The sequence below is a fragment of the Lissotriton vulgaris genome, chromosome 11 (genome assembly GCF_964263255.1).
Source record: "Lissotriton vulgaris chromosome 11, aLisVul1.2, whole genome shotgun sequence".
Lineage (NCBI taxonomy): Eukaryota > Metazoa > Chordata > Amphibia > Caudata > Salamandridae > Lissotriton > Lissotriton vulgaris.
Genome location: NC_141699.1, coordinates 910,998,072 through 911,286,429, shown reverse-complemented (window position 1 = coordinate 911,286,429; position 288,358 = coordinate 910,998,072). Strand labels below are relative to the sequence as shown.

The 288,358-nt window shown below is 42.8% G+C and overlaps 1 protein-coding gene across 1 annotated transcript; it reads right to left on the bottom strand.

Moving 5' to 3' along the window:
* Nucleotides 1–79,536: 79,536 nt before the first annotated feature.
* On the bottom strand, nucleotides 79,537–260,986 carry PID1 (phosphotyrosine interaction domain containing 1). The gene is made up of 2 exons (XM_086944062.1): nucleotides 260,840–260,986; nucleotides 79,537–82,197 (listed from the first exon to the last, which is right to left on the bottom strand). Exons 1-2 carry the CDS (start codon nucleotides 260,972–260,974, stop codon nucleotides 81,721–81,723), a joined length of 612 nt encoding a protein of 203 aa, XP_086800188.1. The 5' UTR covers nucleotides 260,975–260,986; the 3' UTR covers nucleotides 79,537–81,720.
* Nucleotides 260,987–288,358: the final 27,372 nt, after the last annotated feature.

Genomic DNA, 288,358 nt, shown 5'->3' with positions numbered 1-288,358 from the left:
TGCTAGCCGTTGTGACTATGGCTCACGGCTTGTCACATATTAGCGCGAAAGGTATATGTAAGTTGTTGTCCCCTGTATGGAAGAATGATGGTATTGCTAAGTGTGCTGGGAGAGTGGTTAAGAATTGTATGATATGTATAATGTATAATCCTGGCAAGGGCACCCCCACTCCACCTGGCCATTTTTTTCCTCCTACATGTCCCTTTGAAGTCATCCAATTAGACTTCATCCATATGGAGAGATGCAATAACCTGAAGTATGTTTTAGTTGTGGTTTGCGCGTTCTCCAGATGGATTGAGGCCTATCCTCTTAAAGATAATACTGCCCTGTCCACAGCGAAAGTCCTACTGAAGGAATACTTTCCTCGGTATGGAATGCCACGGATTGTATGGTCGGATAACGGAAGTGAGTTTGTGGGGAGTGTGATGAAGAGTGTGTGTAAGGGCCTTGGAATTCGACAAAAATTCCATAGCGCCAATCATCCCCAGTCAGCAGGTTTAGTTGAAGGGTACAATGGCACTCTGAAACTGAAACTTGCTAAGATTCAAGCTACGACTGGTCTGTCATGACCTGATGCCTTGCCTCTAGCTCTCTTGTCGACCAGGGCGACTGTGCACTCTCGAGTAGGGCTTAGCCCATATGAGATTGTGTTCGGCCGTCCTGCGAACATTTGGGGAGTTCCGAGGCCTAAGGCATTTGATAGTCTCGAATACCCAATGTTGATTGATTATCTTTATGATCTGACTACTAAATTGAGGTTAATTCATCAACAGGTCTTTGAAACTCTACCGGCACAGACAGAGGGTCCTGGACATCGGCTCCAACCGGGTGACTGGGTAGTCACCGGCAACTTTGGGAGAAAGCGTAATCTGGAGCCAAGATTTGTGGGTCCCTTCCAAGTTCTGCTGGCTACAAGGACTGCAGTTCGGTTGGAAGGCAGAAAGAACTGGGTGCATGCCACCCACACCAAGAAAGTCCCGATCCCTTTGCCAGCAGATACCTGGGTCCGAACTGGAATTGCCGCAACGGAAACAGAGACCCCTCTACGTTTTGTGCCGTTTAGTGATGCTCAACCTGTAGGAGACAATTCATTGCAGCCAGATACATCTGTTGAACAGTCAGCATTGGAGAATTCGAGGTCTGAATTGTCATCAGAACGATCGAACACTGTTTTGCCATCTGAACAGTTATTTGAAGAGCAGACTCGACCTGGAAGAAGTCGATATTTTCTTCGTTCACGTAACAAAGACTTGTTTTTTCTTTTTGAATTTATATTACCCCCTTACTGTTGCCACAAACATTATGAACACTTGCATCCTCTATTAATTTTTGGGTTCTTTTTCACGTGTGTTCCTCTTTTTCTACAGCTAGGAGATTTGTATTAAAAATTGAATGTTTTGATTGAGAAAACCTTTCATCCGGGTTGACCGTAGGGCCGTGCGGGTACTTCCTTCTGTTTAGCAGGTTCCTGACACTAGGTCGGTTACTTTTGTCGATTCCTGGGAACTCCTGGGAATTGATAATCGCTACTCAGAACGAAGTGCGTCAAGAACGTTACGGACGGTTTTTAGAGGATGGATTTCTCTAAGCTGTCGGAAGTAGAGAGGATGTCGGCTCAAAGATCGAAATTACATAAGGTTGTACGAACAAAATGCTTTCTGTTTCAGGTATTCCTGCTGTTTTTGACTGTTTCTATACTACTGGTGGGTGGAGTGTATTTTGGAATACAGTCGTCTTTGTCTTCCACTTCACCTACTTCTTCTCCTAAACTGAATTCTATTCCCACTGTTTCTCCACATTCCTTTCATCCTCTGCCCCAACATGAACAGGTTAGACATGCGGAATTCATGAACAACTCCTTTGTCCAGCTCCTACATCAGCATCAGTTAGTGATGAATACTACTAACTGTTGGGTGTGTGGGTTAATGCCAAATACCATGGATAGGGGTATCCCGTAATTGGTTCTTCCTTACAGCTCCCAGGGGTCAGCTTGAGCATTCCAAACTATGTTCCGTAGTGCACTAGATTCCTACCCCCATCGAGAGCCATGCTCTGCAGATCTTGGTCCTGGCCCGTACCACAAGACTTTGGCAAGAGCGATTGTTGACTTGGATAGAGATATTTTTGATGCATCGCTTATTCCGGAGGAAGAGGTGCGAGCATACAAGGATCTGAGTGAGGCTGAGTATAGCATATCAGTGGGTGATAGACAGCTTAAGAGCTCGTCTCCGATCTGGATCGTACCCCACCTTGGTAATTTTTGCTTGCAAGGACTTGGTTGAAATCCGCGAGCTCAGCTTGGGAAGAGTGCTTGTACTGAAACGTATGTTTTACCAATGCTCTCTTCCCCTGTTTTCCTGACTGCCATGGGTACCTACTTTGTATGTTACGATCGCGCATATACATGGTTGCCCCGTGACTTCTCGGGCACCTGTTACATTGCGAATCTGTTGCCACCGACTTTCACAGTTGCCTCGGACTATCACAAGACTAGAGTTGTGAGAGGCGTTATTAGCAAAGAGGACACTGCCGGTCAAGAAGCAGGAGACTTCTTTAAGAGTTTCCTGCCGTTTTGGGGACCTATGATTAATAGTAGGAACCTGAGACAATTGACTTGTGTGGTAGAATCGACTGCTAACATAACTGCAAGTGCTCTTGGTAATCTGACAGCAGAGCTTCAGGCGGATAGGCTTATGACGTTGCAGAACCGTATGGTTCTAGATGTTGTTCTTGCAGATAGAGGTGGTGTGTGCAAGGTGATCCATTCGAGTTGCTGTATTTTCATTCCTGATAACGCTCCAAATGTATATCAAGCCATCTCGAAGTTGCATAAGATCTCCGAGTCCGTCCGGACGTAGGTGATTGGACGCTACTAGGATGGTTTTGGGGCCTGATGTCGACGTGGGGTTGGAAGATTCTGATGATCGTAGGGGTTGTTGTAGCGTTTCTGTTCACGTGTTGTCTTTGCGTGCAGTGTGGTTCTGCCTTATGTGGCCTCTGTGCTACAACGTGTATAAGATGGCCATCTGTTACCAAAGAAGCATTGATGGATAGAATAATGTTGCAGCAACATCTGAACGATCTGATGAATATCGAGATCGATTCTGATTTCGACTAGTGCTTGCCTACATGAGGGCAAAAGGAGCGTCTGAGGTTCTGTGAGAATCGTAATGACGTTTTTGACTTGTTCGAATATGGACGAGTTTGGTATCTATGAACCGCAAATGACGAGTTTAGTGGGTGTACGCGTTTTCGCTACACTACTTTGCACCGTTCGTCTTATTCGTGGGTTTCTCCATCTGAACCCACGGGTTCCATTTTAGATACTGCATCCATTTTGTCTCTTGCCCTCAAGTAGCCAGCGAACGGACACTGTCCGCTTCGTGACCCTGGGATTCCCAAGCTCTTGCGGAAGACAAGTGTTCCTTTGAGGGTGTCTTTATGATGAGGGGGATGACACAGCAAAGGCAGATGGCTCCGCTCGAGGCTCATCTTGCCGTGCCGGTCTATTGTTTCAGTCGTGCATGCATTAGGCACGAATCCTTTGATCCTGCAATCATGCTTCCGATATTGCCCCCCTACACTCTTTTCAATCTGTTGTTTATCCTTGCCTTCCTTGCACCTGTTTCTGTCTCTTTTCTTAACTCGTTTACAGCCAGAATGGAATGTACCTAATGGTGAGATAACGTACTTTTACAGTTGGGAACCGGCGATGCTACTGTAATTATGTTCCGGGCTCCTGAATACATGAAAGCAACCCTTTTGAAGTTTACTGTGGGAACTGAGTTGTAACCTTTTGTTCGTCATGTTGTGCTATGACGAAAATGTGTATAAAAGGAGCGATCCACTTTTGCAATTCGAAGCAGTCTCTCAGAACATACACGCTGTGTACTTCTTGCGATTTCTGTATCCCTGCAGTAAATAAACGCTGATCTTTGATGCCGAAGGAAGTGTCCCGTGTCTCTGTAATTTGTACGCCGGAACAGGTAACCCACAAAGGTTTTGTCCCCTGGCACCGCTGGGCCTTAGAATAGCTCAGTCCTTCGGTTGTGTCTTCAGGCTCTAACATAAGAGTTTCAACTGACCACTCTAAGTTGCTATCATGAAATGTTCCAAAATGCTGTGCAGTAGGTTATGGATGGGGTCGAATGATTATTTACTTTCTAGAACTTTCTCCACCCCCTCTTTAAAGCACCCCTGCACAGGGGAAAGAAAGGGAGAGAGAAGATGGATTGTGCAGGACCCAGCAGAAGACCAGACCCTGTCTTGGGAGCTGGAGCACCTTGGTTTTAGCCTAGATTGTACTCCGTGAATTCACCTCTCTAGAGCCAGTGGCACTGGTCCCCTTGCACCTCATGAGGGACAGTGAAGGGATATACCTGCTGGGGGACCCGGAGCAACAAGAGTTCCCCTGACCCTTCTGAGGACTGGGCCAGCAGAGGGGTTACCATATTCAGAGGGCCACCCCTGACCTGCTATCAGATGTGTGCTTTTCATGTGGCCACGGAGGCTACAGGAACTGAAGAGTGCAGGCAAGGAAGGCATTCTGCCTTGAGGGCTGTGGGTGTGCTACTGGAGGCCACCTCAGGGTGAAGAGAAATCGAGGTGTTCGACAGAGGATGGGTCCTGAGTATGGAGCTATAGTATAGCAAAAGCAAGTTCCCCAAAGGAATATAAAATAGTTGAGGCCAAGAGGTTAGAGCCTGCCAATAGGAGCAAAACAGCACCTCTCCATCCTAATTGTGCCCACTGGGTGAGGGAAATCAAGAGGAGAAGACAATCACACCACGGAGATTGAATTTGAATGGGAAGTGGCAGCTTCCACCCAGCCTTCTAAGATCCTTCTGGGGAGGGCTAAGCTCCTGGGGAGGAAATTGCAATGGGTGAGCCTGTGTGCTTCCCCATCTGCTTGATTTATTATATGCGTTGAGCCTAAGCATTCCTGCGGTTCTTAAAAGTGCATTACGGTGCTGTTTGTGCATTACATTCAGATCCTCAACTCAGCTGGTGTCTCTTATTGTGATGCTCCTAGGTAGATCTAAAGGAAAAACTGCAGAAAAGTAAGAGATACTAACTGCTGTTCTTCACATAAACTTAGACTGTATGGTGACCCGTTGGGTTTTCTGTTACAGCTGTTATTTCTTTGATCACTGCTGTCATGATGTCATTGGTAGCAAAGATAACTTATGATGCCTGCATTTGCGAGCTGATGACCAGAGTTATCCGTTAGTGGTCATTAGTTATGGAAATACATTTTGAGGGACATCTTTTGATGGAAACATACCAGTTGGTAAGAAGATTCTATTTTGATGTTAACTAGCACCCTCCAGTTTTCACATTATTTCCCACCAAATAGTCATATTTCCTCCATAGTATTCAAGCAAATGTATTTTGACTTAAGTTATTATGTTCTACAAGACATAGCTGAGTACACCAAGGAGCAGATGCATTGCTAGAAAGACCAGTGTTTAATAGAGCGGAAATGCTCCATATCTTTGTAATTATGGAGCATTTCTGATCACTCTCTTTCACGCAGAGCAGCAACTTTATTGCCCTGCCTTGCTTGAAAGATGATGGGCGGAATTTGCGAAGTTGCCTTTCGCAAAATTCAGCAAAAAACGATGGATTTAGGCCCAGATCTTTGTACTGGGGTGAATGTAAGACATTGTTCTGCATTCTGTCCATCAACTGTGTTTTTTGCAAAATTCTGCGAAACGGCAAGAAATGTCCGCGAGTACGCAACATTTTGCGTGCTCGCGGAGATTTTGCTGCACCCGTCAAAAGTATCGCCTGTAAAGTGGCGCCACTGTGTTTGCGTGAGAATAAAACCAACCTGGTCACCGTGTCTTGCTTTATTTATTTATTTTATTTATTTGCCGCTTTGTGGCCAACGTGCCTTTCTTTAATTATTTATTTATTTATTTTTCATGTTTTCTTAAATGTTTTTTTTCCACCCTTCTCCATCTAGATGCTGCACTTTGAAAGAGAAAAATGAAAGAAACAGACTGCTTTTCCAGCAACATAGTTTCATTCGATTTTGGATCCATTTCACTGGGGAACAAATGGAGGAAGTTTGCCAGCAAGTCGGTAGGATCCAGATCAAGGTAGAGACAGACGGAAAGAAAAAGAGAGAGGGGGAGGGAGAGAGAAAGGGAGGGAGGGAGGCAGAGAAGTGGACACTCGGGCTCCTGCCAGTGCTTCCTGGTGAGGTTTAAAAATACCTCATGTCCCTGAAAACCGTTCTGTCGTGGATCGCGGAAGTTTCGATATTTTCGCGGAAATGCCGAAATTTCGCACGCTCCGCGAGTGGGACGGAATTTGCAGCCCACCCTAATTATGTTCCTTAATCTTTGGCGACCATCGACTTACTGAATATTTTTACATTTTCAGAACTATAAACTCTAAAAGCTATCACAAGGGTACTGAAGTAGAAACCTTTTCTTGCAAAAAGCAATGTCACAAGTGACCACGACTCTGAGAGCAGTACTTTCTCAGGATTTTACTGGGTAAAAGAGCAGTGCACCTACTTTGATCACCTCTCTGTTTTTTTTTGCTTCTACTGGCTTACTACCTTAATTTCCCACCATCTCAAAATCAATATAAAATAAGGGAACATAACGAAACTAACATGAATCACATTACACCACCGCGGACTTTCAGAAACAATTTAATGCAGTTTTACCCCACTTCATCCTGTCATGCTAGGTATCCAGTGAAATCAATACACACTAATGCAAGTGCAGTTCACAACTGATCACTAAATGGCGCATATCGAGAACAGAAAATTGCTGAAATAATAGGCATTACATTGATTTGTGACATTGTGTCCTTGCTCTCTCAGGCTGACTGCAGAGTACTCAGAAAAATAGCAGAATCATAAACAACGCGTGCGGGAACTATTAAGAGTAAAATGAATGCACACAAAACCCAATCTTGCTCTGCAACAGAACAATAGCTAAGCTCTTGTGGTTGTTAATTACTGCCTGGAAAAACTAACGGTGGAAGTAAGTAACAGCACCCCTGCAGATGCCATTGTTGCAGCTGTTTCTCCCCAATAGGTTGTTAAATATGGCTCAATGTTTGAAGAAATGTGTATTATTTATGTGTTTATGCGCTCTCTCTCTTTTGGTTTGTATTGCTCTGCCTGACTCACTGCCTTCCTCGCTTCTTTAGCTATACGTGTATTTTCCTGTCACAGCCCAGGGCGCCATGTATCCAGACCTGGCCTGTCATTTAAAAAAAATCGGTGCATTCTGGGACTTGTGGTCTTTTTTTTCTTCATTGGATCCAACAGCATTTACACATTTGATAATCATTTGCTTAATCTAAACCTCTCTGTAACTCCTATGCAATCTATGTGTATGTCCAAGTACATGCTGAACACGATGGGGCATATTCAGAAAGAAATATTAGAGTAAATGAAGTAGTACTCTGGTAGTACTTGTTTACGTACTCTTGCAAGCCTTTGTAAATGTTCCCAGTAATGGGAAGTAAAATGGGGATATTCAATGAATATTCATACACAATGATTACAAACAGAAAGGACTAGGCCCTCCTTCCACTTTTACTAATGGATAGTTGGACATTTCAGGGCTGATTCAGAAAAACATGTAAAGTACGTAAAAGAGTACTCCTCTAGCACTTTGCTATATATTCATAATTTTTCTGTGAATCCGCCCCTCTAAATTCATGCACTTAAATCACCAAGGTTGTGTTAAGTGCATGCTATTTTGATAACGCCATGATTTATAGCTTTAGTTCAGCATTTCTTAACACAAATAGTTTGGTATTGATTTCACAGAAATTGCTGGGCCGCAATCACAACGTATATTTGTTTTGAGAAGTGGGCCTTATTATTTCTCTCATTATTATTTTATTACAAAATTAAGTAGCTAATAACAGGCACAGAGGCAGGGCCGTACTAGGCCTGAAATTGTAAATACTTGTAAATTGATACTTGTATAGCGCACTACTCGCCGCAAGGGTCTCAAGACGCTTGTACGAATACCGCTGTGGAACCCATCCTGGCTTTCCCTGTGAGGCGTCCACTCCTGAGCACCCCCAAGGTGGAGGCCAGGCATCCTTAGCTTGTGGGGGCAGTTGTGGAGATTAAGCAAGCTATTCCCCAGAGTTGCAGAGTGGGACTCCATGATTGGAATAGGCACCAAGGCGAGAATTATCAGGTCCATGGAATTTTGAGCCCAAGACCCGCCGAGGCGGGGAATTGAACCCTGGTCCCAGGTTAGACCTCTGCATCAGGGTCTGCCGCTCTAACCATTGAGACACACTTCTCCACAAATTAGCCCCAGCAACAAAATAACAGTGGGCCCCATTAGTGAATTAGAAAGCTAAAAACGTGGCCCATGTTTTCAAACTGGAGCAGTTTTGAACTTGTACAGACATCCTCTAGAAGTATTTTACAAGATAAGGAAGACTGCATGGATTTCAGCTTGTTTATTTAATATCACAGAAATCAACAGTAAAAACCAGCAGAGCAAACAAAAAACCGACCCACAAACAGCCAAAAAACAGTTCTCACTCTAACCTGTCAGACCAGCGCTTCGGGCACTACCTGGTGGCCCTATGGGCCAGTCTGACCCTGCACGTTCGTCTGACATTGTTACCCACATACTTTAACAGAAAATGAGCACGGTCATTTTGCTGTGAGTACACAGTGGCAAGCACACAGATTGAACATGCACAGTGAGCTTGAAGCCTGATTTTTGGATGCTTCAAACATGTCTTCTAACAACCAGGATCAATTCTAAGAGCTGAATTTGAATGTTATTTAACACACCTGATAAATAGCAATACCATGGGGTAGGTTATTTACCTGGCGTGGTAAATAACACCAATTATGAGTTTGTGGGGCACAACATGCAAATGTTGGTGTTTAAAGCCCCACCATCTGCATGATGAGGTAAACACCAGAGGTTTCCCCTGTTAAATTTCAGCAGGGTTTACCTACCAAAATTTAATGAAGATGGAGTTATTCAAGACATCTGATATTTATCAGATGTGTTAAATATATTCAAACTCATAATTCTGACCCATGAGTACCTAGGGATTTAGGAACAGTTCGGAATTAACCGCCCTGCTCGTAATCAGGTCATTAAGACGGCTAACTATAAGAAATACCTTATTGTTATTTATTTGTCATTATTTTGGCTACGATGTTATGGTATCACTATATTAAATACTTGAAATTCTGGTACCTACCAGCAGTGCGGTGGTCCTTGCCACTCACAATAACATTATGGGGTAGCGATTAATATGCCTTGGGTCCTCTTTTAAAGACCTGCATCTTGTACTTAAGATTTACTGTTCTATGGTTGTTTAAGGCCATATCAAATAGTTCAAACATCTTGACATTTAAGGTAAGGTGCAGCACCATTCCTTACCTGTCTAGAAGCCTTTGGACAGTATTCCTTTAATCAGATTTTCATGATTTTGTCTGGTTAGTTACCTGACGTGCTGTTTTATCTTTGAAGAAAACCCACTACTGAATTCTCTTTATTGTATTGTAGTAACATGTGCCTCTGATTGATGGTGACATTTATTAAGAGTTATCCAAAATGTAACTTTGTTAGTATTATACTTTATGGCTGGAAAAACCTAAATAGCAAATTAAACTGATCTTCCTGAGCCAGAAGCATGCATTGCCCATATAAAAAAATCCCTAATTCCTTCCAAACTTTTTTCCCTTATCCTCGTTTTATAGACAGCCTATCCTAAACGAGGGTGAGTCGGTTGCTCAAACCAGGCTGTAAAGGGTAGACACATGGTGGTCCGATCAGAGTAGTGTGCGTGCAGCCCTGGAAATCAAAAGGGCAGAATCCATATCATAAAAATATTATGCTGCTGTTCAACGTTTCCTTACCTTCTAAATGGTGCCTCTCCTCCTTCAAAGACACTTCCAAATTTAATTCACACCCTCTCTATTATCTGAAGGAAGACCTTCCATTATAGTAAATCCTTTTCTCCATGACCTTGGAAGTGCCTCCCCAGTGTATTCTGCCATTTATTACAGTACTATCCTTCTACCTGTGTTTGGTACTCTTTTGTACTCAGGTTATATTGAGCGGTTATGTTTGTTCTAGTTGATTCAATGCCCATTAGATTCCCAATGTTAGACTAATGTTCTGATTTTTTACCTTTGACTCAAATTGTAAAGCGCTCTGATATCCTTCGGGATCAAGTTCGCGCTATATAAAACTTTATAAATTAATCAATAATAAATAAACATGCTAGATTAGCATTGTTGGTTTAGCACCTCTTAACTTTATACATCAGTCTACAGAAATTACTGAGCACTTTTCTTCTAGTGCTTAGTACTTTTGCACTGACTTTTGCACCAAGCTACCTGTGCAAAAATGAAATTAACGCAGGTTGACCTATGCAAAAATGTAATTTAGTACTGGTCAATCAGTGCAAATGTAGCCTGCACCAGTGTAATTTGTTTAATCTTGACCTTCTGAGTGCACTCATAACAAATAACATCTATTTACATTTCCAGCTTTTAGAACTACACGTCCATGGCATTTTTTTTATTTTTATTTTACTAGTCAAGTACTTTCTTCACTGAAGGATAATAGAAACACAGGTCTGGTTCAGGGCTAAAGGTAAATTACATCTGCTTTCAGACCAAATCTATGCCAGTCTTTTAAGGTCAGAAGTTTTACATTCCATTTTTTCTTTGTTGCATTTTTTTTGTCCCTCCATCTTATGACTAACATTCACCCTAGTTTGATTGCTGATCGGGCCACACAATCTGACATCAACTTCAAAGCAAGCCAAATACAATAACTACTTTTTTCAAATTCACGTGATATTTTACTATTCCAAAATCTGAGAATGTGGATATATTCTGCACGGCAATCTGAACTGCCTCCTGCCAGATATTCAATGAAAACATATGTACATCATTCCTTGGTATGTCATAGCTGAGGTTCAAAGAAATCAAGCAATGCAACACCTAGTTACTGTATGGAATCATGGAACATTTCCAAAAAATGCATGTAATTTACCCAATTACGTTTTTGGTTATATTTGTCTTTAATTTACATGTGTAACCTTTTCTGCGCACCGTGGAGTGTTTTGAAAGGATGGATTGCAACAGGCATTCTTCCCAGCTGGTTTTAATAGCAGCACTAGAGGGGGTTCCATCAGCAACTCCAGGCCTTCAATTTCCATTCCAAAAATGCCCTGGCATAATTTGAAACAAAAGGCATGTTATATATATATTTGCTAGTTTACATTGATCAGACACAAAGCTAAAATTGATCCAGAACAGTGTATAGTTTATTTTAGTGTGTAGTTTCATATTTCATAAACAGTGAAAGTGTATTATTAACTGTTTAACAGCGAGGCTTTTCACCCCCAGTGCTGAGCCCTTTTAAGGCTTTTCCGGGTAGTTTGTGCTAATGGCTTCATAACTTTTTTTATCCACATAAGTCATCCAAGCCAAACTTGTGCCCTTTTATTCTAACATTCTGGGGAGTCTAAAGGTACCCAGAGTTTGTGAATTACCCTGGAGGTGACCGGGAAAGTAGGCAAAAAAAATAAAGCTACATTTCAAGATTTCTTTGCAAAAATGGAAAAAAGGGCTCAACAAAATAGTGTCTGCTTTATTTCCTAAAAATGGCATCAAACAATGGTGTGCTGTGCTAACATTACCATCTTCCAAGATTTTAGGAACATACAGAGCTGAATCAAAACATCTATTTCTTCACCACAGTTTTGACATTTCTCTAAGAGGTAGGACATTTTACCTATTTTATGTGCGTTCAACCTACTTACAGTTTGTGGTGGAAACTGGTATGAAACCCTTTGAAGAGCCAGGATAATAACAGATTTCTGAAACGCAAGGGGTCATATGTATGGTTCCCTCAATGTTTTCCAAAGAAATTAACTGTTGACATAAAGAAATATTGAAATTGAGTGGGAAGAAATGATTGTTTCGTGACAATGCTTTTATATGTAACTTTTGTCACGATGGTCAATTCACAAAAGCAATATATGTTATGTCATTGAGACCATTTGGATTGCAGGGATATATAGTGGTTGTAGGTTTTTCAAGAACCCAAGGAACATAGAGTGAACAACTGAACTCCTGCTTACAATGGTTTTCATTGTGTACTGAGCATAGACCAATTCATATGGTTAAATATGTAACCCCGGGCGGAGCTTCCGCCACCTGCCTCCACCCCGCCTCTAATAAAATAATAGTGACAAAGAAATTTAAAAGAAATAAAAGTCACTTACCTATATTGCGGCATCCCCGGGCTGCCCTCCTCCCCCTCGCCATACATCTTGCACGAACTGCGCATGCGAGTGCGCGCATGCACAGTTCATGCAAGATGCACAGCGAGGAGGAGGAGGAGGAGGAGGAGAAGGGCTGCCCGGGTACATCGCAATGCAGGTAAGTGACTTTTATGTCTTTTACATTTCTTTGACACTATTATTTTAATAGGCGAGGTGGTGGTGGGGGGGCAATTTAGCGCTGGGCTGGCTAACTCCGCTCCGGAGTCTGAGTTTTTTTCCCTACTTCGCGTTCTCAGGGGAGCGTGGAGTAGGGAAATCTCTGCGGACTCTGCTGGCGGAGCGTAGTTCTCCGCCCGTGCTAATAAATATGTAGAGTGAAAAATGGGTATCAAGGAAACCTATATTTCTGAAATGGGCACCAGATAAGGAGTTTGGAAGCGTGGTTATATTATATAAATTTCTTACACACTGGCTTATATTTTAAAAGGCACAAATGAAAGCTAAATCACGTTGGTAATAACAAATGTTTTACTATTCTGTTTCCACACTCCTTGCGATAAAAATGGTGCCTCACTTGTGTGGGTAGGCTTGGTGCGTGCAACAGGCCACGGCCCAAAATACAACATGGACGCATCACATTTTCCAACTGTAAATGTACCCTTTTTTGCAATGTGGGTAGTTGTGGATTTTGGGACTCAGTACACCTGCTAATTTATGAAAACTAGACACCTAGGGAAATTGAGGGTAGAGTGACTTGTGTGGCTTTTACCAGCTTTTCCTACCCAGAAGCCTTTGCAAACATCAAACCTTGACTGAAAACACATATTGTCCTCACATTTCAGTGCAGAAACCTTCTGGAATCTGCCGGTAGCACATAAATGTCCTACAACCTAGCATTCTCCTAAGTTTTCTGTTAAAAACCGTATCTAACTTGTGTCGGTAGGCCTAGTACCCACAACAGGAAAGGGCCCAAAATGCAACATGGACACATCACATTTTTCTGCTGAAAACTGACCCTTTTTTGCAATGTGGGTAGTTGTGGATTTAGGGTCCTGAGCTCAGCCAGCAACTCTCTACCCTGTTTTTATTATCAAGAAGCCTTTGCAAACCTCACATTTTTATAAAAAACACAAATTGTCTTCACATTTCTGTGAGGAAAACATCTGGAATCTACTGGAAGTCACACATTTCCTTCCACCCAGCATTTTCCCCAAGTCTCCTGCTACAAATACTACTTCACTTGTGTGGGTAGGCCTAGTGCCAGTAACAGGAAAGGGACTCAAACGCAACAAAGGAACATCACAGTCCACATACCAAAGAACAACACGTAGAAGTGACCTAAATCCACATCTACAAATAACCATATATTGAAACCACATATTCTCTAGCCATGCAAGGGGTGCTACCAGAGAGACATTAAGGTGAAATGATAGTAAAATGTAACTCGAAAGACCAGACTGCAACTCATCACAGCCAGTCAGGCTCTCCACTTTGCAATCCTATTTCCTCTACCATTGGCGTTTCCTGAAGTTAGCCACATCAATTCATAACCGCGCAAGCCAAAACACAAAAAAAACCAGCTATACACACTTAAGCCATAATTCCAGTTCTCGAAAAATAGTTAAACTGCAGTCACAGGACCTGATGCCATCAATCATACTGCAAAGAGCCTCCAACTATGTACAGAGAAACCATAAACGAGGAGTGGTATGATTAAAAAAAACATTAAAAAATGTGGGGCCCGATTCTCAAAAGAAAACATACACTCTATAGAACGTTTACTCAATTTCAGTATACAAGCTACGTGTAAAGTTTTACGACACCTCACTCTCTTTACTTATGTGTGTTATTCTTTAATTGCAATTATTACGGAAACGCAATTAAAGAATTGCAATTGGCTATGCATGTAGGAATCGCAAATCAATTTGCGATTCCTACACATTACTTAATTGCAACAAGCAAATTGCAAGTCGCAATTAAGGAATGAATTCCCATTAATTTCTAAGGGCCTAGAGGCCCATAGGAATGAATGGAAATTGTATGTGCAATTTGCGCGTACCCAATAGGTACTTGCAAATTGCACATGCAATTTCAAGGGTGCAAGGGTGCCAAAAGGACACCCTGTTGCACCCCTGAAATTACTATTATCCAAATGTTGCGCACACACATGTCCCAAATACGTGGGTGTGTGTAACATAGGACTATGAAAAATGCACTTTGTTGCATTTTTCAAAGAAATAGAAAAATACCACCAGCTTCAGATTGACAGTAGTTAGTGGTTCATACTTGCAAAATTGAATTTTTTTTCTTTAATGCATTGCATTTAAGGAATCGCAATTTGCGATTTCTTAATTGCAATCGCATTTTAAGTAATCGCAAATTTGGAGATTCCTTAAATTGCAATTTTTGTATTTAAGAAATTGCAAATCTGACCATCTGCGACTGATTTTTGGTTGATGCATGTGGCCAAATGCCTTTACTAATCAATAATGAAGGCTAAAGAGCTTGAGGCAGAAGAGCAACAGATAGCTGGAGTTTAGGAATTAAAGCTGAAGGTATTAGGAGTCACTGGGTTAGGGTGAAGAGTTTAAGTGAAGAGTAAATAGTTCTACTGAGATTTAGGAGTGGATGGTGAAAGTTAAAACACAAAAAGATATGTTTTTTCACTAGTTGTCAGCTAATCAGTACACTTGGGAATCGGGGTCCCAACTTTTGGTTTGCAGTTTTTAAATGGCTGATGCAATGAAAAAGATCCCTCGTCCAATTAGATCATGTCATATGTTAAATTAGCCTTTGCAACTCCACCACAATCTCAAATTCGTGAAAGGTTGAGGATTAATGTCGGATACATCAAACTCGATTGAAATGTCATGTGAATTTTTCGTCCTCTGAAGACACTTCTCTAATGCTAATTGCAATTTCCATCAAACTAAGCAAAGAGTAAAGTTCTACATTCATGCCGAGTTTGCTGTAATTCCATTGAGCTGTTTTTTGTGTAGTGGAGACAAAAGATTTCTATGGCAATTAAAATGGGAAGTTTCACTGTTTTGGTCCACCTTTTTTTGCCCCCTCTTGACAGATCAGCACAAAACCTGCCATGCCAACCCAAATCACATGCCTTTTATTTTAAACTTTTTCACAGATACGTCAAATGGTGGCAAAGTTAGGAAAGCAATGGAAACTGTGACCTAATCAGAAATATACAGGAGCCAGCTTTACCTGTATAATATATATTACATACAGAACAAAAACCTGTCTTTGAGTGCTGATCTACTTAGTGAAGTTGTTAGAGTTCTAAAGAGGAAGGACCCATATTTCCATCTGATGGCGAGATAGCTGCCATCCAATGACATCTTATATTAATGTGAATTTCAAATAGTGATGACATTTCTCAGAGAAATTCATTGGTCTTGGGCTAAAAATGCCCCCTCGAATGGTTGATGGGCCCCTTAAGAGTCCCCCTGCACTCAGGGGCTGCAGGAGCCTACCTTACACCCCAAAACCCATCACTGAAGGATTGAAAAAGAGTGGAGACAAAAAAACTTTCAGTCAGATGACTGCAATTGTTTCTCAGGAACAAGGGCACAGATTATGCTGCACAGAAAATAGGAGTCAACCCATATAGGCAACTCTTGTGAATAGGCAAACACTTGAAATTAATTCTGGCCTCCAGTTGGAACTAGATTGGTGGAGATATAGCCGCTTTTTACTGCCGTTCACCGCCTGGCGGTAAGAGGCAGCAAAAATGTAAAAATGCCCTGCTCAACATGGGAGACTACAATGGCTAAGTAGGCATTGCTTTTTTTATTTTCAAAAACAAAAATCCTCTTTGGGGTTTTGCTTTTTAAAATAAAAAAAATATTCAAATGTTACTGTAGGGCTTCAACGTCAAAGAGCCGATAAATTGAAAAGATTGACCATGACAGCAGTTCCTGTGAATGGTAGAAAAATTCATAACTCCGTGTGCCCTCATTTGATTTCTTTTTTCATTTTGGCATCATGTTTTTAATTCAATTTTACTCTATTTTTCTAATTCATTTGGGGATTTTCTATTGTTTTGCATTTTGACTTTATTACGGTTTTGGTACTGTATAGTTTATAGAAGTTTACCCTGTCTACTCTGTGCCATAGCTTCCAGAGTGTTGAGCTCAGGTTAATTTAGCGACTTTGAAAGCTCACTCTGACAATGTTTGTGAGAGGGTATACAGAAGGAACCCTTTCGGAAAGGAAGCTTGTCGGCAACTATGCCTTGTTCCATAGACTGTGTTATAGGCAGGTGAAACCCACGTCCACTGCCGTTTTCTATCATTCTACTCGGCATTTTCTCAGAAGTTCCAGGTGACAAATCAACTGCATTAATAACGGTCCTATTGATTGTTTGTTGTACCAACATGATCATACGATAATTTAATTAGACTAATGCTCTAATTTCGATTTTCATCTGAATGTTTCTGTGAATGTTATTCAATGCAAATATTTGATTTCTTGCAACTATGTTCATGATCAGAAATGTTTCTTTTTAAAAATTCAATGAGACTAATGCTCTAATTTCGATTTTCATCTGATTGTTTCTTTGAATGTTATTCAATGCAAATATGTCAATTTTTGTAACTGTGTTCATGATCAGAAATCTTTCTTTTTAAAAACGTTTTCAAAAGCATCCTTAGATTAATTAGATGACACTCATTGAAAACTAATTGAGTCATATTGACTACTGTTTGTCTAATGATTACTTCCCAGGCATTACCAGGAAGGGGTAATTGCTTGGTATGGATTAGACATTAAGTGATTGCCAGACACATAGTTTTTTTATGCATATATATGATTTTAGTGATTTATTAGGACATTATGCTTGTAACATAAATCTATTGTTTTATATAGGGAGTTCTTTCAGCATTGAAATATATCGTCCTGATGATGGTCTATTTGACGACTGCCCTCTAGACCGAAACGTCAACACTTCATCATCTCCTGAAATGTTGCTTTGGCACTAACTTACAACCATTTCTTATTAATTAATTTAGGTTGTTTGCTTTATCCATTAGGAGTTGATGTTTTTAGTTGTGAACTGTAGAGAAAATATTGTTTGCCTCTGTTCATGACTTTTGCTCCAATTTATTTGTCTGTATTCATCTCCCCAATTTTGCATTAAGTAAATATAAATTTGTCAAATATAGTTTTTTCTCTGTGTGTTCTCTCTTTTCCTTCCATCAATTTATTTTTATTGTGTATTAAGACTGTTATGCTGTGGATACAATTGAGTGTGTTACATTTGTACAACTCATAAATCATACTGATTATTCTTTAAATAAGTCCCTTGTAGCATACTCTAACCTTAACCATATTGTTCCGTAGACAGCATTCATCACAGTGCAAGACAATTTGAAGACTCAGATTAGATTTTCTAGTCAAGGGAATCTACTCAAGGGTCTCCCTGGATTTTACCAATGGTGCCTGTTTTTATGTATCTGTAATCAAGTAGAGTCAGAAGGCCAGGAAGATAGTTTGTTTAAGTCCTTGATTTTTTACGTTTTACTCTGAAGTATTTGTAGACAAAGGAAGCATCAGCCCAGTTCCTTCACAGAAAATCTGCCAGTTCCTACACAGAATCGGTTTACCCTGTGAAGTTTCTCCTGGAAATCTTCAACATTGCATGTACACAGTCTTTAGGTCACCAGATTCTCCCCTCTGTGTTTTCTATCTTTAGCTCCGGAATCACGTTTTTTCGCCCTATTGTTATCACTGGCTCCAACTCCCTGGAGGGCCAGGTACTGGAGGTCAAGCTTTCTCCTAGAGCACTTCCCACCTTGGGATTCTGGCAGGGGAAGGGAGGAAGGAAGAGGCTGGTGTTCCTGTACCTTCTGCAGGTCATCATACTTTGGAAATTCTGACTTATATACTAAAGGACATCCTTCCTCCTATCTTTCTCTGGGTTGGTGAAACACCATTCGCTGGAAAGGGTCTGGCCACAAGCCAAGAAGCTACCCTAATACAAGTGGCATTCCACCTTCTCTGAAAGAGAGAGAACCAAGAGGACTGATGCCGTCCCTTATGTACCTATATTGATAGCTTTGGGAATAAACCCTTCCCAATCTTTAGGGACCTGGCCATAGTTTAAAACAATTCTTGGGGGTTGTCTTGGAACAGTCCAAAGAGAAATGGGTTGTTCCTGTTCCCGCAAAGTAGAGGACCCTTTGTGACACCATCCCATTTGGCCACCCTCCCTGCAGTTCCCTAAAGTTAAAGAGGAAAATGGCAGATACACAGGCACAAACATGTCTTTGAAAAGGGTTTTGAGGATAATCTAAGGAGATATTTGGGAAACCCCTCTTCATCCTATATTAGCCTTAGCACCTTACCTGAAGGGTTGTATTTTCAGATCTGGCGGCAGGGGCATAGGTATCTACATACTGCCAGGGTAGGGTGGGCAGGGCAGACAATTTAATACAAGACAAAAGTCAGTCAATCTCAAAAGATGACTTGGATGATGCACTCCTAAAAATACAAAAGGCTGGAGGGCAAGTAACCATTGCAAAACCCTTGGATTGTGGTTCTTATAGAGATCAAGCCATTGCAAGGGCACAAGGTCTGTGATGACAGTCAAGTGACAACCCAACAACAATATTGCAGAGCTTAAACAGTTCACTGAATGGCTAGACGTTACTTCTTGATGCTAGTGTATACATCTCAAAGGGAAAATGTTTGTAGCTAATAAACAGTATGGTATGCTCCCCATCCTCAAATCATTGGGTCACTACTTCCGTGCCCTACACAGCACCTGGCGCATTCATCTGTCAAAATAAATGCCTAGAAACATCTGGACACTGCCTGACTGAATGGGACATAACTGTCTTCTCTCACAAGCCTACATAGGCATAATCCTTCGTGGCACTCACAATTATTTTTATTTTATAGTGTATACTTCTTCAGTAGCGCTGTCAGGATTTCACCCAAAGAGGAAAAATGAGGTAGAAAGCAGTGGTAATACCTCACGAATCCCAAATAGGAACAGTCACTCTTCATAAGCAATAAGGGGTGTGTTTTCCATAGCCTCTAATTTTTTAACACCAGGCTGTACCTCACAGCTTCCAATTGTGTATGCCAAATATTGGAACTAACTACAAAAACAGAATACCTGGATTCCCATTTTTTAAATTTTTTAATTTACACGAAACCACACTATATTCCTTTGGTGGTTAGGTTTTATTATTCAACCTTTTATTTTATTAAATTAGATTTTTTTTGGAATTGGACTCTTTGATTCTTAGAGACACACACAATTAAGCGGGCTTTCTTCAGGGCGTTCTTATTAATGAGAAAGCCCTGATGAAAGCCCGTGAAGGATTTATGCGCGGCTGGAAACGCGTCGGCATTTATTCACGATTGTTTTCACGATTTGAACGATTTAAATAAGGGCAACTTTTCCATGATTAATTAAGATATCCCCTCAGTTTATATGAATGAATTTTACTGTGAAGTGGTATTTGACAAATAGGCAAATATTTATTTTTTCTCGCACATGCTGCTGGTGGTGATGAATTAATCTTAGCAGCAGATCTTGTTGAGTTTAAAAACGGAGCATTTGGTGTATATATTTATGTGACTATTGCAAAATTTATGTTCGTAAATATTTGTACATATGTATTGTTAATGTATTGTTATTGTATTGAATGTGTGTGTCTCTAAGAATCAAAGAGAGTCCAATTCCCAAAAAAATCTAATTTAATAAAATAAAAGGTTGAATAATAAAACCTAACCACCAAAGGAATAAAGTGTGGTTTCGTGTAAATTAAAAAATTAAAAAAGTGGGAATCCAGGTATTCTGTTTTTGTAATTTGTATTCTAGGCCCTACCTGGTTCCCGTCATTGGGCCTAACCCCCAGGTGTACCACAAATATTGGAACTAGACAGCTGCAAATGAACATTTATCAGTGTTGGCTGTCAACTCTTGCACAACAAACACTTCCAGGACTATCTTCAGATCATATATGTGAGACTTCAAATGCAGAATAAAAAACACAATATCGCCACATGAATAACCGAGAAGGATCAAAGATGTGCCACGGTTGGGTCCATATGGCGCGTGAAGGTGGTGGAGGCTCTATGCTACCTAAGGTCAAAACTCTCAGTTGGAAAAGGGGTTGAAATCCAGTGTTACACCAATGTGACCCCAGAGAGGGACCCTGCCTGTAACCTTTTGCCAGTTCAAAGTGCTGATGTACTTGGCAGCTTCTACATTTTCTATGAGGTCATCAACCAGAGACATCAGGTAGGTTTTAAAGATAGGCACAGCATTCTCATTGTGGACATTTTTACTACATCTAATTAAACTATAAGGTCAAGTGGCTATCATATGTGAAGAAAGCAATGATGCAACCAGGCCTTAAAGATTCATGGGATAGCCAGACTCCGCAGTGTAAAGCAGAACGTAAGAGATACTATTGGGGCTGGTTTGACAGGCAAGAATTATGCAAGACAATGTTAGGTAGATTGCCAGAAGAGTTTCTCTTGTTTAAGCAAGTCAGATGCCTGGAGCCTTACCTAGATGTGATCCAGGTCCCATGAGATAGGACCCTGTACATTCAGTTTAGGTTCAGCACGCTCCCTGTTAACACCCTCATGGCAAAGTGGCATACAGCCGAGAACATGACAGAGCACTGTCCGTGCTGCGGAGCGTTAGTCGAGTGCATTGCCCATGTCCTCTTTGCTTGCCCTGCATATGCTACAGCTAGGAGCAAGTGGATAAAACCAATATGTAGCGACATGGGCACCCGCGGCTTCCGGTGTGCTCTGCGCATTCTAAAATCCAAACCCTGTGTCCTATTTTCATGCGGAGTGGCCAAGTTATTAGGTCGAGCTTGGCTAATCAGAAATAGAGCCGTACAAGGTGTGACCCTGATGTAGATACACAACTTATTATATGTGTTTAAACCAGATACTATAGTGGTCTGCAATGTAACTCTCAAAATATTAATTATGATATAGATAGCACTAGCATCATACACATTGCTATACCGTGCTCACCATAACTGACTTGTCCCCTATATGTACATAGTGCCCCAGAATTAATTCTCTTTTATGATACTTGTTTTAATGTTTTTTTAACCAAATATGCTGCTATTAATTCTATCTTTTAAATAACCCACTGTATTACATGATCTTTTCTCTTTTTATTGTACAGATTCTATTTTATTGTATATATGCTATTCAATGCTTTTATGACATGCTGTAGAATAAAGCTATTTTGAATTGAATTGAACTATCAAGATTAAGTACCCAGACTATGGGTAACGCCCACTTGCTTTCAGAAGGTTACACAATGTTTAATCCCGATTTGAAATAGAATTTGACATGTTTAGTTCTAATGTGGTGTATGGTTTGGCTTTTACAGTTTCTTTATGAGCTTTGGGGATTTGGTGTTTGTTGTAGGGCAAAGCTCTGATTTTACATCCAAGAGTGTTGTGTATGATATGCTCCACCAAGATGGAGTGACATAGGAGAGACGCTCCTCCACATTCCAAAATGCCCTGGCACTGGGGGATGCCGTTCTCGGGCCAAAATCTGCCCTCCCCTAAAAAAACAAAATAATTATTAAAAAGAACTGGCCCTGCAAGTCTCTGGAGGCTCACCCCTTTCACCACCACTCTGCAAACGCAATACTAGTTGGAGGATGAAGTCCCCTTGGCTACTGAGGGTGCTTGGGGGCAAACAACCCCACCTGTTACCTGCAGTAAGTCCCACACAGCTGGATCATCAAGAGGTTTCAGAGGCCACACTCCCTTTCTCCACCACTGCAAACACATCTCCCGGTGCACTACTGGTTGTGGGAAATCCCCTTGGATGCTGAGTGTCTTTGGGGCCCCTCCTGTTCCCTCCAGTAAGTCCCACACAGCAGGATTGCTGTGAGCTGGTTGGAGGACGCACCCCCTTTTTCTACCACTTTGCAAACGCACCTCCTGGTGCACTACTGGTTGGGGGATGAAGTATCCTTGGTTGCTGAGGATGTTTGGGGGCAAGAACCCCTCATGTTGCCTCCAGTAAGTCCCACACAGCAATTGCCCGGGGGCCCACCATCTTTCACTATCACTCTGCAAATGCACCTCTTGGCACACTGCTGGTTGGGAGATGAAGTCCTCTTGGCTGCTGAGGGGCTAGGGGGTCAACAAGACACCTGTTACCTCTAGTAAGTCTTAAACAGCAGGATTGCTGGGCAGTCATTGGAGGCCCGCCCCTTTCTCCTCCACTCTGAAAACACATCCCCTGGCACACTACTTGTTGGGGGATGAAGTCCTCTTGGCTATTGAGGTTACTTGGGACAAACAACCTCTCCTTTTACCTCCAGTAAGTTCCACACTGGGGGTTTGTTGAGAGGCTTCAGAGGCCACACCACATTTCTCCACCACTGCAAATGCATCTCCTGGTGCACTACTGGCTGTGGGATGAAATCCCCTTGGATGCTGAGCGCCTTTGGGGTCAAGAACCCCTCCTGTTACCTCGAGTGAGTCCCACACAGCAGGACTGCTGCGAGCTGGTAGAAAGACATCCCCCTTTTTTTCACAACTCGGCCAATAAGCTCTCCTGTTACTTTCAGTAATTCCCACACAGCAGAATTCCTGAGAGCTGGTCGGAGGACCAGCCCCCTTTCTATACCACTCTCCAAGCGTAAATACTAGTTAGAAAACACAGAAATTCACTTAAAAAACCAATGGTTACAGGTAAGCCTGGGCAGTGAACTCCAGATAATTTCTCCCCACTGTGACATTTCGCTGCCATGATTCCACCCAGCATGTAGCCCGATTTGCCCACGCCTCAACATCTAGGTTGCCTTGACGACTGCATGGTTATGCCCCCCTTTCTGTACATCTTTGTACACTGTAGGCCCCGGAAGGCATCCGCTCCAAGCCTCGGTATGCGTTAACTCACACTGACATAGGAGCGAGGATGGCTACTCTTGCAGCCCGCCTCCGTCCTAGAGCGAAAAAGATCCCTCCTGTCCATGCAGTGTAGCTCCCTTGACTGCCACCCACCAGTTAGGCTGACGCTCCCATCGTGGCACCTCTTGTTTAAAACCAGCCTTGCGTGTCCTGGGAGCCCAACCCAAGTGCAGCTGCAGCACTGGGAACAGCAGGCAGTGGAGCAGGACAGGAGTGGACATCAGCAGCAGCAGAACACCAGCGGCAATCTCCTTCCGCACCCAGAGGCCTCCGAGTCCCCAGCCATGCCAACAGGGAGTGCAACAAACCACCTGGACTGCCAGGCCACCCCCATTGCCCCTAATGATTTTGGGAGTAAGAGAGGGCGCCCTTCCAATACCATGAAGAGTAAAATCAACATTGTTATGTTTAGTCCATATTACGGCATGTAGCTCTGTCCACCAATACCAAAAAGTACAATCAACATTGTTATGTTTAGACCATATAATGGCAACTTGAATTTGACATTTATTTTGACAAATATCTTGACCAATATTTTTATGATTAAAAACACTTTTCCCAATAAATAAGATTTTATTCTTCTTCTCTTTTCATGCCTTATGGTCGCCGTCGCAGGTACAATAATGAAGTACATTGTTCATAAACGAGCATTAGCCCCTTCGCTGCTCATGACGAGTTCAGCTCGTCATGCAGTACACTGGCCGTGTGCTCATGACGAGCTGAGCTCGTCATGAACAATGGGATTTTCAAAAGTTCAGCACCGAGGATGAATTCCCTTAGCACTGATGTGGTTAAGCAAGGAATGCAGTGCATACCAGTAAAGGATGGTTGCCCCCTCATTAAGGTCATCCAGATAGTATTAGGGCAGAGCGGAACTCTGTGGAATTCCACAGAGTTTTTATACAACTCTGCGGAATTCCGCATAGTACAACTCTGCAAGCTCTGCCCACCCCCGGTTACAGGGACGTTATAGTTAGGAAATAGAATTTTTTCAGTTCAGTTCAAAATCAAAGTTTATTCGGACCATTGTCCTTAAACAGATAAAACATTCTAAAAACAGATCATTGTCACATAAAAACTTTAAAACCGTATAAAACGTATAACTCATTAAAATGGATCACACATGACTTGAGCTAATCGCAATTCATAATTCGTTTAACTTTTTGCATAAATCTCCCCAATGCACAAACAATATCTAAGAAGAACATTTCTATTAGGAGGACACTTGCAGCAAGTCTATTATGAGCACAATATTTTTTTTAAATGGGACATAAGATCTCTTTATGAAGTTCTAAGAGCTTTGAACAGTCTAATAAAATATGCATCATATCGCATGAAGTTCCCACTATACACTTACAGTTTCCAATGCTATCTATCATCTCCGATTTTACTCTAATAATACCATAATAGGGATTCAATCCAGTTTTTAATCTTAGAACTTCTCTCCTCAGCCATCTATTCGGTAATTTATCAATATAAGGAAAATGTATATCTTTTTGCCAGGCCTGGGCCATATACTGTACCAACTTTTTCGTCGCCAGGTAAATTTGGTCCTCGGCTCGGGATACCTCGTATCCTACCTCCCTCAGAGCCTTACCCGTAATCTCCATTTGGAGGGTCACAGGATTTATATCTAGTCTCAGCAGTTTACAAACCATACTGAGGGAATTTCTAACCCCTTTAGCCCATGTTAGTTCACTCATCAACACTTCTCTCCAACACCATTGCAAGACTTTTAGTTCGTCCTCGGTACCCAGGCGCTGCCAGAATCTAACTAAGGCCATACAAACTGTGATCTTCAATGTGGTTACACATGTTTCTAACCTTACAGCTTGCACCATGGAACATTTAGGGAGTGAAGAAGTGCTTACCTGTGCACACCCTACTTTATGTTAAATTAAACTCTGCTTAGTACCGTTCAACAAAGCGTGCATGCTGTTTGGTGTAATGGCAGCCAGCCTAAGTCAATGAACAGCAGCTAGTGGAAAAACCACTGGTATACCAAACACACAGCATATATCATTAAAAAATTTAAACAATGAGATCACATGAAACTGTACTTGTTACACATTCAAAAAAGAAAAGATTCAAACTTTGGTCTTAAATGAATCAACTTCTGTATTCATTTTCGTTGCCTAGACTTACATCAAAAACGATTTTTGTGTTTGCAAAAAAATCTGTACACTCTACAGCTATGGATGAAACAGTTTATACATTGCTGTCTATAATGCTTACAGTTAATAATTATAGATGCATTGTTCTAAATACACAACCAAAAAACAAATTTGTAAAGGCCCAATGCATTTCGGGTAGATTCCTTCTTCGGGGGAATGCGTGTTCTCAGTTGTGTGAACCTTGTCTATTCTGGAAGCCTTGCGAAGTATGTGAGTTACCACATTTCGAATAATGAGTGCATTAACAATCTCCTCAATTAGTAGAAAACTTCAAGCTCGTAACCGCTATTCCCGAGTACTGCGTAGCCTCAGCAATCAAATGTAGTTATGCTCAGGAATTGTAGAAACAGGTTACTGCGAATAATTATCCGAATGAGATTATGTAGATTTATTAGTCCATTTGCCCTGAAGGCAACACTGCTAGAACATGTTATCCATTTAAGATTTTTCTGAAACCACATACCCAGATACCTGTACTCTTCTACAGTTTCCAGCTTTTCAGGACCTAGGTACCAGCTATATCTTATTTCCCTTCTCCCAAAGCATAGAATCTTTGTTTTGTCCATCTTAACTACAAATGTTTTTAATTTACAATACTCATAGAAGCTATTCAACTTTCTTTGTAACCCGATCTCCGTTTGATCGAAAATTACCAGGTCGTCAGCGTATAAAAGACATGCTATATGTTTCTCATTTATTTTAGGGCTTGCCCCCATTGCTTTACCTAAAATAGAGGGTAGGTCTGCTATAAAAAGTGAAAAAAGTTGAGGGGGCCAAAACACACCCTTGTCTTAACCCATTTCCAATTTAATTTTTTCCTGATATACTCCCATCTGTGTCTAAAATAACCCCCATCTAAAATAATCCGTGCCCAGTTTGCAGTGTGCAGAAGTTGTATTAGGCTGAACAATTCTCTGGGAATATCATAGCCAATCAGTGTCTCCCACAGCTTCCCACGGTCTACTAAGTCAAACGCAGCGCGGAGGTCTACGAAGCAACAACACAACCTACCATTCTGCTCCATGGACTTCCTTGCAATGGACCAAAGTGCGAAACAGTGGTCGACTGTCGAATGACCCTCCTTAAACCCCCCTTGTTCTGGAGGTATAGCTTGGTTCAACTCTGACCACTCCTTTAGTTTTTCTAGGATCATTTTGGCAAATACTTTTTCGCCTATATCCAACGAATTAATTAACCTATAATTTTTTGGGGAATTAAGGTCCCCTTTTTTGTGGATAGGCCTTATTATTGCGCCTCTCCAGGTTTCTAGGATTTGGCCTGAGGTAAGTATCCTTTGGAACATTTTTGAAAAGAAAAGAGCCCACCAATCCGTCCTCTTTTTTATCACCACCGCAGGGAGAGTGTCAGGGCCAGCTGCCCGTGTCAAATTTAAGTTATACACAAATTTTTTGACATTATCAATGGAAAAATTAACCTCCATTTCTTTACTCACTCCACACCATACTATAGAATTTGAACTTCCAATTTCATTCCAGACCCCATACATTTCCCCCAAGAATTTTGCCCACTCATTTCAAGGAATCACACATTTCAGGGTGCCTCTTTCTTTATTTGAACTTTCTTGCACCAATCTCCAAAACCCTTTCAAATCTTTGGATTCTATAGCGGTCAGCAATTTGGCCCAGCAGCTCTTTCTGAAACATCGTTTTTTGTTCATCACCAACATTTTATAGAGCCTCCTTTGCTTCCGGAGATTATACCACAGTTCTACACTGTATTGTACCCTTAATCTTCGTTCCTGTTGCCTAATTACGCTTTAGCCTTCCTACAATCCTCTTCAAACCATCCCCTCCCTTTCTTATACACTGTACTTCCCCTCTCACCTCTGGGGTTTCTTTCTTTAATTTTTACCCTCAGGCAATCCACTAATACCCTAATTGAGTTCTCAAACCAGAAGCTCTCATATACAATTGGCATATCTTCTACCAGCAGCGTCTGTTGAACAGCTACTAATTTTTTCCAGATATTCCTCTGTAATCCTAGTTGGGATTCGTCTAGGATACTCGACTTGCACCAGCAACACTGTCTCCCTATGTTGTTTCTTTTGCTCACATATTTCCAGCCTCAACAGGAAATGATCACTTCCTTCTTCACCTGTCACCTCAAATTATTTGATTAGCTCAAAGTACCAGGCTTGTATATAAACATAATCAATTGGGCAGGGTTGCTGGCCTGACTTGAAGGTTTGCTTTGCTGGTCGATCTACATCAAATCTACCATTTGCACAGATCAGCCCTAAAGCCCCCAACATTTGACCTAAAGCTGAGTCCTGTTCTGACATGGTCACCCATGGAAATATTGCATTTCCAATTTTATAATAATTCAATTGATCCCGACACCATTGATCAGTCCTTGCAGGGTTTAACTTGTGATTAAAATCATCCAGCTCTAGCATTACATCTCTTGGATATGTCTTGATCATAGATGACAGATCTTCATTTAGTTTTTCCATCTCTTCCCTATACGGCCTTTCCTTTGAATGTACACATTTACAATAATAATACCGTCAAACCGGGGGTCAGGGTTCAGCAAGAACACTCTACATCCTATAACCCATTTACATTTTACATTCAACAAAACCACTTTCTTGGCAATTTTAGTCGATACCAATGTCGCTTGCCCCCCTGAAGGCCTGACAAAATGTCTTCTTACCGCTACCTTTGTCTGCTGAGCAAACCCTACACTTACTTGGGTATCGTCACACAGCCAGGTCTCTTACAGCCACACAATTTCACATGTATCAATGATCTTTTTAAAATTGGCCTGCTTTTCTATTCTTTTATACCCCAAAACATTCCAAGATAACACTGAAAGGCAGTGCAACAACCCAGATACCTAGTCAATTTCATTTAGACTCCTGTTTATATCATAATCGGGTAGTGCCAAGGCTCTATATCTAGCCTGGCTCCTGCACCCTCTTACTTATCGTAATTTCTATATTATCATTTTCTTCCCAGCAGGCCCCCATCATTCTGACCTGCCTTGGTACCAGACCTGTGTGGTTTATTAAGAATGGTCTCTCCGGGGAGGAGCTACGACGGCAAACAAGATGGCTGCTTAGGTTCCCGGCTCCGCCGACCTCCGTATTCCGCCACAAGGTCCTGCAAGATATCCTGATCTTACACCCAGCTTCTGTCTGTATGAAGTGTTCCTCATTCCGGCGGTGAAATCCCCAAGTTTTTGTCAGTTGATTTCACGAACTTACACCGAGTTAAAGATCGTGGCCTGTTCCAGCGGGGAAGCCGGGGCCTCGAGTAATTGCATGGCCAGGTCGCAGTGCAACAACATCGCTGGAAGACCCTGGCGGGGTCGGGTCCATCGTAGTGGAGACCTTGTTTACGCCAGAATTTGGTGGCAATTGTTTTCCTTGCCCAGCGTTAAGAGAGAGGTGACTTGCTGCCGCTGATTGTGTGTGGGGATCCCTGTACCCAGACCCGGCATAGATTCCTGTCGGGGTTTGGCGGGTCGAGACCCCGGACTGCGGTGCTGTGCTGGGTTTTCCCGGCTGTGAATAACTACAGGTCGCCGTCCATGCTTGCCCTCTCACTATCCTGTTTGTCCCCCCCGAAAATGCCATATTCACCCGGGAAGTCGATTGTGAAGGCTACCGAACTTGATATACTTGATCGGACGGCGTCTGGGCTAACGCTGAGATCAGTATTGGCAGAACTTTGGGCATTTCAAACGCAAGTGGATGTGTTAATGACTAAAATGGATGCAAGTCTGACTGGGATTCTGTTAGAGGTACCGGACCCTGCCCCACGGTTGAACCAGCAAATAACAGCCACTCAAGCCGCGGCCATTTTGACTTCGTGCGAGGACCCCGTGTGGAAACGAGTATGGATGTTAAAATCGACTCCAACGGTTGGCGCCCTGGAAGATGGTGTCCCTGAGACCAAGAGTGTGTCACCGTACCTTTCATCATCATTGACTTTGGAGGTATCGAATGGCGTTTCCCCCCCGGAACCCTGTGTTGTAAACTCTTCCCTCATCTTGTGGTTTTATCCCTCTTTTCTGGACGTTCTACGATTCCGGGGCAAGAAACATCGGGATAGTCCAGCTAGGAGAGGGGAATGTTCCGTGCGTGAAGTCCTTGTGGCGTTTCTAGCTGCATGGGGTGATGGATTGACTTTCGATGCTTTCCCTCTCGTCTATGACTGCTCTGTGTCCTCATGGGTTTGGCTAGGGAGGGTTTGTGTGCTGATTCGAAAGGGTCAAGATTGAGTCAATTGAATTGGGATGGTTTGGAACACTTGCTATGGATGTTTGCATTGTAACTGTTTAATCATAGAGGCTGGGCGGTGTATCACGGTGCCCCTTATTGTCTTTTGAAAGAGTTGCTTAACGTCCTTCTTTTGCGGCTGGGGGTGTCTGTGTTTTGGCGGAGGAGCCAAGGGGCCGGGAACAACGTATGACTATGCCATCGGCAGGGGTGCAGGGTCAGGGGTTGGAGGGGGGGGGGTTATTTTCCCTTTTTTATTTTCTATGGCCTCTTTCTCCCTTCCCATATATTCCTTTAGGATCGGTATGGTCTGTTCTTTATTTTGATTTCACTGTGAACTGAAATTAGTGTCCATGCTTCTCACGTTAGCCGAATTTCTGGGTGGGCGGGCCCTGAGAACTGGCGTTTACTCAAAAAGTATACTGTCTTGCTGTTTATACCGATATACAAGCACTAACGCCAGAGTTCCACATATGACTGTTTCTACATGCATATCCTGTTTTTTCGGCCTGTCCCCCATATCCTATAGTTAGACTGTATGGCACCTGATCTGATCATTTAATTAATATAAAAAAGAAAACATTTATTATATCCTGTGCTCTATCAATGCGTTCCAATACAAGTTCCATCCTGAATCGCTGCCGGACCTCAGGGTTGTCGGCTGAAGAGCTGTGTTGTGTTATGCTAAATCGAGTTTTACTTCTGTTTAGCGGCCGGCCCCTGCGGTTGTAGGCCCATACCTGTACTTTATGAATGCTGCAATACAGGTTTTTCCCAAAAAAAAAAAAAGGTCTCTCCCGTTTAGTTGGTCCTTGCATTTCTTATTTTTTAACCAATCTAATACCTTCTTTCTGTAACTCAGGTTCCGCTCTGATTAATGCCGACTTTACCAGTTCGGAATACAACAGAACCTTAGTGACTTTAGTCCCCTTATTATTTACAGTGAAACCCACTTCTTTAAGGTCTGCTGAATAAATGCTACACAAACTTTTACAATTAGAAAGACAGAAGAGTAGTGGGGATCTATTTAGCGTGTTTAATTTCCTCACCTTTTCCCCCCCTTTCCCTGGTCACTTGCCTCAAAAAATAACCACAAGTCTGAAACTCCATTTGCCTCTAGCTCTCGGGGAATCCTTAGTGGGTCCCTTTTGCTTATGTTTCTTTCGTGGGACATACCAGTCTCAACCTGCTCTTTGCTGATGCTAATGCTTTTGTCAACTTGCGGTGTCAATGCATTCCTTTTAGCCATTATTCCCTGGTCTTGTGCAACTCTTTCCTTACCTGGGCCTTTCTTGTTCTTGGAATTTCTATTGTCTTTTTTACTTGTGCCAACCACTTCGGGCACGTCAGAGGCTGTTCCTTTACCTCGCTTATTTTCCGTTAACTGGGCTGACCTTACTAACTCTTTTTCTCCCTCTCGTTCTTTGAATTTGAATTTGAATTTGAAGGGATTTGTATAGCGCTCGTACACCTGGCGGTTTCTTGGCGCTCACTGGCAACTGCTACTCAGTGTGACGGAAAGGGGAAAAAGTTGAGCATTCAGGATGGGAAGGCTTGGGTGAAGAGGAAAGTCTTGAGGTCTCTATGAAAGAGGGGGTACTGGGTGCAGGTTCTAAGGGGCAATGGGAGGGAATTCCAGAAGGCTGGACCTGTGGTAGCAAATTCGGAACCACCCCACTTCTTCCGTTTGAAGCGGGGAACCAGGAGGAGGTGGTGAGAAGAGGATCGGAGGTCTCGTGAGGGAGTGTAGGATTGAATGGCCGAGTTAATGAAGGAAGGGGCGGAGCCTGTCCGGGCTTTAAAAATGGTGCAGCCGAGCTTGAATAAGACGCGTTGCCGGACAGGGAGCCAGTGAAGGGAAGAAAGAAGTGGGGTAACATGGTGTGACTTAGAGAGGTTAAAAACCAGCCGAGCGGCCTGATTTTGAACAAGCTGGAGACGTCTCATGAGGTAGTTGGGCATGCCATGGTAGAGGATATTGCCATAATCAAGGCGGGATGTTACCATGGCTAGAAGAATTAGTTTGAGCGCGTCTGGGGCAAAGAATCGAGAGACTCTGCGGATAGTCCTAAGTGAGAGGAAGGCTGAAGAAACCACAGCAGAAACTTGAGAATGTAGGGAGAGTTGGTTATTGATTTTAAATCCAAGAGTTTTGACAGAGGATACAGGAGTGGGAGGGGAACCTAGTGAGGGGGGCCAGAAGGAGGAGGTCCAAGGGCTGGAGCAACCACCCGTCAGCACCAACTCCGTTTTATCGGGGTTGAGCTTCAGGTGGTTGAAGTTCATCCAGTCCTGGATGAAGGTCATAATGGAATGGACTTTGGACACGGACTCCGGGGTAGAGGAAAGGGAAAAAATGAGCTGGAGATCGTCTGCGTAATTATACACAGAGACCTCCAGTTGCTGTAAAGCAAAGATGAGGGGGGCAATGTAGAGGTTAAATAAGAGGGAGGACAAAGAGGAACCCTGGGGGACACCACACTGTATGGGTTGAAATTCCACAGAGAACTCTCCCAGACGAACCGCTTGAGTCCGGCCTCTCAAAAAGGAGGATAGCCAAAGTAAGGCTGTTCCTCTGATTCCCGCCGCTTCGACACGTGAAAGTAAGATGGTATGATCCACTGTGTCGAATGCGGCGGAGAGATCTAAAAGGACCAGGGCCTGATGTTGATTGGTATCCATTCCTTGTCGGAGGTTGTCCAGGACTGATGTTATAACGGACTCAGTTGAGTGGGCTGGGCGGAAGCCGGCCTGTCTTGGAGCCAACACATCATGACTTTCCACGAACTCGCTCAGGGTTTTTACCACGTGCCGTTCCAATACCTTGGCCAAGTAAGGCAAGAGGGAAATTGGGCGGAAGTTGACTGGATCGGAGGGATCCGCTCCGGGTTTTTTTAGAATCTGAACGATCACTGCAGATTTGAGTGCAGGGGTGACGATGCCCCGAGCCAGCGAGCTGTTTAGGAGCGCTAAAGGTGGTGAGGGGCAGTAAGTGTAAATCTGCTTTAGAATGTAGGCGGGGCAGGGGTCCAGCGGGGAGCCGGACTTAACCAACGGAAGAATGGAGAGGAATGAGTCAGTCGAGAGGGGAGGAAGTGAGTCCAGGTGTGCCGTGACTAGAGGACGGGTGGGGTCGGTGAAGGTCTGGGATGGAGGAGGAATGTTACTTTTAATTTTATTGATTTTGTCCAGGAAGAAGTGATTGAGCGAGTCACAAAGTGTTTGAGAGGGAGATGGCTTGAGTGATGTTCTGTCGGAAAAAGCAAGATCCTGGATGATAGAAAAAATTTCTCTTGGCCGATTCTCCGCGAGTTGGATTTTGGAGGAAAAATAGTTTTTCTTTGTATCTAGTATGGCTTTCTTGTACTGACTAAGAAGTTCAGTATAGCGGTTTTTAGCAGTAGGGCAGTAGTTCCGTCTCCATTGTCGTTCAGCTTGGCGGAGAGTAAGTTTTTTGATCTTTAGGTCGTCTGAAAACCAGCGGTTTGCGTCTTTGGGGCGTTTGGTTGTGATGCGTTTTAGAGGAGCGATGGCATCGCACCCGACCCGCAGCCAGTTGGTGATAGCTTCTGCCTGCCCTGAGGAAGGCAGCGCGGTCAGATCGGGGCTAGAGGAGGAGAGGAGAGTCGAGAGGGCTTCGATGTCAACACGATTCCATGAACGCGCCCAGACATTACTAGCGGAGGTGGGCTTAGGTGGTGGAACAGGGGATAGGGAAAAGGTGATTAGTGAATGATCAGACCATGAACATGGGGAAATCGAAAGGGAATTGACCGGGCAATCACGTTGCCAAATTTGGTCTAGGATGTGTCCCAACCTGTGTGTGGGAGTATTAACAACTGATGTGAAGTTGAGTGACAGAAGAGAGTCTGAAAATTCCTTGGACGTGGCACGTTCCGCGGGGTCGGAGGGCCAAAAGTTAAAATCTCCCAGAACTATAATGGAAGCGTGGTTAACAACCAGAGTCGCCATTAGGTCTTGAAAACAGGGGAGGAAAGTTTGGGGGGAGGACGGGGGTCTGTACACTAGGACACAGGTTAGCGGGGGGAAGAGGAAAGAGAGCGAACCACTAGGCAGTCTGAGATTCCCACGGAGGGGGAGACCAGAGGGTGGAAGGTGAGTTCCTTGCGGGCGATTAAGGCGACCCCTCCGCCGGGCCTGCCAGAGGAGCGATCTGCTCGAATGGCATAGTAGGCCGGGGGGAGTATCGCTAGCAAGGAAGGGAGGGAGCTGTCCGAGAACCAGGTCTCGGTAAGAAACAATAGGTCAGGTTTATGGGAGTTAAGTAGAGTGAAGAGATCGAGCTGGTGTTTTACTGCCGATCTTGTGTTTAGATATATGGCAGAGATTGCAGTGAGGGGAAGGGCATCTGGATGCCGTTTAGAGGGGCTGGTATTTAGCGACGTAGACAAGATGTTGGTATGGACTAAGTTCTGTGGGGTTAATAGTCCGAGATTGGAGATGCGAGCTAAGGTAGCAGCCGGTAGGGTCCACTTTCCTTGAAGGGTGGTGAGTTGCGAGCGGGAGTATTGGATGAAAGAAGCAGAGTGTATGGCCTCTGGTCTCGGTCGGTCGCGGACGGGCGCAGACGGGCTTTCCTTAGGCGCGACTTCGGCGCGCAAACGGCGCGCCCGCTGCGCTCGTCCGCTGCGCTTCCTGGGGAGGCACATACTTATGGAGTGGTGAGTAAATGGGCGGTGGGCGTGGCCTCCAAGGCCACGCCCACCGCCCATACAAGCTTCATTTATTGGCCTCTGCTGAGTAGAAGATTGGGTTTTTCTCTTGCCCTCCCACACTTGTGGACGAGGGATGCGTAATTTCAATCCCCCTCCTCTCACTCCTTTTTATTATTATCATAGGGTATCTCGACACATACACATTAGGTTCAGTCTTCTCTAATGTTATATTGGGCGGCTGGCTTCCCCCCTCTCTAAGATCCTCTCGAACTGGCCTAATCATAGAAGGCATAAGCTCTTTAATTTGTTTTAGATCCCCTATCATAATATTAAACTGAACCCTTTGGGCCTTTATGGCTTCATTGTTTAGTACTGCTACCTCAAGTAAACCTTGCAAAGTATTTTGTAGTATCATAATTGCATCCAACATTGAAATACTAGAGGTCCCCGCAACCTCTATATTGGACGCTGATGGGCTGATTGAGTCAGATGTTTTTTCCTGATGGGTTTCCGTTCCATTCCTTACCCTCTCATCTCCATTTTCTTTTGTTGGGAAAAAGATTCTTGAAGGCTCCTCTTTCTCTAGCCCCCGTTCCTCTGTCTCTGCCTCCCTCCCTATCTCATGAACCCTTAGCGAGGTATATAGTCTCGATGTAAGTCTAGGGGAAGAGGACAATCTTGGTTCCAACGACACTCCAGAGAGATTCAGATCGAACAGCACCTGTGAATCGTGTCCTTGGCTTGCTGAGTTGTCTGTGATTGAACATATTGTCTTTGCTGAGGCTGGGGAATTCGTATCCACAATTAATCCCCCATCCCTCGAGCTTATTCCTTTATAATATTTCCCCACGAAGACCTTAATTGATTTTATAGCTGAGGAACTGCCCTTTGCTCTCTTTAGGAGGGGCTGCTGCTGTATAGTATCCGGGGGTGTTTGTTCCTTCGGTGTTTTTTTTTATGTGTATCTATCTTGCCAAGTGTACCTTTTGTCCCACCCCTAGCCAACTCATTGCCCCTTTCTTCCATAACCTCTTCTTCCTTTATGCTGAGATCCAGGTTTTGTTTCTTCTTTTTTTGAATACCTGCTCTTGTTCTCCTGGGTGCCATCACCTTCAGTGCCCTACCCAGCTTATAAACGACCTTATACTCCTTTAGTACTTTAGTACCCAAGTAAGTCCAGCACTCCTAATACCATATAGTGATCAGTTCAGTTAGAAAAAAAAGAGAAAAAGTTCAACGAAATTGCCAAAACCTCTTTCACTTACCTCTGCTGCCTTGAGTTGTGGTACATCAGGCTTGCCGTTATAACTGACCTCTTTGTTACATTCTCCTTTACTCCTGTAGGGTTAACCTTTCTTGGACCGATTCCAGACCAATCAGACTAATCAGGGTACACCTCCCCCTCTGGGGTTGCGATGGGCTGCTGGCGATTCCAGGCGATTTTAAGGCGCAGTACCAAGCTCTGGCATCACTTATGCACCTATATTTCCCTTTATCTAGGCACTCGCTCCATGCTTCCGTGCCTCATTCTTCTTAGTTTTTACAAAGTAGCCACTCGTAAATCACACTCCTCCGAGCGACCTCCGGACGGCCTCAGAGTCCTCGTCTCCCAACGGCTCCCCCGCTACAGCGCTGCACCGCGGGACTACGGAACAGTGAACCGGAAGTGACGCGCCTCCTCACGTCGAACGTTGCACGGCAGCCCGGAAACCACAGCCTCAATCAACACAGCAGGGTTGCTCTTGGTATTAGCTCTTAGTATTGTTGAGGCTCAGGTCTTGTAGCATTGTTTACACCACATCTGCTCTTTGATGCTGCTGACCATCGTCGGAACTTGGGGAAATCTCTTATCTGCATGGGCTCTGGTACAATAGAGCCCCCACGATCCTCGAACACGCAGCTTCAAATAAAAGTGCTGAACTTCCTGTGCGTTATGCGTGTGTAGAATTTGAAAAACCTTAGAAATTCATTTAAAAGACAAAGGTTACAGGGATGTTATATTTAGGAAACAGAAAAAAAAAACTTAGAAATTCACAGAAAAAAACAAAGGTTTAAGGGACGTTATAGTTAGGCTAAGATTTCAATCATACAAAATCAGTGAAATACAGCAGTTATAGTTACCTAGGTTAACTAGAACTTAAACCACGCAATGCATGGCTTATGACCTCACATATTACATCACTCATGACATGGATCGGTGCTGGGTCATGATTGCCTTGGGTTAGGGCATCAGCTGAAAGTGCTCTATTTGTCTTTCTTAATGCTATGGTAGGCTAATCGCCAGAAGTGCTCTTGTCTTTTTACAAATTATTTTTTGTTTTTTAAGGTCCTCAGAATACCAAGGTGCAGAAGGGTGGCGATGGCAACCTGAACATTAATTTGGCTCTGGTGCAGCTGCTGTTCTAAATGCATCCAGCCAACTTATGTATGCCTTAGCGCCAGTTTCCACATCCTCCGTGTAGGCAGGCTGGGAGGAAACTAAGTGCTCCTCAAAAGTATGTAGTTTGATTTTATTCCAGTATTGAATCTGTTACCCTTGGAATTGATCCTCGAGGCTGATGGGCTGAGTGAGAAGTCCAAGTTAAATAAAACTACCGGGTGGTCATACCATGTTAGAGGCAGTGATGGTTAAAGATGAGAAGAGGGTAATTAGAAAAAATGCCATCATGATGATCACTAAAATTATATATAGAAAATATTTCAACTTCGTTAATGAGGTTCCATGGAACTCTGTGTAATCTCAGGTCTTGTTAAAAAAGTCTGCAAGCTGAATATAGTTTTAAACTGTTCCGGTACACATCTAAATATTTCTAATGTATTTTTGCTGCATAAAAAATAATTTATGTCATTTTTTAAATGGATTATATTTATTTCTCAAGCTTTATTTTTTATTTATTTATTGAATTTTCACTACATACCAAAAAAGAAAAGTCAGCACGTCTCACCACAACCATGCACACTACAAGGGTGGTACATACCATAGGTTGAATAGTTACAGTTACAGCCATATGACTAGGAAAGTAAATATTATCCAATATAGTGGCGAGCAAAATCTCTTGCAGCAGAAGAAGAGTATTTGTGAGTTGAATAATGAAAGACAAAACTTGACAGCAAATCTTATATGCCCATATGTGGAATGAAGTCATGACCCATACAGTCTAACTGTACATTTATTAAAAATGACATGTAAAAGTACGGCTATCACCGTATGACAATAGCATGAAATATTATACAGATGCATTCCCCCCCCTCTGGTTCACCAGTTTTCTTTCCCACTAGATAGTTTTGATAGAGCCCCCAGAAGCTTTTAGGCCTACTTTGGGGTGGTAACAATTTGCTGTACACATCAGTTTGAGTATTTCAGTAGAGCATATCAGCTGCCCATTCCTCTACTGTAGGTGTGGGACCTCCACCCCATCTCATAGTAACACAACATTTCACAATCAACAAGCCGAATGCTACAAGCTTTCTGATCTCTTTATGTATGTCCTTATCTAAACCAAGGAGACCCAACACAGGGTCTAGGGTTAGAGTGCGTCCATTTATCTCACTGAACCTGATAAATATTTTCTCCCAATAGGCAAGGATCTTCGAACTATACCAAGCTGCATGTATAAAATCGGCATTTGGCTCCAGACACCTGTTAAAGACCGCCTTGTCTCTTAAACGATATCTATGAAGTTTCTCTGGTGTGTAATACACTATTTTGATGTATTTGAAGTGTACCAGTCTGTGTCTATTATTTAAAGAAATAGTCTTGGTGACTGAACAACAATATTGCCACAGTTTCTCATCGACAATTATGTTTAGATCCCTCTGCCATCCTAGGCAAGCCTTGACCGGTAATGACTTTTTCTGATCCTGCAGAAGCCAATACAGCCTGTTCACCAACTTACGGGGGAACCAGTCTGCAAGACATATGTGAGAGCGGGCAAAGCTTTGGGCTCCAGAAAGTCATCCCAATAAGTTTGGGCCATGCATGGCAAGCCCTAAGGAATGGGAATTGGTCAAGCACAGTGAAGGAATTAGTGTGAATTTGGACCCAAAGATACCAAATTGGGGTCAGTAGACCATTGCAAGGGGAGCTCAAGGTGCACCTGAGTAGTGCCTGGCATCAAAGAGAACATAATAGATTTGGGCCAATTAATACATAGCCCAAGACCTGTCCAAACTGCATGACCTCAGCAAGGACTGGCTCTAGATTCCCTTCTGGATTATGGACATGGATTAAAGTGTCATCAGCGTATGCTGATACAATAAGTGAATAGTCACAAAAACAGATGGCTCTATGTTGATGATATTCTCTGACCACGCAAAGTAAGGGCTCCGCCACCAGTGCATACAGCAGCGGAGACAGAGGACAGCCCTGTCGGGTGCCTCGCAAAATATTAATAGAGTCCGAAACTATGCTACCCACTCGAACTCTGGCTCGCGGTCTCATGTATAAAACTGAGATCAATCGGAGGAACACCTCGCCTACCCCAACTTTATTTAGGATGCCCTTCAAAAATCTTCATTCAACCGAATCGAATGCCTTCTCAACATCGAGGAATACAGCAACTGCCTTCACTGCAGGATCAATTCTTTGGATTGTACTGAAAATAGTGCACAGGTTATAAGTAACACTGCGACCGGACACAAAACCCGCCTGCTCTGGCTTGATCAATGGAGGGATCATAGCAGCTAGGCGGTGGCCAATATTTTCGCTAAAATCTTTGCATCAACATTTAAAAGCGAGAGTGGTCTGTATGAGGAGTAGGAGTTCGGCGGCTTACCCGGTTTCAGCAATGAGACAATCAAAGCCTCCCTTAGAGTTGGGGGCATTTCTCAGTCTTCCGCCATCTCCTCGTACAGAGCAGTCAGATGGGGGATAAGTTCCTATAGAAACGTTTTATAGAACACTAGCTTACCCGTCGCACGTTGCTGCGATCTCAGAAGAAAGGAAATTTAAGGAAACTTGTTATGATAACATTTAATTTACATTGTGTCATTATTAGTGAAACTTATTCATTTTAATATGGAAAACATTTTAAAGTGTTGTTTTAATTCTGTTTATTTATTCGAGTGCATGTGGATCCACAGTATGTTTTGTTTTTCCGTCTGGTGCGTACACGAATAAATCAGAAGGTTTTCCGAAGCGTGAATTGGCTACATACAGCTGTCCATGTGAGAAGCACGGATTCTCCAAATCTAGTCCACACATTTGTGCGATTGTCCTTGTGCTTTGTTGATGGTCATTGCAAAAGCGAGTCGCACCGAAAACTGTAAACGTTCAGTATTGGAAAGATTATGAGGGCCCTGAGGCCGATATTTAACAATTTTTTTTTTTGTTGCCAGAAACCTTCGCGGGAGTGTACTCAACAACTTCCCAAAGTTTTACGGCGATCGGATGAATGGTGTAGTAATGCATAAAGGACAAACAGACATACTTTCGTTTTTATATATATAGATAACAGTAAGGCCAAAAGAGCCTGGGGCACTACTCGCTCACATTGTCTTAAGAGCAGCTCGTACTTCCTCTGGGTGCAGAGGGGCCATCAGGAGTTCCCTATGTCTATTTGAATGCCAAGGCATTTGAATATGTTCCAGATAGTGACTTATGGACTCTTTGTTAGCAGTGGCTTTAGTGGTGTACAGGTCTGTGTAATACTTCTTGAACTTCTCAGCGACCTCCGAACGGGATGTCAGACTATTTCCCTTTACGTCTATAATTTCCGAAATTGCAGTTGCCTCCCTCCTGGGTCGAGTAATTCTAGCAAGAGTGGCTCCCGGACGATCTCCCTCCCCATTTACCCTGGCTGAAGCATATTTACCCAGGTGTTTCACCTCAACATCTGCTGTTTCATGAAAATCTTCCAGAGCAGTCTTCATGCCCTCGAAAAGGGCAACGTCGTTGGTGTGTTGGTAGTCTTGTTCAAGGCTATCTATGCCCTTCTCCAATCTCGAATTGCACGGAGCACACCCGTGTGTTTACCAATTGTCACCCCCTAATGTAAACCATGAAGGTTTCCCAAACTGTGGCAAATTTGTCTACAGACCACACATTAGTTTCAAAGAATGTTTCAATGAGCTGAGCCAGTTCTCTGATTCGGGGTCCATGAGAGAGAGAGAGAAAGGGGGGAAGCGCTAGAGAAAAGGGCCCGGTACACCTACCCCCACCTTTAGGTTAAGTATCACTGGGGAGTGGTCAGAATAAGTCCTAGGAAGGACTTCACATTCGCCAACCTGTGGCAACAATGCCCTAGAAACCAACCAGTAGTCGATGCATGTGTAGGTGTCGTAGCTAACCGAATAATGGGTAAACCCGGCTTGTCAGGGAATTTTTGTCTTCAAACATCAAGTAGGTAGAGTTGGTCAATTTTCTCTAATATAGCGCTGGCTGTCTGCGCTGAGGCATTTGGATCTATCTATATTAGGGTTCAAGATGCAATTAAAATCACACCCCCATACAATCGGCAAATCATCCTTTTACATCAACATTAAGGCCAAAGCAATTTAAAAGGGGGGATCCTCATAATTGGGGGCGTAGACATTGATCAGTAAAAATTGCTGGCCTGCTTTGTGACATATGGCGACTATATATATCTGCGGTTAGGGTCTTTATGCAAGCATTGCAAGGTCACACCAGATTTTGGGTTCAGCCATACCATAATTCGTAAGGTGAAACCTGTGTCCGTAGCGGAGCCCTGAAAAATTCTATATGAGAGTATTCTACTGTCTGGGGCAAAATGGGTCTCCTGTAGCAGTCGTCGATCCATTTTATGAATTCTAAGATATGCTACCACCTTACGCACTTTCCTATGCTCATTTAGGCCCCTAACATTCCAAATGAGAAATCGTATGTTATTGTTCTGTAGGTGTTTCAACTCCATGCCCTTGTGTCAAGCCTAGCATTGTATCAAGTCATTCTCACATAACCCATGAGGGGCAAAGCTGCACCGGAGTGTCGTGCTTCAACAATAACTCCCTGACCTCCCCGCACCATCCACCCACGCTATGCAAACCCAAACTATGCACAGTCGAAGAACCCACCCACTCTCCCAAAAAAAACATTCCCCATTTCAATTACAACCATACCCCGTTTGGAACTCTAGGGCGGATGTTGCTGACAGACAGTAAGTATATATCGCCCAGCTCCCCCACCTAAGTGTGGTTTGTATTTGCGCTTCCCAAATAAACTGGTATGGACTCCGACCAGTGCTGTATTGCCGCCGCCCTCCCGAGCCCATCTCTAAAGAGGTAATCAGGCCGCTAGTTATATAACGTCATAAATTGCAAAACTTCCTATGGCCAACATGCAACACACAACCCAACTTCAGAAAACTGTTCACAGGTGAAAGAATAACATAATGTCTATGTCCCCAAAGTCCACTCGAAATTCAAGCACGGGCTCCTGAACATTAGATCACAAAATTCCCAGAGTAGCTTACATGGGTATTGTTTATTATTCATCCAGGTCAGACCTGGTTGAATCCTTACTCTCTGGAGATCTTACCTTTCAAGTAGCATCATCATATTTTTTAAGGCATTTTAGGGCCTGTTTAGGGTCCACAAAAATCTGGGAGGAACCATTGACTGTGATTATAAATTTTGCAGGGTACAACATGTTGTACTCAAGGTATAATTCGCATAGCCGTTTTTTCACTGGAGCAAACTGGCGCTGTGCCTCCTGCACCTGCTGGGCAAAGTCAGAGTAGATAGAGATCGTCATGCCTACATGTCGGAAATCTTGTAGCTCTCTTGCCCTGCGAAGGGCAGAGTCACGGTCCCTGTAATTTAACAGTTTCGCAATAATGGGAAGTGGAGGAGCGCCTGAAGCAGGTCTGGGAGCTAGCAATCTGTGAGCATGCTCTACAGCAAACATAGTGGAGAAGGTGTCCCTGCTCAGAAGCATAGCCAACAATTGTTCAACATAATGCAACATGCTGGTTATATTGGTAGACTCTGGAACTCCCACGAGGCGAATGTTGTTCCATCTGGAGCGCGCCTCCTAATCTTGAGCCTTCGCCTGAATGCTCTGTAGAAGTTTGTCAATTTTGGCGTGGGCCTGCGCGCCACTATCCAGGGTGTCCTCAGCCACCGCCATCCTCTGCTCCATAGCGTCCAAGCATTCTGTATGCTTGTCAATGCGTTCTGACATCCTGTCCATACGATATGACAATGCATCAATTTTTCCATCAATTTTATTTAAGCTGTGTTGCATGGCAGCTAAAATCTTCTTTAAATCAAGCTCCACAGCAGTCACCCGCCTCGGAGCTCAACTCAGCAGGGTTCTTTTCAGTGTGTGATCAATGCAACAGTGTTCAAATTATACCAAGCCTGTAATGATCCACCACCTGCTAGACCGATGTCCAGATGCAACAAGCCAGCAAAGCGAACCAGTTATCAATGTGAACAACTAAACTGCCCCGATGCCAGCCAACAGCACATTCACTATTATCAGGGGCACCGAAAATGGTGAGACTATAACAGGGAGGCCTAATAGGCCTAGCCTAGCAGAGATGTGCACAAATAATGCAGGCCAGGACACAGAGAGCAATCATCTAGGTAGTAGAAGTATCACCCAGGGACTCTTGCGGTTCAATTCGCCCATGCAATGGCACAGACGTCACTGCTCAACTCCCGGGTGGTACGTGCCAGTCAGTTGCAGCCTCTCTGTTCAGCAGCACGTCTTCACCTCAATCAAGGCAAGTAGAGCCGGGCCCAGGCAGATACATTAATGTACAGCAATGGGGGGGGGGGGGGGAGCCAAGGGGAAGGAGCACGCCTAACTCCACCGCCACAACCGCATTGCTCACCCGGGCCTTCGAACCAATTGTCGGGTGCAGGGGAGGGGGAGAGAAGCAGCCGATCGACCTGCCAGCTCCCAACGCGGCTCCCAGACTCACCACACAATCCCGACGGGGATCTTCAGCTCCGGCCGCAAAAGCAAGAGGTCCCTAACCATCAAATTGGGCTCCAGCGGGCTGCCCAGTCAGGCAAGACACACCAGGCGAGCTCCGCAGGCAGTGTCCACTGGATAAAGAACAGGATCCGCGCAGTCCGACAATTCTTGTACGAGAAGGGTGCAGAAAAACAGCAGCACTATTGTTGACCCAAAAGCGTTCGTTTTGGGAGCAGGATTATGCAGGATAGTCGCTGAGTCGGCAGAGTTTCGCTAGTCTGTGGCCATCTTGAAGACAAGAAATATCCGCCCTCTTTTTCCATCTTTTCAAGTAATTACCTATCACTCATCACTATCTATGTTCCGCATTCATTTTCTGCTATATTTCGCTTATTTTTTGGAGCGCTTCTGCAGCAGAACTATGGGTTATAGTAATAGCAGTTAAAGCAATTACATCACATTATTTGTTTCTGTCTTTTTGGGCTATTACAAAAAACAAACATTACATCTTTCATGCAATGCATCCATGTATTGCCTATTAGCTTGTAGTGTGAAATAATTTATCAACTTTTTACATAACTTACATATACAGTAAGTCTCAACATGGATTTTTTGCGCCTAGGGTCTGGTTTAGTAGGCAATGGCACTGTCAACCCTTTAGCAAATCACTGATAGCGTTATTTTGTCTGAAATTTCCATAAAAAAGTTTCCCTTGATTCTGGAGATACATTTTTAAAAATATTATTAGAAATGAATGATTGCATTTCATTTTCATTTAATGTTCTTTCCCTGTTCCAGTTAGATAAATGAGCATCATTTTCTCTAGGTATTAAAGATGTCAGCAATTCACTTACATCAAAGAAACCTGAATATGTCATTTGTTGACTTGTATCATTTAAATATAAAAAGTATTCTGAAACAGAACACACTGGTAATAAAGTACCTGACCCTTGAATCTGCCAACTTTCTGTTCCTCATTCCAATTATAATGGTGCGGTTGCATTTTAAGCAGAATAACCCTTATCATTATATTCATATAAGAATTCAAATGTACATATCATTTTCATCTTAGAAATAAACACACAAGTAAGATTTATTGCACTTTCCTTATAGACACGTGTCAGCATTATTTTTGCACTTCAAAGGAGACTTAAAATAGGAAAGATTCTCTTCAAATTCTGGTTTACTCCCAATCACCAGAACTGGGTACTGTTCCCATTGTTTATGTTGATGGAATATTATTGTTGCATTCGATAAATATAGATACCAGTCAGCATGTCAGGTGTAACAGGACATTTGCTTGTGATTCTCCATATTGGGATGAGGGAAAGTGTGGTGCATTAAAGCATATGTTTGTAGTTCCATTAGTACAGTTTTCACAATGTCTCTAACCAATTCACTTGTGAAGAGGGTTACAGGCAAGACAATATCTAAATCATCACAGAAATTATGAAGAATTTGGATAGTTCTTGTTGTTCCAAAGATTTAATAATATAGCACCACCCAATAGACAACATTGTGAAACAGGGTGGCTACCTTTCTTCTTCAGGTACTCGTGTAGTAGCTCTATGTATTTCACTTTGATTATTTAACTTTTTGAGTGTTGCATCTGGATTCTCTACATCTGGAATGCATTCTCTATGCACCTCCCTTACAATGAAATGAAAACCACTATTATTTACCAAATCTTTTACAAAATTAATGGTAATGTAAGCCAGTCCAAGGTGGTCTAGTTTAATCTTTCATACTTTCTTTAAAGTCTTACCATTTGTTTTCTGAATAAGGTTTTTCATTAACTTTATTCCTAAATGTTAGACCTTCCAGTATCAAGTCATTTAAAGGAATAGTCTCACATTCATGTAACGCTATACTTAAATCCTAGGAGCTACTTTTACTCGAGCTTCCAACATTTTTATCTAATTCATTCTCTACCTGTGGAGTTGGTGTAGTTGGAAATGTCACATTATCAACAGTTCTTTCAGTGTTTACTGCTTGTTGATTTGTGCTCGCACTGATGGCTCTTCATTTCTATCAAAAGGAATCGACTAAGACACATTCAGCAGCAGAGTTGTCAGTTGCACAGTCACTGGGGGCTACGAGGGTTTCGTTTGCTGTACAGCCACATGATAAGTTTCACTCTGCCCATTGACACCAGTCTTATTCACTGTTCCTTTCATTCCCAGCACCAGTACAGGGTTTCTCAGTAGGTCGGCCGAACTCTTCTTTCAATCACAATTTCCTCTACCACAAGCTCCCAAGCCTTCGGTAGCCAGACAACCTATGCATACAATATTAAAGTTTACGTCTAACTTAGACTATTCAATGTAGGCTACAAATCCTACAACAGAAAATAACACAATTGATCATGCACATTCTCCCACCCTTGAAGGTCCATTATGTACATTTTGGCCCCAAAGAGCATCTCATAAGAAGAGCAGCTGGACAATACACGTCTTTCATATTATATATTGCTCTCTATGCACCTTACAAACTTTTGGACCCATGGCCCAGCATTGTCTGAGACCAGTCTAGGTTTGTTTTAGCATACCATTAGCTCTCACCACTACCCTGTCTGAAGTGGACCTAAAATAATATAGTATAAGAATTTGAGACTTACTTCCACCATTACCAGGTCCTCTGCAATAGCTTTGGAGGAAAAAGCTAGTTCTTGATCGGATTGAAATGTATGAACTACAGCAATTGATACAAAGCCTAGTAACTCTTTTAGGACTGCACAAGCCCTAACCTGGTATTAGGTGTGCATAAATCAGTTGCATGACTCTACTGATACAAGCATATATTTATACAGGTCAACGCATTATATTGGACAAAGGGCCAGACTTCGCACCAACACCGGTTCTGGCAAAGAGCTCGTCCGGCCCGCCTGGGCGCGGCTGAGCTGTTTGCCAGGACTGGTTTCGGACAATTTTGTTACAGGGGCTGATTTTTAAAGAAAAAAAAAATCACATCGTCGTACCTATTGTATGGTTTGGCACCAATCACTACCAGTAATGCGATGTCTAACATAGCAGACACCCCTATACACCTAGGGTGAGCAGCTTGTATTGAATTTGATCGGGTACATTCATTTGGGATATTGCATCCTCCAAGTTTAGGTATGTTTACTGTAGGAAGCCCATCTTCTCTAGGAAGTAGTCATACTTTTCTGGAAAGCCAGGAAGTGTTTTGTTTTCTTGTTTTGCTGTATGATTGAACTTCTTAGTATATGTATGGTTAGTCATTGCTACTTTTTTACAGATTTGCCCTTGTACAGCAGATTTTGCAGCTCGACCTGGAACAGAAATGCATTTAGTGAATTCCTTCACTCTGGTATGCCAGTGTGTGGTGGACTTCCACCTGTGAAAGCTTTTTTGGAGGCAGCTATTCAAGGCCAAAGCTGTTTAGGTTTTATCATCTGTCTCCATGAGTCTTTGGAATTATTGGTCTCCCAATGTTTTCAATCAAAGATGTATCCCTGGACACAAAATGATGAGTCAAATATGATTAAGGTAGGAACTGATTTATTTGTTTTTTGCAAGGCTAAGAGCAGTACATTTAGTTCAGCAATTTGTGTGCTTGAGTCGCCTAAGGGCTCAACATGTATTTTTTCAATTTTAAATTCAGAACCCTCAACTCTCCCTTGCACTGCTGCGCAAGTGGCAGAGCACCGAAGTTATGTGCCTGTTGCAGGTTGGTCTGATCTATCAGAATAAAAAATGCTGCCATCATCCAATGGCGCCACTGCTTGCACCGTGACCTGGGGGCACCACACTCCTTACTGCCTCGCTTCACAACACTGTCCTGGTATCACCGATGATGATACAACGCCACCACTGATGCCTGCATGACCTGTGGACACACTTGTGTAGAACCAAGGGCACCATCCCACTTCGCACCGCAACCTGGGTCTCACCAACGACGACGATCGAAGCTGACATCAACACCACTACCTCCACAGTGGATGGGAGGCACCGCTTGTCGGTTACAAAGCAGACTGCCCCGTCCCACACGACAGCCATGACCCACTGACACCAGCACCATCGACTCCAGATCATCACCCTACGCCGATGCTTGCAACGCAACCTTTCGGGCCGCATACCTCCGCCACATTCGCACTGCAGCCTTAAGTCTACCGACAAAAGCACTTCAGCAACAATTCCGCCTGCAACACAACCACGCATCGCACTGCTCCGCTCACACCACAGCCCTGATGCCTGCTGCTCCTGACTTTAATGTCATGGAGTTCGACCTGCAACATAAGTGACTTTAAAGGTCCAGCAACTCTTGTACCGACATCTGAAACTGACACCTGCAAACGCCGCTCCTCCGGAGCTCACCACAAGGCCTAACGGCCTGCATCTCCAAAAGGTACTGTTTTATGGGTCACCCAAACACTGTAGCTGGCCCGTGACGCCATGGTTGGCCAGAACTGTTGGATTTGTTTGCTCACAACGTCGTTATAGAACCGGAAGGAACTATCGACTTCAAGGAATGTATATAAAGTCTATGTTTGCTTTATTGGTATTGTGGATTATTGTATGTTGGATTTTTATCGTTTTTGTCTTGTTTTACACAGATAAATATTGGGTAATTTTCTAAAACTGGTGTGGTGTTCTTTTTGTAGTGTTTTCACTGTATTACTTTTGGTTATGTTCAAAAGCTTTACACATTGCCTCTGAGATAAGCTTGACTGCTCGTGCCAAGCTACCAAGGGGCTGAGCAGAGGTTACTTTAGACATGTAATCCCCTCATCCTGACTAGAGTGGTGAATTCTGCCTGGCTTAGGTTCATACCCTATCCAACGAGAAAACCCATTTCTAACACTCAGAGAATACATTCTAGTGACAAAGTAGTTAGCTACTGCTGGAGCCTTTTCTAAATTCAATCTGTCAACTTCACGTATCAGCTCAGCAGCTTCCTGCTGTGACACCTTCCACAACTCACGGTATACAGCATACAAAAAGCATTTTTGACATTGCTTTCTAGGACCGAACAAAACTTCCGTAAATCCATATAACCTAACATGGAATGTTTTAGTCATTCACAACATAACTTTACAACACTATATGTTGTTACTACTCCCAAGTATTGTGTCTGCGTGTAACATGGGTCTGGCCTATTTGAACGAAACCCCTTTGTGTTGTGTAAAAAACAAAGAGCATGAGACCCCTTAGTATCTAATGGCCATACTAGCCATCCCTCTGGAATGGAATGTGAAGAACTATATGTACCATTCTTGAGTATGTTGTTGATTTTTTACTCTGCAATTTGTGAACTACTGCCAATGCTCAAAACATGCAAATGTGGTAATATTAGGTGTGTTTATATCATTTATCTTGGCCAGGCCGAGGCCCGATGCTTCTTGCACAGTTTTGTTCAGAAAAATAATTTTTCTTGGTATTATACCCGCTTTAAGCAAAGCCTCACTGTGTTGAACTTGGGAGTCTGTTTCCCAAAACAGATTTTAATTCATTATTGTCTTTCCAAAAGTTGTACCCTTTATTGAGAACTGCGAGACAAAGGTGGCTGAATAAACACATTTTGTGTCGATCAGCAGGGAGAAGTTTATCATAATAAAATATGGTCTACGGGTTTAATGCCTGAAAAATAAGCAAATGTCTGTGCAAATGTTTTAGAGCTACCAAAAGGTCGTGTGGAGTACTAGCTCTATATAAGTATTTGTACACATAGTGGTAAAAAACATTTCATGATAATTAGATGTTCCGCTATACATATCTTCATGGTGAAATATTGTATAATGTTCTAGCTCATCAACCATATTTCTAGCTGTGTTAATGTCTCAATCATTAGAGATGCTGCTGGAAGTAAAAATGTCATTCAGTGACAATATAAATACCTATGGTATTGTAAAGATTCTGTCGGTCCAAAAATATCATATGGTCCCATATCCTAAAAAATGCCTTCAATTACTGAAATTGCCAAAATGTTCACAAGCGACAGGTCTCTTTGCACTTTGTGTGATGAAGAATGAGGCTTCAGTACCTTGGATACCAGTTCAATAGCAGAGCGTTCTGTTATGTCCATTCAGAAGCAAAAAGAATATTGACACAAAGCCAAGGAAATGAAAAGGCAACAAAATGGAAATTCAGAGGTAATAAATGGTCTTTTTAAGCCAAATTATAAATGACGAGTTCCATGCAGTAGTGAATCTGACAAATTAGAGTGAAAGGCTTCAATGTCGACAAAATAGGCAGAGGTAGTTTGTGCTAAGGCAGGGACCTCAAGAGCTTGTGTGGAACTGGTAGTTAACTCCAATGGTGGATCATAATAAAGACCTTTGTTGTTAGCATGTGGTGTTGAAACCTGTGAATTGGCATACAGTGATTGAATGGTGTTGGTAGAAGTAGCAAGACTTCAGTGTCAGATATCCCTAGCCCAGGAGAAAAAACCTCCGTGTTGGTTAAAGCTTATCATGGGGTTTCCTGTGTGGTAGTGAAAGAACTAGGAGGAAGGGGGCACAGTGTAGAAAAGGAACAATTTACACAATTCAATGAATTAATCAAAAAACAATTATTTGATCCACAGAGTTTTATTCACTGAGGGATCAAGTGTAATGAATACACGTAGCAAACAGTCAACTGTATTGAAGGTCATACAGTGCCCCGGGAGGGAGGAGGGAAGTGATAGTGGTGAGGATAAGGGAGTGGTAGGATTGTGTGACAGTAAAATCAAACATTTGAAAAAACCTTTAGCTATAATTTATATAGCAGCAGCGGCCATAAAGAATGGCGACGATATTTTTAGAAAGGCATACTTCACAGGGTACAATACATATACACAATATTGGCGTGAGGTTGCCGCTAGTAGAACAGTCGACGTTTCGACCCTCTTATTAGTGCAGGAAATGTTATCCTTGCTGCGGGGTCTTCATCAAGACCAAGGGATTGGGGCAGGTAACCTAATGAAAATGGGTATAATAAACTAAAGTTAGAGGGGTACTATTCCAGCCTCTTAAATTTATCACAGCGGTAGTTTAAGCATAAATCTGCATCCTAGTTAGAGGTAGTAGCTAGATAATTTCTAAAAATGGGAGTGTGAGACAGTACAATTCATAGATTAAAAGTACCGTAGTACAAACATGTCCATAGCATGAGATGCGATGGTACATGGTATAAACATAGTTAGAAGGGAGGGCCCGAGCGCCCGGGTCGGAGAATCGGCACGTTGGTTGGCAACAAAGCCACTCACAAGTAAGGCATGTTTTAATTGAATTACCTGAAATAGATTGAACATAAACTAGAGTTCGGTCCCAGAGTTCGTAGGAGAGCCTGAAATATAGTGAATGAGACTATCACAAGCTATCCTGATACATATTGACATCACAATGAATTAAAATTGGGAGGAAGACATACCACAGGGTAAGAAGTCCTCCATGTAGTCAATGATTAATTAAGGCAACGTCAGTGGTAGAGCTGCACCTAAAAATAATGATCATACACTAATTACAAGTCTATACAGAGGAGGGCAGTCGAGGAACATCACGGCATTATCCGTTTGAATTCAAAATAATAATGCTTACCGATCGCTACATCAAGCACTCACTCGGTGCTGGACATATTAAGGCATCGTGGGAAGTTAATCCAATGTTCGTCTGATGAGTCAAAACAGTGGGACCATGACTGAGCATTAGGATATTAAAAGATTAAGACAGGTGGCGGAACATGAGGGGAGTCATACTCACTAAGTTAGATTTAGTCAGGGAGCTCCGTACGAGGGCAAGCAAGATGTGCTCCGTTTCCTGGTTTAGTGAAATAGCCATGGTAACGGGTCACGTGGTGATCGAGTGAGCCATGGAGCATGAAGACAGACTACCGGTTGAGTGGCAAAGCAAGTCCAGTATTTAGTACTAATGGAACTGAAAGGGCGAGGCAGTTGGGAAATATTACATAACAAATTAGCATGTCATAAGTAAAAGACATTACCGTGAGAGAAAGATCAATTGCGAGGGTACATTAGGATCATCGAATCAAAGGAACATTGTAATCTCGGTGTCATCTCAAAACAGCCAATTAGTATCTGCAGGGCGTACCTCTCTGACATGAGGGTAAAGCCTGTGGCGCAGCCAATCAACACATTAATTCACAGACTGTATGTTGTTTACTACTGCAATTATAGCGTACCTGTCAAACATGAGGGTAAGGCCATCTTGCTGAAACTCAGAGATATTTGGTAAAGATGCACATGGATTTGACTGGGAAAGGGAACATATTGAAAATAGGACCCTACTCCGGATGGTCAAAAAAGGGGTTCATGTATGTTAAAGATCGGGAATTGGAGCATAATGAAGCGGAGATAAACCCCATCATGGAAGTATAGCCAGTTGGGAAAATGAACTGTCATGTTCATCGAGTCCGGTTTCAATTGAGTTAAAGAAGTAGATCCATTTCAGTTCTCGGGTGTTTAGAATGTCAGAGATATTACCACCTCGTGGACCCAGCGTTGCCTTTTCGATGACGAGCCATCGTAGACTTTCAGGGGGATGGGAATTCAACTTGAAATGGTCCACCAGCGGTGCCCCAGGGACATCACAACGGATTCGGCTCATATGTTGTAAAATCCGTGCTTTTACTTTCTGTTGAGTTTGGCTGATGTAGATTTTCTGACATGGGCAAACAATGGCATAGATGATGTTATCGGAATTGCAGTTGCTGAAAGATTTGAGCTTGACTGTAAGGTGGAGATGTAGGAATACCTTGGTCTGAATTGCAGAGTCGCAGGCTTTACAATGGCCGCACTTGAAATGCCAATAACTGGTGGTAAGTTCCACATGGAGGTAATAGTGGGTTGGCTGTCTGTGGATAGGAAAGAGCAAACCACATAGTCCTTGATGCTCTTAGCCTTCTTGAACGCATGAAGTGGTGTCTCAGGTTGTTGGATATCCTCAGATACCAAATGCCAGTGCTGGTTGATAATCCGTTTGATCCTATTGCTTTTGGTATTGAAGGTAGTGACACAAACAATACGGTTCTCTTGCTGGTTTTTTCTATCTTGGGGTGATAGTAATTCTTCGCGGGGATAGAACCATGCACGCTTGCGTGCTTTCTTTATCAGGCGTCTTGGGTATCCCCGGCTAAGCAGACGATTTGAAAGATCCTCTGATTCTGAGAAATAATGGTCTTTACTTGAACAATTCCTTCGTATTCTTAGAAACTGCCCGAAGGGCAGGTTATCTTCGGGCAGTTTCTAAGAATACGACTACATTTGGGTAACCCACTCATTTATAACCTGGTAGTGAAAGAAGGCAGCTAACTACCCAGGAACCCCCATGGCCTACTGTGCAGGACTGGCCGCATGGTGTGGTTTGATTTGGCCAAACTACACAAACTTTTGAGTTTACAACCAGCAAGGGGCGATAAAAGTACAATTCTGAAACCTTTAACAGTCAGGACTGGCAAAGGTACTCTGTAATATGGTCCAAACTCCTTCTTGACCACAATCTTCTCTTGAACCAGATCCCAGATGTTTGGAATCCAACCAGGAGTTATTGGGTGTCCTTCGCTTCGGTGGTGGAAGAATGTTACTCAAGTTTAAGGGAGCTGCAGCTGATATGACTGTAGTACCTATTGGAAAGTTACACGATTGAGACACAAGAATCTGAACCTGTAGGAGGAATATACCCAGTTTTTAACAAAGCTCAGTCCTGAGGAAGGTGTTTATTCGATCCAAACCTAAAACACCGAAACGTGTCGACATAAGGACTTCAAATGTTTTTTATTTACATTGTATGAAATTGAATTTATTAGTATGTGGTATGTTTTATTTATGTAACACTTGCCAACAAAGACTCACAGATTTATTTAGAAATTGTATAGAATAAGGATATTTCTGACTTGAGCAATTGATTGTATACTGTTTTTACATTGTTTTTAACCTGTGTATTGGAAATCTAATCTGGTTTAAAAAAAAAAATTGTGAATAATGAGGAACCCATAGAATTTTTTCTGTATTCTATATTTCTACCATGTCATGTGTAAATCGATTGAGTTTATCTGTTATTTGCCAAATGGTTTAGTCTTAACGGAAGAACACAGAAAGGAAACCCCCCTGCTTTTCAGAGAACCCCTTCCAAAGAACATAGCACTTCTTCCTCACAGCACAGAAAAGAAAAAAAACACCTTTTGGCAGCTAGTTATGTACATTACAAACGTTTGACCTTCAGTCGGATATTACGCTTGGCTCCTAAGTTACAAACATTACCAAAATGTGGATGTATTATGGTAGTTTAAGCTTTTAGGCATTTTACTGGATTTTCTACCAAACTTGCTAATCAAGGGTCTTTCTAAAGGTCAACATTTTGCTTTTGAGGGCTCAATCACAGTAGCCAGGCACCTTGGATATGAGCATCTCTATGATGCAATTAAGTAACTCGATGTGCATTTCAGACTCAATGGTAGCTGGAGCAATTATGCCGCAATACGTATTGTGATTCGTGTCAAAGTATTTTCTATGTAAAGCGGTGTAAAGTGTTCTCTCGAGCCATATAACCAGACTACTCAAGGCAGATAAAATTGGCATAGATATATGCGAAGTATTACTATTATGATTCCACATTTTAGCTAAAACTGCAGTAGTTCGCCTTTTCAAAAGAAGTGCCTGTCCCAATGCCTTAAATAAAGAGATACTTGCCTTTTCTTTGACTCCGCATCCTGACAATCCTGATTCTTCAAGGAAATCATGGAAACTGATCTACTCTTTCACTGTTAAGTCAGGCATGCCCAAATGGAGACATAAGAAGTACACAAATTGGCACTTCAAACATGTCACACTCCTGCCCCCACCCCTCTACCTAGGGATATTCCGCTATCTCTTAGTGAGCATACCCTCTAGGTTCCTTACGGTAGAAGAGCAATGCTACTTTACTGTAACCAGATGATGGGGGAGAGGCATCGCTTCTGCTAGAGTGCATGCTCCTAAATGTATTTTGTGAAACAGCTGTTCCGATTCAGTCCCATCCTCATAGGCTCCCACAACGGACTTCCAGGTCATGACGAGTGCGCTGACATGCATCTTTGATCGTGAAGATTTCGGGCTATGCATGCACTGTTCTGTAGAGAAGTGCTCAGATATCAACACAGAAATGGAAATCTTTGTTGATGAATCTTCATCATGCCCAAACTCAAACTCACCTTCTAAACAAGTGAGGAGCCCAATTCAGGGCTGTAGAAGTGATCATGCTCAAGGGTCTCCGATGGCTGTGATGGCTGGCTGCATTTTCACATTTCTTCTGGGGCCAAGCTCTCACAGGTGTTACTGCTTTTGTGGGTGAAACAGCAAAATAGCTATCAAAATTCTCCTTAGCACCAAGGCGTCACAAGAGCTTCTGCTTCCTTGGATGAAACCATATTGTTGCAAACCTCCTAAGTACCAAGCCATCTCAGACACTTAGGTTTCTTTTGATGAAACTACTGAACAGGGTTGTAAAGTTTTCTTTGCACCATGCCTCCACAGGTGCTTCTGCTTTTTTTGGTTGGACAAGTTACTTTACTGTAGAATGCTGCAGGGGATCATGGCACTAGACCTTACCACATTGCTTGGCAGAGCAGATCCTTCTGTGGCCAGCGAATGGCCGATGTTCTACTTATCATGCTTAGCTACTCTAAACCCTCCTTTTGTAGGAAGCCTTCCTTTCAAGAATGGCTAATTTGAGTACCAATCTCAGGCAATCAGTGAGCCATTTCATTGAAGATTATTGCAAAGCAGCTCCTTCTGGTGGGAGGCAGAACTTACCCTAGGTCCATGTTCAATAAACTGACAAGGGGAGTTGGAAGTCAGTGATCCAAACACTAGAGCTCAAAGATCTGTCTTGGTCTGAACTGTTATGGGGCTCTGGTACTGTTTGGTGAGAAAGTCTGGAACGTAGACTGGTAATTTAGCCTTTACTTATACAAAGTTTGCAGATATAGGTGTTCCTCAAGCATAGCTACATGACTGGTTTCAGGCAGTTTCTGAATTTTGTATAACCCCCCAAATAGGTCAGGCCACTTTGTTTGTCCTCTAGTTTCAAGGGGAAGGTAGAGTAGGCTGTAGGTCTCCTGATAGGGAAGACCCACAAAAAGGCACACAAGGACAGGTTTCCTCACTCAGATGCTGTCAACAGGGCCGGCTCTAGGCTCATGGTGGCCCTGGGCAGGGAGCGTAGGTAGGGGGTCCGGAAGAGGGGGTCCGGGCGGGGCAGAGCGCGCAGGCCAGTAAAGAGTGGAGGGGGTCAGGGAGTTTAGAAGTGGAACAGAGCCGGAGGCCACCAAATCCCTGCCAGGGGCCACCACGCAAATATGTATCCATCCTCAGAGGATTAATATATTAAGGATATATATTGGCGTGGTGGCCCCTGGGGTTTGGTGGCCCTGTGCAGGTGCACAGCTTGCACATGCCTAGAGCCGGCCCTGCTGTCAACAACCTGGTTGGGTAAGACCTCTGGGGAAGATTGGCTGAGGAAGGGGGCAGGAGTTGTCGTAACACTACAAAAAGGATAGTTTGTCTACTAAACTCCACAACCCAAATTTTAGTAATTTTCTAAAAAAATAAAAATAAAAGTTAAGTAATGCTTTTGTGGCATTGTAATTCACATTACTGTCTGGCAGTCTGCTGGAACTGTTCCCGTCAGAATTTGGGGCCACTCTGAATATAAACGGTGCACAGGTTGACATACCAAGATTTTTTGCATTCTAGAAATAACACAATATTGCAGCTTTCTAAATGACTACTGGGAGCTTGAATACTAAAAATGCACACCCAACCTTCTTTTAGAATAGTGCAGGACTTTAGGGAGTTCAAGTGTCAAGCTCTGACGGGCATGTATCTAACTAATTTGTCATTGAGAAGCTGGTGCCATAATGGCATGATGTTGTATACAAAGTATCTGCCACTTAATGTATGATGGAATGAGAATCTTATGAAGTGCAGTCAAATTTATTTTTTTTTTTTCAGTATTTCTGGAGCGCGACACTTAATCCCTTGAGGATATCATAGCGTTTAAATCATTGAGAGCTTGAATGTCCAGGGCAAGTAATAGGGGGCTGGGGTAATTTTGATAGATAGGGATCAGTCTGGAAAGAGCCAAGCTTTTAATTTTTTTCTGAAGGTAATGTGGACCTTTGTGGGGCAGTAAGTTCTATTGGGCTGTTGCTAAACATAGTGTATTTCCATAGTCCAGTCAAACCATAATCAAAACCTGGACTACGGTTCCACGCAGATCCATTGATATCCAGCAGGAAAGTTTCCTCAAGAGTTTAAGTGTGCCGAAGCACTTGCCACATGTGCCGTCTAATTGCTCTAGCATAGATAAGGAATTGTCAGTCAGAATTCCCAAGTTTTTCACTACTTTCGTAGGCTTGGGCTGAGCTTAGGGTGGTCAGTCAACCAGAGGAGTCCTAGATCTGTTGAGCTCCACCAAAGAGCAATAGCTCTGTCTTTTCTGTATTCAATGTCAAGCAGTGTGTCCTCATCCAGCTAGATACCTCTGATAGACAGCTCATTAGAATTTCCCTGGATTCCTGGTGTTTGTCTCCTATCTAAATCAGTTGTGTATCATCTGCGTAGGAACGGATTTCAAATTCCCATTTCCTGACAATTTTCGCAATGGATGAGACCTGAAAATTGACTAGTAGGGGATTCAAGCAGGAGCCCTGAAGGACTCTGTATTTGGATATAAAGTGGGATGACCTAAAGGTGTCCAGTTGTACGTCTTGCATTCTCTTATTCAGAAAGGAGCCGGACCATTTTAGGGCTTTAGAGTGAATCCTTATCTCACACTTTTTTTGTCAGAAAAATATGGGACACTGTGTCAAAGGCCGCAGACAGGACAAATAAGATCAGAACTGTGATCTTGCACTGATCTACCTCTAATCTGACGTTATCAAGTACGGCCAGTAGAGGAGATTCAGTTCTGTTATAAGCTCTAAATCCAGTTTGAGAGGTGTCTAGCAAGTTATTGTGTTCTAGAAAGGCAGTAAGCTTGGGATTAACAAGTCTTTCAAGAACCTTTGACATGTATGGGAGCAATACAATTTGTCGATAGTTTGGTAAAATTGTTGCATCAATGCCTAATTTTTTTGCTTGGGGAGTATTTAAAGCTTGCTTCCAGGCATCAGGGTATTTAGTGGAAGACATGTAAAGTTTAAAAGTGTGTGCGAAAAGTGGGCTTAAAATGGGGGCTAAGTGTGCAAAGATAAAATGGGGCAGGGGTTTAGAGGGGAACCAGACTTAACTTCCAGCATAATTTTTTCTACTTGCTCAACAGAGCATGGTGCAAAGCTAAATAATTCTGCACTGCCATTGTGGAGGTGAACTGATCCCAAGGGATCTCATCTAAATTAGGATGTTTCTCAAAGGGTGTGAAAATACTGTTGATTTTATCAGTAAAGAAATGTCTTCATTCTTCACAGTGAATGGCGGAGAGGATGATTGCCTGTGAGAGGCAGACTGGTTGAGCAAGTTCTTTTTCGATTTTGAAAAGTTATTTTGGAAGAACTTCTATTTTCTTTCAGTTGCTTAATACACAACTAAAAGAAACTATATACATCTGGAAGAAAATAGCAGTTGCCTTTTTGAGTGCCCTGTGGTCCATGTTCATCTCTTCTTTAAATTTCTGGCGATCATAAGACATCTAGAGTGCCTCCTAAATTTCTCAAGTGACTCATACTTGTTTATTTTAGCTCTAGTGAGTACCAATTCTCAGATGGAGTACTTCACTGAGATGTAGCTGTTTTCAGAGGGGCGCGGTTATTCAGGGAGTTAGTAATAGCAGAATTAACCTTAGCTAGATAAGAATCAGGTGAAGACCCTGTTTTAGCTGTGACAGAGTGAATCGGTTTAAGCATGATTGCATGTTTAAGGTTTAGGTTGGTATGATTATTTTGATTAAATGGTAATGTGATGGAGAATTTAATGGACGAGTGGTCCGTCCAAAGTAAGGTATTGATATAATGGATTAAGGCAGACTCAATACTAGTGAATAATAAGTCCAATGTGTTGCCTGCAATGTGAGTCGGGCCATGGACCAATTGTTTGAGCTGAAGCAAATGCATGTCATTCTCTAATCATCTACATAATGCTTCATCAGGATTTTCATAGTGCAAATTGAAGTCACCGAGCACTAAATACTCTTGATGTTTGAGAGTTGGAGGGGATAACCAGGAGAGCAGATTGGTGAGCATTAAAGGGTTATAGCCTGGAGGTCTACACAATCTTCTCTCTTTATGTGAGAGTTGGAATGCTAGCAAGCTGGAAATGCGCTCAATTGAAAATGTGAAGTTATCTTTAAAAATAATGGTAGTGCCCCCGCCTGAGGGGCCCGTTCTGTTGCATTTCAAGATTTTATAACCTGATGGCATGGAAATCATAATTTAAGGCAGGTTATGGTCGTTAATCCAGGTTTCAGTGATGAAAACCATGTCAGGGTTTAAGTCATCAATCATATCCCAAATTTCAATATAGTGTTTGGGTAAAGATCTAGCATTGAAATACAAGCAACTCAGGGTTAGACATGTATCCTTATCAGTGATATTGGCCTTTGAGAGGGCAGCCCCTCGTGGGTCTATCCTCCCCATTTACAGTTCTTACATGAGGAAGGAGCCTCTAAGTAGCCTGGTTTCTCTACCATGCACAGTGCTGACTCACGTTTCACGGATCTGCCTATTGCGAATAGTGATTCCTTTGAATACGATATTCTTGCCAATGTTTCTGGGAGGCAACAGGCAGAGTAGAGTACCTGGGCCCTGGTTCTGTTCAGTCGTGGGCAGGCGCAGACGGATTTGACATTGGGGCAGAAATTCTATAGACATGATCATATAGTTGTGCCCCATGAAGAACATGGATGGCACAATCCAAGCAAATTGCAACCGGTTAAGTAATTCATATGGTTTCCAGCCCACTATCCTTTATATCACCACTGTTCAATCTTATTGTCATTCGTATAAAAGTGGCAACCACAAGAACAGAAGAATCAAGCCAAAGGCTTAAGATATCCATTGAAGTATATCGTAAATTAGCACTGTTTACTGAGAGTTCAATAGGACTGCCGCAGGCTTAGAAAATCTGATAATGAAAACAGCACATCCAGGCTAGTACCCTGACACCAACCCCAGCTTTCTAAAGTCATCTGTTTAATGTTATATAGGTGACATTAAAAATAGCAATACGAGAGCTGTGGAACGTTTGCTACAAGGCTCTCTTGCAGAGGTAATAGCACAACGAATAGAAGAGTAGCTTACAGTAGTCCAGTTGTGCATTGTAAAAATACAAAAAAAATAACACCCCACATTAGGTTGATTTTGTAGAAAATGTGACCCAAAACGAAAGCCTTTTGAATACGCTTAATCTGTGAGACTACAGCATAGGTTTTGTAGCGATACAAAGTATTGTGCTTAGATTTACTTTTAAACTTTCCCCACTTTCAAATTGTGCTGTACAGCACAGCACAACTGTAGAGTTAGAAATGTTTGGAGAAAAGAAAAAGTTTCTTCTTTGCAGCTATCTCAAGGAAGCATAGTTTGTTTTGTTGCAAAGCCATATCTACAAAGGTTAATAGTTGGGACTTTGCATGAGAAACCATGGGCGGTTGTTTGGGAACATCCGTGTACCACCCCGTTGATGCAAAGTAGTCCATAGCGTTAAGTTTGTGTTCATTTCAGGCAACATTTCGGTGCAAAACGAGTACTGCGCTAGAAAGTAAATCCCAAACCACCACAATGCCAGTTTACAGTATGTTTGGGGTATGTCTACTGGCACAAAGTGTTGCTAAATCTGGCCCAATATTTTTACCAGGACTGTTTACATGTTTGAGACTTTAGGGTTCTGTCCCCCCCATGTTCTCCTCCCTGTTGCAACAATCATCCCAGATTAAAATCAGAAAACACATGTTTAACTTCTCCCACAAAGAATATTTCTTAAAAGGAAGCCTATTATTGGACGTGCATGGCGAAACAGAACTAGATCTTTGTATCTTTCAGTAATAGTGAGATAAATAACCCACTATGGGATAAGTAACTTTCCAAACATTTTGGACGGTGTAAAACACTGCTCATTTAGTCAAATAGAGAATTAATTATGTGTGGGAAACCAAAACTGGTCTGCACAAGTTGAGGTGGTTCGTTTTTTTTTTTAAAGTTGAAGCCTGATATGTAAAAGAAGTTCCTACAGCAATGAGCTTAGTGGTGAAAGTGACTACAGGTCTTCATCCTGTATTTCGAAGTGAGATGAACTAACTTTCTGTGGCTAAGAAGACTGATAAAAATAAAATATGATCTGTGAAATGTAGGGGGTTTCGAGTACGCACATCATTTTCATAAGTAGAACATTGATAAGAGTGCAAAAGTAATCACTGGGATCTGGACCAGTCAGTATTAATAGTTGCAGGGCATTTCAGACGGTAGCATGTGAGATAAGGCAAGGGGGAGACAATTGGTATACACAATCTGGGTTAGATGTTTGGGCAAAGTTAAAGATTTTGATCTTGCCTATGAATGCCAATGAACTCAGGTCCTTGCAAAATGTCCTGATGAAGCTTTTTATTCAATTTATTGCAGAAACACGTCAACATTCACTAGAGGCTTGCTTTGTGAAAAAATACTATGGGCTGACCTAAAATAACACAAAGGAAATGGATAAACAATCAACTTAATTGGATCACAATTGCTTCAGATTGCAAATTCAAATACTAGACCAAAGTCTAATAGTGTAAATCATGCACTGTATACATCTACAAAATATATAAATGTTTTATTCCTTTTGTGTGTTAACATGAAAGAAAGATACATTTTGGTAACTTGATAAACCTCTCACTCAACAGGTAAATTATGTAGTGACATTAAAAGAAGTAATTCCATCCCTATCTGAGAACCCAGCACCTCTTATTTTGGCTTCTTTTCTCAGGGTCTAACAGCGCAATCCCTAAATTTCTGCAATAACTCCATGTCCCTATGGCAAATGACAGAGGAAACAAGACAAAAAAAAAATCAAATACGCGTTCCCAAAAATCGCCTCAGCATGGCAGTAAAGACCTTATTCCTGAGTGGGCCACCTCTGCAGAGTTGATGTACCTCAAATCGGAGTCTTCCTTTAGTGAGGTATTAATGGCTGTCATGGACTGATAAATGATATGAAACATAGCTATGACAAATGAAGTGAACCTGAGTTATTATGGAAAACTTTAATTTTAAAGGTATTTTTCTGCTGGTGTTGTGATTAACATGTTGTTTCCTGTATTAGAAGGGTCCAGCGTACACCATATGCATTGATGTTCTTCTGAATTTTTGTGTGTGAATCAATTCATATATTTTTTTAAGTATATTGGAAATTATTTTATTATCACTACAATACTAACTTAGGGGCCGATTAGGATTGCGGTGATTCCGCATCCTCCGGGCCGGCGGAAGCCACCGCCGGCCCGGAGGATGCGTAATCACCACTGCGACCCATCAAAACACCCACTGCCAGATTAGAATGGCGGTGGGATCAGCGGCGGACGGCAGGTCCGTCCGCCGCTGATCCGCGGGGTGTTTTCCGCAATTTGGTGGCGGTGTCTGAAAGACACCGCGGGCCCCCAGGGTGTCCGAGGTGGGGGGTGCACATGGAAAGTACCAATGATACCGCCCAGCATTTGCATGTACAAGGCGGCAGGCACCGCACAGTGCCTGCCGTTTTGTGCATGCAAATGGTAAGCATGCATATTTAACCTTGCGGCGGGTGCTGCTTCAAGCAGCACCCGCCGCAATGTTAAATATCCGCAGGTCCGTCCGCCATCCTAATGAGGCCCTTAGTTAATAGAGAAAAGTCGTCCCTCTTTCCCTTAGGGCAACTATAAGGCTTATCACTTTCCCAATTGTCGGAAGCTGGGATACTATGGCAGGTAGATAAGTGTTAAATTTCTGGGCATTCACATTACCCATGGAGAACAATGTGCATATGTCTTAAACCTTGGTCAGGAGTTTGCGAGCCTGTGACCTTCTATAGCATTCTAGAACATGCTGAAATTGTTCCTTCCCTAATGGGGAAACTGTCTCTTAAAGATGGTGGTCCTACCCGGATGTTTGTCGGTGCTGCAGGGTGCTATGTATGAGGCACTGAAGAAAGTGTACCAGGAGCTTACCCGCCTGCTGGTGAAGTTCATCTGGGCTGGTAGACACAGCAGAGTAGGCCTTAGATCCCTTCAGAGAGAAGGGGACAAAGGTAGAATGGAGGTCTCCAACCTGGAACTTTACTCTGTAGCACTGCATTTGCAGAACGCTATCCATTGGTTAGACAGAGAGCATAACAGGGAAACGACCTTACTAGATGGCTTTCATGATGGTCACTAGCTGGGGTTGTTGCTGATGTGCGGTGGAGACATGCCTCATGTATTTCCCCATCTGATCCATCAGATGGGCCAATTATAGGAGAAAGCAGTGCAATGGGTAATGGGGCAGAGCGCCATTTGCACACAAACTAGATATGAATGGTGCGCCTGTTCGAACGGATGTCCAGAGATGTCAGTAGACCAGTGGCAGGAGGGAGGGTGCATTATGCTGTTGGATTTGTACCTGGCTGGCTGCTTTGTAACCCTGGTGGATGAGATAGTCACATTCGGTCTGACAAACGGTCGATTTCTCTAATATACCAAAATAGCATCCACGGCTCAACTACTTTGGCCGACATTCACTGAGGCCACTGAGCCTACGCAGACTTTGGTGACACTTCTTTCAAAGGCAGGGGGACGCAAATTCATTACACATATATACCACGAGCTCCACACTTTTAGGCATTTGACCCTGCTTTGGGTGATGGCAATCTGGCAGAGCGATAGTGGAGAGCCCTCTTAGCCTAAAGACTGGTCTAAAATACATGCAGCGGTACGAAGGGTCTCCGTTAGCACACAGTTTAAACTCATTCAATTTAACATGGAGCACATAACATCTTTCCCCTAAGAGGCTACATAGGATCTACCCCTTCAAATCACTTGGCTGTCCTAGATGTGGAGCCAATATGGCTGATTTTCTGCATAATGTCTGGTGATGCGAGGTTATCATGCTATATTGGACTGGGTTGCTACACCATCTTCGAGAGGTGATGGGCTGGGAAGTGGCACATATGCTTAAACATTGTGTTCGGTGCCTCCTCCCTGAGAACCCAAGGAAAAAAATGAACAACCGTTCTACAAGGTTGGGGTTAATAGTTGCAAAAAGACACCCTAGACCCCACAAACAAGAAGTTTGGTGCAGGGATTTACTCAAATGGGCTGGAGCGGAGGAGGCACACATGAGGTAAACCCATAGGTATGACAGATGACTTACTCTCCCAGGGGATTATGCTACAAGCAGTGCTGGAGACTGCTGAAGGGCTCTGCCAGAGGCACGGGGCCGAGGGGATGTGGAGGTAGCTGGGACAGGCAAGAGGCATAGTTCAGAAGCGCAATCAAAGGAACATTCATGTCTGTGTGACCTCTCCAGCATACACAGAAATAGCTGAATGCCCCATAAATTGCAGTTTAGAAGGCGCCTGGAAGCGGGGGCGCGTTGTTTGAAATGTGGATGGGCATTACAAAATAATCCTTACTTACTTTCCTGACCAAAGTCAACTAACACGTGTAGTAAGAATACAGGGCAAGGCGCAATACCCTCTGGGTGAGTCTTTAATTGTTTGACCATCTGAGGGAGATGAGGCACTTTCTATTTTGAGTTAATGTTTATTCTATAATGTTGGAGTGACAGGCATCTTGTTAATTTAGGGGGATGGATAGTTCTATACCCATTGTATGAGGATATGGCTTCAAGGCAGTTTAAGCTTGAAAGTAGGGATCTGGGGAAAGAGTTTCATGTTCTCTCTGTGTAATAGAATATAGCAAACGTTATAGGGCCTACTGTCTGCAAGGCGAATGTCTTGGGGTGAAAAAGAAAGGACTGGAAAAGGCACTATGCAAATTCTTATACAGCATGTTAATGGCCTGTTGCTTCCAGCAACAGCAAAAAACACAAATTGGTGCCTCATCACAAAATGATTTTCTCCAACTAAGGACTAATTTCATACATATTTTTGTGGTGGAAAAGCTACCCCGTTACTTGTTAGACTTAGCACCCTTAGGATGTAGAGGCAAAAGTCTCTGGAAACCATACCGTGTTTTTGACAGTATATTGGATTTAGTTTTGCTGGCTTAGATGCTTTGGGCACTTTGCCACTGCTGATCAGTGTCAAAGTGCAAGTGCTCCCTATATAAATTGTTGTTGTGACTGGTCATCCATGATTGGCATATTTGATTTACTGGTAATTCCCTAGTGAAATGCACTGGCTGTGCCAGGGCCTGTAAATCAAATGCTACTAGTGGGCATGCAGCACTGGTTGTGCCTCCCACATGAGTTGCCCTGTAAATGTATCTCAGACCTGCCGCTGCAGTGTTAGCGCACGCAGTTTAAAACTGCCATGTCGACCTGGCCAGTGCACCCACTTGCCAGGCCGTAACCTTCCCTTTTCATATGTGTAAGGCACCCCTCAGGTAGGCCCAAGTACCCCCAAGGGGAGGGTGCAGTGTATATAAAATGGAGGATATGTACTGGTGTGTTTTACATGTCCTGATAGTGAAACACTGCCAATTTAGTGTTTCACTATTAAAAGGCTATCTGTCCCATAGGCTAACATGGGAGTTGCTTTGTAACATCTTACAAGTATAATTTCCCATTGGGACCAGATAGAGATGTGGAGTTTAGGCTCTCTGAACTCAGTATTCAATAACACATATTTTCAGGAAGATGGTTTTTAAATTGTGTGTTTGAAAATGTCGCTTTTAGAAAGTAGGCATTTTCGTATTTATTTATTTATCTGTGTGCCTCTGCAGTTTTGTGTATTGACTGTTAGGTTTTGGAGTGACAGGGGCTGGAGAAGTGCATTCACTGTAGACAACCAAAAGGGGGGTTGAGGTTTGTCCTGCCTTTCCTGGGTGACCCATTGTTGGGCTGAATAGACCTTGGCTGCATTTAGAGTGGTGGGAGGAGTTTTACTAGCACCTCCATAGGCAGTGTCTCTCTGCACAATGCTGTCTCCACCTCCGGTAGGGAGGCTGCACCAGAGAGGACAGAACTGGTTTGAACTGGGCTCAGAGACCCTTGCCACAAAGAGAAAATGGGGCATAATAATTGGAACTTTAACCCCAGGGAATTAGATCACTTCTGGACGCACAAGGAACCTCTGCAAAGGAGAAGAGCTGGAGAGCTGTAAGGAGGAGTACTGCCCCTTTGTTGTGTGTACTTTACTGGGATGGCCTGCAGCTGCCTCTGCCAAAGAGAGGACAAAGACTGAAACTTTGCTATGAACCTGCTTGAAGAAGAATCTCCAAGGGCATGTGTGTGCTGGCCTCCTGTTCTGAAGTCTCAGGGACACAAAGACTTCACCTGCAACCCACTGACCAGCACCTAGACTCCTCTGTGTACTTCTGTGTTTAACATTTCAGTTCCTGGGCCCTACAAATTGTTTGGTTGGTGCTGCAAAGTAAGAAAAACAACTCTGACACTGTCAGCGATGCTGCCAGTGATACAGCGACCTGCACCGAGGCCGGGGTCACTGCTCGTGAAGTGCACAAAGCACCGCTCCGCCTGCACTGCAGTTATCAGCCTTCCTGAAGCTAGCACTCACATGAACGCTGTTACCGCCAGCATCCTGTTCTCGCGGACTTCGCAAACTCTTTGACATTGTATCACCTCACTGGAACCGACACCTCACTGCTGCCTAACTTCCCCTGTCCTGGACTCGATGCATCACCTCTGCAAGGTCACAGCACCTCGCCTACCCCATGGCAACCAGGGAACCGGCATTGACCTAGGCACAGACGCCTCAACTCCATGACACCGAGCATCATCTACAGACTGTTGCTTGTGGGTCCGTGTGACTCTGTGCCCGATGCCGAGCACCTCGTGGTCAGTACCGAACTTTGGATTTATGCCAGTCACAACATCGTAATAGCCCCAGTTGGAGCTACTTATTTCTACAAGTTCCATTTTTGAAATAACTGTTTTAAAAGTAGTAATTTGATACATGTATGTTGGATTGGACCAAGAAAATTTAGAATTAAATAAAGAAAAAACAAAAGTTGTCCGCTTAATGGATTTGAATAAAATTAAGTTTAAATGGTCGGTAAAGGGGACAACGTTGGAAGAGCAAGGGTCCTACAAATACCTTGGCATAATAATTGGGCAGAGCACAACACACAAGGAACACAAGCTAGCCATAAAAGCCAAAGCTCAATCGTTAATTTTTGCGTATAGACAACTAAAAACAAAATTGGACTGCCCAAATCAAAACCATCTCTTAAAAGTAATGGCTGCGCAAAGCCTGCCCACTTTGTCACACGGTTTAACCACTTGGGGCGGCAAGGAGGTGGAGCTATTAAATGACCGCCAGACGAAGATCTACAAGGCCGTTTTCAGTCTGCCAAAGTCTGCCTCCCCATCGCAAGTCCGGCTTGAATTCGGTCTTCAAAAACAGAAATTCCGGGGCATGAGTGGCTTTGTAAAGCTATGCCAGAAATTTTGCTCCGCAGACCCAGACACAAAGGACATCATATGCTGGGAAGAAATTAAACACCAGGCGGGCCAAGAAACCTCAAGAACATGGGGAAGCTATCTGAGAACTTGTTTGGCAGTCTTGGAAATACAAGGAGTATGGGAAATTAGGGCAGATAAAGCAAGCATTAGTAAGGCGGCCAAAGACGCAGCAAAAAAGAAATCTTTTCTGGAGGACAAAAATACAATTTCTAAACGTCGGCATGGGTGGACTGTCATTTCCTCCTACAATTTATTACAACCGCAAGCATACTTACTATTGCATTTTAGTCTGCATTTAAAGAAGAGCTACACAGATTACCGGATGGGCTTGCACGATGCAAAAGACCTTCAGCCGTCCTGGAAACATCTTAAACAAACACCCCAGTGCAGACTGTGTGGCTTTCACAAGGAATCTCTAACCCATCTTCTATGTGTATGCAAAGCAGTCATGACCTTGAGGAAACAGTATTTAAAAACATTTTCACCAAACTGAATATCCGCACGTGTAGGCAAGCGGTAAAACACTGGCTGGAAGGTTCCTCCATAATTCTGGCCTGCCGGGGAGTAAAATACTTGGCAGAGGTAAGAAAACTTTTAAAGCAAGCAGACCAGGAGGAGAACAGAGAGGCGTGACTGTCAGGGCATGGGTCAATCTGGGCCAGATGCGTAATAAATGTACTGGAAGTATAACATATTAATGAATTTATTAGTAAGCATGATAATTGAAGTTGGATTTAAATTTACTTATTGTACTCATAACATTTTATGTGTTGGGAAAACACACACTTTTAAGTACTGGCACTTTAACAATGTTTTCTGGTTTCAATAGTACATGTAAAGACGTTTTACTTTATTTTACGGGATATTTGTAATGATTTTAATTAATCATACAATATAATTTGATTTATTGATTGATTGATTGAATGTTGGATTTTTGTCATTTTGGTCTTATTTGGCTAAGATAAAGATACTTTATTTTTCTACCCTGTGGTGTTTTCACTGTGTTACTGTTTGTTTGGAGTACAAATACTTAACACATTGCCTTTGGGATAAGCCTGTCTGTTCGTGCCAAGTAACCACCGGCTGAGCAAGGGTTATCTAAAGTGTGTAACTCCCTTACCCTGACAAGAAGCAAGGTTCCGTTCTTGGACAAGGGTGCATACCTCTGCCAATTAGAGACTCCAATTTCTAAAATAACTCTTAAGGAGTGGAAGCTTACTTGGAAATATTGAAAATCTCTAAAACTGAACTATCACTGGGTTTTTCTTCTAAGGATTTCTGGGTGGATATTTGGACGTAGAAGATGCTAAATAAAATAGTGAAAGAGACCTTGAACAGAAGTATTTGTTCAAAATATCTTGGAAATGATATTATACTGCAGCAAACAGGACATGCACACAAATAGGAATGTCCCTACCGCTGTCCATAAGATGGCATTACTACTTTCTGTTTAGGATAAGGTAAGGAGGCGCCTAAGAAAATAACACGCGAAATGCTACATGCATTCCCATTTTTTGTGAATGCTGGAGTGGGAACCTAGGAGAACGTTTAAATAGGTTTGCTTTTCACATCTTGCTACTACCACGGTCAGGAAATGAATCATAACTTGTACTTGACTATGGGGCAAGGACTGGAATTTGAATAAAATCAAATAGTAGGCACGTTTGGAACGCGCAAGTTCAGTTCTGAAAGACCAAAAAATAACACATTATTCATAAATACAAATCAGAGAAACAATACATACAATGTATTTGTAGTAAATATTCTATATTTGTAAATGATTCCTATAACATTTGCAAAGTTACACTTTTAAAGACAGGAAATTTATAGATTCCCTTTTTGAAAAAAACTGTCTTTTTACATGTACACTTTTGTTAACAAATGCACAATTTATATGAAATTCCAGCACATTTAATTTTTATATATATATATATATATATTCACAGTTAACCATAAAATCTTTCAAATCTTTTACTATCAACACTCATCATTGTTTCAAAGATAAAAACGCCATAAAATGAATATTCCACTATGTACATAAGCTTATAGCCTGTAGACTGTGACGTTATAAAAAAAATAAAAACACAGTGTAGGTGTCCTATAACAAAACTACATAATAACATTCACCTATAGGAATAGATATTTATTTCAACACATTTGAGTTCTACACGTCATTACTACCCGCAGTGGTAGTCTTTAGTTCTTCAACTAGCTACTACAACCATGGATGCAGAGCTTTGATAAGGGGAACTTAAAGTTATATGCTGGCAGCAAAATATACTAAAGAAACAAGGCTCAGAGTGCATGAGAATGGTTCTGTTGACTCTATTCGAGATTAGAGTTGAAATTGTTGAGTAGCTGGGCACAGAAACTCCTGGTGCTCTACTCTTACACATAATCTACAAAGTTGTAGGGTAAATACATTTTCAGATAATTTCTCAGAAGAGCTCAACTTAAACACCACATCTGGTTAGGGCGATGAACGGTCCACTTCACCACTTGAAGATTGTGGTAAACAACATCACTTCTATCAAATGGGTTTTTGATGATGATGCAAAAAAATAGAAATGATCATTTTCTCACCCAAGCAGTAGGCGAAATGATCACTATGTGTTATGATTACTTCTTTCTTAAGTAGCCACTGTTTTTATGGTAGGCAGGTGTTTTCACTTATGTTTTCAGAGTTTCCTCACTGTTATCTTCCTTGTAACAGTTATTGTCAGCTTATGTTAATCCTGGTTAGGGTTTCACCACTCCAGTTGAGACCTAGTGAATTCACTGAAGCAGGTTTTCTTGATTAGGAAGGAGAATCAAATATTCATGATTGCCAAACATGGTAAACATAATTTAGACCATCAGACATGAATGGTTATGTTATGTGCATAGAACCAGGCATTTATGCCACAAAGGAGGCAACCTTAATTCACTTGTCAACAATATGCTTGTGGATTCTTTCATAAAAATATTGAAGTCATGATAATGAATATATAATTGGCATCAGAGATGCCATACCAAAGCACGAGTATCAACTGTGCTCGTGCAGAACTACTCAATCAGTTGCTTCCATCCAATATTTCTAATCTCTAGAGAGAACCATAAAAAGTCCTGGAATAAATATAATTATTCACATGTATGCACATTTTGTCATAATACTTCATTATTACAAATGATATAAAAAAAACTATATAGGTACAAGTCAAATAGCCCAAAATAGCATCGTATTGATACTTTCTTACATGTTTAATAAGTAACAGTTCTCTTCGTCAAATTTACAATTCATGGCCTTTCAAAATTCTTCTGAATCATACATAAAACGCTTACTTCCCAGGTAAATTTTTTAGAGGAGATAGAACAAACCAAGGATGTACAGGTCAGCTTCACTACATGACTGCAAACAATGTTTTTTGCCTTGTTCTTTAGCTTCATAGATAAAGATGGTAGATTAGCAGGTTAGCTTATGAAATACATGTACATTATAACATATTGCCAGATCATACAACAGACCTCTATACTATGCACATTGAATGAGTAGCATTGAAGGTATAGCAATTGTGTAAATCAATGTGTATGCGTTTTTATAAATATTTTAATGCACATTTAATTTAAATGTTCCAGAATTGGGTTGTATCACGACATGCCATATGTTACTCACATACAGAGCAAACAATATGTTTAGAGAATGATGATGTATGTAACTATGTAAAATAATCTATAATCTACATTCTTTGTGTGATGCATATGATAAATAAGCATTTTTTATTGAAACTGAAACCAGCAGGCTCCTGCTGGCCTTTAAATTGACCATAACAATTGCTCAGATGCTGCAAAATTCTGTGACACCATTGGTAACGCAGTTGAACTCATGTTGTTTTAAGAACATAATTACCTAAATGAAACTCAAACAATTTTGCCAGAAACTGGAAAATATTTTCATACTACACGTGATCCATTGATTCAAATATTTTCCAGAATCAAGAATTAGAGTTCCATTCATACACAGTGAAAGGACAATGGTGAAGGTTCATGTTGCAAACCAATGCAGCTTTGCCTTGCAGTAAAATGACGTTCAATTATGCCAAAGATAAAACCATGAACTGCAGAATAATAAAATACTGATGGGTGAAGAGTGTACTTGAAGTATTACTACCAATCAAATTTGGTGACTAATCTTGTTGATTACTTGATGGTATTGCATTAATATAAACTCTCTGATGAAATCAACCTAGCTATGAGAAACACAGATAGTTGCAATATTTTATAAATGATAAATAAAGTGGGTGTCAATTCCTTCAATGGAAAACTTTCATTCATAAGTTGTACGTGGCAGACATCTGAATCTTTTGAAATAGGTTAGTGAGCAAACAACAAAATCTTGCATCACTGCATATTTTAATGAACTAAATATTGCTCCTCATTTAACAGACCGGCTCATCACAGTCAATTTAGTGTTATAGGTGCTTATTCGTGAATGGCCTTATAATACATCCAAAAACAATTGAGGAAGTACAGAGGTGGTGGTGGTGATAGAATCACCCTCCAAACAGGTATGCAAAAACAAAGAGATTCTATCAATGTGAAGAGAGAAAAATGTTTTTTATATATATGTTTTCAACTATGCAGTGAAAAGGTAGTGAGAGAGACTCCCTTTGCAAATGGCAAATTGAGAGCACTATGTGTTTTTAAAATACCCCTCACACACTAAGAATCCCTTAGTGTCATGCTTGATCATGGGGGTCTTCCCGTCCCTCTACGGGGCGAGGCGTGTTGCGACCTACGAGCTACGCGGGAGCACTTGATTCTTGATAGTAGGCTATGTGTGATGTAAGGATAGTGAAGAAGTGGTAAGCGATAGAGGTGTAGGGACCTATATAAGTGAGTGCAAATAGAATTGTTAAAAATTCCCTGGCTAGTAGAAAAAATTAATTTAAAGGATTCCCTAGCTGGGAACAATAAAAAGGGGTTCGTGAAGTGGAACAGAATATGTTAACCACCTGGTCGACATGACATGTTTCGTAAGCAGTCCCCTACTGCTTACTCCTCAGGACCTCTAATGATCTCTACTGAAAAATACTCAATTCTAAATAAGAATGATATGCCTACAGTCCTAAAACCTAATAGCAAAAATCAGCTAATAGGTTCTGCTTCTGGGCTTGAGTGGGCCCTTGTTAAGCAAAAAATGGGGTGACCTGTAGTAGTCCAGTTCTTTTACAAGTTATGTGCCCCATGAGACTGCATCCTGGGGATCAATATCTTGCGGTCTAGTGGCTGCTTGTGATATTATAACATTAATCCTACCCCTCGGCAGCTCCGTGGCATGGAGCTGCCGAGGGGTAGGATTAACGTTATAATATCACAAGCGGCCACTAGACCGCAAGATATTGATCCCCAGGATGCAGTCTCATGGGGCATACAACTTGTAAAAGAACTGGACCACAACAGGTTTTTTAGAATTGAGTATTTTTCAGTAGGGACCACGAACCCCTTTTTATTGTTCCCAGCTAGGGAATCCAATAAATTAATTTTTTCTACTACCTAGGGAATTTTTAACAATTCTATTTGCACTCACTTATTTAGGTCCCTACACCCCTATCACTTACCACTTCTTCACTATCCTTACATCACACATAGCCTACTATCAAGAATCAAGTGCTCCCGCATAGCTCGTAGGTCGCAGCACGCCCCGCCCCGTAGAGGGACGGGAAGACCCCTATGATGAAGCATGACACTAAGGGATTCTTAGTGTGTGAGGGGTATTTTAAAAACACAGTGCTCTCAATTTGCCATTTGCAAAGGGAGTTTCTCACTACCTTTTCACTGCATAGTTGAAAACATATATATAAAAAACATTTTTCTCTCTTCACATTGATAGAATCTCTTGGTCTTATAATACACCAGAACAAATAAGACTCTGTATGTTTTTACATTTAGAAAGTTTTAAGCGCCAAGACACCCTAGGGTATTTGTGCTCTCTATAAATTTAATAAAATAAACTAATGAAAATAAGACGGTTATGGCAGTGCCTGAATGACTAGCCTTTTTCAAAATTTCGCTGTTAACGTTAGCTATGTGTTTTGATGTTCTAATACATTGTAGTTGCACTCATCAAAAACGTAAAGGTGTACTAAATTATGCAGACTCGTTTATTATGAATATCAGCATTTCTGTGTGTGCAAAAAAGAAGCAGAGAACTCTGGGTAGTTGCCACGTTTAGATGGAGAGCAGCTCCTGTAAAGAGCACCCTACAACACCAGCTACACTCTGAATTTGCTCACCTCAAATGTCTGCTTTTCTATCAACGTTTTTAAGCATGGGATTAGTGCAGTGGCATCCATGCAGAACCGTCAACTGACAATAGCCTTTTACCACTCCAGTAGTGTTACAGCTCTGGATTGGTAAAATACCATCCAAGCCAACCTGGAATTAATAAAAGCAACACTGGACATGTGTGTTGCTATCATTACAGCCCTTCAGAGAGGTTTAGCTTTGCCCAGACACAAGGCAGCACCTAGTATAAGTCAAAACAATACCCTTTCAGGCATAGGAAGGGTATTCATGCCACGTATACTGGGTGCTCCCTTGATTTTATTAATTCCAGGTGGATTCAGGTTTTTATTCATTTCAGGTGGATAGATCTGTTTGTATGCAAGCTCTACATCTGTAGTGAAGTCACCACGCAAGCAATAGAGTAATTTAACATCTCTGCTCCCAGCTGGCCTGTCTCTCATTCTCCTTCTATTTGCCCAACAGCAGCACAAAGCCATTAAAAAAAGGAGCAGCCCCGTTTAAAAACACAAATGACAATTGTTTTTGAGGGGTTTTGCAAAAATTGCAGAATGTTTACAAAAGTGCATTTTTGCCATATTTTTTCAAATTGCAAAATCCTGGTTGGTTTACTTAGTGACATGGAATAGATTAGATCTTGTAAAAATGGGGGTCCTGCTGATAGAGAGTCGAGGAGAAATGTGTCTTGTTCGGGTGGAATGTATTTTATTTATTTATATATTATTTGGGGCCCACAATTTTCAGTAATGTGTGTGTCAAGTGAATTAGGAAGCTTCAAAACAAGCTAAGCCAATCAAATTTCTAATCTTTGAAGGCACACTGGCAATAACCTTTCATTGTTCTTTAAGGTCATAGGTTAAAAGCCTTGATATGTTAGGGATCATGGTACCTAGAGAGGACAAAACCGTAACTAGGCAAAACTTAGAAACAGGTCATAATTAGATAGAGACAGATAAAATCATTGGAGAAAGATCTCACTTCTCAAGAAAAAAGCTTACTTTAAAATGCTCTAGTTACCTATGTGTATCGAAGCTCACAGTATGCTATCTTTATTTCAGGCACCTGAAAATGACACAACGGCGGCTGTGGGATTACTCTACCCCAGGATGCCTCTATCTGCCAAATGCAGGCTGGTATATGTAGAAAAATAAGATTGCCTAACATCAAGGAACTATTACTGCACAGTACAGATAGTGGTAGCGAATGACAATTCAAAAACTACTAGATGGTCCAACCTGAAAGGGTACGCATGGGATTAAAGGCATGTTTTCAACACATATATACTGGGATGAGGTAAAGAAAACACTCTCAAATCTTTCCCAAGAGGTGAACAGGAAAGACTTGACAAGATAATTTGAAATAAAAAAGCTGAAAATGTAAACATCACTATTGGTAGGCAATGTCTATGAGAGATTGCACTCAAGGCTTGAAAAGATGGGATCCAAGTGGAATTTCCACGGTTGGCAACCTAGTGGAAAAGGTCAGATTAAACCTATATATGCATAGGAGTAGAGATGTGAAACAATGAAATTAATTTGGGAATAATAAAAAGGATGCATATTTAAGTTGATACAACAGCAAAGAGATGAAGATTTGCAGCTGCTCATTTGAAATTGTTTCTCCGACTCAGACAAAAAAATGTTTATTAAAAACAATTGTTGAACGACGTGATTAAAAATGACAAAACATCTTTTGTTACCCCACAGGTTCTATGACTGGGGATTGAATAAATCTGAAATGAAGCATATGAGCTTAATGAGGTTTGGTGGATGTGGGATTGCTGGCAAAAAGCAGAGGGTTTCCAGTTCTCGCTCTTTAGAGAGCATACAGGCGCAATACACATCCATCACGTTGTATTTGCCAAACTCAAAATAAGCCCAACAATCTTAAACATTCCGAACATCAAGGTGAATTTTTACATGAGGTCTTGATAAGAAGATGTGGATCAAACTCAAAACTTAATCCACCTGCCCAGCATCATTCTATATTAACACCAAATGATTTTTAAAAAAGTCATCACATCGCTTCTTTCTAAATAAAGAGATCCGTATTGTAACACATCTAGTAATGAACTAAACTCATCCAAGTATTGATGACACCTTGATGATTTTAGAGTACAATTCTGGATCTTGACTTCAGTTTGGTCATGTACAGAATGCATCTGTGTATCTATTACAATCAAGCACATATTGGAGAAGCACACAACACGAGCCTCAAAGTCAATGGAAGCAGACTGACTGCAAAGTATGAGAGCAAACCTATGATTGGAACAGAAGGGATAGTGCTCTAAATTCCTTTCATCCACCAACAATCCAGACAAGGATCTTGTACCCCAACTTCTAATTAATCAGACAAAAGTACACAGTGGTTGACATGAAACATTTTGTTTTTGCAAGATTGGGAATACCATAGGAACACTGGGAAAGCAGAAGCAGTAAAAGCAAGTGCCTGATTACCACTTGGTTTATAGACAGCCAAACATAGGTGTGTATAAGAATACTCTGTTAGTTTCAATACATCCGTTCAAATTAAGCCTATAATGAAGACACAAAGCATAAAAGTTATAGTCAGGTATCAAAAGCTCCAAGCAACATTTACAACTGAACCAAATCGTAAGCTCAGAAGGGGAGTAAGAGAAGGTTCTAAATGCACAGATTGACAAACGCAAACAAGCAACAGTATGTCACAAGGTCCAGCATCATATCCTTGATGGCCTGTGAAATTCTACATGGATTAAACACCCATCATATTTCTTCTAGTGAACAAAATAAATTGAAATCTGCCTTTTATTTGATGAAGCCTGCAAGTTGTATGGGAAATAATTCACTGAATGTATCAAAGAAACATTTTCCTATTTAAATAATTCAGGGGTTCATGACAAAATATTTTTGTAAAACGAGTGATGCTAAAGATGCTATGATGATCACAAAATTGATATTCTGAGGTATGTAATAGAACAGATATATACATTTAGAATGGTATGTAGAGCAGGCTTCAACAAAGACATTTATTTGCAGTACTACGCTCAGATTTGATGGGATCTAGTACCTCTAGAAGAATGATTCTTATATAGTTTTGTTTTGCATCCAGAAGATCAGTGGATTAAAGGGGCTGGACTGCTCTTGTAATGAATATCTGGATACAAGAAAATGTAATGGAATCTTAATGAAAGAAAAAAGACCAATACAAATCCTCTGGAATTAGTAGGCAATGATTCAAGATTCACATCATTACAATAAAACAATAGTGTCACAACGATGGTTAAAAAAGGATAAAGTTGCCATGTCAGAACTGCTATGGAAAAAAGAGCATAGGACATATGAGAGATTCTGAAGGATAGAAAACCCAATGCTTTCACCAGAATAATGTGCTTCAACCTAAAAAAGACAGCTAACTAGAAAATGAGAAATGCAAATTATAAAGCACTGCGTGAGGAGTGCCAGCATTATACTATGGGGATAGTAAGAGTAATCATTTAGCTATTTTGATTAAATGTTATATATAATAAATGGCAACAAATGAAAAAAGTAATAACACCATGTTGGTACAATGGCCCTGCCAAGTATTAAAGGGTTAGATGCCTATTTTAGATGCCTGTTTTGCTCCAGGCATCTTTAGTCCTTTCGGACCACCTTCATCAACGGAACTTAATATTTGGATTTGGTTATACAATGGTGACCATAGAACATATTGATGGGATTTACAAGAGGGAGTGCAACAGTGGCAAAGCCGATGATGATAATATTGCACTATTTGTAGAGAGATGGCTGGAAAATCACACGTCATTATGCAAAGATGCACATGGGTTAATGGTATGAGTACTACGTATCAAGCAGTAGCAAGTGACATAGTTAGTTAGGTGCAGGTGCGGTCTTGACACACGTGCATGGGGCTGATAAGCAAATTATTTGATGGATGGCCATGTGACTTGCATCTGTGAATGCTATTGCTCACAGTTGGTTGCAAGTAAAAGAAACATTTTGCAATGTCCCTCCCTAAAGAACAGGGCTTTCCCCAAAACTGATGAGTTTGGTGCGATGACGCAGTTATTGCTGCAGTACGATACACAGATTTTGAGGCCCTAATTTGAAAGACCTTTCTCCAAATAACTTGGAATTTGTGCAGATTACAATAGTAGTCTTTGAAGGAGGGTTCTGATGGACACCCCTATTGCTGCAACCAGTGGTGAAAACATATTTTATAAGTTTTTCATTTTAGAAATGTGTTAAAAGGTGTGGTAAGACCCTCAGGTCGTGTAGATATCTCCGACACTTTCAAAGCATATGATATAGACTGAACCCTACATTTAACAGGAAGGCGGTTGTGTGGAAAAAACAGAAACGTTAGATTTGAGTGAGGTAGGCTTGTCAGTTGAGCTATTGTGCTCAAAATTAGCAGCAATATGGAAGCCTCAGCCTAGGTCCTTACAAATTAGGGTGCCTACTTTCTGTCTGCAGGTATGCTGGCAGGCTCCTTGTAGTAACCATTTGGAAAGCTTCACAGGAGCTGAAGATAACATGGATCAGATCAGATCAGATCTGTGCATCACACCCCAGACTGTGCAATACTTTCATGATTACTTGTGTGCACAGAGGCATTATCATTCCGATGATAACATCCAACTAGGAGGAAGTACAGGCCTGAAGCAGCAAGGTAAAAAGACCTATCAGGCAATGTCATTTAAAGTTTGGCAGGTGCAGGACATCCCCCAAGTATTGGTGGAAGACTGATCAGTCCTATGTAGAATATATAATCAAGTTTATACTCTAAATAGGGCAGACAGAACATCCAACATTTGTTAGGATGCCTCTTATCCTCCACACTATAGATAACCTGCAATGTCTTTTCTTTAGGACATCCCTGGACAGCTGATACCCAACCCATTTTTGTCCCACTGCGATTCTCTTGCCTCCTTCAAAACATGTGCTGTGCATGCCTAGATTCTCTCCTTCTCCCGGCATCCAATAGGGCAATGACGGTCCAATTTTCTGCTAGCTTCAAGTGTGGATGAGCAGTGCTCAATGTGTGTGAACAGAACAATAGAGGATGTGCGGTTAAGCTATGGCACAACTGCCTGCTTGAGGGTGGGCAGAGCATAGATCTGTGCGTACATAAAACATATTAAGATGTGCAAAGCACGATTAAGCACTATGCACCAAGTATTCTAGGAACAGTCAAATTAATCAAGTACTAAGTTACATGGTGAGTTTTGATGGATTTACAAGACACACTTTTGGTAGCTAGGAATCCAAGCAAGGGTGAGACTTTGGCAATCTATTTTACAGTCTTTTCCTGACAAATATTTTAGAATCTTTGCTATCACATGGAACATCTGCTCAGGTTTGAAGACCCTCTCCCCGAACTCCCTCTACCATGCACACCCTCAAGCTTGCCTTCCAAATCCGAAATCCTCTTTTCACCATCCACCCTGCCACCCTCATCTCCTGTCCTTCCCTTCACACCCTCTTGCCTGATTTTCACAGTGCCATGCTGGTAGAACGGTTTTAAGGGAAGGATAAAAGATGTACAACTCTGGTGAAAGGATATGAAGATTGTGACAGACGAGGTGCAGAGCTGAATGTGCAGAGGGTGTGCAGGGTGGGGCAGAGGTTATGGATAGCTGTGCAGCGTATGTGCAGGGAGGAGCAAAAAGTGAACAAGGCAGGGCAGAAGAGGTGTGGAGTGGGACAAAGGGTATGTGTGTGGCAAGGCACAGAATATGCAAGGCATAGAGTGCATAAAGTGGAGTTTAGAATGTTTGGTACAGTGCGGCTTAGGTTGTGTAGGGGTTAGGATGAGCAAGTCATACCTGAGAGGGTGCAGAGCGGGGAAGTGGGGGTGCAAAGCATGCAGACGATGGGCGAAGGAGAAATGAGGGTACCAAGAGCACAAATGAGGGTGTGCAGACTGGTTTAGAAGGTTGTAGCTCAGGGATCAGTGGCAAGTATGCATAGCTTACGGTATACATGCCAAGTCACAGATGACCAGAGTTAGGCAGAGGCTAAGCAAGGCGTGCGTAATAAAACAGAAGCAGTCTCAAAGATAAGTTTTCAGGTTCGCATAAGGACGGTGCTCTCAAATGCTGATGAACAGTCAAAAAACACCAGGGCGTGTCATAAAAAAAACAAAAATGGGAGTGCTACCTTTTGACTTTACACACTGAGATGGAGAGGAACAGCCTGCCCTTCCATTAAAACTGGACAACTGTATCTTCTAGGTTTGCCACCGATAGGCCTTGACTTTGTGTGTAATTTTTTTTTTAACATAGCGTATGTCAATTGTGCGCGAGCACAAAGCAGGATGCCAAGAAACTTGAAAGCAGAACTCAGTTTTGTTGGAAGCCACTTGAGTTGCGTGTGAAGACGGAGTGACAAGTTCCTCTTACAAAGGGCAAGAATGGGTGGTATTGAAAAGTCGTAAATGTCCTAAAAAGTTAGGTGCCAAAGGAGAATTGGGCCCTTAGAACCTTTTCTTTAAATTTCCACGATTGAAATTACAAAACCATTCTTTTAACATACATCATCAATAAATGCTTAAACTCACACTTTCAGTTGACTGTACCTTAATAAAAGACATGACCGACTTAATTAATTCCATTATTTCAACCAAAACAAAATGGTGCACACAGATTGTAGACTTTTGTAACACTTTGCAATGAAGGTATTTCATTTAACAAAAAAGCTGTTCAAATACTGGAACATTCGCTCAGTGAACAGTCTGCAATGATCACAAAATTTCATGTGATGCTGAGAACTCAATAAAAAAAAGATTGACCGAGTTTTGCCACCAGACACGACAATGTCCTCGGGATCTTCCGAACTGAAATGTTCCACGCAGCTAGAGCAAAGGAGCATCATGGGAAGGTAAACAGGATCGCTGATAAAAGCAACACTAACTCCCAAGACCATGTGTCGGCTGGCTTTCAAATGCGAAACAGATGGCAAAGGCCTAGGGACCTTTGAAAGAAGCACGCTTCTCTTTTCTTTTTGAACACTGAGGCGGTAGGAAAATAATTTACATGCAAATGAAAGCAATACTCTGTTCTGTTGGTAGAATGTGGGCTCGTACGTTCATATGCTTTGCCAGTTGGGGAACCCATTAAAATATATAGTCAACTGCTTGCAATGCTTAGGAGTCACGTCACGTGAGCTGCCCCAGTGCCGGCAACAACTAGGGGTGGGTGAAAGTGATATGCAGACTGAAAAACAGCTGAAATCCGCCTGTTTTTTTTAATGTATTTTTTTAAATTTCGAATTCTTCTGTGGGATGACACCGTTATACAAAAACTGCACAACTGCCTTTTTTAATGTATTTTTTAAGATTTCAAATTCTTCTGTGGGATGACACCGTTATACAAAAACTACACAAATTCGCCCTGAAGGCGAACCAAATAAACCGGCAGATTTCACGGGCTTGCCTCATGCTTGTGCAGTTTGTATGATTCTCCATTACATACAATAGGTACCCGGAGAACCGCAGGAACTGCCCGAGCTGCACAGGAACCATTTTGTTTGGTCTCCCTGAACTCTATTTTGCTAGGAAGAACCACACAAACTACACAGACCGAACACAGAGCCCGAAAGGTTAGTCGCCTTTTTTTTAATTCCATGGCAGGGCTAGAGAATTTAGCAGATTTCGTCGCAAATTGGTTCCACACACTACAGAATACTTTAAACTAAAAGTGTGTTAAAATAACTGTTGCATCAACTGCCCGGTGCAAAAATATGACTTTGTACCAGTCAGTCAGTGCAAATGACAAGACAGAAAGAGCTGCCTTAAAGCTTTGCAAGCAGGCAACACGGTGGCACCTGGAGACTGATACCATCCTGAAAGGCATGAAGAATGAAACAGCTACTCATTTCATGTATGTTATCCTAAGCATAAGCTAAACTGGAATGTTCAGTTTGTCAAAAACTCATAAAATCTTCCCACAGGTCAGCATTTCAAACCCAATTACTCTCAGCAAAGGTGCCAGTTTTTTGATGTTCATTGAAAAACCATGGTTTCCTATGGACTCAAATGGGTTGCTGTTTTTGACCTTGCATTTGACCAAGGTAAACTTTATTAATTCTTGAACTGGCCATAGGCCGTTCACAATGAATACTAAAATGTGCCCTTGTTATAAGTGGCGCTGTTAAAAGCAGCCCTCAAAAGATGTTGGTAGACTAGGAAGCAAGACCATATGCGATAATATACGTAAAAATAAATTTTCCTTGATTGTGAAAAATTGCAAAATACTACTTTAATTTCAGAGGACAGTGATTTTTACTCGCCATACGGCACACATGGTGAAAGGTTTTTAAATATGCATGGGAGAGGGAATGTGTTCTTCTTTGAATTACACTGAGACATGAATCCACGCCACACTGAGGAATAGTCTCCGTTTGATTTGTCCCAAAGGCTCCACTATCACAACTGCTTGATGACTTTCATAAGGCAAATTGGAAGGGATCGACAGGAGAGGATAAGCCTGAGCAGGAACAGGCCACCAAGGGGAGCGATGAGGGAACATGAAACTCATTCTCACTCGAACGGCATAGCAACAGCAGCAGATTTCAATGTAACTCAATTACTTTAATGATGCACATCTTTAAGTTGAATTGCTCAGTTGATATAGCAAGCTGATCAGAGAAGTATTTGGCAGTCTTTTCGTTCTCAATTTGTATTGTTGCCTCTTTAATACGAGTTCCTGATCCCCTAAGCCATTACCGCCTTTGCCAAACCATTAAAAAGTTCACTCAGCCATCATCGGACTCAAATTCTTCAGAGACTTCGTCGGACGAGCTGTTCCGGTGGATCCTCCCGTCGCTCTTCATGCTGTGGAAGGTCTTCTTGAAGGCTTCCATCATGGAATGAGCCAGTTTCTTCGCCTCTATTTTGCTCTCACACTCCACCGCATGACAGTCCATCTGAAATGTCAGGTCGTCATTGATTTCTCGATACACCCAGGCAAAGATATTGGGGCTCACATTGTGGTCGGCCGTGCAGTATGCAATACGCGCCACCTGGAAGGTATCCATATGAAGGGTGGCCTCGCCTTTGAGGTCCAGATGGTGGAGACGAACTTGAAATGGGCGAATTTCTAGCAGGGTGTTGGCTGGGAAGACTTCCTCTCTGGCTAGTGTGTGCTTCTTCCACATTTCAATGACTGCCCTCTCTGTGCAGCCGGACGAAAACTGCATCCCAGTTGTTGATACCTTTCCCAAATACGTTACCTGCAACAATAATTAAAACAGACAATCCATTATTTAATGCCCTTACACTTCAATTGTTAGTGCATGCAAAAATTCTCACATTTGTAATTAATACAATAACGTTAATCATACTAAAAATCTTTAAATGAGCTATCAGAAAAAGGTTAAATTCATCATGCTTCTCGTAAAACGGATTACACTCAAATCTTGCTGAAACCTTTGCCGACTTCCATGCAAATTCACTGGACTTTAGCTAGATAAACACAGGAATATTGCAAAATCTGAACCTTTACACGTTCACACAGCGAATTCCCTCAGCTCCTTGGGCGGGCAGTGGATCCTGCTGCCCTTCTACGTGGCTCCTGGAAAATATTTTCCCTCTCAAATAAAGGAAGCACTTTACAAAAAAGTCCTCATCTTTATAGTTGACATTGCACCCCTTGGAAATGCCATGTTCAAGCCTTAATAACTCTGCCTTTCCTCAGAATCCATTGACCAGTTCTGGCCGAACTGGAGGGAAACCACCATCAGAATTCAACCTTCCAATGAAACACATATGGTGCAGTGTGTGTAAATGAGTCCAAGTTAGATAAGGGGGTTCTACATCTAGATAATTTTGCAAATAAACTGGAAATCACAATAAGCAGCCGATCTTCTGCGTGAATAACTCAAGAACTGCTGAATGGCAGTACATTAGATCTCACAGGCACACAGGGCTCGGCTTGATTTGATGCCTTATTTTCATGATGTTTTGTTATTAGGGCTTAAGTTAAGAGGTCAGTGCACAGGTACCAGTGCTGTACATATCTGTGATGGTTCGTAAACACCTGTTTAACCTTCGACTACCAATTAAGTTGAGTACACTGTTGATGCTGCAATTCGGTCCATAAGAGTTATTAAACTTAATATGAATATTTGCTCACCTTACAGTTAGCAAACACTACAAATAAAACTGCAACTTGCCAGCCCCAACTGCAGCATTTACCACATAAACATCTAGCTCTTTATGCCATCTAAAGCACCTATAAATGACAGTGGCAAGCGAAAGATGACTGCCCATTTGAACACAGATTGACAAAAACAATGGAACTCCAAATTAGGGTTTTAGCGACTAGAGTAGATGTTTTTAGCACCACCCTGAAGATGCTCTTGAATCTCCAACTTTAATTCTCTATTAATCACAACAGTTGAGTCCCCCGCCTACCGTGCGCCTTTGGCGTTCATCATCATGAATGCTGGCCTGATCCTGGCATCCAATGAACCAGCAGGATTAGCTAGGATGCCACCACTACTTCTCAAATGTATTCTTCACCTTTCTTACTGGCTGCTGAAAAGAGTTGGAGCATCTCTAAAACAATTTTTCACTTCTAGGACTAATAATCTGTTCTACTATTAAAGTGCAACAGACACTAAAAACGATCACGCTACCATAGTCTGTTACCTTTTGAGATGTCTTTCACACAACTGTGTAGGAAAACCATTAGATTTTTTAAAAGAGCCCTCACCCACTAAGCTAGTTAGTAGCATGCTTCATCGAGTTCCCACCCGAGACACCCAATTCATCTGGGTGTGCTACGACAACTGATTACAATGGAGAGGTTTTGGTTTTAAATCTAAAATGAGGAAAAGGTGATTCAAAATTGCCTCCAGGTTACCAACCAATGAAAGTGTTTTTAATGATGGCGACCTTGGACAAACGTTTAAAACTGTGGTGGATGTGCTCCGAGATGGTAATGATCTCTCACATCCTGGGTCTACATGTTTCAGCCATATTATTTCTTTACCCTCCGGGTAATTATGGCTTTCTTCAGGACCAGTATTGCATGCATGTTAAGGCATGCAGTGCAGTTTTGACAGCTCGTAACCTTAGTAGTGTTTTTCTGTCGGTTGTCTGCACTTCCATTACCCCTTTCCTTACTTGGATCAATGATCACGATAATAACTTTAAGTTCACCCATACTGTGAACAGCACCTCACAGGTGAATAGCTGTGCTATTCAAATTTGAGCATTATTATTTATTAAACCGACAGACAAGAACACACTACTAAGGTTTGACAGCTTTCACCTTCGACCCTGGAGGGAAATCTACCTTGCAGGCACATTCTCAGATTAAGGAGAAACTGCAGCAAGACGTCTGACTTCAATCTTCAGACCAAGACACTGACAGCAAAATTGCCGGATCGCAACTATCCTGAAAGGGTGATAAAAACCACACGCAAACAGGCAAAAAAGACAACAACGAGGCATTGCTGGAGAATTGCATCTGCGATAACACTGCAGTCCTATTCTCATTGTTTCTTATAGTTACAGCTTTTATCTCTTTCCTTCCATACTTATGAACTTCCTGCATCTCTTGAAAAATGTTACACTCTGACATTAGAAGGTCATAGTACAGAATTTGGAAACCCATCACTTTTAAAATAGATACAAACCTACAGCTAAACTCCTTCATGAACTGATTGAAGGCATAGAAGAATAAATGTATTGTGCAGTCCTAAATGACACAGGTGACAAATATTAAACTCAAAGTGGGTATAAGATCAATATTTTGGTTGAAACAATAAGAGGCCATCATGCGCGATTGCCAGTAGAGTAAATTCTACAAATTTTGGTCTAGGAACTCATCATGTTTGTATCCTGCCGTTCGCCTAGTCAGGGCCAACTGATTCCTGTAGAACATAAGTATGATCTATCATTATGGGCTACCGTTATTTTCATAAGATATCGCAGTTCTCTTTCAATTTTAGTTACTGTGTGTATCAAGGTCCAGCACTCCCTTCCTACTGAAAAATCCCCTTAATCCGGCACGGGGGTGGTGAACTCCACTTCTTGAGGTTTGGACCTACCTTTGTATTGATAGACTTGTAGAAGAAGATGGAGTGTGTCTACCCTTAGAGTTATAAGAAAGACTCAAAGTTGTCATCTCTTTGGAGTTTTTGGGCGGTCCACAGAATACCAATAAAAAGTGTAAGATGGGTGATACAACCAAAAAATAAAACCAAAAACATCAGTGACACAACAACGACTTTGAGCTTTTCTTATAACTCTAAGGGTAGATCTACTCAATCTTCTTCTACACCTCTTTCATTTTTAGGCCTTGCCTCCTAGACACTATTGTGCGGGCGCCTACAAAATGACATATTAGGCATTTTTATTTATTTAGTCATGCTGCACAGCATCCGGGATGCTGGGAAGCATGGCTAAAAAGTATTGGCAAAGCAGACGTGTCCCAAAGGCAAGATTGAAGGGGTTTGCCAATGCTAGTTACCACAGGTTCTATCAATGACCAAGTGGTACATTAGGCAGCATCTTTTGCTTTGAGTTCTACTTGCAATCTCAACCTGCATTTACCCAGGCTCACTTCATTTTTTTTTTTTTTTTTAGCCCAACGGTCCCATATTTTATTTAATTTCACAAGTAATAAGCCAATAGATCATACAATGTCATATAAACTTCAAGCATTACCCAGTCAGTAACTTTTTTCGACATGTTGGTCACATATGAGTGAAAATAAACAGTAGCCAGAGAATATGCATTAGTCCGCAATCATCAGTACCAGGAAGAAATCATGGGTTGCAGTGCCTGCAGCGTGCATCACCCAGGCTCGCTTCATATCATTCATTCAGACACAGCCCTGCTGCTCAACAAAAGATACCCACCAAGAGCTAAGAACTGCATCAGAGAATTTTAGTGTCTGCTTTCTGCAACTCAGCAAAAATGTTAAATATTTGTAGCTCCACCGTTGTACGAAGCAGCACACTTGCCTTTCCTAGGTGTCAAGAGTATATAGACTGCACTTTTGCAATATAAACTATGCAGGAGCACCAGAAATATAGATCCAGAAATTGACATGGACCTCAAACCAGGCCGGTTGACTAATTGTGACCAGCTCTGTTGAGCAAAAAATTCATTTAAAAATACTATGTAAAAATTAAAAAAAACGTTGTAGGGAAAGAGTTGTGAGCACTTTTGTGAACTTGGTCTCGCAGGGTACTGACAGAGGTCAGGGAATTTAAAGCTGATTAAAACGGCTGAATTCAACAGAAAGCAGGGTGAAACAAGCATTGGAAGGGCATTAATCGTCTCTTTTGGCTTGGTCAGTGGTTTCTCTGATGCTGTTCCAGATCAGCAAGAAAACAAATAGAAGGTGCTGCAGTATTATGAAATATATGCATGAATACATTACCACGCATGTGCACTTAAGCATCGTGCGAGTATCAAGAGGGAGAGAGAGGACCAGATAGCTAGTCCAGATCCCCGGTTTATATGTTAATTAATCAAAAAGAGACTAGCTAGGAATGGGGTTAGCATGACATTAATATTATAACCATCATGGTGACTCAGTATTGTTTTGTCAATTGGTGCCACCACCAATTGACAAAACAATACTGAGTCACCATGATGGTTATAATATTAATGTCATGCTAACCCCATTCCTAGCTAGTCTCTTTTTGATTAATTAACACTTATGCATCGTGACACAAAATCCATTTTTATTTTTACATGTAATATAGCCTTATAGCCCACTGATGAGGGCTATATTGATTGTTAAAGGCCCCGACCCTGGTACAGGCACGGAAAAAGAATCCTCAATGCGCGGATTCCAACGGCTTCCATTTCAACTATTTCCATCCCGGTCATGAATTGTCATAGGCCTTCTGAATTTTGTTCTCAAAGAAGTGCAATAACTTTGAACACAATGAAGGGGACGGTAATATCTTACTCTCAAGTGCCACAGGCTTAGTGAAGGAGCTAACTAGCCTGAAGATTTCTTTGCTCGAGTTCTCCACGCTATTAATAGACTTTACAAAGTAGTCCCTGCTTGCCACCCGGATTGATTTGTGTAGCTCTTTTAGAGCCTTCTTATAGGCCAATTTGACCGATGGACTATAATCTTTCCTCCAGAGGCGTTCTTCACTTTTACATTTGTTGTTTTCCACTCAGAGAACCATGGGGCAGATGGTGATTTCTTTGCTCGAGTTCTCCACGCTATTAATGGACTTTACAAAGTAGTCCCTGCTTGCCACCCTGATTGATTTGTGTAGCTCTTTTAGAGCCTCCTTATAGGCCAATTTGACCGATGGACTATAACCTTTCCTCCAGAGGCGTTCTTCACTTTTACATTTGTTGTTTTCCACTCAGAGAACAATGGGGCAGATGGCGAATTTCTCGAGATTCTGCCTAATCTGGCCAGAGCTATGTTGTCCATGGCAGCAGAGATCCACCTGGTCATAGCATATTTATATATTTATATCATTGCAGATTTCTCCACTAGGTTGTAATATTTCCATACTAAACGAAAAAGGGACCATGTAGTGGTCTGTCCAGACCACTTGTTGCGGGGTCTCAGCAACCAAGGACGGAATATTCGAGAATACTAGATCTAAAATGTGGCCTGCACAATGAGTGGGGGATTTTAAATGCTGGGTGAGATTTGCCCCCATTGAGAGGCATGAGTACAGCCGTGATCCTTAATTTGTAAGTTAAAATCTCCTAAGGCCGTATAGTTGGCATATTGCAATGACTTCTGGGCAATGAAGTTGCATAGATCTGGGATTAAACTGAAAGTCTGGAGGTCAGTAGATCAATAGTCCTGCAAAGAAGGACGTGGGTCTGGTAATTATAAAAAAAACTCAGACCTTCTACCATGCCCGTGTTTTGGAACTCTGTAGTGAAGATCTCCCAAGAATCTCTTACAATGATGGCAACCCCATCCCCTCTTTTTCCACCTATCCTGTTTGTGCAGCAGATTTTAAAGCCGGGGGGGATGGCCAAGGTCAGGGCCGGTCTAGATTCCTCCTTTAACCATGTTTCGGTCAGGAACATCACATCCCATTCATTGTTGGATATCGATAGCCAGATATTGTCTACATGTTTGGGCAGTGACCTGCAATTGATCAAGCAGGCTCTTATCCGGTCTCCTGATTTCTTATGTATCAAGGCCGCGGAGCACCCCCGTATTCCATAAAACAAAAGTGGAGCCTTTGCAGTAATGTGAGAGTATAGCACTCATCAGGTCAATATCATGGCCAGTTGGGCATGAATTCGTCCTTAATCTCAGGAGACAGTTTCCTGGCCAGGAAATGATTTTATCGCTAGCAAAAGGGGCAGCATGGCTGGCGCTGGCCGCAAACTGGTGCAGACGGGCTTGCCTTCGGCGCGTCCGCTACACTTGTCCGATGCGCGTCCGTGCACACATGTCGCTGAAATAGGTTGTGTACCAGCTCTATCAGGAAATGAGGGAAGCCTGGGAGAGAAGCTGCGTTCATCTGCTCAAACGGCAGGAAGTGCCGCAGCTGACTTGGGACCGACAGAAAGTGCAATGTGCAAAAGCAAGGTAACTTTAATGAACACGTTTAAAACTATGCTAGAACAATAAAAATTACATTCAGCTACTATTGACTTTTAGATCATAAAATCGTCTTAAAATAGCCCCTAGGTGCGCTGCTTTCTGTCCGCTGCACGTCTGTGCACACATGGCGATTAAATAGTGTGTACTATCTCTATCCGGAAATGAGGGAAGCCTCAGCAGGACACTAGAAAACTAAAACAAAAAAACAAAATGGAAATCAGGTCCAGGCTATGTGGAATTAGAAACTTTTACTGATAAAAAAAAATTACATTTGTGATCAAATAAAATTTAAAAAAGCTAATATTAAACACAAATCAACTGCGTTGTAACTGGGAAAAGGCAGACTTTTGTTCTCTGAACATCTTCAGTAATGGGTACTTTATTGCTTAGCTACATAACATTTCTTCGCAGACAGGAGTATTTTATCTAGTGTCAGAGAGGAGCACAGTGTCAGCAGTGAGGCAAACTGCTGACCATCCTTGTTTTAGCTCTTATTTCTTCCTACCACTCAGTTTCACGCTGGTGGCAGCTCAACGACGGCTGCTACAGAACAGTGTTTTTGGCTTCAGGACAAACACAAGAACGTCTCAGACATTCCAGTCACTAAGTAAATCCCAGCATCTGTATTTGCATTACATTTCGTGCTGGGTCAGACGGCCTGCAGAGCTCTTCCCTAATGTCGTTTTACCACACTACAAACACTCATGCCAAAGTCTACTGGCGAAAAGGCATCACATTTTCTGAGGTTGGAAGGGGTCGCCAAATGTATTCAAATGAAAGGTATGTAAAGAAAACCATCTATGCAGTGGCGGCTGCTAATAAATAAAAGTGGTGAGGCGTCTCAGGGGCAGCATAGGGGGCAGTGCATTTCCTGCCGGCGAAATAAATGCCAACACCAAGCAAACAAACCTACTGCGCTGCGACAAGCCTAGCACTGCAGAAAACATTAAATATTAATAGTCAGTTCTACAAACAAACGCATACTCAACAATCTGCTTTATACCATGAGAAGGTCGGCTGAAAAGGAGTTCTAAAGTAAACCTTCCAAAAGTATAATTCACTTCTTTGGATTTCACTGAGTGCAAATTTCATTTGCTGTTGCGCAATATACCAAGTTTAGGTTTTATGGTGTTTCACCACAATATGAAAGTTTTAACATCCACAATATCAGCTCCCAACATATAGTCAAGGCTAGTAGACATGGGGTCACAACAGTAAATCTATGGATCTCTATATATGCTTACCATGACGATAGGTTGGTAGTAGATACTCTAATGGGTGGGCGGATATCATTTAACCCGACATTGGCATACAACCCATTGGTGCAGATTACGAATCAAATAGCAGTAAAAATCAAAAAACAGTTCTTTTAACGACACAATTTGACAATAAAACCACTTCAGGTGTGCATGTGGGAAATCTACAATAATCTATTTAGCCTTCAACTATTTGCTACAATTTAATATTTTGCGGCATCTTGGCACAATATCAGAGGAAATGACTGGCTGATTCACTGTTTGGAGCACAGACAACAAAACTGAGTTAAGAAGTTCAACAAACATGGACCTGTTAGCTAAAAGGAAACACGCCAAATTTGTTGACAAGGAGAAAACCTTCTTGTGCAGGGAGAGTGAAGCACAGCGCTGAGACCGCAGCTCCTTGAAACGAAGTGCCTCATGACCAGGTCCAGCGCTTCCATAAAGTGAGAGCAGCCTTGAGGAACTATTGGTGGAACTGCACTAGCATAAAATACCAGACGGGGAAGACTGCACTGGAAAATGTTCCATCTCAAGCACCCAACATCTCTTTACCATTCCTGCTCAAGGTGCTTTCTGGCTTAAAGCAGTGGAAGCCCAGAGTTTCAGAAAGAGTGAGTTCTGGGTTCTATTCTAAAGCATGGTGGTTAACCAGTCTCTGTGTGGATGTCTACCAGTAGGCCTTCCCATGACCTGGCTGTTGCACTGTCAGCAATAAGCCTTCTTTGAACAGCTCTTGTGAAAAAACATATCTCTGGTGCAGGGTTACAAGTTATCTCATAAGAGACCATCAGTCTTTGAATGGAGATCGAAAATTTGAATTATTCCGTCCGATGATACAGATTGTAATTATAGAATTTACAAAACAGTACAAGCATAAGATGACCTACAGATTTCTATCGATTTAAAAAAAAAAACAGACCACACATTAGCATGGAAACAGAACATGTGATTCGTGAAAGTTAGCTGTGTGCAGTACATGAATGTTCATCATACCATCACACATCATCATCCCCTGGATGGTAACCCTAATAGTGTGTCATGTGTTTCAATAAATCGTCTTGTTTGGGCTTTGCCAGTCACACTGATAGGATGTTTTATGGACATGCAGTGCCAACAGTGTTTTGGTCTCATGTGACTGCTTACAGCAAGGGCTTCTTCAGGACAAGGAAATGCATATTTCCGTCCATCATCTTGTGTGTTTTGCTGATCACCCCATTTGGGAAGGGTATGCCCAGACGTGGGTCCCGTGCTCACAAAGCCACTGGAGTCAAGCTATCCTGGCTGAAGACGGCTGTAATGCCAGAAACCGGTCCTAGGATGCTTGATTCCGGTCCAGGGAAGACATGGCTTGGCAGTTCGGGCTGGACTGTTCTCATGAGGCACAGGGTCAAGACGGATTTGCATATGGCCATGTCTGAACTGGGGTGGCTTGGTGAGCAAAATAACGATGGATTAAACCCAGATCTGTGACTGGGGTGAATGTTTTGCCATTGCGCAACATTCTGTCCGTCATCTTGTGTGTTTTGCTGTTAACCCTAATAGTGTGTCATGTGTTTCAATAATTCGTCTTCTTTGGGCTTTGCCAGTCACACTGATAGGATGTTTTATGGACATGCAGTGTCAACAGTGTTTTGATCTCATGTGACTGCTTACAGCTTCTTCAGGACAAGGCAATGCATATTTAAATCCTAAAAAGGTGGAATCCCATTTATGAGATGCACAGCAATATCTACCAGCTGATTTAGTATGTGGGTGTCAAATGAGGTAAAGGGTGGAATTAATTCCAAAAATGTCGAATAATTGGTATACGTGGATGCAAAATTGTTTTCCAGGTACATTAATGAATAAAGTAGTATTTATATAAGTAAATATCCAGCCTTTATGCTGGTCATTCTAATTTGATGTTCTAGTGCTTAAAGTAAGCAGAGGTCCTCATTTGTGTATGGATATCTCAAGGTGATTTCTGTATGGCCGAAAAGATAGAAGTTATTAAGTATGACGTTTTCTAAAGAAGTGATTCTCAGAAATAATATTTTTATAAATGTATAAAATGCACACCTGTGAATATGGGTACATTTATTTAAATTTAAGGTATTGAATTAGAATTCCCCATGAAAGATTTCAAGGCTTGTTCAATATAGTTGGAGAATCTTGTTATTGTAATACATAGAAATGTCTGGATGGAGACGCTGCTGTGAAAAAAGGATGTGAACAGTTTAGTGAATGTGGCACAGCGTGAGAATCTTGGAATGGAAACACCAATGAGGAATGCAGTTTTAAGTCAACAGATAGACTCGTTCTTTCAACCTCATCAGACAGTGGTCTGGGACAAAGCAAATTCATAATTTGGCTCCAAGACTTGCTGGGTCACTAGGCAAACATTCATACAGAGCTCCACTTTCAGTGCTGGAGCAGTCAGAGGAATGCTCGATTGTATGGAGCACAGTTCTGAGGCATCTTCCCTATACATCCTAAAAGCAGGGGTCTCCAAACCGGTCCTGGAGGGCCGGATCCATGCCAGATTTTTTGGATATCCCCATTGAGATACATGTAGTTATTTTAAAAATCTGGCATGGATCCGGCCCTCCAGGACCGGTTTGGAGACCCCTGAAGGACTTTCGATCTCCCTGTAGCTCTAACACTGTGGTCATTTTGACTGGTTGTTTGTTGAATAATTTATGCCTAACCGCACTAACAACATTTTTCTGAGCCGAAACATGGGCGTGTTTTGCCTTATGCCTCAAACCCTTTCAAACAACCCATACTTGGAGAGCTCAAGATTCCGATTACAATACCTTTGACCAAATCAATGTTCATACTTAACTTTCATATCATAGCGCTAGGCACAATACCTTTTCAGATGTATTAGAGCCTCTCCTGCAATACACGTCCTTCAGCTGGATCAATTCTCAACACTATATAAGGTGATCCGGAGTCCACTTTGATTCAAGTGAGAAAACTCAACTGAATGTGACAGACTGAAAACTGGCCTGTCTTTATAAAAAAAGCTGCTCCAAATGCCAATTGTAGTTTGCTTAAACAGATGCAACCTGCTTGAGTAATGCTAAGCAACAAAATACGGAGGTCTTTGATAAGATTAAAGCAGCTCCTCTTTCCCAGAGAATGTATGATTAAATCTACAGCGGTGTTGATAGCGCTTCAACACCTCAACATGGAAGATCAGATTACCTTTAAGATACAGAGAACTAGATGATGAGAATATTGTTCAAATTAAATCTGAGACATATTAAGTTTGGCATATCAGTCTCCCAAGCTTATAGACCATTGTTCTTTGTCCAAAAACATGGAGTACATTTGAGACCTAACAAAAACTACAGGACGGAACAGACATCTTCAACAGTTCTAGCACCGGTACCGACCGCTCCAAGAATATGGAACTCCTTCCTGCCTGACATCAGAAGTATCCACTCCCTGGCACGCTTAAAAATAGAGGCTAAATCCTTCCTCATGGGTAAATTCCTAGGCTAACCCGCTCCACAGCCACGAGAGACTTAGCACCCATGTGATATCCTGTCTATTGTATGATCTTTGACTCTGTAAAGTACACTGTGGTACAGCTTTCTTTTCTTTTTCAGTCCCTTAACGTAAAGCACCCCTGTAACATCCTCCCTAATGTATGACCTTCTATTCTGTAAATTGCTTCTATGTACAGCTTTCATCCCGTCCCTCCTTTGCACATTCCCCTTTTGACTCCCCGCCTACCATACGACCCTTGATTCTGTATAACCCTCTGATGTATTGTTTTCCCATGTGACAACCATCTTTCTTTTATTACTCTATGAAACTGTAAAGCGCTCCGATACCCTCACAGGTCAAGTTTGAGCTCTACAAAGCATTAAAATAAATAAATAACACACAAGAAGACTCTGCATTGCAAGTGATTCAATTGGGTAAGTTGGCACAATAGACCCAGAACCACCTCTTTCAGTCTTTGGTGATGCCTTTCAGTTAATATTGTACTCTGACTCTTTACTCTAACTGCAACTTGTGATTCATTCTCAATTACTACATTGACTTTGGGGGAAAAAGCTTTGGTTTAAATAGGGCAAACATTTGTTTGTGAACACAGAAAAATAATTCGAAAGGTCACAGAATTAAGTTCACCGGTATGAACGCAAATATCTTGCAAAACATCCTACAGTGGCAATATCATTAAGTACAATTATTTAAAAAGATTCATTTGTACTATTGTCCATACAGATTTTTTTGGACTCAAGAATACCCTTACATTAAGAAAGGTGTATGTACTTCACAGACCTATCTCAGCTCATCCTTTTAATATCCATCCATGTTGGTAGAGCATGAGCATTAAAACTATGAAATAAGAGATAATATTGCAGATAAAACCCATTACCAAGACCCACAAACAAATATTTCACCATTGCCGAAAACGTTACACCGAACTAGACTACTGAGAATGACATTATAGAAGCATTTTAACCCCTCCCATGCTCGTGACGGAACCGTTCCGTCACGAGCCTCGGGTGGGCAGTGCTGGTGACGGAACGGTTCCGTCACGGCCCGCTCGCCGCGCCTGTGCTGACGTTCTGAAGAGCGGGCGGGGCCGTGACGGAACCGTTCCGTCACAAGCACAGCTCACCCGCGGGCCGTGACGGAGCGGTTCCGTCACCAGCGTGGGACCGCCGCGCGCCGCCCCCCCTCCCCCTTAGAGCTGCGGTGGAATAGCCGCCGCAGCGAAGGGGTTAAAGTACAGATAGTCGTGTATCCTAACTTCCAAACAACACACCAGTCGCCCATGTGTATGAATCATTAAATGTTCTTCAATCAGACAACTGGCAACATCATAGGCTCAAAAGCATATTTAACCTTATTGAATATGTATATTTCCTATTGATAAGTAAATATTTAAAAAACATTATATGCTTTCAAAGGGCTTTTTGTTACTGAAACTAAAAATGATCTGGACTCGTTTATTCCAAGAGGCAAAGCCATCCAGGTCAGATCGGACCAAGTACATTTGCTTTGTAACTTTGTAACTACTTTTAGTGCCCAACTCCTGAATAAGGATTCTGAGCACACTTTTGAAAATGTCCTGTTTAGGGTCCTCTGCCCTGCATTTTATTCACAAATGAGAAAACGTCTTTGCCTTCTCCAAGACAATCTACATGCAGATTCCAGTAGTTTGTTGTGCATGGGCAATGATTAGAAAGTAATACAAAACAGTTAAAGAGATAGAATGGCAAATGTCTCCACAAGGGTTTCTAAAGAACACTTAAAGAAACTAAATGGTCTTTATTGGATCACATCAGCACTTGCTAAAATGGAGACTGTAAGGGATATGCAAATGAAGTGCTCCTCGAATCAATACACAGAGTAAGACATCTGAGCAGATGTGCCGCATTCGGTACGTCGACTTAAAGCACCCTTAGCAGAACCTGAATGGTAAATTGCATTTCAAGGATTTTATTTAGGTATCATCATCGGATATGGTCTTGGATGCAAAACAGTCAAGCATCCTGCCACTTGGTTATCGCACAACCTGGTAAAGGCTGTGCAGAAAGTCCTATGAGACCTTCAAGTGGATCCCTTTGAGATCCTGCAAAATTAAAGAGAAATAAAAATAAAGAAAGGAATTTTGAAAATGTGAGGCAACCATAATCGAGTATCCAAACAACATTCAGTGCTGCTAATGGAGCTTGTTCAGGGTTCTCTCACAAGAATTGGCCTCTTGACATCACTGCACAACACCCAGTTATTTGGAGAAAATTCTATGAAAAGATAGAAGATTTAAATACCTCAAATAAGATGTGGATGAAAGGTGGAAAAGGAAGAGTGTTCTGCAGCTAGAGTGCCATAAAGCAATTCATAAATCAAATATGACAAACGTAACACATGCAGAAGGACATGGCCGTTGGCACAGGAACAGTGCCGCAAACTGTTATGAGGTAAAACAAATATTACCTCACTGCCGGTAAAAATGTCTATTTGCCAAGGATGACAAACATTTTTGCAACTGCCCTCCATGATGCCTTCCAGGTAAAATGACTAGGAGTTAGGTTATTTTACAAAAACCGACAAAGCTTTTGAACAGTCTACTCTATTTTAACAAAAAAAACAGTTTTTTTATCTGCAGGTCTCTACCATTAGATTTCAACGTGGTAGATTTTACTATGTAATGTGCTTGCTAGTACTCTAAAGGACCTCTCCCAGTGGTATTACATGAACATCAATTATTTGCTACGGAGCACATATTGCTACAAGTCATATTGGACCTGGAAGCTGCTTATCCAGAAGTCTAACCAATGTTAGAAATACTTTTATTGCTTTTCTAGACTTGAAGAGGCTTAGATTCACCATATTTACTGGCTCATCCCTAATTTCACAGCAGAAACATTTCACTTTATTTGAGAACCTAAAAACCCACCTTCACAGGGCTAACCTCTTGCCATTTCTCCCCTCTCTGCCTCCCCGACATTCAAACTTTATTTAATCTAAACATCATTCTAAAGACTAGATCACCAAGCAACTCAATAGAAGACTACAAATCATTCAGAACTCGGCGGCCAGACTCACCCTCAACCTCCCACACAGAACTCACAAAACACCACACCACAAAATGCCTCGGGAACTACACTAAATTAATCAATCAATCAAAGAACTTGTAAAGCGCACTACTTACCCGTGAGAGTCTCAAGCCGCAGATGGGTGGAGAGGGTGTTCCAGGTCTTGGCGGCGAGGAAGGAGAAGGATCTGCCGCCGGAGGTTGTTCGATGGATGCGCGGGACAGCGGCAAGGGAGAGGCTGGCGGGCGGGGGGGTAGAAGTTGAGTCTGTTGTTCAGGTAGGCTGGTCCGGTGTTGTAGAGTGCTTTGTGTGCGTCGGTGAGGAGCTTAAAGGTGATTGTCTTGTTGACTGGGAGCCAGTGCAGGTCTCTCAGGTGGGAGGTGGTGTGGCTACGGCCGGGGATGTTGAGGATCAGCCGGGAGGAGGCGTTTTGGATGCGTTGTAGTCGTCGCAGGTGCTTGGCCAGGATTCCTGCGTAGAGTGCGTTGCCGTAGTCCAGCCTGCTGCTGATGAGGGCTTGGGTCACCGTTCTTCTGGTTTAGGTTGGGATCCACTTGTAGATCCTGCGAAGCATGCGGAGGGTGTTGTAGCAGGAGGAGGAGATGGCGTTGACCTGTTTTGACATGGAGAGGAATCGAGGATGAATCCTAGGTTGCGTGCGTGGTCCGTGGGTGTTGGACCTGTTCCCAGTGTGGACGGCCACCAGGAGTCGTCCCATGCAGAGGGGGTGGGGCCGAGGATGAGGACTTCCGTTCGGTCCGAGTTCAGCTTCAGGCAGCTGTTTCTCATCCACTCGGCGACGGCCTTCATTCCCTCGTGGAGGTTAGTTTTGGCAGTGTGTGGGTCCTTGGTGAGGGAGAGGATGAGCTGAATGTCGTCGACATATGAGATGATGTTCGGGTTGTGCTGGCAGGCCACTTGTGCGAGGGGGGCCATGTAGACGTTGAACAGGGCCGGGCTGAGGGATGAGCCCTGGGGTACGCCACAGAAGATGTCAGTGGCTTCGGAGCGGAAGGGTGGGAGACGGACTCGCTGGGTTCTGCCGGAGAGGAAGGACATGGTCCAGTCCAAGGCCTTCTTCTTGACTCCGGCTTCTTGGAGGCGTGTTCTTAGTGTGCGGTGGCAGACCGTGTCGAAGGCGGCTGACAGGTCCAGGAAAAGGAGGGCTGAGGTATCGCTGTTGTCTATTTGGTGCCTGATGTCATCTGTGGCGGCAATGAGGGCTGTCTCTGTGCTGTGGTTTCGTCTGAATCCGGACTGGGATGGGTCTAGGATGTTGTTGTCATCGAGGTGGCGGGACAGCTGTATGTTGGCGATTTTCTCGATGACCTTCACCGGAGAGGGGAGCAGGGAGATGGGCCGGAAGTTCTTGAGGTCTTTGGGGTCCGCGTTGGGTTTCTTGAGGAGGGCGTTGATTTCGGCGTGCTTCCAGCTATCCGGGAATGTCGCTGTGTCGAAGGAAATGCTGATGACCTTCCGTAGTTGGGGCGCAATGGTTGCCTCTGCTTTGTTGAATACGTGGTGTGGGCAGGGGTCGAACGGTGATCCTGAGTGTATGTAGTTCATGATCTTGCGTGTCTCGTCGACGTTGATGCAGGACCAGGAGGTCAGCTGGTTGGTGCAGGTGGTGTTCGGGGTGGGGTCTGCCGTAGTTGGGGGTGGTCGAGGTGGTGAAGCTGTTGTGGATGTCAGCGATCTTGCTATGGAAGATACTTGAATGTGCTCAATTCAAGCTCTTCCAACACACATTCAAGGAACTTACCAACTCAGGCCTCACCTACCTGAAGAGTAGTATCATCTTCCACCAACCACCAAGGCAAATCCACTCCACAGGACTCCTAATTACACATATCCAACAAATACACAGAGTCAAATCAAGGACTTTCTTACATTGCCCCAAAACCATGGAACGACCTCCCACTTCACACCAGTGCCTCCTCCTCTCTTTCTGTATTCCACAAAAATCTGAAGACCTGGCATTTCATTCAACCAACCTCCCATATGCAGGGCTACGCGCACACACACCAGCTCAGTGCCAGGATACTCTACGCACGTTCTCAGTGTCAGGATACCTTAGCAAGTGATAGAATATTTGTAAATGCACTATTTGTAAACAGGGGTGTGCAGTTCCTCTAGAAAAAAGTGAAAGGGGAGCCTTGTCGTGTTCCAGATTACAGGAGTAGGCTCAAATAGGAGCAAGTGCCCTCACACACCTCAAACTGTGTCATGCTTCATCATTTGGGCAAGTTCCTAGTCGGGCCGGCGCTGCAATGCCTGTCGGACACCCACTAGGGGGCTCTTTGCGGGAGATCTTTTTTTATTTTTAGCCATATGATGAGGTGTGGGTGTGTGGGTTTTATTGTGTGTGTAGTGTGGTGCTTAAAAAAGTGGATTAAAATAGGTCTAGTGATGCTCAGTGTTAGAGTTTATATTGATAGAGCTCACTACCCAAATTAAAAGATGTGATGCTCATTTAGGGTACAATGGTCCTAATGAGCAAGGCGAGTGATTTATTTATAATGAGGACAACATGTTTCTTCCCTGTGCCTGTCCAAAATGGATCAATTGGCAATTCTTCAGGATCTAATATCAATAACCTGCACTACTTAGAGTCTAGATTTAGTAATTAATGTTAAGTGCTAAAGTAATTAGTCATATATCAGGTCACAAAGTGCAATTGTACTTTGACCTGGAAACCAATCTGGAACACAAAGGGACATTTCAAATAACACATATTTTGATCTCTTGGTTACCAAATACTTTATGTTCCAAGAGATCAAAATATATGTATAATAACTGAACCTGTTTACGAATAGAGTTTTGATACAAGGAGCAAGTGTGATGGACCTTATCAAGCTCCTGGTTCCTCTTGAAGAGCACTTTACAAATACACATAACCATTTGAGCCAAACACGAACCCCATTGAGGGAATTACCTACCTCATCATCAAAAGCCCCACATCTATTCATGATCCAAACTACCAACTGAACCTTTTTTGGGAACTTCAATGTTTTGGAATACTTAAAACCAAAAAATGTACAGGAATGTTTATCAGTCGCCCCAAAATCCTGAATATCAAACAAATATGGACAAATAACACAGAGGTCAAGACTGAAGCAACCCACACCAACAGCCAAATTCTAGACCTGACCCTCTACTGCTTCGCATCACTTAGCTGCGAGTTTAAGATACTGCTATTCTCCAAAAACCATTTGATCAACTACAATTGCTCTACTATAAATCAGCTAATCCCCTTCGTCAAAACAAAGGTGCAGTACAACAGTTACGATCATTCAAAGGCTTCCCAATAGACACCCTCAAACAAGTAGCCATGCTTTTACAGCCACAATCAAAACTACAATACATTCTCTGCAAGGCTCTTACCAGTGTGAGAGAGGAAGGGAACAAATATTCCAAAATAAAATTCAGCCCCATATTGCTGTACCTGGGACAGCAGCTAACTCTGTCACCCTTGGAGCTGTGGTAATGTGTGGAAGCTACAACCCTACTGCATAATCATGTCACGTGTACATTTACTAAGTCTCATCACAAAATGTTAGAAGTAACATTTGTGCATACCCGTGAAAATGAACCAATATCGTAATGTCGCTAAAAAGCTTATTGCTTGCCGCTCTTTTGCGAATGTTTGTAATGCACTACATGTCCAAAACCAAAATAAAGGTCTAAGAACCCATGCAGAAAGAGCAGTCTCAGATCTAGGCTATGACCTGCAGAGGGACCACTCTAACCTTTGGATTTCCCCTCAAGTGCAATATATTGGAGTATGAACTCGCACCAGAGGCATAGTAATATGAAATATGGAAAGGACAAATTAAAGATCTATGAAGTTGAACCAAATTTACCACAAGTTACCCTAAGAACCCCAAAACCTTTACCTACTAACATCTAAAAAGCACATCAGGACAATTGTCATTGAATGTAATGATGACTGCAGATTGTAAGACAGCAACCATATGGCACACCTAACATGTACATGGCACATACTTACCAAAATAGAACCACCATATGCGATTGCATATGTGGTGCTTCAAGATTACTGATTAGGGGCATGTTGCAGCAAGTGAGACCACCAAAATTAATATACCTGGACAATCAGGTTTTGATAAATTTTACCTGCTTAGTGCTAAAACACAGATTTTCTCAAGAGATGTGGGAATGTTGACTAGTACTGGTGGGAGGGGCGTTAACACGATAGTCACCCTTACCTAATGATGGACTTAAGGGCCACCCTTGTTAAAGTAAAGCTTCTCAAAGCTGAACAGAGTGTATTTGTCAGGTGGGAGGTGGTGAAAGTCTATCTTGAGTATGACATTGAATCAGTGTCGCAAACGAACACATGCATAGATTTGTCCTCCAGAAGACGGTGCTGGGACTTCTCAAACTATGGTGAAGTAAATCAGCCTGTCCTCACAGGGTTGCATTTTCACAGTATCAAACATTGTTTAGGTTTTAACCAAGCTTAAGTACTTTTGCTTTACTCAAAGAGGTGGGCAAATAGGCAATTTGCTTGAGTAAATTCCACATGATTTAGATTTTAGAGGATAAAGACTGGTGGAAACTGACTTTGCAAAGTGTGAACAACTGACCTACATCACTATGCATTTGTAAATCAAGAAAAGGTCAGACATAAGTGATTCTCTTAGTGCACTAGACACTACAGTTCACACCAACGAATTTGTAAGTTTGTTTCTAGTCACACAAGGGATTGAACACCTCCATATTTAATGTGGGAAAAAAACATAAAGTGTTCCCCATGTGCAGAGAAATTAAAATAATGTGTGTGCAAACAGACAATAGTGCACATTTGCTCCTACAGAATTTTCCATCTGGTAAAAAGTACCCACGAGTGCATTTTGCACATTTGAATGTTCCAGAAACCTAGAAAATGTGTGCTAACATACAAAACAAAGAGGCAAATATATTTTTGTATAGACTATAGATGGTAAAAAGAAAGATTCATAAGAGCCTTGTTAGACCTGGCATCCTCGGGGTTGCTTTCCCCCTAACATTTTGCCTTCTTCCTGTTTTGCTGGCTTGGTGTTTGCTGGATTTAGGACTCTGCACACGTTACCACTGCTAACCAGAGCTAAAGTGCTTGTGCTGTCTCCTTAAAACAAGGTAGAATTGGCTTATACCCAATTTAATTTAATGTACCTGTAGTAAAGTGGAATTTCCTGTGCCCAGGGACTGCAGCACTAGTGCAGGCCCTGGACTAATGGGCCTGCAGCACTGATTGGGCCACCCACTTAAGTAGAACCTTAGACATGTCTTAGGCCTGCAAGTACAGCCTGTGTGTGCAGTTTTAAACTGCCATTTTGACCTAACAAAATAAAACATTTTCCTGGCAAAAACCTTCCTTTTTAATACATAGAAGTCATCCTAAAGTAAGCCCTGAACAGCCCAAAAGGCAGGGTGTAGTGCATTTAAAAAGTTGGACATGTATTTTGAGGTTTACATGTCCTGGTAGTGGCAAACTCTTAAATACATTTTGCACTACTGTAATGTCCAAATGGCAAACAGGTAACCAGATTATGTTTGGTGTCTTTGGAATTCTAATTAAAAAGCCTAGCTTAAGGTGAAATCGGATTTTAAATTACAATTTTGAAAACACCACTTTTAGAACGTTGTCAGGGGGCATTTTCCTGCCTTTAGCCAATTGCTACCTGCAGCCAGTCTCTGGGTCACATGACTGGATGTGGGGGACAGTTGGGTGGGTGTATTCCTCCTATACAGCCACACACAATGAGGAGCTTAGGTGTGCCTGAAAGAGACATAAATGGCAGGATGGAAGTAAGAAGTTGGACCCAGACCCACTTACACTTGAATAGTGGAGACGTGTGGCTCACTGGTTAGAGGAGGCATACCCTGAAGCTGAGGTCAGACCCGGGACCAGGGTTCGATTCCAGACGCGGCAGGGTCCTGAACCCAATTGTCCACGGACTCGATAATTCTCGCTTCAGTGCCCACTCTAAGCACGAGTTCACACTATGCAGCTCTGGGCAACAAGCTTGCTTAATCTCCACAACGGCCCCCCCGCGGCGGGATGCCCGTCTTTCACCTTGGGGATGCCCAGCACGGGTGATCTCACAGGGAAAAACCAGGACGGGTTCCCAAGGCAAGCGCCGAGATGCCCAAGGGTAACATTGAGCGCTATACAAGAACACACATACATACAATAGGATGTGCCCTGCCGCCACACCAAGGGCTGCACACCCCCTGTAATTAATCGGCAGCCAGGTCCAGGAAGGAAGGGCATCTGTGCACTTCAAAGGTCTGCCTGTAGAAGCTTCTCCCCATTTCAAAGGTACAACTGGGTATATATACTGGACCTCAGACACCACCACTTCAGTACAGTTCTGGACCTGTGTATACTCTGCCAGGAAGAAGGACTGCTGTGCTGCTTAAAGGACTGCCTCTCTGCTGGACTGAAGACCTACTGCCCTGTTGTGCGGACATGCTGCGAACTACCCTGGTGCCTGGGTGAGAAGTACTGGACCTGCATCTCTTGAACCCACAACTCAGAGTGACTCCAAGGGCTAGTTGGCTGGCCTCCAGATCGGAAGCCTAAGGGCATAACAGGCTACCAACAACTCTGTACCTCCATCTGGACTCTGCCATCTGTGAATCTACCTTACCAAGTGGTGACACACCAGTCCTGGTCCCTTGAAAGTGGGCTTAAGGTGCTTTACCAGAATCTGTGGATCCAGTGGGACCGATGCATCTCCTCTGCTGCGCAGCGCAAACCCGAGCACTGACGTAGCAGCACTTGGACCCGTAACAAAGACCTCTATCGACACTACAGCCCACTGGAACCACCACTGTGCGCCACCTCCTCAGTGCAGGCCCTCACATCCATAGTCGACGGCAGCCATGACACCGGACTCCGCATTGTAGCCTCACCAGTATATGAAACCGAAGCATCACCCCAACTGCGTGCTGCATCCTCGACGCCGTACTTCACATCACAAGTCCCGTCCATGAGATCCCCCACGACGACGCAGACCCTCGCATCGCAGCCTTTCCGCATTTCGAAACAGATTCATCTCTTTGGCTGCGTGACTCATTTTCAACATAGATCCTCAAAATGCTCCGCAAACTAGGATTTAAGGTACTCTGTTCAGCTGGCCTAACTGGGTCCCAGTAGCCAGCACGTGCTCCATCCCTTTTAGCCTGAACTTGTGACTTTGTCCCAATCCGGCTCCTTCAGATATCTACAGGTGGTGCTTTTGTGCTTTTTTTCACTGAAATCTTTAAAATTGCATATCTTTGGTTCTACTGATTGGATTTTTGTCAATTTGGTCTTGCTTTATTTATTGACAACAGCTCTATTTCTATAACGTGACTAGTTTTGTGTGGTGTTTTTCACTTTATTGCTGTGTGAAGTGTTGATATAATAATTTACACACTTATTTAAGTTAAAATTCTGTGCCAAGCTACCAGAGGATTGAGCACAGGTTAATTTACGGTTGGCTTGTGTCTCACCCTGACAAGGACTGTGGTGGATGCTTGACCAGGGTTCGCACCCAGTCAAGCACCAACCCAATTTCTTACAAGCCCCATGTGCCAGAAGCTCTAAGGAGAATTGACAGAAAATGACAAGGTTTTCTCTAGCACAGTTTGGCCACATTTAATGCATTAATTAAACCTTTAGTATGGATGTCCTATTAAAAGTCAGGCTGCAAATACACAAATGTATGGACTGTACTGATGTACTTAAAAAATAGAACAAAATCCACACATAGGTAAGGCATCAACACATAAAGATAAATACACCTGATTAAAAGAGATAACTTAAAACATGCTAACAAGTGTGGCTGGAATGCTGCTGCAGAACATTCACCAAAGGTCTATGGCAGCCTCTTCACAAAGTTTTCCATGATTAAGTCTGACATACTCCATGAAATTCAGAAGTACGTCTAGGGACATCTTAAGGATTTTGGGTGCCCTGGGCCAAACATATTTTGGGGGCCCTCGTACGGAACAGCTTTGAATTTAGGATTCTATTTCAGCTTTAGCATGCCCTCTTTGGCCAGGTTCCGGTCACTGCACAGACACACTGGTTCAAATTTTAAAGGTGTTTACATCTAATATTTAGACTAATGTGTGATTTTAATACTGCAGTCAGCAAATATTATTGCAAATAAGCTCTTAAACCCACTGCCTTTTTGTTACATGTAAGGTCCTGTTTTGATCTTTAACGGAGCTTTAACGCCTTAACCGCGACGGTTTTTCCGCCGCTGTGCGGGCGTTCTACAGGGTGGGCGGGGCTCCGTCGGCGCAGCACTAGGGAGGTAGTGCTCCCGACTCAAGGGGTTAAGGATGTTGATTGATGTTGAAAAACAAACATTTCTCTGCAAAATGTCTGTAATGGACTCCCGCACACTGCCAGTATGAAAATAAAATAAACGAAAATGGTATTGAGAAAAATCTCTGTTGAAAAATCATTCAAGGTCATCAGGACAGGACTGTGGGGAAAACAGATCTGTATCCATCAGGGGTGCCCTGAAAGGCGAGGCCCTGGGCCAGAGCCCTTGCCTTAAAACGCCTCTGATGTACGTTATTACTTACTCTGGAGTGACTGTGTACGAAAAATAAACTTGCAAATTATTAACTTTTAGAATACATTTCTCGTTAGCCTACTTAGTCAAAATTTCCATTTTTTTTTTTTAAATTCAACAAGTTTTTATTGTTTTTACATACACATAAAACATAGTTATCGTGGAGATCTAGTTATGATATTCAGCAACTGTTAAAATCGAACTGACTAAATGCCTTTATTACAAAATTTCATTCTACAAATTTTCTTTCCCGACAGTGACCTACATCCTTTAACTTTTTTGCTATCCACCTTTCCTCGACTGCTTTACTTCACAAATTAGGTTCCATTCCTCGGGGCCTCGGGGACCCTCTGACCCAAACCTCCCTTTTTCCTCTTCTTTTACACCTCTGCGTCTCTTCTTTACTCATTCTCTCACTACTGCCTTTTTTATTTTTCCGCTCAAGTTTCCCTATCATATATGCACAGGTGATTAATGAAAACTTTCCCAAAAGAAAATCGAACAGTCATGCTGGATTCTAATGGTAAACCTTCAGCATGGAATGTAAGAGACCTCTCAGGGGCACTAGAAGGCATATTAAAGTCACAGCCACAAAGCAGCACTTTCAAATGAGAGAGCAAAAGATGACTCGGCACTCACTGCACACTGGGTGAAAAGAAAGACAAACAAACCCCTACCATGTTCTCAAAACCAGCTGTCAGGTGTCCTGGCGTTGTTATTTTGTTAAATTAGAATACATGACTTAATACACAGAGAAATAAAGTTAAAGGCATACTGTATTAAACTCACAGTACTTCCTGTGTTCAAATTATTTCTGCAAATTTCGTTTAAATCCGATCTGGTGACCTTTCATTGTAGGATCCGATTTTAACACAGGAGCAATTGTCCGCTCTACTCTGAAGGTTCCAAGGCGTCCATGAAATTGCACGCACTGGCCCACTTGACCACCGGAGGAGAAATGGCACATTTTATTCAAATAAACCGCAGACCATGACGGGTGGGCTGCCCGTCTGCGGCCGTGGTCACTGCTACCCGGGCAGAGTTCCATGCACCCTATTTAGAGATCCCAGACTGCCTGGCAAGGAAGCCCTCACTGCGGCACTTCCATTCATAGCGCTCAAGCTTTGCTGATTACGCACCAAGTGTAAAGCACCTGCTCAGCAAAATGATGGCACAGAGGAAACAAACTCACAAAATGAATGTCCCTAATATGAAATGGGGGTTCTCCTTGCGATTGGTGGCATTGCTAAACGTTCCCTCCAGGGGTGGCTAGTATTTAAGGGCGGTGGTCGCAGGGGCGGGGGGGGAATGAACGAAAAAATGAAATAAACACCTGTCTAACGCCACCGCCGCCTCCTTTCGGGGTAGGAAGCACCCGGCTCCCAGGCTCCCGATAGCCAATCACAACACTGCAATGCAGCGTCGTGATTGGTCTGAGCGCTGTGGTTCGGCGCTCAGCCAGAGAATGGGTGCTGTGCATGTTCTCCATGCAGGCTGTAATGAACATGCAAAGTGCGCATGACAGTTTGACCGACCTGAGACGGCCGGCAAACCGTCCTTCACACTTCGAGTGGGCAAACCACTTCTCACCTGCCCTGCTGAGCAGCCCCGTCCCTACCCAGCTGAGCAAGAGGGAAAATAAAATAATAATAAGAATGAGTTATCATTATTTTATTTTTTCCTTTTTCGACCTGCCTAGTGGGGCGACGCACCTCCATCTTAGAGCAGGAGCCGCCACTGCTTTCCTCCCAGGGTTTTCCAAGCCATGCATGGTGGGCGCACGTAGAGAAAATTAGTGTTGGTCACTGTGCCTTTAATAGAGTGCGACAACTGTCATTCTGATCGGGAAGCCTATTGGCAGATAAGACCGAGGTTCACTTCAGTGAAGGCTATGCTGGCGCAAACACAAAGCTTCGCCCCACCTTTAAAGAGAGCAGAGGAACTTCGATTTTGGTGAGGCCAGAGCTCTGGCGACGTATGGATGAAACCAATGCTTAATTTGTAAAAAAAAAAAAAAAAAAAAAAAAGTACCTTTCTCGGGAGGCCACTGCCGCCTGCACCACTCACAGCCCCTTTTGTACCAACACAACTACTAACCATTGGACTCATAATGGTGTGATAGTTCAGACTAATCCAGGCCACCCAAAGCTATAATAATGGCGTGAGCAGCAGGCATTATTAGTTTTTTATATATATTTACTTATTAAAAACTATTGTGCTTAACATCCCCCCCACACACACACACACACACACGCACCCCCCCCCCATTTCTGAATTCTATTACTTACTTAAACCAAAAGGGTTGAAACATCTTTTATAGTTTTATATAGGCTGTAAAATTGCCAGATGAAGGAACCTCGTGCACAATTATCCCTTTGCTTCTCCAATGACAACTTCAAAACTGAATAACTGATAACAACCTTGACACATTTTTTGTCTCCGAGAAAAAGAGAAATGATAAACAAGTCATACTTTAATTACAAGATTGGACCACTTACACAGCAGTAATTCACATGGCTGTCAGTTTCAAGCCTGTAACATTTCACGACTGATTAAAAAAAAAGAAAAAGCCTGGCGCTATATTAAACATAATTTCTCACATGCAACAGTGCACATGGCTATACCGGCCTGTGGAATGAGCTATACATCCCAATCAGAAACACATTTTTATTTCCACTGGCATAAAAAGAGGCCCCAAGAAACTGCTTCAAAAAATATTAACAGCTACAGACCAATCTCTGCTTTAATCGCTTGTCAAGAATTTGCACACTAGCATTTCGAATTCGGACGCTTAAAACTAGACTATAAAGACAATTTTGAGAAACTAGGCGATTTGTTAAAGTTCCTATTGGGAAGTTAAACATTTTTTCATAGTTGTGAGGAAGTGTCAATGAACCAGTTGTAAAAAATAAAATACAGTTAGACAGGAGGTCTCATACACCTTGGGAAATAAGACTGATTATTTTAAAACAATGGAATACCTAGTTTAACAATAGCAGTGTTGGTCATGTGCAGATGCCGGGAATAATCCTCCATCACATGCAATTACAATGTGAAAGTTTGATTCGGTTTAGGTAAAATAATTTACAAGGGGATGCTGGGTGACACTGGTAAAGAAAGTAGTCAATAGTTTGCTATAATTAATCCCTTAACAAAAGTACTACTACCCAATTTTTGTAGACAGAAACTTTTCAAAATCAAAGTGCCTTGCAATGTGCGTTTTTATTGTGTAAAAATAATGCGTAAATATATCAGGGGTGTTATCAATCATTCCATGCGAATAAGTAAGCAGGAACCTTTAAATCCAGACTTCAGACCTCAGATAATCAGTCCACTCACATTATATGTAATTTTTTTTTAACTCTGTAGACAATCGGGACTTTTGCTCAATGTTGTGCCCAAGTGCAATTCTGTATTACTAACTGGGGACCCAACGTCCAAAACTACCATTTAACACCTTTGATGCTGATGACGAGCTCAGCTCGTCATCAGCTACGGCGCTCATATGCGGATGACGAGCTGAGCTCGTCATGTAACGCGTAATCCTCCATCACATGCAATTACAATGTGAAAATTTGATTTGGTTTAGGTAAAATAATTTACAAGGGGATGCTGGGTGACACTGGTAAAGAAAGTAGTCAATAGTTCGCTATAATTAATCCCTTAACAAAAGTACTACTACCCAATTTTTGCAGACAGAAACTTTTCAAAATACAAGTGCCTTGCAATGTGCGTTTTTATTGTGTAAAAATAATACGTAAATATATCAGGGGTGTTATCAATCATTCCATGCGAATAAGTAAGCAGGAACCTTTAAATCCAGACTTCAGACCTCAGATAATCAGTCCACTCACATTATATGTAATTTTTTTTTTTTAACTCTGCAGACAAATCGGGACTTTTGCTCAATGTTGTGCCCAAGTGCAATTCTGTATTACAAAATGGGGACCCAACGTCCAAAACTACCATTTAACACCTTCGATGCGGATGAGCTCGTCATCAGCTACGGCGCTCGTATGCGGATGACGAGCTGAGCTCGGCATGTAACGCGGGTTTTTGAAAAACGCCGCACACAGCGGGAAAAGCCGCCGCAGCGATGCGGTTAAACATTAGAGTACTGGAGAGAACAGTGAGTTTAAAAAATAAACAATCTGTTAAAATGCGGCCCTACGTAATTGCAGGTGGCTGCCCTTAATTAAAACATTTCATCCATCACTTATTTTTTCTAGGTGAGATGTCCGAAGGGTGTCAGATATGCCCAAATGTGTTCCCTGTGCTCGCTGTATCATTTCACTCAAGTAACGCCACCCCCAGGCCCAAGAAACAATCAGAAACTGGTCTGGGTGGCTTTTAATCATGCTCAGAGGGGATGTGGCCTGGCAGATGCAGCTGAAGTGCTCCAACCAGGGCAGGAAAGAGACGGATTTGCATAAGATTGCCTGTGATCTAGAGGAGTGCAGTGACAACACACAAAAAAAAACAATTGACTGGAATGTGGTACCCCCAATGGCTGAGAGTAATTCAAGGATCCCATCCATCACCTGCATGCTTTTTGCAAAGAATTTTAGACCTAACATGGTGATACAAGTTACTGTATCAAGCACATGAACACCACACACACACAACACTCACAATCGTGCCCCTGCCATGCACAGTGCAGTCATCAATGTCGTCAGTTCAGTTGTCATCAGTAATGCTATCAATGAGGTCATTGAACAAGTCATGAATGTTGTAATATGCAAGGCCATAAGCAGTGCTTGGCGAGGAAGCGAGTTTTAGTTACTAAAGATAGGTTTAACTGGCAAATTCTGTTTTTTTTTCTAATATAAAATGTTACGTTGTCATTGAAATTTTCACCTATGCCCATAAAGTATCTTTTGTGTGTTTTACTGAATTTCTAAGTCTTTTTAAATGTAAAATAACATATAACAATTCCTAACTAAAACATGAACTTTAACTTTTGATATTTCTTCTTCAGAGAACTTCTAGGGTTTTTATTTGTTAACGTAAAGTAATATTGTATTACCATATGAAAAGCCAATCCCACTCCATGCAAGGCCAAAGGATGTGCGCAGCGTGAATGTGGCTGCATGACTTGTGCAGAACAGTGGGTTCGGTGCAAGGCCTGGCACTCAAACTCCCACGGGTGCACAAGGCAGAGCTCCTGACTTTGTCAAAGGGTCAGACCACCAAAATATAAAATGTGGTCCTACTGGCTATATGAAGGAGTCATAATATCATATAAAACATCTGTATTCTATTTGAGACAAAATGAAAAAAAAATAATAATGAAATGTATATTTAATTCATTCACACAGTACAATGTTTAATAAAAAAATTGTAATAAAGTTTTATTTAAAAAAAATAATCTACATGTATTTACGTCTTTGAAAAACAAGCACTGGCGTTGCCAATAGGTCTCGCAGTAGGAAAGTTGGAGCTATTACAATTGCAAATAACAATGCCTTTTATTTTTGTTTTCATTTTAAAAACATAAAGGGCTTTGTCATTTACAAAACCAATAGCTCCAACTTTCCTACTGCGAGACCTATTGGCAACGCCAGTGCTTGTTTGTTTTGTTGTGCCCTCTGTTGCCCTCGTTGTAGCGTGCCCTTCTGCCCTCTGTTTTCCGCGTTTTTTGTCCTGTTGTGCCCTCTGTTGCCCTTGTATTTCGTTTCCCTCATTGTAGCGTGCCCTTTAAAGTGCCCTTCTGCGATTTTGCGTGTGGCACCGTTACTACATCTGTGAGTGCTGTGTTATGTTCTAAGACTTCTATTGTTGATGGATTCTGTTATTGTATTTTGTTTTTATTTTTGTTTGCTATTAAAGACATAATAATTATTGAAGTATTTGGTATTAATGAAATGTAAATAAAACGAAAAGGTTCACACGTGTTAATGCAATGTAAAGAAAATTAAAAGGTTCACACGTGTTCTTTTGTATGTGGATAATTTTTTTCTTCTTTTTTTTTGGTGCTATTAAAGACATGCTTATTTTTGAAGTATTTGGTATGTAAAGAAAATAAAAAGGTTCAAACGTGTTCTTGTGTATGTGTTTTAATTTTTGCATGGTTCAAGGGTAATTTTTTCATAATTCATCCACCCATACACCCCATCCATCCATACATACATCCCTGCATCCATACACCCATCCATCCATCCATCCATCCCTGCATCCATACACCCATCCATTCGCCATCACCCATCCATCCCTGCATCCATACATACACCCATACACCGATCCATCCATCCATCCATCCACCCATACACCCATCCATACATCCCTGCATCCATACACCCATCCATACATCCATCCATACACCCATTCATCCATCCATCCCAGCATCCATACACCCATCCATCCATCCATCCATCCATCCATCCATACACCCATCCACCCATCCATCCATCCACCCATACACCCATCCATACATCCCTGCATCCATACACCCATCCATCCCTGCATCCATACACCCATCCATCCATCCGCCATCACCCATCCATCCATCCCTGCATCCATACATACACCCATACACCCATCCATCCATCCATCCATCCATCCATCCATCCACCAGCACTCACCCATGCATACATCCATCTATTTTTCCTGTAAATCCATAAAAAAGTTTCCTTGATAGGAGACTCGAACCCTGCTTGACAGCACCAAAGTCGGGAGTGTTATACGTCATGCCACAATGCAAGTTCTTAATTTTCATTTTGATTCCCATATATCAGTAAAATGCGAAATTGTTGTTAATTTGCATTTGTAATCCCACATATCAGTTAAATCCTTCCTAAATATGTTTGAATCCCACAACTGTTTTCATGTTTGTTAATTTGCATTTTTAATCCCACATATCCGTATAATTTTTCCCATAAAAAAGTTTTGTTGATAGGACACTTGAACCCTGCTTGACAGCACCAATGTCGGGAGAGTTATATGTCATGCCACAATGCAAGTTCTTAATTTGCATTTTTAATCCCATATATCAGTAAAATGCGAAATAAAATGCGAAATTGTTGTTACTGTGCATTTTTAATCCCACATATCAGTTAAATCCATCTGAAATGTTTGCCACATATCAGTATAACCCATCCAAAATGTTTGAATCCCACGTGTCATTAAAATCCGTAATGTTTGTATTTCGATTATAGTAACCGTTGCGATGAGAACGCATGCAATGAGAACGCACGTTAACATCGCATGCGTTGCAATGACATGCGATTTAATGGCCTCGCGTCCTCGTTGCATGCGCACTAAAGGCATGCGATGTAAACGTTCATCCGATGCCAAAGTCGCGGTGCGATAGCACCGCGATGTTTTGACACCGATGTGTTTGGTGTTTCCCAATTGCGGTACTTTGAGTGTGACTGGTCAGGATTTCACATTCTTGTGTGGTGATTGCCGTGTGCAAAACACTTTGTATTTTTATGGCTACATTTTGAGCTCCAGACACAATGTTGCCTGGGAAAGAGACAAGCATTGCTACAAAAATTGCTGTAACCAGTGCCATTCGTAATTTCGGATGTTTGTTCAGCTTCAAAGGTGACCCTTTTTAGAAGCAGTGGATTTTAACGAGCATGGTCAGGGCTAGGCCACCGTTCATCTACGTCTGCTGTTTTATTGTTAGGTCCGAAAACATGTCATTTTTGGGCAGACATGTGAAAAAGTGGTTTTATACTTGAAGGGCAAGTTTGTAGTGTAGCTGGTAAGAAGAGGAAAACAAGAAAACAGAGCTAAACTATTTTAAAAACCGACTCAGAGAAAATAAAACAAGGATTATAATAATCCCAGATAAGGAAGGAACGTGTCTTCCAGGAAGCAATAAACTGCATTGAGGTAAGACGCATTTAATCCTTTTAACAGAAAATATGCTTTCTGCCCAACTGAAATCAAATCAGAGAGCACAATTACAGGTTTCATGCAGAGCGGCCGGGAAAATGAAAGTACGGCCGGCCTGCGGCCGGCCATGAATAATTAGGGGAGGAGAAGCCCTTTGGGAAACTGAAAGTACGGCCGGCCTGTGGCCGGCCATGAATAATTAGGGGATGAGAAGCCTTTGATGTGCTGTGCGGCCGTGAATGCGCGTGCTTGTTTGGTCACGTGATTCACGTGAACTTAAACAAAACCGCACAAATGAAACCCTTGGTTTCACGAGCGTTTTGAGGACATGAATTCTCGCTACGCTCAATGCGCTTGCGCGCATTGATAGGTCGCGAGACCTAAAAAGTAATGAGAATACAAATTGCATGACCAGAACCAACCAGAAGGTGGCTCTGCACTCCAGCTGAAAAGCATAAAGCTCCAGCTTTGAGTAATTAAAAAAATATAAGGTAAGGGCTCCTCTCGTCATGGATTTAATAACCCAGCAGACTTACTGTTTTCTTTTGTATTTTTTTTATGTGGCTGCGGAAAAACGGCTTGGTGGTGTCCCTCTGTATTCTAGGGGAATATATAAACAAAAAAGCCTTCTTAGAACATTACGAGGCCTCCTTCTAGGAGAAGTGAATAATAAATCAACAGCCCCTGTAGCTCATTTATTTAATTTTTGTGACTAGGTTCCCAAGCAACCACCCATTTTTTTTAAATACTGGGGGGTGGGGGGTATGGCTCACCCTTGCCGTTGGGGGTCGCAGGGAGAGCACCTGTCCTGGGTACAGAGGGAGCCAGAATTGCTCCCGTCTGGCAGTATCAGGTATTTTTCACTGCTCCAGGCAGGCAGGAGTAATCTACGTTTCTCTGTCAGCAAGAGCGCAGGCAAGGAAACAAATGTCTACTGCCAACTGAGGAAGCATTTTTGCAGCTCCCGCAGGGTGGGAGCAGGCACGTTTTCCCTGTCAGCGCTCTTGCGAGCAGGGAAACAATGTCCACAGGTGGTCTCGGAACACCACAGTGCAGCTAGCCTTGGGGGACGAGGCCTTCGAGGACTTAAGAGGATCAGAGATGGAGGCTGCACAGCATGTGCATTGTTTAACAATAGCCAGGCTCTGAATCCGAGTCAGAAAAAGCCTAGGTTATAGGAGGGAGGGAAACCACCTTGCCGGACTGATCTACAATGAATCTGACGCTGACCGCGTGACCCGCAGGGGAGCATGGGCGGGGCAGCGCCTTAGTCCCACCTGGCGAGCTCCAGTCGACACCAATGGGGCGCCCCACCCCGTGTCCACCATTCACCGGCCAAGGGAGGGCTTACCTATGGGAGGGGCGAACCCCCTATCTATACCGCGGTGGACAAGGCTCGGCCTCTCGCCATCCCTGTCCACCCACGGCTCAAGTGCTGTTTCGTTCGTTTAGGGATCGTCGTCATCTTCTAGGTGAGTGCCACGCTCTCTCCTCCCCCCCCGCCCCGTCCCTGGGTCAAGCCCAGGTTGTACAGGGGCCTGTGGTTGGATGCCACGGGGGGAGGGAGACGTGGCCAAACGGCGGTCTCAACCGCATGGGCAGGCGGGCGGCTGAGCACTTTGAGTTGCTACCAGGCGGGCGGTGAGAGTTGCTCCTCCTTTTAGAGCGTTATTTTCCCGGCTTTACCGCCTCCAGATTGAATGCACGTCAGTGCCTTCTGTGGCCTCCTGCACGCTTCACTTTACCGCGCGGCCCAGCGCCAGTAGCTTTCGCCCCTCCCCCCCCTGACCGCCAGCTTTCGCCCCCCCCTGACCGCCGCCAGGTTGAATAATGGGCAAGAGCATCTTTTCTGTGAATGCGCGTCAGTGCCCTCTGTGGCCTCCTGCACGCTTCACCTTAACGGCGCGCATGGAAGCCGGGGTCGGTGCCCTCAGCTCCTGCTGTGCACCCCACGTGGCCCAGCGCCAGTAGCTTTCGCCTCCCCCTGGGTCCACGCACGTCGGCTATGGCCCACATGGGACCCCTTCTAGTGGCTCGGCCTCGGGTCTCTCTCCCTTTCGGGAAGGTAACTTTCCCCAGTGTCTGAAGGAATAAATCTTCAAGGCCTTGCACACTTTCTCACGCTCGCCTTTCACAAATGAATAGCTGCGTGGTCGTCAGGCGGTTTCGATCAGTCAGGTAGGCCGGGTTTCAGCGCGCCTACCTCGGAGCCCTATCTGCACACAATGCGCGCCGGCATTCCTGCCGGCGCGAGGTCAGCGCTCCGCCGAGCAAACACCGCTGACCTGTTTTGTAAACGCGCCCCTCTGACTACCTTTACTTAGCGAGCCGAAGGTTAGACCTATTTACTGCTGCAAATCCTCAGCAATGCGGCGAGAAACGCGACCCTCTGAATACCGTGTTATTAGCTGTTCCAGGAATTTCCTTGGTTCATAGAGAATATAGCTTAGTATATAACAGCGAACCCAAGGTGTAGTCTTTTATCGTGTGTTAAAATTGTTGGAATGTCTTTTTAGTTACTCCTTTATGCCTCGCAGTACTAAAATCTGCAACCTCCGTTTATCCACGGTGTATGGATGAAAAGAAGACCCAAACGCTTCTTTACTTCTTTTTGGTTTGCTAATTTTTATATTTTTCATCACTTCAAAGTTGTCCACTTTTTAAAATCTTTGTTTATCGAATATGTAGGACGTTTGGATTATGGGTCCCCAACCTTTATGTATTTACTAAATACATTCCCCTTTCGCCCATGATCTTGAAACCGGGTTCTCTTTAGATAAGGTGAAGGGAATGTTTGTTTCGTTTTATAGGTCTACTTTAGAATTTGACTGATGTAGAACAACCGCCAAATAGTACCAGATGTCCCGTCCACACTGTTTACAGTGCATTGAAGCATGCGCACTGCGAAGAGAGCAGACCGATCGCCCGGCTCTTACCGGTCAAACATTAAATCATACACTGTCTTAAGTACCCCCAGTAACCTTGTTTGTTTAAACGAAAGGACAACTGACGTCACCTCGACGCCTAAAAGAAGGGGAAGTGAATGCACGCACTCTGCTCATTATTGGCTAGGTTCACGCTACAGAAAGACCACAAACATAGACATGACACCTGCTGTGCGAGGAGGAGAGCCTCTGTGGCCATGGCTACTGTACCAACCACACTGGATTATGGGAATGCAGTGGTGACTGGTACCTCTTCTACGGATTTATTGGTATTGTAAATGCAGCAGTTTGAGCTATATTTGATCTTGCAAAGAAGTCCCATAAAACACCGGGCGTAGCAAGAATTAAAATTGCCACCTCATAAAGCTGTAGAAGGAAAGGAGCCCTTTGCCTTTCGAAGCAATTCACGCCTTACGTCGCCGCTTGTTCATTCCCAGCTATTGCTTGTACGCAAGGAAATGCACTATCAGCAGCGCCCAGATATTGATGCCTTTTAGGAATCTGTTTTAAACTATTATCTTATAGATTTTATTAATCCCTAAATTACCCATTGGATGCCTTTCTCGGCTTTCAGCATCTTTCCTTCAGTCCTATACAAATGCACTCGATAGGATCATGTTTGATGGTCAATTGTTGGTAGGCAGAAATAATGAGAGGGTTTTAGTCAAAATTACAACATTTATTGGTGGCCTTACCAACTTCTAGGAATCTCAGTGACTTGCAAGGCTAGTCAGTCAGTCATAAATAACTTTATTTGGCCTACACAATGATGGCACAAAAAGTATTCTACAGATAAAACATTTTTCATTATTACAATAGGCTTATACTACAGAGGTTACAGCGAACATACCGAGGTAAACAAGCACGTAAAAAAAAAAAAAAAAAAAATATTCCTATGTAAGGCATTTTGACCAGGTCAAGCATCTTGAAAACCTTCTCAGAATTGATGAGCCATCTTTGAGAACATGGCCACGAAGCTAAAAGGAATGTAAATACTCCGCAAATTCCCAAATATATTCATTTTACAATTTTTGACAAGCTGAGTGAATTGTTCAAATACTTCATGAAAAGTATTGCGTGTGCAAGTTCCACAGTGTACTACTGTAGCGCGACCCTTGGACTTCTAATTCAGAATTAAAATGCTACAAGTCTGTGTTGATAGTAGTGAGCAAATCTGTACAACAGCTTTCAGGAAACAATCCAGCGGAGTTCTCAAAAAAAAAAAAAAAGTTTGTAAGAAAATGGCAACATTTGGTGTTTAATTGTACAGTTTTGTAAAGTAGATTTGAAACAACTTTAAACAAGCTTTAGCAGAGCCAACGGCGCTCGCCGTCAGCCTGCTGGCTTCGGCAGTGCTTAATTTTGTATTATGAATTTTTCTGAACTTTAGTTTGGAGGTTGCTTAGCACGGGCAACTCAAAAAATGTTCGTGCTCTCAAAAAATACACATTGCCATACTAGCCATTGACACTAAAAGGGAACTACTTTGTGTGTGGATGTGTCATTCACAGAAAACATGCACATAATATTATGGAGTTAAATTCGAGTCAGTAACAACCTTGGATTGCTCTCCCCTTTTGATAAAATTGCTTAAATAATTCCCACTCTGCTCATAAAATCGAAGAGCATGCTGCTGTTAAATCTGTATTGAAGCCTCCAGCTACTATGCTAGTGCAGATTTTGTGCAGCAGTCTGTACAAGCACTGTTGGATTCTGGACGACATGGTTAGCAATCTTTTTATTGCTATCTTTTATAGAAGTATATTCTCCCTTTATGAGAATGTTATGGTGTACAGATAATTCTCATTGTGAGGTGACCGGTTAGATTACCAGAGCCACCAGGGAATGGCCCTGGCCAGGTCATGAACCTCGATTCACAGAAAAATGCTTCGAGTAGCAGAAGTGACATTTCACACACATGAGTCTTCGGCGACATCACGGTTGTGGCCTATGCCCTTACCATTCAGTATGCTCATCTGTGCTCCTTTGAGATAGATTTGCCAAAGCATGGACTTTGTAGAAGAAAATGGGGATATAAGAGACATGTCTATTTTGTTTCTGCCACTGCTTTGATACCCCTTGGTGCAGGTATTGCAAGGGGTAGCAAAGGGCAAGTCAGTAGTTCCTGTCATTGGTGTCTATGCCCTTGGTGGGGTTTTGAATATGGAGGACTCCATGAATGAATGAATGAATGAATGAATGAATGAATGAATGTTGGATTTATAAAGCGCGTGGTTACCCTGAGGCGTCCCAGCGCTGTACTACTGGGGAACCCGTCCTGGCTTTCCCTGTGAGATGGTCCCTTTACTAGGCATCCCCAAGGTGCAGCTAGGCATCCCCAGCGGTGATGGGGCCGGAGTGGAGATTAAGCAAGCTATTGCCCAGAGTTACAGCGTGGGACCCCATGGTTAGAGTGGCACCGAGGCGAGATTTATCGGGCCCACTGACATTGGTCCTGCACCCGGCCGCGTCGGGAATTGAACCCTGGTCCCGGGCCGACCTCTGCCTCCGGGTCTGCCGCCTCTAACCGTTGAGCCACACTTCTCTACTCCATGCCCTCAAGCTCTTTCCTTTGCTGTATAGCTGTAACAAAGGCTCTCTTTTGGAGTTTGGATGACTTGGGATCCCCAACATTAGGTAGATTCGAAGTAGGAAGACAGCAGCTCAGGACAGAACTCTGCCAAGGGAGCAATCTATCCGAATCCAAGCACAATAACCAGAGCAATCCAAGACAGCATAGTAAACCATGTTAATGTAAAGACGGACAGTAGCGTGTCACAAACATATATTATGCCTTCTATGGGAAGAAAAGCAGGTGACAGAAATATTAATGGAAAAACTATGGGAAAAGAAACGTAATAGACGGGAGGCAAATTTCAGGCCAGAGAAACAACCTGGCAAATGAGTTGCTATGTCTGAATCCAGAATTTCAGCGGGGGAATGTAGTGCTTGTTAAGAATGCGCAGTTTGGGAGTTAGCCTAGATCAGCGTGCCAGGATGTACTCCCTTCCTCTGTCAAAAGTCTGTGATAATTTGAGACAGGGTGAGAGGGGGTTGGAAAACAGGGGGAACGGCTGCGGGCACGTTTCCCTGCCCCTTGCAAACCCTCAGGTAAGAGGATAAGAAAGTGTAAGTTAACAATGTGAGACTTTGGGTAAGATTAAGCTTCAAACAGACCCTATATGACTTGTGTAAGATTAAGCTGCGAGAGAGGGCATTAATTAAAATTGTAAGTGTCTTTAAAGGAGGAGAACTTTGAGGTCAGTTTTAAAGGCCTTGGAGGATGAGGTGTTGTGTGAAGAAGAGTAAGGGGACGAGTTGAGCGGTGACACTAAATCACACTCGCCAAACTGCAATTGTCATTAAGCAGATGCAGCATGTGAATAAGTGACCTAGTCAAGATGCTGCATTGCTGCATCTGGCTCCAAACAGGCTTGGCCAGGGTAGCGTGTGGGGCATTGTTGATCCCTGTTGCATTGCAGAGAATCGGATTGGCAGACAAGGGGGGCAGGGCTTCTAATGAATGTTTTCTGTCTCCAATGCAGGAACCACCCTACTCACATGGCTTCAGGTATATTATACAAGTAACAAGCATTGGCAGGCCATTGGTACGGGCGTGTCGTAGGTGTACTGTGGTCTGGTATTATTACTTGGAAGCAATGTCAGAAGCTGTAAAATACCAGCCAGCGGCACTCTAAGCTTAGCACCAACCAAAGCTCAGGCCTTTAGGAGGAACTTCGTCTGGCACCATATAGAAACAAGCCCAGATAGACACTGGAGGGCATTCATCTGCAAACAAGGGGAGGCACAGGTTGCGTCAGGGAAGACATAGTCACCCGCGTTAGCCAGGGCAGCAGGAGGGTGGTGTTGTTGTCTTCTAATAACTAGGATGCAGCGGTGCACTAAAAGTTGGGTAAGCACATAGCTATAACTAAAATAGAGGTTTTGGATAGCGATTCTCAATTAGTAGAGAGCTGATGAACAGATAGCTAGTGGTGCCAAAACGCAGTTATGACGCTAACTCGAGATAAATACGATAAAGTACCATAGACAGGTAGAAGGTAGACTGCTGGAACTGGCAGACCATCCAACCACGAGCACCGCACGGGGACGACACTTCCTGAGTCAAGGGGAGACATGAAAGGGCACCAAGTAACTTTGGAGGTGTCTCCGACTAATGAGAACTTTGAGGTCAGTTTGAAGGCCTGGAGAGGAGAATAGGGGGATGAGTTCATGAAGTGACCCTAAACCACACACACTCGTTTATTCTCTGTTTTCTTTTGACAACCTTTTTGTGTTTTATTTACACTGCAGGAGAGGAACCAGGGGGGTACCTAGTTATAACGGAAGAGTGAAGCAAGGCAGAACATTGTCAGGAATTGGTAGGTGAGGTGTTATAAGAAGCTCAAGTGCATGGTAAAACTGTTGTATATTTCATGTGCACATTTTTGTTCCTTTCTTACCAGATTGTTGCCACTGATAGGACCTTCCCTCCCTCTCCTGCATTCAAAGCTTTTGTGTTTTCCTTTCCAGGTATGATTGTGTAAGATTGTGAAAAGAGTGTTATTCCAATAGGGTGATTCAGAGTCCTAGGGTAGATCGGGAGGGGTGTGAAGCTAAATACCTTGTCTTTGTCATTTCAGATCTCCCTCCCCGCTGTCCCCTTCCTTTCCCGCGCTAGCGGGACCATCCTACTGGTCTGTGATTTATACCGGGCCACGGGTTGGTTGCGTGGGTGTGGGTATAGGTCTTTCAACACAGCTCCGAGGAGAAGTGTGTCGGAGCCCGACACCCTTCTTCTCCCACAATTGTAAACTTGTCAAAGTTGTAATGCGTGAGCCATGGCTGGGGAACCGTGGTTCAAAATGAGCTCATTGGATTTAATGGGCGTGTGAAGTGAAAAAGGGTGCGTACTCCAAGTGAGCCTCCCTCCTGAGCAGTCACGTCTCTCCTTCCCCTCCCGCACACCCCCGGCTCGCCTCCAGCTCCTGCCTGCACTCTGTGCCGGCTCTTTAGTCCCTCCCTTCCGTTCCCCCTCCTCCTCTTCCTCTTCGCCTTCCTCCCCTGTCTGCCTGAGGGATAGCTCAGGCCACTCTTCAGTTGCTCCCTCCTCCCGTCAGCCCTCCTCTCTCTTATGCACGCATTGCTAAGCAACAGCACAAACAAAGGTGAAGCGAAAACCAAAGTAGGCAGACACCCAGAAAAGGGATTTGGCGAGACAAGGGTATCTCGAGACACAGGCACAGAGAGAGACACTAGTAGAATGGTGACGTACAGAGAACGAGATACTGTTTCAGGAACAGGTAGGCTGAGACATGCCGTCGGCCGCATACAGAACTAGCCAAATACAAATAGTTTGAGAGATATGGATAGGCAAACAGAGACAAACAGGCCAAGGCAGACCGAAAAAACACTAACAACGGCATGCGTATAACAAGCATTAAAATGCAATAGGTTTCACCTTTTATTAAGTTAAAGTCATTTGCTTTGCTATACAATACCATTAGCAAAGCAAATGGCTTTAACTTAATCAGAGGTGAGACCTATTGCATTTTCAATGCTTGTTTAGCCCATGCTGGCCATATATTTCTCCTCCACTTCGCAGAACATAGCTTTCGAACTATAGACGCGCAGGGGATTGAAGTAAAAAGATGACCCATAGCTATTATCTAGATTTTTTGGAAAACCAAAATGTTATTGATTTTATGATCAATATTGACAGAAACGTATGCAGTATCAGCAATCAAACACGCATCTTGTTCTTGTTTGCCCATAAGCGTATCATCATCATCTTATCATTCCATAAAAGTCCCACCATTTACACCAGATTCTCTTATGATTATGCTGGCAGCCCTGTGCCAGAAAGACGAGTTCCTCCATCAAGGCGAACCAGTCCATTCTCTTGCGCCAATCAACAGGAGAGTGGCCGAGTTCCACCAGCGGGCAATATCTCTTTTGGCAATTAATGCCCCATTCCGACCAAAGTCCACTACTCCCGGTTACCTCCCAGATCCTCTAGTAGACCTACGAGCGCAATCAATGCCGAGCAGTCCACAGGGCGTTCCAGTACTGTTAGGGCTCAGAAATCAGCTTCCCAATGCTGCTTAACTACGGGACGTGAACACACCACACGAAAAAAAGAGCATCCCCCTCCCCACATTGTGCGCAAGCAGACTTTCATTGCTTCCATGCCTGCCAAAGCTCTATCGGTGTCTAATAGGTAGCATGTAGGTAATTTCGCTGGATCAGACAAAGTTTGGCAGATATCGCTAGTTCTCTAGGGGCCTTAAGTGCCTCTTGCCACTCGCTGCAATTCAGCTCCCCTATCCATGCCTCCCACTTAGCGCTCTGTGGCAAGAATACATTGGGGAGTTAATAACAAGTAATCTGTACACCTGTAATATCCCACCCCGTTCAAGCAGCCCCATCAGGAGCTGTGCCTCAGTGGAAGTGAAATCCGGTGCTTTCCTGATAAGCTCCCCATATGTCAGTAATGCATGACGGAGTTGGAGATATTTATAAAATTGAGATTGGTGTAAGTTGTAGCCAGTCTGAATGTCTAGAAAGTATTTCATGTGGTCACCTTGCCATGTGTCTTGGAGTCGGGAGATGCTGATCAGGTCCCACATTTGGAACAAGTCCAACTATGTGACCTGTTCAAGCCATCTTCCTGCCCCTACAGTGGTCTGTAAGGTAATCTTTTTTTCCCATCCCATCCATCCATCCCGGAGCAGCGGAGCCCCCCACTATACCGCTTTATGTGCACCGAGATGGAACTGCTAGCATCTGTGCGACCTTCTGGTCTCTGGTTCAAATCTTGGCAAGGCCAAATCCACCTTTCAGTATTCTTGGTCAATAAACTGAGTACTATAACATTGGGTAACAGTAATACTTGGGGCCAGATGTACTAAACTCCTGGCAGCAAAAATGAACTGTAAATTGCACACAGTCTTTTTACGACCAGTATTTTAGTTATTTTATTTAGTGCATACGTCAGTTTCCTAAATATGGAATCTCATGGGGGTCACAGAATCACTTGCCAAATTTATATTCATTAGACAAGATGCAATTTGGGAACCCCAGCGATTGGATGCTATTACAGGCATGGTGATCTGCAAGGTACAGCAAGCCTTGTGTCTGATACTGTATTTCAAAACATTAAAAACATTATTTTTTTTAAAGCAGCTTGCATTTCATAAAGGCACCAGAGCTGCTTTAAAAAAAGAATTGAATTTGGAAAAGTTGAGTGACAGCATGCAGGGGTTCCCCGGATCACTGCCTAATTACCCCAAAGTTAATACCACGATTTCCAAAGGGCAAGGGGTCCAAAGCGGACCTGCCTCCTTTCCGAATCAGTTCCCACGCTAACTTGGGAGTTGGTAAGCGATCATTTGTTTGGGAGCACAACTACGGTTGGTGTGGGTTGGAAAAACGTTTTTGAATTGCAAAATGGGGTTAATACATATTGAAAAGGGATTTTACTTTCACGAACACTGAGACTTGCGAATCCCGATGGCTTGCAACTGCAATTTATAAACACATTATTATTATTTTTAGGCAGCACCTCAAAATCTGAGATGATCCTCTACCGTAAAAATGTTCTCTATAAAGTGCTGTAAAGTGCTGTACTACGCATATTCGAAAATAACCACTTGGAACCCTTACGAACCCCACATTTAAGCCATAAAATGAGCTGGGTATTTTACACCTATCAAAAACACACAATTCCAGCTCCAATTCTTAAAACGGTGCAGGTGATTTCACACAGTTAACTTGACACCCATAAAAGTCGTCATGTAACTAAGCCATTTTTGCTCTTATTCAGGAATTCAAGCTTTGGTATGTGAAGTAACACTGACTTCCACTCACCTATAACTGTAATAGCACATGAACAGGATGCATCTCTGTGCGGCTGAGTATAAACTGCTTGCAGTGAATAAAAGCCCTCTGAAGTATAGTGCATGACTACTTTTCCAGTCACTAATCCTCTGGCTCCACAGAGGTCTTACTGAACTGACTGAGCTTTTGTGCTGCTTTACAAGTACCACTAACAGAGGGGATCTGTCAAACGAGTCCTCTGTGGATCAATTACTGTACAAATTAATTTCCACAATGTCTGACGAATCGTCCAAACCCTGTCAACCATAGTCTGTGATGACCTCAAGGGAGTCCACAGAAATAAAAACCTGAGTGTAAACGGCTGCACAGACTTGAGCGGAAGGAGCAGCCTTGGGTCCCCATCGTGAAGATGTATATAAATAATTAATTAAGGAGTTTAACTGAATGACTCAAATGTACATGCTGGCATGACATAAAAGCTCCTTTCGTTATGTGAAGCATTGACGTCACCCCACACGCTTGTGCCCACATAAAGCAAAATGCTAGGAACATTCATACAGCTTTAAACCAAATGGGGTTCAAAACTTGCACTTAAGTTAGGAGGGATCGAAAGTTAATAAAGTTTGAATAGCAGGGGCGAGACGAATAAATGCCTGAAAAGTGACTTGTAACTAACACCGAAATAAACCAGCACGATGCTGCAAAATGGTTAAGCAAAAAACTAAAAATATCGGAGCCAAAGAATATAAACTATATATAAAATTAATAGTTTAGGAGTATTTAATTAAATGCAAATCTGAAAACTGAATGCATCTATGATAAAGTTTAGTCAATGAACTGGATAAATGTAGAGGACTGAAAATGCTGATCAACATATACATATTTTTTTAATTGGAAGCATATGAAAGCCTACTTTTGAGAGCACAATTTCTCAATAGCTGACTGGCGCAAGAAAGTCTTGGAGTCAGAATTACTAAGATTTTGCATCAGACTTCTATCACTTTTGTGGCAATGCCCGATGCATCCAAATTAATTTTGGCATTTACTAAGCCGCACAGTCGATTCGTGTAGCTTTGCGTGGTTTAGTAAATACAAAGTAATGCGAAGGCGTGCACAGCGCTGACTTTTTTAGGGTACGCATTACCATGCATCCAACCATTTATTCTGATGCAATCCCAGATACAAAAATACTTGTAAACTTGATGTGCCTACCTGACAATGGCGTAATGAGGAGAAGTATCTTTATTTCTCCTTGTTACTTCCTCTTTCCAGGTTTGCTGAATTCTCAAAGTGGACTGTGTCCCTAAGGATAGTTTTTGTGCAGGAAGGTATCCCTTCCGGCAGAAAAACAATCCTAACCGCAACAAAAGAACCCTTGCACCATGGTGCATGGGTGCCTGCCTTGGTATAGGCAACACATAGAGACAGACAGACAGATAGACACATATATGCTCTCTCCCTTTCACGCAATGCAATATAGCAGGGTTCTCCAAAGTTGGTCCTGGAGGGCCGGATCTATGCCAGGGTTTTTAGAGAACTATCTTTATCTAAATGGGGATATGCAAAAAATCTGGCATGGATCCAACTCTCCAGGACTGACTTTGGGAAACCCTGAAATACAGCAGGTTGCCTTGTTGTGTTACTTTTTCAAAGTTTTATATAGCGCAAACTGTACCTGAAAATATCCGGTATCAAAGCGATTTACATGAGCACCAGTTTTGTTACAGAGCGACATTCATTTTTGTTATGCATGGGGTGATTACGCGATTTGCCTAGAATCACAAGATGTTGAGCATCCCTGCCGAGACTCGAACCCGGTTCCCCAGCTTCGAGGTCGACCGCCCTAGCCGTTAGGCTACATCCTTCACCCAAAGAAAGATTAGTAATTTTGGTCTTCAGTTTACACCATAGTTTGCACTAGTCCGCTATTCAACTAATGATTTAAATCCTGGCAAATTAATTTTGAAGCAGAAGCTAATGGAGTGCTGGCATACGTTGTACTTCTCACTGAGCTTTTTATACTATGGACTGTCTGCACAAGCTAACTATTGGTAGCACACAAACAAAGTTTACTTAAAAAAACAATAGATGCCAGCCATTAAGGGTCACTGAATACGTTCCAGTTCCATTATCGGGATTTAAATTTGTCAAGTCCATCCATAAACAGAAAAGTTGAAAGGGTGGGTTGAAGGTACACTAGAGAAGTCAGGACATCCATTTGCTGTAATTGCGAGAGTGACATCACGAACCATTTGATAATATTGCAGATGTGACATGACATGAAGAAGATAAATGACTGCTGGGTCACTACTTACACAGGAAGGAATTTACTTTTCATTTTGCATTTTTTTTTCTATAGAGCCTACTCGACCCTAAGGTACTGGAGCGCTTAACACGAGCACCAGTTACATTGCACAAGGTCACATTCCTTTTTTAGACACCCGGACATTAATTTATTTACCAGAATAAAAAAATGTTGAGCCAGTGTGACAACACCGCCTTTAAATTTCATCTGTTATACCTTGCATTTAGGTTTATTTCAATTACCATCACTTTCATAATTTGTGAACAGTTCTAAATAATTGATGTAAATATTCATAGACTTGCTGTCCGGAAGCCAGGGGTCGTTGGGAGGTCAGACGCTGCAAACAAGAGCACAGTGATGGCGCAAGTGAAACTGCACGCGACCTCTCATGTCCATGGTGCAAAATACTTTGCTGAGTGCAAACAAACATTACTATTGTCAAAGCCAGAAAACTATTTTATATTTAAAAAAGGAAACCCATAAGGGTAAAAGTCTATGGAGCTTAATTAGAAGTGATTTGATTGTTTCAGTTCTGCCTAATTTGGCAAATCAAACTGATTACATCTTGCTTTCCTATGATTACAAGCTCCACTGCTTCCTGTCAAAATAATGGATTTTCCCCTGGAAGTTGATCAGGATGGTATAATTAAAACTCTGCATAAAAAGTACAGTAATATGACTTCTGCAGCACACCATTTGTGATTAAAGAAGGCAGATTCCTGCTCTAAAATGGTGCCCCGCTGAGCATGGTGTTTTTGTGAGAACTAAATATCTGATCCTCTTCCATCCCTTGCATCCCCCAATTGCAGGTGTCACATGGTTACACTAGGCCCGGTTAATAAACTTAATTTTACATGTTAATGTTATTAAGTTGGCTTTTCTCGTTAAACACAATGACATTTGATGCACATTCATTTGCGTGCACATACAGGATAATTATCTTCTAACTTAGTTTTGCTTACACTACCACTTTGGGGGCACTCTATCAGAACACCTTGAACATTCTATACAAGAGCTAAGTTCATCACGCAAGAGGTTATTTGTTTTGGCCACTCAGCACGAGTTATCACAATAAAATAGACAATAGCGGCCTGACTGGGAAGTTGGCATGGTAATATAGATGATGTGATATACACGACAACAAGCCTTTGTTTAGGCAGAGGCGCATTTTGCTGGCACTAAGTCGTCGATCCATTGCGGAATTCCAGCTCAGCTGATTCCGGTTTACCTCATGCAAGTGATGCTGCCCAGCTCTACACCAAGACAGGCAGTTTGATGAAACTAACCCACAGATAACAGGGAGTTAGATCACCCTACAGGGATCTAGCAGATTCACTCAACCTAGACATGAAAGGTTACGAGCAGTTAGGTAGGAGTACAATATATTACAGTACTTGAGGGCACACATATATTCTCTCTATTATGCAAAATGATTGAACTGTTTATCTTTTTCACCATTCTCGTAAAGCTAATCACATAATTCTATTTCATTTTATTGATTATTGCAGCACAAGTCTTTTACTCAAGAATCACAATTCTTCAATAAATATTGAAAAGCTTTACTGAGTATTTCTTGTGTATCTGTTTGGGAATGCATAAGTAACTAATCAACAGAGTTCTAGATGTTACAAAGATTTCCTTGGGGAGTGAGATATCATCTTCTGAGGTTGGGCATACATGTGTTACCCTGTCTGGTTAAGTGTACAGATGGCGCACTGTAAGCTAACAGAACTTGGAATCAGTCTTGCACAGTTATGATGGATGTGTTGTCCAACAAACGCACAGTTTTACTTGGGAAAGTATAAGCCGCATGGCACAGGGACCATGAACCTAGGCTCTTGAATAAGAGTGACTTTCAAATTCACCAAAAAAAGCCTTGAGAAAAACTGGACATGTCACCGTAGTGCTTAATTTGTGACGGTGGAGGGCATTGGTACAATAGGTTTTATATTTTGTTTACTGGGACTTACTTTCCATCATTATACTATGCCCCAGAGCAATAGAGAGAAAGGCAGAAATAGGGGAGAAGAGCAGGAAAACAAGGAAAGGTTTGAAAGCAAGGATGTAAAAGAAACCACAAGATTGGGAAAAAGTTACAGGAAAGTGTGGGTTGGTGGGAACAACATGGACAAGATGGAAACAAGATTAGGCAGCCTTGGTATTCTGTAAAACCCAAACCTTTGGAATTCCGCAGCACTGGGGGTAGGTTTGGGGCTGAAACACTTTTTATGGTGTCTTCTCTGTTACACAGTTCAGATTTTTCTTGCCAAGTATCTTCCATTCAAGTGATGTGCATTACTGATAACACCAGCACATTTACAAACTTGCACTGTCATTTCACCCATCTGCAAAGTTTTGTTGGCTAAACAATGCCACTGGTATCTGACTTCCAAGGGTTTGCAACTTGGACTAAATCTATGTATCTTACTGATCCTCATCGGTGAAAAATGAGTCTTGCAAGAAAAACTTCAAACTTGATCCCTCATTTCTAATTATTTTTAGCATGCCCACACTGCAAAGGATGGAACTATTCAATGCTACTAGGCCTTCCACTGTTGATCCCTGGCAAACATTCTCTCCATAGGTCTGGTCTCTCCATAGCAACGTAGGCAAAGAAAGTCCACAGCAGATTACGCTGCCTGGGCAGTCTGTCATTCACTACAGTCAGTGCTTAGTGGCTTTACCCCTGGCCACCTCTAGTGCCACTTTAAGAATGAAGATTACAGTAAAAAAATGAATCAAGGAGTGACAAGGGGCATTTTGTAGGCCATGGCTGTCGTGCTGGTTTGCCAGCTTTGATAGCACTATCGGAGCGAGGCATCAAGCCCCTAGAAAATCGAGTTTTCAATGAATGAGGCTGTTAACACGGAGCGATCCTTGGCAGCCACTGGCGGTCTGGCCCGTCAGTTGAGACCGCAGGTCAAGAGCCCACCATGTCAAATCGCTTAACCATGCCTACTTGACAACCCGGTTCCAGGTCAAAAGAAAGTCTGCTAATAGTTTGGAGTACCATGATGTGGTGTAGTGTGTACGATACAGTGATGAGTAGTATGGAAAAAAGTGGTGGGCGGTGCTCTGGTATGGTGTTTCGATGGGTTATGTAGGGCTATCTAATGGACACATACTTTTTTGGTGGATATAGTTGATGGAGTAGTTGTTGGCACACTTTGGCATTCAACACTTAGACAAGTTGTGATATGACATTGCGGGTAGTGTTGTGGTTTCCTTCGATAATAAAGTGTTCTGTTACATGTTGTAGAAGGGTTGTAGAAGGGTGTGTGAGATAATGTGCTTTTCGTAGTTATAGGGTCTGCTCTGCTTTGGCGTGGGAAGGTGTGGTGTAATATTGTGTGATACTATTTGGTGGTCTACTGGGTGGTGTTAAATGGCTTGTGAGGTGTCGTAATGGAGATGTTACCACGTGGGTATAGATGGTTTGTTGTCTTATTGTCTGTTGCAGTGTTTTGAGTTTCACGGCGGGTGGAATTTTTGGTAAAGTAGTGAGATGGAGAGGCACCATATGTTGTTTGGTCCAGGTGTGGTGCACTGTTGTCAAGTTTGGCGCCCTGTGTAGTTACGATGACATACCAGAGCACAGCATAATATGGCATAAAAAGATGCAGTGGATATGGATAAAGCTTGAACTCATTGATTTGGCATCCACCTACTGACTTTTATATTATGATTTTTGTTTTAAATGTTGACAGTCCCACTTTAATTTTTATATTAACCCTCTTGTTGGATTCTTACCAGTCTCCAATAAGTACTAGTACATATTTCAGCTTTGCACAAGAATCAAAGGATTCTACGCCTTTCGACAAATATACGAAGAGTTCACATCACATCTGTTCACCTCATTTATTTAACAGAATCCTTGGAGAATACCTTTTAAATTCACACTTTTATCGTCGGTAAAAAGAGCAAACCATATGGACAAGTAAAACATATCCGGGTGAAATGCTCTCCTTCTTATGGGGTCACGCAGCTGTAAAGTCCTGACCACCATGCAAGCAAAATGTCACACAGCACCCCAATTTTGAAGGGTGCACCAAGCCGAAACCCTCTTGACTGTGGCCCCGGCTTTCTTTTTTTTACTTTGGGCTGCTCTTGCAATGTGTCCTTTTGGCCTAGTGGAGCCAGAGAGAGAGCAGAGAAAAGAGAAAAGAGAGGGGGGGGGGGGGGTGGTGGCCCCTGCTTTCTAACAGAAGAAACCGCGGCAGAACTTTCACTCTCAAGCACAGAACACAAACTCTGGAAGTAATTTAGGAAGAAAGGCACCCCAAGAGGAGGAGCTTAGGTTTATAACTTCAGTTAGCCTCTGTTTCACGAGGCAACTCTTGCACAAGAGTCTTAGCCTAATACGGTCAAATAACAACAAGACCCCAAAACACAAGCTAAAAATCACCCCTCTTTCATGAGCTAATTTCCTAGAACGATTCGGAAGCAATGCGTTCCCAAAAAAAACCCGGTATGAAAAACATTCTATGTAAACGCTTTACAGAGGGTCAGTTCCCCACAGACGTTTTCGCCCTTCACGTTTTCTCGAGACATATAAAGGGCATTTGTAGAGAGAGGCTGGTGGCTCAAGAGAAAGGAAACGTGACGATTTCGAGTCGGTCGAGGTATATGTGACGCAATACAGAAAAGACAGGCTAGCATTTGTTGGACCTAATCTGAAATACATTTCTCGGGCAGTGAGAGAAGACTTGCCATTTTTCTGCCAAGGCCAGAGTTTCCTAAATAGTGCATGGCCCTACAGACACTGTGCATTAGGACACGCTTTCTTTTTTCACGATCACAGTTATTCAGAGTTGCCTGGGCCTAGACCACAAGCATGTCACTGCCTAAAGGCGCTATATTTTGACGTCTCATTTCTTCTTGTTCTAGAATCTCACTAATACAAGGCAGTAAAAAATCTGTGCATTCCTTGCCTTTGTTTAATTGACGCAGGCAGGGCACACTTTTGACACACGAAAGTCAGGCACATCCAGGCACACGGCTTGCACGTTTCCTAACCAGTTATCCTCCAAACTACTTCTACTATCTCGGGTGCTGAACTTCCATGCCACTCCAGCCACACCTAGATGCCGGTATTTAACCCAACAACCGCCGCTGCGTCCCCAATGTCATGTGACGTCCATCTCCTTCCCTTGTATTCAACCGTGCGCAAGGCACTCTGAGGTGGCGGAAGCAGGGCTTTAAGTGGGATGAAAAAACTGTATGTGTGTGTGTGTTGGGGGCGGGGGGGGGGGGGGGGAAGAGGGTTGGGTCCCTCGAAGGGGCGTGGTCGATATAATTAAGAAACAACCACAGCACCGAGACCGCCCTCATCGCTGCCACCGATGACATCCGAGCCCTGATGGACAACGGAGAAACAGCGGCCCTCATCCTCCTAGACCTCTCCGCGGCATTCGACACTGTCTGCCACCGCACCCTAGTGCAGCGCCTCAGCAACGTCGGAATCCAGGAGAGGGCACTGGAGTGGATCATCTCCTTCCACGACGGAAGAACACAGAGTCCGACTACCACCGTACAAGTCAGAGGCCACCGAAGTCATCTGCGGCGTCCCTCAAGGATCCTCGCTGAGCCCCACCCTCTTCAACGTCTACATGAGCCCCCTCGCGGCCATCGCACGCCAGCACAACCTCAACATCATCTCCTACGCTGACGACACCCAGCTGATCCTCTCCCTGACCAACGACCCCGCCGCCGCCAGAGCCGACCTTCATGAAGGGATGAAAGACGTAGCCGAGTGGATGACGACCAGCCGCCTGAAAATGAACTCAGACAAGACGGAAGTCCTCATCCTGGGCTCCTCGCCCTCCGCCTGGGACGACTCCTGGTGGCCCCCCGCCCTGGGCACCGCACCCAAACCGACAGACCACGCACGGAACCTGGGCGGCATCCTGGACTCCTCCCTCTCCATGACCAGACAAGTCAACGCCGTCTCCTCGTCGTGCTTCAACATCCTGCGCATGCTACGGAAGATCTTCCGGTGGATCCCCACTGAGACCAGGAAGACGGTCACCCAGGCCCTCGTCACTAGCCGACTGGACTACGGCAACGCCCTCTACGCCGGAACCACCGCCAAGCTCCAGAAGAGACTCCAGCGGATCCAGAACACCTCAGCCAGACTCATCCTCGACATCCCACGTCACAGCCACATCTCCGGACACCTGAGAGACCTACATTGGCTCCCCGTCAACAAAAGAATCACCTTCCGTCTCCTCACCCACGCTCACAAAGTCCTACACGATCAAGGCCCGAGCTACCTCAACAACCGCATCAACTTCTACGCTCCCAAACGCCATCTCCGATCAGCCAGTCACGCCCTCGCCGCCGTCCCCCGCATCCGAAGAACGACAACAGGAGGAAGGTCCTTCTCCTACCTGGCCGCCAAGACCTGGAACTCCCTCCCGACCGACCTGCGCCTGACCCAAGACCACCTCTCCTTCAGGAAGAAGCTCAAGACCTGGCTGCTGAGCACCGGCAGGACCCGGCCCACTTAAAGCCCTGGGCGGAAAGGTGGCATTTTAATGCAGCATAAAAGAACAAAATAAATGAATACTGAGCTGATGATGTGTTGAGTTGGAGGAGTAGGGCGAGGAGGATGCGGTGCTGCGTATCTCCAAGCTTTGGGCCAACGTCGCTGCGCAAACAATGTGCTGAATGCAAGGAGTGGTAGAGACCAACACAGAATTAAGTTGTAAAAAAAAAAAAGACTTTGTGGAAGGAGGAGTGAAGAAAAGGCAAATGTAGGGAGAAATGACAATGGGTGCCTTGGATACAGATAGAGATTAGAATTGATGACATTTGATGTTTCACCAGTCTCTAGGGGACAGCAACCTATTGTGGAAAACACAGATATGAAGCAACAAATGAAAAATAAGACCATATTAAAACTGTAACCGTCTCTTCCATTGAGCAAAGCATTTGCCTCTCCCACACCCCTGCAAATGTTGACTGGTAATAAAGAGAAAGGGCATAGCCTGTAGTTTTGGTCATTAAACGTCTTCAGAATGTTTTTTAGCAGTATTAAACCCTTGCCTCTTTGCTGTTTCCAAGAGATCGAGCAATAGTCTTATTATAACTTCTGATGAGGACGACTTTCGTCAGATTGTACCAAACTGGAAGTACTCAGACAGAGCTTTCTAAAAAATCATTAAAAAAAATCTATACCTTTAAAAAAAAAGTTTTGCCATGACTTGGGTACACCTATCTGAAGCAAACACAAGGGCAATGTAGTCTGGGAAACTGTAGGACACATTCAATTACGCTTTTTAAAAGAAAGGAGGGTATATCTAGTGATTTGCATTCGTTGTTATGAAACCGCATGAATAAAATGTAGCCTTTATATTAATATAAAACGGCACTGTATTAGTAGATGGAACTGCTTTTTAGAAGCTCGCTGCGTGCCACTTATGAACAGTCTGAATCTAGTATTGTAGTCTGGGAATACTTGAGGTGAACGCTGCATACCACTTCCAAAAGGTGAAGCACATGAGTGCAGTCGCCATTAGCGAGGAATATAGTAACACGCGGTTGAATCAAAGCGATTGGGGGGTTGCTTGGATATACATCAATCCATAAACACAGGAGCCCTGAAATGTCGCACACTGAATTCCTTTGGCCAGAAGAAACCGCACTCTTTAAATACAGCGCCCCCATTGTGTTGTGCGGCATATCCAGTGAATGAGTGGCACACGGCCATCTTTAAATGGCATTTATGTTTTGACGGATGAGGTGTGACAGCTCTTACTGCTGCTCACAACGAACAATCGCCAGGAATCGACTTGCATCCAATATTCATAGAGGGGTCAAGCAGTGGCGTAACAATAGCCCACGCAGTCCTGAGGTGCTGGAAGGCACCCAAGCGCTAGGGGCCCCCCTCCAGTCAGTGGCGTATTAGAATGGGCCAGATTGGAGCAGGCCGATTGTTGGAGTGGGGCAGATTGTTTTAGATTGGATTGGGGCAGATTGGAGTGGACAGATTAAAGTGGGCAAGATTGGAGTGGGGCAAATTGTTTTGGATTGGAGTGGGGGCAGATTGGCGTGGGACAGATTGATTTGGATTGGAGTGGGGCAGATTGGAACGGGTAAGGTGTTTTGGATTCAGTGGGGAAGATTGTTTTGGATTGGAGTGAGGTAGATTGTTATTAACTGGAGTGTGGAAGATTATTTTAGTTTGGAGTGGGGCAGATTGTTTTGGATTGAGTGGGGAATACTGGAGTACAGAAGATTGGAGTGTGGCAGATTGCTTTGAATTGGAGTGGCGCAAATTAGGGTGTGATAGGTTGGAGTGGGGCAACCTGAAGGAGGATTGTAGTGGGGTGGATTGGATTGGTCTGAGGGGGATTGGATTGAGTGGGGTGGATCGGTATGGGGTGAGGTGGAGTGGATTTGCGTGGATTGGAGTGGTACAGATTGGAGTGGAGTGGATTGGATTGGTGTGTACTGCACAATTACGTGTTAAAGCACCATTTCAGAAATTACAAATCGGAAAGAAACAATGTCACTTTGCAATAAAATAATCCTCATCTTTTGAGAGCTGTGCCCTTGAGCACAAACACAAGAAAACATGCATGCAGAGCGACAAAAGAAGACTTGGCAAAATAAAAGAAAGTTAACTATAGAAAATAAATGTTTGCAATTTTGACCTGCAATGTACGTTTTTTTTTTAAACAATTTTTATTGAGCATTTCCCATGGCATTGCATTAACAAAAAATGTACATGGCATACAGATATACATCCCATAGTACGGTTACGTTTCTTGTCACAGTATAAATAAGGCAGATTGACAAGCAAAAATGTTGTTTTATGTGCTTCTAGTTCCCAAAGATCATACATGCAGTGTACGTTTTTGACAGTCACACAAATTGTGTGTGAGGGCACTAAAAGTTAAACATAACATAACAGTATCTCAATCACATTGGGAGCAGTGAAAATGCACTGATTAAGTGGAATTAATCAGTACTTGGTCTCTGCTCCACAGAGAGGAATAGAAATGTTAGGCCTGCCTTGAAGAATTACAAGGCTGTAAAAGAAGAGCGACACCCAAGCCAACAAATGGTAAGCAACAGGCGGCCTCAAAGCCCTTTTTCTTAACAACAGTCTCTCACAAGTGAGACGCATGTGCTTAAGCATGCTCTTGCAGGTTCGACCCCAAAAAGGTTTTATTTTAGATCCTTTCCATCGCCACAGACTAACACTTCAATGGTGACTTCACCCAGGCTTTGCAGCAGGGATCCTTTGATTAATGGACCTCAGGTGGATGCAGGCGGTGGATTTATTTTAAAGGGGGCTTGAAAAAATTATTCACATAGTGTAAATTGGGTTCTAGTATTAAGGAAACAGAAAGACTCTGGTACGCTCAGTTGAGGCATGGCCCATTTGACTCTATATAAACCTGCAGCCGCTAGAGGGAAATCTTTTGAGTCTTTGATCCCCAAACTGGTGGGCTTGATGGGCCACATTTCTAAATGTTGTGCACTGTTGATGGGTCAACTGTCAACCCAGTCTAAATGGTCACATATGTCCGCCTGGAAGAAAGCACTTCACAAATAAAGAGCGAAAAAAGACTGGGAAGCCTCAAGACTTGATATTCTTCAGTCCTCATATTGCTTGAGTTGGGAGATATGCTATAAAATTATCTTTAATTGGTACTATACACTGGTGAAATTGCATTGTATGTATCCCCCTCCCCACCTCTTGCCAGACAGGAATGCTGGAGGGAATAGGGTAGGAAGGGAGATCTATGGCAAAAGTGCTCCCAAATCATTACAAAATATGGGCAAATAGCAAAATCCCTGCGAGGCATACTGGAGTTTTCCTATTCCCTTGGGCCCTGAGATCATGCTGTGGGTCTTGGACCATCTGGAGATGCATGAACAAGGGCTCACTGCCACTTCACAGATTATATCAAATGTAAGAAACTTTTGAAAACCTGTTTATTTTAATTTCTGCGTTTTTGTTCCTGCCGCAGTGTCCTTTTGCTGCACCAAGATATCCCATTGGAGTGATTTGTGCACTATATCAAAATAAAATAACATAGCAGGGAAGTGTTTGGGAACTGCAAAGTAGCTGGTATAGTTATGTAGAAGAGAGAATAACCTCCTTCAAAGAACCTCTTTCGTTGATACAATGGCAAGGGAGACGTTGGATGATTCTAGCTGTGGAGTGGCTAACTAGTAATATCAATGTGGCTCACTGTTTGAGGGTATGTGGCAGTCTTTTCATCAATCTCGATGACTCCGAAACATTGTTTGTTAGCACAAGTGGCAAGCAATGGATTATTTTACTAACTTTCTTCCAAACAGGAGCATCCAGGGTTTCTGAATTCCCATTGTTCCTTTCCGATCCTGTATTAATGCCATATTGTAACTTATAACGCAAAATAGATCTGAGATTGCTTTTGTAGGTGGGTGGATAGGGAATAGGAGCAGGAAAAGAGGTTTCTGCGTTTGCTTATTGTGAAAATTTGTGGACATGGGTTGCTGCCGCATGCAGGGCTCTCTCCGCTGTATTGGACAGTTGCAAGGCGATCTAAATATTTTAAACCTTAATAAAGACACTTGCAGAAAAAAAGATATTGTTATTGCCTATCGCCAGTATGAGGAGAACACTCTGCAGCACTTGGGGGCAGAACTAATATGAAGATGTCACCTTTATGGCTAAATGCCTCGATCAGCTAAATGTTTGCATGTCTCAATTCAAACTTAGACCACAGGCTTCCAAAACTGAAATCTAACTAATATCCCTTAGTGCTTGATAATTTCACAACACAAAACTGGCGTGCCTTTTTCACTCCATTAGGATTTGTTTTGATTCTGGTGAAAAAGGTCTAATCCTTGGAATTTAACCTATATATGAAACTCAATGTGGATGAACACAGACATACTGTCACAGGTGGTCAACTTCAACTGAGGACATCCCTAGAAAAGGTTGCATAAGCCCGAGTTGTCAACAAAATGTAACACAACAATGCCCTCTTGGATGGCCTTCCTGAATCTAGCATAGCACATTTAAAACACTAATCCATCACAGCTACACATCACATCATGTGGAGAAGCGTGGCTCAATGGTTAGAGCGGCAGACCCTGTTGCAGAGGTCTGGCCCGGGACCAGGGTTCAATTCCCGCCTCGGCGGCTCTTGGACTCAATCTCCCCGGACCTGATAATTCTCGGCTCGATGCCTAGTCTAATCATGGGTCCCACTCTGTGACTCTGGGCAATAGCTTGCTTAATCTCCACAACGGCCCCACCTTGGATGCCTGCCTTCACCTTGGGGGTGCACAGGAGTGAACATCTCACAGGAAAGCCAGGAAGGGTTCCACAGCGGTATGAATACAACGCTACGAGACCTCTGGGTAGAAGGCGCTACATAAAATACAAACACACACACACACATATGATTCAAACCAGCTGCAAGGATCTTACCAGTGCTTAGTGATCCAGAATCGCTGGCGCCTGGAGCAAGATGCTCCTTCAAACTTGTATGCGTCACGCACAAAGCAGCCATCCTGTCATGCTAAAATGCTTGCCGTAAAAACTCAAGACAGCAGGAGATGTCCGTGCTTTTAAAGCAAAAAAGGTCCTGGCCCTTTACCTACGAAGCGAAAGACCTTAAAATAAGCTTTCAACGCAGCAGATAAAACCTGTGTTACTCTTTACCACTCATTCGCCCAAAAGCATGTACTATCAACATTTGAAACATGAGCTCAAAAACTTTCTGGAAATGACATAGCTTTAAACAGTTCAACGTATGCCTGTCAACTGCCTTACGTTGCACATAATTACAGGTCTGTTGAGACAATTCTGTGGATTATTGTAAACATTGGGTATTTGTCTAGTCTAGCATTTGATTTGTTGGAGTTTCTTCTTAAACCCTGCCGATGGACACATCGAGTTGTTCTTTAAGCCCGACTATGAAATTGCTTTGCAAACTATAACTGATTTATATCCTCTTCCTCTGTTTTCTATGTAGTAATGCCTAGGTGCCCGATTTCTGTATATCTACAATGACTCTTTAACCACATGGCTGCTAGGCGTTTTCCCGTCCTGCGCTAAAAAAACAAAAAGCCTATACACCATGACGAGCTGGCCTTGTCATCCGCGCACGGCAGGTAAGCGCCATGACGAGCCCAGCTCGTCATTAGCTTCGAAGGGGTTAAATAAAAGGTGACATATTTATGACTTGCCAAAAAGCATGATACATTGCATCACAGTGAATAAGCAGTTTAAATTCAAACGTACGGCATATGAATTGTTATGGTCTTCCTTCTTGCATTTACAGTGTGTTTTAGACAACAAGGGAACCCAAAAGGCAGTAAGTCAGGGACCTTGGGTGTGTATGTAATTTCTAAAGACAGGGGTCCCTAGACCGTTATTAAATTTGAAGCAAATAATAAAAATATGCTAAATAGACTATGTTTTTTGTCCAGTCGGACAGAGTTTAAATGATTAATAAATGCAGAGGAGATTCATGTACAATTTCAAGTGGGGCACAACCTGCGTCCAACTTACAGACATAGACAGACAACAAGAATTGGGGAGGGTTTTTCAGGCAAGGGGAACGTGTCTGCATATCATACAATTTAGCAGACTTGAATCGCATGAGAATACCATTGCACAATAAAATCCAGTGTTTTAAGTGCATATGGTATATAGAGTGTCGACGACGTTTCGATCCCTAGGACAAAATCGGGAGATCATCTTCAGGACATTACAGATTTACAAGTGGTGCAGCGCCCTTGAGACCTTGTCGGCATTTTAGAAAACCACGAAAATAAATAAAATCAACAAATAATATAGCAAGCTAATAAAATGTCAACTTAAAATAAATATCTTCACTTATCTATTTCATCTCCCTATCTTGGTTTGGAAAAATTGCTACTAAGCCGGTACGGCCAGATTAAATCAAATATTCAATTCACTTCTCGAATCAAAGACCGCAAGAAATGAGTTCTTAGAAACTGACATATAACCTAAATGGCAGGCGTAAAGATGAGGGCTCAATGATTTGCGGCAGGGCCGAGGGCTAAGTAGGTACCTGGCATGTGGGCAGGAGAACTGCAACAAATGCACTGGCAAGAACAATTGTCAACAGCAAGTACTTAGTTATATATAGACTAGTTTTATAACGACGTTGTAGGAATTCTTTTTTGAAATGTAGTAGCAAACAGTGGATTAGTAAATAAGCAAAATTGAGAAGATTTAAACACGATTTACAAGAGATAATGAACAGCCTGCAGTTTGCTGGTGCAATTCCCTGTAGAACGAATCTGTAAAATGTTCTTGTTGGCATCTCCTACCGTCCGGCATCTTTGGGGGCCATAGAAGACACCAGGCATAAATTAGCCACACTGCAGCAACAGTAAACTGTTTCCTGCCGAGAGAAGGGTGTGCAACTGCAGTAAGTTGGATTGCTGGTACGAAAATATATAGGGTCCTTTTTACCTCGAGGCTCACACACATGCATCCTGGTGCAGCTTATTCAACGGCAATGCACAGAATTTTATACCCGTGCAGCAAATCATAGCATTTCAAAGGGGCCCAATACACGTTTCTCAAACATGTGAAAAACTGCTCTCCAGGAATTGGTAACTGCATTCTTTAAGCCCTGCAGAATAACTTTTCTAAGATGTTAAATGCCCTAGGTGAATACTGCCATCTTTACAACAGGTAACTTTATATAAGTAAAATGTAAAAAGTAAATTGATACTTGTATAGCGCACTACTCACCCGCAAGGGTCTCAAGGCGCTTGTACGAATACCACTGTGGAACCCGTCCTGGATTTCCCTGTGAGGCGTCCACTCCTGGGCACCCGCAGGGTGAAGGCCAGGCATCCTTAGCGTTGTGGGGGCCGTTGTGGAAATTAAGCAAGCTATTGCCCAGAGTTGCAGAGTGGGACTCCATGATTGGAATAGGCACTGAGGCGAGAATAATCAGGTCCGTGGAATTTTGAGCCCAAGACCCACTGAGGCAGGGAATTGAACCTTGGTCCCGGGCCAGACCTCTGCATCAGGGTCTGCCGCTCTAACCATTGAGCCACACTTCTCCACCATAAGGAACAGGCCTTCCTTCAAAGAGAGATTCATGCCCTCAGTCACTGGCATAAGGAAGGACAGGCAGGTGAAGAGAGCACCAGTCCCACCCACGTGACAGTGAGCTGGTGACAGTGAACCTCTCTTGCTACATTGGATCTAAGAAGGTTGAGTCAATTTAGTACACATACCTCCCCCTTCAGCCACAGTCACATTTCCAATGAAGAGCTAAAGATCAAACAATTTGCAATAGCCCATCAAGCCAACACCAACAGCTGCAAAGAATTACCAGCGGTTTTCTGCATCAGACCAAATGGTGTTTCCAAATAATAGGCCTGGCTGCACAGCACAAATCACCCCATCCAGTCTTTGTTATGCGAGTCAGATGCAAAGGATCAAAAACCTTCACAGTGACTTCCATCTCACGCCATAAAGCACAACCCTGAACTCTATTTTCCTTCATTTAATCCGGTCTCGCCATGTAACTTTGCCTGTCCTTCATCACCCGCAATGGTCAGGAAGAGCAATCATGTACGCTACATTTCACATGGAACGCTCCCCATTCCACTCTGGAAAAACGATTGACCTGTACACGCCAAGCACGACACGCTTTTCACCTAAATGATCCAATAAGGCATTTATCCCCACATAATTCAGCACGCAATTCTAAATACATCACTTAAAGCTTCCTTTTGCTGGCTCAAGCCTATCAGGCTGACAACGACCACATACTGTCTACACCGCACCATTTCTTGGTCCTTGTTATTCTATACTTGCTAACGCCAAATCTTTTCTCAGATATCCTGAATAAGTTTCTGTTGCACTTTCTTAGAAACAGCTTTGTACAGCCTTTTGACCACTCAACCAACAAGGTCCATTCACCATAAAACTACATAGAGATATTAATATCACTCTGCCTATGGGCTGTGATAGCCAGAGGCTGCAACCGAAAATGGCATCCATCTTCTGGCCACTTCCTAAAAGTATAGATAGGAAGAGTAACCACCGCAATTTATTCTCACATTAGGAGAGGTATACAATACTATATTTGTATTCACTTTCTACCCGCTACACTACAAGTCTGTAGTAGGAGTCCTGTTTGCTTTGAACCCACCCATGGGTCTGCAGAGGAAACATTTTCCACTCTCTACTTTATTTGGATTGAGACAGGGGCATGGCTTCTGGGACCAGGGAAACACTCCAGGTTAATGTCCCTTCCTGGTTCAATGGGAAAGCATCCCAAATCCAGAGGCAGTGGGGTAGGTGTTGGTGGGTGTATGTATGAGTGATGTTTCATGGATAAGCTTCAACATTTTGTCATTGAGATCAAAAACTAGGAAAAGCAGACAGGCCCTAAACACAACTCATTGCAACACACAGTCCTCCTCCACACTTCACCAATCTCTACTCACTGATCACGTGTCGAGATACAAATCTACATAACTTGTGAGGGTCAACAAAGCAAACAAAAAGTGCACAACACTGCCTGTCATATGTAACACACGCAGATTCCCATTACACCTCCCACCACAGATAAATCACCTAGCTGAATTCGTGCACACACTACACACAACTACAAATTCCATTCTCAAAGTGGATCCACAAAACAAAAAAAATACATGTAACACCTATAAGAGGAGGTGTAAAATGAGGTGAGTATGATTCAAAGATTCTGACTGGAGACTAAGGACTCCAAACATGGGACTCATGAGACAGGAAAGAGGACTAAATACAGAGGAAAGAATAAAGGGGACTCAGGGCAGACATAGAAATAAAAGAGGACCCTGGAGAGAGAAAAGAAGGCAGAGGACACAGGAAAGAGGACTCGGAATATAAGGCAGAGGGCTCAGGACAAGAGGAAAGAGGACTCAGGATAGAGGAAATAACTCTGGACAAAGGGCAGGTGTTTCAGAGGATGGTTTTCAGAACACAGGACCTAAGGACTGTGAATGGAGGACTAAAGACTCAGAGGAGAAAACTTGGGTCAGAGGACTCAAGACAGAGGACTCCGAAATACTTTGTCCTCTTGACTATGTACTGAGGATGGAAAACTCAGGACAGACGACAGTGGAATGGGAAGTCTTGCTCGTTACAACCTATCCAATACAGCACACTGGAGATGACAGCCAATAGGTAAGAGACAGTGCATGGCATAGGACATGTATACTGATCAGAATGCCCAGGAATAACGTGGAAGCCCGGATGGTACAGCACATGCGCTGAGAACAAACGTCACTGATCTGTATAGTATATTTCCATTACCACTGCCTTTAAAGCGTTTCAAAATGTAATTCAGTCGCATAGCTTCTACCTTCGGACAAAGCAGGATTCTGGTCTTTCTGTGTGACTAACTAAAGATGGCATGCTAGAGGCAGAGAAAGCACACAGTAGTGAACAAGGGAGGAGCTAGGGGGCGAGGCCTGAGAAACACTGTCAGGTCAGCTCACCGAAATTGACCTTAGTCCCAGAAAATAATTGCGGTACCTCAATTTCTTTTTTACTCATGCCTTCATTATGGAGAGCAAATGTAAATGGAATAGAAATGCTGAACCTTAAAAAATAAAACAAGAATGAAGAGCCGTATTTTTATTTTTCAGGGGGTCCTACTGGCCAACTAGCATACAGCAACACCACTCCTGTATAACTATCAGAATTAGGCAATATATGGTTTTCTGTTCTTTTCCAGTCAATCAAAAAAATAACCCCAAAAAACTATAACAAACTGACTGCTCAATGTAAACTATTCTGTGGTTCATAAATATGCAATGATTATAGTTCAAGTTCAAGTTTAAAAGACCTTTATTCGAATTTCATAAAATTCATAAAAGTACCGCAGATAAAAACAACAATTCCTTAAAATATACATGCATACAAAAAGGAAAAAGTGTTACAATATAAAAATATTTCATAATTTAGGGTTCCATTCAATTTCAATACAGTACAGTACAGCTCCAGTAAGACTAGTTTCTGATTTCAGGGATTTTCCATCATTTTGCGCACTCGTGTAGCCAATCTTAAAAAAGTGCTGGTGCGAAAGATTAGTTAGTCAGTATCCAGGGAAACCAACATTCTATATGATTCTTTAAGTGAGAGTGGTCTATGTTTCTTAAAATAAGGAGTTAAAAACCATTTGATATATCGAAGATAAAATTTACAGAAGAATAGGAAGTGCAAACCAGTGCAATGATTATATATTAGGACCTATTAAAACCAGTGGGTATAGCTGAGTATTCTGACAGATCTGCAGCTAAACACTACAGCAGTCAATGAAAGTACTGAAAGAATTTCCACTTTACAATCATATCTTAATCGAGTAGCAAATAATCAGATTATAGTGTATGGAGTTTGCACAAAGAAAGCTATGTCCAGGATAAAATTACACTGTGCAATACTGCAGGAAATACACGACCAAGAACTTTAACTAAATTACAGATTTACGCCCTTATATCGTTGCGAGAAGTGAAAATCACTACTGAAATCCTAGCTAAGGGCAAATCAGTTGTAACTAATGAATTCCCTTTCAAGTTTAAAACTACCTACCAGAAGATACTAGCACCCCACCTACTGGACATGTTAGCAGCAGTAAAAACGAAAACCTACAATGTCCCTTAGCCACTACAACAATGGAAGCCATCACAGTAGAACTGCTCAAGGCGCAAAAAGATACTTTAGATGCCAGGTCTTACAGGCAGTTATCACTATCCAACCAAGACTGTCAAATATTGGCTACAATTTTGGCAGCCGGGATCTTGCAAGCGTAGCCAGAATTCTATTACAGGACCGGAGGCTTCAGATTATGCTTTCTCTTTCTTTACTGTAAACAAACAGCAGCCAATAAGATTTTTTTTACATTAAAACTAACATTCCCAGAATGCTTAGTGAATGCTGCATAACAACCATAGAGACTAGCTCTATATATGTGTCTTGCCCCATGAGCACTTCCTCTTTCTTTGCTGCTCGCAGCCGAGAAGTGCTTTTTCTCTTGTGATTATACTTTAATTGTACCGTTATTATATATGGGGTAACCCTGAAGAGAGTCCTAGGACCTGGGTATCAAGTGTTGCAGATATGGTGGTCCTAGACATAGAATTCCACACACAATTATTCCAAAAATATTTTGCTCAGTTATTTTTCCATATGCGAAATTAATTCCTAAAGTGAAAAAACAAAAACACAATAGCCCAAAAATACACAGGTGTCCAATATACACACATCAAACAGATTTGTTTGAACGTTTTAAAAGTAGAGGAGAGAACTCTACTGTTTATTCTTAATAAAAATCTCCTCACAAGACAGTACACAAATATACAATATCTACAGTTTGGAACAGAAGGGGTTACCGAAGAAAGAAAAGTGCATAGAGTGAGAAGTTTTTTGTGCTCGTGTAGAGGAAAGAAAGGACCAAGCGGTCAGGGGATATTGAATAATATGATCGTTGTAGAATCCGTTGGTTTCGATTCTAGACAGAGCCTGCCCTCAAAAGTTAGTTTGCAAAGCAAATGTTATTGTCTTTACAGCGATCACTTCGCTCAGGAGGTTTTTGGTCTTCAGAAAGGGTGAGTGGGCAGGGGCATAGGAGATGCAGGCTCACTGTGTGGAAAGGATGTCGACGTTTCGACCCAAGGATAAAAGGGCAGTTTGTATCCTCATAGGCGGGTCTTCATCAGGACGGGAAGGTGAAGGGAAGGAGCGTAGTTACATTGCGTTCATGTAACCCCAGAAGTATAGGCGGACACCCTGTTAGTGGTGCGCCTGTTTGCCAACCGGTCAATTCGGTATGAGAGAGCCGTTCAAACGTGCTCTCGAGTACCTCGCTCTTTCGGCGAAAGATGATAGGTTGAATATTCAGTGAAGAAGTATACACGCTGTGTCTCCTCCGTAGAACTGCGCGGCCTATCAATGGGGCTCTGTCTGTAGGCGACTGCTGAGTAGTCGCCTACAGACAGAGCCCCATTGATAGGCCGCGCAGTTCTACGGAGGAGACACAGCGTGTATACTGCTTCACTGAATATTCAACCTATCATCTTTCGCCCAAAGAGCGAGGTACTCGAGAGCACGTTTGAACGGCTCTCTCATACCGAATTGACCGGTTGGCAAACAGGCGCACCACTAACAGGGTGTCCGCCTATACTTCTGGGGTTACATGAACGCAATGTAACTACGCTCCTTCCCTTCACCTTCCTGTCCTGATGAAGACCCGCCTATGAGGATACAAACTGCCCTTTTATCCTTGGGTCGAAACGTCGACATCCTTTCCACACAGTGAGCCTGCATCTCCTATGCCCCTGCCCACTCACCCTTTCTGAAGACCAAAAACCTCCTGAGCGAAGTGATCGCTGTAAAGACAATAACATTTGCTTTGCAAACTAACTTTTGAGGGCAGGCTCTGTCTAGAATCGAAACCAACGGATTCTACAACGATCATATTATTCAATATCCCCTGACCGCTTGGTCCTTTCTTTCCTCTACACGAGCACAAAAAACTTCTCACTCTATGCACTTTTCTTTCTTCGGTAACCCCTTCTGTTCCAAACTGTAGATATTGTATATTTGTGTACTGTCTTATGAGGAGATTTTTATTAAGAATAAACAGTAGAGTTCTCTCCTCTACTTTTAAAACGTTCAAACAAATCTGTTTGATGTGTGTATATTGGACACCTGTGTATTTTTGGGCTATTGTGTTTTTGTTTTTTCACTTTAGGAATTAATTTCGCATATAGAAAAATAACTGAGCAAAATATATTTGGAATAATTGTGTGTGGAATTCTATGTCTAGGACCACCATATCTGCAACACTATACTTTAATTGTATGCATTTTTGGCTTATAAAACTATTGTGAGCTGTCATAGTCTGACTATGTCAATACGTTTGAGCGCTGTGGCGCTTGGGGGTGTAGTCCCCTGATGTTCTGTCTATAGCGCGTGTTTGTTATTGTGCTCTGTTATGCCCCGACTTTGTCATTGTGTTTGGAGCGCGGCGGCGCTTATGTGTGTGGCCGCGCTGAGTTGCTATTTATAGCGCGTTTGTAATTTTGGCCTGATTGTAGCGTCTCAATGCTTGCGTGTTCTCTGCCTCCCAGAGTGTTTCAACGCTCGCGTCTTTCGGTTTCTCGTGCGGCGGTGCACAGCGATAATATGGGCTTTTTCGCTGCGCCCCCGCCCAACCAACTTCTTTTCCCTTTGTTTTGCTCACCACAGGATCCCCTCAGAGACAGGGGAGCCTTCCCTGATTCAGGCCCGCATAGTTGAATTCCGATAAGCCAGCCGGGTGCACGTAGCCCAATTGGGCTTCTTTTGGGCTCCTTTTGGGCTCCGTGTAGCCCAACCTCAGCGTTTTCCTCCTCGCGCTTGATTTCAAATAAATCTGTCATTCTGGTTGTCTCCCAGGTCCCGTTGCTGACGCCAATCCTAGGCTGGTGATAATCTGGACAGGCCCAAGCCGTGTGCAGGCTTTTATATCTGGTTTTTGAAAGGGCCTGGCGAGGTAGGGGCCGCTCGCCAGGCTGCGCTTACTCTCAGGGCCCTACCAGAGGAGGGTATGGCCGCGGTCGAGGGGACTTTCAAGACACCACCAGAGGAGGCACCTTTTATCCCTCCAGACACCAGAACAGACGCAGATTTTATCGGGGCGGAAAAAGGGGTAGTTTCCAACCACAAATTACTGCAGGTGAGTCCATTGCCTCTATTTGGTTATCCTCTGGGGTGTCGAATTAGTCATTTTCTGCACAATTGGTCACAGATAGCTCAGGACTCTTAGGTTCTGCAGATATTGGAGGGTTTCCACATAGATTTTTACCAAACACCAGTGCAGAGCACGCCTCCCCCTTCGCTATATTTTTCCCAACAAGACATGACTTTTATAGATCAAGAGGTAAAATAATTGCTGCAGAAACACGCGGTGGCCTTCTGTGAGGACAAACCAGGGGGTTTCTGCAGCAACGTCTTCTTAGTCCATAAGAGAGGCGGCGGTTATCAATTAGTCATCAATCTGAAAGGTTTTATTTGCTTCATCTTCTACAGACACTTCAAGATGGAGGGAATCCATCTTTTGGCGGACATTTTGAGGCAAGGGGATTGGCTGGTCTGCCTAGACCTCAAAGATGCTTATCTAACAGTTCCAATCTTTCCACCTCATCGGAGGTTCTTGCAGTTCCTCTGGCGACTGGAATACTTGGTCCTGCCTTTCGGTCTTTCCTCAGCTCCTTGGTGCTTCACCAAGCTGATGAAGCCTGTCATAGCACTCCTCAGGGAACAGGGCATTCGTCTAATAATATATCTCGACGATATCCTGATCATGACCGCCTCAGAGGAGGTAGCGAGCCAAAACCTTCACAAGACAAGGTCTCTGTTAGAGAGCTTGGAGTTTGTGATCAACAGGACGAAATCCGTGTTGAATCCGACACAGTCAATAGAATTTCTGGGGTTTGTAATCAATTCTCAGTCGGTGCAACTACTCCTACCCAAACACAAATTGAGAAATCTCAAGAAGGAGTTACGGAAGACACTGGAATCTCAAATGATGTCTCTCAGAGCGATTGAACGGTTGGTGGGTCTCTTGGCCTCATCTATTCAGGCGATATTTCCCGGACCCCTTCATTACCGGGCCCTTCAACGCCTCAAAATGCGGCATCTTCAGAAAGGTCTCTCCTACTCGGACCAGATTCCCCTTACGGAGGACGCCCGAGAGTAGATCAGGTGGTGGCTAGCACATGTAGAGGCCTGGAACGGGCGAGCGATTTTCGGCTCTCGCCCGGAGATAGTGATAGAATCGGACGCCATTCTGTCGGGCTGGGGAGCTCGGTGTGGCACCGTCACGACAGGGGGCAGTTGGTCTGCTCAAGAATTAGAGTTACACACCAATTGTCTAGAGCTTCTGGCAGGGTCGTTGGCGATACGCATGCTCTCCCCCCAAAAAGTTTTGTGCTGTATTCTTTTACGGATGGACAATATCTCAGCAGTGAGATATATAAACAAGTTGGGGGGCACTAGATCCCCGATGTTGATGGAGATCGCCAAAGACTTTTGGCATTATTGCCTAGCTCACCAGATAACTGTGATTGTGCCTCCCGGGCAAAGACAATACGATAGCGGATTGGAACACTCGTCACTTGAAAGACTACAGCGACTGGAAACTTCATCCGTCACTCTTCCAAATGTCAATTTGGGGTCCATTCCACATAAACCTGTTTGCTTCCAGACTGAATCGTGAGCTGGAGACTTTTTTCAGTTGGAGACCACATCCGTTGGCAATGGCCACGGACGCGTTCACTCAAGATTGGTCAACGTCCCTCCATTATTCGTTTCCACCCTTTCTCCTGATTCCCAGGGTGGCCAATCAGATTTTCTTGCAAGCAGCGGAAATAGTGTTGATAACGCCGATCTGGAAGTCGCAGCCTTGGTTCCCAGTTCTTCTCGAACTGGGGCGTGACTACCCTCTCCTCCTTCCGTTTTCCAGACGATGCTCCAGGACCCTCAGGGGGAGCTGCGCCCTTAAGTTCTTGAGGGGCAGTTGCACCTGATGGCCTGGAGGCTTTCAGGCAACAATGGTCGTTGCCGGGACTTTCGAAGGAAGCTTCAGAGTTCATCAAACAGGCCTGGGGCCCTTCCACCAGAAAACGTTATTCTTCCGCATGGCAAGCATGGTTTAGTTGGTGCCTGGAGAGGCACCTGGATTCCGTGGAGGCGGACCTCTCCCGCGTTGTGAACTTTCTTTCCAATAAGGTGGCAGATAGTTTATCATACAGGTCGGTCAATAATTTCCGGTCGGCCATCTCAGCAGGACATACCCAGATAGATGGCAGACAGGTAGGTATGCATCCGTTGATTTGTAAACCCCTGAAAGGAATACAGGTAGCGAATCCACCTAAGGCTAAGTATTCTTCTTTATGGGATGTTTCTAAAGTATTGAATCTGTTTGATACATGGCCTGATAATGCAAATTTGTCAAGAAAACAATTGTCCGCGAAATTGGCTATGCTCCTTTGTTTATCATCTTGTAGACATGTTTCTGATATTAGAGTTTTAGATCTGCAAGGTAGGATTTTTTCTCCTGAAGGAGTGTCTTTTGTTATTACAGCTCGTACAAAAACCTTCACTAAATCCTTTGATTATAATGCTTTTCCTTCAAATTCCAAATTATGTTTGGTAAACTGCCTCAAAGGATATGAAGACTGTACCCGGTCCCTCAGGCTGGTGGGTTGTTCAACACTGTTTACAGCTTTCCAAAAGCCGTTCAAGCCTGTTACCTCTGCTACGATTGCCAGGTGGCTGAGATTTATTATGTCAGAGGCGGGCATTAACACAGAGTTGTTTGGAGCGCATTCAGTCAGAGGCGCCATGGCCTCAAAGTCTTTTATGCTTGGAACTAGTATCCATGATATCTTGAAAGCGGCTGATTGGTGGTCTAGTTCTACGTTTAAACAGTTTTATTACAAACCTGTGGGCGATGTTGCTTCTGTGATTCTAGATAAGCGTTAAACTAGCATAATCCGAAGCCTCTGGTCCCGTAATAGAATCAAAAATTTGCTAGCTTTTGCGCCAAGAATTTTCAATTCTGTTAAGGACACGGAGGCGAGGATTATCCCGCCCACTTTGCATTTAATGCTGTTAATGCCATGTTCACCCTCCCTGTGTCTAACGTTATGGCAATTACTACGAGTCTCACTTCTATTTCCGGTGCTGACCAGAAAGGCGAATGATCACTCGTATGGTGCTCAATGGAAGACTTGTATAACTGTCTCCAGGATTACCAGAAACGTATTTGTTTCACGCTTCCAGTTGACGTTTTGTTTCTATAATTCTTCTGTGGATAATAGACACTAAGTTTGGACTGCTCGTTGGGAAAAGAAAGAGGAAGTGCTCACGGGGCAAGACACATATATAGGGCTAGTCTCTATGGTTGTTATGCAGCATTCACTAAGCTTTCTGGGAATGTTAGTTTTAATGTAAAGACATTTTTTATTGGCTGCTGTTTGTTTACAGTAAAGAAAGAGTAAGCATAATCCTCGCCTCCATGTCCTTAATAGAATTGAAAATTCCTGGCATGAATGCTAGCAAATTTTTGACTCATAAACCCAGATCAATCAGGGTTTATCCCTCACACAACAAATTACCTAAAATTAGGCACCCTTTTCACCTACTGAACAACTTCTCGGTTAATAATGGTATGTTAGACCTGGCACCTTGGCGTGGATCTCCCTTTCATTTTAGGTGTTGCCTCATGTGTTTTTGCTGTTAGATGTGTTGGGCACTGTGCCACTGCTCTCCAGTGCCACAGTGCAAGTGCTCCATGTTGTAAATTGATGTATGGATTAGTGATTTCATGACTGGCTGGTATGGTTTACTTGTCAGACCCTAGTGCAGTGCACTGGGTGTGCCAAGGGCCTGTAAACCAAATGCTGCTGGTGGGCTTGCAGCACTGGTTGTGCCACCCACAGAAGCAGCCCGTAAAAGTGTGTCTCAGGTCTGCCACTGCAGAGCCTGTGTGCAGTCGGGTACTGCCATGCTGACTGAGCAAGGGCACCCACTTGCCAGTCCCTAAACCTTCCCTTTTCTTCATATCAGACATCCCTATGCATCTTTTAGTAAAGCTAGTTTTAACATTCTGTGTTTGAAAATACCACTGGGTGTGCCAAGGGCCTGTAAACCAAATGCTGCTGGTGGGCTTGCAGCACTGGTTGCGCCATCCACAGAAGCAGCCTGTAAAAGTGTGTCTCAGTTCTGCCATTGCAGAGCCTGTGTGCAGTCTGGCACTGCCACGCTGACTGAGCAAGGGCACCCACTTGCCAGTCCCTAAACCTTCCCTTTTCTTCATATCAGACACCCCTATGCATCTTTTAGTAAAGCTAGTTTGAAAATCTGTGTTTGAAAATACCACTTTTAGAAAGTAGGTATTTTCTTGTCTAACCATCCAAGATTGTGTCTGCTAGGTTGTGTATTCCTTGTCTGGAGTTTGAGTGACAGGGGCTGGGGATTCCATGAGTCAGGGTGAGTCAGCACAGTGCTGAATAGATGGATCTGCATCTAGATGGGAGGGAGGAGTTGCACCTGGGAACTGAATAGGGCTGTGCCTTCCCTCCACATTGCTGGCTCCACCTCCTGTGGTGCGTCTGATGTCCCTGCCCTGCAGTGTGAAAGGAAAGAAAGAGACAAGTAAACAGAGTGCTCCAGGACTGACCAGAACTGGTTTGGACTAGGCAAAGGCCTCTGCCTTCAGAGAACAAAGAGAAACTGTGTATAAAAGAGGGGACCCAGACCCCAGAGAGTTAGATCACTTTTGGGAAACAAGAAGAAACCTTTGCTGAGGAGAGGAACCAGAGAGACTGAGGAAAGACTATCCCTAAGCTGAAGGGCTGCTTGAGGACTTGGCCTGCAGTGGTTGCCTGACTGCCAAAGAAAGGAGAGAGTAACTTTGTGTGTACTTTCATCAACTTGTGAAGGATCTCCAAGGGCTTGAGATAAGAGCTTGCCTCCTGCTGAAGTCTCAGGGACGCGAAAAGGGGAAACAAGGGAACCTTACTCACAGCGGAACCAGGGCAAAGTGTATATCCAAAGAACAATGGTTCCTGTGGCATACGAATTTGTAGAATATACAATACTCAACAGCTTAAATAAGCAATATTCACTTGTAGCAGAGAAGGGTTTGGCAGAAAAAGAAACACACATATGCAAAATTTATAAGAAAGACTTCTTATATTTCAACTCATGAAAAGTGTCCATATTTACAACAGCAACACATATACAAAAGGTTGTATGTACAGTGTAAAGTGCAGTGCGTCCCAAGTGATTTTGTGAACAAAAACAAAACAAACACAAATAATAAATGATCTATACAGTTTTGCGTTATGGGTATTTACACAGGGAAATGACCAAGCAATATGATACAATAATTGCTAGCAGTGACTATATGAAATCACAAATCACTGTGCTAAATGGGTTCCTTCCCTATAGCGTCGACGGCGTTTCGACCAGCTTGATGGAGGTCTCGTCAGGACTAAGCAGTGAGGGACATCTCGTAGTGTCTCGACTTAACGCAACCCATGCGTGATAAAGTAAATTAAATCCACTGTTTACCAAACAGCCGACCGGGAAAGTGCGATCGAGCGATTCCGTGTCCGAAGAGCAGGTATTACCCTGCTTCTCCAACTGCAACCTGAGTGCCACCAGACTCAATTACCACGAGCAACCACAGTGTGCCCGGCTGGGTACACTGTAAGTCCGATTTAATTTATTTTATCATATTGCTTGGTCATTTCCCTGTGTAAATACCCATAACGCAAAACTGTATAGATCATTTATTATTTGTGTTTGTTTTGTTTTTGTTCACAAAATCACTTGGGACGCACTGCACTTTACACTGTACATACAACCTTTTGTATATGTGTTGCTGTTGTAAATATGGACACTTTTCATGAGTTGAAATATAAGAAGTCTTTCTTATAAATTTTGCATATGTGTGTTTCTTTTTCTGCCAAACCCTTCTCTGCTACAAGTGAATATTGCTTATTTAAGCTGTTGAGTATTGTATATTCTACAAATTCGTATGCCACAGGAACCATTGTTCTTTGAAGTCTCAGGGACAGCAGACTTCAACCACCAGCTCCCCTAGAGTTCTTTGGACGTGTCTACAGCTGTGTTGGGCTTTCTGAGGAACTGCGTGTCGCAAGGAGCCAGAACCGCGACTCACGAGCAAGAAGCGTGACACCGAACTGCCGCTGTCGCTTCACAGCGCGAAAGTGCCTCGCATTGCCGGAGAAGAGGATCGACGCCGTAGCAGATGCCGCAGCATCCACGGGAAGCGTGTCGCACGGCCTATCGCAGCCCAGAAGAACCGTTGAATCATCACAGGGCCACTGGAGCGCCTCCACGGAGAAGAAGACAGACGTCACATTAGATTCCGCCGCATCACCGGGAAGCGTGTTGCAGGGCCTGTCGCAGCTCGCATCGTTGTCGAAGCGACTCACCGGAGAAGAGGATAAACGTCGCATCAGATGCCGCCGCATCACCGGGAAGCGTATCGCAGGACCTGTCGCGGTCCGCATCGTGGTGTGCCAAGAAGAAGACGCCATTTTTGTTTCTTTGCACCGATCTTCATCGCATCACGGTGTTGTGGACTCCATCGCCACAGAAGCACAGTAAGAAATTGTCGCATCACCACCCCTCACAGAGAATAACCAACGCATCACCGTCCCCTACGCAGCAGTAGGGAACCAACGCATCACCGTTCTTGCATGTACAGAACCAACGCATCACCTTCCCTGCAACACTTTCGTTGTATAGCGTTACACATCTTAAGGTACATTGACTCAGTGTCCCATTTTGCATCCAAAAGAGAACTAAGCTAATTCTACCATTTTAAGTACAGTATTGTGGTCTTGTGTTAAATCTATATAAAAGATACTTATTTTTAATATATAACTTGTGTGGTGTCCATCTGCAGTGTTGTCAATGGGTTACTGTATATGTTCACAAATGCTTTACACACTGCCTCTGAGATAAGCCTGTCTGCTCGTGCCAAGCTACCAAGGGGTGAGCAGGGGTTATTTTAGTAGTGTATCCCCTTACCCTGACTAGACGCAAAGGTCCCCATCTGTCACAAGTACCTACCTATGCCAACTAAAGACCCCAAAATCTAACATGGTCCTAACGAAGGTAGATGGGATTTTAAGACGAAATAATGGTCTGGATAAAACCAATGTATTTCATACCTATGGCAAAGTCTGCAATGACCAAATTAAATCAGATACCTGGCTGATGCACAAAGGAGGGAGGTGACGGAGATGTTCCTTGGAACCCGGCTGTTTGCCCTTGCAATAGTGAAGTCTACCTAAACTACAGATATGAAAAAACACTTTTGGACAATTATAGTTTGTTTTGCATACATCAGATATTGTTCCACAGCACAACGTATCGTATTTAGACTGAGCTGAAAAAATAAAGCACACGTAGGCAGACCACATGGTTTGTGTGGCTTTTTGCGGGAAGCCAATCACTGCAATGACATCCTTAACTGGCATGACAAGCTAGTTTATCAGTTTAAAAACAAACACACCCAGTTGTAAATTAAAAGATATTAACCCGTTCAGCGCTGCGCAAATTCCTGCGCTGTGCTGAACGTTCCATTGGACCTATGGAACCACGATGGAACGGTTCCGTCATGAGCACAGGCCAACCGACGCTCATGACGGAACCATTCCGTCATGAGCATGGAAAGGGTTAAAAGGCAGGAAAGCTCTACTTTTATACAATAGCATTAATCCCAAAAAGTGCTTTAACCCGTTCCATGCTCCCGTCGGCCAACGGCCGTCGGGAGATCTCCCTCCCTGGTGCTGCGCACGACCGTTGGCCGACGCAGCCCGCGCCCACCCTTCAGAACGCCCGCACCGCGGCGGAATGTTCACCACGGTAAACAGGTTAAAAAGGAAAATCTACTCCTATAAGTATCATCCTATTTTACTGAGCAGTTTCGGATTTGTTTTGGATTTTCCCTGGCGTATTCTGTAAATCAAAATCAAAAGCTGCCCAAGTCCCATGCAGGGCACCAGTAAGGGTGGCAGTAACATAGGGTTGTTTCCCATACCAGAGTAGTTACCCCAATCCCTTGCCTACACTGCCAAGAACAGGAAACATCCGGTGGGAGTGAGTTAGTGCAGGAGGGGACAGGGCACAGGTATCCCGCAGCAATTGAAATTTCTGTGTCAGCATCAACACCCCATCAGAGGTAACAAGCGCTATATAAATGCAAACCTTTTCCTTAATCTATCCCTCCGCTATCCTTCTCAATCCAAATAACTGATTAATATCCACCACTCAAATGACTTTCATATTTCACTATACTAATTCACCACTAATGCTTATGGGTTCCGGAGTAGCGTGCTACTTGCCAAGAAAGTGCTTTATCACCACATTAGGGGTAACAAGCGCTATATAAATGCTAACCTTTTTTCCCTCTTCCATCCCGCCGCTATCCTTCTGAATCCAAATAACTGACTAACCTATCCCTCATTCAAATTACTTTCATATTTCACTACAGTAACTCAACACTAATCCTGTATGGGTTCTGGAGTAGCGTGCTAATCGCCGAAAAAGCGCATCAACGCCTCATCAGGGGTAGTAAGCGCTATATAAATTCAATTACAATACGATAGGTTGGAGGCTGGACATGCTAACGTTCACAAGGGCGAAAACACAAGAGGAGATCCTCTTTGTGCTCCTCAGGCAATCTCACCGTCATGTGCACCCTCAACTACCGTTTAAAAAAAAATATATCGATTACTGTGATCTGAGACTCTTCTTTATGCAAAGTTGGAGGTGAAACTACAAATGATCCAAAGCAACTGGTGCAGTGAAGAATCCTATTGATGTGTACAAAAGGGGCTGCAAAAAAACCTCAGAATCTGTATGATGGGTATCTTAATGAAAGTGATGCTCCCCTACTCCTTACGCATAACATCCCATCCAGAACCCTTGCACCCACGCATAACAAACATGGTAGATCCATCCTCAGCCACGTGGAAAGCGTGATAAGCCTCCCAAGGGGTATAGAAAGCACCACATGCAAGCACTACATACATGCCTTTAAAATTCAATACAAAACCATAATAACACATTTTTGGTTGGCGAAATATCACTTTCACCTTAAAAGCATTCGCTAATTTGTTGATCCAAGATTTACGCATCTTTGTGTTTACACTGGTGTCAAATATTATACAAGGAAGCAATGTAAAAGAATGCATGTCCCTTGCCATGTACAGTAGTGGTTTTGTAACACAAGCAATAAAAAAATAAAAAAACAGTCACTAATCCTGAATCTGTACAGCAGCATGTAGAATACCGAATCGGAAACCCATACATTACACCTATACATCTTGGTTACTTGGTACCCAAGTGCATACTTTTCGATTTGTTACATCTTATTAATTTCCTTCGGAACAGTTTAGGATAAGAAAGGTCCTTTCTTGCTGCGGGTAAAAGACATGACATTTGATTAATGCTCAACTCATTTACCCACATGCTGGGGAACATAGCTGCAGCCCGCAGCACTGTGGTGCGCTCCAGTCCGAGGCCTGTAATTGCAGAGAACAGATGAATAACATTCCAGTCCTTCAATTTGTGGGACACTTGCTGGATTAGTGGTTTGGCCCAGGGTTAAAGGCCTCTTCTGTTGGTTCATGAGCTGCTCGCCTGCGGCATCTCTAAGCTAACTTACAACTGATGGGGTTGCAACAGGCCTGGTCTGGGTGGGTGAGCGATCACACCCTTCAGTAACCGCAAACACTACGCCGAACAGTACAGCTGGAGCCGGCTGTCTGAGCAGAGAGGAAATTCAGATAGCTGCTCTAGCCTTCCTGTGTACTACAGCCAAGACTAACCTCCAAAGTTCAGAGTAAAGTGTTTTCAGGGTCAACAGCGCCTGCTACTATCAATTTGCAAGTTACTGCAAAAGGTACAGTCGCCAAGATAATGAATGCCTTTCAGTGCATAGAAGTCCAAGCATCTTAGACAAACGGAAGTGCGTCAATGTTGCATCTGTGCATAAACATTCCAAACCAGATTTAGAATCTATGTAGTTGTAAGGGTGCAGATGACAGTTTCTACTATAGAAAAAACATCAAATTCTAGTGTTTTCCACAGTGGTAACTAGAGATTGGGTGCATGGAAATGAATCCAGCCATGGGAGGCAGCATAGCAAATGTGGAGAACACCACAAAGCAGAGAATTTGCTGTTCTCATAAATACTGGCAATGGTTTTTCCACACTCCTTCCATTTCCAAACTTAAAACTATTTCAAGTAGGCAGAAGTGATGTAGGCAGTGTAGAACGTACACTCTTATCTTATCTTATCTTAAGTGCAATTTGTAGAGCGTGCTGACACCAAAGGCTTCCTGGCGCTTTAAGACAGAGTGAGTGAGGGAGAAAGCGTGAGTGGCGGAGGTTTTAACCAAGGGGAGGGAATAGGTGGGTTTAAGCGATTTTCTGAAGTTCAGGAGGGAAGGGGTGGATTTGATGGAGAGAGGAAGGAGATCCCAAAGCCCGGGAGCCAGGTGGGAGAAGCGGCAACCACCGAATTTCTTGGTTTTAGCTTTGGGGGTGACTAACAGATGACGGTGGGCTGGTCTGAGGTTGCGCGTTGGACGATAAGGAGTAATTAAAGATTTGAGAAACGCGGGGCCGGAGCAGTGGAGGGCTTTGAATGTGAGGCAGGCCACCTTGAAAGCTGCTCAAACACACCAGAATCACCTGGGATTGTAGGGGAAAGAACTTCTCAACCAGAAAACTAAATCCAGATGGAGACATGAAGGAGGAAACAAGTGGCAATACACTTGCACTATAACCCTAGGATTGTGGACTCTTTATATGATGTGCTATCCTTCCGGTCTCTGCTTTCACTGGGTTTGAATCTTTGGCTGGGGACAGTAAGGGAAGGGCAGGGCATTCATTTTTCATTTACCACCCGGGCCTGGCATTCAGAAGCTGCCTGTGGTCCTATGCTCATCCCAAGTGGAAGCCCCATAACCAGGATGTGAATGATCTTGCTTGCATTCGGGTGGCATCCAGAACCTGATCGATTTGCCGGGAGCTCAATTTTAAAGGGCTTGATCTCTGTATCTTTGGTGAAGAGTGTTCTTTATTCTATAGTGCTTACATAGGTCTTGCAGAGTTTGCATCATTTCATGTGTACCAAGCTCTATAACTCATTCGGCTCATCTCATGATTGGTACACAAGTTCTGAAAGACTGTAACGTACCAGTTGGTTCTGGTGAGTCACAGTTGGTCCAAATATATCCAATTTCAGGCTTTTTTTTAGCTGGTAGAGGACGATACAGCGCCTTTCTTCCAAAAATAGGTGAATGGCAAGTCTCTTTTTTTCAGCAATAGTGTTTTCAGTGATACCTTTTGCAACATATACTGCTTAATTCGATAACAATCTGTCTTAAGCACTTTTCTATGGTTATTTATATATTTCACATGAAGGCATTGATAGTATCTAGGGGAGGGAAGAACTCGCAGAGTTTTACTCCATGCGAATGTCTGCGACCTGGCGTGACAACTCGCAATGAGAAATCTCATCAGGAGGCATTCGAGCACCTGAAAACCATGCTAGGGGATGCAAATTCTCACTCGGCAACTTAGCGTTGGCAATTCGCACATGAGAAAAATCTCCACCATGCGGCGGTTGGCGGAGTTTTTCGGGAACTCCGCATTCCAAGTAGAACACGGAATGGGCAAACTTCTGCGAACCCCGCTGGCGGAGCAAATTGTGTCACCCACGCTTAATATTATAAAGTCAGCCAGGAAAATTAACACTGTGATGCAATGAACAAGTCCGTGACCAAGATATTGGCCACTGAGCTCTAGATAAGGGCTGTAACATTCATAAATAATACCTGTATTGTTATTTTTAGTAGTGTGCCTTCCTTAGCCAGATATGGTATCCAAAAAGATTAGAGCAGCTTAAAACTTGCTCCGACTGGAACTCTAATGCTTTCCTATTTAAAATATGATTGAACACCATTTTGATGTGCTTCTTCACTTTATCTCTCCTGTCATTAGAAACTACTTAAATACGGTCCTCTCAATGCTGCAATACCAGCAGGTCGAGCTGACAGCCACCAGGAATGTTAAATTGGTGAACTGGATATTGATCTTCCTGCAACATCGGCTTAACGAGTGAGTGAAGCTTTAAGATCTCTTGGATGAGAACTATGAGGTCCAGAGTACTCTTGTATGGGAAACAGCCATCACAACGCGTTTTTTACTACGCGTTGCTATTACATCACATGAGTTACAACGCATGCGATGTTACAACGCGTGGTAAAAACCATGCATACCATAACATCACATGTGCTTTTACAACGCATGAGAAGTAATGTGTAATGGTGGCGGCGGCGGTCCAAGTCGTTGTGCGGAAACTTAGGCTGTTTCCTAACAACGACGTGCACCAAGCAGGATGGAGGAAGCAGGAACTGGGAGCAGAGACAGCGACGCTGGAGAGGAGAGAGGTAAGTGGGTTTGAGCTTGGGGGGGGGGGTTCTTTTGTAGGGTTTAGGGTAGCGTAAAAGTAGTGTTGTAACGTTTGTGGTTTTTTTTTAACGTTTTAGTGTGTTTTTTTGTAGTGTAGTGAAGTGTTGTAGTGCTTGTTGAGAGTAGTGTATTAGGGTTTAGGGTACTGTTGTAGTGATTTAGGTTTTAGGGTAGTGTAGAAGTGTTTGTGTAGTGTAGTGTTTTAGGGTTGAGGGTAGTGTAGTGTTTTAGGGTTTACAGTAGTGTAGTAGTGTTTGAGCAGAACAGTGTTTTAGGATTTAGGGTAGTGTAGTGATTTAGGTTTTAGGATAGTGTAGTAGTGTTTGTATAGTGTAGTGATTTAGGTTTTAGGGTATTGTAGTAGTGTTTGTGTAGTGTTTTAGGGTAGAGTAGTGTTTTAGGGTTTAGGGTAGTGTAGTAGTGTTTGTGTAGTGTTTTAGGGTTTAGGGTAGTGTTGTAGTGTTTTTGTAGTGTAGTGTTGTAGGGTTTAGGGAATTGTAGTGTTTTGTTTAGTATAGTAGTAGTGTTTGTGTAGTGTTTTAGGGTACAGTAGCAGTGTTTGTGTAGTGTTTTAGGGTTTACAGTAGTGTAGTAGTGTTTGTGTAGTGTTTTAGGATTTAGGGTAGTGTAGTGTTTTAGGGTTTACAGTAGTGTAGTAATGCATGTGTAGTGTAGTGTTTTAGGATTTAGGGTAGTGTAGTGTTTTAGGGTAGTGAAGTAGTGTAGTGATTTAGGTTTTAGGGTAGTGCAGTAGTGTTTGTGTAGTGTAGTGATTTAGGTTTGAGGGTAGTGTAGTAGTGTTTGTGTAGTGTTTTAGGGTAGAGTAGTGTTTTAGGGTTTAGGGTAGTGTAGTAGTGTTTGTGTAGTGTTTTAGGGTACAGTAGTAGTGTTTGTGTACTGTAGTGTTTTAGGGTTTAGGGTAGTGTAGTAGTGTTTGTGTAGTGTTTTAGGGTACAGTAGTAGTGTTTGTGTACTGTAGTGTTTTAGGATTTAGGGTAGTGTAGTGTTTTAGGTTTTAGTGTAGTATAGTAGTGTTTGTGTAGTATAGTGTTTTAGTGTTTAGTGTAGTGTTTCAGGGTTTAGGGTAATGTAGGGGTGGGAGTAGTGTGGGTATTGTTGTAGAGTAGTAGTGTTTTAGGGTTTAGGGTAGTGTAGGGGTGGGAGTAGTATGTGTAGTGTTGTAGAGTAGTAGTGTTTTAGGGTTTTGGGTAGTGTAGGGGTGGGAGTAGTGTGGGTAGTGTAGTAGTGTTTTAGGGTGTAGTGTAGGCGTGGGAGTAGTGTGGGTAGTGGTTTCGGGTAGGGTAGTAGTGTTTTAGGGTTAGGGGTAGTGTAGGGATGGGGGTAGTGTTGTGGTGTAGTAGTGTTTTAGGGTGTAGTGTAGGGGTGGGAGTAGTGTGGGTAGTGTTGTAGAGTAGTAGTGTTTTATGGTGTAGTGTAGGGGTGGGAGTAGTGTGGGTAGTGTTGTAGAGTAGTAGTGTTTTAGGGTTTAGGGTAGTGTAGGGGTGGGAGTAGTGTGGGTAGTGGTTTAGTGTAGGGTAGTAGTGTTTTAGGGTTAGGGGTAGTGTAGGGATGGGGGTAGTGTTGTGGTGTAGTAGTGTTTTAGGGTGTAGTGTAGGGGTGGGAGTAGTGTGGGTAGTGTTGTAGAGTAGTAGTGTTTTAGGGTGTAGTGTAGGGGTGGGAGTAGTGTGGGTAGTGTTGTAGAGTAGTAGTGTTTTAGGGTTTAGGGTAGTGTAGGGGTGGGAGTAGTGTGGGTAGTGGTTTAGTGTAGGGTAGTAGTGTTTTAGGGTTAGGGGTAGTGTAGGGATGGGAGTAGTGTGGGTAGTGTTGTGGTGTAGTAGTGTTTTAGGGTTAGGGGTAGTGTAGGGGTGGGAGTAGTGTGGGTAGTGTAGTAGTGTTTTAGAGTTTAGGGTAGTGTAGGGGTGGAAGTAGTGTGGGTAGTGGTTTAGTGTAGGGTAGTAGTGTTTTAGGGTTAGGGGTAGTGTAGGGATGGGAGTAGTGTGGGTAGTGTTGTGGTGTAGTAGTGTTTTAGGGTTAGGGGTAGTGTAGGGGTGGGAGTAGTGTGGGTAGTGTTGTAGAGTAGAAGTGTTTTAGGGTGTAGTGTAGGGGTGGGAGTAGTGTGGGTAGTGTTGTAGAGTAGTAGTGTTTTAGGGTGTAGTGTAGGGGTGGGAGTAGTGTGGGTAGTGTTGTAGAGTAGTAGTGTTTTAGGGTGTAGTGTAGGGGTGGGAGTAGTGTGGGTAGTGTTGTAGAGTAGTAGTGTTTTAGGGTTTAGGGTAGTGTAGGGGTGGGAGTAGTGTGGGTAGTGTAGTAGTGTTGTAGAGTTTAGGGTAGTGTAGGGGTGGGAGTACTGTGGGTAGTGGTTTAGTGTAGGGTAGTAGTGTTTTAGGGTTAGGGGTAGTGTAGGGATGGGAGTAGTGTGGGTAGTGTTGTGGTGTAGTAGTGTTTTTAGGGTTAGGGGTAGTGTAGGGGTGGGGGTAGCGTAGGGGTGGGAGTAGTGTGGGTAGTGTTGTAGAGTAGTAGTGTTTTAGGGTGTAGTGTAGGGGTGGGAGTAGTGTGGGTAGTGTTGTAGAGTAGTAGTGTTTTAGGGTTTAGGGTAGTGTAGGGGTGGGAGTAGTGTGGGTAGTGTAGTAGTGTTTTAGAGTTTAGGGTAGTGTAGGGGTGGGAGTAGTGTGGGTAGTGGTTTAGTGTAGGGTAGTAGTGTTTTAGGGTTAGGGGTAGTGTAGGGATGGGAGTAGTGTGGGTAATGTTGTGGTGTAGTAGTGTTTTAGGGTTAGGGGTAGTGTAGCGGTGGGAGTAGTGTGGGTAGTGTTGTAGAGTAGTAGTGTTTTAGGAGTGGGAGTAGTGTGTTGTGTAGGTGTAGGGTTGTCACTTACCTTGCAAACTTTAACCACAAGTACAGCTTTACCACGCATGCCTTTGCGTTGTAATACCATGTGAATAAAGGCATACGCGTGGTAAAAGTATGCGAGGTAATGGCATGTCGGTGAAATTAGAAAAAGAAAGGCAAACGGCAAATAGGCTTCATGATACACGATTCACTAATTCTTTAGTTGATTATTCGTTATTTGAAACTAATTGGAAAGTCAAATTCAATTCTTTGTTGCCTGTTTTGTTCTTGACCCTTTTTGGGCACTATAGTGGTTTGAAATCTCGCAAAGAAAAATTATTTGTGGATATATAATCGCTATTTTTGTAAAAGAAGTTTGTATATAAATGTTGGTTTATTTGTATATATGTCATTTGTATGATAGTTGTGCAAAGTGTTTTTCTCACCCATGAAAATATACGTAAAAATGACTTAAATTCCAAAAGGGTTGAAATAAAGTAACCCATACAAACAAAAGATTCCCCTTGTTTGTATTTTCAAAAACTTTAAGAGAAAATTTATTGTGAGGGCTAGCATCTTTTTCTTTTTCTAGTTATATTAGGTCCAGCTACCCCTCAGTCCCAGGACCAAACTCCGTTGTTTAACGAAAAAAAAAAAAAAAAAGTCGGTGAAATTGACATCGCGTAGTAATACCCGCGTTGCAATGGCACGCGTGGTATTACTATGCGATGTAACGTCATACAACCCTCTTGTATGCATCTTTCAACCTTATCAAAGGCTAGGTATCCATGCTCCTAATGGTTTCATGTATTTGCTGTTTGGACACGAGCATACACCGCTGTTCAGAGGTACAGCATGATGAACGCGATCTGCAAGGGAGCTGTATCGCAGCCGAGAAAAGGACACTTGATGAAGCTTGTACTGTGGCTTTTCAGATGCTGCGGCAAATGATTCTGATCGCTCCCTCTGGGGACAGACATCCACAGGTAGACGGAAAGAAGGCGTGAAGAACTACATGTACAAGATTCCACTATGACTCTTGCGCACTGTTGGGTGAGCTAGAATGAAGATCCTGGAACAGCATTTAGTATAATGCTCAGATAGTGATATATATATATTTTTTTATCAGCAAGGCTGTTACGGATTACAAGCTATTTTATCTAAAGTTAGATTTCTTACTTAAAGTTTAAAGTATGATGACTTCTAGCAAAGGCTAACTTCAGACAAATTTACAGGCCAGTTTAAGAGAAAAGTCCCACTGATAATTACATGAGATGGCTGCTATCAAAGGTTAACTTGGCACTCCAGCTACAGGCCAATAGAAGGGTTTTTCTAGAATGCAGATCAAATAAAGGGCAACACATTTTGTTTTCAGTGAGATATGCATTTTATAGGTAATTTATTTTGAGAAGAATGCTGCTTAACTCCTTGGGCGCGGCCGCGATTCTGCGCCTGTGCCGCTCTTTTAATAAGTGGGCGGGTTCATGAAGGCCCCCAGCCGTCATCAACACACGCCCACCGCAGTGCATGACGGACGGGCCGTCATCAGCATAGAAGGGGTTAAAAGTGAAACAGGATTTTGGGAAGCCACATGGAGTATCACAGAAGAGTCTTCAAAAGCTTCTCTGCTGAACACAAACTCCTAACATCCCGCAGACACAGGATGTTTATCCGCGCAAATCTGGAAATGTGGAGCAATTCCCATGAGCGGGCTTGCTACCTGGGGCAAACGAGCAGGCTAATTTATGTAGCCCATCTGTTTCTGAACTAGATTTTTGAAGCCAACAGGGTGCATGCCACCTCTGCCTCAGGCAGGTCAACATGTGGCCAAGATAGCCTTCTGTTAATGTTGAGACCAGGGGTGAAGAAACTTCAGCAAGCGGTAAGCAGCAGGCTTCAGAACACATGCAAAAGAAACAAGCATTTACAATGCAATAGGTCTCGCATTATTAAAGTTTGAGCTATTGGCATTGTAAATGACAATGCCTTTAATTCATTTGTTTTTAAAACCTGCAATCGGTGCATAAACACGCACTTTGAACGTACAGTCCTTGCTTACGATGAGCAAGGCTGGCAGTAAAAGAGACTGCAAGCCTTGCTTCTCATAAGCATGGACTTGAAGTACAAAGTGCTGGTTTACGCACTGATGCAAATGAATAAAAGGCATTGTCATTTACAATACCAATAGCTCAAACTTTAATAATGCAAGACCTATTGCATTGTAAATGCTTGTTTTATTCTCGTTTTACTCCCACCTCACCACCTCAGATGAGTGCTGGCCGCTCCTGGTGCATTTGTAGTAAGTTGTTGGAAATTCCATCCATAGCGACTTACTTTGAGAAATCTGTGGGCTCTGCGAAGACCATGGGAACATCACCCTGAGTGAAGAAGACCTGTGGCTTCTGTGTTCAGCTATAGGTGCACGTGGTCCGCGAGACACTGCATCTGTTTCAGAGAGATATGTTGTGTCTTCGTGCCTGTGGAGGGAGATGACGTGTGTTTATTGCAGGGACCTTTTAGTGTTTGCATCCATTTTCAGGGGGCGTGGTCAGCTGCAGCACAGCTCAGTGCAGGGCATTTACTGTCACAACAGCACATTGATATCAGGGTTTATTCCTACCTCTCCCTGCAGCATCTGTACACCTTATCACTGATCTCTGGCACAACCCTGCCCACAGCACGGCTCCAAACCTCGAGCACATCTTTATTGTATCACTAATCTACAGATCAACCATCCAGAAGTTAATGTAAATGCCCACGCCCACATGTGCCTAATATGGCATCAAAGATGTCCTCAAAATTAACAGTTACCTAAACCAAGAGATGAACTAACAAGCATTCTTCGAGAGAGACACGCACGCACTCTCTCCCTCTCACACACACACACACACACACACACGCACGCACTCTCTCCCTCTCTCACACACACACACACACACACACACACACACACACACACACACACGCACACACACACACATACACACACACATACACACACACACACACACACAAAATCTCTGGCATCTCTTTCAGACCATACGTCTATGGTGAAATCTCTTTGAGAATGCACTCTCTTTGACCCGCCAGGCTTTGGTGGCATCTCTTTGGGACTCCACTCTCTCCCAGGCCAATTCACCATGTAATGGATGCAACAGCTCTAAAGCGCTCACCTGGAACCTGGAGTGCCTTGTCGTGGGACTACTGCAGTCTCTGCTGGGTGGCACCAATTACTGAGGTGCCAAGGGGCTGACTGCTGCACTGTCTGCTGGGTGGCTCCAATTCCAATCTCCTTAAATGCAGCAGGTTCTGCTGGCACGGGTACTGGGTGCAAGAAGTGACCAAAGCCCAAATCTTGGCCTAAGTGCAAACAGCACGCAGTAAAGGAGGCACGCAGAAGGCTCTAGTCATGATGTCACTAGTTATGTCATCAATGATGTAATGCGTGATGTCATCTGTGACAGCATGTGCTAAATTCTGAGGACCGCATTAGATTATTTTTTTCTAAAGGTGACCCAATCGTGGCTCCGGGTGCGTGAAGGACGAGCTTGCGTACTTCTAGCGCCTCTGCAGGTGTGAAGTGGCTGAGAGATGCTTGAAGTAAAGCTCTAGTGTGTGCTCCACGGGGGCCCTGGTGGCAGGCTTGCCGGTGCCAGTCGATAAATAATGCATCTACCCCCCCCCGCTGTATTTCCCAGCAGTGTGACGTCCACACTGCTAGCGCCAGGCGTGCTCTGCCACCGCTAGCGCCAGGCGTGCTCTGCCACCGCTAGCGCCGGGCGCGCTTTGGCAGCAGAGGCGCTGTGCGTGATCATCATCTTAGAGGAGTTGCTCTAAACTCCGTGCCCCCCCCGCACTTCTCCCCCTGCTTGGCAAGCTGTGCAGACCGACCGGGTCTAAGGCAGGACATTGATATTCACAACTGGGAGCTCAGTGCAGGCCACGGTTTTATATAACCTCAGCCTTCATTGAAAGGCGGCAGCTAAGGCCAGAGCCAGACGGAGGCACCCAGGCACCGGACCGGACACTGACACCAGCCATGCACCCCTGGGACCATGCTTCAGTACTGTCACAACCCCTGCACACCCTGGCATCAGTCCTCTGCACTTTGAACTGGAGAAGTGTGCCCCCATGCTACCGGCTCTCCCCCCCCCTTCCATCGCCGCCCTCGCACCAGACCCTGCTCGCGGCTGAACTTTAAGCAATACTCCCCTCCCGACTGACTGAACATAGTCCTGATTTTATATCTAGTGCCTCCTTGTGCTGTGTGCGCCTTGAGGCATCTCGGGAGAACTGAGCAAACTATTACTTCGAGCCATCCTCATGAAAGTTGCACCCTTTGCACCAATGTATGCCATATATACCCTGGCTGCCTGGCGCAAGAATGTTCCTGCAGAGGCGCCTTTCACGAGGCACATTCACGACGACCTGCGGGGCCTCGGGCACAGACCGGCCCCGAAAGGAAGCCCCGAGGAGGAAACATCGGAATATATTTACAGCGCGGAATTCTGTCTCAATGTTCAAGTTGCAGGGATCGCACCCCAGGGGACAATGAAGTTAAGTTGACGCGATTCTGGTGCCTCTGAGGACTTCTCTGCAAGCCGGTATTGAGAGAACAAACAAAGCCACAAGTGGTGCACACGCATTTCTGCCGTTTGCTTTCAATTATCGCGGCCGTGTCTGGGCACGATAATTGAAAGCATATGGCAGAAATGCGCGTAGTATACACCAATAGGCCAGGGGCGGAGCTATGCGCCCGCCTCTGGCCTATTGGTGTCTACTTTCCAAAACAGCAAGCAGTGAAAGGCCAATAGCAGGACGCAAATGGAAAATCACACGCACAAGCGTATGGAATTTCCAGGTCAATTTGCAAAACCCGGACAAAATTACTCTTGCTGCGCAGCACTGCTACGCAGGGCACGAGCCCTAAAAAGCACCTTACTGCTGAATGTTATGTTATGTGTATTTGTATAGCGCACAACTCACTTGGGAGGGTATCCTGGTGCTACATCAGAAGCAGTATGGGCCGAGCCATGGCCAGGTGAACAGACAGGTCTTTGGTTTACTGCGGGACTCACAAACTGAGGAAGCGTCTCATTGTTCGCATGAGCCGAGACTCTATGTTAACATATTTTAGTCCATATTTACGATTGCTTCTGCTCAGATTAAAAGTAAAAAAATTTCAAATGCACCACTCAGGATCCGCGGATGAAAACATGACAAACATTCCATTTCCGTCAGGGTCATTAGTTGTAGCCCAAAGTGAAGAATGTGCCTCTCCAGTTAAAGGATAAAATCTGACCTTATATGGAGGGTTTAGTGTAAATTAAAAACCTAAATTAGAGGTTTTTTTATTTTTATGCAGGTCTGACCTGTTTGATTTAAAACTTTTATAATATTGACCAATGTGGTAGGTCATCTCCACTCACCTGCTATATATTCTCTTTAGTCAAGTACAAATGGATTTCGAGGTCACAAAGCTTACAATTCACAAGACCACGGGGTTTGAGACCACAAAGTACCCCTTTGTGAAGTTCAAAGCCTTTTTGGGGAGTTGGGAAAGACTTTCCTACTCACAAAAGAGATTCAATGACTCATTCTGAATTGTAATTAGGAGGGGTCATCATAGTGGTGCCCTTTTCAAGTAACCAATCACACTGCTGTCTAAAGAAACAATTGGTCAAATACCAGCTCCCAGGTAGGGCTAGTACTTGAACTACAAGGGGGAAACAGTCATTATGGGACAGCTTCCCCTTTGGGAATGGTTTTGGGCGATCCCAAGAGGAACAGATTGTGGTGCACTACAACACTGCATACTCCACCTGATGTCTTCCCAAACAGGACACATTTATTGTTTTAAAACAGTACCTGAACATTTAAGAAATTCAAATAGTTAAAAAAAAAATCTAGTTTAGGAATGCAAACGCAGGGATGGAGGTCTGATGTCCCTTGCACGCCACCATCCTTGGGTTTGTAACCAATTGCAGGAGCTGCAAATAGGGACCTGTCTATTTATTTTTCATTAGGAAGGTCGTTTTGAGATCCTCTGCAAATGGACATGTTTGCAAGATGCAATGACAGACAGGCATGTCACAAACGTTGATGCTTAATTTGCAGTCTCTATTTGCGACCTACGCGTGAATACATCAGACCCCTTCCTGGATACATTTCTTCTGGACCTTGGCTGGTGCTTGCAGAAGGTTTATCGATCCTATTCCACCTGAGCAAGATGATCACTTTGATGACTATGATTACAGGAGATTATTTAAATTCCTCTGGAATGCAAGGAGCAATCGAGTGCAGATTTCCTTCCTTTCTCTGTGACTGTTGCGAAAGCGGCTGTCTCAACCTGTAGCGGTTCTCATTGCTCTGCTCTCCGCATCCAGCACACTTACCAGCAGGTCAGTCATAGGACATGGCTGCTGCCTAGATGGTGAAAGTGCCAGGAGCCTGTAATTATGGTCCCACTCTTCTCCTCAGTCCGGTATTAGGATTTACTGGCACCTTGGGCCATAATCTTATATGGTGTAGGGTCATATTAAATATATTTGTCTTAAAGTATTGAATTCCTCATTAATTATGTCCTTCCGGTATCCACACCCAAGCCTGATCTCCTGCAAAATTACACCTGATTTAATTAGTGTTGGTTCCAGATTTTCTCCTACAACCCTGAAAGTTCAGCCAACATTACAAATAATTATTCTACAGAGCAATACCACAACAAAGAAACTTAAATAGTATTAACCTACTGCTGCAACGCGTTCCTTTAAATCGAAAATATGCGTCATCCACCAACCTTTAAACTTGTCCTAAACCTACACTTAACTCTAAACCATACCTTAACCATACCTTAACAGAAACCAGTAATCTCACTCTTAACCTAAACTGTAACTCTGACCTTACCCCTCATTATATCCATTTTCTATTCGGCTGCATCTTTTTAAATCAAGCTGTATTTTTTTCCTAAATCCATGGCAAAATAAATACATGTTTTTTGAATGGGAGCTTTTTTTCCGTTATTCAATCTAAATAGCTTTTATTTTGTAATAACTGTACTGTGTACCGGCTTACATGAAACAGTAATTCTCCGTTCATTGTTCTCTGCAATGACATAATTTTGCTTTTCCTTAAGTGGAGGTTGGTAGGGAACGGGGTGGCAGGGTTTAAAACAAAAATAAATATTTTTTTAAAAACACTTACCTCTTCCGCTGTCTCGCCATCACCATCACTCCACTTCTCTTCCTGACTCAGAGTCCGGAAGCAGGAAGCACACAGGCTCCTCTAAGCGAAGGTGATTCGGCACTCAGACGGGGACTATGAGCCTGTGCATGGTCCACACCAGGCTGTACAATACAGCCTGGTGGAGGACATGCAAAGTGTGAATGACTGTTTGGACGCCCCAAGACTCCCAGCCAAACCGGCATGCGCACTTAAAACTGAGCTCACCACTCTCCCCCCCCCCCCCCGTACCCCAGCCCCACCTTAAACTAGCCTCATAGCTACGAAAAATAAATGATAATGTTGTATTATCATTTTATTTTTCCTTTTTTCACTGCTCAGAGAGCAGTGGGGGCGACGCTCCTCCGCCTTAGCAGACGAGCCGCCCCTGTTTTCTTTGCTGCATAACCTGCAGATTCCCACAAACGAAAACTCTTTCTAATTCAAATGGATCCACATTATTTAGAAAGTGCAATATGTGTCCTCAAGCAGAGGCAGACTACTTGAAAATATTATCTGGTCACCTTTCACTTGCTGATTTTTGTATTTAGGTGTTAAACTTGTACCAATGAGACGACTTTTTTGTCCGAACACTGTGTTGAAGGGACAAAAAGCCAAAACAATATTGCCCCGGAAGGTGCCACATAATGACATACAATTAGCCGTCTCTTGCTCCTTACTTCAGTCAACTCTGCCTCATATGTTGGTCCTCCATTGCTTCATAAATTCAGTGCCCCGGTCTTTAGATTGGAGTCTGCATTCTGTTTAAGGTGCCAAAGATGACCTATGAAGATACACTCAGGAAGGTTTGAATTTAAACTGGAAAGTTTGCATTGACACATATGGGCCCCTCTCACAGCAATACTCAAAGAGCTGCCCTTTAAGGCTGTGGTGGCCAGTAGCGTGGGATCTGGTAGCCAGTGGTTAATTTGTAAAAACAAAAGTAAGTACCAGGCTCAACTTACTGGAGGCTAGGAGGCCACCGTGGCTCATACCACTCTCTGCCCCAGCTACATTTGCCTGAATCTAGTTCCGACTCTACCTACTAACCACCACACTGATATAAGTGCGACGTTTTGGGCTTTTCCAGACCACCAAGAGCGCTAAGGCTAGACTTGACACATTAGTTCATTGTGATTGTTACTATATGCGACTGTGACACACTCTGTTGCTTCTAAAAAACAGACAGACCGAACTATCATGTTGTGGGCTGTCATAATTAAGTGCTAATGTTTATAAATAGGCGCCAGTGCAGAGCACCTGCAAACACCAGCACAAATTAAGCACTGCTTGGAATGGAAGGGGCCTGTAGTATTGATTTTCTTTCGGGGAACCATAACAACAGCAATAGAAGGAGGTGTACTTTTACCATATGAATCAATGCTGAAGACTTGTCACAGGGAAACTTTAGCTTGCGGCAAGTAACTAGTTCCCAACTTTATCTCATTTTAAAGGCCGCTGCATCAAAGTACAATATGGCAACATTTTCTGTTTGCAATCAAAGACATTTTCTCATATAAAGCACACTGGTGAATGTGGAACCAGTTATCCCTGCTAGAATTCTTTGATGACATGCCAGGTGTGTGAAGCTAGCCTGAAAACAACATGGAGAAGAACTTAAAAAGACTCGAATGACTCAGTTCCCTAGTGATGGATTAAAATTAGATTGGAAAGAAGTATCTGCTAACCTGCAAAATGGTTCAATTACAAAATAACTATGTATAGATAATAATCAATAAATATTTACGCATGTTACAAATTCGAAATATCCGTAACATAGCGGTACCAGTTGTTAAAGAGTGGAAGGTGTCAGCAAAGGAAACGAGGGTGTAAACTGCTAAGGGCAACATTTATCAAAATGTATAGGATGGAAAGGGCTGGAGTTTGTGAAAAACTCAAAATTAACATGAAAATGGAAGGCCCCAAACTTGATTAAATCAATGTTTGCCTTAGGAGGGCCTCTCTCAAAACGAACATTTATGCACAGAAGGCAGCATGAGAAATTTCTTGGCAGCCATTCCATGTTTGTTTGCCGACGGCCTGCAAGACCACAAGGTCTGGAATAAGAAATACGCGAAATCTCCGAAAGGTGCATGGATAATAAAGCACAGTAAAAGCTGCCTTCAGCATGCAATAAAAAAAAATCAGGATTAACAAAAAGATGTAAAAAAAAAAAAAAAAAAGAAAAGAAAACTGAAAATCAATAGAAAGTAACATGTAGTTCCTAATCATCAATACCTTCTTGAGCTGAGTAATAACCAACTTCCAGGCCTAAGCATTGGTGATGTATTTCTTTTATCAATGCCAGTGGTTCTCAACATTTTGACTTCTGTGGAGGAGTACTTTATCTCTACTGGAATCCGGGGACCTTCACAGAATCATTATTGGAACGCAGAAACACTATTGGAATCTAGGGACCAATACCTAAGGGTTTTGATGATTTGAAGCACAAAACAATACACAAATATTAGAGAAAGAAGCATTCAGCAAAGAAAATGAACAAACGATGAAAAATGTAATTCAAAACAAATATATTTTAAAAATCTGCATTTTAATTCTGTTTGATGACCTCGCTCTGCTCCCGCTAATCAATCCGAGGATACCAGCTTAATTTTTAACCTCCAGTTTCAAATTCCTACACACTTACTGAACGTTTAAAATGATTACTTTTACATTGTCCATCTTAATTTATATACATTTTGTTAATTTGTGAACATTATTTTATTTTCTAAGCAGTTGCGACCCCTCTGTCTGAGTAGGTGCCGCAGACTCCCAGTGCTCCCCGGACCGTAGATTAAGAACTACTGATGTGTGCAACAAAAGGCAAAGAGGCAGTTTAATGGCTTTTAACTTTGCTTGGATGACATTTAAATTACGGAGACAAAATATTGTTGGAATTTTACATGATGCCATTCCATGTAATTTTCAACTACGGGTGCCAGACTGGCTTGTTCAGAAAATGTCTTGTCAAGAGTCAACTTCTGCTCGAACTCGTCTTGTGTCAGTATCTAACGTGACCTTTTTCTGCAAAGTATGGCCTTGTGTGAAACAAGTCAAGCCAGACATTGGCAAACTACATTTCACACTTGAAGTTTTGTTTTCTGCATCTTTGGGAAATAGCCATTTAAAAACTGTAATTTTACAAACCACTAGTTTTAACATAATGAAACTAAATAACTGAAATGTGTTAATTAAGCAACAATGAAACAAAGTCAATAGCTTGGTTGAGAAAGCATACAGACATACATTATGTAAATGGAGGGTGCAGACAGCCTATAGCTAGGTATGGGTCACGTTGCCTGGCACTTACCAACCACAATGCAACCTCAGTACTTAGGAATCCAGGGTCATTGGCTCAACACACTCCTCAGCTCTGCTGGGTGTAATTTATAGGCGGACTTGCCAAATTACTATCCAGTATTATCACCTCTGAGCTAGATTCAACTACTAAACACCTATTACGGAGCCCGGGGACAAGGAATTGTGCCCAGGATACTGGCCTATCATTGAGCTCTGGTGATGTACAATTCCCCACCAGCCATGTTGTCCTTTGGCAGTTAAGCCTCTTGTCGAAAGATAAATTGCCTATTCAGAGCATATTCAATCTATGCCCTAGACTTCCATCCGCTTACTCTCTTAATGAACTCCTCCTGCAGCCCATGAAATGGTCTGGAAAGAGCCATTAAGAAGAATGAACAGTGCCCCTTCCGCCCCCTCCGATCAATGAATATCCTCTCAAGAGGCAAAGTGGGAATCAATCATACACTGGAAGGAAGGTCATCAATGCAGGAGAATTTTCCCTTTGCTTCCCAATTTGTCTTGGACCTCCTAAGCCTCACTATCATGAAACCTTGCTGCACTTGTACGCCATCACTTCGTAACCAGGATTCCTTAGCTTCAGTGTTAGATAGTGCCACCAGCTCACTGATTCTGAGTCACCCAAAGAATACCCACCATGAACCCAGTGCTTTTGAAGGGTTAGTACAAAAACATACAGCCACATATTACATCGTTCAATCTCTCAAAATTTATAGACATATTCTCATCCTTTGGCCCTACCTACATGAGCTCCAATCCTTCATAGCTGTTCTGTATTAATGATCCCTCGTCAGGTCCACCCCAGATTCCAGCTTGGCAAAATATGCCACGGTTGAGAAATGTGTCAGTACCCAGCCCTTACTACTCCTACTGTTGTAAGCCCAGAATATGGACTGTCCTACCACTGTTGTTGCCTGGTCATCACCTGGCTCTCCTGCCCCAAAGGTTTGGCAAAGCCCTTGGGAGCAAATGCATTGTTAAACCAAAAAGATCATGTCAGGTCTAATGTGTACCACAGCTCTGGTGGGAAACCAGTCATCTCTAGGTATTAGCGTGGGGCCAGTTGCCTGGATTTGTCCAACTCTAATCAAGAAAGTGCATTGGTAGCAGTGTTAACACAGCCAGAGAGATGCTTCACTCGGATTTCAACATTCGATCTCAGCTGGCACCTCACCAAATATTGAAGCAAGTTCAGAACTCTAGGGCAACTGGCAAAGGATTTGTTCGCAGACTCCATAACAGCGTAGTGGTTAGACCACAGTGTAAATTTCCTATTCTTCAGTTTGCCTTTCTATATGCATACTGTGACCACTGTAAGGAAACATTCCTATGTTGTAATTTTCTATGTGCTGCTCCTCTACTTCCAATGATGAGCATCTCGTACGTAGCCTTTGGCTCGCTCCAAATCAAGGTACCACGTAAGTCTGCCAAATTTTGGCCAGAACGGCCCGTGTTGCTCGACTCCTGCGGTGGTGTTTTTAGCAAAGACCTCCAAGTGAACTTCTCCAACTTTGGATCAAGTTAAGCTCGATCCCCAAAAAAGGTTAGCTTAGTTGTTTGACAACTTGGGGTGCAGCTGGCAAAGGACGGACAGCTAGCTGCAGAAGAGATTAAATTATAGTTCTGCACCTGCTTGTGTCAGCTGCCCCTAGAAAGAGGAATTTACGTAAAACAGCTTTCCCCCATCCAAGTGCCGCTTTTGAGTGACCTTTTCAGAAATATATAAAGGCCTTGAAGAAAGAGCAGAGAACTGAGGGGGGGTGGTGGTGGTTTCGGCGCCGCTTTAAGATGGCGGAGGTGAGCCGATCTCTGGCGAACCGGGGAGCCGAATTGCCTCTGGAGCCAACCTGCCTCTGGTTAAATCAACGAAAATGCTTGGGTCGCTTCCTATTGAGTCAGTGAGTCACTGGAGTGCCGCCGCTGCTCCCCTTAACTCTTTCTTCATGTCAATTTGGCCACGGGGATTTCCTCACAGAATGGAGATTGCGGCTGCCATTTTGAATGGCAGTCGCATTTTATTATTTTTTGTATTTCTCATTACAGTTTAATGTTTGTGTTTTGAATTTTCATCATTGCTGGATTGAATTATTTTCCTCCTTACGCTCTCAACCGATATAGGATCCTTCTATAAGTTCCTCTTCCCTTGTATGGGGAGATTACGCAATCTTAAGCTTTCAGCTCCAAATGTATTACTTATTCTGACTCGGACTTCAATTATAACGAGGTTAATCCTCATCAAAAACTTGAGTCTTTATCAGGTGCTATTTCAAAATGACATTCAACAACAAAAACGCCTGCGAGTTCCACCAAAAGGTCCAAAATGTTTCCTCCCTCCCTGGTGCATGTTTCTTCAGTCTCTATGGATCTACTCCTTGAGAAAATCCTGGCATTAAAACCTTTCATGGGGAAAACTACGAAGACTTTACAAATTCTAGACAGTAAATGGTCCTCACTGGACTCTCGAGTTCAATCCGTGGAACAATCTACAGAATCTTTACAGTCTACCTGTCCACACATTCCCCATCTAGGGTCAGAAAGAGCACTCCTCAAGAAACACACTCAGGATTTGGAAAACAGAAATCGCAGGAATAATCTACATATTAATGGACTTCCTGAAAACATAGAGGAATCTAACCCAACTGCTTATTTCCAGTCTTTTCTACCTAAATTTCTGGGCCTTGTCGACCTCGGTCCCACTCAATATTCAAAGGAGTCATAGGCTTGGTCCCAGAATTTCATCAAAACCTCGTGGTATCATCCTATATTTCTTACAATTTACAGATTTGATACAAGTCATGTCGACAGTCAAGCTTAAGAAACAAATCACCTGGGAGGGTCATCGTCTATTCTTCTCACAAGATGTTGCTAAAACTACTGCAGATCGCCGGAAGCAATTCCTTGACCTTCATCCTCAGTTGAGAGTTATAAATGCTAGATATGGATTAATCCATCCCTGCCTTTTTAAGTCACTTATAAGGAAAAGACTACCACCTATTAAGAACCAGCAGCTCTGAAAGTTTTTCTTCAACAAGTTGGAGCAGATGTTATCAACACTTCGAAACCAGGTTAATTGTGACATCTTTAAAGGATTCTCTTCAATCGTCCTGGAGCAGCAGTCATGGACATTATGATGTTTATTAAATAGTTTTCTAGTCATTATTGTCCGAGAGAGATTACTGACCAAAGACCCTCTGTAAACCTGCCCCCTGCGGCATGTCCATACGTAGTGGTCATGACAGGGGTCCCTGAACTTACTGGGGAGGGGGCTGAACCCAACTGGTCACTGAAGAATAAAGTACAGTATTGGCTGAACACTAATCGCCCTGTTCCCCAACATTGGAAAAGCACAATAGCCTCAGTCTCCCGGACCTCGTGGGTGGGACACAGAAAAAAAACCATCCGGGGGGACTGTGTGGTGATCACGTTCGAGGATCCAACCATAGCAGAATACATCTGCTCTTGGGAGTTTAATACCTCTGGGGGAATTGCCACAAGACCCTTATCATACTTCTATCCAAAACGATATCACAACAATAACTATTCCCGTGATACCGACAGCATTTGGAGGAAACCAATACTACAGCCATGGGAACTAGATGTCGCGGGTCCAAAACTAATCCCGCGACATAATGAGCCTGACCACCCTTGGTGGCCATCAAACCAAAATCACCAGCAAAGAGAAGCCCCATGGCAGATCATGGGCCCACATAACAGACCTAGAAATTGGGAGCAGTGGGAGAAACCACCGCAGAATCCATACGGCACCAGTTACAGAGAGCCCACTAATGGGCAAAACTGGCAAGGGATACCGTTGATGAATCGCTTTAGCGGCCTGGAAATGGTCGATTGACAAAGAAGCAATTCTCAGGAATCAGCACTAACAACTGAGGACTCGACTAACCCTATAATAGAACCTCCTCAAATGGAAAAACCACCTTCAGACAACGCACTCTCACTGTTACCTATTACCTTCTGGAATGTGGCAGGCCTCCGAAACAAAATAGAGGACGGCTCGGCCGCTGGTTTCTTGAAGGACTCACAAATCATCTGTCTACAAGAGACTTGGACAACGACACCTTTACATCTTGCGGGTTATAGGACATTTACATCCCCCGCCCTTCCCAGCATCGCAGGTAGACCAAAAGGGGGTCTCGCAATCTACCTGGCTAACACAATCTCTGATTTGAAGATCAGTAAGGTAGACCTAACTCCACACTTCCAGATTCTCACACTTACAATAATAAACCTCTACAACAATTTAGAGGATGACATCTTTCTGAATGTTCTTTCACTAATTCAATCAAAAATAACCGATCATTGGCACGCCAAACAGAGAAAGGAAATACCGCAGATAATCTGGGGAGGAGATTTTAATATACACCCTTGCCCCCTGAATGACACATGTGGGATAAAGGACGAAAACGATAACCCACTGGTACACTTTTCCCACACAGGAGTGGGGACCGTCATGAACAGAACATTAGCTGATCTGGATCTCCAAATCCTGAACCCTATACAACAGAGTCATAGCAAACTAGAACCTACTTATAGAGGAAGGGGCCATGCGACCACTGTAGACTTTGTACTTGTGACAGAAGGCTTAAAAGATCATACCAAAAATTTCAAAATTCTGGAAAATAATCTTAGTGATCATTCTGCCTTAAACCTGAGCTTCTATATCCATCAACCTAGGTCATTGATGGCATCGATAGCAAACACGCTGGCGCAGAACAGACTGGAACTGGGGAAAAACAATGGTTATACCATAAAATGGGAAAAGATGGACCCAAACGCACTAACAACAAGGCTAGTAGAATCCTGCTACAACAGCTTTCTGATCTGTCTTGACCCTTATGCAGACCCAAAACAAGTTCTGGAAAACTTCACCTTAATAATAGACCAAGTTAAAAAGCAGCTGACTAAAACACCTAGACAAAGTAAAGCAAATTCCACAGGTTGGTTTAACCGAGACTGTACAAAAGCACAAACTAAATTAAGGAAAGCTCTCGGAAAACCAAATAGAGATGCAACAGAGATCCAAGCCCTCCGACGTGCATATTTCACTTCCAGAAAAGAGAGGAAAAAAGAACTGAAATTATCCCTGTGGAACGCCCTACACAAGAGCGCACTCCTGAAAGATAGTAAGACCTTCTGGAAGATTGTTAAATCACCCGCGCTAGCTGACTCTGCCGGTCCAAAAATAGATGTGGCCATCGACGAGGACGCGTGGGTGAACCACTTCTCAGAAATCTTCAAACTGACACCAAACAGCGAAGAAAATCACTCTAACATTCCTTTAGTCGCCTATCCAATAACCATGGACCTTGACATGCAGGACCTAGCATTGGCTCTATCTTCAAGTAAAAGCGGGAAAGCTCCTGGCCCTGACGGGGTCCCAGTTGACTTGTTCAAACACCTGCCGGATCTATGGGTTCCAATACTGACAAGAGTCTGCTTAGCCACAATGGAACTCGGCCTGTTAGAGTCATGGTCCTCTTCAATTATGGTCCCAATCTTCAAGAAGGGGGACCGCCAGGACACAAAGTGCTACCGACCGATTTCCCTCCTAGATTCTTTGGGAAAAGTAGTCGGAAGAGTCCTCCTTGAAAAATTACAGCAATGGGTAGAAGATAAAACCATCCTCTCGGACTTACAGTTCGGGTTTAGGGAGGGCTTTGGGACAGTTGAACAGGCCCTAAACCTAAGTCTGTTAACTTCAAAATATACCCACGCTAAACCCGGCTCCATCTACATGGTCTACGTGGATTTGTCCTCCGCATTCGACTGCGTTTCGCATGCGAAGCTTTGGTCACTGCTAAATGTAATGGGGGTTGATCCTCCCCTTCTGAACTTTGAGGGAACTATACAGTGAAGCCACGGCGAGAGTAAGATACGGATTAAACGGAGAACTGACAGCACCATTCAGGGTAGAGCGGGGAGTAAGGCAAGGGTGTGTCCTTGCTCCCTTCCTCTTTTCATTGTACACAAACGGCCTAGAAGAGTCCATGCTGCGTGGGGCAAGGGACCTCCCTAGTGTAAAAGGTCGCTTGATCCCCGCGCTCCTATATGCGGACGACGCAGTTATTTTAGCTCGCACCCCCAACGAACTGCAGAAATCCCTAACTAAATATGCAGACTTCATGGGGGCCTTGGATCTGCGTATTAACATCAAAAAAACGTTTGTTATGGTAGCTGGTGGATCAAGAAAAGCAACCAAGTCGATCTTTCTGAATGGTGAAAAAATTGAAAAAACCTCACAATACCCGTACCTAGGCACCATGATCGATGACGCCCTAAATTGGAAAGCGGCGGTTGAGACCAGGAGGCATCTCTACAAAAGAGCAATCATGGCGCTGATAAAATTCTCTAACAAACTGGGAAAAAGACCACCAGTAGAACTGCTTCAGATCTACGCCGCGAAATGCCAATCTATTGCATTATATGGAGCAGGGATTTGGGGGCACGTATCCTCCGGCTCAATACAAAAAGAAGAGAACATCTTCATCAGTTTCCTTCTCTCAATTCCTAGAGGCACCTCCACCTATGCCTCACATTTAGAGCTGGGAATCCCCCACATTGAAGACTTAATAAAAATTCAACCTCTCCTGCTCTGGAGGCGAGCCTGGCTGTCGGAAAAAAACACTCTGACTAAAAGTATCTTACAGGACACTATGGTTTTGGACCACACTCATAAAATCGCATGGCTCTCATATGTCAGACACTTTTTTACTGATTTGGGCCTACAAAAGTACTTTTACACCCCAGAGACTTTGAGAGAAATTTCCAAAAAAGAACTGAAACGTCTTGCGTTGGGTCACCTGGAAACATTGAGACTGACTACGCAGATCACAAAAAAATCTGTTACCCACGCAATTATGACCCAGCAGTCCTTAAGAATTCAGTTATATCTGACCATGGAGCTAACAGTTTATGAGAAAATGCTCTTAACAAGATTCAGAATGAATCTCTTTTTTAGGTTAGTGACTTTCCCTGATAAAAACAACTGGAATAAACAGATAGACCCATGTCCATGCGACGACCTCTCCCCACAGTCCACCATACACACAGTACTGTTCTGTAAGTTTTATCATCCCCATCGGAAAATTTGGTTACTTCCCCTAATTAAAAAATGGGGCCACAGACAATGTCGTCCAGCTATGCTGGCGCTCCAAACCTTGGACTCTGAGTGTACTGTCTATCATGTCTTAAACTTCTTAAAGTGTATTATGAGGCATCGAAACAACTTGTAAAACAGTGGACTAATGTGTACTAATATTTGAAAATGTAACATCTTTTAAACGTCTACTTCTAAATTGTACTTTTTAACAATTATTAATTTTGTATTTTGTGATATCTTTTATGGTTTTGCAAATGCTAAAAAACCGAATAAAGATTATTATTATTATTATTATTATTATTATTATTATTTTTATTATATATGTGTATTTTCTCTGTTTGTTTTCTGGTCTAGTTAATTCTTATGTTACTTGCTTGCTCATGATTTGTTTCTTTCAACTTCACTTACAGATATTTGCTTCATTCCCCGATTCTTATGTGGTCTCCTCAATTTTGTTTGATGTAATTCATCATCCCAAGGCTGCCCCTGTCCGGTGGGGCTCAGATGTTGTCCTGGTCATCACCAGGTGTTGCCTACCCCCTTATCGTCTCTGTGTATTGTAGGTATGTTTTTCAGTCGTCATTTGTATGACTTGTACTGTCTTTTTGTATTTTGTTCTGTCTTTCCTTCTTTCCTATTTACTTTTATCATCATTCTTTTTCCTCACATCATAACTTCTTCTAGTGTTTCTTTCTTATGTTCTTTCCAATTCAAACCAGTTTTATCTCTACGTTTCTTTTTTTATTAATACTTTATCTGTCTCCTACTTTTTCCGGTCTTTCTTTTTCAATCAATATTCTTATCTTCACACTCAATTTCTTCCACCTTTTTTTTAATTCAAAGTTTGACTTTTTCACTGTTTGCTTAGAGAATGCACAGGTTATTGATTTTTATTCACATTCAGAATTACTACTTGGGATATTAAGGGATTAAGTAATCCCATTAAAAGGTGCTATCTCACTTAGCTAATTTGAAATCTGATGTTGCACTACTTCAAGAGCCCTCTCTATCAGAGATTGAAGCTTCCAAACTGAAAAGATGTTGGGTGGGAAAGGTTTTTTCTTCTACAGCCTAAGGAAATAAAAATGGAGTCCTGATTCTTCGTCATAAGAAACTCAATGTTTCTGTTGTTCATCAAGAATTTGATTCAGATGGTTGTTGGGTTATTGTTAAACTTCTTATTGATAAAATACCCTTAGTTATTTTTAATATGTATGCCCCTGTTACTGTTGATAAGGTTTTCTGGACACAAAGCTCTCATAAATAAATTTTATATGATGATGATTATATTGTTTTTGATGGTGATTCAATCTAATTCATGACCCCTTATTGGATCAACATTCGTCTGTCAAATTTGTAAACACTAAAATGCACTCACAATTTACTTTAGCCCTACACCGTAGTTCCCTTGTCGATATTTGGAGACTTTGTCATCCAGATCTCAGAGAATATACTTACTTTTCAACCCCACACCAATCACAGTCCAGAATTGACTATCTATTTCTTAGTAAGCCCTTAGTCCAACATACCCTTCATTCTGAGGTAGGATCTATTTTCATTTTAGACCACGCCCCAGTTTGTTGATTTTGATCTAATACCTTATACCCCTACATACTGGTAGGTGGCGTTTTAACAATTCATTACTTGTGGACCCTCATTCTCTAGACAATTCAGTTCTTTTGCCTCTAGGTTTTTTGTTATTAATTCATCTCCAGACTTCTCTCCTGTTATGATTTGGGACTCTTAAGTTGGCAGCCAGAGGATTTATAATGAATTTTGTCTCACAAATGAAAAAATCTTTTGAGGTAAAATCTGCCCAATTACTTAATAAAATCAAACAATTAGAATATACTTATTACCATTCCAACTTTGAATCGTCTCTAAAAAATCTCATTGACGCCAAACTTACTTTTAACAGACTTTCTACAGAAGCTGCTTCTTCCCATCTTTTAAAGAGCAGCGCTCGCTACTATGATGACCAAAATAAAATGGGGAAAATGTTGGCTAATTACTTAAAAATAAAGAAAGAAAGAACTAGAGTAGAATCTCTGCAAAGCACTAATGGGTCTCTTCTATTTAATGATGAGGATATTTTGAATAAATTTGTCTCTTTCAATAAAAATATATTTACTCCAGAGACTCAACCAACTCAAACAGATTTATCCTCTTATTTTCAATCTATTAATTCTCCCCCCTCCCACTCTATAGACTTTGATTCTTTGGAACTCTATATTACATTAACTGATATCACTCATGCTATTTCGGTCTTGCGACGAGGGAAAGCCCCTGGTTCCGATGGATTTACTGTTGAGTTTTATGAACATTTTGCTAAACTTCTTCTTCCAAATAGTTTACTCTAATTTAATTCCTTTATTACAAACAGTTTGTCTCAGGGCACCTTTCAAGATGCCATGATATGTCTAATCCCAAAAGACAACAAAGACCCTTCTCTTTGTAAAAATTACCGTCGAATCTCTTTAGTTAATACCGACTATAAGATTTTAGCAAAACGCTTAGCATTATGCAGCGATCTTATTTTACCTGAACTTATTGGACCTGAACAATCCAGTTTTATGAAAGGTCATTTATCCTCCGATAATTCTACAGTCTTTTTTAATGTCCTTAGTAAGGACTATTCCTTAGATTACCCTATTGCTGCCATAGCTTTAGATGCTAGAAAAGCATTTGACAGGATTGGTTGGAGTTTTATGTTTCATGCTTTAAAGTGAATAGGTTTTCCTCCTAAATTAATCTCCTTAATTTCTTCGCTTTATTCAGGCCCTAGAGCTTCCATTTTCGTTAATGGTAAAACCTCAGATTATTTTTCTCTTCTTAGAGGAGTAAGACAAGGATGTCCTTTGTCTCGTTTAATTTTTGTAATCGCGTTGGAACCCTTTCTAAAAATAATTAGACAAGACTCTCAGATTCCTCGTTTTCAACTTGATGCTCATCAGGTTAAAATGTCTGTCTACGCAGATGATATCCTTTTGTATTGGTCTAATCTGTCCACTTCCCCTCCTCCTTTCTTTCAACAGGTTAATACTTTCAATTATCAGGGTACCGTCTTAATCCAGATAAATGTGAGGTTTTGCCACTCAACGTTTTGTGCCTTAAACACTATTTTACCCATACAGGTTTTTTTTTGGGCAAACTTCTAAAATTAAATATCTGGGTCTATCATTTTCTCCATCCATCCCTGACACTCTAAAACTAAACTTTGATCATATTATAAAATCATTAAATGATAATATTACTCGTTGGCATCCTCTTTTTCTATCCTGATAAGGTTGACTTGGTTCGATTAAGATGATGCTCACCCTATTGACTTTATACACTCTTTCCATGATTCCTGTGCATATTCCTGGACATTACTAAAACAAAAAATTGATTCTCTTTTAACTAAATTCCTATGGAAGAACAAGTCCCCTCTAATAGACTTATCTTCTGAAAAAAAAAAACTAATGGAGGTCTTTGATTTCCAGACTTCAAATCTTACCACTTGACCTTTTCTCTAAAACAAACTTCCCGTTGGCTTTCTTCAGAATTTCCCACTCATCCCCCTATGTGGTATTCTATAGAGAAATCTATACTTTCTCCCTTTGCATTTCAGGAGTGTCTTGCTTTCACCAACAATATTTCTTCTATACGCTCTCCCATTATTTCTCATTCTCTTAAAATCTTAATCCTTTTTCTTACCTTTCTATTATTTCTCTGCCTCAACAACCTATTTGGCACAATAAGTTATGTATCAATAATCATACCATTTATTAAAAATCTTGGATTTCCAAGGGGTTACTCTGGATTTCCCAACTTTTAAATAATATTCTTCCCCTATCCTTCTCCGATTTACAAACAAAATTTTCATTACGTAATTCTTTTTGTAAACAATATGATTCTCTACTTCTTTCACTTGATCAATACCATCTTGCGTTACCGACTAGCCCTGCTCTTCCTATAACTTCCTCTTTTCCGTTTCCCTTTTTGGGCTCATCCCCTTCGGCTTCTTCTATTTATAAGTATCTATTATCTCCCTTAGAGAGAGTTGAGTCGAAAACTGAATTGGCATGGGAAAAAGATCTACAACAATGCTGGCCAACCTCCTTATGGGATAAATTGTGGCTCAAAATTAATAAAACATCAAGACCAACTAACACTTTTCAAACGCTTTATTTTGTTTATCAACGCCTATAACTTTGCCCTGAAAAATTAGATACCTTTTCACACACTACTTCAGCTATCTGCTGGTCCTGTTCTGGTTCTAATGCAGATTTAAAACATATGTTATTTGAATGTCCTAATATTGCTCGTTTTTGGCAGCACGTTTGGTCCTAGAATAGAAAGCTCTTTAAAGGCAACATTTCCTTTTCCTTATCCAATATCTTTTTAGGTTCCTTGTCCTTTCACTGGCAGCTAACTTTAAGTTGTTAGATTTGCTATTGGCTGTTGCTTTACATCTAATAACTTCAAATTGGAAACCAACTGACAAAGTTACTTTCAGAGCTTGGTGGAATGCTGTATGCTTTCATTACAGGCTGGACACCAATTTTGTTACACCTATTTCTTTGGCTATTAAGAGAGATCTCTTATGGCTTCCTCTTACTACATATTTATCCTGGTCCGCCTCAAATGTTGTTAATGTTGCCGATAATGTCCGGAAACCACTTTAATTTCACTATGTTGTCTTCTCATAAAATTAAACTATTGTTTCTCTTGCTTATGTACTAGAACTAGATTTTATTGTCATTCTCTAAGTTCCTAGGTATCTTCATGTTCTGCAAAGAGTGTTTAACGTTTTACCATATAGTTTCCTTTTCTAAACATTAGGTAGAGTCAGATTATGTTCATCCCCCCTCTTTTTTTCTTTACCCCTCCTCCCTTTATTTACAGCATGATTGTTATAACAATGATCTCTCTTAGTATTTAACTTTTGTCAAATTAACTATATTTCTCTAAGTATACACTGTATATGTGGTTTCTTTTTCTCTTGTTTTTCAATAAACTCAAACTTTTTTAAAAAAGAGCACAGAACTGAGCAACCCATAAGCAGACATTTATCATGATAGTATCACCCTTTCAGAATGAAAGCCTAGTAGGTGAAAAATGTCTGGATGCACTGAAAGGAGGCAGAAAGCAAACCCAATGTTTGCTTTAGCTATTAACATGACCAAACCAGCTTTTCTTACCAAGGCTATTGCCTCTAACGTTCCATACAGAAGCAAACACTGTTTCTGATCAATCCAGTCACTGTCAAATTCTCCCACTGGGTGCAGCAGAAGGGGCATTAACATGAACAGCTCTGCCTCTTTCTTCAGGACCATCCCTAGTATGATACTATGAAACTTGAGATGAAGCCCCTCAATTGGGTCCCTTATCCGCCACAGCTCTTTCACCAGCTTTTTTTTTTTTTTTACAACTGCTTTGTGTTCTATCACGGATTTTAGGTTGCTGCTAAACCTGTCGTGTCTTTCACAGAACGCACGTCCCCTGACTCCCCAGGTACCTCACGTGCCACGAGTATTTCAGACGACATGGGCTAAAGGTACGCGCTGCGTAGTTTAATGATTGGGGTCCCGCTGTCCCGCGCTTACATTGACAGGAACTGCCCAGACGCAAGTTATGCGTTTACTGCCTCCACTAACCCGGATGGAGTCCCCTGTCCCCCCCCCCCGTCCTACTGGTCCTCCTGTGGACAATTCACTACCCCTCCCCCCCTTCCCCCCACCCCATACGTCCTTCGCTAATTCGTACACAGCCAAGATGCCTCGCCGTGCCCGCCCCGAACATGGCTGGCCCTCTATCTGGACAACCTGTGGCAGGCCCGCACGACCCCTTTGTGGACTGGAGTGATGTATGGATGCTGTTTCCACGTACTTGCACCTATGTTTGGAGTTTATGGTTTAGCTTGTTGGGGGGTCCTGTTGGGAGAAAAATGGTGCTGACAGACACATCCTATTTATAGGCTGCTGCGGCGGGTGGTTGACTGCTGCTTACTCAGGGGCGGCTTCATTGATTTTCGCTATCTTTCAATTGTCAACAGCACTGTAAGAAAAGTAAGACCGTTTACTCGCTAGAGATGCACTGTAAACACTGAAGATTTTATTGTATCTAAAGTCTACCTCTGAATGATCAACCCGGCCGGATAATGGCCTCTGAGATATTTCTATGTAATCTTTGTATAACCTGCCTGATAGCGGCCTGCCTCCGGGTTGTTGGCGTGACGCAGTGTGCATCTTCTTTTTCATTTGTACATAATAAATGTCTTACGACAAAAAAAAAAAAAAAAAAAAAACCTGTCGTGTCTTTTGACCCTTTGTGTGGGATAGGGAACCCCTCTTTGAAACCTGCCCTTAGGAGCTGCGCCACACCTCAGGCCCCTTAGTATTTATTCAGCAGCTTTCTAAGTGGGGCGCATGCTATATGTTTTTGGGCTATTTCCCTGGTCCACCTGCTAGTTCTAGTGTCATTCCTGCCTGTCTTCCCTACACCCAATTGTTGCCCTCCTCCAGGTAAGTGCGGGCTTCTTTGCTACTGATTTTTTGAGAGGTTGTTTCTCTCAGACGGGCCTCTGCACTTCCCACAATTGCTGGCGGCATATCAGCCCACATGTGCTGCAACACATGCCTGAATTTAAATGCTTGTCCCCATTTAAAATTGCCTTTCTCAGAATTCCAGCATATGGTTTCCCTAAAGGGCTTACTTTACTTTGCTAGGTGTGTACCAAAATGCAATTAATTTCCATGTACCCCTTCCATGGCCACAACCTATTTATCCATGTGCCCTGTTAGATCCAGGGGTCCCAATCAACGCAGGGCCAAATCTGCATCTAGAGCCCGAAGTCCTGATTGTTCCTTACTCATGCATCACCTTGGAAAAAGCTTGTGAATTTTGTGTTCTATAGCATAATTCGCCACTGTGTTCTGCAGGAACATCACCTCTATTACACATGCCATCATTCAGACAGTATCTAGCCTGTTCTCTATGTTCCTTTCTTTCCTGACCTTTCACCTTTTTTTTCCATCCTATTTATTCTGGTTTAGCAGGTCCAGTCCCACCTTTTGGATTTCCAGCAGGGAGATTATGGTGATAATTTTTGTTTGCTAGATTCTTTCTTTAACTGAAAGTGGTATGAGGCTTGTCAAGCCCATTGCTCTAGCTACCATGAGTGGAGGATGTCCTGACATGCGTTTCATTTGGTTGCCCATTTAGGATCGTGTTTGTGGCCCTCCCTGAGCATTAAATAGTGCGGCCACCACACCTAGCTGACTTGCGCCCCTGCTAATCTTTGGCCGCCTCTAAGTTTCTGATACTCTGCCTGTTTGTGGCCCCTGAACACCTAAGCCTTGGGCTGGGGATTGGCCCAGAATCTACACCCTGTGGTTGGCAGCACATTTGTGTCCAGAACTCGCATGATGGATGCGGAATGCAATTCTAGTTAGTGAGTGGTGGTGTTGTGTGTTGGAAACGCATTGTATGTGTCCAAGTGTAGTGCCATTGAAGGCAGGCATCCCTTAGTGTTGCTCGCCCCTTGCCCTACCATCTGTACACCCTTGTGGCATTGGCCCATTGGGGGTAGGGTTGACTGTTGCAAGATGGCCAAGAGGGCTCAATTTCCGCGGATTCGATAATTCTCGCCTCAGCGCCTACTCTAATCATGGGTCCCACGCTGCAACTCTGAGCAATAGCTTGCTTAATCTCTACAACGGCCCCCACAACGCTAAGGATGCCTGGCTTCACCTTGGGGGTGCCCAGGAGGGGCATCTCACAGGGAGAGCCAGGAAGTGTTCCACAGCGTTATACAGCGCCGGGACGCCCCGTTGCTGGGGCAGCTGTGCGCTTTACAAGTATACTACATTTACATATAAAGCCTGTGTGCCCAGTACTCCCTGTATGAAAGGGTCTCTCTCTCTCTCCTGAGACTCAACCTGCTGTGGAGGATCCAGGAGTGAGCACCAAATGTTCCTCCCCATGTGGCGCGCCGGGTGGAAACTGGTTGATGATAGAATGAGCTGCTTGAACCAAGCTGTTTTTCTGCATGATCGAGCACCGAAGAAAGATTACTTTTTGTTGGGAATGTACTTGTGTTCATTTGAGCTGTCACGAGCGCTCAGGTGTGTCTGACAGCTCGTGACAAGCTCGTGCATTGGGGACATTGTATTATGCTTTGAATATGTAGAATGTGGGGAGTCAAGGCTGTGTACTGTTAACTGCATTACTGACTTGGAATTCAAGACGTGAAGAGCTGAATAAACTCCGTCTACCTAATACAACCTTCCTGTGTGATTTCTGACTTCCCTACACTGGCGACGGGCGGGATTTTCGTTACCTGCGTCAGAGGGACTTCGGTGGAACAAGATTTCAATTTTTTTTTGTTAATTTTTATTCTGAATTTCGAATTTCGCCTCTGCATCGGATGTGTTCAGCACTATCAAGATTTTTACTGAACAGTGCTGGACCACCACTATTTTAAGGGAAGCGGAAACGGAAGAATATTGTTTCAACAGGAAAATTTGAGGATGAATTACTTACTTTTTGCTGGCATTATTTGAAATCCAACTTCGACTCGCGAGCAACATACGTGCGCAATGGTTCGCGCATGAGTGTGTGAAACAACGCTGATCAACGCGACGTGTGACGTCATCGCGCAACGTTGGGAGCAGTAGAGACGAGATTTTCAGAGACGCTCCTTTGAAGTCTTCCGATCTCGTCGTACTGAGACGCTTTCTCAACCTTGTAATAACAACGCGGATCACTACAAAAACAACGCGGATCTTGTAATAACAACGCGGATCACTACAATGCTCTGAGTCGTCATCGTGTTTTCATCACGCTGAAGGAAATGTATACATTGGAAGGTTTTCAGTGACACGCTTACTGCGTGTTATGTAATTTAAATTATTATTGTGATTTTAAAGTTTGAACTTGTAATTAATTCCTTTATTTTTTTTTTTTTTCTTTATTCTGCATTTAAACTTAAACATAGTGTGTTAAATATTTTGAATTAACATGTCTGGTATTGTTCCTCCTCCTTCATTTCTGTCATCACCTGGTGAACCACCTATGGCTTGGGAGATTTGGGAACCTGTCTTCTTAGCTTATGTAGATGTGTTGGAAGAAGGGGAGTGTGAACCAGAAAGGAAGCTGTCATTGCTAAAACATTGTTTGGGTGGTATAGCTTTGAAAGAGTTCAAAACATTACCAGCACTAGTATATCCGGGGAATATTAATGTGTATGAATATGCCTCATTACAGTTAAGCTTAAGATATGGAAAGAAAAAGAATATTGTCATGGAGAGGTTTATCTTTTATTCTCGGAAGCAACGTACAGATGAACCTGTAGAGGATTTTGTCTCAGCTTTAAGATCCTTGGCTGTTACATGTGATTTCGAACACATATCTTATGAGCAAGTATTAAGGGACCAGATTTTGATGAGAACTAATAACAAAAAAGTGCAAGAACGTCTTTGGACAACTTCTGAAATGTCTCCTAAGTATGCCATAGATATTGCGAAGTCTATAGAACACTCAGAGAAATTTGTCAAGGAGATTAGAGGCAATGATAAAAGTGATGTCTTTAGTGTACCCAAAGATTAGGATAAATTTAAGAAAACTTTTTCGCAGAGAAATGAGTTTTCTCACAGAAATGATAACAAGTTCAGAAATCAGAAATATGAGAAGAAAACCTCAAAACTATTATGTTTTAGGTGTGGAAGTGATGGACATTTAGCAGACTGTAAGAATTGTCCTGCCTTAGGGAAAACATGTTCAAAGTGCTACAAGAAAGGCCATTTTACAAGATTTTGTAGGTCATTACCGGGGAAGATGAATTGTATACATGAATGCTGTGATAGTTATCAATTGGAAGATGAAGAAACATTTCAGGTTAATACTGTTATCAATGTATGTGAGGATGGAGATTGTACTAAATTTCCATCTTGTTTTATAACTATTGATGAAGTGAGTTTGGAAATTTTCGTAGATTCATGTGCATGGTATACTATCATTTCTTTAAAGGTCTTTCAAGAAAAATTCCCGAATAAGAAATTACTTGAATCTGATGTATCTGGCTATACAGGCCACAAAATTGATCTAATTGGTTATTTTATTGCAAATATACAATTTTCTGATCGACACATTTCAGGAAAAATGTATGTGTCAAGATCTGGGTTATCGCTTTTAAGTTGGCCACACCAACACCAATTAGGGATGAAAATTGATCCCAGAGCTGATCCTCCTGTTTATGTTGTGCAACCGTTGAATGCTTCAAGTGTTGCTGGGGATAGTTCACTGCTTGTAGAGGATTTACGTAAATCCTTTCCTACTGTTTTCAGTGGAACCTTGGGTCGATATAAAGGATTTGAACAGGTCATCAAGTTAAATGAGAATGCCATTCCTGTAAGGCATAGAGTAAGGAATGTTCCTCTATCCTATAGAGTCAAACTTAAAGAAATGCTAAAAGATCTATGTGAGAAAAACATAATTGAACCAATAGAGTCGTCACCTTGGGTTTCCCCTATTGTAATTTCGGTTAAGTCCACCGGCGAACTTAGATTATGCATTGACCTCGGCAGTGTCAATGGTGCCATTTGGGTGGATTCACACCCTTTACCCAATCTTCATGAGATGGTTTCGACCCTGGCTGGTGCACAAGTTCTCGTGCGTTGATCTTGCCAGTGCTCATCATCAGGTGGTACTAGCTGATGAGTCTAAGAACATAACTGCATTCATCACGCCTGAGGGTTTACACAGGTTTTGCCGCATGCCTTTTGGGTTGGCGAGTGCAGCCTCAGTATTCCAGAGGTTAATGAAGGATACCTTGGAGGGTTTGAGTGGTGCCATAGCATTTCAGGATGACATTTTGGTGCATGGAAAAGATGACATGGAACATGACAATAATCTAAGGTGTGTGGTTGCTGCTTTAGCGGAGAAAGGTCTTACACTACGTCTTGACAAATGCAAATTTAGGCAAAAAGAGGTGGAATACCTAGGGCATACTATTAGTGGAATGGGAATCAAACCAAAGAAAAATCATGTGAAGAGCATCACTAATGCTCCTGTGCCCACATCGAAAGAACAACTTGTGGCCTTTCTAGGTCTTATTGAATTTTATGCTAAGTTTATCCCCAATTTTTCGGTAAAGGTTGACCCGTTCAGATGTTTGTTAAAGAAAAATGCTAAGTTCGTTTGGACTGATGAAATGACACATGCTTTTCAGTCTTTGAAAACGTTCATTGTGAATGCTCCGTGTCTTAAACCTTTTGTGGTTGGCGTGAAATGTATCATTATGGTGGATGCAAGTTCTTCTGGTCTGGCTGGAGTACTTCTGCAGAAGGATAGTGAGAAAGAATGGGTTGTTGCCTATGCGTCAAGGGCCTTGAGAGATGCTGAAAAGAATTATTCTGTCATAGAAAGAGAGTTACTGGCTTGTGTTTGGGGAGCTGAGCACTTTAGACCTTTTCTATGGGGTACGAGATTCTTGATTAAAACTGATCATAAGCCTTTGGTGTATCTCATGGCTCCAGGTGGAGGTAGAACTATGCCGGCACGTCTTGCAAGATTAGCTTCAAGATTGCAATCTTTTCAGTACTCTATTGAATATGTTCAGGGTAAAGCGAATGTACATGCTGATTGCATGTCCAGACTGATTTCTGATACGAATATTCCTGAAGTGGTTAGTGAAGAGGAGTGTGAAGTTGCTTTCACTTTTCGTGATGTCAATTTAGTGTGCGGTGAACAGTTCTCCTTGCAGGAGGACGTTTGGATGGAAGAGATGAGTAAGGATTTGGAATTGTGCAGTGTCAAGAAGTACCTTGTGCATGGTTGGCCTGAACAGAGGAAGTTATCTGGAAATATGATGGGTTTTTTTAAGATTCAGGAAGAACTTGCTGTGGAAAATGGTTTAATCCTTCGGGGTGATAAGATTGTACCACCTTTTCCTATTAGAAATACTCTACTCGAAATTGCCCATGAGGGACATTTGGGGATTTCTTTCACCAGAAGACGTTTAAAGGAGTCCTTCTGGTGGCCAGGTATTGACTCTTGTGTAGATCAGTTTGTGCGTTCCTGTTCTTTTTGCTCTAACAGTGACAAAACAGCTGTTGCCTTACGTCCTGAACCTTGCCCCATTGATTTACCTTCAGGTCCTTGGCGGAAACTAGGGATAGACATCATTGGGCCTTTCAATTGTTTACCAAAACAGGAAGCTTTTGGTATTGTACTTATAGACTATTATTCCAAGTGGCCGGAAGTCAAGATGGTTAAAGAGGTTACTTCTTGTCAAGTGATAGAGTTTTTAGATGAGATTTTTTGCAGAGAAGGCATTCCTCAGGAAGTTGCGACTGACAATGGTCCGCAGTTCGTGAGCAAAGAAATAGAACAGTTTTTTGTTAAATGCGGTTTCATTCATAGGAAGATTGCAGTCATCCATCCTGAAGCAAATGGCCAGGTTGAGCGGTTCAACCGTGTGATCAAAGAAGCCATACAGCTTTCTATCAAGGGTAACTTGAATTGGAGGAATGCTTTGCAATCTATGTTGTTAGCTTACAGGACTTCTCCCAACTCAGTGACCTTGGTCACTCCTTTTGAGCTTTTAAGAGGACGGAAGCCTAGCACAAAGTTAGTTCCTTGGTGGTTAAAAAAAAAACTTAGTTGGTTTTGAAAACTTTTTGAAAGTAGATTTTGAAGCTGTCCAACACAGGGTTCAGTTGTACAAGAATAAGATGAAACATGATATGGGCAAAAGAATTGGTTCTACGTCCTGTCGTTCTATTAAGGTGGGTGATTCTGTTCGCATTAAAAAGAAAGAGGGTGTAAGTAAAGGTTTGCCTGTTTGGTCAAGTCCAAAGAAAGTTATTGAAGTATTTAGAAATGCGGTCAGGGTTGATGGTGGTTCCGTGTGGAATTTGAGCAGAGTTTCTTTGTTTAATGGGACTAGTCAGTCGGTGGATGATTTTAACAGCAATGTTTTTTTTGATGTTGGGGAACAGAGATAATGGGGAACGTTTTCATGCTGAATGTAATTCTGACAATACTAGAGCTGTACGTTCTCATCGCTTACCTGCTCGGTTTAATGATTTTGTGATGAACTAATTTTTTTTTTTGTTTTTTTTTTAAGGGGGGAAGGTGTGTTGGGAATGTACTTGTGTTCATTTGAGCTGTCACGAGCGCTCAGGTGTGTCTGACAGCTCGTGACAAGCTCGTGCATTGGGGACATTGTGTTATGCTTTGAATATGTAGAATGTGGGGAGTCAAGGCTGTGTACTGTTAACTGCATTACTGACTTGGAATTCAAGACGTGAAGAGCTGAATAAACTCCGTCTACCTACTACAACCTTCCTGTGTGATTTCTGACTTCCCTACACTTTTGGTAACCTCTCTGATTATTTCCTACCTAGCAGGGATTTTGGTGAAATATTCAATGTAAAGTGGACGATGCTGTCAATATCAAGTCCTATGCAGTAAAACGGCAATAAACAAAGATAATGCTTTGAAATGCGACACAACGAGGTATGAAACTAACGCAGCGAGCTGCAAAGCCTCTCACCAATGACCCCTGAAACTGGGACCAGTAGCTGCTGAAATTGCTCCATTACCCAGGCAGCCGTCTTGTGACCCATAAAATAGCTCTTTTCTGAACTGTGCGTTTCCTGTCCTTCGCTAGGAATGGTCAAGCAGCGTGTGATCCTGCCCGACCGCGCACAAACACGGCCTGGAGAAAAGGGGACTAGTTTATATTTCCGTCACAGTTCTGAAACCTGGTCAATTTCCACATGCCATGCGTTTGCCCACATGGCTGATTAATTCGCATGCACAACTAATTCACTTGTCTCTATGATCTGAGCAATCGCCTCTGATCTGAGCTAATTTGCAGTTTAACATGTGAACTCACTCGGTTAAGTTCGTGAAATCACCCTAAATACAAAGAAATTAGTAAGGGGCATTCTCTGTTCTCTTATGTAGCCTGAAACTGCTCTGTACATCTTTACAATGATTAATGTTGTGGGCAATTGCCAATGTGCTTTGTGAAACAAGCTTCTGAAAAACAAAAGGCATGGCATTAAACTTCCACCAGAGGTGAGGAGGTGAATCAAAATGGGGGTCACAAACCCAATCTGTGCTCAGTGAAATTACAACTAGGGACCTAAAAACTGGAACGCCTTCTGTGGGTACTGTTGAAATACAACTCAGTGTAATTAAATAATACAAACAACTGCAGCTGGGCTCACTTTAAGTGCACTGCACAACTAGAAAGTACAACAGCAGGCCATGCTGTTGCTCAGAAAGCTGTGAACATGGTCTCTTAAGTTTTAAACATTTTTATCACAGACTTCCAATTGTGTTCCCACTCAAGAAACCACTGTTTTTGTTGTAAATTGCACACAAGTTGTGAAGTGGCACACAAACCATTAACTTGCTCTATTAATTTAGTTAAGGATGTTCAGTAGCCATAGTGTAGATTTTAAGAAGAAGGTGTATTCAATCTTAGTTACAGCTGGGTAAGTAGATAGCCAAGCCTCACCAGGAGCAGCATCCTTGCTGCTCAGCCCAGATCTTCAACTGACTCAATCCAACAGAGACACTCAACATTCTACATGACCTCACAAACTGCTGAACAGCAGGAACTCATCCCAACACAAACCCTCAACATTCTACATGACCTCACACACTGCTGGGCAGCAGGGGCTCATCCAAACACACACACAACATTCTACATAACCTCACAAATTGCTGAGCAGCAGGAACTCATCCCAACACACACACACAACATTCTACATGACCTCACACACTGGCTGAGCAGCAAGGACTCAACCCAACACACACACTCAACATTCTACATGACCTCACACACTAGATGAGCAGCAGGGACTTGAAGCACTGGGGAGGATGCATTAAATTACAACAATGAACCATTAAAAATAGGCCTCATGAGATTGTAGTTCTCTTTTGTGGTCTGTGTACTTCACAGCACACAAGTATTAACATTTCTGCATGACTTAAAGATAAACCTATAGTATCAATAGCAGTACATGCTACTTTCAAAGATTATGGAGGTGATGCCAATAAAATGTCTCACAAAAATTACTCTGCAAAAAAGCAGCATTTTTATATAGACCCATTTCATACTTTTCAAAAATAAAAAGCCAAAAAGAATGGCCCAGGCGTTAGAAACAAAGAAATGCTCTCTTTCCTTATTCAGCTGAAGAGGGTTTATGAAAGTTTAGGACGCTGAAAGAAGAAATACACATGCTAATTGATCAGCCTCTGGCACAAAACCACATGTTTTCCTCCTAAAGAGGAACCCCTGGGTGGAATATGTCACATCAAAAGGTATTCATCATCTGAATTTACTGGAAAGGTACAAGGCAGTATATTGATATATATACATGGAGAGGGTGACTTCTAAATTGCTCCTTAACAATTTATGTTGGGGCTCCTTGAGTGTAAACATGTCAATTATTGTGTTTCTGAATGTTTAATCTTTTGTGCATCCAATTACTTTCCTAGTGAAGGGCATTTCTTAAGGAGGCCTGTTCATATTTGAACAGGCACTGCAGCTTGAAAGAGATGGAAGCCCAGACGGGTGGGGTGGGGTGGAGTGGAAAAGAGAAAGAGCAAGCCTGAGAGGTTAGAGCCAGAGTATCTAGCTGGCTGGTCGGGAGGGTCATTGCACTGGAGACGTTTCTGAAGTTTAGAGGCAGCGACAAAGTGCTGTGATGCACAAGAGAGACTGAGTTCCGGGGAAGGATAAGCAATGGACTTTCATGATGGGCTGCATATTTTTGTTTCCAATGTCCTGCTGTTAATGTGGGAGAGGAGATACTGAAGGAATGATTTATTTTAAAGTTACTTTAGTGCAATTGTTTTTTTTGTGTTTTTTTAGAGTTTTATGTAGCACGAACTAGACCTGAGACATCGGGTAACTGAGTGCTTTACACGAGCACCAGTTTCCTTACAGAAGGACACATTAATTTTTGTTAGGCACAGAGAGATTAAGTAATTTGCCCAGAATCACAGAGTGTTGAACGATGTTCCAGAGTACGTTACCAATGAAAGCTCAACCTACATTTGCACAGGGTTGATTGCACAATTAGGGCCAGTCTTACTAACCTTTCAAACAACGCAGCGCAGCAAGGTAACTTGCTGTGCTGTTTTACTCAATTGTTTGTGGGGGCGCACCAAACAGAAGTCCAAGGAGAGTCTTGTTCGTATATATAGAAAAGTTCTTTATTTATTTTTAGACTACAAATCACCAGGTATTTTACAAAAAAGATCAGCCAACGCGTTTCACTCCCTTCCAGGGAGTTTCTTCAGGGCAAATAAGTGTTTCTCCGGAAACGTAGGGTTGGATCCTTCTTGTTCCCAGTTAATATCCCTTGTTCCTGCCCATCTAGTGGTTGTTAATTTAGTCTGTTGTGAGGGGCTTTATAATCTTCCCCACATAGATTTACACGTTTCCGGTGTTGAGAAATTCTTATAAAATATTCCAGGAAGTTAGGTCACTTCCTTTTCCTGACCGTGTTCAGATGTAAAATCGTTGTGAACCTGTACAAAAAGACGTGGCTGTTTCACCGTAGCAGCATGGATGGTCCACTTGCTGTGCTGTGTTGCATGAAAGGGAGAGAGCTGAAATGAACTATATCTACTAAGCTATGCCACAGTTCTGATCTCCAAAAGCGCTGGTGCACTTCAGGAAGCCTAGAGCCAATGCAAACACCCTTGCACCATAGTGCAGTACCGAGGCAAAATGAAGATATTTCTCCTCCTTACGTCAGCCTTCAGTAGGTGCACCAGTTGGCGTAAAACCAGGTTTATGTGAAAATCCCTGGGTGGATGCATGAAACACCCTTGCTCCAACCATGGACCTCCTCCTTGCCACAAAGTAACGTATGGCAGCGCTATGTATGCACCGTGTTAGTTTTCTTTTGCCAAGCCACAAAAAGCCATACACATTGGACATTGCATGGCTTATTACATTCTGTTTACATTTTGCTTCAGTGCTGCATTGAAAAACGTAATACAACTCTGAAACAAAATGCTATTAAATCTGATTTTTACAATCTTCCAAAAAGGTGTAAAACCTTCTGCCATAAGTAATACCACTATGGAACAACAGCAAAATACTTGTTGTATTAAAAGGAATGCACTTCTCAATTTCGTTCCATTACACTTTCCCTTCATTTCATCAAATATCATCCTTTTCACAACCTGCTAACATTCAGAAAATGACCTGGTGCTCATTGTGGTTTTGTCGCTTACATGTATCTCCCTGTGCACGAATGTGTGTGCTGGGAAAAACCAACAACTGTACATACATTAGACAGTATGATTGTGTGACAAATACAACACAATTTGTATATGCAGCATCCTCTATATCAGGCCCAAAGCTTTATCGGTGAGCAAAAAGTTTTGCACAGGAGCATATATTCAAAGACCCGGCCTGTCTTTTTTGCATCAATGTCCCTTCACATTTATTTTATAGGTTGGCTTTTTTACTCCTCATGGGATAATTAACCTTGAAATAAATTCTACCACAATCCTTCAAAATATCATTTTTAAATTTGACCACCATTTTCATGACTCAAGAACAAAGTGGCACAGAATGCTGCACTGTGGTCCACTTTTGTTTTCATGGTCTCCTGGAGGTTTCACAAGCACTTGTGAGTTGTGCAAAAGAGTGTTGCTTATTTTAAGGGTAGAGAAGAATAGAAAAGTTTAAGTGACATGACAAATGGTGAGTAGCACAGAACCTGTAACAAAGAGTATCATATAGCATGGTAATGATAAAAAAGAGTTGTTTACAATAGTAATATCACATTTAACTAACCTGTCAAGCTATGCATTCGAATTGAGAAGTAAGAGGCCAAATAAAGCCTCTTAACGGTTGATGTCTACAATTAGACCTCATTTGGATTTTCATTTTAGTTCAGCAGAAGTAGCCCCTCATAATTTTTGGCTTGCATCATACCCACAAAACCCACTATCCACATTTATACCCACATCTAGAAGGTACCAAAGCACATTACAACTCAATTACATCAACTTTTATTTGGGATTAATTTGCAGCTAAGTCTGTAACTCAAAGTTGTGCACAAATCTGAAGTGTGAACGAACCTCGTTTCAACAGTGAACTATCACACGGTACTATAAATACCGTATAACTAATGTTATATAGGTCTTTCTGTTACCTATTAAATAGAATCACTAGTACACATACACATTTGCCAGACACACTGGGTTGCAACTACAAAATGTGTAGTGCACCATGACATCAAGCCTTCCCAATGAAGATCACACCACTGCACAAAGTAAAGCATCTTTACATACGCCTGCTGTCTTGGCAAACACACATCTTTAAAAAGATCTCCTATATCCACTTCAAGGAGGAGAAGAAGTCTCACAAGAGGAAAAACACACAGTTCAGAGTTCAACCTGAACTTCAAGGTGCAGAGTGGCCAGGCTGCTGCATTTAGTAATGCAGGAACAGGGATTCCCTTTGGTGGCTGCTCTATGGTTCCCAAGTAGTAAAGGAAGGCTCAGATGAAAACACCACTAGTATGTGGAGTGACAGGGAGTAGGCCGACCAATGCTGTTTGCGGCACAGAACATCAGTAAAGCACTGAGCCCTAAAAAATAGAACATCATTTAAAATAATAACACTTACCTTTCCGCCGCCGGGTCCGGCATCTTCTCTCCTGCTCACCTGTGGCCGACTCCTGGTCGGAACAGAAAGCAGGCAGCCAAGCTCCCACCCCAAAGCCAATCACAATGCTGCCATGCAGAGTTGTGATTGGTCTGAGCGCCGAGACACAGCGCTCAGCCAGGGGCTGTAGGGGTGGGCATGTTCTCCATGCAGGCTGTAATGCAGCCTGCATGGATAAAGAGGAAAGTGCGCATGACTGTTTTGGGTCGACCAAGAGGGCCGACCAAACAGTCACTGCGCACAGGAGTGTTCTACCACTCCTCCATTGCAGCTCCGCCCCATCCCCTCAAGGACGGCCGCAGCAGAAGGACAAACTAAAAAGATAACATTACATGATCATTTTATTTTTTCCTTTCTTTCGCTACCTGCTGGCAGTGGGGTGACGCTCCTCCACCTTAGAGGAGCCGCCTGTCAACCAAACTGTGTTCATGTTTAACTTGTGTACCTAGCATACTTACATCTTGATTGTTTTACTATGTTACCATAACCCTGCAGAAACATTTTGAAACGTAAACATTGTACATAATTCAAAAACATAAATACGGGGGGCTAGGGCTTCTCTGCAGTTTTCATAGGTTAAAAAAGCAGCCACCAGGCAAAGGAAAAGAAAGGGATGTCTTGTACATGTGCACAAGTCCATCTAGCATGCTGACGCTCAAGTTTAAAGTTCACTCTTATCACGCAAAGACTAAACACAGCTTTGAGATGCCAACAACCATAGACACTACATCAGGCGTAAAAAGTACAGTCGGTTTCTGACAACACCTGCAGAACGTATGCTTAATTGATCTACCAAAAACATCATACCCGAAGCCCCAGCATATAGGTGTGCACATCTGGCGACAAATGGAAGCATTTATTTGAAAATGTTAGCAATGTGCATTTTGATAAATTACCTGTCAGCTTAGAAATCCAGCTGACTGTTGAAAGGAAGTTAGAATATGCGGGAAAAAAGCCGCTGGACAGACTCCCTGAAGCCGTCAGGTGAAGCAATTTAAAACCATGTGCAAGAAAAATGGCTGGTGGTGTTTTTGTCCACTGTGCTGCAACACTACACATGCAGTTGACTTCACACATATGGTAAACCAAAAAAATCCGAAAGTATGCAGTGATCAGCAGTAAATACAACTGCCTGCAGAGCTCTGGTTAAGAACGGTTAGGCATTTATTCTAAAATAAAACGAAACGTTTGTACGCCAGCATTTCTAACATGCAAGTCATTCCACCATCCAAGAAGGTATATTTATTTCTCTCCCGGGGAACATACTTTGGGCCCGATTCACACAGGTTTTGCTATAAGAAAGTGTGACTTACTCTGGAGTGCTACAAGAGCGAGTCCAAAACAACTTCTTTGAATTGGGCACAGTGGGTTTTTCCCAATTACTGTATATCCACAGGTACGACAACCTACAACTCCAAATCATTTGGCGTGGCAGTAATTTCTAATATCTTTAACACTCTTGTAAAAGGTCCTGGAGAGTGGTTGCTACATGCCACATGCAGCCATGTTAAACTGAACGCATTACACAGGCAGCCATGTTAAACAGAATGCATAACACAGGCAGCCATGTTAAACTGAACGCATAACACGGGCAGCCATGTTAAACTGAACGCATAACACGGGCAGCCATGTTAAACTGAACGCATAACACAGGCAGCCATGTTAAACTGAACGCATAACACGGGCAGCCATGTTAAACTGAACGCATAACACGGGCAGCCATGTTAAACTGAATGCATAACACAGGCAGCCATGTTAAAACAAATGGTCTCCTTTAGTAGTAGGCCGCTGCACTCAGTAATCACGCTCATGCAGCCTACCTCATTCAGTCTTACTCATACATAAATCACTGAGTGCTTAGAACTTTGCCTCTCTGAGAATGGAGATGTTTGTAGTTTTCTAGCAAATCATAAACAACCAAAAAGTGTTTTTAGTCAGAAGCTGATGTCTAGGTAAGGTCGGAGCATGTTTAAATGTGAACAGAATGTGTTATTCACAATCGCTCGGGCCTGATCTAGCAATCAGCTTTCAGTAAAAAAACATTTTTAAAATGCTAATGACTTTTTTAACATATCTTTATTGATTTTGTTCAGAAGTATATCAAATGTATTGACGAAGCAATATAGTAGACTTCAAGTATTATTTGTACTTGATGAAAGTATTACACTATGATGAAGAAAAAACGTTATACAGTCGCTTCGCTCAAAACCCCTTAGGATTAGTGACAGAAAATATTGATAAGTGGTCGTATGGGTCAGCGGACCCCAGATTAGGAGCCATGGACCCCAGGACCACCGGTTAAGAACAGCTGGACTAGAAAATGTGTGTCACAAGTGATCAAAAGGCTGATGACACCCAAATGTGTCTGAGAATCTCGTTTTATAATTTTTGGGTTCTAAAAATCTGCCTTTCCAAACTTCGTAATTTGACATCAAACATTTTTTTAAACCCCACAAGATACAATTCATCCTCTTTCGTCATCATCATGAATTCCAATTATGCCTTAATTGTCTATCCTTACTGAATTTTTCCCTACTCCAGGCCCTGAAAAGAGATCTTTGGGCATCTAGCTTGACCCACAACTCTCCAGTTTATCAGACTACATGTGATAGGAAACAGGGAGGAGCCTGGCCATGATACTTCCCTCTCTATTTCAATCATTGATGATGAAGCTTGCTCGCTGAACTCTTTCTCTCCTATTCCCCTGGATAATTCCCTGCAAGCCTTAAAATGCCTCTAATCAGGTTCCCCGTTGGACCCGCCCCCTATTTTATTCATGCCCGGGGGCAGAGGTTGTTATTAACCTGCAGGTGGATTAGATACTGAATATCTCTCTATAGTCAGCCACTTTACCTACCAAATAGAAACAAGCGAAGGTTATCCCGTTGCTTAAAAAAACCCAGGCAGACCCCTTTGACCCATCCAACTATGGGCCAATTGCCCCCCTACCGCTTTCTCTAAAGTACTAGAGAAACATGTAAACCATCAGATATCATCATACCTTGAAAGGAACTGTGTACTAGATGCCAGCCAATCAGATCGTCACCCTAATTCCAGAACTGAAACAGAGCTGTTGGAGGTTGTTAACTCCATCTGACTTGGTCTAGAAGTGGGTGACGGGAAACTCATGGGCCTTGTAAATCTATCGGCCACTTTCGATACGATCTCCCACCATATTATCCTGGCCCGTCTACATGTGATAGGCATTGAGGTGCAGGCCTGGGAATGGCTGGCCTCCTTCCTTGAGGGGAGGGGACAAGAGGTATGGTGCCACCCCTACTCAGCCAATTCCTGCAAGCTGAATGTTGGTGTCCCTCAGGACTCTGGCCTGAGGCAGACTTTGTTCAATATTTACATCACGCCTTTGGCTACCTTGGCAGAATCTTTAGGGGCAAAAATTGTGTCTTATGCAAATGAGATCCAGCTGCTGTTCTCGTGGAAGAATAACGAGCCCTGCCCAGGGAAGAAAATTCACAATTGCCTTTCAGCACTATTTGGGTGGTTGTCCATGAACCAAGTTTAATGTAATACAGGAAAGACGGAGCTGCTGCTTTGTTTTGGTTCGGAGGCTGAGACACCCTTGCAGTCCTTCTGGCCATTTGAGGCCCCCACCAATCAGGTGGTGAAAAACTTGGGCTTTAAATTTGATAGTCGATTGCTATTCCATACCCAAGTAAACTTGGTAGTGGGCACCTGCTTTGCCCTCCTACTACTCCTTCAGAAGTTTCTGTTCCTATTGTCCTTGGTGGACAGACAACAAATGATTCAAGCCCTAATCATCTCACGTCTTGGGAACGGTCTTTACTCAGGCATGCCTAAATATCGAATGGACAGGCTGCAGCTTGTCCAGAATGCAGCGGGACGTACTATTTTCAGGCTCCCCGTGATGCTCACATGTCAAGCCTTCTTAAGAGTCTTTATTGGCTGCCAGTAAGGAAAAGGATTACCTTTAAAACTCTGTTTGTGACCCAGAAAGCCTTATAGGGCATGGGCCCAAGCTACTTAAAAAACAGGATTTTCTTCTATGCCCCACAGAGAAATCTCCACACTGCGAATCTCTTCCTGGGCAGCACCATGCGGAACAAGAAGACTAAGTCAGGGGGAAAGGCCCTCTCTTTCCTGGGCCCTTCCCTTTGGAACAAACTGCAGCTGACCCTTAGAAGCATCAAGCCAATGCCAGTGTTTCGGAAGAAGCTAAAAACTTGGCTTTGTGCCAGGCCATAGTTCCTGCTTGCATCCGCTGACACTCTTCGGCATTCAGCGCCAGGACACTCCTTGGAGTAGCAGTTGCGCTTTATAAACATCCCTACATAGACACAGACTTCAACCGCCCATTAAAATCTGCAAGAGTAATTCTCCTCCCCTTGAAAATACGAAAACCCCTGCTCCAATCTAAAGACCTCTGCACCGGCGACTAATTTCTCTTCATGGCAAAGTTGGTTAATGGCAACTCCGTTCTGACGGGCATCTGCAAATCCAACTTTGGTCCCTGGGAGCTTTGATGCAAAAACTATTTATGGGGCCAAGATATGTGATTACATCACACCTCTTTCTCATGACTTACAGTGGATTCCATCTGAAGCGCAGGTAAATTCAAACTTGTGTGGATCACGTAGAAAAAATGCTTAAGCCCAGAAAAAATTAAGGCATCAGATATTGTCCATATAAAAAAGGCATTTATGGAAAAGAAGGCAGCTAGTCGAGAGGATGATGTTGAATTATTGAAGCCCTCAGTTAGGGCACATAACCTCCTGGTCAGCGCTCCCTTACTTGCCCCTTATCTCAGCTTTGTCACACATCCCTATCACAGGTTTTTACTAACAAAGTTCAGGTTTAACCTGATACATTTTTACCTGGGTTCTTTTAAGAAATGGCAGAGGCCAGAGTTAGCTCCACCGTGCAGTTGCGATGACTTTTCGGTGCAGGATACAATGCACATCGTCATGTTCTGTTGCCATTATCAGGAGCAGAGGAAAAAATATTTGCTACCTATCTTGAGAGAAGCAGGGTTTACCCAGGTGCGCCCGGCGCTGCTCTATTTACAGCTTGCATCAAATCCACGTACAACATTTTGTATTGCAAATTTTTTAGTGGCCGCAGCAAGGGTGAAAGCTGCTGGTCAAATTTCGCCTTCTTAATTCATTGTATATAGTAACTTTTTAAAAAAAACACTCAACTGTATATATGTATTTTTACGCCATGTGTTTTTTTTTTTTTTGCTTATGTTTCTTTGTATGACTTGGTTAAAGTCGAATAAAGATATCTTGACTGACTGACTGACGTAGAAATACATTAAAAAAGAAGCCCATTTGACATGCCTTAAAAATTCGAGTTGAGCTAAAAGCCCCAGGAGCAAAGCTCTTCAGACTTTAAAACAAGAAGTTCAAATCCCACTCATCTGTCACCTATTGCTTCTCTGGTGCAGAGTCAACTTCCTGGAACTTCCTACCCAAAGACCTCTGACATCATGATAACCTCATTCAGTTTAATAACAAAATAAATAGCAATCTACCTTGACCTATAACCCCCATCCCTATTCTCATTAGCATTCTGAGCTCCTCTATTCTCGTCCTTTACTTAACTCATCCCAAAATACTAACTCTTCCATTTTCACCTTTCCCTGCCCCTTCCCCAAGTGCCTTTCTCATATCCATTCCCACTAACACAGCATCCACTGCGCCTGGACGTTTCTGCTTTTCCTCTGATGCTCAATTTAATGTACGTTCTAATGCATATTTTTCTGTGTCCATGTTGCTTGAAAGAGAATCTGGTACACAATATTGAAGATCCAGATCCCTACCTATTTTTCATTATGTAGAGTGCACTAATGAATATCTTGGGTAAAACTGTTATACTGTGAAATAAATACATAAATAAATATGGGCAAGTGCATTTAAAATATTGATATAAATACTCAGATGATATATTTACTACAAAGAAAAAAAAGATACAACAAATTTTCAAAATACCAGCTAACATTAGACACATTTTGACAGATTACTGCGTTCAAAGGTAAATGCTATACAGCTAATGTACAGGCATAATCGGTTAAAAATGTTTCTTATCCAATTGAATCTAATAGGCATTTTAAATACCACATATTTCATTTAGGTCTAAAATGCCGTTATGCCAGTTCAACCGGTGTCATTAATGATGCAGCCTTCTTCAGTACTTGCATTAACATAGGAAACCAATATTGGCTGTATTCTGTTTAAATAGATTTTTAATAGCAAATACCTGGCATTGTGTCAATTTCTCAGGCAGAACATAGATACAAGGTTTCAACAATGATAGACAGATTAACCTATTTCAGCAAAGTTTAAAAGACAATGTCATCAATGTTTTAGCCCATAGACGACACATTGTTATCAGAGTATTAGTTCATGGGGGAGGATGTAGTCAATACATTTAACACTTAGGGGGCAGCAAGTCAATCTGGGCAGGAATCTAATCTATTATCTATCAGCAGAGGAACTCGTCCGGGGTGCCCCTGCTCACCATTACTGTTCACCCTGTATATAGACCCGTTTTTGAGCAAGCTGGATGTTGATCAACGGATCAAAGCTGCCACGGTAAATGGGGACTCGTATAAGACAATGGCCTAAGCTGACGATGTAGCCATATTTACGAAAAATGTAAGATCTGCATTACCCGCGGTGTATGATATAGCGAAACAATTTGGCCTTATATCTGGCTATAAGCTAAATGCAGATAAAACTCAGGTTATACATTTTGACACTGCCAGACCGCAGGAAATCCCAACAGTATCAGTTGCAACTTACTTGGTTATAAAACTCTCGAATGAGTTACAATGCATCCCCAAACTGAATATGTTACCTATAATAAAAAGTTCTGATCAAGCACTATCAAGATTAGACCATCTCCGTCTTTCATTCCATGGTCGCTGTAACGTCATAAAGATGTCCATCTTCCCAAAATGTCTATACCTGTTCCGGACAATTCCTCTAGAATTCCCAGCCTCCTGTATGGCGAAAGCGGAAGGAATCTGTATAAGATTCCTGTGGAGTTATCACAAAGCCAGAAGGGCAGTCATTTACGACATGCTCCCATTTAAACACCTTCCAATATGGCGCCCATTATTTGCCAGCCAGAAACCCAACATGGCCGCCGCTAAAGCCCCACAGGAAGGTGGGAAGTCCATGGTCAAGTGCCTCACGCCCATCGTAGACGCTTTGAAATGCGCGCCCTTTCCATTGGTTTATCTGCAGCCAGAACCGGGCTTGCAGTCACCTCCCCGATCCGGCACCGTTGGGTAGGGCCTCCACCGAGTGGGGAATAAGTTGCTGGAGGTTTGGGCAGGGGCTTTCTTAGCTGTATATACACTATGCTAATAACAAATATTTCTCTCTCTTTTTTTGTTATCTTGTGTAGAAACCTATGCACCCACTCCTGTTCACGTAAGTGAAACGAGCTATTGTATATCAAAAGAAACATCTTTAGCAAAATGTTATCCTACTGGTAATAGTCACTAGAAGACTAACGGAGGTAGGTATGTTATGCTATACAATAACAAGGTAGAACATTGGTAACCTAGGAAGCTGAAAACATATAGGATGTCTCTATCGTTTAAATAGTATCTCATAGGGGAATTATGTCTACGAAGGCAGACTTCTCCTTCGGGAACCCAACAACTCATTTTGTGCAATATTGGCAAGTCAAATACTAAGGCTCTCAATACTGTTTAAAAGAAGGTCTGGGAATAATGCAGCTGGACGTTGCACTGCATGATCATTCAAGGTCCCAAAGACCTCTTAAAATGTGAGCCTGGAACATTATTTTTAAAAAGATCCTGAATAATAAATGTTTATTTTACATAATTATAGTAGAAGTAGAAAGAGGGGCAAACAGCACTGCTGTCCCAGATGTGCAGCCATGTGTGATCAATTCACAATTATGTACAAACTGGCACAAGTTTAGGAAGACGTATGTGGTGTTTCTGGCTGCCATCTCTGCTGTTTGGAGCGGCTATAATACCACTCATTGCTGATTGACACTCATGGGCCGAAGTAAGACGACATTTCTGAGTATGTGATTAGGTACATCTGGAGTACTAAATGTACTCACAAATTCCTTTGTGATTTGGTATCAAACCATATAAAATGGTAATATTCAGGGAATACTTATGCAATAAGTCCAAATATCAAGCACTGTAATCTTATCATACTTTTCCTGATAGGGAGATGACATTTTAGGGATAACCCTCAAAGTTATTTATGAGTTTGCAACGTAGTACTCCTGTAGTAGAACTTTACATACTAATAAATGCCCTTATGAATGTGCCACATAGAACCATTAGAGCAGGGGATTTGACTCTGAAAGTAGAATCTAGTAAATAGTTAATCAATGGAGTATTTAAACTATTAAAAATATGTTTTGCAAGCGAAAAGGAGAGTTTTGTTATACAATCAATAGGGCTGGAAGGTACATCCTTAGAAAAAGATGCCATATCATAATTTTTTTTAATTTTTTTTAGCAATGTGTTTATTGATTTAAGGAATAAGATTACATTAAATTTAAGATGTCCCATTGCGCCATGTTATATGCCTTTTTAAAACTATTAGGATGGTATTACACAGTCAATGTAAAACATAATTGTGGGTCTTGTATCCCATAAAATCATTGTGTATCCTATTATCTAGAATAGGATTAGCAGAAGGTTGATTATATGTGCGATCAGAAAGGTTGCTAAAGAAATTCTACAACATAAAAGTTTGCAATGGTACTCTGTTTAAAGCATAGCATCAAAATGGTAACACTCTTAAATGTCCCTTACAAGCAACTTTACACTCCTGAACCATACAACCAGAAAAGTGAGATATCGCGATTTCAAATGGAGTAATTTCACAATAATTTAGTCTTTCCAGACATCACAGTAATGTCCACAGTTTTCTTTGCATTTCACATTCCACCAAAAGAGCAGCCAAAAATGTTTAATTCCCCCCACTTGAACAAGACATCTTAGCACACACCAAGCGTGCAAGGCAAGCAAAGCTAACCATCTTTTCAAGAGTTCCTTTCACCATCTATTCATTCATCCATCCTTTCCCCTTCTATCTCGTCATCCATTCATCTGTAAATCTCTTCACCTTTCCATCATCCATTCATTCTTTCTACTTTTCATATAAACAGTCATTCTTTCATGCATCCACCAGTATATCCATGTACTCATATAGCCATCCTATCACCCACCCATCCATCATTTCACTCTCCCCATCTGTTCATTATTCATCCTGCCATTAATTCATGCTTTAACCCATCGATCCTTTCACTCTTCCATCCATCCTTGCACTCTTCCATCCATTTGTTTCGCCCTTTCTTCATCCTTTCGTCCTTCTTTTCACTTTTTAATTCTTATTTTTTCATGTTTCTTTCCTTACACCCTTCCTTCCTTTCTGCTCTCATTCTTTCTTCCCTATTTCAATCTCCCATCTTTTGTCACTCCTCCTAAATTTCTCATTATTTCTATTCTTCTGCTCTCTTTTTATATGTGTTCCTCTGCAGTTCTCTTATTGTCATCATTTCTCTTTTCGTATTTCCATGCTCCCTGCTAGTCCACTTCTGAACCCACCCCTTTCTTGTTATTGTCCAAAAGTATTATTTATGAGATATTTTGCCTTCAAAACTGCAGCCAGAAGAAGCCCAGAAACAACTAATTGCTGTTTCAGTTGGACCCAATTCACAAGGCCCTGGGGTCCACAAGCAGCCCTGCTTCAGCTGCGTATGTGGGGGGTTCCCCACACCACTGCATTCCACTATCTAAAATAAATATTACTATGTAAAGCAATAACTGGAAAGCTCACTCTTTGTTGCAAGATTTGGACTTGGATGCAAAAACAATGCATTTTTGAAAAACCACAGAATCCAAAGAATTTAGGACATCTGGAAGAATGTACTTTATTGCTATAATTGTCTGAAAGCTGGGCAAGGTTCACAAATATTTCTGCAGACAAATAACTGGTGTCCAATTTATACTTCAAGGTGCATAGTAAAAAAACACTACTGTAAAAACATTTTTTAAACAAGCATTCGCACTGGGTGTGCTCTATGAATGAAAGGTGCCTTTTGTGTCGCTTAAGGGGTTAGGCACTCAGTAAGTCATCTTACAGTCCCTTTGTCATTCATATTTGCAACCATGCATCCATTCATCCATTCACTGACTCATTCTTGTATTCACCGTAGGATACAACCACAATAAGACATACAAACTCAACAACATATGCAAGATAAATTAAAAGAATACAAGTAGAAACAAACATGCTTTCATCAGACAGCAGACATAGGTTTGCAATAACAAAACTAAATATAACAGCCGGTGCAAAGGCATTGAACATGGTTCAATGTGGATTTAAAGTTCCAGCATTACTGCCTTCTTTGGAAACATGTTGATTATCTTGGACTGGTAAAACGATGCTACTTTATGGACAACAGCATTCCGTAATAGTCACCTGGTTCAGAGGAAGTTACCATGTGGGATGTGGCTCTCTGCAGATTAAATGCGCGGCAGGTAAACAAGCAGTTAGTACTGCCTAAAGAATCGTAGTAAATTAAAATGAAAAGAAGAAAAGATAAGTAAAGGGACCTAGAAGAAAATTTAAACCTAAAGGACTAGTCACCCAGCTCTGACACTGAAGCAATCATTTTCAGGTAGATGCGCATGTGATCAGAAAATGTCCTAATTTACAGGGCAAGAGAGCCAATAACTGATGGTGACTGAACCATTACCCTAGGCCGTACTTGGTCATGGATGTAGGCAGAGGTGTATAAATGACACCAAGACAAACCAATGGCAGAAGAAGCCTGACCCACCCAAAACGACTATAGACAGCAGGCATATGTTAAATGTGTTAAATAAAAGTCCTTGTCAACTCAATGTTAGAGCTGTGAACATAATGATCTTTCTGAATGTTTTTAAATGGGAACAAATTGAAAATTAAAAGGTACTGTAATGATTAAGTTAACTCTTCATTTTAATTTTCTCACATTTCAAAGCATTGCGTTTACAAACTTCATGCATTTTGCTCCCAGTGGCCAGCAGGCACTGTGCCATAAGTATAACTGAAAAACACAGCTATTTTATTGAAAGGGAAACATTTAAAGTGCAGAAAAATATTCCATATTATGAACATTTTTGCAGACCATTTTTCCGCACTTTAAATTTATCCCATTTGACAAAAATGATTGTATGCTTGTGTTATACATGTAATGGTGATGCATATGACGAAAGGTATGTTCTGTGCTGCAAATACATACAACACAGGCTCTCAGCGACCTATACAAATATATCCCATTCATATGCATATGTTCATAGATCATGCTCTCACCGGCACACTCGACAGCCCTGTCAGAGTGCCCCTGCTCGAAGTATTTTGTTCAAACCATAGTATCTGGCTCTTAGGACATCAGGCTTAAAGTCAATGAGGCCGGACGTTGGGGAGTCTGGTAACAATGCCCGAGTTGTTTAGCCTTCAGTAGCTCACAATGATTTTCAATGATCAGAAGTAGCTCTCACTACAGAAAAGTTTGGAGAACCCTGCTCTAAGAAATTTAGTCAAAAATACTTAGCAATTACTACATCTGTTTTGTATTGAAAGATATTTTTTAACCAAAAGATATGGATGTACAGAGTGATAAATATGCATGTGAATTTTTAAACCGGTTTTAAACATAACCTTTCCAAGTATTACACTTTCAGACACAAAGGCCTCGCTGGACCACTTCTATCAGCATCACATTTTATGCTTAACGCTTAATTTTACGTCATAAGAAACAGAAGTACAATGTATGGACAGCGGAGTGATTCCAGCACACCGTTTTACTTTCTGGATCGGAGTAAATAATAATATTGTATGTCCTGCTTTGTGCCATAAAATGTATACATTTAGCAAACAAAACCAGTTAAATATAGAATCTTATTTCGTACCATGTGTTCTGATCAAAAGAGTGAAGCAAAACTCCTCCTCTTTTGTCCATATTAAGCCCTCTGCCTTAGAATCACCACTTGGAGGACGTTCTCCAGTGTACACAATTCATCAAAGACAGATGCCCCATTTCTCGATCTCTGATTGGTGCATTTGTTTTCATCTCTGCGCATCCTACGATGTACAAAGGCATTTTTGGGAAGTGGGGCGATGAAATAGGCCAAGGATGAATCCCTAGAGCATCTCTGTTGTCTGATCCAGTTCATGCCAGGAGGATCTTGGGCTCTGCATCTCCTGTGTGTTCCAGGTCATAAGAAACTATTATCATACAAGAAGCCCTACAACTGCGCCCTCAATTGCAAGTACCTAATAAATACTGTAAATTACCTTTAAACACCAAACAGAGTCTACATCTGGGTCAAATCTAGCCTTACCTACCTTCCTACCGGTCTGCGATATATACTTGCACTGAAATACTCTTTGTTGGATAACATGCACACCACATGCACATGCACATCTGTACTGTTTTTGTTCGCTATAAACATAATAAAGTATGCAATTAACAATGTTTTTTAGTGAATACATGGACAAATACTCAAACTATACCTAATATGGAAGGGTGTGCCCCGGAATATTGCGATAGGAATTTCAATGGCACCAAATATCATGAACACAATACTGAAGGTCAAAATATTGAATGGCGAGTATAGATTTTCCACAACTAACTCCACATGTACGAGCTGTGACACTATACAAATCTTCAACGTGCATAGATGTGAAGTTAAGAACAGTAAATCTATACTTCCTCCATAGGCGCCGATATTCTGTCCATGATATTGGAGCATCTCGATATTCCTAGCTTACAAATTCCATCGTACGATCACGCGAAAGAACTCCCAGGGCAGTTCTATCACACAGCTCTCCCCATTCTACCCATCATTAACACCTGGGAGACAGTCTTACATGATGAACTGAGGCATGAGGAAGTACTCAGCTGCGCCCTCACCTCTCATCCCATTTGACCAGGAAAAGTAAACTAAGGTTAGAGTTATTCTCAGATGCCCCTTCACACAAATCTTGGCGGACTTAATAAGTGAACTGAGGCCGGAGGTATTTTCAACTGCCCCTCACCTAGAAATAGGGTGGACGCATGAACCGGAAGCACACTTTTGTTCGGGCATTAAATGGTACTGGCATATTATTAGCGGGCATTAGAAAACTGTTCTAAATTCTGAATATTTATTTTTTGAGTGTACAGTCTTGTGTCTTATTAATTGAATGGAGACATTAAAACACAAAAACATCTTCATTGTTTAGCTATAAGTGCAGGGGATATTCTTTTATGCTTTATCATCTAGCGAAAAACCTGAAACTAGCTCAAGTCATTTTGCGTGATAAACGTCTTCCACACCTGGTCTGGAACAACTCATCATCACACTGGACAAACGCACCAGCCACAGAACCCATGCTACTTCATGAATTCCTTGGGGTTCCAATGTCTCTGAAGTGGTTGCAGCTGCATCCCAAAGCATCTCAACCTCTTCTATGCTCATGACGAGCTCAGCTCGTCATGAGGCACAGTGTAGCTGCACCCATGATGAGCTGAGCTCGTCACGGCCGTTGGAACGTTGCACGTTGGGCTAATTACCCCGCTGTGCTGAACGTTCGAAAAACGGGTGTGGTTGTGACGAGCTCTGCTCGTCATGAGTGCAGCTGCACTGTGCCTCATGACGAGTCGAGCTCGTCACAACCACAGCGGCGCCGCGCGGCCCCCCTCCTCCCGCACAGCGGGGGGGGGGGGGGGGGGGGGGGGGAACACCCTGCAGCGAAGGGGTTAACATGTAGATATGTATCTAAGACCTGATAATTAATATTTAATATTGTACAGTGCAACCTGTCCAATTCTTAAAGGGCAGCAATTATTGGCACCACACCACCACCAACAGATTGTACTTATATCCCTTTGCAATGCCCACACCCATCTGCATTTGGTACTCAACTCTCCATCAATCAGCATGTGTTTAGATATTTCAATTTGGCACATAAATTCGTTTAATGAGGTAGCATGAGTGCCATGCTTTGAAAAAGCTGGCAATGGTGGGTGTGCATTTTCTGTGCCCCTTATTCTAACTACCACATCTTTGCCATCTCCAAAAAATTGGAAGCCTGGCAACTCTCAAGCATACATGTCCAGGAAGATGTGTTTTGTTCCGATATACTGTATTCTAATGCCCAGAACCAAGTGTGGTTGCAGACTTGAGATATGCCAATAACAGAGCACCCAAAGTACTTCCTCTGACTCAGAGGTCCATAATCAGGGGTCTAAAAACCTTGATGTATGTAAAGTGTTTTTTCCCAGGAAGCCAGCTCCTCAGAACTCAGCCCGTGTGTAGATTTGATCTCAATTGAAAATAAAATCAAGCTCTTTGTTTCACAACAACAAAGGACTGAAGAATTCCCAAGAAACATGGATCGATGTTCATATGAGAAGGTTCTCAATGATGAAAATTACTGTAATGAATTTAAGAAGATGCCTTTCTTTTGGACCATTATTATGAAATTTGTTAGATTTATTCCCAGGAAGGGCTGGGGGAAATGGGGTGCGGGATTAGAAATGCGGCCATTCCACCCCTCAATTTAACGTCTTATTTCCAAACGGAGTTCTTACCCCTGCAGGGACCGGTCTTACTCCTGCAGACAGGCCCCTGGATGCCTTGAATGTTCCTTCTTATACCGGTCACAGAAAGAGGTTCTGCTGCTGCAGTCGGATCCAAACACATTTCTTTATGGCTTCCGGTGTCAGTTTAACTACAGTCTTTTTTCTGAGGCTCTTCCTGTCTGCTTCTGGCACTAGAAACCAATAGAGTGTTCCCCTTTGAAGGCTGCTGGTTCTATAGACTGGTGTCCTTTGTTGCTCTCCATTTTAACAAATTCCTTTGTCTTGGAAGTCATCTTCTCAAACAAGTCATGTCAAAAATCAATTTAGGGTTACTGGCCGATTGATCATAAAACTTAAACCAGTTAAGTTTAAATTGAATAAATCCCCGTTAAAGCAAAGACACACAGATCTCAATAATTCGAAGGGAACCAAAGAGTATAGTTTCTGAAAAAGGAAAAATTGTATTAGTTGTTAATAAAAGAGGTTCAAATAGTGATAACGGGCTACACACTGCAAACATGCGGTACGTTTTCCTGAAAAAATACATAGAACGGATGGCTTGCACCAGGTCATAATGCAATGGTTTGCATTCATAGTTTTCATTTACACTACACGATTTGCGATAGGCATGCTGTTGGTAAAAACAATGGCCCAATTCACAAAAAAACAGGAAAAAAATAAGAGTGAAATCTCCGCCTACGCCTGAAAATATTTGCCAACGTTTTCCGATTCAGAAAACATTCCCAGGAGTCCGCCTTGAGCGCTGCACCAGGCACAGGTTTTGATGCCTACTCACAGGATGGTCATGTGATTTCCAACTGGAATCCTATTCTTGGTTTGTGGAGTTCCCCATTGAGGTTAAGTTCTTAGAGGGTGAATAGTATCCCCTGCGCAAATGGTCTTGTTTTTATATTTTGTTTCCTATTTTTCAAATGGAAAGGACCCTTCTGCTTGCCCACACAAAATCTGGGGGTAATCCATTCCCCTTCCCACTCAGGAAGTGGTTTATGCCAGCCTTTTGATGGAGTAAATCTACGACCATTTCCACAGTGAGAAAGGGTCAGATTAGAGCTTGGGAATGCAGAAAAAACATACTAGTTGGTGGACATTCCCGAGCTTCCAAGGAAAACCACGCACTGGAACACACAATTTCTTACCTCAAGAGTGGGATTTAAGTCTCCAAGATATATGTACTTGTGGTGCATAGCTCTGAACCCGTAAATTGGTTGATGCCTGCCAGGAATCCTTTTGTGCATTCTAGGCAGGCATAAAAAGGGTAAATTCAGTCATAAACACACATTTATGACCACATGTATCCTATGTGAATATTATGCTTTGGCATCTACCATGTGGAGAATACATAATACCTTCTTCTGCTCCAGTGGGGAGGCTATCAAGCACTACGCGTATGATCGAAAGAACGGCAAAAGACAGAGGATCACATTCCTTCAAACTTGGACTGCCTCCACCTCCTGTGTTCAGAGGAAGGGATGCTTGCATCCCATATGCCGAGCACATGTTCCAATTCTCATCTCACAGGACAACAAATCAGAGTCAAGTGACTTGGAAAAACTCAGCAGGGGAGCTGGTGAAGTGCAAAGCCAAAACCAAACTGCAGACATTCTGGCCTCTTTTTGAGAAAGTAAGACTCTTTACAAGCCCTGCTGGTGAAACTATTAAAAAGAATATTCAGCATCTTCAGTGAATCACAGAAATTAATAGTATTATAAGATTGCCCTAACTGCTGTTCCTTTCATGGCAGTACTGCATTTCTTTATCTATACAGCCACCACTGTTAGGGTGGGGGCTACTGTTAGAGGAAGGACAGTCCTACTAATGAACAAGGTGAGCAGACCTTTAGTTTAAAGCTCTTGGAGTACACATGGTGCAAAATCGCTTGCACGTTTCCAGCCTACAAAAATAGTAGTTTGCAGTGACAAATACAAACCCGTCACCCACTACTGCAAGGACGAAATAGTGGTTGGTAACAAGGGCCATTGTCTCAGTAGCCACACTCCCATTCACATAGATGTTGCTATCTGTAGCCCTGGCTTACTTTTGTAGTATTCTTGGCTCACTACTGACCTCAAGGAGTATGCCAGTAGTACTCTTGGCTTACTCCTGGAACTCGGGCGTCAGCTTAGTGCACTACATGAGTAAGTCATAGCAAAATCTTTGTGAATTGGGTAATACGAATTTATCTCTATTTCTGAAACAATGGTGGAACCTGGACACATGCTTCGTCATTTTATTAACCCGTCACATTTATAAATTGCCATTTCAGATAATGGAGTTGATCTAAAACAAATGTGAACATCAGGAAACGTGTACCAAAAAGAACTACAAAATAAAAATGCAATGATGGAATCGCAAAATATTTATATATGCCAGATCAGAAAATAAATCGATTGTAAATTAAAAATATTTTTTAAAAAGTACACATGTAACTTAACATGCCATAAAGAAATATAGATCCTAAATGCTTCTACTCATTAAGTATCTACCAAATAAATACACTGAAGTGACTAGGAAGTCCCGATACACAGACAGATGCCCCCATCTATCCTGAATAGAGTATGAAATGTACTGTCTCGGGCAGCTTTTGACGGATGACAATGTATCCACTGCAGTATGTTGTTGCTTCTCGCAGGGATTTTGCTTTTAAAAAGAGAGCCATTCTTTGAAAATGGCAAAAAACAATTTGATGGACAGAATGTAGATCAATGTCTTACATTCACCCCAGTACAATGATCTGGGCCTAAATCCATTGTTTTTTGCACTCCACACCACCCTGGGTTAGATAATGGCTTTATGCAAATCAGCTCTGACCCTGTGCCCCATGGGAACAGTCCAGTCCGAACTACACAGCCATATCTTTCCCAGACCGGAATCAAGCATCCGAGGACCGGACCGGTTTCGAGGTAACACCTCTCATCAGCCCGGCTAGCTTGACTCCAGTGGTGTGGAGGCTCTGGGACCCACGTCTGAGCTACCCCAGTACACTCAGGGAGAAAATTACAAAAAACAATTTGATGGACAGAATGTAGATCAATGTCTTACATTCACCCCAGTACAATGATCTGGGCCTAAATCCATCGTTTTTTGCACTCCACACCACCCTGGGTTAGATAATGGCTTTATGCAAATCAGCTCTGACCCTGTGCCCCATGGGAACAGTCCAGTCCGAACTACACAGCCATATCTTTCCCAGACCGGAATCAAGCATCCGAGGACCGGACCAGTTTCGAGGTAACACCTCTCATCAGCCCGGCTAGCTTGAGTGGTGTGGAGGCTCTGGGACCCACGTCTGAGCTACCCCAGTACACTCAGGGAGAAAATTACAAAAAACAATTTGATGGACAGAATGTAGATCAATGTCTTACATTCACCCCAGTTCAATGATCTGGGCCTAAATCCATCGTTTTTTGGGTCCCAGGCACTCCACACCACTGGAGTCAAGCTAGCCGGGCTGATGAGAGGTGTTACCTCGAAACCGGTCCGGTCCTCGGATGCTTGATTCCGTTCTGGGAAGGACATGGCTTTTGTAGTTCGGACTGGACTGTTCCCATGGGGCACAGGGTCAGAGCTGATTTGCATATCGCCATTGTCTAACCCAGGGTGGTGTGGAGTGCAAAAAAACGATGGATTTGGGCCCAGATCTTTGGACTGGGGTGAATGTGTGACATTGATCCACATTCTGTCCATCACCTGTTTTGTTTGCAATTGCCGCCATAAGTGCGCTGGGGATGCTCAGACGTGGGTCCCAGGCACTCCACACCACTGGAGTCAAGCTAGCCGGGCTGATGAGGTGTTACCTCGAAACCGGTCCGGTCCTCGGATGCTTGATTCCGTTCTGGGAAGGACATGGCTTTTGTAGTTCGGACTGGACTGTTCCCATGGGGCACAGGGTCAGAGCTGATTTGCATATCGCCATTGTCTAACCCAGGGTGGTGTGGAGTGCAAAAAAACGATGGATTTGGGCCCAGATCTTTGGACTGGGGTGAATGTGTGACATTGATCCACATTCTGTCCATCACCTGTTTTGTTATTCTTTGAAAATGTACACCTCATTTCCAATTAGGCGACTCTCTTAATGACAGTCTCATCTCATTAGAACTGATGTACGCAAATGATCTTGTAGACCCCCCTGCAGATTTCAGACCCACTTTCCACGGTAGGGGATGTTCAAGCACTATAGACTTTATTTTATGTTCCTATATTTTAAAGGGCAAACTCCTCAAGTTTACCACAGGCACAGAGATCTCAGGTGACCACTTCCCAAACAGTATCATCCTTAAGATAACCATGGACGACTCTCATCCTAGTAGGAAGAGTTTACTGACCCAGAAATCTTTGGCCATGGACAGAACCAATGGATTTTCTGTGAAATGGTCCAAGATTGACTCTACAATAATTACCAATAAGGTTATATCCAAGGCACTCCCCTGGATAAATACCTGTTTGGCGGATGAATCCCCGCCTGAGCTGATTATATCTAGTTTCCAGGAGATTCTAAAAGTTATACAGGTCGAACTATTCCGTCATCACAAACCTGGCAATCAGACTTCTCCAAGATGGTTTAACTCGGCCTGTCGTAAAGCGTTATCTGCCTTAAAAAAGGCATTACATAATCCAGTTAGAGACAAAAATGAAATAGCTAAACTTAGATTAGAGTATAAACAGGCCCAAACTAATTTAAAAAGGATCACAGGAAAAAATTTGGGCCCAATTACACGTGAGCTGCCGAAGTAAGGACAGCTCTCAGTTTTGGCGTGTAGTCAAATCCCCTTTTTTGGCTGATGTAAACTCACATCAGCATTTGGACGTGGCTGTGACTGCAGGCGAGTGGGTGACCCACTTTTCAAAGATCTTTAGTGGTTCCCCCTCGGTCTGCACTACACAGGCCAAGTCGACAGCTGATCCTCCCAAGACGCAGGTATACCCAATAGACTTCCACTTCAGCCTAAGTGAGATTATACAAGCTTTATCTTCCTCAAAAACCGGGAAGGCTCCTGGCCCTGACGGAGTCCCTCTTGACATCTTTGTTACCAACATAGATCTGTGGTCCCCCATCGTCACCCAGGTGATGGCGGCGGTATCAAAAGTTGGTCTATTAGACTCCTGGTCCTCTTCCATACTCCTTCCAATTTTCAAAAAGGGAGATAGGCTGGATTGTTTCTATTTCCCTCCTGGATTCCATGGGGAAGGTCGCAGGACGTCTAATCCTGGAACGTCTTCAGAATTGGGCGTCAGAGAACAACATCGTGACCGACCTCCAGTATGGTTTCCAGGAGGGGCTTGGTACTGTTGAACAGGCTCTAAACTTAACCCTTCTAATAGGCCAGTATGTGGGGGCAAAACGGGGCAACCTATACCTGGTTTACGTCGACCTTAGTGCGGCTTTGACTGCGTGATACATGCCAGGTTGTGGTCCATCCTAGAAGAATTGGGTGTTGATCCCTCACTTATCAAGTTTTTGCGTGAGCTTTACTCCGACGCCACGGCCTGTGTAAGATACGGGATAGACGGAGAACTCTCACCCTCATTTCCAATAACAAGAGGAGTCAGGCAGGGCTGTGTCCTGGCTCCCTTTTTGTTTAACCTATATACTAACGGGCTGGAAACAGCCATGTTAGGAAGGAACCAGGACCTACCTACTATTAACCATCGCCCTATCCCTGCATTACTCTACGCTGACGACTGTCATACTAGCCAGAACATTAGTTCAGCTACAAAAACAACTGGATAAATATTGCCAGTTTATGCTCTCTCTGGGGCTAAAAGTGAATAAAAGCAAAACCTTTGTTATGTATACAGGACCGAAGGTAAAGAATCCCAAACCCCTTTACATTGAGCAAGCTAGATTAGAACGAGTTAGGGAATACCCTTACTTAGGTATTTTAATTGACGACCAATTATCTTGGAAAAGAGCGATGGCAAGCAGGAAGCTGCTCTATCAGAGAGCGACTCCGGTGCTTGTCTCTTTTTCTAGGAAATTGGGCAAACCTGCCCCACCTGAGTTGCTTAAAATTTATCATGCCAAGTGCCATAGCATAGCAACGTATGGCGCAGGCGTCTGGGGCTATGTACCCACAGACGAATTGCAAAAAGTCCAAAACGGCTTCTTAAAATACCTACTGCCACTTTCACAGAGTGCTCCAATTTACGGTTGCCACATCGAGCTTGGCATTGACTATCTTTCAGATAACATCAAGTGTCAGCCAATTCTCCTATGGCACCGTATTTGGAACAAACCACAATGCCACCTAACTCGCTCCTTGATCTCGGACTGCTTAAATATGGTGTGCTGGAAGAAAATTCCATGGTTAACGTATGTTTTTAATTTCTTAGAGGACCTGAACCTCACACAATACTTCACTAAGCCCTCCTCGTTGGTTGATATAAGCAGAAGTGCTTTGAAAAACCTATGCCTTAACCACCTAAGGGAATTACGCCTTTCTCGTGAAGTAATCAAGCAAACAAATGTGCAAGTACTGATGGTCCAAGTTTCCCCTGGTATCCAGCCATACCTTACCTTTTACCTATCTAATTACGAAAAATATTTACTAACAAGATTTCGTTTTAATTTATTTTTTCGTCTTGTCACTTTTCCCACTGTGTCAAACTGGTCCCATGACCTAGCCAAATGTCCGTGTGACCAAGTCTCTCCCCAATCGACTATCCATCTTACTTTGTTTTGTCGATACTATGTCCAAGCGCGCAAGCGTTGGATTATCCCACTTCTGCGCCAAATGGGGTTGAGGACCTGTCGTCAAGCATTTTTGGCACTCCAGTTGTTAGATTCACAATATGTGGCAAAGAACGTAGCTCTTTTTCTAAAATCATGTTTAACGACTCGCAGCAAAATGGGGATAATGTCTAACTGAATTTATGTCTGTATGAATTAACTTGTATATAGATTTTATGTAAAGACTTTTTATATACTATTTTTTAATTTAATAATGTGATTTTATGTAACTGTATTTAAATTGTATGATGTACTTTTTATGATTATCTAAACGTTAATCGAATAAAAGTTTTGAACTCGAGAGCCATTCTTTGAAAATGTACACCTCATTCTGAGTAAGCAAGGTCCCTGATGGTTACTGGTAATTAGGTTAAATGTGGCTTGCTCTATACTAAAAGTGCTGATATTAAAGAATTGCTAAACCTTTCTTCCAGGGTAAACTTCCTGAAAATACAGGTAAAAAAGAGCAAGAATGAAGCAAGAATGAAGTAGGACATGGAGGAACCAAGTAACCTGAAAAAAGTAGGCTTTTTAAGCATCCCCAGAGTCTGAAATGGCTCTCCTCCCATGTAAGTGAGGTGAGTAAAGATTAGAAGAGGAAGCAAGCCTATCAAAAACAACTGTTCCGCCTCAAGACCAGCCAGAAAGCGAGCAAGCCAGACCCCGACCTAAGCAAGTGGCGGGTGCCATATTAATGCCGGATGTGAACACGCCTATTGAAGCACCAGCACCCCAGGGAGACTGATGAGTGGATGCTGTAAATCGGAGGGTAACGGTCCACTCTTGTCAAAAGACAGCATAGCAGCTTTAAGAAGGGCAGACCTACCTAGACAATAGTGCCCAGAGAAGTAATAACACCCTATAAGTTGGAAAAGACAAAGATCTTCATTAATGAAGAGTGCGACCCGGATATCAAAAGTGGCACAAAGGAGTAAGTAGTCTTCACAACTGCGAAATGCCAAGTAGCTAGAAAAAAAAAGAATAAATCAGTCACGGACTTGAGGCCCTAATCATGGACAAAAAGTGACCCCAGTAAAAATGAGCCAGCAATATACCCGAGAAACTGAAGAAGGTCCTTCCCAGAATACACCACGTGTAATTAAGCTAGAATATAGAAAAATAAATCAAATCTGCACACAATTCACAAAGTCATGAGAATCTGCTTCCAAGGACTTGTGGAGTTGGAAAGACTAGATTCACTTAAACGTGCTGTTCATGCTAAATCATATGAGCATAAAAAATTCTAGGACATTGCTAAGGACCACCTAGACTCCATTTGAGAGCCTCTAGAAGCTCCTCCGAACAAACTAAATCGCACCTACAAAGTGAGAGTGCTGGGACCGAAGAAATCTCCCACCAAACATCTTAGGAGTCCATTTTTTTGAGGGAAAATAATCAGTAATAGGATATGCAAGATTAACTGAAGAAATTACCTAGAATGGTCCCAAAATACAGTTGTACCAAGACCTCTCCCCAATAATACTCCACAAAATGAAGGACTTCCATCCAGTAACTGCATTCCCAGAACACAACAGATCCCTTACCATGGGGCAACCACTTCCGCATCGATTCACATGCTCTGTTGCAGCGGCTAAAAATATCCTAGAACTTGGTGGAGAAGAGGACACACAGAGGAACGACTGGAAAATATGAGGGGGGACGGGTTGACAAACTCATACGATGAACAATACGCAGGCTCAGACATCGCAATTAGCCTTCATGACTGGACTGAGCAGAAGCAAAGGAAGGTCTGCTGCAGCAGCTGAAAAATAAGGAGTCAATCCCAGCAGTGGAGAAAAACTCTGGATTCTTTGTATTTGGTAAAGGGACTGAGAATATAAGACAGAGAGAAGAGCCAGGGTAGACACATAAAGAGAGCGAGTGGAGTTCAGGCTGGATAGAGGGTGAATAAAAAGACTGATAGATAGGCAAGACCTTAATACTGCTGGTCATCCCTAAAAGTAATGTTATTAAGGACTTCCCACATGGGCAGGAGACCTAGGATAGAAGAGGTCCAGTGTTGTCCTGGTATGACCTTATTGGGGAAGGGGAAATAACCAATTACAAAATGTGGTACCAGGAACCTAAGCATGCTAGGGAAAGTGCAGAAAATACACCACAACCCTATGCAAATTAAACATTTATTGCTATACGTAAAAGGGATACATTTCGAAAGCAAGAAATACCAGGTGTGGAGCTACATTAAATAATAGATGTTATGTTCTTCAAGGAGACCCACGTTTGACATAGGACCAATTCTAACTGTGACAAAGTTTATCCTCGCAGTCATTCTGGGCATCAGCAAACAAAAAGACAACAGGCATGGCAATACTTACCAAAAGTGCAAGTTTGTATTGGAGAAGTGAAGATTAAGAGAGACAATAAGGAGCAGTATATTAAATAGCAAATTACATGGCACACTGAACCTTACACTTTTATTAACCTGTATGCATCAATACCACTGAGGAACCCTTCCTGCTGTTACTAATAGGAAATCTACATAAGAGCAGATGAGGGTACTGTGTGCTGATCGAAGACAGTTCAAGTCCCTAAAAACAATGTGAAGAAATTGGTAGAGAGCAGCTTCTTTCTTCTCGCATGTACACCCCTCAGATTCCCAAATTGACAACCTTTTCCCATCACTGTCACTTTGAAATGCAATTACAGATACAGTCATGTCTGACATCTCCGCTCCGACCATGCACATGTTGGTGGTATGTGGAGCAGTGGGGTACCGAACTGGGGATTCAATGGAGGATAGAAACTAATCTGTTTAGGGAACTGGTCCTCAAAAAAGAAATGGCTGAGGAGATTGCAGAACAATTTAAAGTCACTACTAAGCAAAGGCTCTGGCTAGACACAGTCTAGAAAGTCTACAAGGCAACGGATGAGAGGAGTACCAGTGGGTGTGGCAGCTGGGAGAGCAAAGGGAAAGGAGGTTCCTTAGAGATAGACTAACACAAGAAATAAAAGTGCCAACACTGTACCCCACACAAAAAACACAAAGGGCTGCTGTCCATAGCCAGACATTAATTAAGACAAGCCAGAAAATCCATGAAGGGGTAAAAAGGTGGAGTTGTGTTAGCCAGAATAATTAGGCACCAGCAAGCCATACACAGATAGCTAAAGTTTGGAACCTTCTCAGGGATCCTGTGCGATCAAAGAATGGGATACGTGATCATTGTTCTAGGACACTTTTGAGTCTAATAAGCAAGTGGCCAGGAACATTCAAAACTTCACTGCCATATACCAAAGACTTCAAATGAGAAACGAATGTACAAGAAATGTAACACTCAATAGAGGCGCCCATTGATATTATGGAAATTAGAAGAGAATTTAAATCTATGAACATAAATAAGGCGTCTGTGCCCAGATGGCACCTCCCTCAGCCTTCCATCAGATACTCTTTCCACATGGGGGAAAACAGATTGCAGAGATCTATAATACCTGTACACAGCGATGCAAGAAGAGATAACTTGGGTCCCTAAACCTGGAAAACAAAAAGGTAACTGTGCCTTAAAAAGGCCAATAGCCTTACTTAAACCATTATACCCAGTTAGTCATGAACGGCCTATCCAAATATATGAAGGATATATTGCCTAGACTAATTGACCCCATCCAAATGGGGCTTATATAAAAAAGGCATGTAAGCCATAATATCAGATGAAAGGCCCACATAAACAAGAAACCCAGAGGAGAAACCTCCTGGCGATACTGGTACTGCTATTCACATAGAGATTGTTCGATTAGGTGAGTTTGGAATTCCTTTAAGCAGTCTGGATAAAATAGTGATCAGGAAGAAAATGAAGTGCTGGATATTATCCAGCTACAAAACTCCTAAGGCAGCCATCAAAATCGTCAGAGGGAAGACTGAGGAGTGCTCCATCCAAAAGGAGACCAGTCAGGGTTGCAGATTCTTGCCTCTACTATTTTCCACATTGGTGGAGACATTGGCCATCAGAACCAGATCCCAAAATGGTATTAGAGTTAATTGCGTTAGCAGATAAGGGACATAAGCTTTGCCTGTTTGCTGAAGACATACTGTAGACTCTGATGGACCCAGAGGGAATGCTTCTGACATGCATCAAGTTTCAGAGGGCATCCCAAGAGAACACGCACACATGGATCCAGTAGGAATCATCTTTATCTGGTCAAATAAGAATCTCACCAGGGATTATGTTTTTTTACACACCTTTCTCCATCCAATGAGTATGATTTTCTACACTAGTGTATTATATCAATTTTCTATCCCCGTCCATATAGAAACTCCTCTCTCACTACATGAACTCCACATTAAACGCCAACACCCTTCTAAATAACTTCAACATTTTTTTGGAAGGTTAGGCAAATATCACACCCCAAAGAAAACTCTCAAGTACATGCCAAAGCTTTGAGCACTGTGGTATTCTAAAGATGTTGCTCACAATAAATGATCCATCCGCAGACAGGAAAGAAAATGGAAGAAAAACCAAACTCCCAATGAACCTCCCAATCTTGAAGCCGCTCTGCGCAACATGCAGACAGCTCATCACATCAGCCAAAGTAAAGTACTATACCATCACCATCAATGAAGCCGCCAACAGATGCAGAATGCTGTTTAAGACAACCAATCACTGGATCGCACCAACAGAAACTGAATGATGTTCGAGACAACCAATCACTGCATTACTCCCTGCCTGAACCCGCCTACCCGTCACTCCACAGGTAAGTGCAACACCATCAACTCTTCTCTTATGACAAAATACAGAAGATCTGACACCACATAGGCGATACGAAGCCTATTTCATCTCTTATACCTCTGCTTCAGGCATCCAATGCTTCAAACACTGCTTGCACAACAAGCAGCCCTGGATGTCCAGAGCCTACCTGAACATCAACCCATGCAAGACAGAATTCCTGTTATTTGCCAAGAACCGCAGAATCGAAACAATACAAACCCGACTCAATGAAATGGGCCTTGACAGCTTTGAACCCCAACTAATGGTGGTAATGCTTGTACTCCATGGCCTCCTAGACGCCACACTAGGACTCCTTAGGGGCATCTTATACATTGCAGGAAGTCTACTCCAGGCCTTAAAGAAATGTGGCCTTGCTGGCCGGCACCCTCTACAAAATTAGCGGCATTATTTACAAAACATTCACAACGAGCATCCCCGCTTATTTTGCAGACAAGTTCACAATCACTGGTGGCTCTCGACACACCCACAGGCAGGACACCATCAGACTGCAGACTAAGAAGTGTAAGAACGAAAAAACTGGACAACAGGCCTTTTCCGTTTTTGGACCCAGAATTTGGAACACCACCCCTGTATCCACCAGAATCGCCCGAACACTGCTCCAGTTGAGTGAAGAGTTGAAGACTCACTTCTTTGAAGAGTACATCACAATGTGTTAACTGTCCTTAACTCCACTTCCACTCCTATTAGTCGTTGGCATTCATCTTGGCTTTAACTATGTGTAACTCTCCACTGACCTTTGGCTATGTCTGTGCTACAGAAATACCATACACACACATACAAATATAGTTGACTAGCTTTCACAAATGCCCTTGGAGTAATGGGAAATGAAAACCAAAGATGGAGCCCCAGTTAAGCAACACATTCCTTTCGAACAGCACATTCCTCTGGAAGAAGTTATTTGTCTTTTATTCTACTTTTAACTTGACCTGTTTCTTGAATACTAATCTGCCCAATCACTTTGAGAAATCTAGTTGCAAAACACCACTGACCTGAGGGGACATTTGCCCAGATTTGGAGGGATTCAATGCGGTTCACCTGCATTGCCTCTCTGCACACAATGTAGGGTCACATTACTTACCCCAAAGGTTTTGGCGATTTTCTTGACAAGAAGGGAAGCACTGTGTTATGCTAGAATTTCCAAGGCACAGCTTAACTAAAGGAGATGAAGCGAGCGACTTACACGTAATACTGAGCAGCTGTTTCTTGTTTTCATATTCAGAGAACTTCACCTTAAACAAGGTTAGCCCTCTGGGACTGTCATTCCATTCATACATTATGTGGTACAAACCGCAAAAGGAAAGTGCGCCTCGAAGTAATAATACATTGATGTAGCACCATAACATCTATATGACACAGACACCTGCAATGGCCTTTTTTCAATATTTACGTTGGCAAATATGCAAGCATCGCATTTAACTTCAACTTGCCCCAGACAGGCCAGGTAAATGCCTCTAAATGGGGAAACAAGTGTATCTACGCCTGAGGAAATTCCTAAAAACGGAGTTATTTAGACTAAATTGACTAGACCACATAATTGGTGTTAGGGAGGATGTTAGTGTTTCAGACAACTGGACTCCTGCTAAAACAGAATCCTGGGCTTGCATGTCTAACTGTACAGTGCTCTGAAGTAACCATGAGGGTATGCACAGCGCTACACAAAAGTACCTCATAAATAAATTGACCAACAACATGTAAAGAAAGAAGTATGGAACGAATAAAAAACAATGTACACAGCGGCTAGAAATAGTTAGGAAACTATTTTTTCAACCACCTGAACCCAAGAAGCCCTCAATTATTAAACCACCAGTTGTACGAACTGGATTCGTGCATAAGAAATCTCGCGATAAGCTTAGTAGATTTTCAAATGTTTAACCAATTGATTTTTAAGGTAGCCGAGTATAATTCAAAGAGTGTATACTAATAAAAGTGACTTTAACACGTTTGTATAAGAGACACTTTCGAAATCAACAACGATTCAAGGTGAAAGATTTTTAACCAGCACAAACGTTATGAGTAACATACGCGAAAGAATCTGTGGAACATCCTACCCCAAAAGGGACAGACTCACCTGGACCACTATGCTTAAAACAAAGTTGGAAATTAATGTATCCAAAGTACTTGCCAGGGCTTGAGAGGATTCGAAGCCTTTCCATCCTTAAAGGTGGTGGTAGTGCCTGAAGGCAAGGCACAGAGCTCAGATTATGGACCTGACAAGGCTGGGTTTGTGAAATCATCCAGGACACTGCATGGTGGTTACAGTAGACATTTTTAGGTCGAGCCTAGAGACAGCGTGCATGCGCTGCGAGACTTGTTGTAGTAGAGTATGTACATAAAGCCCTGCCCACTCTTCGCCCATATTTTTCACTGGCTTGTGTCATTGACCTTCGTAAATGCTATCTTCTGATTCGTAAATAGTATCGGTAGTCCCTCCTTAGTACCGCCTGGTCTTCATTTGTAACCTCCTATGGTGGCTGGCTCTTTTACTTAGGTTGTTATGGGTATGTGTTCTTTAGTCTGTGGGCACTACTTTCTTTATTGAGTTTGTATTACACATGGGTGCCCACTTTCAAAAGAACACGGGCGCCCAGCACCTTCTCTGTCACCTCCTCTTCCACACTCTCGCCCCACATTAGCAGACGCCGCTGGGTTTCGTGACATTCACTCTGCAATTTGATGGCAGCAGGGTGCTGTTCCTCCTCTCCCAGGCCCCCGGGTAGGGCCTTGCTCAATTAGCGCCAGCCTACCACGGCGCAGCCCTCCCGTGGCCAGGGGACACATTACAGAGCGAAAGAGCAAATGAAGGCCTGGTGCTGAACCAGAGGTCGGGATGAGGCCTGTCCGCTTCTATTTGTGTCCCTCACGCTAAAACTGGGCCTGACCTTTCCCCATCTGCTACTGTCGGGCCCTCCCTGTACCTCCGCCACCCATCTCTTCGCCACAGTCCCTGGACATCCATTCATTAGAGTCCCGCGCATGGCCCTCAGCTGCCACCGAATAGCAGCAGAGGGCAAGCGTCTCAAATGATTGGTGGGCCGTGTTATGTTATGTGAGCCGCAGGACATATGATGAGTTCCAAAGGAATCTGTATGTGGAGCGGATGCCCTTACGTCCATGCAAAACACCTTAGAATTAAAGAACTCTCCACTAACTCGAGAACAATAACAAGCATTTGCACTGAAATAGGTCTCGCATTTACGCAAGTTTGAGCTATTGGCATTGTTAATGACAATGCCTTTTATTTATTTTTTGTTTTTAAAAACATAAATAAAAGGCATGGACATTTACAATGCTAATAGCTTAAACTCTCACAAATGCGAGACCCATTGCATTGTGAATGCTTGTTCCTTCATAGACAAGAAGCCGGTCGGGGTCGAGAAAGAAGGGCCATCCGGTACGCTCTAGAAAGTGTAGGCAAGGTTTGGGCTAGACCTACAATAAGACCTTTCACCAATGTTAAACTTACGGCCCCTGGAGTTACAGGTGTGTTACCCAAACCTTTCCAACTTTGTCTTTTTTTTATGAAAAAAATGTTAGATAGTATTCGCACCGCTACAGCCAGCGCACTCTACTTAAAATGTTGCTCAGGTATTCTTCCTCTTGCAGCATTCTCAGGCTCCCGGCTAGCCAACTCTGGGAGCCCTGCGACATGCTATACCTTCTCTTACTCCAATGAGAATGATGAACACTTTCTCTTTTCTTGCCCAGCATACTTAGCAGGCCGCTCTAAATGGATCACCCCGATATGCGCTAAGCTAGGGGCATTAGATTGGTCAATTGCACTATTGGCTTTTAAGAAAGGACAAGATCCATTTGCTGTGTGGACTATAGTGAAGTACCTTTAGAGTGCATGGTATAAGCGGACAAGTCTCTTAATGTAATATTTTTTAAACTGTGTTACTATTGTACTTTTTGGTCATTTTGCGCATGCATTTGCACCTTGGTCTTCATACGCTGCTGTATAGCCATCTGCCCTATCTGATTACTTTCAAGACATGATGAGATCTAATTGATGTATATGTCGAAGTGAAGTATCTTCACAGTACATAGTGCAAACGGACTAGATTTTGAATGTAATCTTTTCAAAATATAATATTGTTGCACTTGTTGCGATAATTCAATATCGTGCTCTTTTCTCGCTTATGGTTTTATGATGCTTTAGTACTGGATTGCTATTATTACGCCTTACTTCGATACATTGCATCTGCTTTACTGTATTGTTTTATGCACTTCAATGATTGTAATAACTGAATAAAGTTATAATGATGATGGTCGAAATAAAAAGGTATTGAATGTATTAGATATTTACTATTCTACCTAAAGATTCTAGAATAAAGCAAAGAAATCAAGGACACCATGGCCTAACCCTGCTCCAACTTTGAACAGAGCTGAAAACACACTCTTTAAAGATCAGATTGTACTGCAGAAACAGGACTTTTTTGGCATCAGGGCCAAGCTACTCCTCAAATCAGTAGTCAAATCTATCCTTTTATTTAACACTGTATAGCTTTTACCAAGGTTCAATCTATATAAAACAAAACACATATAAATACCACTTACATCCTTCATCTCTACACAATCATAATCGGAGAAATTATGGATATCTGATCCAAATAAGTTCTGATTATTGCTCCCCTTTTCTTCTACGTGTGTTAAACTGGTAAAGGGGTCCATCCCAGGGCAGTAAAGATTAATGTCAAATAAAGAAATGTATTTGAAATTAAATGCAAATAAAAGGGAGTACCTATCCATTACGGCCCCTCCAGGTCACGCAAATAAATTTAGTAACACCTGTCCGAAAAAAGAAGAATCGAGCGGTGAAAAAGCAGAGTAGAAATCAAATATGGCTCAATCTTTTCCACAAAAGGTAGGAATGAATACACACTGATGGAATTAACCTGGCACTGACTTTCTACAACAAATTCTAGGTTTGTATACAGAGATTCCAATTTGATCGGTTACCTGGCCATTCTCGCTGAGCTTTATTTGACATCTGTCGTATTTGCATTTGGTCTATTCACATATACAAAACATATGCTATAAATTAGAAATCTATTTGGCATAAAACTCTTTGAGGTTTATCGGAAGAGCAAGGAATATATCCAGCTTTCATCAAGCATTGGCAAAGCGAATAGGTCTGGCTTTAACGGAATACTGTAAGGTAACATGAAGTATTCCGATTAGATAGCACTGGAACGCATATGCATTTGTGTGGAAGCAAAGAACTATAGAATAACAGTGGTGTAGGTTAAATGGTCAGACAGTTGTCCTAAAACTCGATGTAGGTTAATAACTGCCTGCCTACTACCTGTGCTGCTGCCAGAAAAAAACACAATACATTTTCTATATATCTAAGAAACTTTAATAGCTATACAATGTCTTGTGTGTGCCCCTGAAATTCTAAGTTCAGGCAGATCGAGTAAAACACACAACATGATCACAGCTGCTTAGAGGGCACGCACCTTTCGGTGGAAGCAGACAACTTTTGCCCAATCAGAACATGCACTCCTGCTCCTAACATGTGGGCGGAGCCAAAGTCCCTCTAGTGATGCTCACATAAAAATTGTCTGGCGCTGTGAAGTCAGGCCATAAAGACCAGATTTAGGCAAACATGTCTGTCCAAGATTCACAAAGCATTTTTGTGCTAAAGTGTAACTTCCTTCAAAGCAAAATATTATTTTTGAACGTGCTTCTTACACCTACCACATTTGTGTGTGTGTGTGGTTGTGTGGATAGATAAAGCAAGAATGAATCAGTAGGCGGATGAGTTGATGGATAGATAAATGAATGAGCGAGAAACTGAGGATATTAAACCATCCATGGGCTCTCACACACTGGGAACAGTGCAATCAATCTTCATTTGCCATGTGCCCTATGAGGCGATTCAGTACGCCTAAATGTACTGTACGGTTGTGTCTATTATCCCGGAAGTAAAAACAACGTGTTGCTTTGAACAAGACAACAAAAGTTCAAAATATTCTTAAAATATCCGCTTTATCTGCTACACATGCCAACATTTGGAAACACCAAGGCCTACAGAAGGGACATATGTATGCAGCAGGTAAGGCAGTTAGATTCACCATAAACGTGCAATATAAAGATGCATATTGCAAAAAGCAGAAAGTAATGCGACAGCGAAGGCACCTGGACAAATCCATTACTTAAGAAATGATGCTGTACATCATCATTTATATCAAAAACTAAAGGATGACTTGTTCCAAACTATTAGCTAAGTACATGCTTGCAGCGTTTCCTACTGTACGTCACACGTTGTGCAAACTCCTGCCATCTAGTGTTGACAGCTAACTGAGTTACGAAGTAGCATGCTGCCCAGCAGAAGGCGCTTCAATGCGTTGTCAAGGGTATTAAGCACTATATAAATGCAATTACAATAGAATACATCAACATGGCTCGACATCAATAAGATCAGGAACCCTAATGCAAGGAGGAAAATGGACCCCAGTATCTGGTTTGGGTTGTAGAAGGAGGCCAGAATGAGGAAGCAGAGAACCCCTCAAAACACTGGGTTCTGGTGCCACTGCACCTTCTGCATCATTAATAGCTACACTCTTGGAGCCATAAAGACTAAATAATGAAAAAATGACAAATATAAGAACTGTATCACTGCACTCAGCCTTATAAAATGCACAAACCTGTGGTAAATTATGCTCTGCTGTGTTGGAGTGCTACCACAATCTATGCTGAGGTCTTATTAACATGGCCATGGTTTTCACTGTATGATATGGAAAGTCCTGGTAATGTGTACTCCAATATAGATGTTTTGCTGATGTCCAGATTTTCAATGTGGTGGTACACACTCATAATCACTAATAGAGTAGTAAGACGTGTGTGTGGTCAGACTTACTGGGAGCCCCTAGTCTTGTTGAACCAGTAAATGTACTTTCTGAGGCAGCGTATCCAAACAATAGTTACAATGGTGCCCTCTTGTGGAGAGGCATATTTTACCACTAGAGCTGGTTGGACGCCTACCTGTATTATTGCAGCTGAAGGTTCAACAATATGTTTTAACTAATTAAGTGATAATTCGGTTAAACTGGAGTACCCTTAACCCCTCCCATACTCATGACGAGCTCAGTTCGTCATGAGCCATGGTGGCCGTGTGCTCATGACGAGCTGAGCTCGTCATAACGGCCGCAACGCTCACACGGGGCTAATTCCCCCGCTGTGCTGAACGTTCTACAAAAACGGGTGTGGCCGTGGCCAGGATGCTGTGCGCGACCCCCAGCACAGCGGGGGAATTAGCCCCGCAGGCAAGGGGTTAAGGGCACAGATTTCAGTAGGACCCTTTTGTCTAGTGTGTAGACCGACCACAAGCATCATTCTCTCAGGAGCTGCTCAGCAAATTCTTGAAGTGGGTCTTTCAATTGATGAACAGTGGCTGTTTAGAACTACTCATAACCCAGTAATGATTCCCAATACACCTATTCACTTTGAATTCGAGATCCAAATGACCCACCGCTATATCCTGGGCTCCACTGAAATCCTCTGCTTTCCAGAGAATGTGCTCAGTCCAGAGGACTTGGGTAGAATTCCCTCCACCATAGGGATAGCAAGGGGAAGGGAATGCAACTAGTAAATAAAACAAGCATTGGAAATGCAATAGGTCTCGCACCATTAGAGTTAGTGCTTTTAGAATTGTTTATGGGTTTTTTTTGTAAATGTTTAGCATTTTTGTTTCCTGTAGCCAATGCTAAAGAATTACAAATAAAAAAAGCCATAAACATTTCTAAAAGCTCTAACTGAAATGGTCTGAGACCTATTGCACTGTGTGAGGGTGAGGGGTTGAGGGTGAGTGAGGGTGAGTGAGGGTGAGTGAGGGTGAGTGAGGGTGGGTGAGGGTGGGTGAGGGTGGGTGAGGGTGGGTGAGGGTGAGTGAGGGTGAGTGAGGGTGAGTGAGGGTGAGTGAGGGTGAGTGAGGGTGTGAGGGTGAGTGAGGCTGAGGGTGAGTGAGGGTGAGGGTGAGTGAGGGTGAGGGTGAGTGAGGGTGAGGGTGAGTGAGGGTGAGTGAGGGTGAGGGTGAGGGTGAGTGAGGGTGAGGGTGAGGGTGGGTGAGGGTGAGGGTGGGTGAGGGTGAGGGTGAGTGAGGGGTTGAGGGTGAGTGAGGGTGAGGGTGAGTGAGGGTGAGGGTGAGGGTGAGTGAGGGTGAGGGTGAGTGAGGGTGAGGGGTTGAGGTTGAGGGTGAGGTGTTGAGGGTGAGTGAGGGTGAGGGCGAGTGAGGTGGTGAGGGCGAGTGAGGTGGTGAGGGTGAGTGAGGGTGAGGGGGAGTTAGGGTGAGGGGGAGTTAGGGTGAGGGGTTGAGGGTGAGTGAGGTTGAGGGGGAGTAGTTGAGGCTGAGTGAGGGTGAGTGAGAGTGAGGTTGAGTGAGGGGTTGAGGGTGAAGGTTTGAGGGTGAGGGTGAGGGGTTGAGGGTGAGTGAGGGTGAGGGGTTGAGTGTGAGTGAGGGTGAGTGTGGGTGAGGGTGAGTGAGGGTGAGTGAGGGTGAGGGTGAGTGAGGGTGAGGGTGAGGGTGAGGGTGAGGGTGAGGGAGGGTGAGGAGTTGAGGGTGAGTGAGGGTGAGGGTGAGTGAGGGTGAGGGTGAGGGGTTGAGGGTGAGTGAGGGTGAGGCTGAGTGAGGGTGAGGCTGAGGTGTTGAGGGTGAGTGAGGGTGAGTGAGAGGTTGAGGGTGAAGGGTTGAGGGTGTGAGGGTGAGGGGTTGAGGGTGAGTGAGGGTGGAGGGTGAGGGGGTGAGGTGAGAGTGAGGGGGTGAGGGTGTGGGGTGAGAGTGAGGGGGTGAGGGTTAGGGGGTGATTGTTAGGGGGTGTGAGCGTTAGGGGGTGTGAGTGTTAGGCGGTGTGCGGGTTAGGGGGTGTGAGGGTGAGTGTGAGTGAGGGGGTGTGAGGCTTCGGGTGTGTGACGTTGCGTGAGTGTGAGTGTGTGTGAGGGTGAGTGAGGGTGAGGGTGAGTGAGGGTGAGTGAGGGTGTGAGAGGTGTTGTTACGCAGAGGGTGTGTGACGGTGGGTGAGGGTGTGTGAGTCATTGTGAGGTATTGAGGGTGAGTGAGGGGTTGAGGGTGAGTGAGGGTGAGGGTGAGTGAGGGTGAGGGTGAGGGTGAGTTAGGGTGAGGCGTTGAGGGTGAGTGAGGGTGTGGTGTTGAGGGTGAGTGAGGATGAGTGAGAGTGAGGGTGAGTGAGGGGTTGAGGGTGAGTGAGGGTGAGGGTGAGTGAGGGTTGAGGGTGAGGGGTTGAGGGTGGGTGAGGGTGAGTGAGGTGTTGAGGTTGAGTGAGGGTGAGGGTGAGTTAGGGTGAGGGGTTGAGGGTGAGGGGTTGAGGATGAGTGAGGATGAGTGAGAGTGAGGGTGAGTGAGGCGTTGAGGGTGAGTGAGGGTGTGGTGTTGAGGGTGAGTGAGGATGAGTGAGAGTGTGGGTGAGTGAGGGGTTGAGGGTGAGTGAGGGTGAGGGTGAGTGAGGGGTTGAGGGTGAGTGAGGGTGAGGGTGAGTGAGGGGTTGAGGTTGAGTGAGGGTGAGGGTGAGTGAGGGTTGAGGGTGAGGGGTTGAGGGTGAGGGGTTGAGGGTGAGTGAGGGTGAGGGTGAGTGAGGTGTTGAGGTTGAGTGAGGGTGAGGGTGAGTTAGGGTGAGGGGTTGAGGGTGAGTGAGGGTGAGGGGTTGAGGGTGAGTGAGGGTGAGGGGTTGAGGGTGAGTGAGGGTGAGGGTGATCATGACGTGGCACAATCCGCTTTCGTAGAACAGAGGCTTGGCTTGGCTTGGCTGTTTCCAGGCCTCGGGCGAGACATTACAAAGACACAGGTGCAATAGGGTGCGCACTTGGCAAAGGTGAGTGCGTTCCTAGGACACCACGAACTGTGAACACACAAGAAAGGCAGCAGTGTGACGGAAGACTGTTGCGCAGAGAGGGCCAGGAGCGGCCCAAGACAATAAAATTACTAAAATAGCAGGAATGTTCAACGAGAACATTTAGAGCTGAATGCAATAATTGCAGGGGCAATGAGTAACAACTGCACGAGTGGGAAACAGTCTATAAGGGAAAGAATGAGCCGTATGGAAGTATTAGGAACTGTAGAGAAACTCATGAACTGCAGAAAGGGTGGAGCTTACAAACTACAGGGGAAGTAGAGCGCAGTAACCGGGTACATACCAGGTGTCCCCGCAGGCGGAATCCAACAGAACTAGAAATAAATGAAACATGAACTGCCAATGAAAATAGTAGGATGAGATGACCCGGAAGATCAACGAAACGGAGCACAGGTAAGGCTTAGAGATAGGGGTACAGCTGTATAGTGCTGAGAGGGGTGAGCATGAATGGCTGAGGCAAAAAAGCAACAGGGACACGTTAAAACAGGGAAAGTACCTCTCTCGATGTGGGGTTTACTCGATACAGACGCCCGCCGATAGGGAGAAAAGGTCCGAATCCCAGGCAAACAACCGGCTTCTTTTCAAGGATGCATGAACCACGGGCTCCACACCAGGAACAGGAAGCGCTAGAGCTAAATCTCGTTCTCCTATTGGCCGCGCGTGCTCTGCGACCCCTTCGCCTACTGGTCGAGCCTCCCTAATCATTAAACGCTGCGTTATCCCCTTATCCATCGAAGCCCATGGATTTGGGTGCAGTTTATTCGCCGCTCCAGAAGAAGACAGTGGTGCTGTTAGAAAGTGTCTATTGATTTTTAAATGTTTTCTGCTCCGGATATCTAGTATGTAAGAAATGACAGACTCAGTAAGTTATTGATGAGACACTGTGGAACATTTTCTTTTCTTTTGACGTTGGTGTCTTTAGCCGGTTGGGAGTAAGTGGTACAAAAATACGAAACGAATGCATGCGACATGGCGGAGAGGGGGCGGAGCGGGGGAGAGGGTTGATTTTTAAATGTTTTCTGCTCCGGATATCTAGTATGTAAGAAATGACAGACTCAGTAAGTTATTGATGAGACACTGTGGAACATTTTCTTTTCTTTTGACGTTGGTGTCTTTAGCCGGTTGGGAGTAAGTGGTACAAAAATACGAAACGATTGCATGCGACATGGCGGGGAGGGGGCGGAGCGGGGGAGAGGGTTGACTTTAGCCGGTTGGGAGTAAGTGGTACAAAAATACGAAACGATTGCATGCGACATGGCGGGGAGGGGGCGGAGCGGGGGAGAGGGTTGATTTTTAAATGTTTTCTGCTCCGGATATCTAGTATGTAAGAAATGACAGACTCAGTAAGTTATTGATGAGACACTGTGGAACATTTTCTTTTCTTTTGACGTTGGTGTCTTTAGCCGGTTGGGAGTAAGTGGTACAAAAATACGAAACGATTGCATGCGACATGGCGGGGAGGGGGCGGAGCGGGGGAGAGGGTTGATTTTTAAATGTTTTCTGCTCCGGATATCTAGTATGTAAGAAATGACAGACTCAGTAAGTTATTGATGAGACACTGTGGAACATTTTCTTTTCTTTTGACGTTGGTGTCTTTAGCCGGTTGGGAGTAAGTGGTACAAAAATACGAAACGATTGCATGCGACATGGCGGGGAGGGGGCGGAGCGGGGGAGAGGGTGTTAAGCAGCAGGGTACAGACGGCTGAGGGAACAGACGGCGGGCAGGGGAGGGGGCGGAGCGGGGAGGGGGTGTGAAAGCAGCAGGGGCCTGGAGTGCGGCTGAGGGAACTGATGTGCACGCGCTTTTAAGCTCAATGCGCATGCGCATTGAGCTTAAAAGTCACGGGCACTGCAAGGAATCGCCACGATTCCTTGCAAGTTGGATAAAGAGTGGATGAGCCCCCATAGTCTCGCTTGCTCGATGCGCATGTGCATCGACAGGCGAGACCTAAAAATGTAAGTCCGTATTTGTAAAGCGCAAACTACTCACCCTTACGGGTCTCAAGGCGCTGGGGGCCGTCGTGGAAATTAAGTGAGCTATTGCCCAGAGTCACATGGTGCTGAGTTGAGCTGCCGCCGGAGCAGGGGATCGAACCGTGAAACCTGTGCTCTGAAGTCAGCTACCTTGGCCGCTGCACCACATCTCTCCACTTGGACGCTCGGACTATCGTAATTTCTTCAGAAATCAAATAATTATTCATTCCTACCAAATGTTAAATCAGGCCCTTTGTCTATATAGGTATTACCTATGGATTCTTTCTATTAAATGTAAATCACTGCGAAGAAGGATTCCAATACATTTAGAACACAAAAAAAGAATGAAAAGTAAAAGTTCGAATTGGAGTTCACTACTCCACGCTTCGCCTCGACTACTGGCCATGCAATATTTATTTATTTATTTATTTATATGCTTCTATAGCGCAAGAATCGAGCCCGAAAGGGTTATCTCCGCGCTTTGACAACAGCAGGCCGCAAGGTACTGTAAAGGCAGCAATCCTAAAGTTATATCTCCATAAATATCAGTGCTCCAACACTGCTCCTATTCACATTTTCTATCCATAACACTGTGGGGCAGATGATCCGCTACTATCCGACCCTAAAGCAAGCCACGGTGCCTTGTGGTGTATCTGGAGAATGCCGCCAGGTGGCAGTAATAAAAGCAGCCAGAGAAGCTTGTGCGTCAAATACGGGGCTCTGAGCTTTGCTGACAAATCCACGCAATGGATCTGCATTTGAATGGTAAATAAACATAGCAGCCAATCGTGGGAGAAGAATGTGTTCTCACACTGGACCAGCAGGACACACCAGACAAAAGGGGGTCCTATGTTTTGTGGAGAAACTGAAAGAAGAGTGGGGCTCGAAAGCCTCTGGTGAAATATTCAACTGCAGGTAAGTGGCTTTTGGCCATGGTTAGGCAATAGGTAACACTGCATTAATAAAGAGGAAACCAAGAAGAAAATATGCTGCAAGAAATACATTAGAAATGCAATTATTTCACTGGCATCGGGTACTTTTTTTGCGCATGGAGAAGGATTTGGGAATTGGAGTTAAATGGTTGTAATGAAAGTCAAACTGCTTCTGTAAACTCACATCCGCCAAGATAAGAGGCTTTGGGTTTGAGACCAGCCACTGAGGTGGGAATATTGCTTTTCAGTTTTGCATTCTTTGTATTGGCAAAGGGAGTTTGGTGCTGGTGTATGTTGTTGAATAACTGGAGTCCATTTGCACTATATTTCATTTTACATTACATATCTTGCAGCCCAATTAAATGCATCATATACTATTGCATGCTTTAAATCCAACATACCACGGTACGTGGTAGTCTGAACATATGACAGCTGTAAGACATCGTTTTTCTGCATAATGGCGTCAAGTGTGAAACCGGACCGAATTGGCACGCTGGGTCATTAAGACCACTACAATCCCAAAATGAGGACGCACTATTTTTACAACTGGTTTAAAGTTACAGAATCGCTTTACCTAGTGGGTTGACCGTGAAGCACATGGAATGGGATACCCAGCTAAACTAAACAGACTACACAAGTGGCATCTGAGTGAGTAGAAATAAGTTTTATGTACCATTCATTACAATGAGAAGGCAGGCAACGAATCAACAGAGAGAGCTAAATATAGAACTGAAAGCATTGGTTAATTATTTTCATGGCTCCAGCAAGAGACTGCAACCTTTTTCCAAGACTAAGCAGTAGCCGATGCGCATCAAACAGCGGCTACTCTAATGATGTTGGGGTATTTTAGCCAGGGTTACCCGGCTCCTCAAATGTTCTCCCTTCCCAGCATTATGCCTGCTCTGCCAGCTTCCACCTTTAATTCACAAGCGGGTCATTGAGCGGACTGGGAACAATACAAGGAGAATCAGCAGTTGGCACTGAAGGCGAGTCACTGAGATGAACATATCGATTTCAAGTGTCCGATTCCTTGGCCTTGTTGATCTAATTTCTCTAGCTACTGCCATGGAAGCCATCTCTTCACTGCTCCATCAATTTGCTACTGAGGGAGATCCCAAGAAAATGCAGCTTCCTCACTTCAATGTAGGCCCCCCTTTTTGACTTTTGCCTTGCCCTGCATCACCTGCCTGACTCTCCCCAACCAGACTGCCACCGAGTAGGTTATAGTGTTCTGGTCGTCCATTAAAATGTAAAATGTAAATGGATACTTGTATAGCGCACTACTCACCCGCAAGGGTCTCAAGGCGCTTGTACCAATACTGCTGTGGAACCCATCCTGGCTTTCCCTGTGAGGCGTCCACTCCTGGGCACCCCCAGGGTGGAGGCCAGGCATCCTTAGCGTTGTGGGGGCCGTTGTGGAGATTAAGCAAGCTATTGCCCAGAGTTGCAGAGTGGGACTCCATGATTGGAATAGGCACCGAGGCGAGAATTATCAGGTCAGTGGAATTTTGAGCCCAAGACCCGCCAAGGCGGGTAATTGAACCCTGGTCCCGGGCTAGACCTCTGCATCAGGGTCTGCCGCTCTAACCATTGAGCCACACTTCTCCACTCCATGCATCTCCTCTGCAGAAAGTAAGTGGTCTACTGAAAAACACTGCGCTTCACCCTAGCAAACACAGTGTGTGATTGGCTTAGGGGTGGGAGGGAGCCTGGCTGCCTGCTTCTGCTTCCTGTTCCTGGAGAGCAGGGAAGACGCAGGACCCAGGACCCAGCCGTCGGAAAGGTATGTTTCATGATTTTTTTTTTGTTGATTTTTTTTAAATTAAATTACCCCACCTGCGAATCGTGCCGGCCACGACTGCTAGCACTCAAACATTCAAAACAAAGGCTACCAAATAGTAATGACTTAGAACTTTACTTAGTTTTTAAACATTTCTTTGAATGTATTTTGTTACATATTTAACATAATTATGAAAAAAAATCTGTGGTATTCCAAATACATTGCAATGTAAATTTATGTTAACAAAAAACCTTTATTCAAAATGGCACATTACTGAGCCCATAAATGTTCTTATTTTTATGTTTTGCAGTCCATTCTTTAAAAGTAGAAGGACATCGGTCAGATGAATCAGCTCTTTGTAAAACTGCTTTAATAACTACTTTCAAGTAGTAAGCAGCTGTTTTTCCTAATGTTTCAATAATTTGCACAGATTAGTAAAAACGGTCTTCATCATACAATTCATAGAATCCTGATAATTGGGAATATGAAGGAGTCCTTTATTCTCAATTCATCCTAATTTTTGGAGGTAAAACGACCCTAGGGACATACCGCTGTAGCATGACCAAAGTCAGCAGCTCTCTTTTAACCTCTTCCATGCTCGTGACGGAACCACTCCGTCACGCGCCACGGATGCGCTGTGCTGGTGACGGAGTGGTTCCATCACGGCGCGGCCGCCCCGCCCACGCTGCAGGAATTCTGCGCCTGCGCGGGCGTTCTATTGAGCGGGCGGGGCCGTGACTGAACCACTCCGTCACAAGCACAGTGCGCCCGTGGCTTGTGACGGAGTGGCTCCGTCTCGAGCATGACGGCAACGCGCGGACCCCACTCCCCCCAGCGCGGTGGCGGAATTACAGCCAAGGGGTTAATACTTTTCCCTGCCCGAATTCCTACAAGCATTGCCTGGTAACACATGGAGGGAACTGCCTCAGGAAACTCAAACCATACCTTGCAACCAACCTATAATCTAAGAATGAGCGCAAACACCCTTGGTGTACGATTTTGGATCTAACATGAAGCACAGAATGAGCTGGTTGGTTGGGAGATATGTAAGAACCAGTAGCAATGCAGCGGCCTGGGACTAGTTCAATCTTTGGTTAGGTGGTGATCTATTCTGGTCTCCTTCACAAATAATACAAATAAATAAATATCACAACAAAAAGGGATGCTTTAAAAAACATTTTTTAATTAAAAACAGCCGAATCAGTGAGTTTTCAATAAAAAATGTAGCACTCACGGGTACGAGGCGGCATGTTTTCTTTTTGACTTTTCGTTTTGAGGCACATAGTTACAATCATTTTTTTTTCTAAATGACCACTCACCCGCTAGCCATAGACAGACTGATTAGCTTTGTCAGTGCTTGTTTTGTACTACAGCTCTAACGTAAACGGCCCCTGGGGGTTGTACAACCTTTTGCTTTTACTTCTGCATTAAAGGTTCCGCCTGATATTGTGTCTATTTCATTGCACAAGGTAAACTTGCCAAAATAAATCATAATACGATTAAAGAAAAGGAAAACTTGAGATAGAAAATGTCTACATACTAATGAAGAAGACGAATGCGAAGCTGCAATAGCACTGTGCGAAACAGGACTTTTAAAGGGTTCTTCTAATCAGTCTGCATAAAAACTGCCCCTTGAAAAGGGAAAGGCGGCGGCTCCGCATCTGAGGCAAAGGACCTCTGTTTGAACAGTCGCACAGAGGCCCGAGGTACAGGCAGCTCTGTGTGTGCTCTGACTGCACAAGCTGACCACGCTCACATAGGGGTGGCTGTGCATACAAATAAAAGGGGCCCACATGAGTTTGTTTACCACGGAAAAAAGACTAATTAAGAAAAAAATCTGATGAAAATGAGGTGGAAAAGCCCCGGTTCTATAAACAGGGTTTTCGCATCAAAAAGGCTGGGATTTGAGCGAATAAATACAGTGCCTTGAAAGAGCAGTTTTCAAACTGGGACCTTGGCTCGGTGAGTTCGAGGTCAGTGCATGACTCATAGCCGCAGCACAGAAACGGAGAGACATGCTGTTCAATCACCTGAATGAGAAAGGCTCTTAAAGATTAGATCAAGAACGAGGAGTGAGGCTGTCAGGGGCGGGACCAGTTGGGAAGTAATTGACTGCGTAAATATATTTGCAAAATAATAAGAATTAGAGAGATGTGCCAACATAACTAACAAATTACAAGGTGAAATTGCATCTCTAGCAGCCTCAGAGGTTACATTAACCCATGCTTTGTGCCTGGAAGCGATCAATGTCACATAAAGGCACCCATATGGCTGCTCTTTAGAGTTTTGGCCTTGGAAATGATGCAAAAAGAACAACTGATCGACTGAATGCAGAACAATGTCATACATTCACCCCAGTACAGCGATCTGGGCCTAAATCCATCGTTTTTTTGCTCACCAAGCCATTCCAGTTTGGACCTAGCCATATGCAAATCAGTCTTAACCCTGCACCCAATGGGTGCAGTCCAGCCCAAACTGCCAGGCCAGGTTCTCCTTGGACTGGAAACAAGCATCCTAGGACCGGTTTCGGGCTTTCAGCCCTCATCAGCCAGGATAGCTTGATACCAGTGGCATGGTGAGCAAGGGACCCACGTCTGGGCATTCCCGTTCCACTCGCGGTGACAAATGCAAAAAGAACAATTGATGGACAGAATTTAGAACAATGTCATACATTCACCCCAGTACAGAGATCTGGGCCTAGTTCCATCCTTTTTTTGCTCACCATGCCATTCCAGTTTGGTCCAAGCCCTATGCAAATCAGTCTTGACCCTTGGAAATAATACCACTGAAATATTGGGTACATTTATTTAAAACAATGTGCCCAGTTCAGCAAAGTTCTTTAGGTTTGGTGTTGTGGATCTTTAGTGGCATGTCAAATCTGTTGTCATTGGTTGTTGCGTTTTGGCCATTTTTATTGGTGTGACCGGATGCTGCGCTCCTGTAATGGAAGGCACATGAACCTATGGGTAATAGCATACTGGCAGCTCATGGGAATTCGACAGCCAGGGCACAATCAGACTGGAAGAGTATGGAAGAAAAAGTAGACAACAGGGGTTACTCATTAAAACAACCAAATCTGAAACAACCAAATCTGAAAAATACCCCAGTGTCCACCAGGACAACCCATAGCCTTCTTCAAATTAGGAAAGTGTTGAAGACACACCTATCGTAACAAAGTAAATAGTCCACCTTCCCTCTCCGAACACAGCATCCCCTGTGGATTTCTAATTTGACCTCTGATTTGGCAAGTTGAGTAGTCCACTTGCTTTTTCCAGAAACTCAAATATTGATGAATTAACTCACAAGTGAACATAATTATTTTTGTTAAATGATTTGGGGTGGGTGAGGGGTCAAAGGACTAGGGACCTATGCAAGCCACGTCTAGTTCCTACAACACTGCAACCTAGTATGGCTTCATATAAAATTAAGGGTAGTACCCATACACTCCTCTGGCTCCCCGCAGCCCAGGGGCCTAACACCTCTTGCCTCACCCAAGGAAAAGAAGCGCAATACCTTCTGTGCAGGGGCCACTGGCACACCACACCACGCTCCTTTGCTTCCCCGGCTTCGAAGTGTCTCGGAACAAAATGTCTGCAGGCAGAAGCACCAACACCAGCTCCCCAGACTGGGCGAGGAACCGATAAACAGGCAGCAGGCAACGACTTCTGGGTATGAATGATGATCATTACCAAAATGGACCGTGGAACAGATGCTTGGCTTGAATGAAGACCACCTCGTGTTTCAAAGCACTCCAAGCACAATCAAAGAATGGGCCCTCTGCCAGAGCAACCCTTGTCCATCATACACTAGAGACTGTTGGCGTATGACTAGCATTCACTTGGTACTTTGGGCGATGGCCAACCTTCATCATTAACAAAGCTAATGAAATTAAAGGAGTATACATCTCAATCACAAAACCGCCGCAATGTGACTCCACAAATGATGCAATAGATGACATCAAATAAAATAATACCTAGGCCAAAAATAATGACATTAGCAAAGCTAGCAACAAATGGCCTATTTCCCCTCTGTTTGCTGAAGGTGGAAACCCAGGAGTTGTTTCTATTTGAAACAAAAGTAAGGAGGTCCATCTGTGAAAGAACTGCAGCCTCCTAACTGCAACTAATGGGTATATTGCTAGTGACTGACTGCAGCAGGGTTTCTTCGCTGTACATTCTTTACAAATAGATAGGGGCTTGATTCTCAAAGCTATTTGGCACTAAGCATGACTTGGCAGCACAGATGGCACCATTTGCAAAATCATGATTTTGCACACAAATATTTACTCGCACTTAACGTTTTGCAATGGTTGGGCTGTTAAAGGATGGGAACACCAACAAAAAGTGGTGAATAACCAAAACTCTCAAGTGTGCGGGAATTCACAAACCTCGTTTAGGTAACTTCCCATTCTGAAAATGGTCAGAAGTTTACTATAATCAAGGGCAGGACTAAATCCATTGTGGGAAAGGGAAGGAAACACTTTCACAATTGGTGGGGTAATAGGGCACGGTTTTTTTCCATTTTGAGAAACAAATAAGAATATTACATAGTTCAAGTCAAGTTTAAATGCTTTATTCGACAACATTGTCATAAAAGCTTGCATCCCTAAGCTAAACAGAATAACTACTAATCTAATAATAAAAACGTATTAAATACCATACATTTATACTTTGTTGGCGAATAACAATTTTTAAAATTTTACACACATTTTTTTATAAAAAGAATATCATCACAGCCCAAAGGAAGCTCAAGTAGTTCATAGGAGTTTTAAAGTGCGCGTGCGTATTATCCAGGCCCATCCCAGGAATTTAGCCACAGCAATTGCAAGGTTAGGGGCACAGCTTGATTTCAGGACCCTAAAAGCCTCAGTACATCTCCTTGTACCCAAGTTTCTGCATGCTGGTTTCAACCATCTATTCCTTGGGGCAACGTATAGTGGACATACAAATAGGAAGTGCAAAATATCTTCTACATGGGATTTACAGTGGAAGCATGTGTTTACATTATCTGGGGACCATTTAACAGTAAAAGCATTTAGGGGCAAGGTGCCAACTCTAAACTGGAAAAACAATTTCCTATCTAGAGGCTTGGAGATCAAATCCCAATACTGTTCAAACATTGGGGAGGTTTTTATCTCTAGGAACTTGGATGTCAAGGCAGGAGGTTGACTAGAGGTCAGTGCAGCATTGTTTATCATGTCCCAGTATAAAAAGTGGTGAATAACCAAAACTCTCAAGTGTGCGGGAATTCACAAACCTCGTTTAGGTAACTTCCCATTCTGAAAATGGTCAGAAGTTTACTATAATCAAGGGCAGGACTAAATCGATTGTGGGAAAGGGAAGGAAACACTTTCACAATTGGTGGGGTAATAGGGCAAGGCTTTTTTCCATTTTGAGAAACAAATAAGAATATTACATAGTGCAAATGCACTTATATTTATCATTTACTCATGCACAAATGTAAATTGGCTAATTTTTTATGGGAAAATGGCTACTCATTTCAACACCTAAGAAAATTTGTGACTGTCCCATATTTTGAGGACTATCTTGAGGATTAAAAAAATAAAATAAAGTTTGGAATGTCCTACAAATGCCGGTGGAGAACTAGGGAGAACATATTGACTGATTTGTATAAGCAATCACTTTATTAATACTGCCCAAACATTCCTTATGACGTATACAGTTGTTTTAAGTGCATTGGAACAAAAGGCTTGAGGCAGTTAGTGCCAAGGAAGTGAGTAAAGGGATGCTGCAAATAGGGTGTTTCCGGAGACCAGGCTGTGCTTGGAGCACCTGAAAGGGATGGTCAAAGGCCGTACCCCTTGTGTCAGAGGAGATGGTGCTAAGTGCCTGGTTTGGCCTGAGACCATCCGATGATTTAGCAGGTACAAGAAGAACTGAGGAAGACCATTATGCCAACAAAGAAGAGGATATGGCATAAAGGACATGCCAGGTGATATGAGTGAGGAAGTGGAAGAAAGCGGCAGGAATGAACAGGAGGTGTGGACAGGACAAAGAGGAGTGGCATGTTGGCAAGAGAATGGAGGAGAGATACAACGGTAGACAGTGGGAAACAAGCAAGCTAGCCTACATAATCACCTCCGACCAATTGCCTACAGGAGAGAGGTGCGGTGTCACCAGAAACCATAGTCCCAGCATTGAAGGCATGTGATCCGAAAACGGTGGGCAACCAGGAAGTGTCAGTAACACAAATAGGGTCCAAAGACAGGGAATGGGAGAAGGGGCACCTGAGGCTGCATACGCATGAAGGGGTAAAAGGGCATGTGTCACACACTTATTAATAAGACGGTAGCTATTGGACCACAAACGTTACTTGCAAGAGAACTCTCCTGGTGGGATCAGTCAGCGTGATAGACGAGAGTCGAGTTGTGACAAAATGCAGCTCAAAGGGAAAGGGAGGAGGCCTAGGAAAACATATCTTTGTCTATCTGGATTTCCATAAGAACCCAGGGTTTTACTTATGTAAAGGAGGAGAGAAAAATAAAAATCCATACTAATAATCCTTCAAACAATGCTAGTGTCACTTAGTTGGTTGGGGCTTGGTCCCACGAAATGTTCCTCAATCTAACCACATTTATACTTAACAAAAAAAGTGGCACAGTAAAATGTGATAGACTCACTCCAAAGTCATGAAAGTGTCAACACAAAAAAAGAGAGAAGAACCCATAATTCTTTAAAGGAGAATCTCTAGTACAAAAGAGAGTAAAAATAAACTAGAGAGGTATGAGAGTCATTAGGGACAGTATTTTCATTTTTTTTTAACCAGCAGAGCTAGTTAGCACAGAATAACAGTAAATTAATCATAAATGAAAGAAGAGGCCAAAATATACAGGCAAACACAAGGGTAAAACCACCATCCTCACAGTCAACAAGCATTTACAATGCAATGGTTTTGCCTTTGTTAAAGTTAGAGCTATTGGCATTGCTCTTGACATTATTTTTATTTATGTTTTTTTTAACATAAATAAATGGCATTGTCATTTACAATGCCACTAGCTTTATCTCTCGCAAATGACACACACAAACACACACAGAGCCCCCCCACACACCCACCCACACAGAGCCCCCCACACACACAGCCACACAGAGCCCCCCACACACACAGCCACACAGAGCCCCCCACACACACAGCCACACAAAGCCCCCCACACACACAGCCACACAAAGCCCCCCACACACACAGCCACACAAAGCTTCCTACACACACAGCCACACAGAGCCCTCCACACACACCCACACAGCACAAGCGGGCAACAGGGGCACACGGAGGCACAAGCAGGCAACAGGGGTACACGGAGGCACAAGCAGGCAACAGGGGCACACGGAGGCACAAGCAGGCAACAGGGGCACACGGAGGCACAAGCAGGCAACAGGGGCACACAGAGGCACAAGCAGGCAACAGGGGCACGAAAACAGAGGCACAAGCAGGCAACAGGGGCACGAAAACAGAGGCACAAGCAGGCAACAGGGGCACGAAAACAGAGGCACAAGCAGGCAACAGGGGCACAAAAACGGAGGCACAAGCAGGCAACAGGGGTGAGTGAGCGACTCCGTCAGAACAGAGGAGCCTGCAGTTGGACAGAAGTTGCTGACTGACAACTAAACAGTACGAGAGGAGGTTTTGGCACGCTTAAGGTTAAGTTGTTGACAAGAATTTCGGAAAAGACTCAACATCATTTTGCTTTTCACTGGTTGGGGTTGTGCACGCTGCCTCCTACAGTTAGGATATTTGTACTACAGCCTGCACATGATGATTGGAGGTTTGGTGTGCTAGTAAACTTGTCCTCACCCGGAAGAGACACTTTAAGCCGTGGATGCTTTCACGCACTGTGAGCAGGGCTCACCGGTGGCACATGCTCGGAGCCTCTCAGACGCTTCTCTTTTGCTCACGATGAACTCCCTGTGGAAGGGCCTTACATGGAGTTTGGTTTCGGAAAGGCTGGGCCTTTCCTGGTGCGAAGACAATGCAGCCTTGCTCGGGGGTGAAGGGAGCCCGCGGCCTTTTGTTGTCATGCATATCTCGCCTGGTGGGGGTCTGTTGGCTGCCATCGCCCCGCCCCCGCCTTGTGCAGGGTTTCGCATACCCCAATCCGACCCCCTACAACAACAACCTGTACAACGAGGACCCGTGCCATCTACAGCAGCCGGCATTTATATAGCGCTTACAACTATGGGGGGCGCAGATACACCGTCCGCAACCAAGTATTAATCGGAATGCACTTAAGAAGCAGACAGCTGACTTCTCGCTACCCTCACTCAACCCGCTCGAGAAGAAGGAATACAAAACTCAAATCAGGGTCCATTTCTTTTACAACCTGTGCGCTGGCATCACCAACATCTGCGCTCATTCGCCCCGCTGGGGGAGCCCTGCAAGGGGGGCAACGGGGCAAGGGACTTTTGAAAACTAGCACAAACTACCAGAAAGGTTCGCCCCGTGTTGGCACACACGGCGCCTCCGGAAAAGAATATTCAGCACCAGCTGTCCTTAAAACTTAGCAAAAAATGCAAGCAACTTAGCAGCATAATAGACCACGCCGGCGGACTTACATTCGTCGGTCCTGCGGCTTCAACTGCCGGTGCATGGCCAGAGAAAATCCGAAGTAGCTGCCGGGGTCGCCTGTCTTGCGGATGGCGTCGTCCGTGTCCAGGTTGAAAGCGCACACCCAGGCGCACAGGGACAGGAGGTGCTGGGTCAGGTGGAAGAGCATCGCCCTGCTAGCGGCAGCCATGGCTGGGGGTCGTTCAGTCAGCGCCGGTCGGGATCCTGCACCTTGCTCTGTGCCTGTGCTCCCTTCCTCAGCTCCCGCGATGCTCCGCCCTCGGGTCTCCTCCCTCGCTCGGGTCCCTGCCTGCCACGCTCTGAATGGTGTCCTTGTTCTCTCCAGAGACTCCTCCAGCTTTTAACAAGTAGTAGCTGCGCAGTCCGTAAGCCCGCCTCCTGCCCCTCTCCAGAGCCCTGCTGCCGCTGGCCTTTGAAACCGGCTTTCACTCTCCGAGGTCTTTTCTTCTCAGAGCCGCTCCCTCCCCTCCCACCCAATAAAGATGCCCCCAAAGTCTTATCCACACTAAGGAGAATTTCCCTGCCTTCACATCAGTGCCACCACACGTACAGAAACCACTGACGGCCACCACTGTCTATCCAGTACCTGGTGTCCCTTTCAGTGTTAAATTACTGCTCGCAAAACCCAGTGTCCCAGCACCGTCTGCCGGTCCTCACCTCCCGTTGCTTTCCCCAGTACAGAGCCCCCCACCCCCGTTCCCTCCCAGTCGTGAGGCTCACATCGCCACTTACAAGTAAAGACTACCTTCCATCAGAGCAGACAACCGCTGGGCAAGACCAACAAACACACCAGCGGGAGGGGGGGCGGGGGCGGGAACGGGGGCCGGAGACACGGAGAGCGGGAGGGGGGAGGGAACGGGCATTGTAGAGCGGGAACGGGGGCCGGAGACACGGAGAGCGGAAGGGGGCGGGAATGGGGGCCGGAGACGCTGCGAGCAGGAGAGGGGGTGGGAACAGCGGAAAATTAAAGCAAGCACTCACCTGGACTTCTTCCGGGTGCCTTCAATGCCGGACCAGATTCGGGGGCGTTCCCGGCTTTTGGCTGACGTCGCGTGACGTCGGCAAAAGCCAAAGAATCTCGGGAACGCCCCTGAATCTGGTCCAGCATTGACGGACAGGCCCATCGTCCAATGGCTATGCTCCATTTATGGAGCTAGCCAATAAATGACGAGGGCCGTTCCAAACCACACTACAGTTCTCATTAGGTTTTCGCCTGCGTGAAAAAGCTGCGCAGAGCGCAGCTTTCGCCAGGCAAAACCTAAAAATGCAACTCTAAAACAGCTATCTGGCTGTAACCCCTAGCTGGTATCCTGGTCATTCACAAAAATGAAACAGATTCCTAAACAGCACTTTCAACAATAGCCAACAATTTGCTAATAGGTGAAGTCTTTCCCAATTCAGGCCCGATTATGGCCTGAATTGGCTAGTCTCAATCATTAAAAAGAACTCCCTAGCTCCGCAGCGTTTTACTATAACCATGGTAATAGTCTAGGATTCATCCACAAATTTACTGGTGCACTTGCTAGAAAACTTGTTGAAAAGATGAGTGGACAAATGGAGGAAAACCTTTCTGAAAGACACCGTAATAAAACTATTAATCCAAACAACAACATCTCTACTTTTAAGATTACAAATTCAATTCTAATCTTGCTTTAATTAGTCCTGTCAAATGCTGCAACACATTTCATGGTGAGAGCCAGGTGTCATAGACATAAGTTATTTTAGGTTTAAATCACAGACCGCTTTATCTGACTGTCACAGACCTATTGTTTCCAATACATACTATATATGGAGAATGTTCTTTCAGTGTGCCATTGGTTCATGATTGGGTGGGATTGCTATCTACTTCAGGTCCCTCGTTTTGAGTCAATGACTTCGCCAGAAATCTTGTGTTTGTATCACTCAGGTGCATTTTTGTTTCACAGTGTTCTGACTGGATGACTTTAATCCTTTCTCTTCTGACTTAGGAGACTAAGGGCCATATGTATCATGCAAATTTGCAATCGCAAAGGCCGAAATTCGCAGAATTTCGGCCTTTGCGAATGCGAATTTGCTAAACGGAATGTATGATGCAAAACTGGTGCAAAATAAGGAATTGCAAAATTTGTGATTCCTTATTTTGCAATTGCATTTAAGGAATCGCAAATTTTGTTATTCCTTAAATGCAATGTATGTAGCAAAAAAAATCAGAAAAATGCCCTTAAAGAATTGCAAATTAGCACCAACTTCTAGTTGGTGGTAAGTTGCGAATTCCTTGAAAAATGCACATTTTTGCATTTTTCAAAGTGCCATGTGACGCACATACATGCCCTTAGGGCATGTATGTGCGCCACAAGTGCACCCACGCATATTTCAGGGGTGCAACAGGGTGTCCTTTGGACACCCCTGCACCCTTGAAATTATTCTCAATTTGCAATTTGCAAATTGCGAATCGCAAATTGAGAATTACTTCCCATTCATTTCTATGGGCCTCTTGGCCCATAGAAATGAAAGGGAAAGCATTCCTTAATTGCGATTCGCAATTTGCTAATCGCAATTAAGGAATTCAAAGGAATCGCAAAAAAAAATTGTATATACATACCCATTTGCGATTCTCAAATAGCGATTTCTTAAAAATCGCTATTTGAGAATCGCAAATGGGTATCTTGATACATATGGCCCTTACTTTTTCTCTTCCTATCGCAATCCATGGGAGTGCATTTCCTGATCTCTACCACGCCCGCTTGCTCTTCATGACAGTCCATGCATTCTATTTTGTACTCTCCCACATTAGTTCGCGGGTGTGGAATGCCACCAGCTTCCATTTTAGTTTATTTTTATTTATTTATTTTAAGTGGGCCCTGCATTTGTAAAGTGCTATTTGACGTTCACTTCCTTTTTTTCTGCACTACGCACCTTCTTTTTTGCTTTTAATTTAACACTCTAAAATGGCCAACCGCCATGTGGAAAGTATTGATTTAGATTTGAGAATTCAGTTTGATTTTATTATTTGCTCAGAGTACGATTTTGAGATTAAAAGGAGGCCATTGTGATTTTCTACCACATTAATTTTGGCTCAAAGGGTCAACCAATTTGCTTTTCCCTTTATTATGTTAAATAAACACTACTACAGATTAAAGGAGGGAGGGTTTGGAGTTAGTTTAATGATGATGCATCTTTTGCTACAACCAAAACAGAGAGATTTGATGCTGGCAAATGCTGAGGATCACCTCAGGATTTCAGCTCTGAGTTAGATCTGGAAAGAAATGTAAACAAAACGTCTACGTGGGCAATTAAAGTGCAACTCGCATCTTGAAGTACTCCCTCCACTGCTATCAGATTGCTAAACCCATATTTAATCAGAAACCGAATCATGTGTAAGAGAGAACCTGAGAAGACAGTGGTAGGAGTTATTTTCTTAGTATGCAGGAAAAATGTTGGGCAGCTCACTGCTGATAAAAAACCCTTTGGCAGAAAGCTATATGGAAAAGAATTAATACCTGGAGAATTTTAACTTTTAGGCCCTTAGAACGCGACGTCTCTGCAGTTGCAGGCACTTTGGTCCAGGGGCCACTGTCAAATCTCTGAAAAACATTTTTTTTCTCTAATCAGCCTCGTTTTCTTTCAGTAAATCTGGCTGTTTTAAAAAATATTTCTGAATTTAAATGCAATCACAGACATTGTACTTTGCCGACTCTTGCAGGCTGCCGCCACTGGGATTGCACCCAATGGGAGTGAGTTGCAATTTGTAACCTACCAGATGAATATCAATTTGGTAGGTCGGGTTGTGACCCTCTCTGATTCGGAATTTTATGAACCGGCCAATTGGTACATAGTTAAGTTCGCAAACTTCAATATTGGACACAAAAAGCGCTGGTCACAAATCACAACTAGTACAATGATGCATCTGACCCCTTATTCTTTTGAACAGCCTTATTAATGAATAATATGACCTACAATGGTTTGTTGACACTTTCAAAAGGCTACACTGTGGGGGAAGGGTGCCAATAAGTTATTTTTAGATATCTCACCTACAGACAAGCTTTAGTTGTCTAACGAGAGCCCCCCCCACACACAATAAGCAATGTACACAAACAAGCAGAGCAGTGGCAGCTACCACCAAGTATCACCCGAGGTGCGGGGGTGGGGGGAGTGGTATAGGAAAATACATTTTAAAATGACTTAGACCTGCTCCAGGTCCACAGCCTCGTCTTGCGTCATCCTCTTCTGTTCCTGCTTGAAGCAGGAAGCACAATCGGGCTCCCACAGCCAATCACAACACTGCAAAGCAGTGTTGTGATTGGTCCAAGCGCCATGGTTCGGCGCTCCGACAGGCAATGGGAGCCTGTGCATGTTCCTCACCAGGCTGTGCATTACAACCTGGTGGGGAACATGCAAAATACACGACTGTTTGGCTGGGCTAAGACGGCTGGCCAACCAGTCATGCCCATTTAAGTGCCCATCACTCCTCCCCTTGCTAGCTGTGACACAGCCAATCTCCACCCGCTCTGTAAACCAGAAAAATAAAATGATGATCAGCTAGAGTTATCATTTTATTTTAATCTGATCAAGTGCTAGAAATGCAGTGCGGCGACGCTCCTCTGCCTCAGCAGAGGAGCCGCCACAGATGTAGAATGGAAAATAAGCATTTGCACAACTCCCTTCTGCCTTATTCTACTGCTGTTATTCTGATTTCTTTGTGGTTTTGTCTAATAGGGTTGCCTTTGGTATCAGCCCATGACATATTGTGCATGTGATCACTCTTAGTACACACACTCCTTTGATTTAATTTACATTTTTATTTTTCTTCTTGTATTTTTTATTAGGAGGGCCCTCCTAGCGAGTTACTATAATACATGTGCAGGCACAGGTTATCTTGGAACGGTGTACAAGATACATTTCCGTGCACCCATACATGCACAAGCGTTTTGATGCATATGAATGATGTGCAGAAACCTGTCGAGCGCAAATGCAAACAAGCACTTGCAAAGCTAGAAGGCCATCACTTGCCTTCTCAGTTTGAAAAGTATTGGCTTGCCAAAGCTTATTCGGCTTTGGTGCAATTTAAGCCAAGGGTTTCAATGGAAAACAGAGTGGCACTGACATTTTTCAATAGGAACATATTAATTAAAATAAATCTTGCAAAATGTCACTTGAGAGAAAAAAAAGTTACTTGGAAATAAAAGATTCCACTTGCAAGCAAAAGTATAAACAGATATTTCAAAACACTAAGTGTCTGGGCAAAGAATAGTGCTTTAAAAATGTACCAAGTGTGAATTTCCTACTCTTACCATGCATTTTTCCAGATTTATGAATTAGCATTTTTGTTTTTTTCAAGGAAACTTGTGGGTGGAAGTAGGTATAATTATTCTGTAAATAAGCCCATATTAAACTTTAAGTCAAGGCATTTCCCCTGGGATACATATTAAAGCTAATCAGCCAGTCAATGCATGCTATTCTGATCCTGAAGCGGAAGCCAGCTCTCGTGTAGGCCTGGGAGCTCAGCCGATGGCAGTCACGCTACCATGCGGATAAGACCACCCTGAATAGAAAGCCTTATGCCTGTGTTAAATCTTACCATTATGAAAAATGGGGTAACCCAAAACGGTTCTTTGGGCCTGGGTAGTCAATATTGGCATATAAAACAATGGCCCAACCCGAAATCGATTAAAGGCTCAATCAATCAGTGCTCACAGTACATCATTTTTATGAATAATAAGGTGTTTAAAGTTATTTACCTCTTATAGAATTTATCAGAAACAACTTAGGAATGCATCCACCTAGGAAAATTCATTTGTTCAAAGCATATATTTATTCAAAAAATATATATTAGGAGTTTTTTATATTACTCCAACACAGCGAAGAAGATTCATATGTACAATACTATACAATTTTTAAATAACGAACGGTAACAAAGAGAGCAACGTGCTTCTATACAGGTGCCGGAAAAATAGAGAAGAGTAGTGATTTTGATAGAAAGGGTGTAAGCCTCAACAGAATAGTGACATAGGGTTATTTATAAGATTGAAAAAAAAACAGTGCTGTACAAAGGGCAGCAAAATTATGTACATAAGGCCACTAATTGCTTATTTAGTTTTTAACATTTATACATTCTTTTACTGGCATGTATAATGTTTTAGAAGGATAGTGGTCCTGTTTTGGGGGAGTTTTGCGTCGACGTTTCGACCCGTCTGGTGGTACTAGGGTAGCTGGGGACCTCGACCTGCGGGTCTTCCTCAGGACGTATATGGCACAAAAAGACTCCGTACCGTGGTTATTAAGGCTGTGGGCCCAAAATTTCTTTGTTGGGATGATCAAAGAACCTCCTACTCATGGATAACTGAAGGGTCAACGTCTCGCTCCTTCAGTACCAAGCAGTGGTCGTGGGCCTTCCACCAAGGTTGTTCAGTAGTGGGTGTCACCAGTAACATATACGATTTTATCCGTTACTTTTTATTATCCGTGTGCTGGCATCTTGATAATTCTAGGTGCAATTCAATGAATACGCCAATGTTCCTTGGGGGGTGGCGGCTTCCGCTTAAAAGATGTTGCCAAACAGACGTTTACAACCGGTAATCAATAACACGGGAGTACTGTGTTCCTGGCGGCGACTGCTCGAGTCAGGGGGCCTCGTGACGCGATGACGTCATATGGGCGTTATACGCATTTGGAAAAACGTCGACATAGAGAGAGGACTAGTCCACTGTGTTAAATCTTACAGCCGCCTTGAGAAATCCTATTTTCTTCCTGTTGGTCAGTGGGCCTTCGGATTCTGTGTAAAACATATTATTAAGGATTAGAAAAACAGTAGTTTTAAGAATGGTTGTGTCCAAACAATTTCCTGCTGCGTTCTGGAAATGTGTGTAAATTGCATTGAGGCATGGCAAAACACAGAGCGAATAAAGAAACTGGGAAACGCAGACAATGGGGCGACAGGGGTTCTGAGAAGGCGCAGGAAGGCACTGCAGATATTTTGGATAAATATTAGAGACCGCGGCCAATGTGAAATATGACCGCGCACTGTAAGTTCAACATCTTCCCAACAAGCAACAAAGACATCAGATCATGGTTTACAACCTCCTTTGACCTGTTTAATGTGGTTTCAAAGCATTTGGTTATGTTCGCTCCCATAAAGTTCAATCTCACCGCCTAAAAGACCAGGACTTTTGGGATGGATAAGTTATCTTGTGAGAATAAAGGTATCTTCTTTTACCTATGTGGGGACCTGCAGACAATGATCCACTAAATGACTCGCCAACAAACCTATACCCACATAAACCCACATGCATAAGACTCATCAATATCGCGTTGGTAGGAAGTTTGGAAGCCCGAAGCCCCTCAACCGACATCTACTGTAAACGCCCACAAATCAGTAGACAAAAGTCAGGGGGCAGAAAATGAATGGACAGTGAAAAGGCACTTCTTCAGGGCCTCAACGCAATGATGCAAGCAGAGAACCGGTAAATTAAGAATTTGAATGTTTCTATGATGGCAGGCAAGGACTTGCACGTATCTGTATGCAGGGCACATCAAAACACCTGATCCTACTGAGAACAATAGCTATGGCAACAACTGCGCAGAGACCATACAGAGGGTCCATGCTGCACTTAACAAAAATCACATACAATGAGTGAAGGGAACATCATGTAAGGAAATTGAACAGCATGAAGTTTGGTGATTTTTTTAAAAAGAACTACCAAGTACCAATTCCGTGCTCATAATAGGGTGCCAACAGCATTACCACTTGGCTAGCGGGCATCAATCACCCCCAGAAAGAAGTATTCAAAGAATGCCACACTAATATGAATTTACCACCTCTACATACTGCAATGGTCGGCAGTAAATTATGTCGTCAGCAGTAAATAACGTCTCCATGTCTACAGAAGAATTGATTTTCATAGACCATGTACATCACTGCATAAACTCTGAAACCAGCCGCGAAGTAATGTAGCACACATTTAATGCCTTTTCCTCCACAAATAAGAAGCATCAAACTAGAGTATTTATTATTGCACACTAAAGAGCGGCGGGACAAGCATACCAACATAAATGTAATATCTAATCTGGACAAAGCCACTATCAAAGTGGGGAGGTTGGAGATAGTGTAATAATTATTTCTTTGGAACATGTGTAAGTATAAGGGTAAACATGGGGGCCAATTCACCAATGCATTTATGACCAGCTCCCTATTAGTAAAAGTGCAAAAAGAGCATACTTCTTTTAATCTGTACTAATTGTACATGAATACTCCTATTTTCAATATTATGGGGCCAAACCACACATCTAAGAGTAGGTAAAAAACAAATATTACAGGAGTACTACTTTATGTACAATAAAATGCTTTTGTAATTTAGCCCTAAAAGCTGCAAAGAAGAAAGATGCATAGTAATTTGTCTCACTATGAACTAGGCAAACAAAGTATCGTTCTATTTTGTAGGCAATATAAGATGATCTAGACCGATTTAGGTGTTACTAACGTTGTGGAAGGTACGATGCATATAGTAGGATGTTTAGATCAGGCATACGCGTTACATTGTCAGCATTAAGTGGCTAATATCCATGAGCTGTGTAACTTGAGTGAAATAAGGCACTGCGGCTAAATAGAAGGATCGATGAAATAGAGTGTGATTGCATCTGCCTGAAGGTTGAGTCAGCATTGACAGTGTAGATCAGTGAAACTGAGCTCGATAACATTGGGCAAAAGGGTAGACTCAGCATGGAAAAACACCAAGGTTGGCTTGAAGTATGGCGGTGGCGCAAAAAGAGATTTTTTTATGGTTACTCTGTGGAATTTGGAGAAAGTGTGGTCATCATCAAAGTAGTTGGATGGTTGCTGAAGGTAAGAACAACATATTTAAAGTTGTGAGTGGGCTGCAGGTAACAGGCTTCAAATGACAACAGATCTGTGTTTATTTATGCACACAGAGAAACAATACACTCTGGACTTGACCAATATGGTTGTTTTTGTATATAGAGAAAGCTCTTGGGGATGGAGACCCGAGTGAAGTAGTGTAAAACGAGACTAAAAGCTTTTTGGCAGGTAACTAAGGTTTACTTACGGAAGGGTACCTGAAACCAGGTTGCGTGGGCATAAGGGGCCTAGTGGTATTTTGAATATGATGTTTCCAAATACTTGTGTTGGGAGCGATAATACTCATATTAGTTATGGAAGGTTAAGCATTACCATGGTGATGGTGAAGGTGGTAGTAAAGTTCCCCATAGTACATGCTGACTTAAGAGCTTGAAGAATACTAATGTCTCTCAATACCCTGGTGTTGATTAAGATTGTTACACATCTCAGCATGGCGTGTTTAATTAACTGCAAAGAAAATATTTCTGATTTTTTTCTGTTAGGGTTGATTTTTGTTTTTGTTTACAGAAAGTTATGCAGTGTGAAGAGCCTAGGGTCACAAAATACAATGGATACAGAAATTTAAATGATGGACATACAGACAATATCTATCATAAGAATTGACGAACTACTGAACAGAAAGTTTTTGCAATGAGATATGTAATGATACTGAGAACAAACTGTACAAAAAAGATGAAACAATAAAATATAGAGTAACAATAACAAAAAATATTGGAATTTTTATTTGAAATAAGTGCATCCCAATATAAAACATACAGGTTCACAATACATGTATAAGGCCTAGTGCCAAATTCTACCTGGTGCACGGATGGGAGCACTGATATTAAAAATTATTAAAACTTCTAATTAGTTCAAGCTGCTAAGTTGTCAAATATTCCTCTGAATATTTTATTTATCAACAGCGAATGTATTTATAATTATTATAACAGAATTATGGTATGAAATGAAGGAATAACATTTTTATATTTTTGCGATGTTCTTGAAAAAGATCAGGGAAAGGAAATTGTGAATTCAAAATCAATTTTGCGATTTTAAAATTGTAACGAATTCCTGTTGTGCTGTGAATTCTTCACTGATTGAAGTTGTTTGTATTATTTATATCTGCAATTGCTGGATTTGGAATAAATACTCCCAAATAAATAATTATTAGTACTAATTAATATCAATGTGTTGGCCACCTGGATACAGATTGACTAGATGCAACTATAAAACGATAAGATATTCAAAGTTAGTTTTTCTTTTCAATCTGCTATAGATTCTGGGAAAAAACGTACATGAAAAGGGCCCATCGATAGGAATTGTCAATGCAAATTCTCTCCGTCCTTCCCAGCTTACCACTTAAGTAGCTCTTACCACAGGCCCAAGATTGTAGGCAATTTTTTAAGTGGTTTTTTTGGTAAAAATAAACATGTCACAATACTTGGTGCGCCTGGACTGTGCTTGAATGAAAAGTAGCAAGTACTGGGAGAAATGTGCCTTCTGCTCTTGTGTTACATTATGAAATGGAAGCTAGCAAGCAGTTTTGTAGCAATAACACAGCATACCATGGCGCTTGCTTCATTACACTGAATACAGCTGCGGTGTGCTGGGGCAGCAATGACTTCATGACAAAAAGCAATTTGACTGTAATTGGATACCAAGAAAGCTTGGTAATTTAAACAATGCATGCTGAGCAAGAGTCATAACCCAGTTGTATGTAATTTTTCCTTCACAGAAAAAAAATGCAAAGTTATTTTGAGGTAAAAAAAAAACACAAGACTTTCTAAAGCCAGCACTGAAGCTTCAAACAGGTCAGTACTCCAAGCAAGTTCAATTTGTTGGCATGATAATGAATCCACTAGGTCTCATTATTTTAAGAAGTTATGCCGGGCATCAGATGGGCAGAGTTCGTAACACATTTGATGTCTGTAGTTTTATAATCACAGAAAGGCTGCTGACGAAAAGATTCAGCATTTCTATCCCAGAGGTGTTCCGCCCAGAATCACACTCTTGTATGTGTTGTCCCTTTGTGGCAAGACCATGGAAACCTTTAAAATTGTACATAAAGGGAAATTGGTTCAAAAGCCGTCCACTTCTCCCGGGGACAAATGTGCAGGCCACATGGCAGAATAGCTAGCACTAGAAACACTATGAGGATTTTCAAGGTATCAGACAAAAGAGCGTTCGGCCTGCAGTATTTTAGCACCACAACTCAGGGATACCCTATGGCTGAAGGACTGACCTTGGTTCTGGAAATACAGGGACTACTAAAGCCGCCAAAGGAAGGCTGCAAAATCACTTGTGAAATTAACTTTGCTTTCTGGGGGCATTTACTGGTTAGATACCCTTGCTGTAGGATTCTCCCTCATGCGGACAAATCCTTTCCACATCTTCGATCAATTCACTCCTTAAAGTTTAATCTCACTTGTTTCCTCACAAGCAAGATTTGACTGATTCAAATGATGTTCCAATTTGCTGCAAATTCCTCTGCTATATGAAAATTCACGTCAAATGTATAGTCGGATGCATAATCGGTCTCATCACAAAGCAGATGCAATGCCCAATAGGAAATTACCGCAGGACTGGTTGATTTAAGCTGATATTTTTTCAATATCTTCTACGTGTTTGGAAGAGTACCTACTGTATTGCAGTTGCACCTTGAAAACACTGATCTCTAAGAGAGGCATGAATGAGAACATGTATAGATTGATATTGGCATGTAAATAGCTAGGGATTAGCATCAGTGGATGTAGTAGGTGTGCAGTTAAATGCCAGGCAGATGTACTCTCTCCAGTGCTAGGAGAAACTTTTTGACTTACTCGGCATCTTCATATTTAACCAACTGCATTGACGGACAGGAAAATATCCAGGCAGTCGTGGATGGCGCAAGACAGGGAAACATGGCGCCTTCCAGGAAAATGCAGGAAATTACAGCTCAGTTACAAGATCCCTGCCTCTCCTCACTTGCGACCCACCAAAAACATTATTACAGATATTAAAGTTTGAAAGTGTAGAGCACGTAGCATCATAAACATGGGCATTCATAGATTCTCTTCACCACCCATCTCAGATAAGACCTTGTCGGATCCAAAACTGCAATGATCCCTAGAAATCATCAGGCTGGCAGTACCTGAACACAGATGATTATCTTCTCCCCACAACACATTCATAATTTACAGATGTCTGTATCTTTAACACCAACAGTTTGTTTATGATGCTCTGTAGTATTTGTGGATGAGGTCTGGAAAAAAACAGCCAAATCACTTTCTTTTGGGCAGCCACATAGAATATCTAAATATTTTTTTACATTTTGTAGCGCATCTATCTTTATAGAACAGTGCAGTTTGGATCTTCTGTCCCTTAGAATGTTTACAGATGGAATGCCATCAGGAATCCCTGGCCATCCATGTTTACTTTGTCACTCAAAAGGGATAACAATGTCCTTTAGATTATTCCCCTCATTTCCTGGACGTAAGCCAAGGGCATTGAGGTTCGTGGCCAACTTCTCAATCTTACTTTCAGCTTGCATAATGCTTGCAACTGCACAGTGAGGTAAAGCAATAAGTTCACTCTTGGCCGCCGCAATTTTTCAATGTGGTTTTACAAGGCACACAGTCACCCTTGCTATTACTTCAATAAAGCGGATTGCTTGGCTGGGTAGGTCTGGATTCTGCTCTCAGCTGTTTGTGCAGCTTCATTCATGTGTGGTTAAGCTTCTGGCAGAGAGAGGCCATAAAAGACACTTCTTGTGGTCAGGTTGGGATCTTGAGGCGCAGCATCTTCCCACCACGTAGGGTGGAGGTTTGTAGTTTGAGAATGTGCATCTGCTTTTCCATATTTTGCTGTGATCATGAGTCAGCTTGGTGGAGATTAGGCCCGATTCCCTTTGTGACCACCAATTATTCCAGTACCTGTCCACTTAAAAAGAGTACAATGTCTAAAAGGTGCATGTACTCACATGATTTCTGTCATTCTATATCCCCGGCACAGCAAACATAACTGTCTTTTATCACTCTTAATGCACTCACCATATTGTCACTTAACGAATACAGTGGAACGGACTTCTTAATGATACATAGTTGGAATATTTAAAATTAATTTGATTTAAACAGTGATCATAATTTCACCCAATAATCATGAGTATGATAGTTGGAGAAGTGTGGCTCAGGGGTTAGAGGCGGCAGACCCGGAAGCTGAGATCGGCCCTGGACCAGGGTTCAATTCCCCGCCTCGGCGGGTCTTGGGCTCAAAAAAATTCCACGGACTCGATAATTCTCGCTACGGTGCCTTCTCAACTTACATTTACATTTATGATAGTCAGATTCGTATTCTAGCGCCAAAATGCCATTTGGTGTAAGTGCACCCATGAAGTTCTATTTAACATGATACATCAAAAGAAACCCAAATGATGAAGCTAGGCCCTCCGGTCACACATAAAGGGCCCTTTAGTCACCAGTATTACTTAAGGAAACGTTATATGCACAGGGAGGCAAAACCTTGCTAGCATTTGGATCTCTTTTGCTCACTGTACTCCTTTGTAATGTTTAATTATACATACTTTCGATAGAGAGAAAATGGGGAAATGTTCCCCAAAAAAGGAAATATATTGAGTTGCACCATGTGGGATATCATACTATAAAATAGTTACCAACTGAGCTAAAGAGGACGATTCTGAAAAGCACAGAAAAACAGAATTGATAAACTTTACCTTGCATCCACTTTGAATCCTATTTTTCATCAGTGGAGTTGTGCTGCACAGTTCAATGGCTTCTGGTTCATGGAAGATCACAGTAGGGAGAGGTTCTTTCCGCAGAGTGAGGACATTCAGCTTGGTCTTTATCATGGTCTGAAAGTGCTGAAGATGCAAGACAAAACGTGGTTAGCACGGATCCAAAGCCCCAGGGCTCATAGAAACATCCCCTGCCTGGCTGAGTACATTTGAAGGCGAGCATTAGAATATTCAGGCCAAGGAGATACGCTAAATAGATTATGTATCATATTATGCATCCATGTTTTGGAGTGGTGATTTTTGTAAGTTTGAGGAAAGGCTTGCAGAAATGACTTGAAAGCTAAGGAGGTATGAGGTGTTTTGCAGCTCAACCAGAAATATATCGAAATTTATATACAAGAAAAATAGGCCAGAAGAGAGGAACCTTATTGGACAATAGAAGGCTTGGGTTTTGACCTGCATGCTCAATTTCTGTTTGGGTTTGTGCTTTTTCAAGGTGCTCTGAAAAACAGAGAGCAATACATTGCCTCATAACAAGGTATCCCTGTGCCTCAACAATGGATGTATGACATTTCAATGCATGCTTTTACCACGCATGCCTTTACAACGCGGTTTTTACAACAAAAACCTTTACAACGCTTTGGGGTGCTGGATAGTGAATAGTTTCATTTACTATTCCAACTCCAGTCCCCGTGGACACTAGGGAAGGTGTTGGATAGTAAATTAAACTTATTCCCTATCCTAGAGCACCCCCCCAGCGCAATGCGTTGTAATGGTTTCCGTTGTAAAAGTTGCGTGGTAAAGGCACTGCATGGTAAAAGTTGCGTTGTAAAGGATGTTTCCCCTCAACAATGGTTGGTATGTGGGTCTCTCCTCATCACCACGTGGTATGATATATTTCTCTAGCATTTAGCAATTGGGCAGTATAAACACAACCAAGCAGTACTTTTAACATATGGCTCCACCTGCTCAACTACCCATTATACAAGTGTGTGTGTGTGTGGGGGGTGGGGGGGGGGCATACCACCTAGTACTAAACTCAGCAAAACTAGAGGTAAAAAATAAATTGCAACAGCCCTATTACAGAAAGAGCACATCCTGATGCAAAGAAAGAGACCATCTCTAAGCTGGCCTTCTAAAGAGATAAACCTCTGACCAGTAGCCATTGCTTGAAGCAGAGCCAAGTTTTGGTCACTAACCAAGTTGGTGTTGGTCTTTGAAACAAAGTTTCTGTTGCTCAAATGTGTGATCGCTTTACTGGGACAGTATTTCGAAGTAAGTATTCGATTTATACAGCGCAAACTAAGCCCAAGGGCATCAAGGTGCTAATAGAAACTTCAAGAGAGAAACTAACTAGACAGCATGCTCGTACTGGAGTATTTGAAAAGAGCCAGGTTTTCAAGGTTTTGCGGAAGAGAAAATGAGACCTGGCAAGATAGCACTTCCGGGAGGTGGCTGGAGCCAAGGAGAAGGCTCTAACTCCTCACCAGAATTTTTTAAACCTGGACAAACATAACAGCTGTTTGTTTGCTTAGCGAAGAGGTCTACTAATAACATACCGCTGAAACATTGCCCTGATTCCCTCTGGGCCTAATCCATATTAGGCATTGTGAGTCAGGCAGAGAGACTCGAACAGGATCCTTTGGTCAAGAGGCAACCAATGCAATGACCTAATGGAGGCTGTAACCGAGTGAGATTTCAGGAGATTCAACACCAGCCTAGCTGCAGCATTCTGAACCAACTGCAGACGTCGCACTAAACCCATGTCTATGCCCAGGGTGACTGCGATCCGGCAGAGCACCCAGGGACCAGAGACACCGCGGAGGCATTGCCTCCCCTTGACTCGTTTTGAGTATAACCGGACCTCTCAGGCCGATCCCCTCCGTGAGATAATTTTGCCCTAACGAAAATTGAGGTGGACATAACGGTACGACCTGTACCATACAGGCGAATACCAATATCAAAACGAGGACCCACTTATTAAATTCCCTGTAAACTCCCCGACCCATATGGGCGGTTGTGTGTTTAACTTTTACCAGGCAAGCAAATGTATGTATTGTTAGTCCTGATGATGGTACCGCAACACTGAGCATATGGGATTGAAACGTCGACTTGTTTTTAGTGTTTTCACAGCCCTACTATTATGTCTAATTCATGCTGTGTCTAGCACTTCTATTGGCACTACTTTCAATGTCTACTGAAGTATAAGTGGCCAACTATGCTCCTTCTTGCCTGAAAAACTCCCCCTGTTTGTTCCTGGAAACGGTACAGGACTGTGCCCTTCCACACCCCAGTATTTTTCTCATTGTAAAAAATAAACTACCCTGTCCGGCTGGACAGTGGCCAATATAGTTCCCACTGTGGACTATTATTTATCACACTTTGAATTTATATACTCTTGGGGACCACTGTTGTTTCTAAACTATAGCCACCCACGGTCCCCGGATAACCGATTGGGTTCCCTTGTTGTTTTATACAGATATGCCCAGATAAAGGGCATTACAATAGTCCAATCTGGACGTTACCAGTGCAACAACAGCCTGTTTGCGTGCTTCAAAAGAAAGAAGGTGAACAATTTTTCTAAGGACCCTAATGATACCAAAACAGGTTGATATGGTCCTGCTGACGATCCAGGGAAAGTGAATAATCAACGATGACCCCTAGATTCTTTCTATTTGAAACTGAAGTCATCAGAAATGGCAGCAATTAGCATATATATGTCATGTGATCAAGACCCGATAGGGGTTGAAACGCGTTATGGCGGGCTGGATGGTCACGATTTAATAAAAGAAAATTGGATTGGCACAATACCTGGGTCCATCATCGTCTCTCTTTGTGGTCAAGCAACTTCTTGAAGCGACGTTGGAGAATATATATATATATATATATGTCTCTTGGGGCAGTGGGGGGGCTAATTTATACTGTTTCCAATTTTATGTCAAATATTTTTAGGACTGTTTCCTATGGTGCCAACTTGTTCTCATTCAGTGCTGTACCATAGTCTCTAGTGGCTCGCCATAAAGGCCGCACTGTCTATTTCCTCTAACAATGCAACGTACAGAAAGAGTGGCATTACAAAGTTATTATCTATATATTTTAGTGCACAACCTCAACTTCACAAAGAAGCAAACCACTTTAAACAAAGAGGATTAATGTTGTGTTAATCTGATCATCGCATCTTCATGTTTCAGTGATGTGTTTCATGTTTTCCGTGAACATACTGCTGCGTAAGATGTCAATTAGACAAAAGTACTAAAGAGGGGGAAACAGAACACGAACATGCTGAGCTGAATGTTGTGGAAATAGCCTCCCTGCCCAGTTAAAAGAAATATCTTCGGAGCAGGTGCTAGGCATTGTTCTACCCACAAATGCAAACCACCGTTAAGGCTATATTAAGAAAATGAATTAATTCACATTTCTTTTTCTTAAAGACAAGGGCTGTCTACAGAAAATTAAGGTATTTGACTTTCTACAGTATTTTTTCCATTTAAATACTCATTACTCAAGTTTATTTAAAAAAAGTACTGGAAAAAAAAGTATGTAAAAAAAAGCATCAAAAGTCACAACATTAAAAAAAGCGCCCATTCCATTTAGCTCAAATTCCGCGTCGGCCCTGCCTCACTCCACAGAACGCAGGGCATTTGAGATGGCTGCCCATAGAATGCCCTTCCTTCGAGTATAATTACGAACTTTATTATGTGAACTCCGTTGTCCCGTATTAATTAAAATACTGAGCCCCAAATACCAATTTGGACTGAAAATGTATTACTTTCTTTTTCAATTACCTGGATAATTCTGAAACTACAGAACATTAGAACATTGGGAGCCGCACTTCAGGCAACAGCATGGCAGCTGATATAGGCTGTGTGCTCCAACCATCTGTCTTTCTCTTTCTCCATCCTTAATTGATAACATTATACTCTCATTGGGTGAAAAGAGCATGATATTCCTTCTGCCTCAGGCTACACCAGTAGTTAAAAGCTCTGTCTTTCTCATTATATGCCCCTGCTTGTGGCCCCATCATATAACTTGGGTTCAGATCCTTTTACAACCAGTATGGCTCTCAGCAGCAGGCTACCATGTTATTTTAGAACACTGGAATGCTGTGGTTGAAGAATGTGCCAGAGATCCAATGCTGAGTGAGCTGTTCTAAAGGTGCGATAGCTCTTAAACCACAGTTTATACGGATTGCAAAAGGCCCTCTCCCTCATGGGTCTATGCTGAAGTCTCCATTCTATAATGGTATAGTGGAAGGCGGGTTACTCCTCCAAACACTAATAATTGTGAGGTTTCATTCATGACCTCTTTTGCCACGGATATTCAGTAGAGTTGAATGAAAAGGTTTCAGGACTAGATGAACTAAGAAACGATCTTTACCAATGTTTCAATGGAGCTTGAGTACTTGTGCACTCTATGTTTATGCACGCTATTCAAGGAACTGCAACATGTGTATACAAGTTCAGTTGGTAAATGATAGAATACAAGAAGCAAGGATAAGATGTCCTATTTTAATGTAGACGATCGAGTTTTTTTTTTTACATTAATGCCAAGAGCCTATCGGAATGTGCAAGTGTTGTAGTCCTCCACAGGTGGTTCCGCAATCTGTGGCGAACGTCAGACAAGAAAGGGAGTGACAAGATGGTGTAATTCAGCACTGGGCGTGACCCAGACTTCGGAACCCCCCTTCCCAATAGGGTGCTTTGTTCAGAGAACCCTGCCTAGTAAGGAATCAATTACAAGTAAATGATACACCAAAATGCATTAGATCCCTTCTTTTCCATCTCAGTTATTGCCCTCTTGCTACTAATTTTGTCCCTAATTTTTACTCTGTTTAGAATATTCCTTGAGGTTTCTTTTGGACGTCTTTGCTTAGATCGGTCACCTCCGCTGATGTGAAGTTAGAGATTGGTGCCTTGCTATTTTCATTTGCATTATCCTTCATCTTTAACAAAGAACTATGAAATTTCCACTAAAGTTATTGCCGTTTGAGGCATTTTCCCTCTTACCTGGGACACTCTTAAAGAGACAGTCAACATCTTTCAGATGCTTAGTTTTGTGCAGGGTGACACTGAAGCTAGTGGGAGGAGTCACCATTTCCTCAGGCAAAAAAGAATGAAATGCAGTAGACCTTCTCAGGGTAGAGTCCTTGACCTTCTCTCGTCCAAGTTACATCTTGTCCCCAAGACATAATAAACCCCCCTCTCCACCCCAGACAAATCTTATTACGGTAATAACCCCAAAGAATGTGTTAAAAGTCAGATGTCAAACACATCAAACCAGGAACAATATAGAAGAACAGACCCGTGCTGTGGTACCAGCAGGTGCTAAAGCCCCCCCCCCCCCGAGTTATCATCCGGGGACACCTTTGAGGGCCTATATTAACGGACAGGGCCTCTAATGACCAGTATAGCCTGAGACTGAAAGGCTATAATACTGTATGGCCAAAGTAGAATGTTAAATATTCATCAGGCAATAACAGAAATGCAAACACTGGAATGCTTGAACAAAACATCTATACCCCCCTGCACTAATCCTCTTCCACTTCACTGTCTTAAATTGTGCTCACAACACCCCAGTGTTCTAACGGAGTCTTGTGGTTCCCTAAAATACAGGACTTGTACAGTAAATGTCAACTTTAAAAAGTACCACAGGGCAGTGGTTTTTAAATTGGTGCACCTCTTAGCAACTCCCCCACTTGTATAACCTGGTTTAAAAAAATCAGGGTTATGGTATACAAGCAATAACAGTCTACCATATGCGGCAATCCCGAGAGATAATACAAAAAATTCCATAAAATTATGTATCCATGCCACAAAGAAAGTTTTCATTAAAAAGCAGTGCCAAGAAATATTTTCATGTCAAGAAAAAAAAGAACAGTTATAGCTCTTTAGTAATAAATTAGACAAAATCAGCATTAAGACTGAAGCAAGAAACATCAATCTTGATACAAGGATCAACCATATGGATCACTAAATGTTGATACTCTCTCCAGGACGAATTAGAAAAGGGGCATTCAGGTACATTTCCTTCCACCTTCTATGACGATAAGGTCAAAGCCAAATTAGCTTTGCCCCATTTCCATTTCAGAAGATTTTCGGATGTATTGAATGGCTGCAGGCAAAATGGAGCACCAGCCCCTATGGCCAAGTCTGTTTGGAAAAACGGCCCACGGTTTTGATCATTTGAGGGGGTGGGGGCGTTCGGGAGTCTTGAAGGGGTACAATTTTTCACCTTAAACGATGTTGTAGAGGATCCAAGTAATTACAGATTAATTTCCCTTTAAATGTCGATGCAAAGGCATATGGCAAAGTTCTTTTGGCCTTTATGCTCGAAAAATGGGTGAATGAAACACGATTATTCAATTTTTATCAAACTGGTTTTCACATACAGAAAATTAGTCAATCAATATGTTCAAGTTGTCTGGAGCACGCTATGTGCGTTTTACAGACTAAAATAAGACTTTCAATGGCTTGGGCAAAGGATTGCTATGGAGTAAACTGCATGGGGCATGGACCAAAATTTGCTAAAAGATTGAACAGCACAAATAGGATGCTTGCTTGCAAAACAAAGCTTGTACCCCAAATTAGATGCAATCACATAGAAACTGTGCAATACGCATGCAATACTGCAGTGCTCAACTGCATACTTCTTAGGTCTACAGAGGGCCTTAAATAATTTTTACATCAGTAATCGTACTAATAAGTGGATACCCGTCAGGAGTAAATCAAAGAAATTGAGCTTTCTAAGATGCAGAGACTGGGGAACCTGGGAAATTGTCAGTAAAGCACTTGCCATGGGAATGTGGCTATCGGATCTACGACTTGAATATAGTATTTAGAAAAACGTAAACTTGGATGAGCATTGTTAGCATATGTTCGTTGCAGACTGTACGTCACACTGCAAAGTGCTCTGACTCAACCAATAATGATAGAAATTAAAACAAAAATGTCTTCCTTCTTCCCCAAAAGGAAAATGTATCTCCTAGTTAGATAAGGCTTAGTACAATAAAATTATAACGATTTGAGATTGGAGTTTGATCTATAAAGAACATCTATCCAATCTGGCTTCTTGCATACAGCTCTGTTATGGTCTCCAGTCAGCCAATCAGGGGTCTCTTAAGACCCTGGTGCGATTTATATCCAAAATGCGGTAATTCCATTTTGTAAAAATCTCAGAGATGGTTCTAGCACAGTTCGAGCTCTTGATTCATTGTCCAAATGTCAATATTTGATGCAAATTAAGACGAGAAAGCGCTCTATTGGCAAAGAGTAAATGTAGATTATGTTTAAACGCCTCTGAATCCGTTTTACATATTTAATGCATTTGCAAAGAAGTGGGCAGTGAGGAACAATTTTGCCTTCGGTTTTTAATCCTAAAGGCGGGCATTCAAACTTGTAGGTCTCCAAGGAGACAAAGATTAGATGCACAATATTTTGGAACACTGTATCCTTCAACGTTGAATAAACCAGAGCTTTACATAGGAATCTCTTCCTACTAAGGTCGGGCGGATTTTAACCTTTCACCCACTCCAGACGTCTATTGGAGTATTTACGGGAGAAAGGGGTGTGAAATATGCACGACTGAGTTACTCTACAAGTCTTGCGTTAGTTTATCGCCTTACCAAACGTTTGGGCGCCATGTAGTGTAGTTCCTAGTTTCCCACTAGGCCCTGCGCATTGGAATAACAAACAGTAGTATCGACGTGGAACTGCGGATATTCCAGGCCTCCACTGACTATGCTAAACTTAATTGGGTTGTGTTACCAACTAGCTCAGAGGTCACTGGAAACTTTCTTCTCTGCATAGGAGGTGATCAGCTTCCTTGGCACAGACAAGAAGGGATTCAGCTTTCCAACAACCGTGCAACATGACAACTTTGCTCCTCAGATCAAGAGTCAATCTCTAGGGTCGTGTGAAACAATAGACATGTATTTAACTCAGTCAGTCTAGTGCAGTTTACTTTCACGAGATGTAGAGAATAGAGAGACGGGCGTTTGTCAATAAAGGGTTAACATTTATTGAACAGTCTTTCTTCTCATACAAGAGAAATGTATTGCCACAATTGCAATAATTGTTATTATAAAAAGTACGTACAGTAAGATAAGTATTGCGAAATAGAACTGTAAAAGCATTGATATGGTTTCTTAGCCATACAATGGTTTAAAAGTAATAAAACATATATACAGTCATATATACATTAGGCTAACATACTCAACTGGTGCTTCTAACTAAGCCTACCCCAGTGTGCCTGACCTAAGCCTAACACGTGAAAGGGGAGTAAGTAAGTAGCTTTAAGTTAAGTTGGTTTTGCCAAGGTTTGTTTCAAGAATTCTCGTCTAAGGGTTTAGTCAACACCATACCTCTGAATAGAATGATGGAGGATTGGTATCTCCTTCAGGGGTCTCTCTCGATATCCCAGTCACCCGCGAGGGTAAACCGGAAACGCCGTGGCTGGATTTCTCTGCACGAGAAAGGCAGCGGGTCTCTTCAGCGCGTCGAGGAAGGAGGGGGGACAGCGTCCGCGGGCAGCTGGAATCTGCTGGATGTCTTCGCAGAGGGACGGCTGTTCAGCTCCTTAAGCGTACTGCACCATAGTTCGCGCTTTAGCGGCGATAATGGTATCAGCAGCTTCACCACCACAGGATAGCAGGCTGCAGCGACAGAGTGCTAGATTTACCAACACGGGGTCGTGCAGGCAGCTGGCTTCAGTAGCTCGTACAACAGGCATTGCTTAAGGCAACGTTGGTAATATTTATACCTGACAGGTGCCGGGTTTGACGCAAGTTTGCTGGACATAAGACGTCAATTAAAGATGTCACTAGGAAGTGATAGTTATCAGTTGCTCATTAGAGTTCCATTACTTATCAAAACATAGCAAGCGGGGATTTCCAGGTTTGCTGAGTTTTTATCTTGTTGAAGAACTCGGAGTGTTATCTAGGAATATCAGATAGTGACTACTGCTCTGTCATTGGACTAATTGGTCGCAAAGGAAGTGGCAGAGGGAACTATGCTGGAATGTGGCTCTGTCCGTGTGAGGCCAGAGATGACTTTTCAGAAAATCGCACTTGAACGGTTATGCCAATATAGGGAATAAATGGATTTATAGCCGAATAGGGGCATAAGGTCACAGTATCGATCAGGAACCTAGATAAACACGCAACACTATCAGGTATTGTATTAACTCTGATGTTCTAAAGGGTTTCTGTAGAGTAATAAATGACTGATTAGTAGCCAGTAAGTGACTTAAATAGCTAAATTCAATGTGAATTAAGGCATAGATATCACATAAGTGTCTACATCTATGGGTTATTATAGAGTGAATTGCACGTGTGATCTTCAATAATGTTTTTATTTTGTGCTTAGTTTGTGTACCAAAAAATGTAGTGAAAACGATTTTTAGAATAACTGGTCTACCGGATTAACTATACCATTTTAGTTTCTATACAGTCAATAGTTTTCGTAAAGCTGACTGCTGTGTTTATTTACTTTGTTCAATGGTTTTAAATAATTATGCAATACATTAATATTATTTCATATCAAAATATATGTCCATCCAATGACCGATAAGCTAACATTTTCTCACAAACATTATATAAAAATCAAATGTTGTGACTGAGTGCAGTGAGCGAGCAAATGGGGGTAGATGGAGGGAATGTATTTCAAGAAATGTTAACGCCCAATGGTGTTTTTTCAATTTCTCTACATGAAACGTCAAACGTGGTGAATAAGCCGAACATTTGTAGAGGAATTTAGGTGAATATCTTCCAAGAATATAACCTAAAAATGTAGTTCTTAATATTTTATAATATAAAATGTTAACTCTCAAACACTAAGTGAGTGAAGCGAAAAAGGAAAGTATTTTTAGGAGCTTGTGTAGGATATATGATGAGATTTTTTTTTCAAACCAAAAATATTGCCCAGAGCCTTATTTATCCATAATACAATGTTTATATGTAAATGCACAGGAATATTTATATTTTTACTTGTGCCTCTAGCACTTTTTGCTAACTTCACTGGCAAACTAGAATTACTTTTAAAAAGCAGTTGTGAAATCAAATCGGAGCCCTATATTCAGCCTCGCTCGCTTTTCTAGGTAGCTCTTGGTTTCCCCTAAATTAGGACTTTCCACCATTTATAGTTTGAAGACTGTTGCCCTACATTAAAAGTATAATGGCTTTAGCCTTAAACCCAACAAAGAAATAAACAATGGCTCCCATGTAAAAATAAAACAAAGATCGAATACATGTAGATGGATGTTTTTCAAAGTAGCAGGACATGTTTAGGTCTGGCTTGACAGCACAGCTGCCTGAAACAATTGCTGTTTATATTAGTGGAAAAACCACAGTTGATGGACAGAATGCAGAACAATGTCATACATTCACCCCAGTACAGAGATCTGGGCCTAAATCCATTGTTTTTTTGCACTCCACACCACCCCAGTTCAGACATGGCCATATGCTAATCAGTCTGACCCTGTGCCTCATGGGAACAGTCCAGCCCGAACTGCCAAGCCATGCCTTCCCTTGACCAGAAACAAGCTTCCGAGGACCGGTTTCTGGCATTCCAGCCGTCTTCAGCCCGGCTTACTTGAATCCAGTGGTGTGGAGAGCATGGGACTCACGTCTGAGCATACCAATCCCACTCGGGGTGACAAATGCAAAAACCACAGTTGATGGGCAGAATGCAGAACAATGTCATACATTCACCCCAGTACAGAGATCTGGGCCTAAATCCATTGTTTTTTTGCACTCCACACCACCCCAGTTCAGACATGGCCATATGCAAATCAGTCTGACCCTGTGCCTCATGGGAACAGTCCAGGCCGACCTGCCAAGCCATGCCTTCCCTGGACCGGAAACAAGCTTCCGTGGTTTATATTAGTGGGGCAGCCCATTCCAACAACTGACTTATCTGGGAGAACCCTCTTTAAGTACGGTCTTGTTTGCATCGCCTCCTTCAGCCTCTGCTCTGCGTTAGAATAAGTCACATTTTGAGGAGTATATATCATCATGCCATTGGCTGTTAGGTGCATCGATCCTTTTCCACCAAAGTGGTTGTTTTGCAACATATGATGACTATTTGTCACCATACATATGAGCTTATTCAGTTCCTAGTTTTATACAAGCATTGTGCACAAAAAGCAATCTTTGATTGTTTTCCTCACTGCCAAAACACACTGGCTCATTTTAAGCAAAGCAAATTAATTACTAGGAAGACCCTTTCAAAGTCTGGGCTAATGGATTTCTCACTCGTGATTAACACAGCACGTAGTGAAAAGGTGTTGGGTTTATTCTGCAGCTTTGCCTTGACACGCTCATGTTCAGATATTATTTCATATTCATTGGCCCACGCTGGGTAGATTTGCCAGGTGAAAATGCTTTCCTGTAACGTTAAATGAGGCCCAAGTGCCCAATTCAACTACAAAACAAAACGAAAGTTTGTGTACTATGCAACAGAGGCGAGGACGCAGAGATATTTACAGAAGGCTTGCAGGAAGAGAAGCTTTAATGACTTGGTTATGCCATGAACAACTTACTTGTAATTCGTGTGCGTTCCAGGAGCTCAAAGTACTTAAGTGGAAACAGATTCTTTAAGGTTGGTTCACATCTATTAACTTGTTCTTCATTTAAATCCTAAATGTGGGGGCAGAAGAACGCACAGGGCAGTTCTTTATCTGCCACATTACCCTCGGAATGGTTAACCAATAAAATATGCATTCTGTCCATCAACTGTGGTTTTTGCATTTGTCACCCAGAGTGGGATGGTTATGCTCTGACGTGAGTCCCAGGCTCTCCACACCACTGGAGTCAAGCTATCCAGGCTGATGAAGCCTGATAGCCAGAAACTGGTCCTTAAATGCTCGATTGCGGTCCAGGAAAGACATGGCTTGGCAGTTTGGGCTGGACTGTTCCCATGAGGCACAGGGTCAAGGCTGATTTGCATAAAGCCATGTCTGAACTGGGGTGGTGTGGAGTGCAAAAAAACGATGGATTTAGGCCCAGTTCTCTGTACTGGGGTGAATGTATGACATTGTTCTGCATTCTGTCCATCAACTGTGGTTTTTGCATTTAACCAATAAAATACTCCTTTAGGAAACAATATGCAAGTCTGATAACAAGAAGAAAAAAAGTTGCCGAAAGTGCACCCCAAGAAAAAAAGATACATTTATGAAAACGATCATTATTTTAGTAGAGGAAATAAGAGTCACAAAAAAGAAATTCGAAGAAAATCCATCACTTTGAATTAGTGTAATCACCCCGGTCTAGCAAGACAGAGAGAAGAGGTCCTACAAGAGCAGCAGCGGTATGCAAGCTTCCCTCACGCAAGGACCAGGAAAAGTATAGTTCACTCACTGAATTGTTTATGGAACGCTTGGGTCCACACTTCAGTGCAGGAAAATAAAAGATAATGCTATTGACCAAAATAATCGGACTCGATCAGCTGACCTCTGAAGTATGTAAGGCTGTAAGGCTGAGCTGATATTCTAACTTGTGACCAGTAGATCACAACAGATTCCATTGGTGAGCATATGGTCTCTCTACCATTTTGCCAGCATAAACAAAAATATTACAGCACAAATTATTACAGTGCAAACGTCCTTAAAGGAAAATTTGGCTGCATTTACAAAAAAAAACTGCTTTATTAAAAAGCAAGCACTAACACGGTGATCTGCTGACCCAAGCTGAACGCCATTCTTGTGATGGCAGCGATTCCCAATGAGTCCCAAATTGCCACCTACCTCATAAGTATTCAAGAGGTAGGTAGATTCAAACCCCCATTAGGAATCGCTAAAATGAAACTAAAAGAGTTTTATACATTAGGAATAGCAATTTACTAATTGCGATTTGCGGAGTTCACAAATAGGAAATCGCTATCCCTAAAATCTGTACATTTGTCCGTAAAGGAATTTGTGACGCATGGGAAACTCGGAAGATCAATTAACTGCAGTAAAGGAAGGTGGCTGTGGTGTTAAAATACCCTGTTGTTGATGCCACAGTGTGCATTTTTAAGTAAAAGAATTTGGTTATGAGATTCTTAGATTGTCATGTATGACGACATTGCTAACAAACCTGCTTTTTACACCAACAAATGTGGAGTGCTACATTACAACAAAATTTCCACTGTAGTGTGTGCACATCTTTGTAAAAACCTTTTCTGCAGGACTGTCGACAGCTCTGAAAGCTTTCTCTAGTGAATTTTGCCAAGTTTTAAGTGCCTCATTCGGAACCTTGAATCCACTTCTTGAACTGCTCTTAACCAGCCTTCTGCGCACAGTCCTTTAGGCCATGTCTGATGCACTGCTTTAAGTTCTACAAGCATCAGTCAGGAGTACCAAGCGCAAGAGCCCCATTTAGATATTTTCCTATGGTTCAATTCTTTCCTTTGAGTATTATTACTCCATTTAGGGGACACATCTGGCATACAGTATGCAGTTCTGGAGTCACTTAGGGCCACATCTATCAAACAATTTTGCATACGCAAACAGTGCAAATCAGTAATTGCGGCCATTTGCGAATACAACATAGCCTTTCAAGCTGTATGACAGGCTTCCTAGCCGCAACTGTTCGGCAATCGCAAAAATAGTGATTACCTAAAATTGCACCTACCAATATGGAATCATAATTTGTGATTCCCTTAGCACATGTACCAAGCATTTTCTAATTGCAAACTGTGCATTTAGGAAAATGATATTGCTATCGACTTCAAGTCGATGGTAACCATGTGCAAATTTTGAAAAAAGCACAAAAATGCATTTTTCAAAGTGCCATTTAGTGCATACATGTCCCTAGGGCATGTGTGTGCTTTACATGTGCACATTTTTTTGTGGTACTTCAGGGAGGCCTTAGTCCCCCAGGCACCCTTCGCTTTGTACTACCTACTTTGCGATGAGCAATTAAGTAATCGCAAATTAGCTAATGCCAATCCATTCGCATCTATAGTCCTTTAGGCCCATAGGAACGAATGGAGTAGTATTACTTAATAGCAATTGCCTATTTAGAAAATCGCTATATGGTAATATTAAGGGATCGCTAAATCTTTGGCGATTCCTTACATGCATAGTACTTTGCAATTACCAAATAGCAATTCGGCAAAAATCACCACTTGGCAATCTCAGAATGTTTTTTTGATACACGTGGATCTTAAAGTATTGTGCTCAGCTCTAAATGTCGCCTATGCCATTATTGTTAACAGTTATCAAGGCCTCATTGGGAGTGTTGTGTCCAGCAGTAGGGCCCATTTCTGTATTGTTTGAAAAGTCCTTATCTGAAGTGCTGAGTCAACTTATGGAAGTTTTAACTGGAGCATAGATCCTAACCCTTGAAGTCAAATTTGAAGTACTGTGCTCCACTGTAGCATCTTGTGAACAGTCATTAACTTCACAGTTGAAGTACTGAGGGACAGTGTTTGTTTGCCTAGAGAGAAAAAGTGAAAGACAAAGAGGAAAGAGAAAGATTGTGTGGTAGGGTACGCCTCGCATTATCTTGCTTTTTTTCCAGACTTTGTATCCTATATCTTTTGAATTTTACAAACTTACTGTTCTTCCTTTTTTCTTTATTCTTAAATCTTACTGGCCTTCGTGGTTTTTTGCTGCTCCCTTTGAACTTATCTTCCACTTCCTTCATCCTAATTGCTTCGAGTTTATTTTACTTATGCAATTGCCAAGCTTTATTCAAAACCTGTCCCTCGTACCTCCGCCCCATTTCCCCCACTATTACATACATTCTAACCTCACACTGTTTCATTCAATTTACCATTCAATATACCTTTTTCCCCCCCAAATAAGCCACCATTTATTTTTACCCCTTTCTTCAGCAAATTTCTTCTGCAAGCTGATTTCATTCTCTCTTCAGGCCGGTCCCTTAATGCCTACATACTATTCTAACACTAATGGTAGGAACAATGTGTTCTTTTTTTCTTTACCTTAATTAGCAATCACTTCATTATTCGACCCATTTCACACCTACCCCTTGACATAAGGGTCGGTGTGCTGTATCTGCTGTTCTACTTAGTAAATCCCTGTGTTTCCTTTCATTGTTGGTTATTCACCCCTGCTTCATTTGCACCCTGAGGTCACCATGTGGTACATGTTGCACTACACAAGTTGTGCAAACTCAACTGAAACTCCCAGCATTTTTTCCTGCCATGTCCTTGTATGTTTTATGCTCAATATGCATCTTTGGCACCTAATCCTTCTCTGAAATATTATTGTTGTTGTAATACTTTATTCGATATATACATACCATAAAAGTACAAACAATATTATTGCTAACTAACCTCGATAAGTTACCGTGGCCTTATGCTGATGTGATCAGGGAATCAGGTGAGCTGAGATACTACATTGGTCTACTTCCCTGCGGTCCAAATAATAACCTGTCCATATTGATGGACATCAGCTTTCCTAATACACAGTGATAACCTGTAGCACAAGTGCAGGCTATGATAAGATCAATCCATGCATGATTCTTCATTGTCCTTTAACTCGTAGCCAAAAGGTACATCTTGTTTTCTAGACATCAGCCATTTGACCAGGAGCCAGCACTCAGGCAGTCGACCTGCTCTCACATCTGGCAGCTCTGTAATAAAATGCAAAATGGCTTCCGAAGGCGATTTTGCTGCTGAAAAAAGATAACTCTAAGTATACACGTGGTTTCTGACATCTGTCCTCAATCATAAAGTTTAACATATTTACAGCACTCTGTAAAAGTTCTGAACTCATAATTCATTTTGTGGACTCGGATAGGTGTGAAATTACTGAAATTCGGACGCTGCAAGAGAAGTCACACACAATTTGGTGTCAGCACAAAATGCTAACACCGACACTCCATCATGCAGATCATTATTACAAAATGCACGCTTTTCAACCGTGACGGCGTTATCCCATTGCTCAAAAGGCATACGTCCATATTTTTGGGTCAAACCAAATCAGTTGAGCATTTCTTGAATTTGCTTTCCAAAATGATAGAATACACCATCCTTAAAAACAAACTGCACTCGTTTTCTGTCACCACCAGGTCGTCATACACTTTCTGATTGGGTAATCACAGGCTTTAACTTTCCGAGACTCTCTAATTTTCACCTAGATGGACCCAAAACAAAGGCCTGATTTAAAGGGCCACCGGCCATCTTTTAGTTCCAGGATCATCCTGGCTGGGGACCTATTTGGGGCCTAATACCTAGTTACCAGTGTAAAGGGGGAAAAAGGCATGCAACTTGTTATCGGTTCACAAGTACTTAAGGGAGACTATGATTTGGAACCAAGTTTTTTACTTTTTTCCTCAACCCTATATATATCACATATGCATGCTTGCACTGTAAGAATATCAGCAGTATATCTGTATGAGTAACTGCAATGATTTAAATAGCACTTTCTACGTTACTTTTGTGTTTTATAATTGTATTTTTTAAAATTTAATTTGTTTAGAGCATTACTCATCCCATAGTAGGGAGTCAGGGCGAATAACATCACAGCACACATTACACAGAGGCAAACTACTATAAGAGTATGTAAATCAATGTACAGGAAATGTTATATAAAACAATGAGGACTTCAAAGTGTTACTGGTTGGAATTATATGTTAAGAACGCAAGGTCGGAAGAAACAGTCAGGATTTAAAAAAGTAACGCATTGGTTGTAATTATCAATACAAACAGAACTTTTTACTATCCAAATAAACCCTTTATAGCAACCTTTGAGTAACAACATTTTTTAAAAAGCAATACTGTTCTAAATTTATGTTTGCATACAGCTTCTTGTTGCCAGGTTATAGCTCACTTTGCTATATTAGGATTGCAACTTATGAACGCTAAGTAAAATGGTACCCCATGGTAAGTACAACTCGCGCCCCTGCCATGCACAGTTTTCTCAGCAATAATTTCACTGCATATGTTGATGTGATATTATCAATGATGTCATAGAAGATGTAATGATTGATGTAATATGTAGTGTAACTAGCCGTGCATATTGAGGGTGTGAATTTTAGTTACCTTAGAGCACACGTTAGTTACTATAACTGGTAAATTTCTAAGTTTAAAACGTTACATTGTTACAGAACATTTCACCTAACTATAACGTTACTTTAACCTTTGTTTTTACAAGTGAATTTCTAAGATTTATTTTAACGTTAAGTAATATTTAATTAACACACATCAATCCAACCCCTCGCGTGAACCTCCAACCCCAAGCATTATTAGGCCCTGGGGACCCCTTCCCCAAGGGGGAGTTTTTTTAATTAAAGGAGAGGGAGGCCGCATGGTTCCTCTCCCTGAGCCTTTTTAGGCCCTGATGAACCCATCCCCCAGGGAAACCACTTAATCGGAAGTAAGATTAGTAGTTATGTAGGAGTTTGTTCTAGTTGATGTACGTTTGTAGTTGGGTCGAGACTGCTTTTTCAATGACACTCCTTATAATTGTACTTGAGTGACAGTTTGGGAATTGTCAAAATAGTGTGGCCCTACGGATGTTTTTAGGAAAAGGATCTGTTCTGTTTTGAGGACACTCAGGAGTAGTTTACTTGACAAAGTGAGGGTACAGAGATTTAATAATAGATGATGGTAAGATGCCTTCTGTACTAGAGGTTACCCTTCAGTGAGTTCCCGATCTTCGTGAGTTCAGTGTGCAGGAGAAGGTCAAAAGAAATTCCTAGGAATGCATTAGTCAAAACTGCTTTGAGTTAGAGTTCTACTCTGAGACCCCTCAAAATGCTCTGGTGGGAGATAAAAAAGCTTAATCGGGTTGTTTTAATATTCCATTAAGAGAACTATAGCATGTGCTATTTAAAGTTTGCAAAAGGAACTCTTGGAATAGTTGGAATGGCAGATTCCATTGTTTAATCAGCTGTGATGCACAGGACCTTGTGCCTTTCAAAATGGGAAGAACTGTGGGAAGGAAATATTTCTTACAGTAGAATGCGTATTTGGAAGCTATCGGACAGAATATCCTAGTCTTGCTAAAGGCAGCAGGAATGTGCAGCATGACCAGGAGCCACAACTATGTATTTGTGGTAAAAAGTAGGTTGTGGCATCAGCAGCAGAGATTCAGATACGCCCAAATCATGCTTCCTGCACTCTCACGTGCTACACACACTACTAAAGGTCATTCCGCACCCAAGGAAGCAGTCAAAAAGTATTAGTATAATCTGATTTTGCCAGATGTGGTGCCTTTACTTATGAATCATGATCCATTAGTGTGCTTCCTTGCTGCGGTGGTAAAAAACTTGAGGTTGAACTTATTATAGAATTGTTTCCACATATCCACATTGCCTTTTAACTTCTGCTTTCAATTTTTTGCAGAGTGATGAAGAATCCATATTTTTCTATGAAGAACATTTGTCAGCAGAATTTGGCAGGGTACCATTGCAAATATTCAAAAGGTGTTACTTGAGGATGCAGAGATTTGGATGGGACTTGGCTAACTTCTGGTTTCTTTCAGTTTATAAAGGAAACATTAGTTTTAAGTTACATTCACTACAGTGGCTTTACACTGAATGTACGCTTTGTGCTCTATCCACTCTTCTTTCGATATTTCAGCCACAGTTTGAAAGGACTAAGTTTTGTGAAGGTGTAAATGCCCAAGTACATGTCATTTTGCCTATCTGTTACATCTTTAAGAAACAGCGGACTATTTTCTATGATTTTCCATGTGTCCGAGGCAAGGATTTGCAACACCACCATGGATGGAGTACCTGAGTTGATTTTCCAAACAACCACCTCACGATAAGCTTGTGTCATGTCCATACACTCTCACGGTTTGTTTATTATCACTTTGTAAGTTTCTAGCACCCATGTATGGGTGACTCCATGGCTGATTTTTTAATGTTCGTCACACAACTGTTTTGCCATTTCGTTCTTATTTTCGCATATCAGCATTTTTTGGTACTTCTCCGTATGGGCCCTTTAAGTCTTTTTAGGTCGAGCAGCGTAGTCTGCTCGAGACCTTATGTTGCCCGTATCTGGGAATGTGGACAGCAATGTGCCACGCGCTTTTCCTTTCCAGTTTTCACCGCGGGAGCGCGCCTCTCAGACGCGCTTGTGCAGACACGCACCCCCTGCTTTCGCTTGGCTTGCATGCAAACACGGCGCACACACACACACACACAGCCAGCCCCCACCCCCTGCACACACACAGGCGCGCGCGCACATACACACGCTGCCGCCCCCCCTGCACACACACATACAGACACGCACGCATACACACGCACGCATACACCCGCCGCAGCCCCCAACCCCCCCCTCCACACACACAGACACACCCCGCCACCCCTTACAACTAAGCCCTACTCACCGCATCGCCGCCACTCCTGACTTCGGCAGCCACCGCGGGGCTCTCCCTCAGGCATGGGAGCCCCGCCCGCGTCACCAATGCTGCTCTCTGACACTCCGTGGATGCGGGCTTCACGCAGAAGGCGGAAGTCCCGCCCCACGACCGGCTTCACGCTGCCGAACTTCCGGTTGCTAGGTTTTGTAGCGCGCCTATCCTGTGGTCCATGTTTCGGTGCCTAGCCACAAAAGCGTAGGTAGTTTTATAGTTACTTCTTGTTATATATTCGATTTACTTGTTTTGTTTAAGTAGCGCATCCAGCCAAGGACGTGTGCACGCGTTGACCTAGCCCCGTTTGCCCAACTAGTAGTCGCTCACTCCTTCCCGGTTGTTATCGAGCTCCTATTGCTTCTTACTCGATTAACTGCCGCTGGAATATACTTTTGCTTTTAATCATTGTTTTTTTTCTTTTCTTCCTCCATCGTTACCACTTTCTTCCTATTGTGCATGTCACGTTAGCCAGTGGGGAAAGGGCGCTCGGAACCCATAATCTGCTGCCTAAAGACTGCCTTAGGTAAAATTTCAAGCCGGTTTTATAGCCTTTCTATTATGAAGTAAGACGAAATTTGAGACCCTGGCATGAAAGGAGGCTCGGGCTCTTTCTCGGCTGCAAGAATAGACGGCAGATGCTCTGACAGTGACTATTACCCCAAAAGCCCCACCCCCAACAGCAGCCACCTCCAAGCATACCACGGCGATAGCAGCACACACAAGCTCACTCCCATAATTTTTCATTTATAGCGAGACGGTCGGTATATCACCCATACTGACTCCTGGCTGGCGTATGGCCGCAGAGCAGGAAGCAAAGGGTGCGATTTATCAAGCATATGACAGCTAAGTTAATTAAGAATAGAACTGACGAAATAAAGTAAAATATCTTTACGTACAGAGATGCTGCTCCCAAAGAGGCAGGAGCGCCGCGAATATACTGCTAACCCTTTGTATATTATATTCTTGGGATCTCCTCAGGTCTCAAGTCTGATAGAGTCCTTTTTGCTTGGAAGATTAATGATGACGCTGGGTTTCTTAAGGGACATGCTGAATTAATTATTTCGCCAATCACGTGGGCCAGAACTTGTAGAAATCTACTCCTACCATCTTCCTGCCCCTTGGAGATGCTGCATGTTATGAATATTTCTATGGCGGCTTATTTGGGGGCTGTTTGGTTACAAAATCGGTGGCGAGGGCTTGCAAACATGGTCTTGCTTTGCAGGAGGCGCGCTCTGGTGCAGGCGCAGCGCCACACTTGCCACACTGTACACGGCCTGCTGTTGGCTGCCCCCCCACCCCTTCACCAGCGCGCACTGCAAGTCCTTACCACTAGTGCTGATATAACACACAGCCTTTTATTGATGTATCGCTGTTGCATAGGAGGAGTCAGCCGAGGCAAACCGGTGCAGAAAGGACTTGGAAAGACACACACACACAGACGTACAATCAAACAAACGCTGATATTTTCTCACATACACACACAATCAAACAAACGCTGATATTCTCTCACATACACACACAAACAAACACTGATATTTTCTCACAAACACACACACTAGTACATAATAAAGCTAACGCAGATATTACACACACTATTACACCGGCACACACTCAAGACATATACAAAAACGAATACACACATATATATATGAACTCACGCCCCCAAAGACACAAATACACATAAACAAGTACCCAGACACACACCCACACACAAATACATACACCTACCCTCTACTACACGGAGATACGCACAAACATCCTTACACTGATAAACACATATAACGATACACAATCACGCAAACGCAGATGTTCCTACAAATACACAGACGTACACACGTGCCCCTCACACACTCAAACACACATATAAACACGCACTTAGATACATTCCCAAAAACACACGCACGCTTACACACAGACATGCTTACATTTTTTTCCCATGCCCCTAACAGACAAGCACACAAATACAGACACACACCACACAAGCTCACACTGGCCTCTCCCACAATTGCCACTGTTTACGTTTATACAACAACCGTAATGTACGTTTCGCCCTTAAAATAAATCAAAATGTACTGATTGTGATCAAATATAGGAACCTTCAAGCATAAATGCATAAAGACAGTGAAGCAAACATTTCCCACAACACAAAGAGATGTCTGTCAGCGGTCCCCGTCTATCATGGGTTGTGTGTATACACTATCTAGATAAGTGCACATAACCAAACCGATTTCAATGCAATAGGTCTCGCTTTTGTGAGACATTGACCTATTGGCATTGTAAATAACAAGGCATGATATATATGTATATTAAAAGCATGCAAGCACGTATAAATATGCACTTTGTACTTATAGTCCTTACTTACAAAATGCACAGCTGCCAGTAAAACAGACACAGTTACTAACATCCGTGCTTCTCGTAAGCAACTACTACTACAACTACAAAGTGTATGTTTATGCCTACATTGCAGGCTTTCAAAAACACATAAAAAAGGCATCATCATTGATAATGCCAATAACTCTAACTCTCACAAATGCGAGACCTATTGCATTGCAAATGCTTGTTTCCTTAGAGCCCTCAGCACACACATCTGCTTCCGGGTCAAGCTTCACACACCGTTATTTGCGCGTGCGCGTCACTTCTGATTGCATGGTTGGTAAATCTCTGGTACCGAGAGGTTGCTTGTGGACAATTGGAATTACGCGTTAAAGTTTCGCTTTTATGCACTCTGAGCCGGTACGCTACGGCAATCACATGCCCACTTTTCAGTATTTTGGTTTCGATACCTCTTTTCCGGTATATTCACTTTACATTTTTTCACACATAGCACGGAGCTCGTGTGGTCACCTGTTCCAGTTTTTCACTGTAACAGAACAGTTTGTTGCTGGGAGGTGTGTCTCGATCGCCTTGATGTTCTTGGATTTTATCACTTTGAGAATGCATGTCATGTTGCTTACACTGATTAATTTGCATGTTCGTCCGACTCTTTATCTCGTTTTTTTGTTCACGTTGCTTACACTGTTTAATTTGGACGTTCGTCCAACTCTTGATTTTGGTTTTTGGTTTACACTCATTTATCCATGTGCAGACTGCCTTAATTTGCTTTATTTTTGAACGGGCTCTTGACTCGGTTTGCTGGGAACTTGGTGTTGCCTCTTTGAGTCCTCTTCTCTTTCTATGGGGTCTCTCCCACATTGGCTGTTTTTTCAAAAATTGCTGATATAAGCATGCATCCTTGGTTTGTTTTGCCTTAGGCTCCTCTCATAGCCCTTTATACTTGTGTAATAACACATTATGCTGCACGTATTGTGACATTAATTTCATTGTTCACAGATTCCCCTGACGAAGGGCTGTTGTTTAAAGCCCAAAATGCATTTAGATTAACATTTATCTACGCAGGAAAGTTGAATTTTTTTTCTATCTGCTCAACAAATACACTTGACGAGCCACCGGCTGAGTTTGGTTTCCACTTCTTGAAGAATGGACTCTTATGAAAATGGGCATTTACAATAACATTAAATACAGTTTACTTTACTTTGTATGTTGTTCTAACTGACGATTGCATTTTGTTTACACTCTTTGAGTGATTTTTTGTAGTGCACTCCATGGCTAGGACCTGGTCCTAGGTTTCTTTTACTCATTCTGAATTAGGAGGTTCGGGCAGACCCTCCTCTGAAGGTGTACACGGTATTATTTCACTTTGGTCTATATTGTTTACTTGGTATAACTTTTTACAAACATGAGTGCATCAGGCTGTTTTAATTTCTCTCACGCTTAACTTTTAGAAAGTTGTCATTTTCTTACTTTAACCATTCTGTGTCTCTGCCTGTCTCTGGAATACACGTCTGGTTTGGGTGACAGTTGGATTTTGTGCATTCCCTCTCCAGGTCACACACAACTGGAGTGGAAGTGTGCCCTGCATATTCTGATGGCCTATCACCAGGCTGATAGGTCTAACCGAGCTAGAGTAAAAGGGAGGAGCATACACTTGCACCTGATATGGGTCGTGCCTTGTAATGTGTCTGGAGCCAGGGTATGGAAGGGCAGAGTCTTGTACACTATAAAGGCCTTTCTTTAAAGTCTTCTCTACTTCAAAAGTTAAAATGGGTATAAGTAATGGACCTCTGGCACCATATACTTAGAACACTTCTGGAACAGAGGACATTCTACCAGGAAGAAGCACGGTTGTGCTATCAGGGTGGACTGCCACTTTGCTTTGTTGGCCTGCTGCCTTCAGCTTCTTGCCTGAAAGTAAGAGGACTGGACTTGACTCTCTACATCTGCATCTCTAAAGGTTCTTTAGGGCTAGTTGGGTGCACCTCCTGTTTCTGAGGTCTCAAGGCATACCAAAGATTTCACCTGCATCTTGCTACCAGCACCTGGGCTCCTCTCATGTGAGTCCCGCCCTACCAAGTGGTGCCATATCCAGTCCTAGGCCCTTTGAAGTGAGTGTTTGGTGCTACAACCAAAGAAAATAATGCATCAACACTGAAGTGTTGTTCGTAAGCACCGCATTTTCCTGCGAGATCGACGCATCACCACTGCCTCCACCGAAGCCGTGGACACCACTCAGACTGCTCAATGCAACAAACTCTACTTACAATGCAGCCCGACTATGCCGATGCAGCACCTCCAAATCACAGCTGCTGCTTGAGTCTCAGACACTATATTCCTGACGTCTGGGACACACTGTCGCCGACTGACACATGCCCGGGCCCGTGCGACTTCGCACCAACAAATGGCCTACAGCATGGCAGTTTGACATAGACACCTTGGAACTGATGCACGAAATTCTTGACATTGAAGCATTCATGCATGTAGCAACAAAATTAATTTCATACTTCCACATTAAAAAGTTAATCCGAGAAAGTGTCTGAGTAAGGAGAATGCAGCACCCATCTTCCAGGCCTTTACTCTGATCTTATATTTTGTTGTGTGCTTGTGATCTCGACATGCACTGAATGGACCCCAAGAACTTTGTGACTCAGCTACCTGCAAAAATTATAATATTTAGCAACATTATTGTTGGGTTTAACAACCTACTTAGCCACAAAATCTGTGGCCGAAAATGGTCTTTTGGGCTTATGGAGAAAAATCAAGTGTGTTTCCCAACAGAGTAATTGTTTATTGATACGCAGAGAAGAAGTGGACATGTCCCAGATATCTTGTTAGGTCGAACTCTTAACTTCTGCGGATTCTCTGGGGCATGTCCAATTAGGACAAAAATATGAAACATAGAATCTAGAAGAGTTGTTTTCAAATCCAATGCATTGAAGAGGGATATGGAAATATAGCCTATAATACGAGTTCAGACTCTTTTCTCTAGCACCAAACGAAGAATGCCCTTTAGTTGCTCATTTTCAGTAGCCTTGGAGAGCTTTCTGCCAGCTTTTACTACATCACTGATGCCCAAAGAGAGGTTAAGATTCCCATGTGCCAGTTCTGAAAGAAGAAAACCACTCCCAGGCGCTAGCTATGCCTGGGTCAGAAAGTCCCTCTCCATAAAAAATACTTGGCAGCCACAGGACACCTAAAGGGAAACTAATAAGCAAATGTTGTCAGACTGAAATGTCCCAAAAGTCAGAGTAGACCTCAAAGCGCAGGTGAACTTCATTACTTTGCATGGTTTGGGAGTTGGGGCAGTGTAGGACATAGAATGCTTGACCAGAATAATCCAGCACAAGAGCATCCCTCATGGACATCTGCTCCTCTGCATCAATTCATATATTAATAATATTTTAATAATGTGAATAATACATGAATAATAAACATGTCACCCTACACGAATTGTCTTTTAGAAACAACCCTAAAAAAAAAATATGGTATTACATGGCTGCAAAATTCCAGTGTACCAAAAAATAGCTCACCAACATCCCCAAAAACCTGTTTAAGGTACGGACATGTAACAATCAGTAAAGAGGCCTTCAACGCAGAGTACAACAATACAGGTTAATAATGCCAGGAACAACACTAGACACGGTCAATGCCACATTTACCCAAGGTAATCATCTGAAGCTCTGTGGTCAAAACTGGCAAGTGATTCTTAAGGCCAGTTTACATGCAGTGGTATCTTGTGGAAATTCTCACTATGCATTCATAGGTTACTTGAGTGGACAGAAAAATGCAAGCCAATGAAAATGACGCCCACATAGTTTAAGTTTTTGGGTATTCACAAATGTTTGCAGTGCATTCCCCACACTCATCTGAGCTTCCATTCCAAATCCTGAATGACCAAGGGAAACAACAATGCTAAAGGTGCACAAATGGTTCTATTTTTCACCGGGATATGTGAGGAAAAAGGCATTTCATGAAACAACATTTTTTTATGAGGAGAGAAAAAAAGGAAGACACTCCTATTTCAACTTTCTCCAGTTTTCACACCATATCAATGCAGATTCTGTGAACTATGAACATATAGAAACGAGGAAACAGGAGCACACATACAGTCACATTTATGTGAACAGCATTCAATTGCATAGATTATGAAACTGGTAGGAAATGTGCCCGGACAGCTGTAGTTCTGTGAAAGGGCACATTTGGAGAAGACGTTCCATGCCAATCTGGCATATATCTGGAGTCCCGTTTATAAGAACGAACCAACCCATGATGGCAGGCGCGCAACTCCCATTGGGCTCATAGGGCTTCAGCCCCCCCCCCCCCCCTCCCCTCCCCTGTCGCGTGTGTCAGCCCGGGCTGACACGTCTTCGCGGGCTGGTGAGCATCTTAATTGCAGTCGCGCCCGCGTACTTAACAGGTCTTTAAAAGACCATTAATTGTAAATGAGGCTTTTGCTGTGTGTTCACCCATTCTTACCATTCTTACAGCCACACTGTCTGTGGTTGGAAGAATTACCCCCCCCCCCCTCCCCCACCTCCCGAAATATTTTTCAGCCCCCCCCCCCCCCCGAAATTTGGCTCTAGTTGCCCACCTGCATGATGGTGTTACGAACCCTTGTCTCAGAGACATGGACTTAGAGAATCATAGAAAATGGTAACCTGTCTCATAAGGTTTTAACAAATGGGCAAAACGGCGTGGATTTGGGCATTTACCCCTTCACAAAACATAGAAGCTCATTCAAACTGTGCCTGAAACATAAAAGTAAAGTGGACAAAGCACTAAGCACGCATGCAAAAGAGAACAAGCCACATTCATGTATATGTCCCCAAAACAGTTATTTCGTTTACAGTCCCAACCAAATCCATGCAACCTCAAGTAACCCTGTCTGAATGACTGCAATAGCACCATGCTATATTTTGCTGACAAATGTATTTCAAAGACAAAGAAAACTAAAAACCAAATGCCATTTAGATCTATCATTATATTGCTAAAACTGAAAGCAGAAGTAAAAAGGGAAGAGGAAATGTAAAAACCACTCTGCAGTAATTTCAACCTCAGCTTCTCGACTACTGCAGCAAGAAAGTTCACTAATGGGCCAATGATTCATAAGTAAAATAATTGTATCTTGCAAAATCTTCAGAATTCATATTACATAAAAATATGTTCACAGCTTTATTAAGTGGAGAATGACATTTAGTACAGTGTGAAGCACACGAGGGAGGAGGAAGCAGGATTTGGGCATAGGCAAACAGATCTTATTATGGACAGGTCTGAACCCCTGCTGTTAATGCCTAAACTTCATCTAACCACAGAACATGCGCGTGGCTCCTGGTCATTCTGCACATTCCTTCTGCCTTTAGCAAGGCTAGGATATGCAGTCAGATATTTTCAAAACACAAATTCTACTGTAGGAAATATTTCCCCCCCACAACTCTTCCCATTAGGAAAGGCACAATAACACTGTTCATTGCAGTGGACACAATTATGGAGTCTTCAAGTAGCTATCCCAGAATCTCCATTTGCAAACATTAAGTAGTGTGTTACGGTTCTAATTAGGAATGTGAAAACAGAATTCCTTGGCTACCTTTCTCCAGAAGACTTTATTCTGATTTTAAGTTCTAGACCCCACAGTTTTGAATAATCCACAAAATGCAAGTAAAGACACCTTAAAATAAAAATAGGTTGAAGTATCTGTTTTGTGCAGGCCAGCCACAGGGCTTAGTCTGAGGAAATACATTAAGAACAACAATAACATCAAAAGGAGAATTGGTATATGTTCTAATTTAAACTTTTATACGCCATTTTATAACCATCTCCTATTCTCAGAAATATTTAGAGATCAGGTGATGAATAGAT

Bases quoted from the DNA above. Each gene is read 5' to 3' on its own strand.
- PID1 (XM_086944062.1), bottom strand. From the start codon at position 260,974: ATGATAAAGACCAAGCTGAATGTCCTCACTCTGCGGAAAGAACCTCTC. The intron at 82,198-260,839 runs GTAAAGTTTATC...TTATTGTTGCAG, and splicing joins GGATTCAAAGTGGATGCAAG to GTAACGTATTTGGGAAAGGT.